This window comes from Dendrobates tinctorius, unplaced genomic scaffold (assembly GCF_039654945.1).
Source record: "Dendrobates tinctorius isolate UK_male_01 unplaced genomic scaffold, ASM3965494v1 ptg000200l, whole genome shotgun sequence".
In the NCBI taxonomy this organism is placed as follows: Eukaryota; Metazoa; Chordata; class Amphibia; order Anura; family Dendrobatidae; genus Dendrobates; species Dendrobates tinctorius.
The window spans coordinates 689,794-978,151 of NW_027361867.1; the positions used below are offsets into that span (position 1 = coordinate 689,794).

General features: G+C 46.5%; 3 protein-coding genes and 3 pseudogenes across 3 annotated transcripts; 4 read left to right on the top strand and 2 right to left on the bottom strand.

Annotated features, from left to right (window-relative positions):
* The first annotated feature begins 19,735 nt into the window (after positions 1–19,735).
* LOC141056841 (uncharacterized) lies at positions 19,736–130,316 on the top strand. Its single transcript, XM_073553310.1, has 11 exons — positions 19,736–19,880; positions 20,010–20,189; positions 20,273–20,396; positions 20,480–20,577; positions 115,154–115,303; positions 115,433–115,612; positions 115,695–115,818; positions 115,902–115,999; positions 116,192–116,288; positions 124,597–124,599; positions 128,912–130,316. Exons 1-11 carry the CDS (start codon positions 19,803–19,805, stop codon positions 130,174–130,176), a joined length of 2,397 nt encoding a protein of 798 aa, XP_073409411.1. The 5' UTR covers positions 19,736–19,802; the 3' UTR covers positions 130,177–130,316.
* LOC141056838 (uncharacterized) lies at positions 83,299–95,648 on the bottom strand (annotated as a pseudogene).
* On the top strand, positions 130,305–131,361 carry LOC141056848 (uncharacterized; annotated as a pseudogene).
* A 365-nt stretch (positions 131,362–131,726) lies between these two features.
* Positions 131,727–150,532, top strand: LOC141056806 (uncharacterized; annotated as a pseudogene).
* A 43,290-nt stretch (positions 150,533–193,822) lies between these two features.
* LOC141056845 (uncharacterized) lies at positions 193,823–196,616 on the top strand. Its single transcript, XM_073553313.1, has one exon. It carries the CDS (start codon positions 193,915–193,917, stop codon positions 194,677–194,679), a length of 765 nt encoding a protein of 254 aa, XP_073409414.1. The 5' UTR covers positions 193,823–193,914; the 3' UTR covers positions 194,680–196,616.
* A 28,254-nt stretch (positions 196,617–224,870) lies between these two features.
* LOC141056807 (uncharacterized) lies at positions 224,871–237,202 on the bottom strand. The gene is made up of 6 exons (XM_073553289.1): positions 237,104–237,202; positions 236,425–236,604; positions 236,218–236,341; positions 236,037–236,134; positions 235,748–235,838; positions 224,871–227,517 (listed from the first exon to the last, which is right to left on the bottom strand). The coding sequence occupies exons 1-6, from the start codon at positions 237,200–237,202 to the stop codon at positions 226,238–226,240; spliced, it is 1,872 nt and encodes a 623-aa protein (XP_073409390.1). The 3' UTR covers positions 224,871–226,237.
* Positions 237,203–288,358: the final 51,156 nt, after the last annotated feature.

Here is a 288,358-nt window from a genome sequence, read left to right on the forward strand (position 1 = left end):
CGGGGGGGCGTGGTCGCGGCCCCGCCTGCTGTGCCCGCGTCACCCGGGGGGGCGTTGCCTCGCAAGGGGTCACTGCTCTGCCCGGGGTGGCTGTGGCCGGTGGGGGGGCGTGGCCTCGGCAGGCCCGCTGCCTCCTGTCCCGCTTACCCCCTCAAGCAGCATGGTGCCCCCAAAAGTCGGTAGGGAGTTGTCGGGGTCCCCAGCCCGCTTACCTCTATCTGGTGGTGCGGGGGCTCTGGCACTCCCTGGGAAGCCAGCGGGGGCGAACAGCAGAGGGCAGGGTGCGGTGGCAGTGGCCGCCACTGCCCTCAGTGCAAAGACACCGCAAAAAGGAAAAAAAATAGAGCCAGAGAACCCAGGAGCTGCTGCTACTCCCAGGCTTGGGCAGGGCGTACTGAGTGCGCTCTGCTCAGAGGTATTTAAAGGGGCAGCAGCACTCCTGGACAAGAGGTGGAGCAGTGCCAGCAGCTCCAAGGAGCAGAGCACTGGCCAGTCAGGGCCCCCAGCAGGAAGGCAGGGGTATTGCAACACCAAGTCTGCTAATGTAAATACTGGTTTATCTGCTAATGTAAATATTGGTTTATCTGGAAGTGAGAGTGGGAGTGAGATAGAAGACATTTTTGAGGAGCTGTTTGAGGATATAAATTGAGATGTGAGCGATATGGATGAGGGAGTGAGTGCGAGTGTGAATGTGGCAGTAAATGCTGGAGTGAGTGCCGGAGAGAGTGGAAATAATAAAAGAGTGAATGGGAGAGTGAATGAGGGTGCGAGCACGAGTGGTGGTGGTGGAGGGAGGGAGGGCTGACCCATCTGCCCCCCCCAGCCGCGAGGCCCCAACGTAATTATGCGGGGGCCGCAGCTGGGGGTCGGGGTGGTTCCGGGGGGGACTCCTCGCCTCCGGGCTCCAGGGACTGCGGTTTGCACCGCCGTTTCCTGGAGGCCCTCCAAAGGGGAGAAAGATCGATCATGGTAGAGTGGAGGACAGTGGACTTTTCTTTCTGGATAGAGACATGGCCTAGCAGCCTTCCAAAATCAAAGGGAGGGACTGTTTGGTCTCTCCCCACAGCCGGGCAGGGGCCGCCAAGAAGGAATGTGGTCCGTCTTAGGTGGGGGGGGCAATGATGCTGTCCACCCAGGAGCAAGGTGGTGGAGCTCCTCCTAAAGATGGGCTTTGGGGCTAATGACATCTTCCCCCTAATACATCCTTCGGCGTCCCGCTTCTTCGACGTCAGCTTCGTGCGGCCAGAGGGGCTTGAGCTCTTCTGGTCCAATTACGAGCTGGTGCGAGAAGAGCCCTGGATGGCGAGGCTTCGTCGTACAGGCGGTGTCTCGCCAAAATGCCATCAAACGAGTGACCGTAATCACATGTAACGAGTCACTCGCAGGCGTGGACATTATGACGTGGCTTTCCCGTTATGGGGAAGTCACCGAGGTCCCAAAAAAGAACAGGGATGAATTCGGTATGGTCGGGGGGCTGGACCTTCATCGTAAAGTTGAAGGTTTCCGGCGGCACGGTCACCCACATCCCTTCCTCGGCGTTCCTGGGAAGGGACAGGATCCTGGTCTTCTACCAGGGGCAGCCGAGGGTCTGCCACAAGTGCGGCGACCCCACCCACTTCAGCGCCAACTGCAAAGTGCAGAAGTGCGCGTTGTGTGGTGGGGTAGGTCACCTTGCCGCCTTGTGCAAGGACATTCGCTGCCACCTGTGTGGTGACCTAGGTCACCCGCTCAGCCGCTGCCCTCGCTCTTTCTCCAATGCCGCTACAGGCCCGGTGGGGGGAGACCGTGAGGGGGCAACCCCTGGTGGCGCTTCTACTGTGGCAGGTGGCAACGGAAGGGGAAGGGCTGAGGGGTCGGTGAGGAAGGGCAACGCTGCTAGGGGCCCCGCGTATCAGCAGAGGCAGGTAAGACGCCATGATGGTAAGGGGCGGGTGGAGCCTCGGGCAACCGGGGTGATGCCCGCCCCCCCCTCTAGGCCAGCGACTAAAGCCTCTGAGGCCCTGGGGGAGAAAGCGGTGAGTGAAGGAGATCAGGAGTTTGGAGAGGGAGGACAAAGCGGCTGACTCAGACAATTCCTCACAATATGAAAGTGTTGATGAGGAGGTCAAAGAGCAGCCTACAACATCAGGTGGCAAAAACAAGCGTGCCAACCGTAAATCGAGGGGGAAGAAGGCTGGCAAGTCTTCAAGGTCTCCCCCGCCCCCGACCGTGAGGGTACATACGGATGGGCCCGCTGACCCCCCTCTGATCAAACTCACCAACCGGTTCAGCGCCCTCGGAGACTCAGATAATGAGCCGCAAGACGAGGGTGCTGGGCCGGGGGCAGCATCGGAGGGTCCTTCAGGGGAGGGCGGAGTCCATCCCTCTGGGGGCGCTGTTCCTCTCGAGGGGGGGGACAGACCTGGAGCCCGGAGGCGAGGACGCTGGGGGGGAGGGATGGATACTTCCTCATCCCTCAAAAGGAAGGTGTCTGAGGACTCCTCCCCAGGTAATGACAGCAGCGGGGTGGGAAAGAAATTGGCCATCGAACTTGAACGTCGCCAGCATTAAGTCAGATGCGGCTCGATTCACGGCCTTCGATTTTTTTCTCCCGAATTGAGGCAGAAATTTTATTTTTGCAAGAGACCAGACTAACGGACATGGGGGCCATACATAAAGCACGGAGGGAGTGGAGGTGCGGGCCCTCATACTGGTCTCTTGCGGCAGAGCCGTATAGCGGGGTGGCGGTCCTTTTTAAGGCCGCTGATGTGGAATGCCGACGGGTTATTGAGTTGGAAATGGGGAGGTGCCTGATCCTAGATGTCTTCATGAGGGGACAAGAGCTTCAGCTCATTAATATCTATGGTCCACAATCCAGGTGGGACCGAAAATGTCTCTTCCTGAGGATCAAGCCCTTTCTTTTTACTAGCCGACAGGTGGTCTTCGGTGGGGACTTCAACACCATTACGAGGTCCCGAGACCGGGGGGTCCCGGAGATCGCCTGGCTTATGATAGCGTCGCGCTCAATAGCATAGCTAGTGATGCTCGCCTGGTGGATGTCCACATCCGGCACACCCCAGGCCACGGGGGTTTCACCTTTCATAGGGGTAGTTGTAGGTCTAGGATAGATAGGTTTTTTTTGAAGGAGGACGCCATCTTTTCCGCTGTGTCCGCCGTTGAGGTGGAGTTCTCCGACCACTGTTTAATTTTCTTTTCTCTGAATGTTGCAAGGACTTCCCGGATGGGAAGAGGGCTGTGGAAGCTCAATTCGTCCCTACTGGAAGAAGCGGAGGTGAGACAATCTTTTGAGGATTTTCTTCAGAGCCAGGTACCGCTGTTGGATCTCTGTAGTAGTAAGTCAGAGTGGTGGGAGATCTTCAAAAAGCGGGCGGCGGGTTCTTCCGTCAGCTCTCAAATCTCAGAAGTCTGAACAGACATCGTCTGTACCGGGCTCTGGGGAGGAAACTCGAGCAGCTCGTCTCGACTGGAGGTGACCGCAAGGAAATCACCAGAGTGAAATCTTTACTCAAGAGGTGCCAGTATGATAGGCACAAATCTTTGGTTTTTGAGAGGGACTTCGGGAAGTACTGCTCGCCCGACCCTTACAGAAACTGTAAGATGTCAGTGAATTGTAAGATGGTGACAGGACTGATCGACAGTACGGGGTCCCTGAAGAGATCCAAATCAGGGATCCTGGAGGTGGTCAGGTCCTTCTACTCGCACCTCTTGGAAAAGAAGGATCTGGATCGGGATGGGATGTCGGCTTTCCTGGCTGAAGCCATCCCTGAGCCAGGGGATGATCCCTCTCTTGGTGTTTTGGCAGAAGAAATCAGGGAAGAGGAAGTGAGACTGGCCATTGATGGGCTCCGGCCCAAGAAATCGACAGGTCCGGATGGCTTAACATCTGAGTTTTACAAGACCTTTAGGGACTCCTTGGTCCCCCTCTTGACAGGGGTGTTTAATGAGTGTCTTTCCTCGGGCACTCTTCCTAGTTCAATGAGGAGGTCAGCCCTGATTATTCTGTCAAAGGGTAAGGATCCGTCCCGTATCGAGAATTGGCGTCCCATAGCGCTTCTTGATACGGACCAGAAGGTTCTGGCCAAGGTGCTGTTTAATCGGCTGGTGAAATTTGCACCTCGACTCCTTTCGGGGGCCCAACACTGCTCTGTTCCAGGCCACAGCACTTTTAGTGCTGTGCTCGGTGTCCGAGAGGCAGTGGAGCAGGGTAGGGCAGGTCACTGGAAGGGGTACTTGCTGTCATTAGACCAAGCGAAAGCCTTTGACCGGGTCAACCATGAGTACCTCTGGTCTGTCCTTTTGAGGTACGGTCTGCCTGGGAGGTTTGTCAAATGGTTAGAGATCTTGTACCAAGGGGCTGAGACTTTTCCACTGGTGAACGGTTGGTCGGGTTGCCCTTTTGAGGTGGGTTCGGGGGTCCATCAGGGCTGTCCTCTGAGCCCACTTTTATACGTGTTTGCGATCGATCCCTTCCTGAGGAGGGTAGATCGTGGACCGTTGGCGGGAGTCGGGATGGACCAGGCGGGCTCTGGGTCCTCTCTGAGGGTGGTGGCATATGCTGATGATGTCTTTGTATCCTCGAGAGGGGAGGCGGATTGGGTCATGTACGCTACTCGGAGGCATCCGGGTCCATGATCAACCGGGATAAGTGTGAAGGTCTCTGGCTGGGAGGGGGAGATCCTAGTTTTGATCTCCCGGACACCCTTCCAGGGCCCCAGGCCACCGCCAATATTCTAGGCATCGAATTTGGCCCCGGGGACTACCCCCAGCAAAATTGGGAGGGCAGACTTAAGATCGCCGCCCAAAAGGTGGACCAGTGGAAGGGTTGGTCTTTGACCCTGAGGGGTTGCCCTGGCAAAAGGCTTTCTGCTTCCTTTGTTAATTTACCTGGGCAGCGTGTGTATCTTGCCAGAACCTCTCTGGACATGGGTCTGCAACCTGTTCTTCCAGTTGTTATGGGGGAATAGGCTCAACCTAATCAAGAGAGAGGTCACATACCGCATGAGGAGACTAGGTGGGTTGGGTATGGTCAACCCAGTAGTGTTCTTAGTGAACACCTTTCTTAAGGCCAACATTTCCAACCTCTGGCTAGAGAGGGCTCCTCCGTGGGTAGTCTCCTGCAGGGGTTGGCTTTGGCCTTTCTTCCAGGAATGGGAGACAGGTGGGCGAGTGAAGGACCTCTGCATGCCTCATGGGCATCTCCTGGCTTATGCTACCCCGGTTCTGAAGTTGATCCGCTGGTGGAGTCTGGGAATGTGGGAAATCAGGACCATGTTGAGGCAATGCCTTGACAGAAGGGTTCTGTTGACCCATTTCCAGAATCCCCTGACCCTTAAGGATTGCCCAGGCCGAGATCTGGAGGTGGGGCTCAGGCTTTTAAATTCTAAACGGATCCCCTTGAACTTTTGGGACTTGGCCTGGTGCTGCTTCCACAGGAGGCTGTATGTAAAGGAGAACTTGAAGTACAGGAGCTCTGATGATCGGGGCTGTCCCCGTGAAGAGTGTGGCGACGTGCTGGAAAGCATGGAGCACTTCCTGCTTCATTGTCCCTTTAATACAGAGGTTTACAACAGGGTGGGTGCTTCCATACGTTGGCCACGGCTGATGTCCCTCTCCTACGCCGAGTGGGCCTATGGAGCATTCGGATCCCTGGGTGGCCGAGACCGGGGCACTTTATTCCTAGTCAGTGTAGTGGTTAGGTTCTACACTTGGAATGCACGGTGTCTAGTGTCGACGCGGCGTAAATTCCTCCCAAGGGACGAGGTGGTTAGTAACATCTTGGGTGACCTGGTGAGGGTACGTTCTTTGGAGTTCGAAAGGTTGGGTGTGAGGAAGGCCTCTTGGCTTTGGAGGGGCCTTTCCTTTTGAAAAACACTCTAGGGAGAGCCAGACCTGTGTGAATGTAGTAGGGACAGCATAAGGTCACTGGGTGTTGAGGGACAGAAGTAGGGGCAGATAGGGACAGGGAGGGACAGGCACTGAGGGACAGATAGTTAGTTATAATAAGTTAGGTAGAATAGGGACAGGTAGGGACAGTTTCTTTTTAGGGATAGAAGTAGGGACAGTCTTAGTTCTTGAGGGACAGGATGATTGTGTTAGTTATTGATGGAGCCTCTAGAACTCCTTTTCCTGGTGGTGGGCTGGTGCATGCCACCTTAGCTTTTTGTTTTAAAAACAGGAAATATAATGGATATTGGGCTTACAGGTGCCAAACTTGGGCCTTGGGTATGCAAAAGCTGTGTTTAGTTTGTATATTAATACGTAAGTAGATGGAATTGTATGGAGAGTTTTGGGTAAAAATGTCTTTTGGTTGTGCATTGGTATAATGGAAAAAAAAAAAACCACACTTTTTTTTAGTTAGTGTGTGTGGATTGGGTGTAGTCAGGTTGGGAGGGGGGTGCATGGGGGGTGGTGGATGGATGACCGGATGCCAAGAGGAACAAAGGAGCAGGGCAGGAGAAGTAGACTCTATGGACCCTGGAAATAAAAAAATAGTGTTCGTTTAGGAATAAAAAGGCCATAAACTTTCGTGGACCTGATTTTGCAGTGAGAAGACTACAAACTTGTAAGACCTGAGGTGCAAGGTAGTGGAAAAAAGGCTACGAACTTGTTGCCATGTGTGGGAGTGGAAAAAAAAAACAAAAAAATCTTTGCTGTGTAATGGGAGTTGGGGTTTGTTGTCCAAAATGGCGGAGTTCTTTTTTTTTTTCAAGGCAGAGGGCCAGGAAAGGGTTATTTTTTTGGGTTTTGTAAATAGTAAAATAGGTATGAATGAAGTAAACGCGGTGAGAGTTATTTATGTTTCTTTGTTTTTTCTTTTAGTAGATTCCTGCTGGGGGTACCTTAGGCTGCAAAAGCCTAGTGGAGGGCAAGGAAAGGATCTGGACTTTCAGTTGATAGCGCATGTTTGCACATTTTTATGTCTGTCTATGTGGGTTTTTCTTCAGTTTATGTATTGTGTTTTGTTTCTGAATGTATTTTTGATAATTTTATAATAAAAAGAGTAATAGGAGTATAATACACTGGAGTGGAGGCCGCAGATTATAGCACCCAGCGTGCTGGAGTCAGGAGACGCCGGATATTACAGCCAGGAGTAGAGTTGAGCGAAACGGATCGAAAAATTTCAAAAGTCACCGACTTTTGGCAAAGTCGGGTTTCATGAAACGAAACCCGACCCTAGGATGAGGTCGGCCACGAGGTCGGCGACTTACGCGCCAAAGTCGCGTTTCAAAAGTTTGTTTTGTGCTCTTTTTCAGCCAATCAGGATCCACGGACACTGTGGGCAACGTGATGACATAGGCACGGGTCACCACCATCTTTCAGAAGGGCATGCAAGTGATTGGCTTGCTTTGGTGGGCGTCACAGGGGGTATAAAAGGGCATGCACGCCGACCGCCATCTTACTTCTGCCGATCTTAGCATAGGGAGAGGTTGCTGCTGCTGATTCTGTAGGGAGAGCGTTAGGCAGGGAAGAAGAAAAAAAAACTGCTTCTGCTGCTAGCGATTTTGCCTGTACAACACACCAGTCACTGTGTGTGCAGTGCAAGGGGAGGCTATATTTTGGTGGATCAGCGGTGTTGGTTGTTAGGCTGCCTTCTAAGGCTTCCTGACGGCTGCATTGCTGTTTACCCACTGCTCTGCAAACTGCTTTTTTAAAAGCAATCCCAATTTTTTTTTTGTCCTGCTGAGGTACTGAGCGTGCATTTTTTCACACCATACAGCGGTGCACACTCCTCACACAGTACCGTGTAACGGCTGTTATCACAGCCACAGTGAAGCTATCTGTGTGTCACTCTGTAAGAATGTCGAGGACATGTTCCGTTCTTACAGACCTGCACCTTCTAGTTTTGTCTAGCTTTCAAACAGTTAAATATATTTGCTGTTTGATCACATTCAAAACTATAGAGAGACAGCGTGTGTCAGTCCGTATACTTAAAAAACACGGAGCTTGACAATTTTACGTACACCGGACAGCCGTGTACGTGTACGCTCCTCTCAGTACTGTGTAACGGCTGTTATCACGGCCACAGTGAAGCTATCTGTGTGTCACTCTGGAAGGATAAGTGGAGGACTTGTTCCGTTCTTACAGACCTACACTCTAGGGAGATTCCTATTCTGCCCAATTCTATATACACCTTGTAGTTTGTGATACACTAGCCAATTTCTGCCTGTGACATAGCGCTGTGATATTCAGTGGGCCTCACACAATCCAAAAGTGTCCAGTGTCCACTAGTGTGTGCAGAAATTCAAAATCTCCCTTATCCTGTAGTCACTTTTTTCACACCTGTGCCATCGAGCCTGTGACATAGCGCTCTGATATTCAGTGGGCCTCACACAATCCATAAGTGTCCAGTGTCCACAAGTGTGTGCAGAAATTCAAAATCTCCCTTATCCTGTAGTCACTTTTTTCACACCTGTGCCATCGAGCCTGTGACATAGCGCTCTGATATTCAGTGGGCCTCACACAATCCATAAGTGTCCAGTGTCCACAAGTGTGTGCAGAAATTCAAAATCTCCCTTATCCTGTAGTCACTTTTTTCACACCTGTGCCATCGAGCCTGTGACATAGCGCTCTGATATTCAGTGGGCCTCACACAATCCATAAGTGTCCAGTGTCCACAAGTGTGTGCAGAAATTCAAAATCTCCCTTATCCTGTAGTCACTTTTTTCACACCTGTGCCATCGAGCCTGTGACATAGCGCTCTGATATTCAGTGGGCCTCACACAATCCATAAGTGTCCAGTGTCCACAAGTGTGTGCAGAAATTCAAAATCTCCCCTGTCCTATAGACACCTTGTACCTTGTTTTACATTACTATATAGTTTGTTGGATTTTGTCTACATTTCTACCAAAAATGAGGAAGGCTGGTGGAAGAGGCCGTGGAATTGGGCGGGGGTTGGCAGCTGGTAATGATGGTGTTGGTGGTGAATCTGATGGTAGTGGCAAAAGCAAAATAGGACCGAATGCAGGAGGTGTTGAGCCTGCGTCATCGTATGGCTCCACAAGGCCTCGAAGGCTTACTTTTCTAGGAGTTGTCAAACCGCTTTTAAAGCCAGAGCTGCAGGAAAAAGTTTTGGCTTACATTGCTGACTCAGCCTCCAGCTCTATCGCCTCCTCTTCTGAAGTTGTAAAAAATAAAAGCACTGAGTCGTCATTGGAGGCTCATGTTCATGAACCACACCTTTCCTTGTGTCCTTCACCCCAACCAAGATTGAAGGATGACGCAGGCCATACTACTGATTACTCCATGGAGCTGTTTTCACATACCATGCCTGGATTATCAAGTGAAATGGTGAATTACCCAGGCCAAGATGAATCTGACATGGAGTGCACTGATGCACAGCCACTGATAGATGATTCTGCTGGTACATTCACTGAGAGCACTACATTGTCCTCGCAGTGTACAGAGCCAGATTCTGACCCTGATGAGACTCAGGTGCCCCTTCCCGCACACTATACCACCATACACGGTGACACAGAGGAAGGTGCACATCACATTGAAGAGGAGGTGATGGATGACCCAGTTGTTGACCCAGATTGGCATCCATTGGGGGAAGAGGGTGCTGCTTCCAATAGCTCAGATGAGGAGCATCCACAGCAGACATCGACATCGCAACAGCTGTTATATGGCAGGCACGGAGCACTCCAAAGACAGGTTCCAAAAATCAAAAGAGTTGCTGGACAGCTTGTCCAGAGGGTCAAAATATCACAGCGTGCTAGGCTGCAAAATGTCTGCCAAAGTAGGAAGAGTGCAGTGTGGCACTTTTTTGAACAAAATCCTCATGATCAGGCCAAGGTTATCTGTAAGAAGTGCGCAAAGACCTTTAGCCGAGGGAAAAATCTGAAAAATTTGAATACCAGTTGCATGCTTAGACATTTAACAACCATGCACTTGCAAGCGTGGACACAACACCTAACCTCAAGTACCACATGTGCAACTGATCACAAAGAAGGTAGTCAGCAATGCTACATTGTTTCCCCCACTGTAAGCCCACCGGTTAGCATAGCAGCAAATGTTGAGGTGTCGTTGCAAGGCCACAGCAGTCAGGGAATCCCACTGTTATATCAACGAAATACTGAATCTAGGCCATCAGAAAGAACACCAACTCCATCACCATCATCAACCCTCTCTCAGTCCGCCCTGTCCACTGCTACTTCCACCATATGCAGCTCTCAAGTCCAACTCACCCTCCCAGACACTATGAGTAGGTCAAGAAAGTACTCAGTCTCTCATCCGCGTACACTGGGTTTGAACGCCCACATTGCCAAACTAATCTCGTATGAGATGATGCCCTATCGGTTGGTGGAAAGCGCAGCTTTCTGCGAACTCATGGCCTATGCAGTAACACGCTATGACCTACCCAGTCGCCACTTCTCTCGCAAAGCCATCCCAGCCCTCCACCATCATGTGAAAGACCGCATTGTCCATGCACTCAAGCAGTCAGTGAGTGGAAAGGTGCACCTCACAACTGATGCATGGTCCAGTCGGCATGGCCAGGGCCGTTACGTGTCCATCACTGCGCACTGGGTTAATGTGGTGGATGCAGGGTCCACAGGGGACAGCGGTGGTGGGACAGTACTGCCTAGCCCACGGTATAGGAAACAGTTGGCTGTAGGCGTTCGACCCTCCTCCTCCTCCTCCTCCTCCAGAAGCGAAAGCGCGTCCACAGAGCGCAGTCGTACGAGCACTCCATCTGCAGCTGCCACTGTTGCACACGAGGTGTCCCCCTATCGAGCAGCTAGTGGAAAGTGTCAGCAGGCTGTGTTGCAGATGATGTGTTTGGGCGACAGACACACCGCCGAGGTGCTGGCCGAGTACTTGAAGCGACAAACTGAGTCATGGCTGGGCAGTGTACATCTTGAGGCAGGCAAGGTAGTTAGTGATAACGGCCGTAATTTTGTGGCAGCCATAGCCCTTTCAAAACTCAGCCACATACCTTGCTTGGCTCACACCTTGAACCTGGTGGTGCAGTGCTTCCTCAATAATTATCCGGAGTTAACAGCCCTGCTCCAGAAGGTGCGAAGACTGTGCGCGCACATCCGCCGGTCGCCTGTACACTCCATTCGTATGCAGAAGCTGCAGCGATTGCTCCACCTTCCCAACCACCGCCTCATTATCGACATTGCAACAAGGTGGAACTCCACCCTGCACATGGTTGAGCGGCTGTGCGAGCAGAGGCAGGCCATAATGCATTTGTGGGAGGATACACGGCCAGGCACTTTGAGAGCAGACATGGAGTTGACAGTTGTGCAGTGGTCGAAGCTGAAAGACCTCTGTAAAGTCCTTCAGTGTTTTGAGGAATGCACACGGCTGGTAAGCGCAGACGACGCCATCCTAAGCATGAGCATCCCACTTATGCGTCTGCTCATGCAAACTTTGACGCACCTTAAGGAGCAGGCGTCTGCAGCCAATGTTGATGAGGAGGAAGAGGAGGAGGGAATCCTTGATGACATTCAGCCATTGTCTGCTCAGGGACCTCTCCTGGACGAGGTGGAGGAAGAAGAGGAGGAGGAGGATGATGATGGGGATGATTACTTAGGGGAGGAGGATGCATCTCGTGGGGCAAGTGAAAATGTTGGCGTGGCAAGGTCTGGTACAGGGTTTGTGCGTGACTGGAGGGATGTGGATTTGCCAGAAAGTGCAATCCAACCAGCACTCGCAGTGCATCATTGACACCGGGAACATTGGCCCACATGTCAGATTATGCCTTGCAGATCCTAAAAAGGGACCCCCGCATTGCCAAAATGATGAACGATGACAACTACTGGTTGGCCAGCATCCTGGATCCACGCTATAAAGGCAAATTACAAAACATCATGCCACAGGAGAACCTTGACCTAATATTGGCTAATAAACAAGCAACTCTGGTAAATCGGTTGCTTGAGGCATTCCCAGCACACAGCAGCGGTGATGGTTCTCACACGAGCCGTACGGGCCGGGGGCAGCTTGGCAGAGGTGTTCGTGGTGCACACAGCAGAAGTGGCGTTGGAGACAGGGGTTTCATGACAATGTTGTGGACTGATTTTTCAAGTACCGCTCACACAACTGGTAATACAGCATCGATGGAAAGTGACAGGAGACAGCAGTTGTCAACTATGGTTACAAACTACTTTTCCTCCCATATCGATGTTCTCCCACACAGGTCATTCCCCTTTGACTACTGGGCCGCTAAACTGGACACCTGGCCTGAATTGGCACAATATGCCTTACAGGAGCTCGCTTGCCCAGCTGCAAGTGTGCTATCGGAAAGAGTCTTCAGTGCAGCTGGATCAATCCTGACAGAAAAAAGGACCCGTCTGTCAACCCAAAATGTGGATGATCTAACCTTCATTAAAATGAACCATGCATGGGTTTCCAAGGATTTTGTCCCACCTTCCCCTGATGACACATAGGGTGACAGAAAAACGGCTTGCTTTGGTCCACCTCTTCCTGGGACTTGACCTATTTCGCCTTTTGCATCAGCTGAATGTCCAACATCAACATATGCCACTTTATAAAACTCCCTAAATGTGCTGCCTCCCCCCCCCCCATGGCCGGGGTCACCACCTTGCGCACGCAAAACCGAAGCCGCGGAGACACCATCACGTGTTTCTCAACGCAAGCAATGACCAGCCAGGTCTTTGCCCGGGAAGGAACAACCACGGGAAGGGCAGTCTCCAATGAAGGAAACCACCTATGCCAAAACATGGTATCCATCCACATACAGCTGTTTCAGGGTATTGCCCCTCATCAGTGTGGAGTAGGAAACTGGCTGGTAGGAGCAATGCCTAGTAAAAAGACTATGAAGAGGAGGATGAATGAACTCATGGAGATCAACATCCGACACTGCAGAGACACCATCACGTGTTTCTCAACGCAGTGATTCTAGAGCACTACCCCCATCCCTTATGGGAAATATGTAGAACATGCAAAACAGAAGCCACAGAGACACCATCACGTGTTTCTCAACGCAAGCAATGACCAGCCAGGTCTTTGCCCGGGAAGGAACAACCACGGGAAGGGCAGTCTCCAATGAAGGAAACCACCTATGCCAAAACATGGTATCCATCCACATACAGCTGTTTCAGGGTATTGCCCCTCATCAGTGTGGAGTAGGAAACTGGCTGGTAGGAGCAATGCCTAGTAAAAAGACTATGAAGAGGAGGATGAATGAACTCATGGAGATGAACATCCGACACTGCAGAGACACCATCACGTGTTTCTCAACGCAGTGATTCTAGAGCACTGCCCCCATCCCTTATGGGAAATATGTAGAACATGCAAAACAGAAGCCGCGGAGACACCATCACGTGTTTCTCAACGCAAGCAATGACCAGCCAGGTCTTTGCCCGGGAAGGAACAACCACGGGAAGGGCAGTCTCCAATGAAGGAAACCACCTATGCCAAAACATGGTATCCATCCACATACAGCTGTTTCGGGGTATTGCACCTCATCAGTGTGGAGGAGGAAACTGACTGGTAGGAGCAATGCCTAGTAAAAAGACTATGAAGAGGAGGATGAATGAACTCATGGAGATCAACATCCGACACTGCAGAGACACCATCACGTGTTTCTCAACGCATTGATTCTAGAGCACTGCCCCCATCCCTTATGGGAAATATGTAGAACATGCAAAACAGAAGCCACGGAGACACCATCACGTGTTTCTCAACGCAAGCAATGACCAGCCAGGTCTTTACCCGGGAAGGTTCAACCACGGGAAGGGCAGTCTCCAATGAAGGAAACCACCTATGCCAAAACATGGTATCCATCCACATACAGCTGTTTCGGGGTATTGCCCCTCATCAGTGTGGAGTAGGAAACTAGCTGGTAGGAGCAATGCCTAGTAAAAAGACTATGAAGAGGAGGATGAATGAACTCATGGAGATCAACATCCGACACTGCAGAGACACCATCACGTGTTTCTCAACATATTTCCCATAAGGGATGGGGGCAGTGCTCTAGAATCACTGCGTTGAGAAACACGTGATGGTGTCTCTGCAGTGTCGGATGTTGATCTCCATGAGTTCATTCATCCTCCTCTTCATAGTCTTTTTACTAGGCATTGCTCCTACCAGCCAGTTTCCTACTCCACACTGATGAGGGGCAATACCCCGAAACAGCTGTATGTGGATGGATACCATGTTTTGGCATAGGTGGTTTCCTTCATTGGAGACTGCCCTTCCCGTGGTTGTTCCTTCCCGGACAAAGACCTGGCTGGTCATTGCTTGCGTTGAGAAACACGTGATGGTGTCTCCGCGGCTTCTGTTTTGCATGTTCTACATATTTCCCATAAGGGATGGGGGCAGTGCTCTAGAATCACTGCGTTGAGAAACACGTGATGGTGTCTCTGCAGTGTCGGATGTTGATCTCCATGAGTTCATTCATCCTCCTCCTCTTCATAGTCTTTTTACTAGGCATTGCTCCTACCAGCCAGTTTCCTACTCCACACTGATGAGGGGCAATACCCCGAAACAGCTGTATGTGGATGGATACCATGTTTTGGCATAGGTGGTTTCCTTCATTGGAGACTGCCTTTCCCGTGGTTGTTCCTTCCCGGGCAAAGACCTGGCTGGTCATTGCTTGCGTTGAGAAACACGTGATGGTGTCTCCGCGGCTTCTGTTTTGCATGTTCTACATATTTCCCATAAGGGATGGGGGCAGTGCTCTAGAATCACTGCGTTGAGAAACACGTGATGGTGTCTCTGCAGTGTCGGATGTTGATCTCCATGAGTTCATTCATCCTGCTCTTCACCACCTAGCGCACGACACCGTGCGAGTGCCGTTGCCCTGGACAGGTGGGTAGGCCGACTCTTGGGCGCGGGCACTGGTACAGGGTCCCTCTTAGTGCAATCAAGTGTCTCTGACGGTGGTGGTGCACACCCGCCGTCAGACACACCGCCGTACTATGAGGGGCCCAGTGCCAGTACCGACTCCCACGAGTGGGCCCCCCTTGCTTGGGCAGGGCCCCAGCATTTGCAATCTTTACCTCTCCCTGCTCCTCCGCTGTGTAGTCTGGGCCGTCAAATCCATACTGTGCCTGACACCGTCTGAGCCTGCCTCCTGATGTATAGACATATATTTTGAATGTGTACGCTATCCATACATGTTATCCGGGGATACGGTACCCTTTCTCACCTTTGTGCAATCACGTGCAAGCCATACTGGGCCTAACACCGTCTGAGCCTGCCTCCTGATGTATAGACATATATTTTGAATGTGTACGCTATCCATACATGTTATCCGGGGATACGGTACCCTTTCTCACCTTTGTGCAATCACGTGCAAGCCATACTGGGCCTAACACCATCTGAGCCTGCCTCCTGATGTATAGACATATATTTTGAATGTATACGCTATCCATACATGTTATCCGGGGATACGGTACCCTTTCTCACCTTTGTGCAATCACGTGTAATCCATACTGGGCGTGAGAACGGCTGGCGAGCTGTTAAGCAAGCTACAGCATCTGTGGTTTGCACACGTAAGTTTTTCATTTTTTCAGGAATGATGGTTAGGCCTAATTCCGGAACTGCGGTTGACCTGCACTTACTGGGAAATCATCGTTCGTGGGTAATAATTGTAATCAGTGATCCCCATCACTAACGTTGTTCAGCGGGTTATCTGCACCTGTAAGCGACAAACGCTGGCCTTTTCAGTGTAGCGCACATGCAGCCACGGACATGTAAGGGCATGACACACCAGTTATTGGCCAATCTCATGTGCCAGAGCCTCACGTGTCCCTCTAGTAAGCCGGACTCGGACCGCGGGGCATGACGGAGTCTCGTTCGTTAACGGAATTAAGCTTGCAATGTGTGCATCTGTTCTGTAGCTGGCATGGTTGAGGTTTCCCAGGTGGAGTCGAATTTAACCGTAGGCTCCACTCCTGGTGGTGCCCTTCTGGACATTCCTTTAAGGTTCAGCTTTGCAACCATACTGCCCACGTAAAACAAACACTTTGCCTTCATGAACGCTGTTTGGAGGGTCATGACTCGTGGGAATAACGCCGCCCAATCAGTTAACCTGCTAGAGAGATCCTTCGTTGCTCCCAAGCATGACATCACACTCCCTAGGAGGAAGGTAATGCCACTGTGGCGACCGTACTCCTGGGGGCGACACAAGTGCACTGATGCCCAGCCACTGCTCGATGAATCTGCTGGTACATTGACCCAGACCACTACATTCCCCTCGCACGCTATACGGCCTGAATCTGACCCTGATGAAACTCAGGTTACCCTTCCCATATACAGTTCCATCTTACACGGTGACAAAGAGGAAGCTGCAGATGAAAGTGCAGGTTCGGCCCACCCGCCATCAGACACACCACCGTACTATCAGGGGCCCTGTGCCAGTGCCGTCGCCAACAAGTGGGCCCCCCCTGCTTGCTCAGGATCACAGCACTTGCAAGGTTGAAATACTGTGCAGTGAGATGGAAGATGGGGACGACGAGGAGTACAGGGATTCCCTAGCGAGGAGACTTATTTGATTGTTTTCAATCTTGGGACAGCAATTTTTGGGGAGCACTATACTCTGGAGAATGATAGATGGGGCCCACCATACACTGGAACATTCCCAAGGTGGACATCAGACACTGGAGCAGCATTTACAGGGCCCATTATACACTAGAGCATTAGAAATGGGGCCCATTATGTTTGGAGCATTATTTGGGCCCATAAGACAGTGGAGCTTCATCCATGGGGACCAACATATACTGTAGCATTATGTGGAGCTCATCATATACTGTTTCAAACATTATATGGGACCAATGATTCTGTATGGAGAAATAGATGGGCCTCGTCATGAGATGTAAAAAGTGAAGTATTTTTCATTGTACTATACCGCTATTTCTCTGCCGTATCGGAGCATGATGAGTTGTGGTATCTGTTAAAGGGGCGCTCTTTCGCCCAGGGCACATGAAAACCTGGAGCCAGCCCTACCCCCCCACAACTTTAGCCAAATAACCCCCATTTTTCAGTGCGTAACTTGTATTATGAAGTTAATTAAGGTTGACAAGCTTAAGTAAGAAGAATTGATGCTTTTGGCATTCAAATGGGCACTGTAGGTGTGTTTCCTGTCCTCCTCTCACTGCCGACTTTTATTCCCCATTGACTTACATTGGGTTTCGTGTTTCGGGACGACCCCGACTTTTCCCTATAATCGGACGATCTTGTTCGACCCGACTTTTGGAAAAGTCGGGTTTCACGAAACGAAACGCGACCCTAAAAAAACAAAAGTCGCTCAACTCTAGTGTATACAGTGTACACAGAGGGGTCTTCGACTGAACCTGCGGGTATACGGGTGTATAGAGCTTACACAGGAGTCTGTGACCGAAGCTGGAGGTATACGGGTGTATACAGTGTACACAGGGGTCTGCAACTGAAGCTGGGGAATACAGATGTATATAGAGTACACACAGGGGTCTGCTCCGTACACCTCGTACACACGCAGCTCTGCTCCGTACACCTCGTACACACACGGCTCTGTTCCGTACACCTCGCACACACTGCTCCGCTCCGTACACCTCGTACACACACGGCTCCGCTCCGTACACCTCGTACACACACGGCTACGCTCCGTACACCTCGTACACACACGGCTCCGCTCCGTACACCTCGTACACACACCACGGCTCTGCTCCGTACACCTCGTACACACGCAGCTCCGCTCCGTACACCTCATACACACGCGGCTCCGCTCCGTACACCTCGTACACACGCAGCTCTGCTCCGTACACCTCGTACACACACGGCTCTGTTCCGTACACCTCGCACACACTGCTCCGCTCCGTACACCTCGTACACACACGGCTCCGCTCCGTACACCTCGTACACACACGGCTCCGCTCCGTACACCTCGTACACACACGGCTCCGCTCTGTAAACCTCGTACACACACGGCTCCTCTCAGTACACCTCGTACACACATGGCTCCTCTCCGTACACCTCGTACACACACGGCTCCGCTCCGTACACCTCGTACACACACGGCTCCGTTCCGTACACCTCGTACACACACGGCTCTCCTCCGTACACCTCATACACGGCTCCGCTCCGTACACCTCGTACACACGCGGCTCCTCTCCGTACACCTCGTACACACACGGCTCCGCTCCGTACACCTCGTACACGTACGGCTCCGCTCCATACACCTCATACACACACGGCTCCGCTCCGTACACCTCGTACACACACGGCTCCGCTCCGTACACCTCGTACACACAGGGCTCCGCTCCGTACACCTCATAAACACACGGCTCCGCTCCGTACACCTCGTACACACACGGCTCCGCTCCGTACACCTCATACACACACGGCTCCGCTCTGTAAATCTCGTACACACACGGCTCCGCTCCGTACACCTCGTACACACGCGACTCCGCTCTGTAAACCTCGTACACACGCGGCTCCGCTCTGTAAACCTCGTACACACGCGGATGCGCTCCGTGCTCCGTACACCTCGTACACACACGGCTCCGCTCCGTACACCTCGTACACGTACGGCTCCGCTCCATACACCTCATACACACAGGCCTCCGCTCCGTACACCTCGTACACACACGGCTCCGCTCCGTATACCTCGTACACACACGGCTCCGCTCCGTACACCTCGTACACACACGGCTCCGCTCCGTACACCTTGTACACACACGGCTCTGCTCCGTACACCTCGTACACACGGCTCCCCTCCGTACACCTCGTACACACACGGCTCCACTCCGTACACCTCGTACACACACGGCTCCGCTCCGTACACCTCGTACATACACGGCTCTGCTACATCCACCCTGTAAACCCCTCCTGACCCCCACATAATCTTTCCCTCATCCAGCACCATGACAACCAGCACAGCAGAGTCCTGCACACACTGAGGCCCCTGATCATGTGACCCCTGACTCCTCCCCTCCTGTGACCTCATCACAGGTCCTGTGCGCACAGAGCAGCTGTAGAAATCTCCGGCCTCGGGGGTCTCACCAGACTTCGCTCTTTTCTTGCAGGGGCCGCAGTGGATTTCATCCTGGATCCATAGAGCTGAATAGAGGAGCGATGTTCCTTCACTCTGATGGGAATTGATGGTGACGTTTGTCCAACGTCCACGTTACCGAGTAAATCCCCCCAGGACTGCAGCCGGTAAAGACCCCGATATCCACAGGTGTCCCCTCTAATTGGGGGAAAGGGATAGAAAAGCCTCTTATCCCGAGGGGAAACCCTGTACATGGAGACATCGGCCTCAGATCTCTCCTGTCCTGTTCTTCCAGAAAAGCCTCAAACTTCTGTGTGTGACTCAGAGCTGAGATCTAACGTGAGAGAAGATTCCAGTGCGGGGAAGACGGGAAACCTTCATATAGACGGCCGGTGGGGATGGAGGCAGTGACTGACTCTGGCCACATCTGTCTCTAGAGCCGCAGTAGAAGATGAAGATGTCGTCCTCATCATGAAGGAGTTATTTCTCATGTCGCGTGTAATGAATATCTCCTGCAGTATTGCTAATGCCTATTCCAGTGTCGGTAATGAGATGAGAATTAGCGTTATGGAAGATGAGTCTATGAGGAACGTGTTCAGCTGCCGACTCCGAGGAGTAAACTGCTTGTTGTCTGTGGCCTAAATATATAGGTTTTATTAGTAGATGTCAGGGAAGAAAACTAAACCCTGTAAGATAATAAATCTCCTCATATGTTTCCCTTATTATCTCCAGTAATTGTATTATTACACCGGATTCTTATGATGTTACATCGGATCATCTTCTTCTCATTCAGGTCTCTACAATATCGGATCCTCTCAGTGAAGATCTTCTACAGAAGAGAATTTTCCTGATTTACCCATCAAGGATGGATATGGACAGAGACAAGATGGCGGAGAGGATATTACACCTCACCCTAGAGATCCTCTTCCGTCTCACTGGAGAGGTGAGAGATTCTGATGACATCACATTACATCATTCTTATCTATGGGAATAACAGATGGACAGAACTGGAGAGGTGAGGACTCTGGAAATGTCTGTAGTGAGATTTATTAATGTGTCTCTCCATAACCAGGATTACACAGTGGTGAAGAAGACCTCTAGTGATCGCTGTCAGGACCCTGTGTCTGAGGGTTGGGGAAGACCCCTGAGCCCAATCACGGGGCCTCCACCTCACCCCCTGATCCATGAGGACATCAATGACCAGAAGATCCTAGAACTCACCTACAAGATGATTGAGCTGCTGGCTGGAGAGGTGACACTGCTGGGAATGCTGGGACATTATACAGTAACACTATGAAGGGATCGGGGGGATGACGGTATCATTGTATGTGTCAGGTTCCTATAAGGTGTCAGGATGTCGCTGTCTATTTCTCCATGGAGGAGTGGGAGTATTTAGAAGGACACAGAGATCTGTACAAGGACGTCATAATGGAGGTTCCCCAGCCCCTCACATCACCAGGTAATAGACAAGACTAAATGCACACGGCCTATAATTATCTGTATGTAGAGAATGAATTCAGTCCCTGTATGTGTTTCCTCCAGATCTATCCAGTAAGAGGACAACACCAGAGAGATGTCCCCGTCCTCTTCTTCCACAGGACTGTAACCAAGAAGATCCCAGTGCTCCTCAGGATCATCAGGTAGATGGAGAGAAGGTGTCAGGAGATCTCCCCTATGATGTGTAGACGGCTGTGAAGGTCTTGTGCTCAGTCTTGTTTTATCCACCAGTATTATATGTTTTATACTTGTGTAATGAGAACAGTGGAGATGACAGGATTAGAGCTGATCATAGATGGGACTTCTCCATCTGTCGGTGACTTTTACAATATTTGTTTCAGGGTGAAGATCTGACCCATATTAATACTACAGAGACATATGTGAGAGATGATGAGTGGTGTAAAGAGGAGATTCCCACATATGACTACCCAGGTGAGTAGTAACCACTGAATGCAGAGAAGTCACAGATTCCTCTCAGTCACCGGCTGTGGCTGCTTTATCGGTGGTGTAGTCCGGCCGTATTATTTTTATTTATTGTTATAGCGCCATTTATTCCATGGCGCTTTACATGTAAGGAGGGGTATACATAAAAACAAGTACAATAATGTTAAACAATACAAGTCACGACTGGTCCAGGAGGAGAGAGGACCCTGCCCGCGAGGGCTCACAGTCTACAACGGGATGGGTGATAATACAGTAGGCGAGGGTAGAGCTGGTCATGCAGCGGTTTGGTCGATCAGTGGTTACTGCAAATTATAGGCTTGTCGGAAGAGGTGGGTCTCCAGGCTCTTTTTGAAGGTTTCGATGGTAGGTGAGAGTCTGATATGTTGTGGTAGAGAGTTCCAGAGTAGGGGTGATGCGCGAGAGAAATCTTGTATGCGATTGTGGGAAGAGGAGATAAGAGGGGAGTAGAGAACGAGATCTTGTGAGGATCAGAGGTTGCGTGCAGGAAAGTACCGGGAGACGAGGTCACAGATGTATGGAGGAGACAGGTTGTGGATGGCTTTGTATGTCATGGTTAGGGTTTTGTACTGGAGTCTCTGGGCAATGGGGAGCCAGTGAAGGGATTGACAGAGGGGAGAAGCTGGGGAATAGCGGGGGGACAGGTGGATTAGTCGGGCAGCAGAGTTTAGAATAGATTGGAGGGGTGCGAGAGTGTTCGAGGGGAGGCCACAGAGCATGAGGTTGCAGTAGTCAAGGCGAGAGATTATGAGGGCATGGACTAGAGGTTTTGCAGATTTTTGGTTGAGGAATGAACGGATTCGTGAAATATTTTTGAGTTGAAGTCGGCAGGAAGTGGAAAGGGCTTGGATATGTGGTTTGAAGGAGAGATCAACGTCAAGGATTACCCCGAGGCAAGGCAGCGAGCTTGTGGGACTGGGGAGAGTGGGCAGCCATTTACTGTAATGGATAGGTTCGTTGGGGGGGTCACGTGAGATGGGGGAAAGATGATGAATTCTGTTTTGTCCATGTTAAGTTTCAGAAATCTAGCAGAGAAGAAGGATGAAATAGTGGACAGACATTGTGGGATTCTGGTTAGTAGGGAGGTGATGTCTGGTCCAGAGATGTAGATCTGTGTGTCATCAGCATAGAGATGATACTGAAAGCCATGAGATTCTATGAGCTGTCCCAGGCCAAAGGTGTAAATGGCGAAGAGCAGGGGTCTTAGGACTGAACCTTGTGGGACTCCGACAGATAGGGGGCGAGGTGAGGAGGTGGTGTGTGAGTGGGAGACGCTGAATGTGCAGTCTGTTAGGTATGATGAGATCCAGGATAGGGCCAAGTCTGTGATGCCAAGGGATGAGAGGGTCTGTAATAGTAGGGAATGGTCCACTGTGTCAAAGGCAGCCGACAGGTCCAGGAGGAGGAGGACAGAGTAGTGTCGCTTGCTCTTGGCGGCAGTATTACCATGATCACCATTTTGCCTCTAGACCACAACATTCTCCTCCACCCAAAACTGTTCTAATGACTTTGGGCATTGAAAGCCCTTTTCTATAGAACTTACAGCCAATTACATTGTGTTTGATCCTAAGGAATTCAGATTAAAGCACAATCTCTCCTGAAATGGGGAGCAATATTATTTTCTCTAATCTTCTGCTCAGGATCCATAGTAGCTCCAATGGTCCACCATAAATGAATGCAACTCTGGTTTACTGTTTAATCTGTATTTGTAGCTTTCAGTTAATGAGATTCTCGTGCTCTGGGGCGGGGATGTGGGCGGGGCTTTATGTGGTGCTCTGATTACATATTCATCTGTATTGGCTTATGACAGGTCGCTGACCCCTCACTGACCTGCCCCCATTATTACATAATACATATAATAGCATTGATATTATTGGTGATAATGCCTATAGTATTGTGGCTATTGTGAGGCTTAGAAAAAAATTACATCCAGCACAATGTCACCGGTGATGGCGGCGCCTGCACAGCAGCATCTATATCAACTATATCAAATTTTTTTTGTTAGGAAGTTATAAGGGATAAAAGTTAAACAGCGATTTCTCATTTTTACAACAAAATTTACAAAATCATTTTTTTAGAGACCACCTCACATTTGAAGTGAGTTTGGGGGTCAGTATGACAGAAAATACACAAACGTGACACCATTGTAAAAACTGCACCCCTCAAAGTGCTCAACCACATTCAAGAAGGTTATTAACCCTTCAGGTGCTTCACAGGAATGAATGGAATGTGGAAGGAAAAAATAAACATTTACTTTTCAAATAACAAAAATTTTCCTTTACACCTAATTTTTTTTTACTTTCGCCAGGGTAACAGGAGAAAATGGACTATACATTTTGTTTTGCAATTTCTCCTGAGCGTGCCGATACCCCATATGTGGGGGAAATCTACTGTTTGGGCGCACGGCAGGGCTCAGAAGTGAAGGCACGCCATTTGACTTTTTGAATGTAAAATATGCTGGAATAATTAGCAGTTGCCATGTCGCGTTTCGAGAGCCCCTGATGTGCCTAAACAGTGGAAACCCCCAACAAGGGACCCCATTTTGAAAACTATACCCCCCAAGGAAATGTGTGGTGGGCACTTTGAACCCCCAAGTGCTTCGTAGAAGTTAATTACCTAGAGCAATGAAAATAAAAAAATCATATTTTTTCAACAAAAAATGATCTTTTCGCCCTCCATTTTTTTTCAAAGGGTAACAGGAGAAATTGGACCCCAACGTTGTAGTGCAATTTGTCGTGAGTGTGCTGACACCGCATTTGTGGGGGTAAACCACTGTTTGGGGGCATAGCAGAGCTCCAAAGGGAAGGAGCGCCGTATTGGAGAGCAGATTTTGCTGGAATTGTTTGTGGGTGACATGTCACATTGTCAGAGCCCCTGAGGTGCCAGAACAGCATAAGCCCCCAAAAGTGACTGCATTTTACCAAATACTTCCCTGAATGAATTCTTCTAGTGGTGCAGTGAGCATACTGACACCACAGCTGTTCCATAGAAAATTATACCATTGGGCAGTGAAGAAAAAATAATTACATTTTTACCACTAAAATGTTGTTTTAACCCCATTTCCAAAATGGGGTCACTTCAGGGGGGATTCTGCTGTTATGACACTTTGGAGAGCCGCTAAGTGCCAGAACAAGAGAATCCCCCCTGAAGTGACCCCATTTTGGAAATGACACCCCTCAGGGAATTCATCTATGGATATAGTGACCATTTTCACTACATGGATGATTTCCAGAAACTCGTAGTAGAAATTTCAGAGCAAAAATTGCAAAAATGTCATTGTAGTGCCCAATATATTGTGCCCAGCTTGTGTCTCTGGAGACCTCCCCCACCTACCCCCGGAAATTAAGTCAGCTCTACTCAAATGTGTCTGTCACTAAATAAACCAAATGCTTGAATGTCAAAACAGTTCAAAAACGTGGTTCTGTGTGGAAGATTGTAAAGCCGTCATGGAGGCATAAGGCTGGCAGTGATGGGCATTGTGGGTAATAATAGCGGGGATCATGCCTCATTCCTCTCTAGGAACATACACGACATCTTCTCTGGGGGTTCTTTCTTGTTTCAGTTACTGGGATGAGTGCAATAAAATGTCGCTCAGTGAGTCTTCTGACATCTTCAGATTCTAAAGGATTGGCGGGGACAAAATTATCAAAAACAAGATTTTCAGTGACCTTTTCCTGATACTCAAGGAAAGTATCTGCATTTCCGGCTTTTTTGTATAACACAAAAGAATTATATGTGGCCACCTGAAACAAATACATGACTAACTTTTTATACCAGATATATGATTTTATTGATACCTGGTATGGCTGTAGAACCTGATCTGCAAGGTCCACACCCCATATATTTGTTGTAGTCAATGACAGACACAGGTTTTGGAGTAGTGGATCCCTGTTGGTCTGCAGTGGCCCTTGTGGCATCTGTGGATCGAGCTCAGGATAAAAATATCTTTTTTATCCTTATACTTAAGAACAAGCAGCTCTCCATTGTGTAAAGACCCTGACTGCCCCTTTCAGAACTTTTTGCTGACCAATGATTGTGGAAACCCCTGACGGTTTTTGTGAATGGTCCCACAAGCCCCTATGTTATGTTCAACCAGACTTTTAAATAAAGGTATGCTGGTGTAGTAGTTGGCAACATACAGATTTTAGCCTTATTGTAAAAATGGAGTTATCAGCTCCCAAATGATTTTTCCAGATGTCCCCAGATAAGTAGGGCGTCCTGGTGGGTTTAGTTGTCTACCTTTCCCCTCATAAATGTGAAAAGCTGATGTGTATCCGGTTGAACTCTCGCACATTTTATAGAGCTTTATTCCGAACCTTGCCCTCTTAGAAGGAATAAATGGCTTGAGGTGCAGTCTTCCTTTGAATTTTACAAGGGACTCATCAATGGAAAAGTTTTCTGTTGGGGTGTAAAGCTTTAAGAACTTTTCTGTCAAGTCTTCGATGATGGGTCTGATTTTGAATAGTCTGTCATGTTCTGGGGCATTTCTGGGCAGGCATTGACTATTGTCGTTAAAATGCCAAAATCTCATGAGCATTTCATAATGGGTCCTAGGAAGAACGCAGAAAACATACGGGTGGCTTGAACAGGGCGGTTGGACCAATGGCACCGAATGCTCGTTTCTTTATCAAGCCCCATAGCGAATGTAAGTCCTGAAAATGTTTTCATTTCTAGGACATTAGTTGGTTCCATAAATGTGACCTAGCATAATAGGATTGTGGATCCTGGCTGATGAATTGGGATGCATATAAAATTGTTTTAGGACAATATGCTCTAGCAAGCAATCGGTAAGAAACAAATTAAAAAAATTAATTGGTCCAAAGTTTTCCACCTCCACGTTTATACCAGGAATGGCATTACAATGAGGGATGAATGGAGTAGCCGAATCCGAAGCCTCCCATCTGGGAAATGCTACATCAAGAGGCAAAGCCCCTTGGACATTGGTGTGCGCCAATTCACGAGCACTAGGGACAGCGCTGGTACTGGGCATTGTTCCCTGAGTTGGAGACATTTCTCCAGAAGCGCTATTTGTCCTTCTTGTTGTACTGGTCCTTGTGTGTGAGGATGGACCAGAATCACTGCTCATTTCTGAGCTATCACTGTCGCTGCTACTAAAGCCCTCGAAATCCACATCACCATCTGACACTGCACTTTCTTCACTGTCAGAACATAAAAGTGCATAAGCCTCCTCTGCACTATAATACTGACGAGCCATTTCATTCATTTTTATTTTTTATCCGGAAATAGAAAACTCTGACATGACCAAATTATTGGGGAGACAATTGCTAAAAGTCTAATTCTTTAGCCTAACCCTAACTTTAGCCTAACAGTAATCTCAACTTTAGCCTAACAGTAACCGTAACTTTAGCCCCAACACTAACCCTATCTATAGCACTAACCCTAACCTGCCTTATCTGTTTTTTTACTTTATAGCACAATCGCTGACTGACACAGCTGTTGCCAGCAGCACTTGTAACACTGTTTCTTCTCTAATCTCTCACTGACAGGAGATCTGAGGAAAAACAGTGTTTTTATGAGGCAGATCACCCGGGAAAGTTCGCTGCTACAAAAACTCTCCTAGTGATTTGTCCCATTGGCTGGTGTGACACTGACGTCATCAGGACCTCGATGAGGACGGGGTTCACAGGAAGCATTGTGCTCCAGAATCCCCTCGTTACAAGGTACATAGGTGCCCCGATGAGCACAAAACTGCCAACCATAGACAATTTTAGTTTTTTAACCCCTTCACTACCAAGGGTGGTTTGCACGTTAACTCCCGGGCCAATGTTTACAATTCTGACCACTGTCCCTTTATGAGGTAATAACTCTGAAACGCTTCCATGGATCCCGTTGATTCTGACATTGTTTTCTCATGACATATTGTACTTCATGTTAGTGGTAAAATTTCATTCAAATAACTTGCGTTTATTTGTGAAAAAAACGGAAATTTGGCGAAAATTTTTAAAATTTTGCAATATTCCAAATTTGAATTTTTATGCCCTTAAATCACAGAGTTACGGCACACAAAAAACTAAAAAACTTGATAAGTAACATTTCCCACATGTTTACTTTACATCAGCACAATTTTGGAACCAAAATTTTTTTTGTTAGGAAGTTATAACGGTTAAAAATTGACCAGCGATCTCTCATTTTTGCAACACCATTTTATTTTTACAGACCACATCACATTTGAAGTCACTTTGCGGGGTCTATATATAGAAAATACCCAAAAGTGACACCATTCTAAAAACTGCACCCCTTAAGGTGCTCAAAACCACATACAAGAAGTTTATTAACCCTTTAGGTGCGTCACAGGAATTTTTTGAATATTTAAAAAAAATTAACATTTAACTTTTTCACAAAAAAAATAATTCAGGTTCAATTTTTTTTATTTTACCAAGGGTAACAGGAGAAATTGGACTGCAAAAGTTATTGTGCAATTTGTCTTGAGTACGCTGATACCCGATATGTGGGGGGGAATCACTGTTTCGGCACATGAAAGAGCTCAGAAGGGAAGGAGCGCCGTTTGACTTTTTCAATGCAAAAGTGGCTGGAATTCAGATCGGACGCCATGTCGCGTTTGGAGAGCCTCTGATGTGCCTAAACAGTGGAATCCCCCCACAAGTGACCCCATTTTGGAAACTAGACCCCCCATGGAACTTATCTAGATGTGTGGTGAGCACTTTGAACCCCCAAGTGCTTCACAGAAGTTTATAACGCCCAGGCGTGAAAATAAAAAAATCATTTTTTTCCACAAAAATTATATTTTTGCCCCCAATTTTTTATTTTCCTAAGGGTAACAGGAGAAATTGGACCCCAAAAATTGTTTTGCAATTTGTCCTGAGTAGGCTGATACCCTACATGTGGGGGTAAAACAGTGTTTGGGCACATGGCAGAGTTTGGAAGGAGCACCATTTGACTTTTTCAGTGCAGAACTGGCCGGAATTGAGATCAGACGCCATGTTGCGTTTGGAGAGCCCCTGATGTGCCCAAACAGTGGAAACCCCTAATTCTAACTCCAACCCTAACCCCAACATACCCCTAACTCTAATCTGAGCCCTAACCCTAGCCCTAACCCTAATGGGAAAATGGAAATAAATACGTTTTTTTATTTTATTGTTTTTCCCTAACTAAGGGGGTGATAACGGGGGGTTTGATTTACTATTTATGGCGGTTTTTATGTTTGGCGGCTGTCGCACGCTAAAGATGCTTTTTATTGTAAAAATAGTTTTTGCATCACCACATATTGAGAGCTCTAATTTTTCCGTATTTTGACCCACCGCTTCATGTGAGGTCTTATTTTTTGCGGGACGAGTTGACGTTTTTATTGATGCAATTTTCGGGCACGTGACATTTTTTGATCGCTTTTTATTTTGTTTTTTGGGATGCAGAATTTACAAAAACCAGCGTTTCATGAATTTCTTTTGGGTGGTGCGTTTACGCCGTTCCGGGTGCGGTAAAATTTATAAGGCTGTTTTATTCTTCGGGTCAGTACGGTTACAGCGATACCTCATTTAGGTCTTTTATTACGTTTTGGCGCTGTTATGCAATGAAAACAATTTTATATAAAAAATAATTATTTTTGCGTCACTTTATTCTGCGAGCTATAACTTTTTTTTATTTTTTCGCTGATGATGCTGAGTGGCAGCTCGTTTTTTTTGGGACAAGATGACGTTTTCAGCGGTACCATGGATATTTATATGCGTCTTTTTGATCGCGCGTTATTACACTTTTTGTTCGGCGGTATGATAATAAATCTTTATTTTTTGCTTCGTTTTTTATTTTTTAAGGGGTTCGCTTAAGGGGTTAAGTATTGGGACAGTTTTATAAGGCGGGTCGTTATGGACGCGGCGATACCAAATATGTGTACTTATATTGTTTTGTTTCTTTTTATTTCCAAAAAATGAATTTATTGGGGAATATTTTTTTTTTTTTTAATTTATTTAGCGATTTTTTTAAAATTATTTTTACACTTTTTTTTTTACTTTATTACAATGTCCTAGGGGGGACATAACTGTCCTGTGACAGATCGCTGATCTGTCACATCACAGATCACTGTGACAGATCAGCGATCTGTCACAGGCAGTGCAGAAGGCTTCTGAGGATGCCAGCTTCCTGCAGGCCCCCGGAGGTCCCCGCCGCCATCTTGGATCCGGGTACCTGCAGGAAAGGAGCCCCCGCAGCAGCGCTGCACATTGCGCTGCCGTGGGGGGCTCAGGGAAGCACGGAGGGCGCCCCCTCCCTGCCGATGCTTCTCTTTAACCCCCGGTACACCGCGATCGTGTTTGATTGCGGTGTGCAAGGGGTTAACGTGTCGGGGGCGGTCCATGACCGCCCCTGACACATTGTGCCGGGTGTCAGCTGTGATAATCAGCGGACACCCGGCCGTGATCAGCGGTGCTCACCACGTGGGCACCGCTGATCGCTGTGACGTAATATTCCATCCATGGAAATTAGGTCCAGGGTCACATGGACGGAATATTACGTCCATTGTAGGTAAAGGGTTAAAAATTCTGAGGAAGCATGGTTGAAAAGCAATGTCAGACTTTCATTTGTTCTTTTTCATAGATTTTTGATTTATTTCTACTTTTGTCAGATTCAAGTTATTTCTGTGACCATTGTGGGTTTTTCTGTCATTAAACGAGGGGTACCAACAATTTTGACCACATGTCTAGGAGGAGTGAATATTTTGACTCCACAGCCACTTTCCGGAAATTAACACCCAGTGGATGTTGGAGAGTGAAAATTACACATTTGCCATTTTATTACCCAGCACATAGTGCCCAGATTGTGCTCCAGGAGACACCGCAAATTAAGTGGATTCTTCACACTATAATATTGCTAAATACAGGGATCCTAAATGTTGTTTGCGCACACTGCAAGACTCCGAAGTGAGAGCGGATGTTGCTGGATTGGTTTATAGAAACCTTGTCGATTTTCAGCAGCCTTTGAGCCACTAATAGTGTGGGAACCTCTGTTTTTCCATTGACAGATGATGGACCTGAATGGGGACTTGTTTTTTGTGAGATGAGAATTGGTATTATTTTCGCTTACATAACATTGATTGGTTTCATTTTATTCGATATTTGGGACGCAGAATGAACAAACAGTTGAACACCACACACTACTGGCTCATCCAACAAGGTTTTCTATTAGACTGTGAACATTCATTGTCTTGGTAAATAAAGTTTTTTTTTTACACAGCTTGCCATTTTTATGGACGGTTTAAGTAGAAATGTTCAAAAATATAAAACTCAAGGATGTTTTATTAGAAAATAATATTTTTTTTATCTTAGCAGATGACTGTCCCAGGAGATCAGAGGGACAGCTGACATCTTCAATTTTTAAATCAGATGATCTTGAGATCCTACAAGATACAACTGAAGTGAATTCCATTACTCCAGATATATCATCATCCATTCACAGCAAAGATCTGTCATCTGATCCTATGAAACAGGTCCCATCTTCTGATTCATTACTGACTACTAAGGGAAATCAAAGTCACAAAAGAGGCATTAAAAAACAAACTGCTCCTAAAGTAAAGAAGTCATTCTCATGCTCAGAATGTGAGAAATGTTTTACATGGAAATCACATTTTGTTAGACACCAAAGAAGTCACACAGGGGAGAAGCCTTTTTCCTGTTCAGAATGTGGGAAATGTTTTAACCTTAAAGGACATCTTGTTATACACCAAATAACTCATGCAGGAGAGAAGCTTTTTTCATGTTCAGAATGTGGGAAATGTTTTGACCATAAAAAGGCTCTTGATAACCACCAGAGAAGTCACACAGGAGAGAAGCGTTTTTCCTGTTCAGAATGTGGGAAGTGTTTTAACCAGAAATGGTATCTTGATGAACACCAAAGAACTCACACAGGAGTGAAGCCTTTTTCATGTTCAGAATGTGGGAAATGTTTTAGCCATAAATGGCATCTTGTTAGCCACCAAAGAACTCACACTGGAGAGAAGCCTTTTTCATGTTCAGAATGTGGGAAATTTTTTGCACGTAAATCATATTTTGTGAACCATCTGAGAACTCACACAGGGGAGATGCCTTTTTCATGTTCAGAATGTGGGAAATGTTTTAACCATAAATGGTATCTTGATGAACACCAAAGAACTCACACAGGGGAGAAGCCTTTTTTATGTCCGGAATGTGGGAAATGTTTTAACCATAAAGGGAATCTTCAACAACACCAAAGAACCCACACAGGGGAGAAGCCTTTTTTATGTTCAGAATGTGGGAAATGTTTTAACCAGAAATCGTATTTGGCTAATCACCAAAGAACTCACACAGTGGAGAAGCCTTTTTCATGTGCAGAATGTGGGAAATGTTTTAACCGGAAATCATATTTGGTTAATCACCAGAGAACTCACACAGGGGAGAAGCCTTTTTCATGTTCAGAATGTGGGAAATGTTTTAATCAGAAATCAGATTTGGGTAAGCATCAGAGAACCCACATAGGGAAAATCCTTTTTCCTGTGTAGAATGTGGGAAATGTTTTATAGATAAATCAACCCTGACTAAACATGAGAAAATTCACACAGGGGAGAAGCCTTTTTCATGTTTAGAATGTGGGAAATGTTTTAACCATAAAGGTAATCTTGATAAACACCATAGAACTCACACAGGGGAGAAGACTTTTTCCTGTTCAGAATGTGGGAAATGTTTTAACCAGAAAGTGCTTCTTGTTAGACACCAGAGCAGTCACACAGAGGATAAGCCTTTTTCATCTTCTTAATGTATGAAATATTTTATTTGGAAATCAACTGTTAATAAACATCAGAGACGTCAAATAGGGGAGAAGCCTTTTTTATGTTCATAATGTTGGAATAATTTTAACCAAAATTGAATATTCTTAAATGGGTTGTTTCTTGTCATTCCTCATGTTTGCTGACAAAAGGATAAAACTAAATTTTATTAATTCCAAATGTAGAACTATACCCATAATTCACCCCCTGAAGGTTAGTCAGTAGGTGACTAATAGAAAAATTATGTACCCCACAGTTCAGTATATAGGGTGAGGTGACGTATACACACTCACTCTCCAAGCCTCTCATTTCTACGGGTTTCATCGTCCTCACCAAAGGCGTCATCAGGTGATTATTTAATATTGTCCTGTTACGTGTTACAGAACCACTTAGCACCCAGAATATGTTGTGCAGTTATATGTATGGATAGTAGGTTCTATGTGAGATGCATGTCCCTAATGCATCAGCATTCCCCTTTTGTCCACCCTCCCCCCACCTTTGTAATTTCCACAGTAAACATCGGCAGGCTCCGGCCACCTGCGGCTTTTGTAATGCATGTCTGGCCTGCCGCTTTTCTATTGGCCTGTCCTCTGTATCTGTGTGATATATTCTGTGTCCTCTGAGTAAAGTGTTGTCAGACTGGAAATACATGGAGAAGCAGTGATCTTTTATACGCGCCCATGTAACCCAGGGATTCCAGCCAGCGTCATTCATTCAGACTCCAGCCAACGCAGAGCGGACCTCCGAAAACACGGGGTGGTACTGAAAGAGGTACCCCAGCTTGGTAGACCCCGTTACACTGGTGGCAGCGGTGGGATTTGATACCCCTTCTACAGGAGGAAAGGAATGAATGGAAAATAACTACCAGAAATTAAAGAGGACTACATTAAAAGATCTGGTGGAAGCCCGAGGGTTGATCGCCAGCAACAAAACAAAAGCGGATTTGATAGCAGCCATCATGGAACACGACAGTGCAGCACCCCCCAATGTGAACGTGGAGGAGACCGAATTCCAGAGGGAGGTAAAGAACAGACTGGCGTTCTATGGCCCGAACCCTGCAGTAGAGATCATACGAGAGGTGATGGCTGATGTGCGTACTGATCTGAAGGAAAAGATGGCCGAGCGGACCAGGATAGAGCTAGCCAAGATGGAGATGGCAGAGCGGACCAAAGTGGAGCTGGCCAAGATGGAGATGGCAGAGCGGAGAGGAGAGCCAGCGAGCAGGGGGAGCTCTGGCCTTCGACCAGGTACCTTCAACAGTAAGCCACAAAAAGATCCAGTATAATGCCTTCCGACAGTTGAGGGAGGCAGAGGAAGACATTGATGGCTTTCTGCAGGACTTTGAGCGGCAGTGGGCCTTCATCAAGTGAAGCCGGAGGAACGGGTTCAGATTCTGGCCAGCAAGCTGACAGGCCGGGCAGCGGACGCTTATCGCACGGTACCTGATGAGGACTGTATGGACTATGAGCGGATCAAAGAAGTGATCTTGGCCCGGTATGCGCTGACACGAGAGGCCTATCGCCAAAAGTTCCACGGACTTATAAAACGCGTAACCAATACCCACGCTGAATGGGCCGGTAAATTACAGCGGTCACTGCTACAGTGGGTACAAGGGAGCCAAGCAACCACTAAGGAGGACGTCCTCCAGCTCTTCTTGTTAGAACGATTCTTTAATGGACTAACCCCCGAGACACAGGAATGGCTTCGGGACAGGCGGTCAACGACTCATGAGGAAGCCGCTCGTCTGGCCAATGAACATCATGATGCCAGGAGGCCGCAGTTCTCCAGATCAAAGGTGGTCACTAGGGGCCCGCCCATGGACCTGGAGGGCCCCAAACCACCGAAGATTGTAGGGGGACCAGCTAGAAACCCGGCCTACCACAGTCCTCCTGGGGCGCGATGCCACACCTGCCGTCAGCTGGGCCACCTGCAAAGACAATGCCCCAACCGGATTCCGGAGCAACTTTGACCCTTGTGAAGCCTCATCTCGTCCGGGACCAAGAGAAGACGGACCGGACAGTGGCAGTCCATGTAGCAGGGGGAGCTATACATCGACTACCCACTGTCAGGATTCACCTGAACTGGGGAGTCGGGGATGGCCTTGTTGAGGTCGGCTTGATGGAGGATTTCCCTGCAGACGTCTTGCTGGGAAATGACTTGGGGCCCATGTTGTCTGCATTCTCGGTGGCCCCTCTGGCTGAGACCTATCCTGTGACCACCCGGAGACAAGCTCGAGCTGCGGAGGAGGAATCACACTCAGAGGAGGCCCAGGTAAGACATCCCAGCCCTGCACGTATTCCCATAGCCAGACACATTTCTTGGGCCACCCAGATGAATTTAAGAGGGAGTTACTTGAGGATCCTTCATTAGAGGGATATTGTGGGAAGGCACAGGAGGGGAGAGGGGTACTGGAAGGGGAACAGTTTGTATGGAAGCAGGGACTCCTTTACCGGATCACAGAGCAGCACCACGCAGGGACGAGCCCCACTATAAAACAACAGCTGGTAGTTCCCAAGAAGTATAGGCAGGAGCTACTGCGAATCTCTCATGATATACCCTTGGCCGGGCACTTCGGCGTCAGTCGCACCAGGCATTGACACAAAACTTCTTTTGGCCGGGGGTAACCTATGATGTTCGTCAGTACTGCCAGACCTGTGACAGTTGCCAGCGCATTGGCAAGAGGGAGGATCGATGCAAGGCCAAATTACGCCCCCTCCCCATTGTGGAACCATTTAGCCGAGTAGCAGTCGATCTGATAGGGCCGTTAGCCAAACCCAGTCCGTCCGGGAAAAATTATATATTGACCAAGGTAGATTATGCCACACGGTATCCAGAGGCGGTTGCGTTACCTAACATACTGGCAGAGACGGTGGCGGCCGCCCTGCTCCAGGTTTTCTCACGGGTTGGATTTCCCCGGGAGATTATCTCGGACCAGGGTACCCAGTTTACAGCAGAGGTGACCAACCAACTGTGGAAGCTGTGCGGCGTAAAGTCCATTAGAAGCGCCCTGTACCACCTGCAAACCAATGGGTTGTGTGAACGCTTTAACGGGACATTAAAACAGGTCATTGGGGATTTTACCAGGACCTACAGGGACTGGAAGAAATTCTTGCCACACCTCCTGTTTGCCTATCGGGAGGTGCCCCAAGAATCCACGGGGTTCTCCCCGTTCGAGCTGGTATACGGGAGACGGGTAAGGGGACCCCTAGACTTAGTGCTGGAACACTGGGAAGGGGAGGGCCTCACAGAAGGGGTACCTATTGTACCCTATGTACTGGAATTCCAGGACTGCCTACAGGAGCTGACTCAGGCTGTACGTGAGAACATGCAGGCGACCCAGCGGCGCCAGCGCATATGGTACGATCGGAGGGCCAGAGAGCGTACTTTGGAAATAGGACAGAAGGTCCTGTTGTTAGAGCCCACTAAGCAGAATAAGTTTCAAGCTGCATGGCAGGGGCCCTACCAGGTAGTGGGGAAAATAGCCGACACAACCTATAATGTCGCAGATTGTGACGACCCCAGGGTTATCCGCATGTTCCACGTGAATATGCTGAAGCCCTACTGGGAGCGCCCTGAAGAGGTAGTGGCCATCTGTGCACCTGAAGCAGAGGATTTAGCCGGACTTCCCTTGCCGGATGTCTTAGGGGAAAGGACTCAGTCTAAAACATGGGACCAGGTACACTTGGGTGAAGACCTAGGCCCCCGGGAGAGACAGCAGGCGGAGGCGTTGTTGAGGCTGCGACAGAGGATGTTTTCAGAGAGACCGGGGTACACTCATCTGGCACAACACAAGGTTGAGACCCAGGATCAGACCCCCCTGCGACAAAACCCCTTCTGCGTCCCTGAGTCTGTACGAGAGGGGATGCAACAAGAGATACAAGAGATGTTGCGTTTAGGCCAGAACAGCAGGCCTGCTTAATAACGCCAGGCGTAGCCTATGGCTTAAAAGCTGGAGAGGTGACTCCCTATCCAAGGCAAAGCTTTGTGCCATACCTTGTGAGGGTGAGTTCTTGTTTGGGAAAACTTTAGATGAAATCCTTACCAAGGCAAAGGAAAGGAAAAAAGGATTCCCTAACCCCTCTCTCCCGTTTTATAGGAGGGCGTTTAGGAGACGACCATTTGGCAGAGGAAGACCAGCGGAAAATCAAAATCGCTGGGCCACAAAGGAGGAAAAGGGCAAAGGTGCCATGTTTAGAGGATCCTCCTTCCGCAGAGACAAAAACTAAGGAGCCAATTCCTCCAGTAGGGGGAAGATTAACATTTTTTTCTGCAAGAATGGGAGAAAATCACGGCCAGCCCCTGGGTTCTGGGCATTATTAGGGAGGGGTTAAAAATAGAGTTCCACCACATACCCCATAGCTCAGTTATCATAACATTTCTCAGCTCGCCAATCCAACAGCGGGCCCTAGAGACTGAGATTCTGAGTCTCCTGAATAAAAAAGTATTGATCCATGTGCCTGAGGGACAGGAAGGAAGGGGGTTTTACTCCCCTCTCTTTTTCGTACCTAAGCCAGATGGCTCATTCAGGACTATAATCAACCTGAAAAAACTAAACTCATATATAATAAATCATAAATTTAAAATGTAATCCATCAGATCTACGATTAAGCTCCTCTTCCCCAATTGTATGATGGCAGGCTTGGATCTGAAAGATGCTTATTATCATCTCTCAATCCATTGCAGATTTCAGAAATACCTCAGAGTGGCGGTCTCCCTCGATGGCACCATACAGCATCTCCAGTTTACAGCCATGCCATTCGGCCTTTCCATCGCACCACAAGTTTTCACAAAGGTGATGCTGGAAGTGATGGCCTTCTTACGCCAGAAGGACACTATGATAATACCCTATCTGGATGACTTTTTAATAATAGGAAACTCAACTCAACAATGTAATGGACGAGTTGCTGACGCAATCTTATCTCTGCAGGCTCTAGGTTGGATAATAAATTTCAAAAAGTCCAGAATCGAGCCACAATCTGTTCAGTCCTTCCTGGGTCTTCAGCTAGACTCCATAAAACAAAAATGCCTATTGCCACAGGTAACAATTGAGACAATTAAAAGTAAGGTCAAGTTAGCAATAGACAGGCCGTATATATCTTTAAGAGATGCAATGTCTCTCCTGGGGTCCCTCACTTCCTGCATCCCGGCAGTTCAGTGGGCCCAGTTCCACACGAGGGAACTACAACATCAAATTCTCGTAGAGGGAAGCCATGACCGAGGGAATTTGACAAACAAAATTACTTTATCCCAAACGGTCCTAATCTCCCTTACATGGTGGCTAGAGGAAGATAATCTATCGGGAGGCGTACCATGGGTGATAACACCTTCCCGTATAATTACTACCGACGCCAGCCCCACAGGATGGGGAGCCCATATGGGAGACAACTTCGGCCAAGGCTTGTGGGATATAAGTGAGCATCAGGATTCCTCAAACTTGAAAGAGCTAAAGGCGGATAGTCATGCATTATATTATTTCTTTCCGCGGTTACAAGGGGAAAACGTGAGGATCCTGTCAGACAACACTACGGTGGTCGCATATCTGAACAGACAGGGCGGGACTCGATCAGTCGCCTTAATGTCTTCCGCAAGAAAGATCTTGTCCTTAGCCGAAAAACATTTTTTGTCTCTCTCAGCCCTCCATATAAGGGGAAGAGACAATTTGGAAGCAGATTATCTCAGTCGCCATACACTATGGCAAGGAGAGTGGTGCCTGAACCAGCAGATATTCTCACGCATCGTGTCACTATGGGGTCTTCCCCAAATAGATCTCTTCGCCACCAGGGTAAACAGGCAGGTGCGAAGGTTCGCCTCTTTAAACGTGGTAGACAATCCGGAAATTCTGGATGCCCTTCAAGCCCCATGGCAGTTCAAACTGGCATATGCATTTCCCCCAATCATACTGCTACCACAGGTGATCAGGAAGATCAGGGCAGAGAAAGCGCAAATAATTTTAATAGCGCCATTCTGGCCCAGGAGGCCATGGTTTTCATGCCTGCAGGCAATGTCAGTGACAGACCCTTGGGTGCTTCCTTCAACCCCGAAGCACCTCTCGCAGGGGCCATTCTTCCATCCTCAAGTGGACAATCTCCACTTGACGGCCTGGAATTTGAAAGGGAAATGTTGAGAGCAAGGGGATTCTCGGAAGGATTAGTCAATACTCTTCTGCAGAGTCGAAAATTGGCTACGACAAAAATTTACACCAGGGTATGGAGGAAATTCCTAGAGTTTCACACAGCCCCCGATTCTAGAGAAATTCCGATAACACCAATCCTAGAATTTCTACAGAAAGGGAAAGATTTAGGACTATCGGTTAACACACTAAAGGTCCACGTGTCGGCTCTAGGGGCCCTCTATAGTTATAACTTGGCAGGCAATGGATAGCCAGATTCATCTCGGCCTGTGAGCGAAGCGAACCAGTGCACATACCCAGAGTTCCTCCTTGGGACTTGAATCTTGTACTGGAGGCCCTAACACGTCCTCCTTTTGAACCATTAGATTCAATATCCCTTAAACACCTAGCTCTCAAAACAGTACTACTAGTTGCACTATCCTCAGCCAGAAGAGTTAGCGACATACAAGCACTTTCAATAGAACCTCCTTTTCTGTTGACATTCCAGGATCAGCTAATATTAAAACCGGACCCCTCATACTTACCAAAAGTAGCAGGGAAGTTTCATAGGTCACAAGAGATCCATCTCCCTTCATTTTTTAGTAACCCTTCTACTCCAGAGGAAGAAAAGTTCCATACACTAGACTTTAGAAGAACAGTATTACAATACATTGAGAGGTCTAGCAGCTGGAGGAAGAGTAGGGCTCTATTTATTTCCTTCCAGGGCCAAAAGAAGGGATATGAGGTCACAAGGGGTACCTTGTCTCAGTGGATCAGAGACGCGATCAGTCTGGCATACTCTGAGAGCAATAAAGAACCTCCGGAGGGTATCAGAGGGCATTCCGCCAGAGCTATGGCTTCCTCTTGGGCAGAAAGGGGAGATGTCCCAATCGAGTCTATATGTAAGGCTGCTACTTGGTCTACACCCTCTACCTTTTATAACCACTATAGGCTTGATTTATCATGCTCATCTGACCTAGCCTTTGGTAGAGCGGTCCTCGGCACGGTGGTCCCTCCCAGGTCAAGGTCTCTGAAAGTCTCTCCGGTGGGTGCTGTCGTGGCGAAGGGTAAAAAGCCGGATTACTTACCGGTAATGCTCTTTTAATGAGTCCACGACAGCACCCGTTCACTAACCCTCTCTAGAAATTAACATAATGTATATACACCTTCTTACTTGTAAAAATAGAATGATCATATGGAATAATATAATGGCCTAATAATTGGCGGTCCTCCGGGTACTCTGAAATCCAACTGAGGAGGAGAGGCGGACCGCCCTCTTTTATCTCTGTAGGTTTCCTTTTCCTATGGGCGGATCCCTCTCTCCGGTGGGTGCTGTCGTGGATTCATTAAAAGAGCATTACCGGTAAGTATTCCGGCTTATCCCCACTTTTCAATTTGTGTTAAAACTACCGTAGTTTTAGGACTATAAGACGCTTGAGGAAAATGGGGGGGTGCGTCTTATAGTCTGGATGTACCGGCTCTGGATGTGGTGGGAAGTTGGGGGAACGGCAGATGGTCACAGGAGGCTGGAGCCGGTGGCTGCGGCTAACTCGTGTTCCGCTGCTAAAGAGAAATGAATATTCACTGCATTCCACGCCCATGGGCTTGGAGGACAATGAATATTCATTTCTCTTTAATAATAGTGTCTTGATCTGATTACCCCCCCAAACCCAGTCCTGGTATGCATGGCCCCATCCTTATAATTGGCCCACACCCCCATCCCCATCCTGGTATGCATGGCTGTTGTGAACACTTGTGACCTGGCTTCTGAGTTTGGGCTCCCTCTGGTGATTGCTGCAGGTAATGGAGCTGGTCGGGTTGACAAAAGTCAATCACCTGAAAATGATGATTGGAGGTCAGGTGTTACAGACTGGGAAGATTTAAGTGAGCAACCTTCCCTCAATTGTTGCTGGTGATTTGGTTTCTTCCTGTGCACTTGGAAGTCTGACTGCCCCCTGCTTGGTCCTGCATCGTTCAGATAAGTCATTTGTTTGCTGCAATCTTTTTGCATTTGATCCAGTTTTTGCCTTTCTCTGATTTCTGCTTTGCAGGTGTTAGTTCAGCCTTGTTCCCTGCGGGGACCTGTGCTGGACCCTGTTGTGAACTCATTTTCTGGTCTACCAGTTGTGAGTTCTCCTTCCGGGCTCCCTCTGGTGGTAACAGGAGGTAGTGAGGTTGATTTAATTAGTAGAGATCTGCTACCTCATGATGAGGATAACGATTGGATCTCTGGAATCTCAGACTGGATTTAAGACAGCCGACGCCCTATTCTGGTGCTGGTGATTCCTTCTGGCTTTTCAGGTCTTGGTTTTCAGCTCTGTTCCAGTCATCTCAAGCTAAGTGTTTCTGTTAATGTTCACAATTGATTTTGTTTGTGTATTCAGTTTTTTGTGTGGTCAGCCAGCCCCGGCTGGGGCTGTGCTGAATTTCCACTCTTGTTTATCTGTATTTGCCAATTTGCTTTTTGTCCCTTATTAGATTGTCCTCTTTTTTGCTCTGTCTCATAATATTTCAGAGTGCTGATATAGTGGGAGAAGTCTAGTGACTTCAGGGTTAATTTTGTTATCAGAAGTGTTGGACATTATTTTGTAGGGTTTTTGGGCAGATTGCAGACAGTGTCTTTCCTTTCCTGTCCTTTCTAGTTAGTTTGGGCCCCATCGTTTGCTCAGCCTATTTTCCTGCCTGTGTTTGTGTTTTCATCTTGCTTCACCGTCAATACATGTGTGGGGGCTGTCTATTCCTTTGCGGTCTGCTCTGGAGCAGTTAGTTTTCCCCTTTTCTTGCTTTAGGCTTATTTAGTCCTCCAGCTGTGACGAGGCGTCTAGATTCATCGTAGTAACACTCCACGGCTGCTGCTAGTTGTGTGGTTTTCTGTGACTTAGCTTTTTTAGTTTTCCTCCTCGGTGACCCATTCATAACAGGATCTTATTCCATATGCCACAGCTCATATCAGTGTGTTCAGTATTGCTAATCCCCTGCTATGTCAGTATCTTTTGTTTTGCTTCCAGTTCACACCAGAATTCTGATCTAGTGGGGGACAAGTCGTGTGAACTCAGTATTTTTGCATATCATACGTGTTGGATTTTTCTTAGGGTTTTTGCGTGATTGCAGACAGTATCTTTCCTGTCCTGTTCTATCTAGACAGTTTGGGCGCCATCATTTGCTTACTCTATTTTCTACCTGTGTTTTGTGCCTCATCTTGTCTCATCGGCAATATATGTTCAGGGGCTATCTATTCCTTTGGGGTTCTACTCCGGGGCAGTTTAGCTTTCCCCTTTCTTGCTTTAGGCTTAGTTAATTCTTTGGCTGTGCCGAGGCATCTAGGGCATCGTAGGTACGTCCCACGGCTAATTCTAGTTGTGTTGTCAGTTTAGGGGTCTGCAATCTGCTTAGTTACCAACCTTTCTGGTTATCTGGTTGCCTAGCCTATTCCCCAGCTATCCTGCTCGGTTACCTAATCATAACACATGGCCCCATCAGAAAACATTAAAAATGCAAACCATTACACTTACCTACCCCGCGCTTCCTCACAGCGTCCTGCTTCGGTGCTAGCAACTGCTATATGCTTGTAAGCAGCACTTGGCAGGGACGTCATGCGCTGCTCACAAGCAGAGCACAGATGCCAGGACTGTGCACGCAAAGGGCAGTGAGTATTCATTGCTCTTCAGTAGCGCGCAGTGTCAGCAACTAGCTTCCTGCTGCTACTGGTGGTCACATGTGCCGCTACTTAAGAGAAATGAATATTCATGAATACGCACTGTTCCCAGCGCTGCTTACAAGCATAAAGCAGTTGCTGGCACCGGAGCAAGAGGCTGCAAGTGAGCACCGGGTAGGTAAGTGTAATGGTTTGTTTTTTTAATGTTTTCTGATAGGACCATGCATACCAGGATAGGAATGGGGATGGGGGCCACTTATAAGTATGGGACCCTGCATACCAGGACAAGATGGGGCTGTAGGTTACCAGCAGGTGCATTGGATGCAGTGACGAGCAGGGGGCAGAGCAAGTGTTAACGGGTGTCTTTTTATAACCAGAGAAAAAGATAACAAGGCTTTCTCCACGCAGGGAGTTAATATATACAAGATGCAAAGAAGTATTGCACGGACAAATATGTGGAAGTTCAGTATTATGCAGTGACAGCTTGACTTCACCTGTCAACAATGGTAACAACGAAAAAAGAATTGCTAACGACGGGAGAGGAAAAAACGGTAGGGTTCAACTTATCAGACTGTCGTCCGAAGGGAGGTGGTTGAAAGATTCCACGATGGCGCCGCAGATGGCGCGTCACGTTGAGGAAGCGGTCCTGGATGAACCGGAGGCACTCTCTCTTAGCGGTGAAGAAGAGTCTGGGACCTTTTGGTGGGCTGCTGTATGTCCAGGTACCGGTGGCTGTTGTTTCGGCGGATGAGGCGGAGGGTTCTGGTATCAAGGCTGCAGCCGCGGATGTAAAGTCAAAGTCTCCGACGGGAGCCATGAACTCTACACTGTCTGCTGTCAAGCGTTGCACAGTACGGTCACCGCTTCCTGCCTGCGGTCACGTAGGGTCGGCATCCGGCAGCGGTAAGCGGTCACTGGTGCTGTTGCTGGATGTTGGGGGGTGCACACTCAAGCGCAATCTGTCGTCAGTAGTGTTACCCGCTGGGAGGGAGCAAACTTTCCTCTACTGCACCTCCTGTCTTCCCGCCAGAAACCCCAGGTTCCGGCGCACCCCCCCTTTTTATATCAGACCCGCCCTTTGCAGCAAAGGTCACAGGTCTGTCCCGGTCAGGTTCTCTGTCCCCCTGCCACACTAGTGGCAGTCCCAATGGTTACGGCCCACAGACTCTGTTGCCTTTATTGTTCTGGTCCTTCCTCCTCCAGAGCCATGCATACCAGGATAAGGATGGGGCCATGCATACCAGGATAGGGCTGATGGGACCATGCATACCAGGACAAGATAGGGGACCCTGCATACCAGGATAGGGATGGGACCATGTATACTAGGACAAGATGGGGCCCTGCATACCAGGATAGAGATGGGACCATGTATACTAGGACGAGATGGGGGCCCTGCATACCAGGATGAGATGGGGGCCCTGCATACCAGGATGAGATGGGGCCCTGCATAGCAGGATAGGGATGATGGGGCCATGCATACCAGGATAGAGATGAGGTGGCGTGCATACTAGGATTAGATGGGGGGCCCTGCATACCAGGATGGGGATGGGACCATGCATACCAGGATAGGGATGAGGGATACATGCATACCAAGATGGGGATGGGGCCAATCATACCAGGATAGGGATGATGGATCCATGCATACCAGGGTAGGGATGAGGGGGCCATGTGTATCAGAATGGGGAGGAGGGGACCATATATACCAGGATAGGGAATATTAAGTAAAGAATTGACCACATTTTTTGCTTCAATTTGTTTTTCCTAATTTTCTCCTCTAAAACCTAGGTGCAAAAAATACGGTAAGTGTGAATTTTCTGTACAATAACAGAGTTTCCCTTTTGCCTGAAATTTCAAGTTGTATTAAAACAACTAACTTCAAGGAGGATTGTGATAGTCTCCAGGACAAACATTCCACCTGTGCCATGATAGATCTCTAAGCTGTGCGTGGCTGATGGCTGTAATATACAGTTATTCACGCCTGCAGGAGATGTGTTGGCTCCAGCCCTGGTTTCATAGATTTACTAAACGTCATGAATTCCATTATGTTTTCCATCCTAAGGCCTCTTTCACACATCAGGTTTTCGCCGTCAGGCGCGATCCGGCACTTTTGACGAAAACCGGATCCGGCGAAATGCAATGCCGGATCCGGTTTCCCCCCCATTGACTTGCATTTGCGCCGGATCGCGCCGGATGGCCATGCGTTTCATCCGGTTTTCGCCGGATCCGGCAATGTGTCGCAATCCGGCGTCTGGAAAAAACGGCTACTGTAACGTTTTTTGTCTCCGGCGAAAAAGCCGGACACGCCAGATCCGGTGTGTCCGGCTTTTTCACACAATGAAAGCCTATGAGCGCCGGAATGCGCCGGATCCGGATTTTTGGGTCTGAGCATGCTCAGTAGCTCTGCCCACAAGACACATATATAAAAGCATGACAGTGGGACCCTCAGCCACACCCAACATGCCACCCAAGACAGCAACCAGGCGCAGGAGAAGGCAGGAGACCACTGCAGCACCATCAGCACCACCACCACCCCAAATGGAGCAGCATGCTGAACAACGAGAGGGGAGTCCAGCAGCAGATGAGAGAAGGTAATTATCAAATCCCCCATTCCTCAAAACTAGGGCCATGGAATATCAAGATATTCATTGGCCCTTTGTTTCTCTTTATTCAACAGCCGCCCAAGAGATGCAGCAGCAGTAGTGGCAGCACTGGCAGCAGCAACAGCACCACCCACAGCCATGGAGTCTGGCCAGCAAGAGGACAGCACATCATCTTCTGGGAGCCCTCCCTCGCATCGTCAGCGTTTGACTGTAAGTTTTTATTTCCAAAATCCATCATCTCTGTAATATATGTCTATTCATTGGCTTTTATTTCAAAACAGGAATCACAAGCTGAAGAGGAGCTCTCAGAAGAAGAAGGAAGGGGTGGACAGACACCTGGAGTGGGCTCACAATTGGTAAGTTTTTTGCATCAAACGCAGAAACACAACATCACACTACACACAACACATAGAAAACAATGTTCTACAGACCACACACAGCAAACAAATGCCTACATCCAAACACATACATTTTTTTCTTTTCTTCTCTAGTCTTCCCAATCTGGTGCTCGGGCAAGAGGTCCTCGCAGTGCCTCCCAGGGTCGTCGGCGACAGCAACGCGGCGGTCACCAGCGTGTAAGCATAATATTTAAGTGAAATTTTGGTACACTTTTTATTTCATGTCTTAAGTGTGGTGACTAATTTTGCTATTTTTCTCTTTTACTTTAACAGCCTTCACAGCGTGCTCCCAACTCAGACGGTGAGGATGGAGGAATAGATGTGGACCACCTCATCAATCTCGTCAGAGAAAGGGAGCCGCTATGGAATATGGCTGACCGCCGCCATGCTGACCTGATCGTTACCCGACGACTCTGGGAGGAAATCTGTTCGCTCCTTGTGGCCCACTGGGAGGACCTCGATGCTCGGGCCCAGATTAAAGAGCGTAAGTATATACAGTACCGGTTACTTGATGTAAACCAGTGTTTCCCGAACTCCAGTCCTCGTGGTCCCCACGGATCATGTGTTCAGGATTTCTATTTACTATGGAAATCCTGAAAACATGACCCCTGGGGACCATGAGGACTGGAGTTTGGGAAACACTGATGTTGTATACTAACCACTTTGTCCTTTCTCGTTTCAGGGGACAGAATTGTGAAGCGGTGGCGGTCTGTGAGGGATCGTTTCAAGAAGGAGTTCAATAAAGAGATGCAGGCCCCGAGTGGATCTGGAGGACGCAGGAGCAAGTACAAGTACGCACGAGCCCTGTCGTTCCTCCGGGATACAATTGTCACCAGAAGGTAAATATTACACACCACATGTGAAAAAAAAATGTTTAGATGTAACAATTTTTTTTCAGCCAGGGCCATGCCATGTCACTATTTTAATTGTTTTTTTTTCTCTTTATTCCACAGCACGGTGAGCAGCACTCGGGAGCCTGCACAATTGGACCCTTCTGAGGCGATCCCTGAGGAGACCGGCACCGAGGGACATTTCGACCGCCCCGGTACATCTGCACCTTCCCAGCCTTCCCACACATTCGGCCCATCTGTCCCATCCACCAGCACAGGAGCATCGTGGCCGCCTACATTACATGAAGCTGCTGGTGAGGAGATCGCTTTCCCTTTACCCCACCGTTCTGCCCTTGCCACCTCTAGTACACCTGCGGGTACTGGGCGGCAGCGGCAGAGGGGTCAGGAAAAGACTTATGCGCCAGAGTTCTTGCATCTGAATGCATCTTTCCAGAACTGTCTAAAAGTCTTGTCAGAGCAAATCTCCGCAGGCTTTCAGCAGATCAACTCCAGCATTCTGGAGGTGAAGACACTTCTGCAAACCATGCATTCAGAAGCAAGATCTTCGCCAAAACCACACCTTTTTCAGGTCTGTTGTGGAGCGCATGGCAACGCTCTCTCCTACCCAGCAGATGCATGTAATGCATTCATGCCACGGTGCTCTCCAGCACGTTACCTCCCAACCTCCTCCTCCCACCCCAGTAGTTCCTCCACCTGCACCCCCTCCAGCCACTTTCCATCCTCCCCCTCCTATTACATACCAGCCACCTCCCCAGTACCAGCAACCTCCCCAGTACCAGACATCTCCCCACTTCCAGCAACCTGCCCCGTACCAAACTCCTTCCCCGTACCAAACTCCTTCCCCGTACCAAACTCCTTCCCCGTACCAAACTCCTTCCCCGTACCAAACTCCTTCCCCATACAACTTTCCATCAACATCATCTGCTCCTACTGTCCCTGCCCAACCCTCCACTCCACCGCCCACCACCTCTTCTGCCTCCCACATGTCCACCCATTCTGTAGCTTTTTCCACACCTTCACCTCTAACTGTTCCTTCCCCACCACGATCCCAGTCCTCTCTCCACACTCCCAGTGTCGAAGTGTCCCGCAGCCCCTCCAGCAGTATTTCCACCCCACACTACACAGATTTATGATGTGTTTTTTAATAAAAATGCCCATTGGGTTTAAAACCTTTATTAAAAAAGTTTTTTGCACTTTAAAAACATTTTACAAAAAAAAAAATATTTTAAATAAAAAAAGTTAAATTATCGTTTCACAATGGTTGTCTGTCATTTCTTTCTGCGGCGAAATATGTTTAAAAAAAAGGTTAAATACAGGGTATTTCAAAGGTAAAAAGGTATTAAAAACCAGGTACAGTATATAACTGTGGGTAAATTATAGCTTTTTGCCACAGTTGTGTTCCTGGTTGTGTTTGAAGCAAAGTATTTCACCTAAAAAGTTGTGTTTATTGTTGGTGATTTCCTAACAATGTACACAACTTTTGTTAAAAGGTGAAATACTTTGCATAAAACACAATTAGGTACACACCTGTGGCCTAAAGCTAAAAATAGTAAGACCATGACAAGATAGCCAACTTTGGTTGGCAAAGGTATATACTGTTGGTACAGAAGGTATACAAGTTTGGTTAAGGACACAAATCTTTCACACTCTGTCATCCTGCCAGTGTACTCTGCCTTGAGGTGACAAAGTATAGTGCAAAATTGTCCCTCATTACTGAAACCGTCACAGAACTTCTAGTGGTAATGTCATGGTAATCTTGCAAGGTGGTTTCTTCAGAGGTGTCCTCAATGGAAATGGGTTCCTTGCAGCTAACAAAATTGTGGAGTACCACGCAAGCTTTGATCACCTCGTCCACAGTTTCTGTCTTGAGGTTGATCGCAGTCAATAGGACCCGCCATTTGGCTGTCAGAATACCAAAGGTACATTCAACCATTCTTCTTGCTCTTGTGAGGCGGTAATTAAAAATGCGTTTTGTTCTTGACAATCCTCTGCTACCGTACGGTTTCAAAAGGTGTTCTGACAGCTGGAAGGCTTCATCCCCTACACAGACAAATGGCATAGGTGGACCAGATGTTTGCGGCAGCGGTCTAGGGGGTGGGAACTGGAAGGTGTTTCCATACAGTTTACGCCCCATGGCAGAAAGTTTGAAAACTTGAGAGTCATTGGAGCGGCCATAGGCCCCAATATCAACAGCAATAAATTTGTATTCCGCGTCAGCGATGGCCATGAGGACAATGGAAAAATATTTCTTGTAATTGAAATATTCCGATCCCGATCCGGCTGGCTTTACAATGCGGATATGTTTCCCGTCCACAGCGCCCAAGCAGTTCGGAAACTGACATATCTGTTGAAACTTTTCTGAAATTTCAATCCACCTCTCTGTTGTGGGCTCTAGTAAAAACTCTTCAGCTAAGGAGTCCCACAGTGCACGGCATGTGTACTTCACTATTCTAGATATGGTGGAAATCCCGAGTCTGTACTGGAAATGCAGTGACGAAAGGGATTCTCCAGTTGCAAGAAATCTGTGGGGAATTAAAAAACAATCAATTAGTTTTAAATCACAGCATTACATACCAAAACTCAGCTATAACACTTGGAGATACAAACTACCACCAACAAGATTGCAGTGAAAGTGTGCTCTGATGCGAGCATATCCAATAAATGTGGCTTACCTTACAGTCACCATCAGACGCTCTGCGGGTGAAACAGAGAAGCGGCAATAGGTGTCTGCTTTTCTTATGAGGTGTGCAATGCGCTCCACCAAGTAATCAAAATTCTCCATTTTCATCCGAACATATCCAAAAAATTTATCTGGGTTTCGTCTAAGGTCCATGCAGAGTGTAGAATAGACCCCACGCGTCATTCTCTTGGCTGTGATGGGGTGGATCCACAAACGTCGTCTACGATGCCTGATGCGCTGCTGTCTCGCTCTCTCCTTCTCCAGAACAATCACCCTCAAACGATTCGCCTCCGCTGTAAAATCCGCCAAATTCTTCAAAATATTTCCAATCACAACATCCATCTTCGCCAGTAACTTGCTCTTCTCTCCAACCTGCACTTTCTCCTCTACAACCTGTCAAAGAAGGGCTGTAGGAACACGCTATATATAGTTTTCCAGTAGCCAATCCCGTTCGGAAGGCCACAAGGGTCAATTTTAAAAACCGGATCCGGCGTAATCCGTCGAAAAACGGAACAAAAACCGGATTAACCGGATGAGACGGATCCGGTTTTGTCTGTCAAGAACAAGACGGATCCGGCAGAAAAACGGATCCGTCACATCCGGTTTTACGAAATATTTGCAGGATCCGGCGCTCCGGCACGACGCCGGATCGCGCCTGACGCCGAAAACCTGATGTGTGAAAGTAGCCTTAATCTGTTGGCCCTCACTGAAACCTGGATTCAGGATTCTGACACTGTCTCTCCTGCTGCCATTTCCTATGGTGGCTTACAATTCTCTCATTCCCCGAGACCCACAAACAGACCTGGTGGTGGAGTCGGCATACTCCTGTCACCACAATGCACTTTCCAGGTCATCCCCCAGTTCTATCACTCTCATTCCCTTATTTTGAAGTCCACAACATCAAGCTCTTTCGTCCCCTCTCCCTCAGAGTAGCGGTCATATACCAGCCCCCAGGCTCAACCACCCACTTCCTTAACCACTTTTCAGCCTGGCTGCCACACTTCATGTCCTCAGAACTTCCAACCCTTATCCTGGGAGACTTCAACATCCCCATTAACAGCACTACTTCCACATCTGCATCCCAGCTTCTATCACTAACCACCTCTTTAGGCCTCTCGCAGCTTTAGACCTCTGAGACACACAAGGACAGTAACACACTTGATCTGGTCTTTGTCCGGCTCTGTTCAATCTCCCACCTAAATAACTCACCGCTTCCACTCTGACCACAACATTCTCTCCTTCACACTCACAAATCCTCACACACCCCAGCTCACTCCTACCTACCACACATTCAGAAATCTACAAGCCATTAACCCTCAGACACTTTCAGACTCCCTACACTCATCACTGTCCCCAATCTCCTTTTTCCTGTCCTGATCTGGCTGTTCATCACTACAACGACACTCTTAGAAGCACCCTTGACCAAGCAGCTCCCCTCACCCTGAGAACCTCCAAGCACAGAGTAAAACAGCCCTGGCTCACATCGCAAACTCTACTTCTCCAGCGATGCTCTAGGAGTGCTGGACGCCTATGGAGAAAAACCCGCACACTAGAAGACTTCATCCACTTTGAATTTATGTTAAGAACCTATAACGCTGCCCTTCACCTCGCCAAACAGATCTACTTCACCACCCTGATCTCCTCACTAGCCAACAACCCCAAGAAACTTTTTGACACTTCTCACTCCCTCCTCGGGCCAAAAGCACAAGCCCCTATCACTGACATTTGTGCTGATGACCTGGCCTCCCACTTTACAGAAAAAATAGATATTATCCATCAGGAAATCTGCTCCCAACCACCAAGTGCTGTGACTCCCATCCCTTCCTGCATCTCCCCTGGCTCACTTTCCACATTCGATCCTATCACAGAAGTCTCCAGACTCCTCTCTTCTTCTCCCAACTACATGCACTACCGACCCCATTCCCTCACATCTCCTCCAGTCTCTCCAGTTGTCACAACTCACCTAACTACAATCTTTAATTAGTGTTGAGCTTTCCGATACCGCAAGTATCGGGTATCGGCCGATATTTGCTGTATCGGAATTCCGATACTGACTTCCGATACTTTTTTCATATCGGATACCGGAATCGGAAGTTCCCATAATGCTATCAGCCTGCTCGCTTTGATTCAGCCAATGGGAATCCTCAGAAGTGTGGGCACATCCTGTTAGGCATGAAGGCATGTTAACTATTGGCATGGCTGTGATTGGCTGCTGAAATGATGTCATGATGCACTATAAAAGCCACTGCCGCCGCCATTTCTGGTCACTCTGCTGTGAATTCAGTTAGGGACAGGCTGCTGTTGAAGACTGTGAGGGACAGTTAGAAATAGCTATTCTCAAAACAATATTGTGCTTTACCCAGGCTACATAAACCACCACTGTAGCTTGCTTTTCCCTAGCAGCAGTGTTCACAGCTGTCTGCAAGGGCTGTGTGAGTGCAGCTCACGCTGTGGAGTGGGTCCTGCAGCCACGTCTGGTTGTAGGCTGCCCAGCGTGCCTCACTGCTGCCTCATACATATTTTTCTTTTTGAGCTGCTTATTTTAAAAAAATTCTATCTAGTGTGCTTCCATCCGTATCCATATACGTTGGTTGCAAACACTAGTAGTAGACAGCGGAGCCTTTCTGCAGCCTGTCAGTGCTAGTGCCCACTTAGCTGCACTGCTCACGGCTGTCTGAGAGGTCTCTGACTGTGTGTGAGTGCAGCTCACGCTGAGTAGTGTGTCCTGCAGCTACGTCTGGTTGTAGGCCGCTCAGCGTGTCACTGCCTCACACATTTTTCTTTTATTGCAGCTCATTTTTTCTCCTATTAGTGTGCATCCATCCGTATCCATATACGGTGGTTGCAAACACTCTAGGAGTACACAGCGGAGCCTTTCTGCAGCCTGTCAGTGCTAGTGCCCACTTAGCTGCACTGTTCACAGCTGTCTGAGAGGTCTCTGACTGTGTGTGAGTGCAGCTCATGCTGAGTAGTGTGTCCTGCAGCTACGTCTGGTTGTAGGCTGCTCTGCGTGCGTCACTGCCTCACACATATATTTCTTTAATTGCAGCTCATTTTTTCTTCTCCTATTAGTGTGCATCCATCCATATCCATCTACATTGGTTGGTTGCAAACACTATATAGGAGTAGATAGAGGAGCCTTTTTTCTGGCTTGTGCCCTTCAGCTGCAGCCAGATTAGTATTACCCAATTTTTTTGGAGCCTCATCTTTTGCATTGTAGGTTACCTGCCTGCATTGTAATAGCTCCAGAAAGTTGGTGATACTCTGACTTTCAAATCTTTGGTCACATCCTTTTAGTTTTTTTTCCCCCCAAAAAAACAACAAAGTTCACCAAACACTACATTTGAAACTTGTGTAGGCCACATTAGCTCCCATTAAAGTGTAGTCGACACACACACTTCATAAAATTAGTGTTTCTTATACCTGTAACCAGCTGTTCAGGAATAAGCACACTAAGGCCCCCCTTTGTACTTTTCTGCCTATCTTTCTCAGTCTAGCAAGATGAAGAAGGCAGGGAGTAAGGCACGTGGCCGTGGGCGTGGAGTTTCAGCAGGGAGAGGACGTGGGGATTCTGCAGGGAGAGGACGTGGGGATTCTATGCCTGCTGTTGGCACCAGTGAGTCAGCATCCCCCAGTTTTAGCAGGCAACAGTCCTTTATGTGCAGCTTTGTAGGACCTCACCGTACCCCACTGCTGCGGGAGGAACAAATTGAAGCCGTTGTCGGATGGATGGCAGCTAACGCATCGACTTCAATTACTTCCACATCCTCTCAGGGCCAGAGCACCGAAGAGCAACCATCTGTCTCTTCACCACCTGCCAAAGTGCCCAGGCAGTCAGAGACCCATGGACAGGAGCCATCACAGTCTCTACTTCTGTTCTCGGAATTTGTTGGTTTGGAAAGAGGGGGCCAGCCAAGCAGCATTCCAGAATGTGAAGAAGAGGGAGTATGCAGTGATGCGCAACTTCTTTGTCCCTCTGAATCTGAAGAGGCGGGTGGGCGAGTGCCTATGGTCAGCACACCTCAGTACGCATCAGATGATGACGAGACTCAGTTACCACTTTCTGGTGCGTACGGTGCTGGCGAGACAACCCAGGAGAAGCAGGTGTTTGAAGAGGGGAGTGTAGATGATGAGGTCCTTGACCCATCATGGCGTGAGGAACAGGAAGGTGGTGGGAGCAGCTCTGAAGAAAAGATTCCCCGAACGGCCAAAACCGGAGGGAGAGGGAGGGGGCAGACTTGGGTGCCTGTAGCCTCCACTTCGGCACCCGTTAGGAGCATTCCACTTTCAAAAGGCAAAAAGGGCGCTCCCAAGACTTGCAGTGCGTGGTCCTTTTTAGACACAGTTGCAGATGACATTTGCTTTGTCAAATGCAAGCTGTGTCATCAGAGAGTCAAAAGAGGGAAAAATGTCAGCAACCTCAATACCACTAATGTGTGGAAACATGTGTGGACCAAGCAGGAGCTGGAGTTACACAGACACACTGAAGACGTAGGCCAACGTACAGCACCACCTACCACCTCTTCAGCTCGTGTTGGGGCCTCTTCCTCCAGCTCACACACAGCTGGTTCGGCTTCCTCACAGGATCGCCAAGGTAGAACCTCTGGCACTGTTGTCTGGAGACCCTGTGATATTCCACCCACAGCACCACGTTCCCAGTCATCCTCACACTCCCAGGCCACTCGGCAGCCATCGGGAGCACAGGCATGGGAGAAAAGGCGGCCATACTCGGCAAACCATCCCCGAGCACAGACTCTGAATGCTGGCATTGCCAAACTACTGGCCCTTGAAATGCTGTCATTCAGGCTGGTGGAGACTGACACCTTCCGGGACTTCATGGCATTGGCAATCCCACAATACACTGTGCCCAGCCGCTTTTATTTCAGCAGGCAAGCCGTCCCTGCCCTTCAGAAACATGTGGAGGCAAACATAAAACATGCGCTACTAAACGCCATCAGTAGCAAGGTCCACCTGACCACCGATGCGTGGACCAGTAACCATGGACAGGGACGATACCTTTCCCTCACTGTCCATTGGGTCAATGTTGTGGAGCCGGGTACAGATCTGGAGAGTGGCGCTCTACGTGTTCTGCCAACTCCACGGATTGCAGGAATCCAGTCTGTACACATTGACTCCTCGTCCTACTCCAGTTCCTCTGAAACAGCACAGAAGGAGCCTGTTATGACCGATATGAGCACAGCCGTGGCCAAACGTCAACAGGCCGTACTGAAATTAATTTCATTGGGGAATCGAAGCCACACAGCGCAGGAGCTCTGGAATGCCATCAAGCAGGAGAGCGACGGGTGGTTTCTGCCAGCGAATCTCCAGCCGGGCTTCGTAGTGTATGACAATGGCTGAAATCTGTTGGCAGCTCTTGGCCTTGGCAACCTCACTCACATCCCATGTCTGGCACATGTGTTCAACTTGGTCATGCAGAGCTTTCTGAGGGACTATCCAGATCGTGATGCACTGCTGCACAAGGTCCGCATAGAGTGCGCTCACTTGCGGCGTTCCAGCACGGCAAGATCGCGCCTTGCTGCTCTGCAGCGCCGATTACGCCTTCCGGAACATCGCACCATATGTGACCTACCCACCAAGTAGAATTCAACGTTACATATGTTGGAGCGGTTGTGTGAGCAGCAGGCAGCAGTCATGGAGTACCAGCTGCATCAGGCGCAAACAGGTCGCAATGTGCGCCGGTCACACTTCAGCACCACTGAGTGGGCCTCTATGAAGGACATCTGCCTCGTTTTGCGTGCCTTCGATGATTCCATGCGGATGGCGAGTGCAGATGTAGCACTAGTCAGCATGACTGTCCCCCTTATCTGCATGCTTCAAAAAACACAGCAAGCACTAAGGGATGAGGTTTTGGAAGAGGTGGAGGATGAGTCCCAAATGCCATCTGCTTCTGGACAGTCTGCGCTACGTGCTTCCTCACAAAGGCCTAGGCAGGGGACACTTTGTGAGGAGGATGAGGAGTCGATGGAGGAGGAAGACATCTCTCCACAGGAGGGAGGTACACAAAGCTCTAGTCAGTATGTAAAGTACAGCGAGGGTGGGGTGATGCAGAGCAGGCAGAGATCACGCCTCAAGCATGGGACAGCGGTTCTTTGGCAGTTGGGAGTCTGCAGCACATGGTTGACTTCATGCTGCAGTGCCTGAGAAACGACCGCCGCATCGCCCACATTCTCTACACGGCTGATTATTGGGTGTACACCCTCCTAGATCCTCACTACCGGGACAACTTGCAAACCCTCATACCAACGTTGAACCGGGAGCGTAAACTGCGGGAGTACCAAGACACACTGGTGCAGTCCATCATGTTTTCCATTCCACCACAGCAGTGGTGCTAGTGCTTTACAAAGCACCTCTGTGCGTCGACCCAGTGGAGGAAACTCGGCACAAAGAGGGAGCAGAGGCAGCGCCTCAGCACAAGGCAAGACCACTATGGCCCAAATGTGGCAAAGTTTTGTGTGTCCGCCACAATTGTCTACACCATCACTGACGGCTCCAGTCAGCAGGAGGCAACGTTTCCGTCAGATGGTGACAGACTACATGTCTTGCCCTGTGAGTGTACTCCCAGATGGCTCTTCCCCCTTCAAGTTTTGGGTCTCTAAGCTGGATACATGGCCAGAGCTTAGCCAGAATACATTGGAGGTGCTGGCTTGCCCTGTTGCCAGTGTATTATCGGAACGCGTCTTTAGTGCCACAGGTGGTGTACTAACAGACCGTCGCACGCAACTTTCTTCCGATAACGTCGACCGGCTTACTTTTCTGAAAATGAACAAGGACTGGATCTCCCCAGAATTTGCCAGTCCTCTTCCAGGCTAAATAATTGGTTGGCAACTGTATCCAGGTCTCCTGTTGTGTTCATGTTTCTACCACCTGAACTATAATCCCTGGGCTTCAACACAGCCAGTTGTTGCTCAGATGTGTCGTCTGCACAGAGAAAAACACTAGCTCCTGTGTTAGTGGGGTTCAGTAACGCCAGCTGCTCCCCTGCTGTGTGGACGGCAAAGTCTCCTGCTCCATTCAAACTACTACTGATTTTTAACCCTGCTGCACTTACGCCTCTGGCTCCACTGTCTCTAGTATTTCCCCTGGCCTCCAACCCCACCAGTGACAGCTCTTAAGTGGCATCTGCATAATCCACACTTGTTCCAGTGTTACTTGGCCTCAGTCAAGTCAGTTGATCCCCTGATGTGTGTCCGGCAAGGTCTCCTGCTCTGTCCACATTCCCATTACTAGTAGTGTGAATGAGGACAGAGCAGGAGACCTTGCCGGACACACATCAGGGGATCAACTGACGGGACTGAGCCCAAGTAACACAGGAACAAGTGTGGATTGTGCTGACGCCACTTCAGAGCTGTCACTGGCGGGGTTGGAGGCCAGGGGAAATACTAGAGACAGTGGAGCCGGAGGCCATAGTGGAGCACGGTTACAATCAGTTGTAGTCTACTACCTCTATAAAACGTGCTGCAAGTTGGCCTCAGCCAGCTCCATGCCTCATCCTGGGCTCCAACAACGTCAGTTGGTGTTCAGAAGTGCCGTCTTCACAGAGAAAAACACACTAGCTCCTGTGTTAGTGGGGTTCAGTAATGCCAGCTGTTCCCCTGCTGTGTAGACGGCAAAGTCTCCTGCTGCCTCCACATGCCAACACCATCAGGCCTCAGCCAGCTCCATGCCTCATCCTGGGCTCCAACAACGTCAATTGGTGTTCAGAAGTGCCGTCTTCACAGAGAAAAACACACTAGCTCCTGTGTTAGTGGGGTTCAGTAATGCCAGCTGTTCCCCTGCTGTGTAGACGGCAAAGTCTCCTGCTGTCTCCACATGCCAACACCATCAGGCCTCAGCCTGCTCCAGGCCTCATCCTGGGCTCCAACAACGTCAGTTGGTGTTCAGAAGTGCCGTCTTCACAGAGAAAAACACACTGGCTCCTGTGTTAGTGGGGTTCAGTAATGCCAGCTGTTCCCCTGATGTGTAGACGGCAAAGTCTCCTGCTGCCTCCACATGCCAAAAAACAGCAGGCCTCAGCCTGCTCCATGCCTCATCCTGGGCTCCAACAACACCAGTTGGTGTTCAGAAGTGCCGTCTTCACAGAGAAAAACACACTAGCTCCTGTGTTAGTGGGGTTCAGTAATGCCAGCTGTTCCCCTGCTGTGTAGACGGCAAAGTCTCCTGCTGCCTCCATATGCCAAAAAACAGCAGGTCTCAGCCAGCTCCATGCCTCATCCTGGGCTCCAACAACGTCAGTTGGTGTTCAGAAGTGTCGTCTTCACAGAGAAAAACACACTAGCTCCTGTGTTAGTGGGGTTCAGTAATGCCAGCTGTTCCCCTGCTGTGTAGACGGCAAAGTCTCCTGCTGCCTCCACATGCCAACACCATCAGGCCTCAGCCAGCTCCATGCCTCATCCTGGGCTCCAACAACGTCAATTGGTGTTCAGAAGTGCCGTCTTCACAGAGAAAAACACACTGGCTCCTGTGTTAGTGGGGTTCAGTAATGCCAGCTGTTCCCCTGCTGTGTAGACGGCAAAGTCTCCTGCTGTCTCCACATGCCAACACCATCAGGCCTCAGCCTGCTCCATGCCTCATCCTGGGCTCCAACAACGCCAGTCGGTGTTCAGAAGTGCCGTCTTCACAGAGGAAAACACACTAGCTCCTGTGTTAGTGGGGTTCAGTAACGTCAGCTGTTTCCCTGCTGTGTGGACGGCAATGTCTCCTGCTGCCTCCACATTCAAAATACAGCAGGCCTCAGCCTGCTCCATGCCTCATCCTGGGCTCCAACGCCAGTTGGTGTTCAGAAGTGCCGTCTTCACAGAGAAAAACACACTAGCTCCTGTGTTAGTGGGGTTCAGTAATGCCAGCTGGTCCCCTGCTGTGTAGACGGCAAAGTCTCCTGCTGCCTCCACTTGCCAAAAAACAGCAGGCCTCAGCCTGCTCCATGCCTCATCCTGGGCTCCAACAACGCCAGTTGGTGTTCAGAAGTGCCGTCTTCACAGACAAAAACACACTAGCTCTTGTGTTAGTGGGGTTCAGTAATGCCAGCTGGTCCCCTGCTGTGTAGACGGCAAAGTCTCCTGCTGCCTCCATATGCCAACACCATCAGTCCTCAGCCTGCTCCATGCCTCATCCTGGGCTCCAACAACGCCAGTTGGTGTTCAGAAGTGCCGTCTTCACAGAGAAAAACACACTAGCTCCTGTGTTAGTGGGGTTCAGTAATGCCAGCTGTTCCCCTGCTTTGTAGACGGCAAAGTCCCCTGCTGCCTCCACATGCAAACTACTACAGATTTGTAACTTTGGTCCACTTAGGCCTCTGGCTCCACTGTCTCTAGTATTTCCCGTGGCCAACAACCCCGCCAGTTACAGCTGTGAAGTGGCGTCTGCACAATCCACACTTGTTCCTGAGTTACTGTGGCTCAGTCCCGTCAGTTGATCCCCTGATGTGTGTCCAGCAAGGTCTGTTGCTCTGTCCACATTCACATTACTAGTAGTGTGAATGAGGACTGAGCAGGAGAGCTTGCCAGACACACATCAGGGGATCAACAGACGGGACTGAGCCACAGTTACACAGGAACAAGTGTGGATTGTGCAGATGCCACTTCACAGCTGTAACTGGCGGGGTTGTTGGCCTGGGGAAATACTAGAGACAGTGGAGCCGGAGGCCATAGTGGAGCACGGCGACAATCAGTAGTAGTCTACAACCTCTATAAAACCAGCTGCAAGTTGTCCTCCGCCTGCTGCATGCTTCATCCTGGGCTACAACACAGCCAGTTGTAGCCTGGAAGTGCCGTCTGCACACATAGAAACACTTTCTCCTGTGTTAGTGGGGTTCAGTAACTCCAGCTGTTCCCCTGCTGTGTAGACGTCAATGTCTCCTGCTCCATACACATGCCAACACCATCAGGCCTCAGCCTGCTCCATGCCTCATCCTGGGCTCCAACAACGCCAGTTGGTGTTCAGAAGTGCCGTCTCCGCAGAGAAAAACACTCTAGCTCCAGTGTCAGTGGGGTTCAGTAATGCCTGCTGTTCCCCTGCTGTGTAGACGGCAATGTCTCCTGCTCCATACACATGCCAACACCATCATGCCTCAGCCTGCTCCATGCCTCATCCTGGGCTCCAACAACGCCAGTTGGTGTTCAGAAGTGCGGTCTCCGCAGAGAAAAACACTCTAGCTCCAGTGTCAGTGGGGTTCAGTAATGCCTGCTGTTCCCCTGCTGTGTAGACGGCAAAGTCTCCTGCTGCCTCCACATGCCAACACCATCAGGCCTCAGCCTGCTCCATGCCTCATCCCGGGCTCCAACAACGCCAGTTGGTGTTCAGAAGTGCCGTCTCCGCAGAGAAAAACACACTAGCTCCTGTGTTAGTGGGGTTCAGTGACGTCAGCTGTTCCCCTGCTATTTGGACGGCAAAGTCTCCTGCTGCCTCCACATGCAAACTACTACAGATTTGTAACTTTGGTCAACTTAGGCCTCTGGCTCCACTGTCTCTAGTATTTCCCCTGGCCAACAACCACGCCAGTTACAGCTGTGAAGTGGCGTCTGCACAATCCACACTTGTTCCTGAGTTACTGTGGCTCAGTCCCGTCAGTTGATCCCCTGAAGTGTGTCCGGCAAGGTCTCCTGCTCTGTCCACATTCACATTACTAGTAGTGTGAATGAGGACTGAGCAGGAGAGCTTGCCAGACACACATCAGGGGATCAACAGACGGAACTGAGCCACAGTTACACAGGAACAAGTGTGGATTGTGCAGACGCCACTTCACAGCTGTAACTGGCGGGGTTGTTGGCTTGGGGAAATACTAGAGACAGTGGAGCCGGAGGCCATAGTGGAGCACGGCGACAAACAGTAGTAGTCTACAACCCCTCTCCCCTCCTGTGCTTTCCCACAATATCCCTCCAATGAAGGATCCTCAAGTAACTCCCTCTTAAATTCATCTAGGGTGGCCCAAGATATGTGACTGGCTATGGGAATACGTGTAGGACTGGGATGTCTTACCTGGGCCTCCTCTGAGTGTGATTCCGCCTCCGCAGCTCGAGCTTGTCTTGGGTGGTAACAGGATATGTCTCAGCCAGAGGGGCAACCAAGAATGCAGACAACATGGGCCCCAAGTCATTTCCCAGCAAGACGTCTGCAGGCAAATCCTCCATCAAGCCGATCTCAACAAAGCCATCCCCGACTCCCCAGTTCAGGTGAATCCTGGCAGTGGGCAGTTGATGTATAGCTCCCCCTGCTACACGGACTGCCACTGTCCGGTCCGTCTTCCTTTGGTCCCGGACGAGATGAGGCTTCACAAGGGTCAAAGTTGCCCCGGAATCTCTTAGTCCCTGCATACGTTGCCCGGGCTGCCTGCACGGGGTCTACTTCATGCAGCACTTCCTCCATCTCTTCCACCCCTTGGTTAGTTGTAGCCCCCAATGACGGGTCAGCTTCGCCTTGGTAGCAGTGTACAGCAGCCCGGCTGAAGGTAGCTGTTCCCGCCTTTGGCCACTGGGTATGCTGAGTCCGGTTGGGACATTGTCTTTGCAGGTGCCCCAGCTGACGGCAGGTGTGGCATCGCTCTCCAGGGGGACTGTGGTAGGCCGGGTTTCTAGCTGGTCCCCCTACAATCTTCAGTGGTTTGGGGCCCTCCAGGTCCATGGGCGGGACCCTAGTAACCATCATTGATCCGGACAACTGAGGCCTCCTGGCATCATGATGTTCATCGGCCAGACGAGTGGCTTCCTCAAGAGTAGTGTTGAGCGATACCACCCGATACTGAAAAATATCGTATCGGAATGGATCGGCCGATCTAAAAAAAGTATCGGGTATCGCCGATTCCGATCCCGGAAGTCCCATTCAAGTCAATGGAACAGAAATATCGGAATTAAAAAAAACCCTTTCTTTCCCTGTCGGTTAATTCTACATGAAGAAAAACAACTAATAATAATGTAGAATGTATTATGGGAGGAGTAGGAGACATTAAAGCCATAGAGGTTTAGCCCAATCAAATGGAATAACAGGAATTTTTTTTTTTTTTTAAAGACGTTCGTAGTTACAAAGATATTGACTATGTTAAAGTCTTTAATTTTTTGTCAGATATGTAGGTTTCACTACTTCCATGCTCTTCACCTTCTTTTTTACTTCTCCCACACTTTCTCCTTCATCATCTTCAGCAGCAACAGTATCTTCTTCTTTTATTCTTCTACATATTCTACTTCTTCATCTTCTTCCTATTCTTCTTCATCATATTCTTATTTGTGTCAGCCATTCCTGTAGTTGTTATCTATAAAAGTTTGAAGATTACACCTTTCGTTCAGCCTGTCACAAAAGATTTACAACAGGATTTGTCCGCATTCAGTTTGGCCTGCAGCAGCAGGCCTTTTCCATGGGCACCACGAGGAGGAACGGACTCACCCCCATACACTGCTTAGTCTTCTTCTGCTTATAAATTTGATAATCTCATTTGCTCAGATTTTTAGTCTTATGCTTAATGTTCTTCTGCTTTTGGTTTTCATGCTTCTTGGTCTTCTGTCTCTTGTTGTTCTGCATCTTGGTGGTTGTCTTCCTGTTCTTTGTCCTCTTGGTCATCTTCTTCAGGGTCATCTTTTAGGTATTCTTCTGTGTGGTCTTCAGGGTCGTCGTCTTCAGGGTCATTGTCACGGAGATCCAGAGTGAGAATCAAAAACCATTTCCACAAGCTTGAACTTTGAAAAGTAGCAGAAGTTACAAGAAGGCTGAGGAACTGGCGAGAACCAGCTGATGGTACTGGAACCCGGAGTGGCAGCAGAATGAACAAGAGCCAATGGCACAACCGTGGACCAGCTGACGGTGCTGGAACACGGTTACTAAGCAGGAGGTACCTGTGCTCCAAAGCACTACCAAGGACCAGCAGACGGTGGAACTCGGATACCGACAAGGAGGCACCTAGGCCAAAGGCACTGCCGAGAACCAGCTGACGGTGCAGGAACCCGGATGGGTAGCAGAAGCTGCAAGAGCAAATGAAATTAGCGAGGACCAGCTGACGGTGCTGGAACCCGGAGGGGCAGCAGAAGGAACAAGAGCCAATGGGACAACCATAGAACAGCTGACGGTGCTGGAACACGGTTACTAAGCAGGAGGTACCTGTGCTCCAAAGCACTACCAAGGACCAGCAGACATTGGTGGAACTCGGATATCGACAAGGAGGCACCTAGGCCAAAGGCTCTGCCGGGAACCAGCTGACGTTGCTGGAACCCGAATGGATAGCAGAAGGTACCCATGATTAACAAAGTGTCGCGTCCGCGAGCAGGCCGCAGTTACCGAAACCCACAGTCCTACAGGGGGTGCTTTTCCTATTGGCACTATGGAACCAGCCTTTGTTACCAGAACCCGTAGTCCACATACTAAGCACTGAAACTGCAGGCACCATAGACTTGGTTAACTCGACCGCAACACGGCAGGACAACGTATCCGTGGCAAAGTGACGTTGACACTACCCGGAAACAGCAGGCGTGCTGTAACCAGGCTGGGCAGGAGGGAGTACCCGTGCCAAAGACACTGCCGAGAACCAGCTGACGGTGCTGGAACCCAGAGGGGAAGCAGAATGAACAAGAGCCAATGGCACAACCGTGGACCAGCTGACGGTGCTGGAACACGGTTACTAAGCAGGAGGTACCTGTGCTCCAAAGCACTACCAAGGACCAGCAGACGTTGGTGGAACTCGGATACCGACAAGGAGGCACCTAGGCCAAAGGCTCTGCCGGGAACCAGCTGACGTTGCTGGAACCCCGATGGGTAGCAGAAGGTACCCATGATTAACAAAGTGTCGCGTCCGCGAGCAGGCCGCAGTTACCGAAACCCACAGTCCTACAGGTTGTGCTTTTCCTATTGGCACTATGGAACCAGCCTTTGTTACCAGAACCCGCAGTCCACATACTAAGCACTGAAACTGCAGGCACCATAGACTCGGCTAACCCGACCGCAACACGACAGGACAACGTATCCGTGGCAAAGTGACGTTGACACTACCCGGAAACAGCAGGCGTGCTGTAACCAGGCTGGGCAGGAGGGAGTACCCGTGCCAAAGACACTGCCGAGAACCAGCTGACGGTGATGGAACCCAGAGGGGCAGCAGAATGAACAAGAGCCAATGGCACAACCGTGGACCAGCTGACGGTGCTGGGACACGGTTACTAAGCAGGAGGTACCTGTGCTCCAAAGCACTACCAAGGACCAGCAGACGTTGCTTGAACTAGGATACCGACAAGGAGGCACCTCAGCCAAAGGCACTGCCGAGAACCAGCTGATGGTGCTGGAACCCGGATGGGTAGCAGAAGCTACAATACTCAATGGAACTACCGAGAACCAGCTGACGGTGCTGGAACCCAGAGTGGCAGCAGAAGGAACAAGAGCCAATGGTACAACCGTGGACCAGCTGACGGTGCTGGAACATGGTTACTAAGCAGGAGGTACCTGTGCTATAAAGCACTACCAAGGACCAGCAGACGTTGCTTGAACTCGGATACCGACAAGGAGGCACCTCAGCCAAAGGCACTGCCGAGAACCAGCTGACGGTGCTGGAACCCGGATGGGTAGCAGAAGGTACCCATGAAAAACAGAGTTGCAAGGCCGCGAGCCGGCCGCAGTTACCGAAACCCACAGTCCTACAGGGGGTGTTTGTCCTATTGGCACTATGGAACCAGCCTTTTTTACCAGAACCCGCAGCCCACATAGGAAGCACTGAAACTGCAGGCACCATAGACTCGGCTAACCCGACCACAACACGACAGGACAACGTATCAGTGGCAAAGTGACGTTGACACTACCCGGAAACAGCAGGCGTGCTGTAACCAGGCCGGGCAGGAGGGAGTACGCGTGCCAAAGACACTGCCGAGAACCAGCTGATGGTGCTGGAACCCGGAGGGGCAGCAAAAGGAACAAGAGCCAATGGCACAACCGTGGACCAGCTGATGGTGCTGGAACACGGTTTCTAAGCAGGAGTTACCAAGGACCAGCAGACGTTGCTGGAACTCGGATACCAAGAAGGAGGCATCTAGGCCAAAGGCTCTGCCGAGAAACAGCTGACGGTGCAGGAACCCAGCTGGGCAGGAGGGAGTACCCGTGGCAAACACACTTCTGAGCAGCAACATGCGATGTTGAAGCCCAGGGGTCAATCATGCAGCAGGCTGAGGCCAACTTGGAGCGAGTTTTATATTGGTTGTACACAACTACTGATTGTAACCGTGCTCCACTTTGGCCTCTGGCTCTACTGTCTCTAGTATTTCCCCTGGCCTCCAACCACGCCAGTTGCTGCTCTGCAGTGTTGTCTGCACAATCCACACTTGTTCCTGAGTTACTGGGGCTCAGTCACGTCAGTTGATCCCCTGATGTGTGTCCGGCAAGGTGTCCTGCTCTGTCCACATTCCCACAACTATTAATGGGAATGGGGACAGAGCAGAAGACATTGCCGAACACACACCTGGGAATCAACTAACGTGACAGAGCCCCAGTAACTCAGGAATAAGTGTGGATTGTGCAGACAACACTGCAGAGCAGAAACTGGCGGGGTTGGAGGCCAGGGGAAATACTAGAGACAGTACAGCCAGAGGCCTAAGTGGACCACGGTTAAAAGTCAGTAGTAGTGTGATGTTGGAGGCAGCAGTAGACTTTGCCATCCGCACAGCAGGGGAACAGCTGGCATTACTGAACCCCACTAACACAGGAGCTAGTGTGTGTTTCTCTGTGAAGACGGCACTTCTGAACACCAACTGGCGTTGTTGGAGCCCAGGATGAGGCATGGAGCAGGCTGAGGCCTGATAGGGTTGGGATGTGGAGGCATCAGGAGACTTTGCCATCTACACAGCAGGGGAACAGCTGGCATTACTGAACCCCACTAACACAGGAGCTAGTGTGTGTTTCTCTGTGAAGACGGCACTTCTGAACACCAACTGGCGTTGTTGGAGCCCAGGATGAGGCATGGAGCAGGCTGAGGCCTGATAGGGTTGGCATGTGGAGGCAGCAGGAGACTTTGCCATCTACACAGCAGGGGAACAGCTGGCATTACTGAACCCCACAGACACAGTAGCGAGTGTGTTTATTTCGGTGAAGACGGCACTTCTGAACACCAACTGGCGTTGTTGGAGCCCAGGATGAGGCATGGAGTTGGCTGAGGCCAACTTGCAGCACGTTTTATAGAGGTTGTAGACTACTACTGATTGTAACCGTGCTTCACTTAGGCCTCTGGCTCCACTGTCTCTAGTATTTCCCCTGGTCTCCAACCCCGCCAGTGACAGCTCTGAAGTGGCATCAGCACAATCCACACTTGTTCCTGTATTACTTGGCCTCAATCCCGTCAGTTGATCCCCTGATGTGTGTCCGGCAAGGTCTCCTGCTCTGTCCTCATACACACTACTAGTAATGGAAATGTGGACAGAGCAGGAGACCTTGACGGACACACATCAGGGGATCAACTGACGTGACTGAGGCTAAGTAACACAGGAACAAGTGTGGATTGTGCAGACGCCACTTCAGAGCTGTCACTGGCGGGGTTGGAGGCCAGGGGAAATACTAGAGACAGTGGAGCCAGAGGCCTAAGTGGAGCAGGGTTAAAAATCAGTAGTAGTTTGAATGTGGATGGAGCAGGAGACTTTGCCGTCCACACAGCAAGGGAGCAGCTGGCATTACTGAACCCCACTAACACAGGAGCAAGTGTTTCAATCTGTGCGGACGGCACTTCCAGGCTACAACTGGCTGTGTTGTAGCCCAGGATCAATGCTCCGAGCAGGCTGAGGCCTACTTGGAGCGAGGAGAAAAAGCGTTGTAGTGTGAGTTTGGAGGCAGCAGGAGACTTTGCTATCCACACAGCAGGGAAACAGCTGGTGTTACTGAACCCCACTAACACAGGAGCGAGTGTTTAAATCTGTGCGGACGGCACTTCCAGGCTACAACAGGCTGTGTTGTAGCCCGGGATGAAGCATGCAGCAGGCGGAGGACAACTTGCAGCTGGTTTTATAGAGGTTGTAGACTACTACTGATTGTCACCGTGCTCCACTATGGCCTCCGGCTCCACTGTCTCTAGTATTTCCCCTGGCCAACAACCCCGCCAGTTACAGCTCTGAAGTGGCGTCTGCACAATCCACACTTGTTCCTGTGTAACTGTGGCTCAGTCCCGTCTGTTGATCCCCTGATGTGTGTTTGGCAAGCTCTCCTGCTCAGCCCTCATTCACACTACTAGTAATGTGAATGTGGACAGAGCAGGAGACCTTGCCGGACACACATCAGGGGATCAACTGAAGGGACTGAGCCACAGTAACTCAGGAACAAGTGTGGATTGTGCAGACGCCACTTCAGAGCTGTAACTGGCGGGGTTGTTGGCCAGGGGAAATACTAGAGACAGTGGAGCCAGAGGCCGAAGTTGAGCACAGTTAAAAATCTGTAGTAGTTTGCATGTGGATGGAGCAGGAGACATTGCTGTCTAAACAGCAGGGGAACAGCTGGCATTACTGAACCCCACTAACACAGGAGCTAGTGTGTGTTTCTATGCAAAGACGGCACTTGTGAACACCAACTGGCGTTGTTGGAGCCCAGGATGAGGCATGGAGCAGGCTGAGGCCTGATGGTGTTGGCATGTGGAGGCAGCAGGAAACTTTGCCGTCTACACAGCAGGGGAACAGCTGGCATTACTGAACCCCACAGACACCGTAACGAGTGTGGTTTTCTCTGTGAAGATGGCACTTCTGAACACCAACTGGCGTTGTTGGAGCCCAGGATGAGGCATGGAGCAGGCTGAGGCATGATGGTGTTGGCATGTGGAGGCAGTAGGAGACTTTGCCATCTACACAGCAGGGGAACAGCTGGCAATACTGAACCTCACTAACACAGGAGCTAGTGTGTGGTTCTCTGTGAAGACGGCACTTCTGAACACCAACTGACGTTGTTGGAGCCCAGGACGAGGCATGGAGCAGGCTGAGGCCAACTTGCAGCACGTTTTATAGAGGTAGTAGACTACTACTGATTGTAACCGTGCTCCACTATGGCCTCCGGCTTTACTGTCTCTAGTATTTCCCCTGGCCTCCAACCCCGCCAGTGACAGCTCTGAAGTGGCGTCAGCACAATCCACACTTGTTCCTGTGTTACTTGGCCTCAGTCCCGTCAGTTGATCCCCTGATGTGTGTCCGGCAAGGTCTCCGGCTCTGTCCTCATTCACACTACTAGTAATGGGAATGTGGACAGAGCAGGAGAACTTGCCGGACACACATCAGGGGATCAACTGACGTGACTGAGGCCAAGTAACACTGGAACAAGTGTGGATTATGCAGACGCCACTTAAGAGCTGTCACTGGTGGGGTTGGAGGCCAGGGGAAATACTAGAGACAGTGGAGCCAGAGGCGTAAGTGGAGCAGGGTTAAAAATCAGTAGTAGTTTGAATGTGGATGGAGCAGGAGACTTTGCCGTCCACACAGCAGGGAAGCAGCTGGCGTTACTGAACCCCATTAACACAGGAGCTAGTGTTTTTCTCTGTGCAGACGACACATCTGAGCGACAACTGGCTGTGTTGAAGCCCAGGGATTATAGTTCAGGTGGTAGAAACATGAACACAACAGGAAACCTGGATACAGTTGCCAACCAATTATTTAGTCGGGAAGAGGACTGGCAAATTCTGGGGACATCCAGGCCTTGTTCATTTTCAGAAAAGTAAGCCGGTCGACGTTATCGGAAGAAAGTCGCGTGCGACGGTCTGTTAGTACACCACCTGCGGCACTAAAGACGCGTTCCGATAATACACTGGCAGCAGGGCAAGCCAGCACCTCCAATGCATACTGGCTAAGCTCTGGCCATGTATCCAGCTTAGAGACCCAAAACTTGAAGGGGTTAGAGCCATCTGGGAGTACACTCACAGGGCAAGACATGTAGTCTGTCACCATCTGACGGAAACATTGCCTCCTGCTGACTGGAGCCGTCAGTGATGGTGTAGACAATTGTGGCGGACACACAAAACTTTGCCACATTTGGGCCATAGTGGCCTTGCCTTGTGCTGAGGCGCTGCCTCTGCTCCCTCTTTGTGCCGAGTTTCCTCCACTGGCTCAACGCACAGAGGTGCTTTGTAAAGCACTAGCACCACTGCTGTCGGGTGGAATGGAAAACATGATGGACTGCACCAGTGTGTCTTGGTACTCCCGCAGTTTACGCTCCCGGTTCAACGTTGGTATGAGGGTTTGCAAGTTGTCCCGGTAGCGAGGATCTAGGAGGGTGTACACCCAATAATCAGCCGTGTAGAGAATGTGGGCGATGCGGCGGTCGTTTCTCAGGCACTGCAGCATGAAGTCAACCATGTGCTGCAGACTCCCAGCTGCCAAAGAACCGCTGTCCCCTGCTTGAGGCGTGATCTCTGCCTGCTCTGCATCACCCCACCCTCGCTGTACATACTGACTAGAGCTTTGTGTACCTCCCTCCTTTGGAGAGATGTCTTCCTCCTCCATCGACTCCTCCTCATCCTCCACACAAAGTGTCCCCTGCCTAGGCCTTTGTGAGGAAGTACGTAGCGCAGACTGTCCAGAAGCAGATGGCATTTGGGACTCCTCATCCTCCACCTCTTCCAAGACCTCATCCCTTAGTGCTTGCAGTGTTTTTTGAAGCAGGCAGATAAAGGGGACAGTCATGCTGACTAGTGCATCATCTGCACTCGCCATCCGCGTGGAATCATCGAAGGAACGCAAAACGAGGCAAATGTCCTTCATAGAGGCCCACTCAGTGGTGCTGAAGTGTGATCGGCGCACATTGCGACTTGTTTGCGCCTGATGCAGCTGGTACTCCATGACTACTGCCTGCTGCTCACACAACCGCTCCAACATACAGTATGTAACGTTGAATTCCACCTGGTGGGTAGGTCACATATGATGCGATGTTCCGGAAGGCATAATCGGCGCTGCAGAGCAGCAAGGCGCGATCTTGCCGTGCTGGAACGACGCAAGTGAGAGCACTCTATGCGGAGCTTGTGCAGCAGTGCATCAAGATCCGGATAGGCCCTCAGAAAGCTCTGCACGACCAAGTTGAGCACATGTGCCAGACATGGGATGTGAGTGAGGTTGCCTAGGCCAAGAGCTGCCACCAGATTTCGGCCATTGTCACACACTACCAAGCCTGGCTGGAGATTCGCTGGCACAAACCACACGTCGCTCTCCTGCTTGATGGCACTCCAGAGCTCCTGCGTTGTGTGGCTTCGATTCCCTAAAGAAATTAATTTCAGTATGGCCTGTTGACGTTTGGCCACGGTTGTGCTCATATCGGTCGTAACAGGCTCCTGCTGTGCTGTTTCAGAGGAACTTGAGTAGGAGGAGGAGTCAATATGTACAGACTGGATTCCTGCAATCCGTGGAGTTGGCAGAACACGTAGAGCGCCACTCTCCAGATCTGTACCCGGCTCCACAACATTGACCCAATGGGCAGTGAGGGAAAGGTATCGTCCCTGTCCATGGTTACTGGTCCACGCATCAGTGGTCAGGTGGACCTTGCTACTGATGGCGTTTAGTAGCGCATGTTTTATGCTTGCCTCCACATGTTTCTGCAGGGCAGGGATGGCTCGCCTGCTGAAATAAAAGCAGCTGGGCACGGTGTATTGTGGGACTGCCAATGCCATGAAGTCCCGGAAGGTGTCAGTCTCCACCAGCCTGAATGACAGCATTTCAAGGGCCAGTAGTTTGGCAATGCCAGCATTCAGAGTCTGTGCTCGGGGATGGTTTGCCGAGTATGGCTGCCTTTTCTCCCATGCCTGTGCTACCGATGGCTGCCGAGTGGCCTGGGAGTGTGAGGATGACTTGGAACGTGGTGCTGTGGGTGGAATGTCACAGGGTCTCCGGACAACAGTGCCAGAGGTTCTACCTTGGCGATCCTGTGAGGAAGCCGAACCAGCTGTCTGTGAGCTGGAGGAAGAGGCCCCAACACGAGCTGAAGAGGTGGTAGGTGGTGCTGCACGTTGGCCTACGTCTTCAGTGTGTCTGTGTGACCACCTTGTGCTTGGTCCGCACATGTTTCCACATATTAGTGGTATTGAGGTTGCTGACATTTTTCCCTCTTTTGACTCTCTGATGACACAGCTTGCATTTGACAAAGCAAATGTCATCTGCAACTTTGTCAAAAAAGGACCACCCACTGCAAGTCTTGGGAGCACCCGTTTTGCCTTTTGAAAGTGGAATGCTCCTAACGGGTGCCGAAGTGGAGGCTACAGGCAACCAAGTCCGCCCCCTCCCTCTCCCTCTGGTTTGGCCGTTCGGGGAATCTCTTCCTCAGAACTGCTCCCACCACTTTCCTGTTCCTCACGCCATGATGGGTCAAGGACCTTATCATCTACACTCCCCTCTTCAAACACCTGCTTCTCCTGGGTTGTCTCGCCAGCACCGTACGCACCAGAAAGTGGTAACTGAGTCTCGTCATCATCTGATGCGTACTGAGGTGTGCTGACCATAGGCACTGGCCCACCCGCCTCTTCAGATTCAGAGGGACAAAGAAGTTACGCATCACTGCATACTCCCTCTTCTTCACATTCTGGAATGCTGCTTGGCTGGCCCCCTCTTTCCAAACCAACAGATTCCGAGAACAGAAGTAGAGACTGTGATGGCTCCGGTCCAGGGCTCTCTGACTGCCTGGGCACTTTGGCAGGTGGTGAAGAGACAGATGGTTGCTCTTCGGTGCTCTGGCCCTGAGAGGATGTGGAAGTAATTGAAGTTGATGCGTTAGCTGCCATTCATCCGACAACGGCTTCAATTTGTTCCTGCCGCAGCAGTGGGGTACGGTGAGGTCATACAAAGCTGCGCATAAAGGACTGTTGCCTGCTAAAACTGGGGGATGCTGACTCACTGGTGCCAATATCAAGCACAGAATCCCCACGTCCTCTCCCTGCAGAATCCCCACGTCCTCTCCCTGCAGAATCCCCACACCCACGGCCACGTGCCTTACTCCCTGCCTTCTTCATCTTGCTAGACTGAGAAAGATAGGCAGAAAAGTACAAAGGGGGGCCTTAGTGTGCTTATTCCTGAACAGCTGGTTACAGGTAAAAGAAACACTAATTTTATGAAGTGTGTGTGTCGACTACACTTTAATGGGAGCTAATGTGGCCTACACAACTTTCAAATGTAGTGTTTGGTGAACTTTGTTGTTTTTTTGGGGGGAAAAAACTAAAAGGATGTGACCAAAGATTTGAAAGTCAGAGTATCACCAACTTTCTGGAGCTATTACAATGCAGGCAGGTAACATACAATGCAAAAGATGAGGCTCCAAAAAAATTGGGTAATACTAATCAGGCTGCAGCTGAAGGGCACAAGCCAGAAAAAAGGCTCCTCTATCTACTCCTATATAGTGTTTGCAACCAACCAATGTAGATGGATATGGATGGATGCACACTAATAGGAGAATAAAAAATGAGCTGCAATTAAAGAAATATATGTGTGAGGCAGTGACGCACGCTGAGCAGCCTACAACCAGACGTAGCTGCAGGACACACTACTCAGCGTGAGCTGCACTCACACACAGTCAGAGACCTCTCAGACAGCCGTGAACAGTGCAGCTAAGTGGGCACTAGCACTGACAGGCTGCAGAAAGGCTCCGCTGTGTACTCCTAGAGTGTTTGCAACCACCGTATATGGATACGGATGGATGCACACTAATAGGAGAAAAAATGAGCTGCAATAAAAGAAAAATGTGTGAGGCAGTGATGCACGCTAAGCGCCCTACAACCAGACCTAGCTGCAGGACACACTACTCAGCGTGAGCTGCACTCACACACAGTCAGAGACCTCTCAGACAGCCGTGAACAGTGCAGCTAAGTGGGCACTAGCATTGAAAGGCTGCAGAAAGGCTCCGCCCTCTACTACTAGTGTTTGCAACCAACGTACATGGATACGGATGGAAGCACACTAGAAAGAATTTTTTAAAAATTAGCGGCTCAAAAAGAAAAATATGTATGAGGCAGCAGTGACGCACGCTGGGCGTCCTACAACCAGACGTGGCTGAAGGACCCACTCCACAGCGTGAGCTGCACTCACACAGCCCTTGCAGACAGCTGTGAACAATGCTGCTAGGGAAAAGAAAGCTACAGTGGTGGTTTATGTAGCCTGGGTAAAGCACAATATTGTTTTGAGAATCGCTAATTCTAACTGTCCCTCACAGTCTCCAACAGCAGCCTGTCCCTAACTGAATTCACAGCAGAGTGACCAGAAATGGCGGCAGCAGTGGCTTTTATAGTGCATCATGACATCATTTCAGCAGCCAATCACAGCCATGCCAATAGTTAACATGCCTACATGCCTAACAGGATGTGCCCACACTTCTGAGGATTCCCATTGGCTGAATCAAAGCGAGCAGGCTGATAGCATTATGGGAACTTCCGATTCCGGTATCTGATATGAAAAAAGTATCGGAAGTCAGTATCGGAATTCCGATACAGCTAATATCGGCCGATACCTGATACTTGCGCTATCGGAAAGCTCAACACTACTCAAGAGTCGTTGGCCGCCTGTCCCGAAGCCATTCCTGTGTCTCGGGGGTTAGTCCATTATAGAATCATTCTAACAAGAAGAACTGGAGGACATCCTCCTTAGTGGTTGCTTGGCTCCCTTGTACCCACTGTAGCAGTGACCGCCGTAATTTACAGGCCCATTCAGCGTGGGTATCGGTTACGCGTTTTATGAGTCCGTGGAACTTTTGGCGGTAGGCCTCTGGTGTCAGCGCATACCGGGCCAAGATCACTTCTTTGATCCACTCATAGTCCATACAGTCCTCATCAGGTACCGTGCGATAGGCGTCTACTGCCCGGCCTGTCAGCTTGCTGGCCAGAATTTGAACCCGTTCCTCCAACTTTACTTGATGAAGGGCACACTGCCGCTCAAAGTCCTGCAGAAAGCCATCAATGTCTTCCTTTGCCTCCCCCAACTGTCGGAAGGCATTATACTGGATCTTTTTGTGGCTTACTGTTGAAGGTACCTGGTCGAAGGCCAGAGCTCCCCCTGCTCGCTGACTCTCCTCTCTCCGCTCTGCTATCTCCATCTTGGCAAGATCCACTTTGGTCCACTCTGCCATCTCCATCTTGGCTAGCTCTATCCTTGTCCGCTCGGCCATCTTTTCCTTCAGATCTGTACGCACATCAGCCATCACCTCTCGCATGATCTCTACTGCAGGGTTTGGGCCATAGAACGCCAGTCTGTTCTTTACTTCCCTCTGGAATTCAGTCTCCTCCACGTTCACATTGGGGGGCGCTGCACTGTCGTGCTCCATGATGGCTGCTATCAAATCCGATTTTGTTTTGTTGCTGGCGATCAACCCTCGGGCTTCCACCAGATCTTTTAATGTAGTCCTCTTTAACTTCTGGTAGTTGTTTTCCATTCATTCCTTTCCTCCTGTAGAAGGGGTATCATATCCCACTGGCTGCCACCAGTGTAACGGGGTCTTCTAATCTCGGGTACCTCTTTCAGTACCACCCCGTGTTTCCGTGAGGTCCACTCTGCTTTGGCTGGAGTCTGAATGAAGGACGCTGGCTGGAATTCCTTGGTTACATGGGAGCATATAAAAGATCAATGCTTCTCCACGTATTTCCAGTCTGACAACACTTTACTCACAGGACACAGAATATATCACACAGATACAGAGGACAGGCCAATAGAAAAGCGGCAGGCCAGACATACATTACAATAGCCGCAGGTGGCCGGAGCCTGCCAATATTTACTGTGGGAATTACAAAGGTGGGGGGGCGGACAAAAGGAGAATATCATGTCCCCTCTGCCCAGGGTGCAGCCTGTGGGCTGATGCATTAGGGACATGCATCTCCCATGGAACCTATTATACATACATATAACTGCACAACATATTCTGGGTGCTGAGTGGTTCCGTAACACGTAACAAAGCGGTTACATGATCCTAGACCAATTTGGACTCCGATCATTGTTAATGCTCAAGGCTGCAAGCAACAGCCTGAGCATCTGTACAGTGCAGACACAGCGCTGTAGTCTTCTTCTGAAGCATCGTCCGGTAACACTGGTGCACTCATTAGAAGAACCCATAATGTTTTTACAGCAGTAATTAAGGGTTTAATGATCCTGAATTACAGAACGTCTGGTTGTAGTACATTTCTGCTGATTGCCCCTAAAACAGCTTACCATCTGTAGACAGACACATCCCTTGGTCCCTGGGTGGGCTAATCTAATGTATTCTGCTCTGCATTCTGGGAGAGATTATGTCACGGGATAAAGACTAAACTAGGACATATATAAAACTTACCAGAAGGAGCTCGGTATTGACACAAGACAAGCAGATCTGCGCTAAGGAGAGGAGAGTATATATAAGATATGCACATGATACAATGACGTCCTTACAAAGTGACTTACAAGAGGGAATTTATCATGAGATAAACTTTCCTCAGTCCCGCATGCTCAATGCCTCGGGGTGATCCTTGACTCTGCCCCCTCTTTCAAGCCACATATCCAAGCCCTTGCCTCCTCCTGCTGACACAAACTCAAAAATATTTCCCGGATCCGTACATTCCTTGACTACGAAGCCACAAAAGCACTTGTGCTCGCCCTTATTATCTCCCACCTCGACTACTGCAACCTCCTACTCTCTGGCCTCCCCTCTAGCACTCTCGCACCACTCTAATCCATCCTACACTCTGCTGCCCGACTAATCCACCTATCTTTCTGTTATCCCTTAGCCTCTTCTCTATGCCAAGCCCTTCATTGGCTTCCTATCTTCCAGAGGCTCCAGTTCAAAACCCTATGACATACAAAGCCATCCACAACCTGTCTCCTCCATACATATGTGAAATGGTCTCACGGTACTTACCTACACGCAACCTTCGATCCTCTCAAGATCTCCTTCTCTACTCCCCTCTTATCTCTTCTACACACAACCACATACAAGACTTCTCCCATGCTTCTAGCATACTCTGGAACTCTCTACCTCAACACATCAGACTTTCCCCTACCACGGAAACCTTCAAAAAGAACCTGAAGACCCACCTCTTCAGACAAGCCTACAACCTGCGGTGATCCTCAGTCTAGTGAACCGCCACACGACCAGCTCTACCCTCTCCTATTGTACCCTCACCCATCTCCTGTAGACGGAGAGCCCTCGCCGGCAGGGTCCTCTCTCCTTCTGTACTTGTGTGCACCTTGTTTTGCTCATGTTTATTGTACTTGTCTATATTTGCCCCTCTCACATCTAAAGTGCCATGGAATAAATGGCGCTATAAAATGTATAATAATAATAATATTAATGAGATGAATTGAAGCTTGATGTCAGTTTTTTTCAGGCTGCATTATTGTACTTTGCACCAAATTTTCAGTGCTGCACGAAACGGTACAAACTTGGTGATTTTTTTTTTTATGCGCGAAAACTGAAACAAAAGCCTCAATAAATTTCCAATGTTTCCTGTAAATTCTAGCTACGTGTAGCTATAAAACTGCTCTTCAATGTGAACCTGCATTGGAGTTCAGGTTTAGGGCTGTGTTATCATTACGTTTGATGTATACGCATTGGTATACTTTCTTTTAACCTGTACAGAAAAGCAATGGAGACGCATAACACCTAGACTTTTATTTTTCCCCAATAGAAGTCTAGTATGCTGTAAAGTTTCTATTGGTCGAGAATGGTCATTTCTACCTTTACTACTTCTAACAACTGGATGATCTACTAGAGACAATGCAGAAGATCCACCTGACCTCGCAGCAAACTACAGTCCATCTATAAACAGTCTTTAGCTTCACATTTTCCACAGGATTGGTCATTGTGATTGGTGGGAGTCAGACAGATTGGATCCCCATAGATCCAGAGAACAGGACGATGAAACAGTTGTGGCCTCCATCACTCAATTCTTTGCCTAGATGGCTGTCACATGCGTACAGCTCTACTTGATTCTCTCTAGCAATCCTATAGACAATACAAGAAGCGGCGGAACGCATGTGCCGCCACCGCTCCATTCTGATGGCTCATTGCAGAGCCCTGCTTTCAGTAGTTGGACCCCCACCGATCACAAAGTTATCTAATTCATGGACAAAAGTGTCTAAATGATAGCAGTATACCACCCGCTTCAAGCTAACAGCGGCAAACCATGCAGCCATGATGGGAGCCGTGAGTGTGGGGGGGTGGTGTCAAGCAACATTGCCCTCCCTGTGCTGGTGGCTAAATTTCACCAGTATCTGCATCCGAGGCCAATACAGTGGAATTCAATGGTAGAACTGTATTCAGTCTGTAGATCTGAGTGTCAGCCAGAAGGCACAATGAGGAGACTAGATCACCCCTGCACAGACGGGTGAAGGGCACTGGAGGAATTGGGCTGGGTGAGAACAATTTTTAAACAATTTTGTCAGTGAATTCTTTTGGAATGGAGCCAGCATGCTGAGTAGGAGCAATCATACTGTGTGTGCTGTGGAGGGAATTGTGGGGGTCACCATACTGTGTACATAGTTATGGGGACATCATGCTGTGTGTGGGGGCCTCAATTTTGTGTGAGGGGACTGTGTGGGTAATCAAACTGTGTAGGGAACTGTGGGGGAAATCATACTTATATTGGAGGCAGCTGGGACCATCATACGGTGTGAGACTTTGGGGGCCATCACATTGTGTATGGGGTACTGTGGGGGCCATCATACTGTTTTGTGGGGCTGTGGAGGCATCATACTGTGTGGGGAGATGTAGAGAATTCTTACGGTGTAGGGGCCTCATAATGTATGTGGGGGAAGACTGTTGGCATCATACGGTGTTGGGGAGCCGTGGTTAAATATTTTGCTGGGGCACTGTGGGAACAACATACTGCGTTGGAGGGGGCTGTTGCAGTATCATAATGAATGGGGTGCGCAATGGTCACATCATACTATGTTAGTGGTTGTGGGGGCATGATACTATGCTGTATACATGATTGCAGCATCATACTGCGCTAATGGTTCTGGGGGCATCATAATATGGTGTGGACACGGTTGCTGCATCATACTGTGTTTGTGGTTGTGTGGTCATGATACTATGTTGTGGACACGGTTGCTGCATCATACTGCGCTAATGGTTGTGGGGGCATGATACTATGTTGTGGGCATGGTTGCAGCATCATACTGCATTAGTGGTTGTGGGGGCATGATACTATGTTGTGGACACGGTTGCAGCATCATACTGCATTAGAGGTTGTGGGGGCATGATACTATGTTGTGGACACGGTTGCTGCATCATACTGTGTTAGTGGTTGTGGGGGCATGATACTATGTTGTGGACATTGTTGCTGCATCATACTGCGCTAATGGTTGTGGGGGTATGATACTATATTGTGGACATTGTTGCTGCATCATACTGTGTTAGTGGGGGCATGATACTATGTTGTGGACACGGTTGCTGCATCATACTGCATTAGTAGTTGTGGGGGCATGATACTATGTTGTGGACACGGTTGCTACATCATAATGCGCTAATGGTTCTGGGGCATCATAATATGGTGTGGACACGGTTGCTGCATCATACTGCGCTAATGGTTGTGGAGGCATGATACTATGTTGTGGACATTGTTGCAGCATCATACTGCGCTAGTGGTTGTGGGGATATGATACTATGTTGTGGACATTGTTGCTGCATCATACTGTGTTAGTGGGGGCATGATACTATGTTGTGGACACGGTTGCACCATCATACTGCATTAGTAGTTGTGGGGGCATGATACTATGTTGTGGACACGGTTGCTGCATCATACTGCATTAGTGGTTGTGGGGGCATGATACTATGGTGTGGACACGGTTGCTGCATCATACCACGTTAGGGACACTGTAGAGTCATCCTACTGTGCACGTGTTGAGTATTGTATGGGCACATTGTGTGAGGAGTATATGCCAGCTCCCCCCTGTATATGCCACGCACAGCCTCCATATGCCAGATCACCCCTGTATATGCCATGCACAAACTCCATATGCCAGCTCACCCCTGTATATGCCATGCACAAACTCCATATGCCAGCTCACCCCTGTATATGCCATGCATAAACTCCATAAGCCAACTCCCCCCTGTATATGCCACACACAACCACCATATCCCAGCTCCCCCCTGTATATGCCACGCACAACCACCATATCCCAGCTCCCCCCTGTATATGCCATGCACAACCTCCATATGCCAGCTCACCCCTGCATATGCCACGCACAAACTCCATATGCCAGCTCACCCCTGTATATGCCACGCACAAACTCCATATGCCAGCTCACCCCTGTATATGCCACACACAACCTCCATATTCCAGCTCCCCCTGTATATGCCACGCAAAACCTCCATATGCCAGCTCCCCCTGTATATGCCCTGCACAACCTCCATATGCCAGCTCACCCCTGTATATGCCACACACAACCTCCATATGCTGGCTCACCACTGTATATGCCACACACAACCTCCATATGCCAGCTCACCCCTGTATATGCCACAGACAACCTCCATATGCCAGCTCACACTGTATATGCCATGCACAACCTCCATATGCCAGCTCACCCCTGTATATGCCACGCACAACCTCCATATGCCAGCTCCCCCTGTATATGCCATGCACAACCTCCATATGCCAGCTCCCCCTGTATATGCCACACACAACCTCCATATGCCAGCTCACACCTGTATATGCCACGCACAACCTCCATATGCCACCTCACCCCTGTATGTCATGCACAACCTCCATATGCTACTTCCCCCCTGACATATACCATCAACCACCTCTCATATTTTTGCCTCTGTACAAAAAGCAGTTTTCCTGGCCCTTCACCTCTTCATCCCTGATAGTTACCAATGGATGATGTCACCACCCCACTCCTGTCGCTGCTGCAGCACACCTGGTATACAGCAGGTCATCTTGTCTCCAGCAGCTCGTCGGGTCTACAGCAGGCAGCAGGTCGTCGGGTCTACAGCAGGCAGCAGGTCGTCGGGTCTACAGCAGGCAGCAGCTTGTCGGGTCTACAGCAGGCAGCAGGTCGTCGGGTCTACAGCAGGCAGCAGCTTGTCGAGTCTACAGCAGGCAGCAGCTTGTAGGGTCTACAGCAGGCAGCAGGTCGTCGGGTCTACAGCGGTCAGCAGGTCGTCGGGTCTACAGCGGTCAGCAGCTCGTCGGGTCTACAGCAGGCAGCAGCTCGTCGGGTCTACAGCAGGCAGCAGCTCGTCGGGTCTACAGCAGGCAGCAGCTCGTCGGGTCTACAGCAGGCAGCAGCTCGTCGGGTCTACAGCAGGCAGCAGTTTGTCGGGTCTACAGCAGGCAGCAGCTCGTCGGGTCTACAGCAGGCAGCAGCTCGTCAGCATTCCAGGAGCTCGTCCGGTATCCTTTCCTGATCTCCTGCAGCTCTTACGGTAAGTGCAACGTGACCATCCAAGACCTATTATGCTGGCAGTGAACAGTACAGCATCCGGCATAATAGGGCTTGTGATAGAGTGTAAATGGAGCTCAGGGGATAGCGCTGGTCTCTAATAAAATGGCATCTGGCCACAACTACAGCTGTGAATTGAGCAGCCCACAGAGGCGTACCCAGTTCACAGCTGATGCGGCTGCAATGTTAGAGATAGGGTCAGCATCCGATCGCTGTCTCCTATGCCCAGGGACTGCCGTATTTGAGGATGGAAAGTGTCGTTCAGCAGCCATTACAGACCTGCAAGGTAAAATGGCAGCGCCCAGTGGCTGCACTAAAACAGTAAAAAAACATAAACATAACAGAGTCAAGCTTAGATGAAAACATCTTTTTAGATAATTTTCATTTTTACAATAAATTATCAAAAATCACGGCACCTTCCCTTTCATTTCATTTCCACCTCGATAGTGACGCTCTCTTAGGATACAATTTACTCTATGATGGCACTTTTGCACATAGCCACTAGATGGCGCTACATTTGACATTTGCCTGAATTTTTATATCTACACATGATTTACACAAATTATATTTTGTTGTCTTAACTCTATACTATTTAACATTATAAGCTGTGTATTTCTGTAATTATTTGTATGTATACATGATTGATTACTTCTGTCTCTGTAAAAATAACCCTCTTTAACCCCTTTCTGACATCAGGTGTAAATGTATGCCGATGTCAGACTCCCTCCCTTTGATGTGCCGCCAGTGCTGAGCCCACATCTTTTCTGGCACATGCCAGCAAGCGTGCCGAAATCCCGCCCTTCAGTGACCCCATCACATGATTGTGGATCACTGATGGGTTAGCATGACAACTAGAGGTCTCCAGCAGAAGTCTATTTCTATGAGCGCTGCCTGCTAGCCGAAAATGCATGGACCAGGGATCGTCCGGCCAAACTCCCGCTCTCCTTTTAACATGGGCAAAATGCTACTCAGGCAACACAGGGTGAGGGTAACACAGTGTGGGTAATGCTTTACTGAGCCACAAAACAGGCAGATAACACATAGAACAGTCCCAGCACAGTACCCAAGATGGGGCACATTACAGAGTCTCACCCTTCCACTGACCCGCCGGGATAATAGCAGCTGTGACTTCAGATCTTCCAGGGTCACTACCGCACCTATGGCATGCACATAGAGGAGGTAATGATAAGCGTAAGAAGACGACAGTCCATGCAAGACCAGTTGATCTCAGGATCACAACCTGGCTTCTCCAAACGTATCTATGGTTTAGCAATGGTCAATGGAGCAGATCTGTATTCTTCCAGCCGAGGCTGAAAACCCCTAGGTTGTTTCCTGTAGAATCATAGATCTGTGTCCCTCGTAATGGTGCCATGATCTAAAAAGGCTGCTGTCCTGTCTCTGGTCCTTTTGAGATGTATGGATGTCTTGGCAGAATCTCTCTGGCTGTCTCTCTCTCTGTCTCTTTATACAGAGGCCTGTAACCTATTTTTAGACTTAACAAGTGTCCCTCATTCAGTATTTACATAAAGGGTAAGAATGGAAATGAGATTATTATAGCATTACTTAGTTTTTCCCTCTCTGCTTTAGAAGTCATCAAACTGGCTCCATAACACAATGCATAATTAGCATATCAGCAAACATCACTAGTGATCAAGGATAAGCGCACAATAAAGTCAATATTACCGGCTTACACAAACAAAAGTCTGTTTTCTTGACCAACCAGAAATCAACACTTAAATTTAAAGCCAACATACAGATAACTTTCTATTGTTCTTCGTTTGCTAAAAATAGTCGTCTGGTTAATTAAGATACAATGCTGTATGTCTTCACAATCCCAAAAGTAAAAAATGTTTTTAAAAATAATAAAAAAATATAAAAGTTCAAATTACCCCCCTTTCGCCCCACTCAAAATAAAACAATTAAAAAAAACATGCACATATTTGGTATCACCGCGTTCAGAATTTCTTGATCTATCAATATAAAAAAAAATTAACCTGATTGCTAAACGGCGTAATGAGAAAAAAAAGTCAAAACGCCACAAAGAGGTATTCTTGGTCTTTCTGCAGTTGCATTGCCGGTGGAGTTAAAACGACCTGAAAACGCCTGGTGGTGTGAGTACGAGTTATACAATTATCTAAGAAGCTGATAGTTAGAACCCTTGGGATTCACAGCCAGCAGGAAGAGTCAGAATACTGCCGCTGATTGGGTGCCGGGCTCGTGTGATGTAACAACCTCACATAAGCCCCGGGACAGTGAGTCTCGACATCACTGAAGTGGAGTATGAGTGGTTTTATTTTAATGAGGCCAAACATGAGGACTGAGCTCACTGAGAAAAAAAGATATATATACCGTATTTTTGGGACTATAGGATGCACCTAGGTTTTAGAGGAGGAAATTAGGAAAACAATTGAAGCAAAAAATGTAGTAAATTCTGTACTTAATATCCCGTACCCTGGCATGCATGGCCCCCTCATCCCTACCCTGGCATGCATGGCCCCCTCATCCCTACCCTGGTATGCATTGCCCCCTCATCCCTACCCTGGCATGCATGGCCCTCTCATCCCTATCCTGGCTGGAATTATCACCCTCATCCTATACTAGTATGCATCGCCCCATCCCTATCCTGGTATACAGGGCCCTCATCTCGTCCTGGTACGCAGGGCCCCCATCCCTATTCTGGTATGATTGGCACCCATCTCGGTTCTGGCATGCATGGCCTAATCCTTATAATTGGCCACCACCCCCATCCTGGTATGCATGGCCCCATCAGAAAACATAAAAAAAAAAAAAAAAAAAAAAATTACACTTACCTATCCTGTGCTCCCTCACAGTGTCTGCTCCGGTGCCAGCAACTGCTTTATGCTTGTAAGCAGCACATGGCAGGGACGTTATGCGTTGCTCACAAGCAGAGCACAGCTGCCGGAGTACTCACCGGGACTGTTCATTGCAGAGAGCAGTAAGTATTCATTGCTCTACAGTAGCGCGCAGTGTCAGCCACTGGCACGCCAGTGGAGTATGTGTGTTTTATTTTAATGAGGCCAAACATGAGGAATGAGCTGAGAAAAAAAAATATATATACTGTATTTTTTGGACTATAGGATGCACCTAGGTTTTAGAGGAGGAAATTAGGTAAAAATTGTAGCAAATTCTTTACTTAATATCCCCTATCATGGTATATACGGTCCCCTCTTCCCTACCCTGGTATACATGCCCCCCCCATCCCTATCCTGGTATGCATGGATCCCTCATCCCTATCCTGGCATGCATGGATCCCTCATCCCTACCCTGGTATACATGCCCCCCCTCATCCCTATCCTGGCATGCATGGATCCCTCATCCCTATCCTGGCATGCATGGCCCCTTCATCCCTACCCTGGTATGCATGGATCCCTCATCCCTATCCTGGCATGCATGCCCCCTCATCACTATCCTGGTATGCATGGATCCCTCATCCCTACCCTGGCATGCATGGATCTCTCATCCCTACCCTGGCATGCATGCCCCCCCTCATCCCTATCCTGGCATGCATGGATCCCTCATCCCTATCCTGGCATGGATCCCTCATCCCTATCCTGGCATGCATGGCCCCTTCATCCCTACCCTGGTATGCATGGATCCCTCATCCCTATCCTGGCATGCATGCCCCTTCATCACTATCCTGGTATGCATGGATCCCTCATCCCTACCCTGGCATGCATGGATCTCTCATCCCTACCGTGGTATGCATGGCCCCCTCATCCCTACCCTGGTATGCATGGCTCCTCATTCCTATCCTGGCAGTAATTATCGCCTTCATCCCTATACTATTATGCATGGCCCCATCCCTATCCTGATATGCAGGGCCCCATTGCGGTCCTGGTATGCAGGGCCCAATACTTATAATTGGCCACCACCCCCATCCTTGTATGCATGGCCCCATCAGAAGACATTTAAAAAAACCATTACACTTACCTATCCTTGCGCTCCCTCACAGCGTCTGCTCCAATGCCAGCAACTGCTTTATGCTTGTAAGCAGCACATGGCAGGGACGTCATGTGTTGTTCTCAAGCAGAGCGCAGCTGCCGGAGTACTCACCAGGACTGTGCACACAGAGAGCAGTAAGTATTCATTGCTCTTCAGTAGCGCGCAGTGTCAGCCACCGGCTTCCTGCTGGCATGAATATTCACTGGATTCATTCATTCATCAGGAGACTATTTAATATTGACCTATATTCACGCGGGACTAGACGAAGAAAACCCTAAAATCATGTATCATGTTATCCGAAACAGTCAGAAAACTAGCCCCATATTGGGCGACCTCAGACTATATACTGTGTAAGTTTATAAGCCACTCCAGTGTCAGGAATAGATAGTATGTGATAATCCCGTATATACCACTCAGGGAACACTTACCTTTCAGAGATAATTTCCATATTCATACTAAATAATGGCACAGATCTCCCAGACATTATGACTGCACATATCCCTAGTCTTTATAACGATATTGCACTCATTCCCTGACAGACCGCAGCATGGCCATTAGTTAGAAGCTGCTAATGATCTTTGGAGCAGGTAAGTTTTCCTGAGTGGTACATATTGGGCCGTCTGAAGACTGAGTTTAGTCTAGGACAATTTGTCTGCACTACTAATTATCAGCAGTTACATTACCAAACTAGGGCAGTCCCTATAGGAGAAAAACACAAGAATTATACTGTATTGTCACATACTATCTATTCCTGACACTGGAGTGGCTTATAAACTTACACAGTATATAGTTTCAGGGTTTTTTTGTCTAGTCTCGCTTGAATATAGTTCAATATTAAAGAGTCTCCTGATGAGTCGCCTTTGGTGAGGACGATGAAACCCTCAGAGATGAGAGGCTTGGAGAGTGAGTGTGTATACGTCACCTCACCCTATACACTGAACTGTGGGGTACATATTTTTTCTCTTAGTCACCTACTGAATAACTTTCAGGGGGTGAATTATGGGTGTAGTTTTACATTTGGAATTAATAAAGTTTAGTTTTATCCTTTTGTCAGCAAACATGAGGAATGACAAGAAACAACCCATTTAAGAAGATTCAGTTTTGGTTAAAACTATTCCAACATTATGAATATAAAAAGGCTTCTCCCCTATGTGACGTCTCTGATGTTTATTAACAATTGATTTCCAAGTAAAATATTTCCCACATTAAGAAAATGAAAAAGGCTTCTCCTCTATGTGACTGCTCTGATGTCTAACAAGAAGCACTTTCCGGTTAAAATATTTCCCACATTCTGAACATGAAAAAGGCTTCTCCCCTGTGTGAGTTCTTTGGTGCTTAACCAAATGTGATTTCTGGTTAAAACATTTCCCACATTCTGAACATGAAAAAGGCTTCTCCCCTGTGTGAGTTCTCTGGTGTGTAACAAGAAGCACTTTCCGGATAAAACATTTCCCACATACTGAACACAAAAAGGGCTTCTCCCCTGTGTGAATTCTTTGGTGTTGCTCAAGATTCCCTTTATAGTTAAAACATTTCCCACATTCTGAACATGAAAAAGGCTTCTCCCCTGTGTGAGTTCTCTGGTGCTTAACCAAATGTGATTTCTGGTTAAAACATTTCCCACATTCTGAACATAAAAAAGGCTTCTCCTCTGTGTGATTTCTTTGGTGTTGCTCAAGATTCCCTTTATGGTTAAAACATTTCTCACAGTCTGAACATAAAAAAGGATTCTCCCCTGTGCGAGTTCTATGATGGTTCACAAAATATGATTTATGTGCAAAACGTTTCCCACATTCTGAACAAGAAAAAAGCTTGTTTCCTGTGTGAGTTCTTTGGTGTATAACAAGATGCCCTTTATGGTTAAAACATTTCCCACATTCTGAACATGAAAAAGGCTTCTCCCCTGTGTGAGTTCTTTGGTGCCTAACAAAATGTGATTTCCATGTAAAACATTTCCCACATTCTGAACATGAAAATGACTTCTTTGCTTTAGGAGCAGTTTGTTTTTTAATGCCTGTTTTGTGACTTTGATTTTCCTTAGTAGTCAGTAATGAATCAGAAGATGGGACGTGTTTCATAGGATCAGATAAGAGATCTTTCCTGTGAATGGATGATGATATATCTGGAGTAACAGCAATCACTTCAGTTGTATCTTGTAGGATCTCAAGATCATCAGATTTGAAAATTGAAGATGTCAGCTGTCCCTCTGATCTCCTGGGACAGTCATCTGCTAAGATAAAAAACAATTATTATTTTCTAATAAAATATCCTTGAGTTTTATATTTTTGAACATTTCTACTTAGCTTGCCATTTTTACAGACAGTTTATGTAAAAAACTTTAATTATTTGCCAAGACAATGACAGTTCACAGTGTAATAGAAAACCTTGTTGGATGAGCCAGTAGTGTGTGGTGTTCAACTGTTTGTTCATTCTGCCTCCCAAATATCGAATAAAAAGAAACCAATCAATGTTATGTAGGTGAAAATAATACCAATTCTCATCTCACAAAAAACAAGTCCCCACTCAGGTCCATCATTTGTCAATGGTAAAACAGAGGTTCCCACACTATTAGTGGCTCAAAGGCTGCTGAAAAGCAACAAGGTTTCTATAAACCAATCCAGCAAAATCCGCTCTCACTTCGGAGTCTTGCAGTGTGCGCAAACAACATTTAGGATCCCTGTATTTAGCAATATTATAGTGAGAAGAACCCACTTAATTTGCGGTGTGTGTCTCCTGGAGCCCAATCTGGGCACTATGTGCTGGGTAATAAAATGGCAAATGTGTAATTTTCACTCTCCAACATCCGCTAAGTGTTCATTTCCGTAAAGTAGCTGTGGAGTCAAAATATTCCTCCTACACACGTGGTCAAAATTGTTGGTACCCCTCATTTAATTACAGAAAAACCCACAATGGTCACAGAAATAACTTGAATCTTACAAAAGTAATAATAAATCAAAAATCTATGAAAATGAACAAATGAAAGTCAGACATTGCTTTTCAGCCATGCTTCCACAGAATGAAAAAAATTAAACTCATGAAATAGGCCTGGACAGAAATGATGGTATCCTTAACTTAACCGCTTCATGACTGCCAACAGTAGAAAAACGTCAGCACTAGCAGGGCTTTGTGCAGAGCCGACATTTGTCTATGGTCGGCGGTTTCATAGAATCATAGAATGGTAGAGTTTGGAAGGGACCTCCTGGGCCATCTAGTTCAACCCCCTGCTCAAAGCAGGATTCGCTAAATCATCCCAGTCAGATGTCTGTCCAGCCTCTGTTTGAAGACTTCTATTGAAGGAGAACTCACCACCTCTCGTGGCAGCCTGTTCCACTCATTGATCACTCTAACCGTCTAATTAAAAAATACCAAAAATAATGTCACCCACAAGTGAATGTAAAAAAAGATGCAAGATAAATGGGTGATCCTCAGAGGATATTTGCAAGCACCCAAACGCATCACAAAAGGGATATAGAATGTAACTGATAAAACAGACAACAACCTATATAATGGATACAGCATGAATGAAAAGGTAGCACAATGCTATAGCCAATTGCACATGTATACACATGTATATTTTTTAAAGGCCAGACCACAGGTTCATAGCCTTTCATAAACGATACTTCAAAAAAGTAACGAGATTTCAAAAAAGGAACAATCTCACCGGTTTATGCAGACGGTCAGGAGTCACCAGGGATACTCTGTATACCAACAGGAAGGTAGCGATGGGAAGACAATACCCTGTCAATTCCCTTACATGCTAACCATTAACTGATCCCCAGGCTCCTGCCCTTACAAGGGCAGTCCACAGCTAGCCCTATATTGCACATGCCCTGCACTTTCCCTATAAGGAGCGTCCCAACGCGTTTCATCCAAGTAACTCTTCAGGGGACTAACTTGTTTAAAGTGCCATAGTGCTATAGCTAAGAGAAATACATCCTCCCGCTCTCTATGCTATCTGCTGTCTGAAGAGAGTGGAAGGAAGAGGGCATATATATATATATATATATATATACAGTATATCTCATTGTGTTAATGCACACATATTGCCACAATTAGATAATTAACACATATATGTTTGATCATACCTCGCATACCAGTCATCCCCCATTGCAAGATTTAAAACTCCCAGGGCGCGCGCCATAACCAGCGCTAAAGACGCCCCACAATGACATCACTGGAAAGGAAAAACCCATGTCCAATGGGCGGATGAAGCCCCATTTCCGGTGCAATCGCAAAATGGTGGATGCCCCACTTCCGGTAACAAACCACATACACAAATGGCGTATTTCAAATTATCCATACACACTCATGTTTTGCGTGTCAGACATACCACATAAGACGACACAGATAAGGAGCGCGCGTCATAATTCGCGCTAGACACCGCCTCAGTAGATTTCCCAGAACCGATGCCGCCCCACTTCCGGTGAGAGCAAGATGGTGGCCTGCACACAGAGAGGAGGTAACAATAAGTGTAGGAACATGACAGTCCATTGAGTCCATACAAGGTACAAGGCCAGTTGATCCAAAGATCACAATCTGGCTTCTGCAAATGTATCCATGGTTCAGTGATGGTCAATGGAGCAGAACTGTATTCTTCCAACCAAGGCTGAAAACCCCTAGGTTGTTTTCTATAGAATGATAGATCCGTGTCCCTCGTGATGATGTTGTGGCTGCAGCCCTGTCTCTTGTCCTTTGGATCTATAGATGTCTTGGCAGAATCTCTCTGACTGTTTCTCTCAGTCTCTTTATACAGAGGCATGTAACCTATTTTTAGACTTAACAAGTGTCCCTCATTCAGTATTTACATAAAGGGTAAGAATGGAGAGGAGATTATTATAGCATTACTTGATTATTTAAATTATTTGCATAGTTTTTCCCTCTCTGCTTTAGAAGTCAACAAACTGGCGCCATAACACAATGTATAATTAGCATATCAGCAATCATCACTAGTGATCAAGGATAAGCGCACAATAAAAGTCAATATTACCGGCTTACACAAGCAAAAGTGTTTTCTTGACCAACTAGAAATCAACACTTAAATTTGAAAGCCAACATACAGATAACATTCTATTATTCTTCGTTGCTAAAAAATAGTCGTCTGGTTAATTAAGATACAATGCTGTATGTCTTCACAATGCCAAAAGTAAAAAAAGAAATGTTTTTAAAAATATAAAAAAAAATAAAAGTTCAAATCACCCGCCTTTCGCCCCTTTCAAAATAAAACAATAAAAAATCAAACATACACATATTTGTTACAGCGGCGTTCAGAATTGCCCAATCTATCAATATAAAAAAAATTAACCCGATCGCTAAATGGCGTAACGAGAAAAAAGGTCAAAACGCCAGAATTACTTTTTTTTGGTCGCCACAACATTGCATTGAAATGCAATAAAGGATGACCAAAAGATTGTATCTGCACCAAATCCTAATGAGTCATCTTTGGTGAGGACGATGAAACCCGTAGAAATGAGAGGCTTGGAGAGTGAATGTGTATACGTCACCTCACCCTATATACTGAGATGTGGGGTACATGTTTTTTCTATTAGTGACTTTCCAACTAACCTTCAGGGGGTGAATTATGGGTATAGTTTAACATTTGCAATTAATAAGGTTTAGCTTTTTCCTTTCATCAGCAAACATGAGGAATAACAAGAGACAACCCATTTAAGAAGGTGCAATTTTGGTTAAAATTATTCCAACATTATGAACATATAAAAGTATACTCCGCTATGTGACATCTCTGATGTTTATTAACAGTTGATTTCCAAGTAAAATATTTCCCACATTAAGAAAATGAAAATGGCTTCTCCTCTGTGTGACTGCTCTGATGGCGATCAAGAAGCGCTTTCTGGTTAAAATATTTCCCACATTCTGAACTGGAAGAAGGCTTCTCCCCTGTATGAGTTCTCTGGTGCTTAACACAATCTGATTTAGTGTTAAAACATTTCCCACATTCTGAACAAGAAAAGGGTTTCTCTCCTGTGTGCATTCTCTGGTGCATAACACAATCTGATTTATTCCTAAAACATTTCCCACATTCTGAACATGAGAAAGGCTTCTCCCCTGTGTGAGTCCTCTTGTGGGAAAGAAAATGTGATTTCCGTCCAAAACATTTCCCACACTCTAAACATGAAAAAGGCTTCTCTCCTGTGTGGATTCTCCGGTGCTTAACACAATCTGATTTAGTGTTAAAACGTTTCCCACATTCTGAACAGGAAAATGGCTTCTCCCCTGTGTGGATTCTCTGGTGATTAACACAATCGGATTTATTGTTAAAACATTTCCCACATTCTGAACAAGTAAAAGGCTTCTCCCCTGTGTGAGCTCTCTGGTGTCTAACAAAATGTGATTTATGTTCAAAACATTTCCCACATTCTGAACAGGAAAAGGAAAAGGGCTTCTCCCCTGTGTGAGTTCTCTGGTGTCTATCAAGAACCGATTTCTGATTAAAACATTTCCCACATTCTGAACAGGAAAAAGGCTTCTCCCCTGTGTGATTTCTCTGGTGGATAACAAACTTTGATTTTTGTGCAAAATATTTCCCACATTCTGAACAGTAAAAAGGCTTCTCCCCTGTGTGAATTCTCTGGTGGGTAACAAAACTTGATTTATGTGCAAAATATTTCCCACATTCTGAACAGGAAAAAGGCTTCTCCCCTGTGTGAATTCTCTGGTGGGTAACAAAACTTGATTTATGTGCAAAATTTTTCCCACATTCTGAACAGTAAAAAGGTTTTGCTCCTGTGTGAATTCTCTGGTGAGTAATAAAATGTGATTTCCATGTAAAACATTTCCCACATTCTGAACATGAAAATGACTTCTTTGCTTTAGGAGCAGTTTGTTTTTTATTGCCTCTTTTGCGACTTTGATTTTCCTTAGTAGTCAGTAATAAATCAGAAGATGGGACCTGTTTCATAGGATCAGATGACAGATCTTTGCTGTGAATGGATGATGATATATCTGGAGTAATGGCATTCACTTCAGTTGTATCTTGTAGGATCTCAAAATCATCAGATTTAAAAATTGAAGATGTCAGCTGTCCCTCTGATCTCCTGGGACAGTCATCTGCTAAGATAAAAAAAAAAAAAAAATTTAATAAAATATTGAGTTTTATATTTTTCAACATTTCTACTTAAACTGTCCATAAAAATGGCAAGCTATGTAAAAGCTTTAAATATTTACCAAGACAATGACAGTTCACAGTCTAATAGAAAACCTTGTTGGATGAACCAGTAGTGTGCGGTGTTCAATTGTTTGTTCATTCTGCCTCCCAAATATCGAATAAAAAGAAACCAATCAATGTTATGTAGGCGAAAATAATACCAATTCTCATCTCACAAAAACAAGTCCCCACTCAGGTCCATCATCTGTCAATGGAAAAACAGAGGTTCCCACACTATTAGTGGCTCAAAGGCTGTTGAAAAGCAGCAGAGTTTCTATAAACTAATCCAGCAAAATCCGCTCTCACTTCGGAGTCTTGCAGTGTGCGCAAACAACATTTAGGATCCCTGTATTTAGCAATACTATAGTGAGAAGAACCCACTTAATTTGTGGTGTGTGTCTTGCTGGGTAATAAAATGGCAAATGTGTAATTTTCACTCTCCAACATCCGCTAAGTGTTAATTTCCGGAAAGTGGCGGTGGAGTCAAAATATTCACTCCTCCTACACACGTGGTCAAAATTGCTGGTACCCCTCATTTAATTACAGAAAAACCCACAATGGTCACAGAAATAACTTGAATCTTACAAAAGTAATAAGAAATTAAAAATCTATGAAAATCATAGAATCATAGAATCTTAGAGTTGGAAGGGACCTCCTGGGCCATCTGGTCCAACCCCCTGCTCAAAGCAGGATTCGCTAAATCATCCCAGTCAGATGTCTGTCCAGCCTCTGTTTGAAGACTTCCATTGAAGGAGAACTCACCACTTCTCGTGGCAGCCTGTTCCACTCATTGATCACTCTAACTGTCAAAAAGTTTTTTCTAATATCTAATCTTTGTCTCCTCCCATTCAGTTTCATCCCATTGCTTCTAGTCTTTCCTTGTGCAAATGAGAATAAAGTTGATCCTTCTACAATGTGACAGCCCTTGAGATATTTGTAGACAGCTATTAAGTCTCCTCTCAGTCTTCTCTTTTGCAAACTAAACATTCCCAAATCCTGCAACCTTTCCTCATAAGACAGGGTTTGCAGACCGGTCACCATTTTGGTCGCTCTTTTCTGAACTTGCTCCAGTTTGTTGATGTCTTTTTTAAAATGTGGTGCCCAAAACTGGACATAATATTCCAGATGAGGTCTGACCAAAGAGGAGTAGAGGGAAATAATGACTTCACGTGATCTAGACTGTATGCTTCTGTTAATACATCCTAGAATTGCATTTGCCTTTTTTGCTGCTGCATCACACTGTTGACTCATATTCAGTCTGTGATCTATTAGTATACCCAAGTCTTTTTCACATGTGCTGTCACTTAGCCCTATTCCTCCTATTCTATATATGCTTTTTTCATTTTTATTGCCCAGATGTAGTACTTTGCATTTCTCCCTGTTAAAAACCATTCTGTTAGTTGCTGCCCACTTCTCCAGTTTATTTAAATCTTTTTGAATCCTCTCTCTCTCTTCTCTAGTATTAGCTATCCCTCCTAGCTTTGTGTCATCAGCAAATTTAATCAGTTTACCCTCAATTCCTTCATCTAAATCGTTGATAAAGATATTGAACAATACAGGGCCCAGGACAGAGCCCTGTGGTACCCCACTTGAGACATTCTTCCAACTGGATGTGCAGCCATTTACGACCACTCTTTGGGTCCGATCACTAAGCCAGTTATGAATCCACCTAACAGTTGCCTTGTCCATTCCATACTTAGTCATTTTTTCAATAAGGATTGTATGAGAGACTTTGTCCAATGCTTTGCTGAAGTCTAGATATACTATATCTACAGCATTTCCTTGATCCACCCAATCAGTGATACCATCATAGAAGGAAATTAAGTTAGTCTGACATGACTTATTAGTTACAAACCCATGCTGACTCTGTTTAATCATTTCATTCTTATCCAGGTACTGACATACATGTTGTTTAATAATTTGTTCAAAGATCTTTCCTGGTATAGAAGTCAGACTCACCGGCCTATAGTTGCCTGGGTCCACCTTCTTCCCCTTTTTGAAGATAGAAACAACATTTGCTCTTCTCCAGTCTTCTGGCACTTCTCCTGTTCTCCAAGAATTTTCAAAGATTATGGAGAGGGGTTCAAAAATTTCTTCTGCTATCTCCTTCAGTACTCTGGGGTGTAATTCATCTGGACCTGGAGATTTGAATTCATTTAGGTTAGCTAAGTGTTTCCTCACTATCTTTCAGTTTATAGATATCCTGGATTCTTCTATTCCCTTAATAGGACAGTGAATAACAGTTGATGTTACATTTCCTTTCTGAGAGAAAACAGATGCAAAATAGGAATTTAAAAGATCAGCCTTCTCAACATCCTGTCTTACCATTTCATAATTTTCATCCTGTAAAAATCCTATAGCATCTTTGACTTTTCTTTTACTTTTGACATATCCCCAAAATCCTTTATTATTGCTTTTGACATCTCTTGCAAGCCTCAATTCATTTTCAGCTTTAGCTAATCTGATTTGTGCCCTGCAGGTTCTGCAGACAGCATTATATTCTTCTTTAGATATGCCTCCCTCTTTCCATTTTATAAACATTTTTTTCTTCCTTTTTAGCATGTGCTTAAGTTCTGTGTTCATCCATCCTGGTTTCCTTAAATGCTTCCTATTCTTCCCTCTTATCGGAATTGTTAACAACCGTGCTTTGAGAATTTCATTTTTCAAGATTTCCCATCCTTCCTGGACATTTTTGTCTTTAAGGATATCCAGCCATTGGATCCCTCCAATTCTCTTTCTGAATCCCTTAAAATCTGCCTTTCTGAAATCTAACCTTGACGTCTGAGTCTTCACAGGTCTTCCGCCTCTAGTTATCCAAAATTCTAAAATAGCATGGTCGCTACCTCCTAGGGTCCCAGCCACTTTTACCTCCTCAACCATTTCCTCCCTGTTTATAAGGATTAGATCCAAGGTAGCAGTTCCCCTTGTTTTCTCCCCTACCTTTTGGAAGATAAAGTTGTCAGCAAGAGAGGATAAGAATTTCCTTGACCTGTTAGTTTTGCCTGAGAGAGATTCCCAACAAATGTCTGGATAGTTGAAATCTCCCATGACAACTATGTCATATTTTTTGGAGAACTTGGCCATTTGATGCATGAAGAGTTCATCCATATCTTCAGCTTGCACAGGCGGCCTGTAGTAAATGCCTACAATGGTGTCCTTTCCATTGTTCTGTCCATGTATTCTTACCCAAACAGTTTCCACAGAACTCCCAGTCTCTGAAGCTTCAATCTCTGTGCAGATATACGCGTTTCTAACATACAATGCGACACCCCCTCCTCGTTTATCAAGTCTGTTTCTTGCAAATAAGTTGTATCCTTCTAGTCTTGTATTCCAATCATGTGCATTGTCCCACCAAGTTTCAGTGATTCCAATGACATCATATTTCTTTTCCTGTGTTAGTAGTTCCAATTCTCCTTGTTTGTTGCCCATGCTTTGTGCATTAGTATAGAAACATTTTAGTTTGTGATTGGTTTCTCTTTCTCCAATATTTTTATTAATTAGATTCTTTCGTCTTTGTTCTTCCTTTCCACTTCTAATAGCAGAGTTCTCAATAGCATTTGTCAGGTGTATGGCTTTTTCTGGTCTTTTGCTTCCCTTCCCATGTTGTTCTAGTTTAAAGCTCTCCTTACAAGTGTAGCAAGGCGACTTCCAAATACCTGCTTTCCAGTCTTCGTAAGGTGCACCCCATCTCTAGCAAGTAGTCCATCGTATAAGTAGTTCACTCCGTGATCCAGAAATCCAAATTGTTGCTGACGGCACCATCGACGTAGCCAGTTGTTCACCTGCAGAATCTTATTCCACCTCCTTGTTCCATGGCCATCCACTGGGAGGATGGAAGAGAAGACCACCTGCGCTCCCAGTTCTTTCACTTTCTTGCCTAAGTCTTCAAAGTCTCTGCAGATGGTTTCCAGGTCGTTTCTTGCGGTGTCATTTGTCCCCACATGTAGTAGCAGGAATGGGTAGTCATCTGTAGGTCTGAAGAGTCCGGATATCCTGTCAGACACATCTTTAATTTTTGCACCTGGAAGACAGCACATTTCTCTTGAAGTTATATCCGGTCTGCAGATAGCGGCCTCTGTTCCTCTCAACAGGGAATCCCCCATGACCACCACTCTCCGTTTCTTCTTCACAACATTTTTCTTTCTCCATCCAGGAGGACTCTGAAGGCGTACAAGGTTGCTGTTTGTTGGCAGAGTCTTATCCTGATGTATTTCTTCATCGTTTTCCTGCGTGAGAGCCTGGTACTGGTTCCTGAGCAGTATGGGTGCTGACTGCCTCCCGATCCTCCTGCTTCTCCGGGTCACATGTCTCCATTCCTCTGTTTATTCAGGTGCACTTCGAATTTCTTCTCTTTCTGTAACATGAAGAGATAATTCTGCTCTGTCTAAGAACTCTTCGCCTTCCTTAATGATCTTCAACGTAGCTAACCTCTCTTCGAGATTTTGCAACTTTTCCTCCAACAGGGACACAAGCTTGCAATTGTGGCATGTGAAGTTTGGCTTTTCCACTGGTAAATCTGTGAACATGTAGCAAGAAATGCAGCTCACCAAATGGCTCCTGGCCTCTTCCATATTGAGATTTCTTAAAAACGATGAAAGATGAGCCAAAATTCGGCGCGCGGTTTTTCCGATTTCCTCTTTTCAGCTGCAACGGCCAAAACCCAGTGATCGTTGAGTTTGCGGAGACTCTTCACTTATCCCAGAAGGCACTGGGAATATGCAAATGATCTCCTCAAGACTCTTCCCCTGGTTTTCCGATTTCCTCTTTTCAGCTGCAACGGCCAAAACCCAGTGATCGTTGAGCTCGCGGAGACTCTTCACTTATCCCAGAAGGCACTGGGAATATGCAAATGGTCTCCTCAAGACTCTTCCCCTGGTTTTCCGATTTCCTTTTTTCAGCTGCAACGGCCAAAACCCAGTGATCGTTGAGTTTGCGGAGACTCTTCACTTATCCCAGAAGGCACTGGGAATATGCAAATGGTCTCCTCAAGACTCTTCCCCTGGTTTTCCGATTTCCTCTTTTCAGCTGCAACGGCCAAAACCCAGTGATCGTTGAGTTTGCGGAGACTCTTCACTTATCCCAGAAGGCACTGGGAATATGCAAATGGTCTCCTCAAGACTCTTCCCCTGGTTTCAATGAACAAATGAAAGTCAGACATTGCTTTTCAGCCATGCTGCCACAGAATGAAAAAAATTAAACTCATGAAATAGGCCTGGACAGAAATGATGGTACCCTTAACTTAACCGCTTCATGACTGCCAACGGTAGAAAAACGTCAGCACTAGCAGGGCTTTGTGCAGAGCCGACATTTGTTTATGGTCGGCGGTTTCATAGAATCATAGAATCGTAGAGTTGGAAGGGACCTCCTGGGCCATCTAGTTCAACCCCCTGCTCAAAGCAGGATTCGCTAAATCATCCCAGTCAGATGTCTGTCCAGCCTCTGTTTGAAGACTTCTATTGAAGGAGAACTCACCACCTCTCATGGCAGCCTGTTCCACTCATTGATCACTCTAACCGTCTAATTAAAAAATACCAAAAATAATGTCACCCACAAGTGAATGTAAAAAAAGATGCAAGATAAATGGGTGATCCTCAGAGGATATTTGCAAGCACCCAAACGCATCACAAAAGGGATATAGAATGTAACTGATAAAACAGACAACAACCTATATAATGGATACAGCATGAATGAAAAGGTAGCACAATGCTATAGCCAATTGCACATGTATACACATGTATATTTTTTAAAGGCCAGACCACAGGTTCATAGCCTTTCATAAACGAGATTTCAAAAAAGGAACGAGATTTCAAAAAAGGAACAATCTCACCGGTTTATGCAGACGGTCAGGAGTCACCAGGGGTACTCTGTATACCAACAGGAAGGTAGCGATGGGAAGACAATACCCTGTCAATTCCCTTACATGCTAACCATTAACTGATCCCCAGGCTCCTGCCCTTACAAGGGCAGTCCACAGCTAGCCCTATATTGCACATGCCCTGCACTTTCCCTATAAGGAGCGTCCCAACGCGTTTCATCCAAGTAACTCTTCAGGGGACTAACTTGTTTAAAGTGCCATAGTGCTATAGCTAAGAGAAATACATCCTCCCGCTCTCTATGCTATCTGCTGTCTGAAGAGAGTGGAAGGAAGAGGGCATATATATATATATATATATATATATATATACAGTATATCTCATTGTGTTAATGCACACATATTGCCACAATTAGATAATTAACACATATATGTTTGATCATACCTCGCATACCAGTCATCCCCCATTGCAAGATTTAAAACTCCCAGGGCGCGCGCCATAACCAGCGCTAAAGACGCCCCACAATGACATCACTGGAAAGGAAAAACCCATGTCCAATGGGCAGATGAAGCCCCATTTCCGGTGCAATCGCAAAATGGTGGATGCCCCACTTCCGGTAACAAACCACATACACAAATGGCGTATTTCAAATTATCCATACACACTCATGTTTTGCGTGTCAGACATACCACATAAGACGACTCAGATAAGGAGCGCGCGTCATAATTCGCGCTAGACACCGCCTCAGTAGATTTCCCAGAACCGATGCCGCCCCACTTCCGGTGAGAGGAAGATGGTGGATGCCCCACTTCCGGTGGTGTCCATCAAACAAACAGCGCCACACTTCCGGTTAGCAGGGAAACTATCCTGCCACACTTCCGGTGTCATCCATCAAAACAAACGGCGCCACACTTCCGGTTAGCAGGGAACATATCCTGCCACACTCCTAAGAGTGCGGCGCCGCCCCCAGCGTCGCCAATACAGAAAAAGCCAATCATATATGAGAGCACCGGAGAGGCACAATAATTCAAACCATATATTCATATAAGCACGCAATATTATAGCATATCCAAATATCAAAAAAAGGAGCAAATGGCGCCCAATTAAGTGCCAGTATAAGATAATGCGCAAAACAACAAAATAAGCGGCAACATGAAATGCATATATAGGCATATAATATAAATGTATACACATATGCCAATCCCCAATAATGGGTGACAGAAAAGTGATTCAGGCTTAAAGAAAAATCCAAACTATAGATCAAAAAAATTGGAAAAAAGGCAAAAGAAGGGATTCAAATAAAACAATTAAAATTGATCTGTTCATTGAGGCCTTTAGGTGTTACAGTATCCAAGTAGAATATCCACTTAGCCTCACGCTGCAACAGCAATTGATCCCAATTGCCGCCTCTTTGTGGTTTAGAGACCCTATCAATGGCAGTAAAAGAAAGGTATGAAATCTGCCCCTCATGCATACCATGAATATGCCTTGAGATTGGAGTGTCCCTCTTATGTGTTATGTCTCCCACATGTTCGCCAATTCCCCTCTTAAATTCTCGAATCGTTTTTCCCACGTACTCCAATCCGCGCTTACAAGTGACTTTATAAATAACACCTTTAGTACTGCAATTCATGAAATGTCTAATAACATAATTTTTCCCGGTCACATTGCTTACAAAAGTCTTACTCACACCAATATGCGAACATGCTATAATAATAAATAATAATCTTTATTTTTATATAGCGCTAACATATTCCGCAGCGCTTTACATTTTGCACACATTATCATCACTGTCCCTGATGAGGCTCACAATCTAAATTCCCTATCAGTATGTCTTTGGAGTGTGGGAGGAAACCGGAGTGCCCGGAGGAAACCCACGCAAACACGGGGAGAACATACAAACTCCTTGCAGATGTTGTCCTTGGTGGGATTCGAACCCAGGACTCCAGCGCTGCAAGGCTGCAGCGCTAACCACTGAGCCACCGTGCCGCCCACAATGCTACACAATGGCCGCATTTAAAACTTCCACTATGTGTTTCTGGAAATCCTCCATGTAGTGAAAATGGTCACTATAATAATAATCTTTATTTTTTATGTAGCGCTAACATATTCCACAGCCCTTTACAGATTGCACACATTATCATCACTGTCCCCGATGGGGCTCACAATCTAAATTCCCTATCAGTATGTCTTTAGAATGTGGGAGGAAACCGGAGTACCCGGAGTAAACCCACCCAAACACGGGGAGAACACACAAACTCCTTACAGATGTTGTCATTGGTGAGCCACCGTGCCGCCCCCTTGTCCATAGATGAATTCCCAGAGGGGTGTCATTTCCAAAATGGGGTCACTTCAGGGGGGATTCTGTTGTTCTGGCACTTAGCGGCTCTCCAAAGTGCCATAACAGCAGAATCCCCCCTGAAGTGACCCCATTTTGGAAATGACACCCCTCTGGGAATAGGAAATGACCCCCCTCTGTGAATTCATCTATGGGTGTAGCGACCATTTACCTATCTACCTATTTTCCAATGTAAAATCTGGGGTAAAACAACATTTTAGTGGTAAAAATCTCATTATTTTGTCTTCACTGCCCAATGGTATAATTTTCTATGGAACAGCTGTGGTGTCAGTATGCTCACTGCACCACTAGAAGAATTCATTCAGGGAAGTATTTGGTAAAATGCAGTCACTTTTGGGGCTTATGCTGTTCTGGCACCTCAGGGGCTCAGACAATGTGACATGTCACCCACAAACAATTCCAGCAAAATCTGCTCTCCAATATGGCGCTCCTTCCCTTCCGAGCTCTGCCATGCGCCCAAACAGTGGTTTACCCCCATATATGGGGTGTCAGAATACTCAGGCCGAATTTCACAACAACTTTTGGGGTCCAATTTCTCCTGCTACACTTTGAAAAAAAAATGGAGGGCAAAAAGATCATTTTTTGTGGAAAAAATATGATTTTTTATTTTCTCGGCTCTACGTAATTAACTTCTGTGAAGCACTTGGTTGTTCAAAGTGCCCACCACACATTTCCTTGGGGGGGGTTTAGTTTTCAAAATGGGGTCACTTGTTGGGGGGGTTTCCACTGTTTAGACTCGTGGCTATTTTGATATTTAGAAAAAAATGAAATCCAGCAAAATGTCACCGGTGATGGCGGCACCTGCACAGTAGTATCTATAAGTAAGAGATAGAGGCTACTGCACAGGGGCCGCTGGTGTCATTTTGCTGGATGTGATTTTTTTTCTAAGCCTCACAATAGCCACAATATTATAGGCATTATCACCAATAATATCAATGCTATTATATGCATTATGTAATAATGGGGGCAGGTCAGTGAGGGGTCAGCGACCTGTCATAAGCCAATACAGATGAATATGTAATCAGAGCACCACATAAAGCCCCGCCCACAGCCCCACCCACAGTCCCGCCCCAGAGCACGAGAATCTCATTAACTGAAAACTACAAATACAGATTACACAACAGTAAACCAGAGTTACCCTCATTTATGGTGGACCATTGGAGCTACTATGGATCCTGAGCAGAAGATTAGAGAAAATAATATTGCTCCCCATTTCAGGAGAGATTGTGCAGTAATCTGAATTCCTTAGGATCAAAAACAATGTAATTTATGACGTGGAGTGACTCCATTACACCAGGGCTGGAGCCAACACATCTCCTGCAGGCGGGAATAAATGTATATTACAGCCCTCAGCCACGCACAGCTTAGAGATCTATCAGGGCACAGGTGGAATGTTTGTCCTGGAGATTATCACAATCCTCCTGAAGTTAGTTGGTTTTAATACAAATTGAAAAGTCAGGATAAAGGGAAACTCTGCTGTTATTGGACAGAAATTGTGTCTTTCCCTCATCCTTCAAACATGCCTCAATCACACTCATCCTCAAAAAGCCCCCCCTTGACCCATCCTCTGTGTCAAACTATCGCCCAATATCTCTCCTCCCTTACACCTCAAAACTACTGGAACAGCATGTATATCTTGAACTGTCCTCCCACCTCTCCTTCTGTTCCCTCTTTGACCGGTTACATTCTGGCTTCCGACCGCATCACTCAACTGAAACTGCCCTAACTAAAGTCACTAATGACTTACTAACCGCCAAGAGCAAGCGACACTACTCTGTCCTCCTTCTCCTGGACCTGTCTTCAGCCTTCAACACCGTGGACCATTCCCTCCTGCTACAGATTCTCTCATTTCTTGGCATCACAGACTTGGCCCTATCCTGGATCGTGTTGTATTTTGGTGTGCTCGGCGCACCCTCAAAAGGACGCATGCGCCAGCAAACGCATACCTGCGCATGGCCTGCGTACCCAATGCTAAAGATAGGGTACGCAGGTCACATGCAGCGTCTTGCGCCCATAGGCGGAGCATCCGGGAGGAGGCGCGGCCTGGGTTGGAGCTTAGCGGCGGCCGTGCGCAGACCGACGCAGGTCAGTGAAACGCTAGTGTGAAACTAGCCTAAGTCAGTTTTATACCAAAATGGCGTCTGTGTCTTCAGACAACAATCTGGAAGGAATCCTTGCAATGCAGAAGCTGAGATACTGGATACCATATATGGAAGTGAAGGTGAAATGGACCTATCATAGACTGACACTGGCTACTCAGAAGATTGTGTGACACCCATTTCCTGTCTCTTTGTCTTGAGAATAAACTTCAGTTGTGTGCAAGCCTTTACTGAGAAAGGAGTAGACATCTAACTCTGTGTTCTGTGTGACTCTTTAAGCACGCACTCGGCCTATATTGGGTCAGGTACAGGCAATCATATAGATCTTGCTTTAAGGGATCACCCTCACACTAATACCAGGGGGTAGGTGAATCCTCCAGGAGGTAAGTTCTATAGAAAAGGGCTTTCACTGCCCAAAGTCATTTGAACAGTTTTGGGTGGAGGAGAATGTTGTGGTCTAGAGGCAAAATGGTGATCATGGTAATACGGCCGGACTACACCACCGATAAAGCAGCCACAGCCGGTGACTGAGAGGAATCTGTGACTTCTCTGCATTCAGTGGTTACTACTCACCTGGGTAGTCATATGTGGGAATCTCCTCTTTACACCACTCATCACCCCTCACATATGTCTCTGTAGGATTAATATCGGTCAGAGCTTCACCCTGAAACAAATATTGTAAAAGTCACCGACAGATGGAGAAGTCCCATCTATGATCAGCTCTAATCCTGCCATCTCCACCGTTCTCATTACACAAGTATAAAACATATAATACTGGGGGATAAAACAAGACTGAGCACAAGACCTTCACAGCCGTCTACACATCACAGGGGAGATCTCCTGACACCTTCTCTCCATCTACCTGATGATCCTGAGGAGCACTGGGATCTTCTTGGTTACAGTCCTGTGGAAGAAGAGGACGGGGACATCTCTCTGGTGTTGTCCTCTTACTGGATAGATCTGGAGGAAACACATACAGGGACTGAATTCATTCTCTACATACAGATAGTTATAGGCCGTGTGTATTTAGTCCTGTCTATTACCTGGTGATGTGAGGGGCTGGGGAACCTCCATTATGACGTTCTTGTACAGATCTCTGTGTCCTTCTAAATACTCCCACTCCTCCATGGAGAAATAGACAGCGACATCCTGACACCTAATAGGAACCTGACACACACAATGACACCGTCATCCCCCCGATCCCTTCATAGTGTTACTGTATAATGTCCCAGCATTCCCAGCAGTGTCACCTCTCCAGTCAGCAGCTTAATCATCTTGTAGATGAGTTCTAGGATCTTCTGGTCATTGATGTCCTCATGGATCAGGGGGTGAGGTGGAGGCCCCGTGATTGGGCTCAGGGGTCTTCCCCATCCCTCAGACACAGGGTCCTGACAGCGATCACTAGAGGTCTTCTTCACCACTGTGTAATCCTGGTAATGGAGAGACACATTAATAAACCTCACTACAGACATTTCCAGAGTCCTCACCTCTCCAGTTCTGTCCATCTGTTATTCCCATAGATAAGAATGATGTAATGTGACGTCATCAGAATCTCTCACCTCTCCAGTGAGACGGAAGAGGATCTCTAGGGTGAGGTGTAACATCCTCTCCGCCATCTTGTCTCTGTCCATATCCATCCTTGATGGGTAAATCAGGAAAATTCTCTTCTGTAGAAGATCTTCACTGAGAGGATCCGATATTGTAGAGACCTGAATGAGAAGAAGATGATCTGATGTAACATCATAAGAATCCTGTGTAATAATACAATTACTGGAGATAATAAGGGAAACATATGAGGAGATTTATTATCTTACAGGGTTTAGTTTTCTTCCCCGACATCTACTAATAAAACCTATATATTTAGGCCACAGACAACAAGCAGTTTCCTCCTCGGAGTCGGCAGCTGAACACGTTCCTCATAGACTCATCTTCCATAACGCTAATTCTCGTCTCATTACCGACACTGGAATCGGCATTAGTAATACTGCAGGAGATATTCATTACACGCGACAGGAGAAATAACTCCTTCATGATGAGGACGACATCTTCATCTTCTACTGCGGCTCTAGAGACAGATGTGGCCAGAGTCGGTCACTGCCTCCATCCCCACCGGCCGTCTATATGAAGGTTTCCCGTCTTCCCCGCACTGGAATCTTCTATCTATATGTAATATATGGGTACAACCCCAAGAACACAGTGGGGGAAACATCATACTTTGGGGGTGCTTTTCTGTAAAGGGGACAGGACAACTGCAACGTATTGAAGGAAGGATGGATGGGGTCATGTATCGGGAGATTTTGGCCAACAACCTCCTTCTCTCAGTAACAGCATTGAAGATGGGTGGAGGCTGGGTCTTAGAACAGAACAACGACCCAAAACACAGAGACAGGGAAACTAAGGAAAGAATAACACAGGGGGCGAAAGGGTTAATAGGACTCACAGGAGGAACCATCCCAGAAAGCAGAAGGTCCAGGAGTGTCTGCCACATATATGACTGCTCTGTGCGCACAGGACCTGTGATGAGGTCACAGGAGGGGAGGAGTCAGGGGTCACATGATCAGGGGCCTCAGTGTGTGCAGGACTCTGCTGTTCTGGTTGTCATGGTGCTGGATGAGGGGAAGTTTATGTGGGGTCAGGAGGGGTTTACAGGGTGGATGTAGCAGAGCCGCGTGTGTACGAGGTGTACGGAGCGGAGCCGCGTGTGTACGAGGTGTACGGAGCAGAGCCGTGTGTGTACGAGGTGTACGGAGCGGAGCCGCGTGTGTACGAGGTGTACGGAGCGGAGCCGTGTGTGTACGAGGTGTACGGAGCGGAGCCGTGTGTGTACGAGGTGTACGGAGCGGAGCCGTGTGTGTACGAGGTGTACGGAGCGGAGCCGTGTGTGTACGAGGTGTACGGAGCGGAGCCGTGTATGAGGTGTACGGAGGAGAGCCGTGTGTGTACGAGGTGTACGGAGCGGAGCCGTGTGTGTACGAGGTGTACGGAGCGGAGCCGTGTGTGTACGAGGTGTACGGAGCGGAGTCGTATGTGTACGAGGTGTACGGAGCGGAGCCGTGTGTGTACGAGGTGTACGGAGCGGAGCCGTGTGTGTACGAGGTGTAAGGAGCGGAGCCGCGTGTGTACAAGGTGTACGGAGCGGAGCCGCGTGTGTACGAGGTGTACGGAGCAGAGCCGTGTGTGTACGAGTTGTACAGAGCGGAGCCGTGTGTGTACGAGGTGTACGGAGCGGAGCCGCGTGTGTACGAGGTGTACGGAGCGGAGCCGTGTGTGTACGAGGTGTACGGAGCGGAGCCGTGTGTGTACGAGGTGTACGGAGCGGAGCCGTGTGTGTACGAGGTGTACGGAGCGGAGCCGTGTGTGTACGAGGTGTACGGAGCGGAGCCGTGTGTGTACGAGGTGTACGGAGAGGAGCCGCATGTGTACGAGGAGTACGGAGCGGAGCAGTGTGTGTACGAGGTGTACGGAGCGGAGCCGCGTGTGTACGAGGTGTAAGGAGCGGAGCCGTGTGTGTACGAGGTGTACGGAGCGGAGCCGTGTGTGTACGAGGTGGACGGAGCGGAGCCGCGTGTGTACGAGGTGTATGGAGCGGAGCCGTGTGTGTACGAGTTGTACGGAGCGGAGCCGAGTGTGTACGAGGTGTACGGAGCGGAGCCGTGTGTGTACGAGATGTACGGAGCGGAGTCGTATGTGTACGAGGTGTATGGAGCGGAGCCGTGTGTGTACGAGGTGTACAAAGTGGAGCCGTGTGTGTACGAGGTGTACGGAGCGGAGCCGTGTGTGTACGAGGTGTACGGAGCGGAGCCGTGTGTGTACGAGGTGTACGGAGCGGAGCCGTGTGTGTACGAGGTGTACGGAGCGGAGCCGTATGTGTACGAGGTGTACGGAGCGGAGTCGTGTGTGTACGAGGTGTACGGAGCGGAGTCGTGTGTGTACGAGGTGTACGGAGCGGAGCCGTATGTGTACGAGGTGTACGGAGCGGAGCCGTATGTGTACGAGGTGTACGGAGCGGAGTCGTGTGTGTACGAGGTGTACGGAGTGGAGCCGCGTTTGTGTGGACCCCTCTGTGTACTCCCAGCTTCGGTCGCAGACGCCTCTGTGTATGCTGTATAAACCCATATACCCCCAGCTCCAGTCGCAGACCCCGCATCTCACACTGTATACACCTGTATACCCCCAGCTTCAGTCTCAGACCTCTCAGTGTATGCTGTATACACCTGTATTCCCCCAGCTTCGATTGCAGACCCCTCAGTGTGCTCTTTATACACCCGTATACCCCCAGCTTCGGTCACAGACCCCGCGTCTCTCACACTGTATACACCCGTATACCCCCAGCTTCGGTCACAGACCCCACTGTGTATGCTGTATACACCTGTATACCCACAGCTTCGGTCCCAGACCCCTCTGTGTACTCTGTATACACCCGTATGCCACCAACTTCAGTCACAGACCACTCTGTGTACACTGTATACACCCGTATACCCCCAGCTTCGGTCACAGACCCCTGTGTACACTGTATACACCCGTATACCCCCAGGTTCGGTCGCAGACCCCTGTGTATGCTGTATACACCTGTATACCCCCAGCTTTAGTCACAGACCCCCCTGTGTGCGCTGTATACACCCGTATACCCCCAACTTCAGTCGCAGACCCCTCTGTGTATGCTGTATGCACCCGTATACCCCCAGCTTCGGTCTTAGACCCCTCCGTGTATGCTGTATACACCCGTATATCCCCAGCTTCGGTCGCAGACACCTCTGTGTACGCTGTATGTACCTGTATACCCCTAGCTTCAGTTGCAGACTCGGTTGCATACCCCTGTGTGCGCTGTATACACCTGTATACCCCCAGCTTTGGTCACAGACCCCTCTGTGTACGCTGTATAGACTTGTATACCCCCAGCTTCGGGCATAGACCCCTCCGTGTATGCTGTATACACCCGTATACCCCCAGCTTCGGTCGCAGACCCCTGTGTACTTTGTATACACCCGTATACCCCCAGCTTCAGTCGCAAACCCCTGTGTATGCTGTATACACCCGTATAACCCCAGCTTCGGTCACAGACCCCGCACATCTCACACTGTAGAACTGACGCCGGACACACACGGTAAAACTGCGGTCGTCGGTCTCTCATCTCTCACACTTATACTGATAACATAAGATGGAGTCAGACGAACCCTCCTACAAAACGTGAGAACAAAGTCATTACTACAGGACTGTGTGAGAAAGGGATTTATTCTACAAGAAACGCTGGGGCCACAAATGAGAATAACATAATGTCGTTCATCTTCTCTTTCACCATAGATATTGGCAGTGAGGGCGACTTTCACTTTACCGCAATGTGGATTTTAGTGGCCATACATAAGTAGTTTACTAGCTTCTGAAAGCTTTCTGGAAGCCGGGAAGGCCTGGTTCCCAGTAAAAGGGTAGAAGGTTCCAGAACAACCGGTCCACCATACATCTGTGCTATCAGACACTTCACCTTCTCCCAAAGCTCAGAAACCACCGTACAAGACCACCAAATATGTCTCATGTCACCAGATATTCCACAGCCCCTAAAGCAGTCTCCTGAGATATTGGGGAAAATGCTGTGAATTTTTTCCGGTACATAATAGACTCTGTGCAATAGTTTTAAGGAGGTCTCCACAAGGGAAGTCTGGTGACTACCTTCTGATAGGGTGTCACAGCTACGATACCATTCATCAATTGACTGTTCAAACCTCAGATCCTCCTCCCACTGGAACATATACTTCAATTTTTTATCATTTTGTGGAGAATTTATAGCATAGTAGATCAATGAGATCGTTCCCCTGCCCAAAGGGTCATTTAGACATTTTTTTTCAAAACTGGTTGCCCTGAGAGTAGTACCGCTCGGGAGGATCTGCTTTGCAAAGTGGAAGATCTGGTTCAGTCGCATTACCTCCCTAACTGGAGGTTCAAATGTTTGAACAAATTCCTGTCTGTCAAGTAAGATATTAAATGGGGAACACAAATGTTTAAGTACATGAATACCTTTCAGCTTCCACCAAGAAAAAAATTGTGGCTCAAGGCCTGGCGGGAACATGGGGTTTTGTAATATAGCTGTCAGGGGAGAAGGGCTTGATTGTAAGTTATATTTAAACCGGACTTTCCTCCAAAGAAGCAACGAGTGGACTGTAAAAGGAGCCACATTCATTAACCCCCGTGGAAGTCGGTCTGTGGTCCACATTAGGCCTGATAAAGAGAATGGTTTGGAGAGAAATGATTCCAGAATAACCCATCTCGGACTATTGGGATATGAACACGCACTTATTAATGGAGCAATCTGTGCCGACTTGTAATAAAGTGTAAAATTAGGGAGGGATAAACCCCCTTCTTTTCTGTGACGGAACATAAGTTTTTGCGCAATTCTGGGTTGTTTTCCGAGCCAAAGAAACTTAGACATCATAGAGTGTAAATGAGTGAACATTCTGGCTGGTACCATAATTGGGAGGGACCTAAATAGATGTAAGAAGCGAGGCAGTGACACCATTTTTAATGCATGTATTCTGCCGAGCCAGGATAACTTTGAGGAAGCCCATCTATCCAGGTCCCTCTGGAAGTTTTGGATCAGTGGAGTGTAATTCCACCTAAACAGAGGTGACCTGTTGGCTGTTAAGTTGATACCCAGATATGTGAGATAATGTTCTTTGTGTATAAACCCAAAATGGGAGGCTATATTAGTTTGCTCTGTCTTAGGAAAATTTACAAATAATGCTTCGGATTTATCAATGTTAATCTTTAACCCTGAGATCTTCTCAAATTTATGAAGGAGGGAAATCAAGTGAGGGAGTGTAGTGTGGGGACTTATTAATGTTAGCAGGAGATCATCCGCAGAGAGGCTGACTTTATATTGGTCTCCCATATTCTCAGGGCCCAGGATATTCTGATCTCTCCTTATTGCTTCCACAATGGGTTCCATTGCAAGTGCAAAAAGATCCGGAGATAGAGGACAGCCCTGCCTGGTACCCTCTGAATATTAATTGGAGGGGGATGTGGTGACGGGAGTTTTACATAAGCGATAGGGCTATCATATAACAATTGGAGGCACTTTATAAGTTTAGGGGAGAATCCGACTTCCGATAGAACCGTAAAGAGATATGTCCAGGACGCCAAATCGAAAGCCCTCTCAGTATCTAATGCAAGCAGGAGAAGTCGCTTTCACTGTAGGTTAGTTATATGAATAATATTTAACCCTCTCCTAATATTATCTGGGGCCTGTCGCGCTGGTATAAAACCAACCTGATCCCGATGGATGAGGTGAGGGAGGATTTTATTGATCCTGTTAGTCACAATGGATGTAAAGATTTTGAAGTCAATGTATAAGAGGGATATAGGTCTATAATTTGTGGTGAGATGATCTTTCTTAGGATTAGGGATTACGGTTACATGCGCCACGTAGAGCTCAGGGGGCAGCTGTGAGCCATTTAGTAGTGAATTACAGAGGTTTTTATATGTGGTGTCAGCACATCGCTGCATTTTTTATAATATATTGCTGTAAGACCATCCGGCCCCGGGGCCTTTCCTCTTTTTAGTTTTTTGAGTGTTGAAACTATTTCCTCCTCAGAGATGTGTAAATGGAGTTGTTGTGCCGCGGACTCAGTCAGGTTAGGTAGATGTAGTGTGTGAAGGAATGACTCCAGTAGTGAGGGGGGTGATTGTGGGGGCGAATACAAACTCTGGGAGTATTCATTATAAGTGCTATACATGACATCGGGGTGGGCTGAGATCTGACCCTTAGGGTCTTTTATAGAGGAGATTATATGCAGTGACTCTCTCATTCTGAGCTTACGAGCGGCATCTTATTAGGCTTATTGGCATGGTGATAAAACGCGGCTTTACTCCAAGTTAGCGCCTCTCCGTTCTGGTGGTGAGAATGGCGTCTAATTGTCATTTCATATCTTGTATTTGTGTAGATAAGTATAGGGGTGAAGAGCGCTGATTGGCCAATTCTCACTACTGCAGTTTCTCCTCCAGTCTGGGCTGTAATTCAGACCTTTCTTCTTCCTGTTCGCCGATAACTTATCACAGAACCGGGAATAGATTTTCTGTGCGCGAGTCACATTGCTCCAAGTGAGGCCTCCTCCGCTGTGTGAGTTTAGGGGAAATTTGTTATATCTTCTCTTATAGCGGTTACATTAGAGATTTGGGCATTTTAGCTCCTGGTGTGGAGTCGATAGCACAATCATATGCCGCCATATAGTAGACGGCCGGTAACCGGTGAGAATTCCCTCATGTGTGGGGTCTATTTCCCTCCAGAGAAATCACACGTTACATTCCACACATAACACTGTGTAGAGAAGGCGGCGCGGGGTAATTGTGCCAGTAGTGAGGGGCGAATAATGGCGGGAATGTCACTGACTGAGGAGAAGGCTCCATGGAGGTCTGCACTCCGGAGATCATGTGACCCCTGACTCCTCCCCTCCTGTGACCTCATTACAGGTCCTGTGCACAGAGCAGCCATATATGTGGAGTGCGGCTCTGCAGGTTAGTGATGGGCAGTCCGGCTCTTCTGGCTCCTTTCCCCACTTTTCTCCCTCCTGTCCCTTCACTATAAAGCCTGGGACTCATTATACAGCTGTACAGGGGTCTAGTGAAGGCTTTTTAACCCTTTCCTCAGACTGTAGCTCCTGGGAACAGGCCCTCACTCCTGTCCCTTCACTATAACGCCTGGGCCTCATTATACAGCTGTACAGGGGTCTAGTGAAGGCTTTTTAACCCTTTCCTCAGACTGTAGCTCCTGGGAACAGGCCCTCACTCCTGTCCCTTTACTATAAAGCCTGGGCCTCATTATACAGCTGTACAGGGGTCTAGTGAAGGCTTTTTAGCCCTTTCCTCAGACTGTAGCTCCTGGGAACAGGCCCTCACTCCTGTCCCTTCACTATAAAGCCTGGGCCTCATTATACAGCTGTACAGGGGTCTAGTGAAGGCTTTTTAACCCTTTCCTCAGACTGTAGCTCCTGGGAACAGGCCCTCGCTCCTGTCCCTTCACTATAAAGCCTGGGCCTCATTATACAGCTGTACAGGGGTCTAGTGAAGGCTTTTTAGCCCTTTGCTCAGACAGTAGCTCCTGGGAACAGGCCCTTAAGGGGGTTTTACACTAAGCGATATCGCTAGCAATATCGCTAAAACGTCACCGGTTTTGTGACGTTATAGCGATATTGCTAGCGATATCGCTATGTGTGATACTTACCAACGACCGGCTCCCCCGCTGTCAATCGCTGATCGCGCGAGAATGTCCGGCTCCATTTCTCGTCGTCTGCTTCCTGCTGGGGCTTCCTGCTGTGTGAGACGAGCGATGCTGGACGCGGGCGGGAGGACGTCAGGATCGCTGTGTGTGAAAGGTAAGTATCGTGCGCTGCGTCGCTGCTGCATCGCTGTGAGATCTTTCTGTGTGAAAGCTCACTAGCGATCATTTAGCGATGCACCAGCGATCCTGACCGGGTCGGATCACTCGTCGGATCGCTGGTGCATCGCTAAATGTAAAAGGGCCTTTACTCCTGTCCCTTCACTTTAAAGCCCGGGCCTCATTATACAGCTGTACAGGGGTCTAGTGAAGGCTTTTTAGCCCTTTCCTCAGACTGCAGCTCCTGGGAACAGGCCCTCACTCCTGTCCCTTCACTATAAAGCCTGGGCCTCATTATACAGCTGTACAGGGGTCTAGTGAAGGCTTTTTAGCCCTTTCCTCAGACTGTAGCTCCTGGGAGCAGGCCCTCACTTCTGTCCCTTCACTATAAAGCCCAGGCCTCATTATACAGCTGTACAGGGGTCTAGTGATGGCTTTTTAGCCCTTTCCTCAGACTGTAGCTCCTGGGAACAGGCCCTCCTGTCCCTTCACTATAAAGCCTGGGCCTCATTATACAGCTGTACAGGGGTCTAGTGAAGGCTTTTTAGCCCTTTCCTCAGACTGCAGCTCCTGGGATCAGGCCCTCACTCCTGTCCCTTCACTATAAAGTCTGGGCCTCGTTATACAGCTGTACAAGGGACTAGTGAAGGCTTTTTAGCCCTTTCCTCAGACTGCTGCTCCTGGGAGCAGGCCCTCACTCCAGTCCCTTCACTATAAAGCCTGGGCCTCATTATACAGCTGTACAGGGATCTAGTGAAGGCTTTTTAGCCCTTTCCTCAGACTGTAGCTCCTGGGAGCAGGCCCTCACTCCTGTCCCTTCACTATAAAGCCCAGGCCTCATTATACAGCTGTACAGGGGTCTAGTGAAGGCTTTTTAGCCCTTTCCTCAGACTGTAGCTCCTGGGAACAGGCCCTCCTGTCCCTTCACTATAAAGCCTGGGCCTCATTATACAGCTGTACAGGGGTCTAGTGAAGGCTTTTTAGCCCTTTCCTCAGACTGCAGCTCCTGGGATCAGGCCCTCACTCCTGTCCCTTCACTATAAAGTCTGGGCCTCGTTATACAGCTGTACAGGGGACTAGTGAAGGCTTTTTAGCCCTTTCCTCAGACTGCTGCTCCTGGGAGCAGGCCCTCACTCCAGTCCCTTCACTATAAAGCCTGGGCCTCATTATACAGCTGTACAGGGATCTAGTGAAGGCTTTTTAGCCCTTTCCTCAGACTGTAGCTCCTGGGAGCAGGCCCTCACTCCTGTCCCTTCACTATAAAGCCCAGGCCTCATTATACAGCTGTACAGGGGTCTAGTGAAGGCTTTTTAGCCCTTTCCTCAGACTGTAGCTCCTGGGAACAGGCCCTCCTGTCCCTTCACTATAAAGCCTGGGCCTCATTATACAGCTGTACAGGGGTCTAGTGAAGGCTTTTTAGCCCTTTCCTCAGACTGCAGCTCCTGGGATCAGGCCCTCACTCCTGTCCCTTCACTATAAAGTCTGGGCCTCGTTATACAGCTGTACAGGGGACTAGTGAAGGCTTTTTAGCCCTTTCCTCAGTCTGTAGCTCCTGGGAACAGGCCTTCACTCCTGTCCCTTCACTATAAAGTCTGGGCCTCGTTAAACAGCTGTACAGGGGACTAGTGAAGGCTTTTTAGCCCTTTCCTCAGTCTGTAGCTCCTGGGAACAGGCCTTCACTCCTGTCCCTTCACTATAAAGTCTGGGCCTCGTTAAACAGCTGTACAGGGGACTAGTGAAGGCTTTTTAGCCCTTTCCTCAGTCTGTAGCTCCTGGGCACAGGTCCTCACTCCTGTCCCTTCACTATAAAGCCTGGGTCCTCATTATACAGCTGTACAGGGGTCTAGTGAAGGCTTTTTAGCCCTTTCCTCAGAGTGTAGCTCCTGGGATCAGGCCCTCACTCCTGTCCCTTCACTATAAAGCCTGGGCCTCATTATACAGCTGTACAGGGGTCTAGTGAAGGCTTTTTAGCCCTTTCCTCAGACTGTAGCTCCTGGTCACCATGTGATCTCACCATAACCCTAACAAGCTAATTAAGGTGTGAAATCTTGGTCAAAATGATCTCAGTACACAAATCTCCAAGGGTGCCCAAAGTTTTGCATCGCCCCTTTTTCCTTTTTGTAATTATGAAATTGTAAAAAAGTCTATATATATATATTTTTTTTTTATTATTATTTTTGCCTAAAATACAAAGGCCATGTGTCATCTTAGAGGTTCGGCCTTTTAGAGATCATTTCATCTTCATCTTACTACTGCTCACAATAACAGTCATTTTGACCCGGGGCGCCCACACTTTTACATGCCACTGTCAATGCTTCATTCCGCTGGTGCTCAATATTTAATAGGGTCTCGCTATTAAACTTAATGAAAAGTTCGGTAAATTTCTTTGAGCTGTTATTACTAGAGATGAGCGAATATCGTCGGAGAAGTTGTTATTGGCTAATATCACTTAGGCCTGTTTCACACATCCGTTTGTGTCCATCAGTCAAAATCCGCCGTTTTGCAAAAAAAAAAACGGATCCGCCATTTTTCTTGGCGGATCCGTTTTTCTTCTCATTGAGTTGCATTACCGGCGGATCTTGACGGATGGCCATCCGTTGGATCCGTTTTTTTGCGGATCCTCCAAAATTTTGACGTCCGCCGACATGGCCGTACGGACCATGCAACGTTTTTTCGGGCGGCAGGATCTGCACTTCTCATTGCGCATGCCCGAAAGACTTCACTCAGCCGGAAATTTAACCCTAAACTCTGTTCTGGCGGCTGAAAAATTTCTCTCACTCTCTCTCTTGCTCTTGCTCTCTCCTTCCCTGGGCAGCGGTTCCTTTAAAATTCTTCCTTTGATGGATCCGTTAAAATAATGGTCCGGTGACAAACGTTGTGGTCAGTACAGGAACGGATCCGCTAGCCGCAATTTTAGCGGATTTTGACTGAACAAAAAAACTGATGTGTCAAACATGCCTTACCAAATAGCTGCATCGGGACCCCGGATCCCTGGAGCGCTCCCGATAATCAGCTGCATGTGTCGCCCTCCATGCAGGTGCTGTGACTATCACACAGCGCGACACACGCAGCTGATTATCGGGAGCGCTCCAGCACACTGAGTCCTGCACACACTGAGGCCCCTGATCATGTGACCCCTGACTCCTCCCCTCCTGTGACCTCATCACAGGTCCTGTGCACAGAGCAGTCATATATGTGGCGGACACTCCTGGATCTTCTGCTTTCTGGGCTGGTTCCTCCTGTGAGTCCTATTAACCCTTTTGCTCCCTGTATTCTCCTTTCTGACAGGACAATATCTGAATTCGGACAGTGTGACAGGAATTTAAGCAATGTGGAAGGAAAAAATGACAATTGTACTTTTTTCCTCACAAAAATGTGACTATAGGCCCAAAATTGGCAGCGCAACAAATCCTTATTTTCCCCACTGTAGTTTGTAGACTCCATATACAGATCCCTTAAGTGCGAAAAGAGCTGAATTCCCCACTTAAGTTATTGCATTTTGGAAATTGCCCCCACTGGGAATTTATCTCCAGGTAAAGGCACAATTGTGTCTCCATGGGGGTTGTGCTCACAGCCCAACATCGTGTGGCCTCCAAAGAAATGCCACCCTGCACCATTACTGACCACTGCCAAACCGGTCATGCTGAAGGATGTTGCAGGCAGCAGATCGCTCTCCACGGCGTCTCCAGACTCTGTCACGGCTGTCACATGTGCTCAGTGTGAACCTGCTTTCATCTGTGAAGAGCACAGGGTGCCAGTGGCGAATTTGCCAATCCTGGTGTTCTGTGGCAAATGCCAAGCGTCCTGTACGGTGTTGGGCTGTGAGCACAACCCCCATCTGTTGACGTCGGGCCCTCAAACCATCCTAATGGAGTCAGTTTCTAACCATTTGTGCAGACACATGAACATTTGTGGCCTGCTGAAGATCATTTTGCAGGTCTCTGGCAGTGCTCCTCCTGTTCCTTCTTGCATAAAGGCGGAGGTAGCGATCCTGCTGCTGGGTTGTTGCCCTCATATACCCCCTCCACATCGCCTGTCTCCTGGTAGCGCCTCCAGCCTCTGGACACTATACTGACAGACACAGCAAACCTTCTTGCCACAACTCGCATTGATGTGCCATCCTGGATGAGCTGCACTACCTGAGCCACTTGTGTGTGTTGTAGAGTCCGTCTCATGTTACCACGAGTGTGAAAGCACAACCAACATTCAAGTGACCAAAACATCAGCCAGAAAGCATTGGTACTGAGATGTGGTCTGTGGTCCCCACCTGCAGAACCACTCCTTTATTGAGGGTGTCTTGATAATTGCCAATAATTTCCATCTGTTGTCTATTCCATTTGCACAACAGCATGTGAAATTGATTGTCAGTCAGTGTTGCTTCCTAAGTGGACAGTTTGATTTCACAGAAGTTTGATTTACTTGGAGTTATATTCTGTTGTTTAAGTGTTCCCGTTATTTTTTGAACAGTGTATATAGATATAGATAGATTTTTTTTTCTTTACGTTGGAGGGTCCAATTCCAGCTATTGCTGTGTGATCTGTGATTTCTATCTACTCCACTGTGTACAGGATAATAGAGTATAATAAAGTAGTTATGGACGTGACGTAACTAACATTGTGCAGTGACTCTGCTTTCCATATAGTGATGGATGTTTCTTGTTGCTGAAACTGAGATATTTTTTCCACTTTAAACCTTTTTTAAACCCCTCTGATCAGTGCGATCATACAACATACAAGCCTCTGATGGCTCCGGTGATGCCCTGTACTCCTGTAGTGCCGTGTATCATCACTGCCTGTCAGTGTAATACTAACGGCCCCATACACATGAGATCAGAGTTGGCTGAACGGTCATTTGGCAGACGGCGATCTCTCCCGACTCCCCCATACATACAAATATTCCAGCTTTCCTGTGGACTGTATGAGAGAGTCGCCTCCAGACTCCTCTAGAGGAGGATTATCTACAGGAAGAACAGATGGATTATCCTCTGAAATTCAGGATGCCGGATCCTTCTCTGCCCTGACATCATCTGTCGGGAGGCCCCCAAATACATTATATGGTCGGCCAAACCCCCCCGAAATCAGAGCTTTCATAGAACTTTACTCTAATGTGTATGGGGGCGTTATAAGGTAACTTATTGGACGCTGCCTCTGGCCCGGCCTAATAGACCTTCATACTTTGCAGCCCAGACCCCATTATTAGGCATGTAAGTATCGGAGTAACTAGGCCGCCCCATACTATCGAGTACTTGGGGGCGGAGGGGCATTCAGCCAAACTCTGTCACACCTTCTTAGATGTCATGTTTGCTTTTCACAGCAGCAAGTGGTTTTGTTGAAGCCTCATCTGTGCCGTCCCTGCGGTGAACATCTATGTTCTGGGGCCCAAAAAGATTCATTTCTTTTTAATAAAAGTTTAACATGTTAAAAATTATAAAATGTGTCTTCTGCTTTTTGCATAATTTTTTCTTCTTACAAGAATTGTTGGAGCCAATTTTTCTTTAGAAACATTTTAATATCGGCTTTTTCTGGAGTTTTTCTTGTAATATAGGAAAGCCTAAGGCCAGAAATAAACCCCATAAATCACTGTACATGGAGACTTTGGGATCAGATCATTTCTGTCCGTTGTGATTGTGGAAGCTAAAAATCTTTTCTAAAAGCCTCAAACTTCTGTGTGTGACTCAGAGCTGAGATCTAACGTGATAGAAGATTCCAGTGCGGGGAAGACGGGAAACCTTCATATAGACGGCCGGTGGGGATGGAGGCAGTGACCGACTCTGGCCACATCTGTCTCTAGAGCCGCAGTAGAAGATGAAGATGTCGTCCTCATCATGAAGGAGTTATTTCTCATGTCGCGTGTAATGAATATCTCCTGCAGTATTGCTAATGCCGATTCCAGTGTCAGTAATGAGACGAGAATTAGCGTTATGGAGGATGAGTCTATGAGGAACGTGTTCAGCTGCCGACTCCGAGGAGGAAACTGCTTGTTGTCTGTGGCCTAAATATATAGGTTTTATTAGTAGATGTCAGGGAAGAAAACTAAACCCTGTAAGATAATAAATCTCCTCATATGTTTCCCTTATTATCTCCAGTAATTGTATTATTACACAGGATTCTTATGATGTTACATCGGATCATCTTCTTCTCATTCAGGTCTCTACAATATTGGATCCTCTCAGTGAAGATCTTCTACAGAAGAGAATTTTCCTGATTTACCCATCAAGGATGGATATGGACAGAGACAAGATGGCGGAGAGGATGTTACACCTCACCCTAGAGATCCTCTTCCGTCTCACTGGAGAGGTGAGAGATTCTGATGACGTCACATTACATCATTCTTATCTATGGGAATAACAGATGGACAGAACTGGAGAGGTGAGGACTCTGGAAATGTCTGGAGTGAGATTTATTAATGTGTCTCTCCATAACCAGGATTACACAGTGGTGAAGAAAACCTCTAGTGATCGCTGTCAGGACCCTATGTCTGAGGGATGGAGAAGACCCCTGAGCCCAATCACGTGGCCTCCACCTCACCCCCTGATCCATGAGGACATCAATGACCAGAAGATCCTAGAACTCACCTACAAGATGATTGAGCTGCAGACTGGAGAGGTGACACTGCTGGGAATGCTGGGACATTATACAGTAACACTATGAAGGGATCGGGGGATGACGGTATCATTGTATGTGTCAGGTTCCTATAAGGTGTCAGGATGTCGCTGTCTATTTCTCCATGGAGGAGTGGGAGTATTTAGAAGGACACAGAGATCTGTACAAGGACGTCATAATGGAGGTTCCCCAGCCCCTCACATCACCAGGTAATAGACAGGACTAAATACACACGGCCTATAATTATCTGTATGTAGAGAATGAATTCAGTCCCTGTATGTGTTTCCTCCAGATCTATCCAGTAAGAGGACAACACCAGAGAGATGTCCCCGTCCGCTTCTTCCACAGGACTGTAACCAAGAAGATCCGAGTGCTCCTCAGGATCATCAGGTAGATGGAGAGAAGGTGTCAGGAGATCTCCCCTATGATGTGTAGACGGCTGTGAAGGTCTTGTGCTCAGTCTTGTTTTATCCACCAGTATTATATGTGTTATACTTGTGTCATGAGAACGGTGGAGATGGCAGGATTAGAGCTGATCATAGATGGGACTTCTCCATCTGTCGGTGACTTTTACAATATCTTTTTCAGGGTGAAGATCTGACCCATATTAATACTACAGAGACATATGTGAGAGATGATGAGCGGTGTAAAGAGGAGATTCCCACATATGACTACCCAGGTGAGTAGTAACCACTGAATGCAGAGAAGTCACAGATTCCTCTCAGTCACCGGCTGTGGCTGCTTTATCGGTGGTGTAGTCCGGCCGTATTACCATGATCACCATTTTGCCTCTAGATCACAACTTTCTCCTCCACCAAAACTGTGCAAGTGACTTTGGGCATTGAAAGCCCTTTTCTATAGACCTTACAACCTGGAGGATCCTCCTACCCCCTGGGATTAGTGTGAGGGTGATACCTTAAAGAGAGAGCTATATGGTTGCTTGTACCTGACCCAATATAGGCAGTGTGCTCTTAAAGAGTCACACTGAACACAGAGTTAGATGTCTACTCCTTTCTCAGCAAAGGCTTGCACACAACTGAAGTTTATTCTCAAGACAAAGAGACAGGAAATGGGTGTCGCACAATCTTCTGAGGAGCCAGTGTCAGTCTATGATAGGTCCATTTCAGCTTCACTTCCATATATGGTATCCAGTATCTCAGCTTCTGCATTCCAAGGATTCCTTCCAAGGTGTCTGAAGACACAGACGCCATCTTGGTACACCATATCTGAACTGACTTATATAAGGTTTAATAATTGATTTCATTAGCCATTCTCTCCTTCACATTAGAAGATGCTGACCGTTACCTGCCCAGATCTGTAACTATAAAGCCAAATGACAGCGTACGTAGAATGTGCTGACAAGTTACAAAATCAATTGAAGAAAGGTATTATGCTGGGCCTGTAAGAGAAAGCGGAGGGTAATGATGCTGTTGGCTTCCTAGATCCCTGAGATCTTATCGGATGAATCTTCTCTCCCTTCTGTGCTGCTGAATGTCTCATGGTCCCTACAAGACCAGGTCCAGTGTTTCTGGCCAAACTTCCCTTTTATGATCAACAACAGTAAATGTGCAGTGAGGCCAAGTGTGAATTTCTGTCCAATAACAGCAGAGTTTCCCTTTATCCTGACTTTTCAATTTGTATTAAAACCAACTAACTTCAAGGAGGATTGTGATAATCTACAGGACAAACATTCCACCTCTGCCATGATAGATCTCTAAGCTGTGCGTGGCTGATGGCTGTAATATACATTGATTCATTGTATACAAAAACACATGGAGTAAAGACATCCACCAAGGAAAATAATAAAAAATAGTTTTATTCTGAAAAGTTAATAATATAGACAATGAAGTACATAAAGACGGGTCACATAATAAAAGAGCTCCATATGATAAGGAATTCAGGTACAGAAAAAACACACATGTAGCAATACTAACAGCAATGGAATGTGTATAATGGATATGCAGAGATAAGTAAAGTGCCAGTGCTTAAAGTCTTTCTTTCAGATATCCAGAGAATCCCACAAAGTGACCCCTTTGTGAATATCCATATTGAATCAGGAGCCCCATATAATGCTCCATACAGTTCATGATGTCCCCATAAGATGCTCCATACAAAATGCACCCCATATAATGCTGCACAGAGGTTAATAATGGCCCCATAAGATGCTCCATGGAATAATATGCCCCATATGCTGCTCCATAGAGGTTATGGCCCCATAAGACATTCCATAGTTTATGCCCTATAAAATGCTCCATAGAATAGGCCCCATAAGATGCTCCATTGAATATACCCCCATATGCTGCTCCCATAAGATGCTCCATTGAATATGCTTCCATATGCTCCCCCATAAGATGCTCCACTGAATATGCCCCCATATGCTGCCCTCATAAGATGCTCCACTGAATATGCCCCCATATGCTGCCCCTCATAAGATGCTCCACTGAATATGCCCCCATATGCTGCCCCTCATAAGATGCTCCACTGAATATGCCCCCATATGCTGCCCCCATAAGATGCTCCACTGAATATGCCCCAATATGATGCTCCACTGAATATGCCCATATGCTGCCCCATATGATGCTCCACTGAATATGCCCCCATATGCTGCCCCCATAAGATGCTCCACTGAATATGCCCCCATATGCTGCCCCCAAAAGATGTTCCAATGAATATGCCCCCGTATGCTGCCCCCCATAAGATACTCCTCTGAATATGCCCCCATATGCTGCCCCTCATAAGATGCTCCACTGAATATGCCCCCATATGCTGCCCCCATAAGATGCTCCACTGAATATGCCCCAATATGATGCTCCACTGAATATGCCCATATGCTGCCCCATATGATGCTCCACTGAATATGCCCCAATATGATGCTCCACTGAATATGCCCATATGCTGCCCCATATGATGCTCCACTGAATATGCCCCCATATGCTGCCCCCATAAGATGCTCCACTGAATATGCCCCCATATGCTGCCCCCAAAAGATGTTCCAATGAATATGCCCCCGTATGCTGCCCCCCATAAGATACTCCTCTGAATATGCCCCCATATGCTGCCCCCATAAGATGCTCCACTGAATATGCCCCCATATGATGCTCCACTGAATATGCCCCATATGCTGCCCCATAAGATGCTCCACTGAATATGGCCCCATATGCTGCCTCCATAAGATGCTCCACTGAATATGCCCACATATGATGCTCCACTGAATAAGCCCCGTAAGGTGCTCCACTGAATATGCCCCCATATGCTGCCCCCATAAGATGCTCCATTGAATATGCCCCCATATGCTGCCCCCCTTAAGATGCTCCATTGAATATGCCCCATATGCTGCCCCCATAAGATGCTCCACTGAATATGCCCCCATAAGATGCTTCATTGAATATGCTCCCATATGCTGCCCCCATAAGATGCTCCATAGATTATGCCCCCATATGCTGCCCACAGAAGATGCCCCACAGTTTATGCCCCCATATATTGCTGCTGCCGCTACTGCAGGTATTAAAAAAAATCTGCTCAGTCTCCCCCCGGCCCCCATTCTCCCCCTGGCACTCATTAAACCCCCCCCGCTCATTCCCCCGCTCATTCCTCCCCGCTGCTCAGTCTCGCCAGACCCCCATTCTCCCCCCTGGATCATTTATTGCCCCCCCTGGCGCTCATCCCCCCCTCCCCCGCTGCTCAGTTTTTTCCCTGGCCGCCATTCTCCCCCCGGATCATTTATTGCCCCCCCACCCCGCTGCTCAGTCTTCCCCCTGGCCCCCATTCTCCCCCTGGACCGCATGCTGAGACAGGAAGAAGACAGACATCCTGGCAGCCGTGCAGGACCATCGGAACAGCTTGAAACAGACACCACTGGAGCCTGGAGGAGGTGAGTATGATGGCAGGGGATGGCGCAGGGGGGGGAGTAAACGAGGATAAGGGCCGACACCGGACCAAATTTAAACCAAAAAAAAAAAAAAACACTCGCTCAGGTGCTGCCACACCGCTAAGCCCCGTCCTAGGCACGGGTCCTCCAGTGCCTAATGGCAAATACGGCCCTGCCTGCAGGAGATGTGTTGGCTCGAGCCCTGGTTTCATGGATTCACTCCACGTCATACATTACATTGTTTCTGATCCTAAGGAATTCAGATTACTGCACAATCTCTCCTGAAATGGGGAGCAATAGTATTTCTCTAATCTTTCCTCAGGATCCATAGTAGCTCCAATGGTCCACCATAAATGAGGGCAACTCTGGTTTACTGTTGTGTAATCTGTATTTGTAGTTTTCAGGTAATGAGATTCTCGTGCTCTGGGGCGGGGCTGTGGGTGGGGCTGTGGGTGGGGCTTTATGTGGTGCTCTGATTACATACTCATCTGTATTGGCTTATGACAGGTCGCTGACCCCTCACTGACCTGCCCCCATTATTACATAATGCATATAATAGCATTGATATTATTGGTGATAATGCCTATAATATTGTGGCTATTGTGAGGTTTAGAAAAAAATTACATCCATTAAAATGTCACCAGCGGCGCCTGTCCAGTAACCTCTATGTCTTACTTATAGATGCTACTGTGCAGGCGCCGTCATCGCCGGTGTCATTTTGCTGGATGTAATTTTTTTTCTAAGCCTCACAATAGTCACAATATTATAGACATTGTCAGGAAAAGGGGTTGTATGACATTTGGCCAGTACACAGCAATCACATGGGCCGGGGGCTTATCTTAGTTATCCCACCACTGCCAACAATGAGTGACAAACAGTTACCAAGGTAACAGAATCGCCTCTTGTTTTTTCTTCTTCCTTGTGCTTTAGCTTACAGCGTTCATTTACCAATACAATACATTCTACGTATGCTCCATAATTCGTGTTGCTGTATTTATTTCCATATTTACAAATTCTGGATTTCTATCACTAAAAATCCTTGTTTAAACCGTGGTTTCCCTTCATCTTGTATTAGCAGTCTCCCCCTTTTGTACATAACCATTTTGTATATATGGTTTTTATGTATTAGTCATAAGTATATATTGTCATATATGTTTTCTTATATTGTCCTCTCTCTGTTTTTGTAGTACCCCATAACTAAGATCCGGGAGGATAGAAACGTTGGGTATGGGAATCTAGGCTGTATATACTAATTTTTCTGTCCTGGCACTTTTTTTCTGTGGACTGTATGTTTTTGAATAAAATTCACTAATTTTGCATAATATCCAAGAAACGTGTGCGGTGAATTATATTTCTTGTGCACATTTTGGAAATGACACCCCTCTGGGAATTCATCTAGGGATATAGTGACCATTTTCACTACAAGGATAATTTCCAGAAACTCGTAGTGGAAGGTTTAGAAAAAATTGCAGAAATGTCATTGTAGTGCCCAATATATTGTGCCCAGCTTGTGTCTCTGGAGACCTCCCCCCACCTACCCCCGGAAATTGTTACGTCAGCTCTACTCAAATGTGTCTGTCACTAAATAATCCAAATGCTTGAATGTCAAAACATTTCAAAAACGTGGTTCTGTGTGGAAGATTGTAAAGCCGTCATGGAGGCATAAGGCTGGCAGTGATGGGCATTGTGGGTAATAATAGCGGGGATCATGCCTCATTCCTCTCTAGGAACATACACGACATCTTCTCTGGGGGTTCTTTCTTGTTTCAGCTACTGGGATGAGTGCAATAAAATGTCGCTCAGTGAGTCTTCTAACATCTTCACATTCTAAAGGATTGGCGGGGACAAAATTGTCAGAAACAAGATTTTCAGTGACCTTTTCCTGATAATCAAGGAAAGTATCTGCATTTCCGGCTTTTTTGTATAACACAAAAGAATTATATGTGGCCACCTGAAGCAAATACATGACTAACTTTTTATACCAGATACTGTATATACTCGTGTATAAGCCGAGATTTTTGGGCTGAAAGTCCCCCTCTCGGCTTATACGCAAATCATATACCGGGGGAGTGGGCGGGGAGGGGGAGCTGGGGTGTCAGAGACCATACTTACCTCTCCTGGCACTTCTCTGCAGCCCCTGCGTCTCCCTCTGCCATCTGCTTCCTGCATTCAGCGGACACGTGGTACCGCTCATTAAATTCATGAATATGCGCATATTTAATGAGCGGTACCATGTGACCATCTGAATGCAGGAAGCAGATGGCAGAGCGAGACGCAGGGGCTGCCGCTGTAGAAAAGACCTTGCCCTAGGAGGGGTGAGTATGATGGGGGCAGAGTGATATTCACCTGTCCCCATTCCAAGCCGTGCACCACTGTGTCTCCGGGTCCTCCTGCTGTGACGGCAGAAGGCGCGATGACATAGTCAGTGCGCTCCCTCTGCTGTCAACGCAGAGATCCAGGGGACACAGCGGGGCACGGCTTGGAAAGGGGACAGGCTAATATCGCCACTGCCAGGGGCTCAGGACACCGGCACCTGGCCCTCAGCGACGGAGAGGTGAGTATGTTTTTTTTTTTTTATTGCAGTTGCAGCAACAAATAAGGGCGATTTATGGAGTATCTTATGGGGCAGCATTAGCCCTTGTGGAGCAGCATATGGGGGGTATTTATGGGGCAGCATTAACCCTTGTGGAGCAGCATATGCGGGGTATTTATGGGGCAGCATTAATCCTTGTGGAGCAGCATATGGGGAGTATTTATGGGGCAGCATTAACCCTTGTGGAGCAGCATATGGGGGTATTTATGGGGCAGCATTAACCCTTGTGGAGCAGCATATGGGGGTATTTATGGGGCAGCATTAACCCTTGTGGTGCAGCATATGGGGGGCATTTATGGGGCAGCATTAACCCTTGTGCAGCAGCATATTATGGGGGTATGTATGGAGCATCTTATAGGGCAGCATTAACCCTTGTGCAGCAGCATATGGGGGGGTTTATCTATGGAGTTTCTTCTTGGACCACCATTATCACTCGGCCTTTATATAAGAGTCAATACGTTTTCCCAGTTTTTTGTGGCAAAATTAAGGGGGTCGGCTTATACAAAGGTCGGTTTGTACACAAGTATATACAGGTATATGATTTTCTTGATACCTAGTATGGTTGTAGAACCTGATCTGCAAGGTCCACACCCCCATATATTTGTTGTAGTCAATGACAGACACAGGTTTTGGAGTAGTGGATCCCTGTTGGTCTGCAGGGGCCCTTGTGGCATCTGTGTGGATCGAGCTCAGGATAAAAATATCTTTTTTATCCTTATACTTAATGGCAAGCAGCTCTCCATTGTGTAAAGCCCCTGACTGCCCCTTTCGGAACTTTTTGCTGACCAATGATTGTGGAAACCCCTGACGGTTTTTGTGAATGATCCCACAAGCCCCTATGTTATTTCCAACCAGACTTTTAAATAGGGGTATGCTGGTGTAGTAGTTGTCAACATTCAGATTGTAGCCTTTTTGTAAAAATGGAGTTATCAGCTCCCAAACCATTTTTCCCCGATGTCCCCAGATAAGTAGGGCATCCTGGTGGGTTTAGTTGGCTTTCTTTCCCCTCATAAATGTGTAAAGCTGATGTGTATCCGGTTGAACTCTCGCACATTTTATAGAACTTTATTCTGAACCTTGCCCTCTTAGAAGGAATAAATTGCTTGAGGTGCAGTCTTCCTCTGAATTTTACAAGGGACTCATCAATGGAAATGTTTTCTGTTGGGGTGTAAAGCTTTAAGAACTTTTCTGTCAAGTCTTCGATGATGGGTCTGATTTTGAATAGTCTGTCATGTTCTGGGGCATTTCTGGGCAGGCATTGACTAGTGTCGTTAAAATGCCAAAATCTGAAACTGTGGAAAAAAATAAAGCTATGGAGGGGTATAGGGGAATACCCGAGATACAAAGCCATTTGGTTTGACCCCCGGCTGACTGAACTGCTAAGTCTACGGAATTTTGGACAGTGGAGAAGAATAGGTATATGGTATGTGTTGCTGTTGCTAGATCAGGGGTGGGGAACCTCAGGCCCCAGGGCCATTTACGGCCCTCGATGACCTTTTATCAGGCCCCCCGAGCAGATTCTCAGGGACTGCATTCTTGGGCAGGGAGCTGTATTTTGATTGCCACAAGCTCATTAATTTTTCTTGCTCTGTGAGCACATACATGCAGTGTTCACTACTGAACATTGAAGGGCATGCAATGAAAGATTAAGCCAGTACCACAGTCAGGATGTACTTTGTGGGCAGAGTTTGTACGGCCCCCGAAGGATGGTATAATTATCCAAATGGCCCTTGGCAGAAAAAAGATTCCCCACCGCTGTGCTAGATGGTGAGACATTTAAAACATTTGAAACACTTAGGGAAGAGTTCCCTTTGGAGCATACTATGTTTTACCAGTATCTGCAGCTGCGACACGCATTCTCTAGACAGTGGAGAAAGTCACCGATAGTGATACAGAATGACAGTATGTTGGATACGCTTGGCCCCCAGAGGGGCACTAGGGGTCTTATATCGATAATTCACAGGGGATTGCTGGATATGTTTTTGGATAGACACCCATTGATGGCTAGATCCAAATGGACAAGGGATTTGGGAGACATATCGGATGAGCAGTGGGAGTCGGTTTTACAATATGTCCCTAGAATATCTATGAGTGGATCTGGGAGGGGGTCGCAGTTATACACTATACATGGGGTACACAGGACACCTGTGTGGATGAAAAAGGCTGGACTAAGGGCAGACTCTGGATGTCCGAGATGTACGATGGATGAAGCTGATATCCTTCATATGCTATGGTCTTGTCCATGATTACAGGCATTTTGGTTTCGGGTCCTAAATTTAGTGGAAAGAGTGTCGGAAGCAAATATTACTCGAGATCCATTGACGTGTATTTTAGGACATGTAGAGGAGGTGGCGTTGGATGAATGGGGTAGGCTAGTTATAGCCAGACTGCTTTATGTTGCAAAGAAGACTATCACATTGCACTGGTTAGATCAGTGTTTCTCAACTCCAGTCCTCAAGACCCTCCAACAGGTCATGTTTTCAGGATTTCCTTAGTATTGCACAGGTGATGCTATTAATGCTTGAGCAGGTGAGCAGGTGATGAAATTATCACCTGTGCAATACTAAGGAAATCCTGAAAACATGAACTGTTGGTGGGTCTTGAGGACTGGAGTTGAGAAACACTGTGTTAGATGAAAATCCTCCTACTAGGAAGGAATTTGTAAAAAAGAGTTAATTTTGTAATCCTTATGGAGCGAAGCGTCTACTTGAAAAGATGAACCACTACGAGAATATCTGGGGGGGCTGGTTGGACTTTCCCGGATTGGCTTCCGCAGAACTCATCAAAAATAGGATATTAGGGTTATAAAAAAGTGTACAACATTGTAATGCATGGCTAAGGATTGTAGATGCGTGACGGGGGGGTTCTTGTTATGGGAAGGGGGAGGGATGTGTTTGGTGTATTTGCATTTATTAAAAAATGGGGAAAGTATTATAATTTGTACTCTAATGTATACTTATGTATGTAATACTATCCTGTATGCTTTCTTCAATACTTTCTTCGCTGTCAGAACATAAAAGTGCATAAGCCTCCTCCACTATAAAACTGAAGGGCCATTTTATAAGTTTTCATTTTTTTTTCAAAAATACAAAACTGCGACATGACTGACGTGACCAAATTATTGGGCAGACAATTGAGTAAAACCTAATTCTTTACCCTACCCCTAACTTTAGAAGAAACCCTAACCCTAAGTTTAGCCTAACAGTTACCCTAACTTTAGCCCCAACACTAACCCTAACTATAGCATTAACTGTAACCTGCCTTATCTGTTTTTTTATTTGATATTTGGGAGGCAGAATGAACAAACAGTTGAACACCGCACACTACTGGCTCATCCAACAAGGTTTTCTATTAGACTGTGAACTGTCATTGTCTTGGTAAATAATTAAAGTTTTTTGCATAGCTTGCCATTTTTATGGACAGTTTACTTTTTAGTAACCCCCCATTGTATCCCCCGGGGCTCCTAATGATTTTTGTAATTACCTTGCGTTGCCAATTCTGCCTGTGAGCGGCGTTATGCAGGTAGCTGATTCCGGGTCACATGACCCCCAGACTGCAGCCGCCGCTAACATCCGCTGATGTCATGTCAATTTCCTGACTCTGGAAATTGATGTGACATCATCAGCAGGCGTGACCCAGCGTCAACACACTGCTGTCACTCATCAAGAGTCACAGCAGTGTGTGGGCGGTGCTGCACCACACGTCACAGCCCCGTCACTCTGCAGCATCTGTCTTCTCACCCATCAAGAGTGACGGGACTGTGCAGGGGGTGGACAGGGCTGTGTAGGGGGTGGACAGGCTGTCTGTCGGCTATGCAGTGGGTGGACAGGCTGCACGGGGCTCTGCGGGCTGCTGTGCGGGGGAGTGGGTGAGCCGTGTCAGGGTCTGCAGGCTGTCTGCTGGCTATGTGGGGGGTGGACGGGCCGTGTTTGGGTCTGCGGGCTGTCTGCCAGCTGTGCGGGGGGTGGGCAGGCCGTGCGGGGTCTACGGGCTGTGTGCCAGCTGTGCGGGGGGTGGACGGGCCATGTGGGGGTCTACGGGCTGTCTGCCAGCTGTGCGGGGGGTGGACGGGCCATGTGGGGGTCTGTGGGCTGTCTGCTGGCTGTGCAGGGGGTGGACCGGCCTTGTGAGGGTCTGCGGGCTTTATGCCGGCTGTGCGGGTGGGTGGGCAGGCTGTGCGGTTTTGCCAGGGCTGTGCGGGGGGGTCTGCGTGCTGTGCGGGTGGTGCCGGGGCTGTGCGGGTGTGTGTGAGTGTGTGTGCATGTGTGTTTATGCAGGCAGGCATTGTCCGATGGGACTACAAGTCCCATCGAGTTATGCCTGCTACACTGTCAGTGAGTGACACATTAGCCAATGATGAGACAGTAGTAGTCCCATCTTCCGGCTAATGTGTTGAATGTAAAAAAAAACACATACAGAACATACAACATATAGAACATACATATAACATTTAACACATAACAGAGTACAATCACCTAATTACATGAAGCCATCGATCTCCTGTAATAAAAATAAAATAATAAAGCAACCTATACTCACCTTTCCGCTGTAGTCCAGGTAATAACGAGGGTCCAAAGACTATCTCCCATATAGAGCAGTCGCATCAGCTGATACGACCGCTCTCCAGGGGCCCCAGCAATGAAATGACAGGCAGAGGTAATCCTCCGCTGTGTATCCCTCCGCCGCCGGGAAAGAGGTCCCGTAACCCTAACCATAATCCTAATTCTCATGCAGCATTGCTGTAAAGTGAGAGCCTGAACTCATGTAACCTCAGTGATGCACTGCAGGAGCCATTGCCTCCTGTCAGTTCATCACTGGGAGGCCCACTCACCTGATGTCACTGTTCTGTAGGGGAGATCGTCGTGGGACACTTGTTATTAATTGGACTGTGTCGGACAGGGAGTATACGGTTTGCTTGTTTATTTCATTACTTTTTATTACAGGAGACCAAGGGCATCGCTTGGATCTGGGCGTGCAAAAAAAATATGAATTCCATGTTGTGTTTTATTTCATTAAAATACTTTATTCTTATGTGTGTGTGTTTTTTTAACCCTTTATTACTATAAGGTTAATAATGGATAGGTGTCTTATTGACGCCTCTCCATTATTAACCGGGCCATTTTCCAATAGCAAGCTGACATTAACCCCTTATTACCCCATATCCCACCGTTACATGGGAGTGGGAAGAGAGGGGCTAAGTGCCAGAATTGGCGCATCTTATAGATGCGCCATTTCTGGGGCGACTGCGGGCTGGTATTTGTAGCCAGGGGGGTCCAATATCTATGGCCCTTTCCTATGCTATGAATATCAGCCCGCAGCTGTCTGCGTAGCCTTTCTGGCTATAAAATTGTGTGGGACCCCATGTCATTTTTTGGGGGGTCTCCTATTTTAATAGCCAGTAAAGGCTATGAAGACAGCTGCCGGCTGATATTCATAGCCTGGGAAAAGGCCATGGGTATTATCCCCTTCCCAGACTACAAATATTGTCCCCTGGCCGTCGGCTTTCACCCTCTGGCACAGAAAATTGCGTGGTAGCCCACGCCATTTTCTTTTATTTTTTAAAATGAAACATTGTTCATTAATAAACATGGATATGGAAATATCTATAGAAATATCTGGAAATATCTATGGATATATCTATAGATAGTATAGATAGATATATGGATAGATAGATATATGGATCTATCTATCCCATATCTATCTATCCCATATCTGTATCTATTTATTTATCTATCTATCCCATATCTCTCTATCTGTGTGTGTAATGGAGTGTGGGTTGGACAAATGTAAAAGAGGAGGTCGGACAGAAATGACATCACAAATCATTTTTTGTTAAATAACATACCTTTATTTGGCTTACAAAAACTCATAGCAATCTGTATGTGAAAAACATGAAAAAACACATGAAAAGCGCATCAATAACGCACCTGCATTATCTGCCAAGAGCTGCGGATTCTGTGTGGAATAATCCGCCCTGGAATCCGCCCGGTGTGCACACAGCCTTATAGCTCTCAGCACTATAACGGTGTGTACATGGGGACTTATTATTAAGAACGTCTGTGTCTGTGCGCGCTCCTGTGTGTGTGCGCTCATGATGCTTGCAATGTGTTTTATGTGAACACGTGGCGGATTGTGCTGTGGATTTTTCTGTGTGGATTTTGTTATATCCGCAGGTAAAATGACCGGCGTTTCACCTGCGGATTTATAGTGGATTTTGTGCGGCTTTCACCTGCGGATTCTTATAATGGAGCAGGTGTAAAACGCTGCGGAATCCGCACAAAGAATTGACATGCTGCAGAAATGAACCCTCAGCGTTTATGCTGCGGATTTTCTGCACCATGTGCACAGCGGTTTTTGTTTTACATTGACTATAATGGTACTGTACAATGCAGGAGAATCTGCTGCGGATCCGCAGGGCCAAATCCACTGCGGATCTACAGTAGAATCCACAACGTGTGCACAGACCCTTACAATAAGATGCTTCAGATTGAAGATAGAGGAGGGAGGGGTTTGGGTGTGTTTTGGAGTGGGTGTGCTAGGTGCTGGCTTACAGGCCAGTGCAATGCATCATGGAACTTGTAGTATTAGAGCACAGTAAGTTGGGAGAAAGGAAGTTGTCGATTAAGCCCATGAGACCTGGAGCCAGCACTGAAATTGTGCTGCTAGAGCATCATAAAAGGTAATATTGCTAAAATAAACACAGTGGATGTTTTTAGTGGCACATAATAACAAGATTTATGAAAAAAAATTACAGTAGTGGGCAACTTCTTTAAGTAGAAATGTTCAAAAATATAAAACTCAATGATATTTCATGAAAGAAAATTGTTCTTTGTCTTGGCAGATGACTGTAACAGGAGTTCAAAAGAACAGCTGACATCTTTAATTTTTAAATCTGATGATCTTGAGATCCTACAAGATACAACTGAAGTGATTGCTATTACTCCAGATATACCATCATCCATTCACAGCAAAGATCTGTCATCTGATCCTATGAAACAGGTCCCATCTTCTGATTCATTACTGACTACTAAGGAAACTCAAAGTCACAAAAGAGGCATTAAAAAACAAACTGCTCCTAAAGCAAAAAATTCATTTTCTTGTTCAGATTGCGGGAAATCTTTTAGCAACAAATCTCATTTTGTTACACACCAGAGAATGCACACAGGGGAGAAGCCTTTTTCCTGTTCAGAATGTGGGAGATGTTTTGCAGATAAATTACATTTTGCCACTCACCATAGAACTCACACAGGGGAGAAGCCTTTTTCCTGTTCAGAATGTGGGAAATGTTTTAACCAGAAATCAGATTTGGTTAATCATCATAGAACTCACACAGGGGAGAAGCCTTTTTCCTGTTCAGAATGTGGGAAATGTTTTAACCAGAAATCAAATTTGGTTAAACACCAGAGAACTCACACAGGGGAGAAGCCTTTTTCCTGTTCAGATTGTGGGAAATGTTTTAAGCAGAAATCATATTTTGTTAAACACCAGAGAACTCACACAGGGGAGAAGCCTTTTTCCTGTTCAGAATGTGGGAAATGTTTTAACCAGAAATCAAGTTTGGTTAGACACCAGAGAACTCACACAGGGGAGAAGCCTTTTTCCTGTTCATATTGTGGGAAATGTTTTAACCAGAAATCACATTTTGTTAAACACCAGAGAACTCACACAGGGGAGAAGCCTTTTTCCTGTTCAGAATGTGGGAAATGTTTTAACCAGAAATCAGATTTGGTTGATCACCATAGAATTCACACTGGGGAGAAGCCTTTTTCCTGTTCAGATTGTGGGAAATGTTTTAAGCAGAAATCATATTTTGTTAAACACCAGAGAACTCACACAGGGGAGAAGCCTTTTTCCTGTTCAGATTGTGGGAAATGTTTTAACCGGAAATCAAATTTAGTTAAACACCAGAGAATTCACACAGGGGAGAAGCCTTTTTCCTGTTCAGAATGTGGGAAATGTTTTGCAGATAAATCACATTTTGTTACTCACCATAGAACTCACACAGGGGAGAAGCCTTTTTCCTGTTCAGAATGTGGGAAATGTTTTAACCAGAAAGGGGTTCTTGCTAAGCACCAAAGAACTCACACAGGAGAAAAACCTTTTTGATGTTCAGAATGTGGGAAATGTTTTACTCAGATTTCAAGTCTTGTTACACATAAGAGAATTCACACAGCAGAGAAGCCATATTCATGTTCAGAATGTGGGAAATGTTTTAAATGGAAAATAGATCTTGATCGCCATCAAAGATCGCACACAGGAGAGAAGCCTTTTTTCCTGTTCAGAATGTGGGAAATGTTTTAACCGGAAAGCGATTCTTGTTAGACATCAGAGACATCACACAGACGAGAAGCCATTTTCATTTTCTTAATGTGGGAAATATTTTACTTGGAAATCAACTGTTAATAAACATCATAGATTGTGGGAAATTTTTTAACAAGAAATCTTATTTTGTTACCAGAGAATGCACACAGGGGAGAAGCCTTTTTCCTATTCAGACTGTGGGAAATGTTTTGCAGATAAATCACATTTTGTTACTTACCATACAACTCACACAGGGGAGAAGCCTTTTTCCTCTTCAGAATGTGGGAAATGTTTTAACCAGAAATCAGATTTGGTTAATCACCATAGAACTCACACAGGGGAGAAGCCTTTTTCCTCTTCAGAATGTGGGAAATGTGTTAACCAGAAAGGGGATCTTGTTAAGCACCAAAGAACTCACAGGAGAGAAGCCTTTTTCATGTTTAGAATGTGGGAAATGTTTTGCAGATAAATCACATTTTGTTACTCAGCATAGAACTCACACGGGGGAGAAGCCTTTTTCCTGTTCAGATTGTGGGAAATGTTTTAACCAGAAGTCAAATTTGGTTGATCACCAGAGAACTCACATAGGAGAGAAGCTTTTTTCATGTTCAGAATGTGGGAAATGTTTTACTCAGAATTCAAGTCTTGATACACATGAGAGAATTCACACAGCAGAGAAGCCATATCCATGTTCAGAATGTAGGAAATGTTTTAAATGGAAAATAGATCTTGATTGCCATCAAAGAACGCACACAGGGGAGAAGCCTTTTTACCTGTTCAGAATGTGGGAAATGTTTTAACCGGAAAGCAATTCTCGTTAGACATCAGAGCAGTCACACAGAGGAGAAGCCATTTTCATTTTCTTAATGTGGGAAATATTTTACTTGGAAATCAACTGTTAATAAACATCAGAGATGTCACATAGGGGAGAAGTCTTTTATGTTCATAATGTTGGAATAGTTTTAACCAAAATAGAATCTTCTTAAATGGGTTGTCTCTTGTCATTCCTCATGTTTGCTGCTAAAAGGATAAAACTAAACTTTATTAGTTCCAAATATAAAACTATACCCATAATTCACCCCCTTAAGGTTAATCAATAGGTGACTAATAGAAAAAACATGTACCCCAAAGTTCAATGTATAGAGTGAGGTGATGTACAGTACAGACCAAGTTTGGACACACCTCATTCAAAGAGTTTTCTTTATTTTCATGACTATGAAAATTGTGGATTCACTCTGAAGGCATCGAAACTTTGAATTAACACATGTGGAATTATATAATTAACAAAAAAGTGTGAAACAACTGAAAATATGTCTTATATTCTAGGTTCTTCAAAGTAGTCATCTTTTGCTTCGATGACTGCTTTGCACAATCTTGGCGAGCTTCAAGAGTTAGTCACCGGAAATGATCATTCCCATGGACAGAATAGTACATCATACGCGATCAGCCACGTTCACAGAGAAAATGCGGTTGATCGCAGCCGAGTGTCAACTGATTATCACAACTGGCACTATGTGCCAGGAGCAGTCATGGACTGCTCCTGTCATATTAACCCCTGGCACACTGCGATCAAACATGATCGCAGTGTTCCTGTGACATAGGGAAGCATCGCGCAGGGAAGGGGTTCCTTGCGTGCTTCCATGAGACCCTCAGACCAATGCAATGTGATCACATTGTTCCTTGGGCCTCCTCCCTACAGGTCCCTGGGTCCAAGATGGCCGCGGGGTCCTGCAGGGAGGTGGCTTGTCAGAAGCCTCGTACACTCTGACACTATATAGTAATGTTATACCCTGGGAAAAAGTGAAAAAGTAAAAAAAAAAATTAACATGTGTAAAAATAATTTTTTAAAAATTCCTAAATAAAGAAAAAAATATTCCTCAATAAATTCATTTCTTTATGTAAATAAAAAAAGTACACATATTTAGTATCGCCACGTCCGTAACGACCCGCTCTATAAAACTCCCACTAATTAACCCCTTTATTGAACCCATTAAAAAAACAAGGCTAAGAATGCTTTATCATCATACCGCCAAGCAAAAAGTGGAATAACATGCGATCAAAAAGATGGATATAAATAAACGCTGAAAACGTCATCTTGTCCTGCAAAAAATGAGCTGCCATACAGTGTCATTAGCAAAAAAATAAAAGTTATAGCTAGAACATCCCTAGACCGCCTCTTTTATGATGTCACAAATTCAAAGCTATAAGGTATTCCCTCCCAAAAATCAGGCATTCGAACTGCAGAGCCCGTGCTGAAAGGACCCCAGATGCAGGGAGATTTGTGGCTATGCCTCTCCCCACATGGTTAGCCTAAAGACCATTAAGCAACTGTAAGTGTTGATCCCAATGTTAATCCCATTTATATTTGTATTATACATACCTAATGTCTCAAATTTATAACTTTTTTTATCTGTGTAATCACTGCCCCCTTTTGGGGAATAAATGATAACTTTATTAGTCTGTCTTCATGCTCTAAAAACGAACACGTGCCTTTAAGATAATTGCTACTGAATTGGGTTGGCTTCAAACCCCTCTATTAAGTTTATAACTTAATCAGAGAAGCTTTGGAGCTGGTGGCAGCAAGGTGTGATCTGGGCCCTGGGTACAGCTGAGAGTGACGGAAGGGGTTTTATAAGCTATTGGGTGACTGCGGCCAGAGCATTTTATAATTCCCTCACTGCAGCATGCTGGGTGGCCAGACCTCATTGAAGCAGCCGGCCAGTGACAAATTATCCCAGGTGTAGTTCCCTTGCTGACCTGAGGGTAAGGGGCGCCAGAGAGCTGCGAGTTCCAAAGTGGAACTGAAAAGTTTTGTGAAGTATTGTGGGCAGTGTTGGGACAACCAAAATAACCCCCATGTGATAAATTGTTAGGGCAAGCCTAGCTTGCTGTTTTTTTATCACATGGTGACAGCGGTGGGATAACTAAGATAAGCCCCACTGTGCCTGTGATCGTGTGTTGGCAGTGCATCGCATCCCTCTGTCCGTGACTTAATGGTGTCAGCGGCGGGATCGTGACATCAGCGTACTCAGGACAATAGCACAATAAATTTTGGGGTCTTGTTACCCTTGGGAAAATAAAAATTGGGGGTGAAAAGATCATTTTATCCTAAGTCATATTACAAGACTCGTTTTGATTGTGACTTGCAGGATTGCTACTACCAACAGGTGGCGCTATAGAGTTCAAGTCCTCTTTTTCTCTGAAGAGGCAATTTGCACATTTTTGTTGAAAAATATGATTTTTTAATTTTACGGCTGTACGTTATAAACTTCTGTGAAGCTTTTGGGGGTTCAAAGTACTCACCACACATCTAGATAAGTTCCATGGGGGGTCTAGTTTTCAAAATGGTTTTATTTGTGGGGGTTCACTGTTCAGGCACATCAGGGGCTCTCCAAGTGCGACATGGCGTCCAGCCAATTCTGTGTTGAAAAAGTCAAACGGCACTCCTTACCTTCCGAGCTCTGCCATGCGCCCCAAACAGTGGTTTGCCCCCACATATGGGGTATCAGCGTACTCAGGACAAACTGCACAATAACTTTTGGGGTCCTGTTAATATAAAAATTGGGGGGTGAAAAGATCATTTTTGTGGAAAAAATATGATTTTTTAATTTTACGGCTGTAAACTTCTGAAGCACTTGGAAATTCAAAGTTCTCTCCACACATCTAGATAAGTTCCTTGGGGGTCTAGTTTCCAAAATTGGGTCACTTGTGGGGGGTTTCCACTGTTTAGGTACATCAGGGGCTCTCCAAATGCAACATGGCGTCCGATCTCAATTTCAGCCTATTTTGCGTTGAAACAGTCAAATTGCGCTCCTTCCCTTCTGTGCTCTGCCATGCACCGAAATAGTGGCTCCCCCCACATATGGGGTATCAGCGTACTCAGGACAAATTGTACAATAACTTTTGGGGTCTAATTTCTCCTGTTACCCTTGGTAAAATAAAAAAATTGGACCTGAATTAATTTTTTTGTAAAAAAAAGTTAAATGTTCATTTTTCAAAAAACATTCAAAAAATTCCTGTGAAGCACCTGAAGGGTTAATAAACTTCTTGAATGTGGTTTTGAACACCTTGAGGGGTGCAGTTTTTTAGAATGGTGTCACTTTTGGGTATTTTCTATCATATAGACCCCTCAAAGTGACTTCAAATGTGATGTTGTCCCTAAAAAAAAATAGTGTTGTAAAAATGAGAAATCACTGGTCAACTTTTAACCCTTATAACTTCCTAAAAAAATTTTGGTTCCAAAATTGTGCTGATGTAAAGTAAACATATGGGAAATTTTACTTATTAAGTATTTTGTGTGCCGTATCGCTGTGGTTTAAGGGCATGAAAATTCAAAGTTGGAAAATTGCGAAATTTTCAAAATTTTGGCCAAATTTCCGTTTTTTTCACAAATAAACGCAAGTTATATTAAATAAATTTTACCACTAACATGAAGTACAATATGTCACGAGAAAACAATGTCAGAATCACGGGGATCCATGGAAGCGTTCCAGAGTTATTACCTCATAAATGGACAGTGGTCAGAATTGTATAAAATTGGCCCGGTCATGAACGTGCAAAACACCCTTGGAGGTTAAGGGGCTAATAAATTTGCAAAAATTTCTACATTTCTGTTTTTTTCAATCAAGATGGGGTGCAGCGTGAACATTAATGAGAAAAAATGCACTTTTTTGAATTTACCAAATAGCTGCAATGAAAGAAAGAGTGAAAAATTTAAAGGGGTCTGAATACTTTCTGTACCCACTGCATAAATAGAGGAAAGTCTCCACAGGTTAATAGAATCCACCGTATATATATGTACATCAAACACATGAGATCACTTATACACAGACACACTGTTCACTATAATTATATACAATATACTGTATATATTATAATTATAGTGAACAGTGTGTCTGTGTATAAGTGATCTCATGTGTTTGATGTACATATATACCATAGATTCTATTAACCTGTGGAGACTTCCCTCTATTTATGCAGTGGGTACAGAAAGTATTCAGACCCCCTTATTTTTGGTGGTTCTTACTTCCTCAGAAAAAAGCAAAGTCCACAACGCTATTAGTGGTATACTGAGGCATCTGAATATCTCACCAGATATTGTATTGCTTCAAGAAACCCATCTAAGGCTAGTTTCACACTAGCGTTTACATGATGCAGCGCTCGGCGCCGCTAAGCCCCGCACCCTGCCGGCTCCCTGTCCGCCCCATCCGGTATCGCCACCTACTATCGCACATGCACGCATGCGATCGGCGTACCCTATCTTTAGCATAGGGTGTGCAGATCGTGCGCTGACCGTGCGCTAGTAGGATTTTAGCGTGCGCTGCGCACTTTTGAAGGTGCGCCGGTGTGCGCCGAACGCACCATGTTGCATTTTGGCGTGCTCGGCACACTTTCAAGAGTGCGCAGCGCATGCTGAAATCCTACTAGCGCACGGCCAGCACACGATCTGCGCACCCTATGCTAAAGATAGGGTGCGCCGATCGCATGCGTGCATGTGCGATAGTAGGCGGCGATACCAGAAGGGGCGGGGCTTAGTGGCGCCAAGCGCTGCATCGTATAAACGCTAGTGGGGATTTTTTTAGGCTCAGCAAGTTGTGGGTGGGGAAAGTAGTGGGCTCGGCAGCTCAAGGTAGACACGCAGGGGAAGTGATACTATTCCATCGTAATTTTGCATTTAATCTGCTGTCCCAGGAGTGTGATGATCAGGGGAGATGGGTTTGGGTCCAACCCCCTGCTTTGAGCAGGGGGTTGGACCATATGGCCCAGGAGGTCCCTTCCAACTCTATGATTCTATGACCATAGAGCATGGAGGAGAAATCTATTCAATCTACAATGTATATGGTCCTAATGGTTCAAAGTCTTCTTTAATTACCTGGAGAGGAAAATTGTCTTGGACAACTCCCCTTTGATAATTCCTGGGGAAGACATGAATACTGTTCACAATGAGGAGGAGGACAGAAAAAGCCAGAGTCTGATCCCTCCAAATAGAGAGACTGTTCTCCCCTCCTTCCTTGAACAAACTGGATTGAGAGATGTTTGGTGTTGGTAACATCCAGAGGATAGAGAGTTTACCTACTTCTCTCAAGCCCACCAATCCTGGTCAAGGATAGACTATCTGTTGATCTCGGAGAGACTATTAAAGAGAATGAAGTCAATGGAGATCCATGACCTGGTCATATCTGACCATGCTCCGGAGGATATGGAATTGGTGGATAACCAGATAAAAGGAACACATTACATATTTAAATTTCCAGCTTAACTTACAAAAGATGATTGATTTAATGACAAATTAATTACGGGGCTGGAGGGAAGAATTTCAGTGGGATAACAAGGATCAAATATGGCAAAAAGGGTGCTAAGAGGCAAAATTATGATGTTTGTGGCCTCACTAAAGAAAAAGAATAGCGGAAAAATACTCAGATTTTAGTGTAAAGCTTAGAAATCTGTATACAGAGTTCTTGCAGAGCCCTACAACTCAAAACTGGGGACAATGGAAGCTGGCCAAACAAGAGTTTGAAGCGTGTATTGATAGTAGGGAGCATCTGTTCCACTCTAGGCAGGAGGTTGAATTGCTGAGATATGGGAACTGAGGAAATATGATCTATTTTTTCTTTATTGTGCTAGCCACGCACACATAGCTCTGCTACATCTTCTTGGTTTTGTAAATGACATCCCAGCTCAGCACACAGACGCTTCCCTGCCCCCATTAGGTTTGCATAGAGGACACACACAAAGCCCTGCAGGCACATGTCTGCAAGCCCCTCTTTCTCCCTGCTAGAATTCCTCCTCCCTCACTCTCCCCTGTATACAGCTGTAACGCGAGACCCTAGTGTGTGCCAGCCACACAAAGAATAGCTCTATGACCAGCTAAATCCGGTTTACCCGGAAGCACTTGTTTCTTTGTCTCTGGACAGTGTCATTCAACTTAAAATATAATGGCACCGATTAAGTGATATAGTGGTGAAAGTTACATTTTTGGAATGTGCATCAGTAGAACTACACACCAGTGAGTTTTCTATGCCCCGGGATCAGCAGAATCCAAGAAATGGATTTCTCCTGATCCGGGTCATACAACTACTTCATGTTTGGGCTCAAATTAACGCCAATCTCATACTCGGAAAACTGATAGTCTTGCTGTCATCCTACGAGCCTAGCAGCCCAAGTTATGACGGTTATGAGATTTTAGTAAGTTCTTAGTAACTTTGGAAAAGGGGAGTACATTCCATAGCTCCGCTACCTCAGAGATGTCATGGACAGAGGGCATAAATATATTGAAGCTCACTTAGGACAGGGTCTTTGCCTGGGAAGTCAGCTGCCAGAGGCTGTGCAACCTGACCTGATGCATTGGGACGTCTCCCCTCCCGCACTCCACATGGCTTGCCAGTAACTGAAATATGTAAGTTTTCACTTTAATCCCTTTTGTTTTATAATTGTCTGTATATATTGTAATTGTCTCATTTGTAATATCTTTATTCTTTTGTAAACACTGCCTATTTCTTTTTGGAGTAAAAGCTATAATATTTACTAGCTTTGTTTTCCTTTATCTAATAAATTATTGCCACTACCTCCGACTAAGTCAGTGCTACTGATTGGGTTGGCTCCTGACCCATTATTAACCATAAAATCAGGAGCTGGTGGCAGCAAAGTGTTCTGGGCTTTGGGGAGACTCTGGCAGTGATGGACGGAGATTCATAAGTGGATTTCCTGCCTGAGACTGGGAATAGTTATAGCACCCTCACTGCAGGGTACCCAATAGCCAGTGCACAGCAAGGCGGCCCTTCTGGCAACTACTTATCCTAGGTGTAGTTCTCTGACTGAACTGAGGTTAAGGGGGGTGCCAGAGAGCTGCAAGTTCCAAACCGGAACTAGAAAGTGGGATCTAATAAATCTCATGATGAACTAGAGGCAACCAAACACCCCCAGTTCATGAAAGGAAAAAAGCGTGAAAATTGCTGGCAAAAGGGCGTCTGCAGGTGAATCCAATTGATAGATTAAGAGATGGCCAGGGAACTGTAACCTCCGACCCCAGAAAAATCAATGAAACACTACAAAACTTTTACAAAGAATTATATAAACCCTCCCATACTAATTTACCAAAAGAATTCCTCCAACAAGTCACTCTTTCAGAGCTAACACAAGAACAAGATGTAATTAATGCAGAAAAACAAGAGAGGTGAAACAAACCATAAGTCATCTTCAAAATGGGAAAGCACCAGGTCCAGACGGATTTAGTGGGGAGTTTTATAGGGCCCTCAGGGAGCATATCTCCCCTCTGCTAACAAATTATTACAACACCATTCACTTAACGAGGGTCATACCAGAAAGATCTAAAGAAACAAATTAAAGTCATACCCAAACTAGGCAAGGATCCCCTTGAGGCCTGCTCTTATACCATACCTCCCAACTTTTGAAGACGGGAAAGAGGGACAAAGGCTTGCAGCAAATTTTAGGCCACGCCCCAACCACACCCATTTCACAACTAGCCACACCCATGTCCATGCCCAAAACACACCCATTTGGCACTGCTGATCACACAGACTGGTACTGAGGGCACAGTAGCTGGTACTGAGGACAAGAAAGACCAGAGAGAGAGAAAAGAAAATGGAGAGAGAGGAAAGAAATAAAGAACAGAGAAAGAAAGAGGGGAAAGAAAGAAAGAACAGAGAGAGATGGGAAAGAAAGAAAGATGGTACAGAAAGAACAGAGAGAAAGAAAAAGAAAGAGAACAGAGAGAGAAAGAACAGAGAGAAAGAAAGAACAGAAAGAGAAAGATAGGAAAGAACAGAGAGAGAGAAAGGAAGAACAGAGAGTGAAAGAAAGATTAGAGAGAGAGAAAGAGGGGAAAGAAAGAACAGAGAGAGAAAGAACATAGCAAAAGAAAGAACAGAGAGAGAGAAAGGAAGAGGGGAAAGAAAGAACAGAGAGAAAGAAAGAAAGAAAGAAAGAAAAGAAAGAAAGAACAGAGAGAAAGATTAGAGAGAAAAAAAAAGGGGAAAGAAAGAACAGAGAGAGAGAAAGGAAGAGGGGAAAGAAAGAACAGAGAAAGAAAGAAAGATTAAAGAGAAAGAAAGAAACAGAGAAAGAAAGATTCTATAAAGATACTATAGCAGCCTGGCTCCCATTGTAATGCCCACCTGAGCCTCCCGGTGCAGGACATATCATGATCCACTCACATGGCCGGTTTCCCTGAGTCCAAGGTGATCCCGCTGTCCATGCTATCGGAGGGGGACATGGTGGTGGATCTGAAGCATTCCCTGAAGTGCCTCCATGGTTCCGTCACAGTCTCCTCCCGAAATTACCTCATTTCCAGTCAGCTTCTAGCACATCGCTTCCGGTGGAATGTCACGTGTGAATTTTAAAGTTCTCTTTGGGGCTCCGCCGTGTACTCCTGTGTCCACGGGGAAAAGTAAGCTCCCGGCCGGGGCCGACTATCAAAATCGCGACTGTCCCACTGGATCCGGGACACCTCATACACACAGTTCTGCTTTGTATACCTCGTACACACACGGTTCCGCTGCATACACCTTGCACACACGGCTCCACTCGGTAAACCTCGTACACATGCAGCTCTGCTCCGTACACCTTGTACACACGCGGCCACGCTCTGTAAACCTTCTACTCATATGGCTTCACGCCGTAAACCTTGTACACATGCGTCTTTGCTCCATATACTTCGTACACACGCGGTTCTGCTCCATACACCTCGTACACACGCGGCTCTGCTCCATAAACACACAGCTCAGCTCTGTACACTTTGTACACACAGGGCTCCATTCCGTACACCTCGTACAAACACGGCTCCACTCCATACACCTCCTACACATGCGGCTCCCCTCCGTACACCCTGAATTCACGCGGCTCCGCTCCATGCACATATGGCTCCACTCCGCACACCTCATGTGCGGCTCTGCTCAGTACACCTCGTACACGTGCGGCTCTGCTCCATACACCTCGTACACACATGGCTCCGCGCCGTACACCTCGTACATATGCGACTCTGCTCCGTACACTTTATGTGGTGGTAAATTATTCACAAAGGATAATAGAAAACAAATGGATCTTACAAATTATTTTCCAGCTTCACACTATACCCTATATACGGTTGTACACTACTGTCTGGGCACATGGCAGTGTTCAGAAGGGAAGGAGCGCCATTTAACTATTGGAATGCAGATCTAGCTGGAATAATTCGCAGAGACAATTATTAATGAGCGAGTATACTCGTTGCTTGGGTTTTCCTGAGCATGCTCGGGTGTCCTCCGAGTATTTTGGCATGCTCGGAGATTTTCGTTAGTTTAGAATTCCCACATGTATTCAGCCTGTCTATAAGTCACAAATCATGCAGCTGAGATGACAAAAAATAAATCTCCGAGCACGCCAAAATACTCGGAGGACTGTTGTGAGTTCATTTTCCCCTTCACTACTGAGGCCCGAGGAACTCCCTCTTCTGGTAAAGAAAGGTAGTGAGCCTGATTATCAAACACCTGAGTCTGATGATGATGACTGGCTGAGTGGAATTACTGACTGGATATAAGGCTGCTGACACCCTTCTGCCCTGCGGGTGATTTCTCTGTGGGATCCTTGGAGACCAGTCTGAATTCCTGCTCTTCTAAAGCTAAGTTTTCTGCTCGGCTTTTTGCATTTGTGCTTTGACTTTGTTTTGCTTTGTTTTTCTGGATTTCTGCCATTCCCTGCTGGGGTGTGCTGAATTCCTTTAGCTCTGTCTTCTGAAAATACCTGAGTGCTGATTTAGTTTTTGAAGCCTAGCTGCTTCAGGGTCTTTTTCCATATCAGCTTGTTGGCTTATGTCTTTGATAGGGTTTTGGCAGATTGCAGACAGCAACCTTCCTTTCCTGTTCTGTTTAGTTAGCTTGGGCCCCATCGTTTGCTCAGCCTATCATTCTATCTGTGTGAGTGTTTTTTCATCTTGCTTCACCGTCATTATATGTTGGGGGCTGCCTTTTACTTTGGGGTCTGCTCTGGGGCAGTTTAGATTTCCTTTTCTGTCTTTAGGCTATTTATCTCTCCGGCTGTGATTGAGGGGTCTAGGGCATCGTAGGAACCCCCCATGGCTACTGCTAGTTGTGTTGATAGGTTCAGGGGTCTGCAATCTGATAGTTGCCAACTTCTCTGGTTTTCTGGACGTAGCTTCTATTTTTGTGTCTGCCTCCTACGGTGACTCAATCATAGCAGAATCACCCGCCATACCGCAGATCCTAGAGTACTCAATAGCAGGAAAGAATTGTTAAAAAAAAAAAAAAGGGTGTATATTTTTTCCTCTATATCTCTGAGGCCGTAGGGGGAATTTTTTTTTCTCTCAATGGAGATAAAGCAATTGTCTGATCGTGTGGAGCAGTTCGCTGCGGAAGTGCGGGGAATTTCCGCCTACCTTGCTCACTCACATGCTGCTGAACCAAAGATTCCTACACCTGATGTATTTTTTGGGGATCGGTCTAAATTTTTGAATTTCAGAAATAATTGTAAATTATTTTTTGCCTTGAAGCCTAACTCGTCAGGGAGCTCCGCGCAGCAGGTTAAAATTGTCATCTCTTTGCTGCGTGGCGATCCCCAGGATTGGGCGTTTTCTTTGAAACCAGATGATCCTATTCTGACTAATGTGAACGCATTTTTTCAGGCCTTGGGGTTGTTGTATGATGAACCTAATGCCATTGATCAGGCTGAAAAGACCCTGCTGGCATTGAACCAGGGACGTGATTCTGCAGAATTGTACTGTCAAAAATTCTGAAAGTGGGCAGTACTTACTACCTGGAATGATAATGCCTTGGCTGCTCTCTTTCGGAAGGGGTTGTCAGAAGCCGTAAAAGATACTATGGTGGGATTTCCTGTTCCCTCTGGTCTTGACGATTCTATGTCATTAGCCATTCAGGTTGATTGGTGTTTGCGCGAACGCAAAGCTGCACGAGAGGTGTTGCCACCTGTTGAACAAATGTCTGAACCTATGCAATGTGATAGAGTTTTTTCCAGAGAGCAGCGTCAGGAGTTCAGAAGGCGTAATAAGTTGTGTTTTTTCTGTGGAGATGCCTCGCATATTATTTCTGTCTGTCCTAAACGAGAGAAACGCTTTGGACACACGTTTTCTGTTGGTGGTGTTCAACCTAAGTTTCTTCTGGCTATTACTCTGATCTGCTCCCTGTCCACATTTTCCGCCAAGACTTTTGTGGATTCGGGAGCAGCCCTAAACCTAATGGACTTGGATTTTGCTAAACGTTGTGGATTTCCGATGACACCTCTGCAGACGCCTATCCCTTTGAGGGGGATTGATGCTACTCCTTTGGCTAAAAATAAACCTCAGTTTTGGACCCAGGTGGTAATGCGGGTCACCCCAGACCATCAAGAAAATTGCAGATTTTTGGTGTTGCATAATCTGCATGATACTATTGTTCTGGGGTTTCCCTGGTTACAAATTCATAATCCAGTCTTGGATTGGAAATCTGTGTCTGTGGTGAGTTGGGGTTGTCGGTGTGCCTTTAGTGAGGCTCCGGTGTTTTCCACCTCTCCTCAGTCGCATGATGTTCCTGATTATTTGGCAGACTTTTATGATGTATTTAGTGAGAATGAGTCTGCGTCTCTGCCTCCTCATAGGAGTTATGACTGTGCAATTGAACTGAGCCCGGGGTGTAAATTTCCCAAGGGTCGGCTCTTCAATTTATCTGTACCCGAGCACGAGGCTATGCGATCCTATATTAAGGAGGCGTTGGAGAAGGGTCATATTAGACCATCCTCATCACCCTTAGGTGCCGGGTTTTTTTTTGTAGCCAAAAAGGATGGATCATTAAGACCTTTTATTGATTATCGTGCCCTCAACAAAATTACTGTTAAATATTAGTATCCGTTACCCCTGATTTCTGATCTATTCTCCAGAGTTAAAGGTGCTTGCTGGTTTACCAAGCTTGACCTCAGGGGGGCATATAATCTTATTCGCATTAAGCATGGGGCTGAATGGAAGACGGCGTTTAATACTCCGGAGGGACATTTTGAGTACCTGGTGATGCCTTTTGGGCTCACTAATGCCCCTTCTGTCTTCCAGTGCTTCATGAACGATATTTTCCGAGATTTTGTCGATAAATTTTTGATTATCTATCTGGATGATATTTTGATCTTCTCCAAGGATTGGGATTCTCATGTGGAACATATTCGGACTGTGTTCCGGATCTTGAGGGAGAATTCCCTGTATGTCAAAGGATCTAAATGCCTTTTTGGAGTACAGAGGATTTCTTTTTTGGGATTTATTTTGTTCCCGTCAACTATTGAAATGGACCCGTCCAAGGTACAGGCCATTTACGATTGGGTTCAGCCCACTTCTTTGAAGGCCCTCCAGAAGTTTTTGGGTTTTGCTAATTTTTATCGGAAATTTATAGCAAAATTTTCTAGTATTGCCAAGCCATTGACTGATTTGACTAAGAAGGGTGCTGATGTGTTAAATTGGTCTCAGGAGGCTGTTTCTTCCTTTCAGGAGCTGAAGCGAAGATTCATCTCCGCCCCGATTTTGCGGCAACCTGATTTCTCACTTCCGTTCCAGGTAGAGGTGGATGCTTCTGAGATATGTGCAGGAGCTGTTTTGTCCCAAAAGGATCCTGTAACATCTAAAATGATTCCCTGTGCTTTCTTTTCCCGAAAGTTCTCTCCATCTGAACGTAACTATGATGTGGGGAATCGGGAACTGTTGGCCATGAAATGGGCATTTGAGGAGTGGAGACATTGGTTGGAGGGAGCTAAGCATCAAGTCGTGGTCCTCACTGACCACAAGAATTTGATTTACCTAGAGTCGGCTAAGCGCTTGAACCCTAGACAGGCTAGGTGGGCCTTGTTTTTTACACGTTTTGATTTTGTGGTTTCTTTTCTTCCTGGAACTAAGAATGTCAAGGCAGACGCCCTCTCTAGGAGCTTCTTTGCTGATTCTCCTGTGGTGACCAAGCCTGCTACCATCTTAGGCGAAGGGGTAGTTCTTTCTGCCATCTCGCCCGATTTGAGACGTGCTCTGGAAGAGTTCCAGGAGGACAAACCTGAGCGTTGTCCCAGTGGAAAGTTGTGTGTTCCTGACCAGTGGAAGAAGAGAGTGATGTCTGAAGTTCATTGCTCTGCTTTGGCTGGTCATCCAGGTATTTTTGGTACTAGAGATCCGGTGAGTCGGTCTTTTTGGTGGCCCTCCTTGTCTCGTGATGTCAGGAATTTTGTGCAGTCCTGTGGGACGTGCTCCCGGTCTAAATCGTGTTCTCGCTCTAGTGGGTTGTTGATGCCTTTGCCTGTCCCCAAGAGGCCATGGACCCATATTTCAATGGATTTAATCTCTGATATGTCTCTCAAAGGATGACTGTTATTTGGGTGATTTGTGATAGGTTCTTTAAGATGGTTCATCTTGTACCACTCCCTAAGTTGCCGTCTTCCTCTGAGTTGGTGCCCCTGTTTTTACAACAGGTGGTTCGCTTGCACGGGATTCCTGAGAACATTGTATCTGACAGAGGAGTCCAGTTTGTGTCTAGATTTTGGAGAACTTTCTGTTCCAAGATGGGAATTCAGTTGTCCTTCTCCTCTGCTTTTCACCCTCAGACCAATGGGCAGACAGAGAGAACAAACCAGACCTTGGAGTCATATTTGAGATGTTTTATTTCTGCTGATCAGGATGATTGGGTTTCATTTTTGCCCTTGGCCGAATTTGCTTTAAATAATAGAGCTAGTTCTGCCACTTTGATGTCACCTTATTTTTGTAACTTTGGGTTTCATCCTCGATTTTCTTCAGGGCAGGTGGAGCCCTCTGCCTGCCCAGGTGTTGACACTGTGGTGGAGAGAATGCACCAGATCTGGGACCAAGTGGTGGATAAGTTATCTCTCTCCCAGGAAAAGGCCCAGTGGTTTTCCAACCGACATAGGACCATTGGTCCCCAGTTTAAGTTTGGTGATATGGTGTGGTTATCATCAAAAAATATTGCTATGAAGGTGGCTTCTCCTAAGTTTAAACCTAGATTTATTGGACCTTACAAGATTTTGGAGATTATTAATCCGGTCTCTTTTCGTTTGGCTCTTCCTGTCACATTTAAAATCCATAATGTGTTCCATAAATCTTTGTTGAAGAGGTTTGTTGAACCTGTTGTTCTGGGGGTGGCACCTCCAGACCCTGTATTGGTTGAAGGTAACATGGAATATGAGGTAGAGAAAGTACTGGATTCCCGTCTGGCTAGACAGAGACTCCAGTATTTGGTTAAGTGGAAGGGTTATGGTCAGGAGGATAATTCCTGGGTCTCTGCCTCTGATATTCATGCCAAAAGATTGGTGCGTGCCTTTCATCGGGCTCACCCTGATCGCCCTGGTGGCGTGGTTGAGGGTTCGGTGACCCCTCCTCAAGGGGGAGGTACTGTTGTGAGTTCATTTTCCCCTTCACTACTGAGGCCCGAGGAACTCTTCTGGTAAAGAAAGGTAGTGAGCCTGATTATCAAACACCTGAGTCTGATGATGATGACTGGCTGAGTGGAGTTACTGACTGGATATAAGGCTGCTGACGCCCTTCTGCCCTGCGGGTGATTTCTCTGTGGGATCTTTGGAGACCAGTCTGAATTCCTGCTCTTCTAAAGCTAAGTTTTCTGCTCGGCTTTTTGCATTTGTGCTTTGACTTTGTTTTGCTTTGTTTTTCTGGATTTCTGCCATTCCCTGCTGGGGTGTGCTGAATTCCTTTAGCTCTGTCTTCTGAAAATACCTGAGTGCTGATTTAGTTTTTGAAGCCTAGCTGCTTCAGGGTCTTTTTCCATATCAGCTTGTTGGCTTATGTCTTTGATAGGGTTTTGGCAGATTGCAGACAGCAACCTTCCTTTCCTGTTCTGTTTAGTTAGCTTGGGCCCCATCGTTTGCTCAGCCTATCTTTCTATCTGTGTGAGTGTTTTTTCATCTTGCTTCACCGTCATTATATGTTGGGGGCTGCCTTTTACTTTGGGGTCTGCTCTGGGGCAGTTTAGATTTCCTTTTCTGTCTTTAGGCTATTTATCTCTCCGGCTGTGATCGAGTGGTCTAGGACATCGTAGGAACCCCCCACGGCTACTGCTAGTTGTGTTGATAGGTTCAGGGGTCTGCAATCTGATAGTTGCCAACTTCTCTGGTTTTCTGGACGTAGCTTCTATTTTTGTGTCTGCCTCCTACGGTGACTCAATCATAACAGAGGACACCCAAGCAACGAGTATACTCGCTCATCGCTAGACACAATGTATTGCGTCACCTGGCAGCTCAAAATATGTCCACCTTGAACATGCTTGGCTCTATCTTATCTGCTTTCCTTATCCCAAGGATTGCCTTGTTCATCACCCTTTAACACTGTTACATGGATCTGGACTTACACAGGGACCCCTAGGCTTGGACCATGGTGTTACCTGCAATTCTGTGGTGTTAGATGCAAGAAGAATAGTCAGGTAGCTGGGTCAGAACCAGAAGGACAGAATACAGAATCAGAAGACACAAGAGTAGTCAGTAAACGGGCCACGGTCACAGCAGGAAACAAATACACAAGCCGCAAGCTGAGCACAGAGGACTGAACCAGAGGAGAACAGCGCTGTATCTGGCAGATTCCGGCCATGTGCTTTGCGCTTTAGTAGGGTGTGGTACTTTCCAATTGGCTGAAGTAGGGAGCAGATTACTCCAGCTGGACAGCAGGAACAGATCCCAGATGAGATTGGACACACCATATGCAGAAGCCCTAATATAACTAAATGACAGGAAACCAGAATAGTCGAAATCCCCATAAAGTGATTCCATTTTATAAATTAATTCACTGAAGGTTATAATCTATACACATGGTTAAAATTGTTGGTACCCCTCGTTTAATGACAGAAAAACCCACTATGGTCACAGAAATGACTTTAATCTGACAAAAGTAATAATAAATAAAAAATCTATTAAAATGAACAAATGGAAGTCAGACATTGCTTTTCAGCCATGCTTCCATGCTGCTTTGGGCACAGGGTGTCTAGAATCTGTGCAGGGTACAATGAAATCTCAAAACTATCAAGGGACTCTAGAGAGAAATGTGCTGCCCAATGTCAGAAAGCATGGTCTCAGTCGCAGGACATGGGTCTTGCAAAAGGATAATGACACAATACACAGCTAAAAACACGCAAGAATGGTTAAGAGGAAAATATTGGACTATTCTGAAGTGGCCTCTATGAGCCCTGACCTAAATCCTAATGACCACTTTGGAAAGAGCTGAAACATGTCATCTGGAAAAGGCAACCTTCAAACACGAGACAACTGGAGCAGTTGCTCTTGAGGAGTGGGCCAAAATACCTGTCGAGAGGTGCAGAAGTCTCATAGACAGTTACAGAAATCATTTGATTGCAGAAATTGCCTCAAAAGGTTGTGCAACAAAATATTTTAGTTAAGGAACCATCATTTCTGTCCAGGCCTATTTCATGAGTTTTACTTTTTTAAATTCTGTAGAATCATGGTTGAAAAGCAATGTCTGACTTTCATTTGTTAATTTTCATAGATTTTTTTGATTTATTATTACTTTTGTCAGATTCAAGTTATTTCTGTGACCATTGTGGGCTTTCCTGTCATTAAACGAGGGGTACCAACAACTTTAACCATGTGTGTAGGAGGAGTGAATAATTTGACTCCTCAGAGTCTCTTTCCAGAAATTAACACGCAGTGGATGTTGGAAAGTGAAAATTACACATTTGCCATTTTATTACCCAGCACATAGTGCCCAGATTGTGCTCCAGGAGACACACACCGCAAATTAAGTGGATTCTTCTCACTGTAATATTACTAAATACAGGGATCCTAAATGTTGTTTGCGCACACTGCAAGACTCCGAAGTGAGAGCGGATTTTGCTGGATTGGGTTATAAAAACTCTGTTGCTTTTCAGCAGCCTTTGAGCCACTAATAGTGTGGGAACCTCTGTTTTTCCATTGACAGATGATGGACCTGAGTGGGGACTTGTTTTTTGTGAGATGAGAATTGGTATTATTTTCGCCTACATAACATTGATTGGTTTCTTTATATTTGATATTTGGGAGGCAGAATGAACAAACAGTTGAACACCACACACTACTGGTTCATCCAACAAGGTTTTCTATTAGACTATGAACTGGCATTGTCTTGGTAAATAATTAAAGTTTTTTTACATAGCTTGCCATTTTTATGGACAGTTTAAAGAGAAATGTTCAAAATTATAAAATTCAAGGATATTTTATTAAAAAATATTTGTTTTTCTTTATCTTAGCAGATGACTGTACCAGGAGATCAGAGGGACAGCTGACATCTTCAATTTTGAAATCTGATGATCTTGAGATCCTACAAGATACAACTGAAGTGAATGCCATTACTCCAGATATATCATCATCCATTCACAGCAAAGATCTGTCATCTGATCCTATGAAAACAAACTGCTCCTAAGGCAAAGAAGTCATTTTCATGTTCAGTATGTGAAAAATATTTTATGTGGAAATCACGTTTTCTTGCACACCAAAGAACTCACACAGGGGAGAAACTTTTTTCCTGTTCAGAATGTGGGAAATGTTTTAACGAGAAATCAGATTTGGTTAATCACCATAGAACTCACAAAGGGGAGAAGCCTTTTTCCTGTTCAGAATGTGGAAATGTTTTAACGAGAACTCAGATTTGGTTAATCACCATAGAACTCACAAAGGGGAGGAGAAGCCTTTTTCCTGTTCAGAATGTGGGAAATGTTTTACACTGAAATCATATTTGGTTAAGCACCATGGAACTCACACTGGGGAGAAGCCTTATTCATGTTCAGAATGTGGGAAATGTTTTAACGAGAAATCAGATTTGGTTAATCACCATAGAACTCACAAAGGGGAGAAGCCTTTTTCCTGTTCAGAATGTGGAAATGTTTTAACGAGAACTCAGATTTGGTTAATCACCATAGAACTCACAAAGGGGAGGAGAAGCCTTTTTCCTGTTCAGAATGTGGGAAATGTTTTACACTGAAATCATATTTGGTTAAGCACCATGGAACTCACACTGGGGAGAAGCCTTATTCATGTTCAGAATGTGGGAAATGTTTTAACTGGAAATCACAATCAGTTACTCACCTTAGAACTCACACATGGGAGAAGCCTTTTTCCTGTTCAGAATGTGGGAAATGTTTTACACTGAAATCAGATTTGGTTAATCACCATAGAACTCAGAAAGGGGAGGAGAAGCCTTTTTCCTGTTCAGAATGTGGGAAATGTTTTAACCAGAAATCAGATTTGGTTAATCACCATAGAAGTCACACAGGGGAGAAGCCTTTTTCCTGTTCAGAACGTGGGAAATGTTTTACACTGAAATTATATTTGGTTAATCACCATAGAACTCACACAGGGGAGAAGCCTTATCCATGTTCAGAATGTGGGAAATGTTTTAACTGGAAATCACAATCAGTTACTCACCTTAGAACTCACACAGGGGAGAAGGCTTTTTCCTGTTCAGAATGTGGGAAATGTTTTGCACATAAATCATATTTTGCTAGACACCAGAGAATTCACACAGGAGAGAAGCCTATTTCATGTTCTGAATGTGGGAAATGTTTTTGCACTAAATCAGATTGTGTTAGGCACCAGAGAACTCACACAGGGGAGAAACTTTTTTCATGTTAAATGGAAAATAAATATTGATCACATGAGAGAAGCCATTTTTCCTGTTCATAATGTGGGAAATGTTTTAACCAGAAATGGAATCTTACTAATAATAATCTTTCTTTTTTGTATAGCGCTGACATATTCCGCAGCCCTTTACAGTTTGCACACATGGGGTTCACAATGTAAATTCCCTATCAGTATGTCTTTGGAATGTGGGAGGAAACCCACGCAAACACGGGGAGAACATTCAAACTCCTTACAGATGTTGTCCTTGGTGGGAGTTGAACCCAGGACTACAGCACTGCAAGGCTGCAGTGCCAACCACTGAGCCACCTCACCAGAGAACTTACACAGGGGAGAAACCTTTCTCCTGTTCAGAATGTGGGAAATATTTTAACCGGAAAGCTCTTCTTCTTAGACATCAGAGCAGTCACACAGACAAGAAGCCTTTTTCATTTTCTTAATGTGGGAAATATTTTACTTTGAAATCAACTGTTAATAAACATCAGAGACGTCACATAGGGGAGAAGCCTTTTTTATGTTCATAATGTTGGAATAGTTTTAACCACAATTGAATCTTAAATGGGTTGTCTCTTGTCATTCCTCATGTTTGCTGACAAAATGATAAAACTAAACTTTATTAATTCCAAATGTAAAACTATTCCCATAATTCACCCCCTGAAGGTTAGTCAGAAGGTGGCTAATAGAAAAAAAAACATATACCCCACATCTCAGTATATAGGGAGAGGTGACATTTACACACTCACTCTCCAAGCCTCTCATTTCTATGGGCTTCATCGTCCTCACCAAAGGCGACTCATCAGGAGACTTTAATGTTGACCTATATTCAAGCGAGACTAAACGAAAAAAAAAAACTAAAATCATGTATCATGTTATCCGAAACAGTCAGAAAACTAGCCACATATAGGCAGATCCCAGACTTCAAACTATATACTTCGTATGCTTTTTACATCACGAGGGATGCAGATCTATCATTCTATAAGAAACAACCTAGGGGTTTTCAGCATCGGTTGGAAGAATACAGATCTGCTCCATTGACCATCGCTGAACCATGGATACGTTTGGAGAAGCCAGGTTGTGATCCTCGCATCAACTGGCTTTTTACCTTGTATGGACTGAATGGATTGTCATCTTCCTACGCTTGTCATTACCTCCTCTCTGTGCATGCCACAGGTGGGGTAGCGACCCTGGGAGCAAATCAGCTGAAGGCTGAGACTCTGTAATGTGCACTCTGTTGGGTATTTTGCTGGGACAACATGTTCTATGTGTTATCTGCCTGTTTTGTGGTTCAATAAAGCATCGCCACACTGTTTTACCCTCTGTCACGTCGCCATCAGACTTGAGGCCTGCTGTTCCGGTCACGGCCACTAGGAGGCGCTGGACTGCCACTTTGCCGTCAGACTCAGGAACGGCTGTTCCTGCCTCGGCCACTGGGAGGCGCCGTGGTTCTGTCACGTCGCCGTCAGACTTATGGCGTACTGTCCCGGCTTTAGCCTCTAGGAGGCGCCTGTCTGTCACATCACCGTTAGATTCTGGGTCTGCTGTTCCGGTCGCGGTCACTAGGAGGCACCATGGTTCACCCGTGAGTTATGGTGGTGACAGAGAAGGGGCTCCTGCGCAGGCATCTGGTGGGCGCAGGCTTCGCCCCTCTGTCAGTCGTCAGGGGGTTGCTGCATCACCATCTGAATAAAAAACGAATTGGAACTGAAAAAAGTAAGTTAATGTGTATGTACAATGTAAGTGCATATTAACACATGAACATTAACCAGAGAAAACAGAAAGCAAAAAACACAAATATCCTGAACTAAAAAGTACTAAAAGACTCTGCTTCTGCCTAACGATTCTATACCTCTGCCGCCCTCCTGGTTTATGACTCTGACCTTGGCTTGGATTTCTGACTCTGCTTCTGCCTAATGATTCTGTACCTCTGCCGCCCTCCTGGTTTATGACTCTGACCTTGGCTTGGATTTCTGACTCTGCTTCTGCCTAATGATTCTGTACCTCTGCCGCCCTCCTGGTTTATGACTCTGACCTTGGCTTGGATTTCTGACTCTGCTTCTGCCTAATGATTCTGTACCTCTGCCGCCCTCCTGGTTTATGACTCTGACCTTGGCTTGGATTTCTGACTCTGCTTCTGCCTAATGATTCTGTACCTCTGCCGCCCTCCTGGTTTATGACTCTGACCTTGGCTTGGATTTCTGACTCTGCTTCTGCCTAATGATTCTGTACCTCTGCCGCCCTCCTGGTAAATGACTCTGACCTTGGCCTGAATCTGACTCTGCTACTGTCTGCCGTTTTTGTACCATTGCTGCCCGCCTGGTTTAGACTCAGATCTCACTACGTTTTTGGTTCTGTATTGGAACACCTCTCTGGCGACCGTCCTGCTCTGGTCCACTGCTCTTATTCAGACGGCGACCTCCTGGGCTCTGCTATAAATCCAGATCCCTGTATAGGGGTAAAGGGTATCAGGGTTACTCGGGGTGTTGTCTTACTGCAGCCCAGAACCGCAGACGGCCGTCACATTATATCCGGCCTCAAAATAGGCTGCTTTTGTGTGTATGTTTATCATATATAAAAGCAGTCTCCTGATTTTTTTTTTCTTTTTTCTTCTCCTGCCTGAGCTAATCTCCTGCCCTAACACCTGCTTCTGTGCACAACCTGAAGGAACACTCCCATCTTCCTATACCAGCATGCTGCAGCCTGGAGACTTCAAGGAAAATGCTGGGCGTCGGAAATCAACATTCCTGGGATGTCGACCCCTGGTCAGCCCTGGTCAAACCTGCCCGGGGACTCAGGTATTGCCCTCAAATGCGGCTAAACTTTTGTTACCCATCTCTCTCTTGTTTGCTAAGAAACTTCTGTGTGTAAAGGCCTATGTGGATTGTGGCTCTGCAGGCAACCTTATGGATTTTTTGCTTGCAAGGAGTCTTGGTGTACCTCTGCTAAGGCTTAAGGCCCCTATTCACACCACTGCGATTAATGGTACTTCTATTATCCAGGGCGGGGTGGAATTTGTCACTACAGAAATTGCTGTCAGTGGGGACATTACACACGGAACAGATGTCATTTTTTGTTATTCACAATTTATCACATGCGGTTGTTTTAGGTATGCCATGGTTGCACCATCATAATCCTGTTATCGACTGGCACATAGGTGATATCGTGCGCTGGAGTCCACAGTGTCAGAATCACTGTATGTCGCTGACAGCGAACCAAATTAAAATTAAAACACCCTTTATACCATATGCATTCAGGGACTATGAAGATGTCTTTTCCATAGTGAAGTCTGAGAAATTACCTCCTCATAGAGAGTATGACAGTCCTATAGATTTGGTCCCAGGTTCCTGTCTCCCTAAGGGGAGAATATTTAACCTCTCTGGTCCAGAGCGCGTAGCCATGAATGACTACATAGCAGACAGCCTACAAAAAGGCTTTATTAGACCCTCCACCTCACCTGTAGGGGCTGGGTTTTTCTTTGTAGAAAAAAAAGATGGTGGACTCAGACCATGCATTTATTATCGTGAGCTGAACGCTATTACTGTAAAGAATCAGTATCCGCTTCCACTCATCCCTGATCTTTTTAACCAGCTACTGGGAGCCCGTTGGTTTACTAAGCTTGACCTCCGGGGAGCTTACAATCTTGTCCGCATAAGAAAAGGAGATGAGTGGAAAACCGCGTTTAACACGCCCCTTGGTCATTTTGAGTACCTTGTTATGCCATTCGTTCTAAGTAACGCACCTGCAGTGTTCCAAAACTTTGTGAATGATATCTTCAGGGATATCTGTGGGGTATATGTAGTGGTTTATTTAGATGACATCCTGATCTACTCCGCTGATGCTCTTACACACGTGCAACATGTTCATACGGTGCTCCAGAGACTTCGAGAACATTCTCTATTTGCCAAGCTGGAAAAGTGTGTTTTTATGGCTGAGGAGGTACAATTTTTGGAGTACATGGTTTCTGCTAAGGTGTTCTGCATGGATCCTGCCAAGATCTGACCCATTAGTGAATGGGCGCAACCCAAAACTCTAAAAGTGCTGCAGCGATTTTTGGGGTTTATGAATTGCTACCGAAAATTTATCAAAGGCTTCTTGGAGATCGCCAAACCGCTCACGGACCTGACCCGGAAGGGGGCAGACGTGGTTAATTGGAAGCCTGAAACACTCCAGGCATTTTCTGTTTTAATGGATTGTTTTTATGCCAACCCGATATTAATCCAGCCTGATCTAGACGTCTCTTTGTGGTAGAGGTCGATGCCTCTGAGGTTGGAGTAGGAGCAGTACTTTCCCAAGGCACTGACTCCCTCACTCAACTCCGTCCATGCGCCTTTTTTTTCCAAAAATTCTCTTCTACTGAGAAAAATTATGATATAGGGAATCGGGAATTATTGGCCATAAAATGGGCCTTCGAGGAATGGCGCCACTTCCTCGAAGGCGCTAAACACAAGATTACAGTAATCACAGATCACAAGAACCTGACCTACTTGGAGTCAGCTAATCAACTGAATCCTAGGCAGGCTAGGTGGGCTTTTTTCTTCTCTAGGTTTGACTTTGTAATCACGTTTCATCCAGGGACTAAAAATGTAAGGGCTGATGCTCTCTCTCGAAGTTTCTGCCCCTCACAGGCTGGGGACTCGGAACCAGTTCCAATACTGGCCAATGGGATCGTTGTGTCGCCCGTGTCTCTGGACCTTCTGGAGGAGATCCGTAGGTTCCCAGAACCAGGCCCTGACTCGACGCCCCCCCAGAAATTGTTCATTCCAGAGCCGTTTCATCTACAAGTTCTGAAGGAGTCGCATGACTCTGCCCTGGCAGGCCATCCTGGTGTCAATAATACCACCAGACTAGTGACTAGGAATTTTTGGTGGCCGACGGTAGTTAAGGACTGTAAGGATTACATACTAGCTTGCGAAATCTGTGCTTGCGCCATGTCCCCCCACAATCGGCCTGCCGGCAGGCTCCAGTCCTTGCCCTCCCCAGGGAGTCCATGGACCCACATCTCCATGGACTTCATTACTGACCTGCCGCCCTCAGAAGGGAAGACATGTATCTGGGTGGTGGTGGACAGGTTCAGTAAGCAATGTCATTTCGTTCCCCTGTCTGGATTACCTAAATCAAAAACCTTGAGTAAGTTGTTTATTGTTCATGTAATACAACTGCATGGCGCTCCGATGAATATCATGTCCGACCGAGGTACCCAGTTCGTTTCTAAATTCTGGAGGGCATTCTGCAAACGCATTGGCGTCGAATTATTCTTCTCCTCCGCTTACCACCCTGAGACCAATGGTCAAACGGAGCGTACCAACCAGGCTCTAGAGCAATATCTCCGCTGCTATATCTCAGAACATCAGTCCGATTGGGTGGAACATCTCCCGTTAGCTGAATTCGCCCTAAACAACTAATACCAGGAATCTATCAAAACCACCCCGTTCTTCTGCAATCATGGTTTGCACCCATGTTTTGGTTCATTTTCGGCCAAGATGTCGGAGCTTCCGGGTGTCAGAGACACCGCACTGAACTTGCTCACTGAGCCAGTGCGCGTGTCCTGAGTAAAGCGAACAGTGCTCCAAGCTACCTGTGGAGCGGGCAGCAACCGAATAGATGTGTACTTCAGAGCCGCAGGACCTGAAGCACGTGACTGCTAGAGGCGTGGCTTAAACTCCACAGAGCTAGGAGCTGCAAGACAATTCCTAGCAGAGTAACTGCGAGACAAAGTTACCAAGGGGCATAGACAGTGAGAATAGTCAGGACATAGCCAATGAGTCACACACAGAGATAGCTGCAAGGTACCAGAGGGGCGAGCAGAGAGTAGTCAGGTCACAGGCAATGAGTCATACACAGATAGTAACGCAGTACAAAATCAACAGGCAAACTCACAACGGGAAACAGAATCGGGTCAGAACCATATAAACAAGCTATAGCAACAAACAGGCACACGGGGGTCAGCACACTAGGCCAAAGGCGAAAGTATAACTGGCAGGGATTAAAGCTACCCAGGGGTTTATGTAGCTCTCCCAGAACCAGAAAGAGGCCACAATCATTAACCCCAAGTGTGCAGGTCAAAACCTGCACAGAGCTCCAGACATTAACCCCCGGTGTGCAGCTCAAAAACCTGCACTGGGATCATGACAGTACCCCCCTCTCAACGGGGGGCCTCTGGACCCCCAGGCTTCCCCGGGTACTTGGCACGGAACGCCTGAACCAGGCGATCTGCATGTACTGAGCGAGCAGGGACCCATGAGCGCTCTTCTGGTCCATATCCCTTCCAGTGGACCAGGTACTGCAAAGAGTGGCGCACCCGCCGAGAGTCCACAATATGTCCGACCTCATACTCCAATTGACCCTCCACCAGCACTGGAGGAACAACAGTCTCAGAGTTCTCTTTCACAGATCCTGCTGGTTTCAACAGAGACTTATGGAACACATTAGATATTTTTAAGGAGGCGGGGAGACGCAACCTATATGCCACAGGGTTGACTATCCCCATAATCTCGTACGGACCAATGAACTTTTGTCCCAACTTAACTGATGGTACCTTTAAGTTGATGTTACGCGTGGAGAGCCAAACCTTCTCTCCCACCTGAAACATGTCTCCCAAGGCTCTCTTTTTGTCCGCAAAATATTTGTATCTCCCCTGGGATCGAGAGATATTACGCCGGACTTCAGCCCAGAGGTTTTTTAACCATTGAACGGACCCCTCTGCTCCTGGACAACCGGAATCCACCCGAGAAAACTCCCCAAAATGCGGATTAAAGCCATAGTTAATCAGGAATGGGGACATGTTGGTGGACTGACTCACCCGGTTGTTAAAAGCGAATTCAGCCAACGGTAACGCATCACACCAATCCTCCTGTCTGGCGGAGGTCAGACACCTGAGAATTTGTTCCAGGGATTGATTGGTGCGTTCTGTCTGACCATTACTCTCCGGGTGATATGCCGAAGAGAAGGAGAGTGAGATGCCCAATTTCATACAGAACGCCCTCCAAAATTTGGCCACAAACTGCACACCTCTGTCAGACACAACATTCAGGGGTACCCCATGCAATCGGACCACATGCTGCACAAACAATCTTGACAACGTTTCTGCTGAAGGTAATGCTGCCAAGGGAATGAAATGGGCCTGTTTGGAAAACCTATACACCACCACCCAGATCACGGTATTGCCCCTGGAAGGTGGAAGGCCGGTAATAAAATCCATGGAAAGATGAGTCCATGGCCTATCAGGAACCGGTAAAGGTATGAGTTCCCCAGCCGGTCGGTTATGCGAGCTTTTGGAACGGGCACATATGTCACAAGCAGAAACAAATTCCTTGACATCAGACCTTAATGAAGGCCACCAAAAACCCCTGGCTACTGCCTCTCTAGTGGCCGTGATACCTGGATGAGCACTCAGCCTAGAATCATGAAACTCCTGCAGAAGTCTAGGCCGCAATGAATCTGGAACAAACAGTTTATCGCTTGGCCTGGTTGCCGGAGCTAGGGCCTGAGCCCTTAGGATTTCTTGTTCCAACTCAGTTGAGACCCCCGCCACTACCACCCCTGGGGGAAGAATGGAGGACGGCGGCTCAGGGGGAGACACTGGATCAAAACTTCTGGACAGGGCATCTGCTTTAACATTTTTGGACCCCGGTCGAAAAGTAATTGAGAACTGAAATCGTGAAAAAAAGTGACCAACGGGCCTGTCTAGGAGTAAGCCTCTTAGCAGATTCAAGGTATGCCAAATTTTTGTGATCCGTGACAACCGTGATAGGGTGAGCCGCCCCTTCCAAAAAGTGCCTCCATTCCTCAAACGCCAGCTTGACCGCAAGAAGTTCTCTATTGCCTACATCATAGTTTTTCTCAGCTGAAGAGAACTTCTTGGAGAAGAAGGCACAGGGTTTGAGATTGGTAAGGGTGGCCGGACCCTGGGACAGCACAGCCCCCACCCCCACTTCAGAAGCATCCACCTCCACAATGAATGGTTTGGACGGGTCAGGTTGCACCAACACCGGGGCAGACATAAAACATTTCTTAATCGCTGAGAAGGATTCCTTAGCGAGTACAGACCAATTTTTTACATCAGCTCCCTTCTGGGTAAGATCCGTGAGTGGTTTCACCACTTGTGAGAAACCTTTAATGAATCTCCGGTAATAGTTCGCAAATCCTAAGAAGCGCTGGAGCCCCTTGAGATCTCGAGGCTGAACCCAGTCAGTGATCGTCAGCACCTTCTTAGGATCCATACGAAACCCCTCACAGGACACAATCAACCCCAAAAAAGACAGCTCCTGTACAAAAAATGAACATTTTTCCAATTTGGCGAACAATTGGTTCTCCCTGAGTCTCTGGAGAACTGTCTTTAGATGTTGCAAGTGAGATTGACTGTCCAGGGAATACACCAAAATATCATCCAAATAAATAATAACAAAATGGCCTATCAGATCAGAAAACACAACATTGATGAAATTTTGGAAAATAGCGGGTGCATTAGTTAACCCAAATGGCATTACCAGGTTCTCAAAGAGTCCTTCTGATGTAAGGAATACCGTTTTCCACTTGTCCCCTTCCCGAACCCTTATCAGATTGTAGGCCCCCCGCAGATCTAACTTGGAGAACCATTGGGCCCCAGCTAACTGGTTGCATAAGTCTGGGATGAGGGGAAGCGGGTAAGAGTTCCTAACCGTTATCTTGCTCAGTTCCCGAAAGTCGAGGCACGGCCGCAAACCACCATCTTTTTTGTTCACAAAGAAGAACCCTGCTGCCACAGGTGACACAGAAGGCCTGATATGCCCTTTGCGGAGACTCTCAGCTATGTACTACTTCATGGCTTGGCGCTCAGGCCCAGACAAATTGAACAATCGAGCCTTAGGTAACTTGGCTCCGGGTGCTAAATCAATGGCACAATCATAGGGTCTATGTGGTGGCAGCGCCTCAGCCTCAATTTCGGAAAAAACGTCTTCGAAATCTTTCAGGTATTCCGGAATACCTTCCAGATCGACAGACGACACAGACACGGATTTAACAGCGTTAACAAGATGTCCCCGGTTACCACATTTATTATTGCATCCCCATTGAGTGATTTCCCCTGTAACCCAATCAATGGTAGGATTATGGCGTTGAAGCCAAGGCATCCCCAGTACCAGTCCTGCAGGCAAGTTATCTAGCACCAGACAACTTAGTTTCTCCACATGAGTGGAACCCACTTTTAGAGAAAAAAGTTCAGACCTGCAACAGATACCATCTTGGGTAAGAGGAGATGAGTCAATTGCCACAAGTTTAACAGGATCATGAAGCCTGACTGTCCCTATCTTATTAAGAGTCATAACCTTGGTATCAATCAGGTTCACAGCCGAACCACAGTCAATAAAAGCAGTAGTCTGAACAGGACCATAACCAAGTTCCAGTTCCACCTGCAGCACCATTTTTGGACATGAGGAAATTTGTACCTGAAGGTCTGGGTAGCCTCCTCGATTACTACCCAGACCTAGTCGTTTACCGCCATCTTGGAGGATGACGGACAGGAGGGGCAGTCCTTCTTCCAATGTCCAGATTTCCCACAATAGAAGCACAACTGCTTTTCCCGGCGGCATCTTCTTTCCTTTCCCTCACAGGTGACAGCGCTCACCTCCATAGCCATAGGAAGAGTCTGGGTCTCATCTCCACTGAAGAATAAGGGCGTTTCCCGTTGCATAATGCCTCTAGCCCGCAGCCTGCGATCCATGCGAACTGCTTGGACCATGGCATCCTCCAGGGAGTCAGGCGGAGGATGGAGTGCCAAAGCATCCTTCAGGCGTTCACACAGGCCTCTGTGGAAAAGCCCCCGAAGGGAGGCATCACTCCAGGAAACCTCCGCTGCCCAACGTCTGAATTCAGTACAGAACCATTCGGCCGAGTGCTCCCCCTGACAGACACTCATTACTTTGTCCTCAGCCAACCGCACTCTATCAGGCTCATCATAAATAAGCCCTAAGGCTTCAAAAAATGCATCCACAGACATTCTATCAGGGGCAGAAGAGGAAAGCGAGAATGCCCAGGCTTGTGGGGACCCCCTAAGCAGGGACATCACCACCCCCACCCTCTGTTTCTCATCCCCAGAGGAGCGGGGTCTCAAAGAAAAAAAAAGCTTACTGCCCTCCTTAAATGCCCTGAACTCATCCTTGTTACCAGAAAATATATCTGGCAATTTAACCGGGGATTCAGGTGGGACTAAAATAACATCTCTATTCCCCACCTGCTGGAAGCCAGTGGAAAGTACCCCCTGAACTGAGTCCTCAACCCGCCGTTGGGACTGGGCCAGAGCTTGGTGTTCTAAACTAAGCTTCTGCAGTGACTGAGTCAAGCTTTTCACCTGCTCAGATAAAGCACACATTGGGTCCATGCTGCAGAAGTGAGGAGAGAAAAAAAAAAATGGTAGGCCAGTTATAATGTCAGAGACACCGCACTGAACTTGCTCACTGAGCCAGTGCGCGTGTCCTGAGTAAAGTGAACAGTGCTCAAAGCTACCTGTGGAGCGGGCAGCAACCGAATAGATGTGTACTTCAGAGCCGCAGGACCTGAAGCACGTGACTGCTAGAGGCATGGCCTAAACTCCACAGAGCTAGCAGCTGCAAGACAATTCCTAGCAGAGTAACTGCAAGACAAAGTTACCCATGAGGCATAGACAGTGAGAATAGTCAGGACATAGCCAATGAGTCACACACAGAGATAGCTGCAAGGTACCAGAGGGGCGAGCAGAGAGTAGTCAGATCACAGGCAATGAGTCATACACAGATAATAACGCAGTACAAAATCAACAGGCAAACTCACAACGGGAAACAGAATCGGGTCAGAACCATATAACAAGCTATAGCAACAAACAGGCACACGGGGGTCAGTACACTAGGCCAAAGGCAAAAGTATAACTGGCAGGGATTGAAGCTACCCAGGGGTTTATGAAGCTCTCCCAGAACCAGAAAGAGGCCACAATCATTAACCCCAAGTGTGCAGGTCAAAACCTGCACAGAGCTCCAGACATTAACCCCCGGTGTGCAGCTCAAAAACCTGCACTGGGATCATGACACCGGGAGTAGAGAATTCCATACATCACTTAAGGACAATCTGGTCGGAGGTGAACACAAACTTGAAAGGCTCCCAGGTCAAACAGACTTCGGCCGCAAATAAACGGCGGTCCACGGGGCCGCACCTAGGAGTTGGGGACAAAGTTTGGCTGTCTACCAAGAACATTAAGCTTAAGGTTCCATCTGCCAAACTGGGTCCCAGGTTTATTGGTCCCTATGAGATATTAGAGGTAATTAACCAGGTAGCATTTCGTTTAAAGCTCCCTCAGTCTTTTAAAATGCCTAACGTTTTCCACAAATCCCTCCTCAAGATGTACCGCTCCCCAATTCATCTCGTCCAGTCCCCTCCGCCTCCAGTTTTGGTCAAGGGTGCCTTGGAGTACGAAGTCCAGGGTATCCTTGATTCCCGTTTGGTGAGAAAGTCCGTGCAATATTTGGTGCATTGGAAGGGCTACGGTCCAGAGGAAAGGTCCTGGGTCCCCGATAGTGACATCCATGCCAAGGGGTTGATTAGAAGGTTTCACCTCCTTCACCCTGACAAACCGGGTTTTGAGGGTCCGGAGGCCCCTCTTGGAGGGGGAGTACTGTCACGTCGCCATCAGACTTGGGGCCTGCTGTTCCGGTCGCGGCCACTAGGAGGCGCCGGACCGCCACTTTGCTGTCAGACTCAGGGATGGCTGTTCCTGCCTCGGCCACTGGGAGGCGCCGTGGTTCTATCACGTCACCGTCAGACTCAGAAAATGTGAAAAATGAAGATGAATGAACTCATGGAGATCAACATCCAACACTGCGGAGACACCATCACATGTTTCTCAACGCAGTGATTCTAGAGCAATGCCCCCATCCCTTAAGGGAAATATGCAAAAACATGCAAAACCCAAGCCGCGGAGACACTATCACGTGTTTGTCAACGCAAGCAATAACTAGCCAGGTCTTTCCCCGGGAAGGAGCAACCACGGGAAGGGCAGTCTCCAATGAAGGAAAACACCTATGCCAAAACATGGTATCCATCCACAGACAGCTATTTCGGGGTATTGCCCCTCATCAGTGTGGAGTAGGAAACTGGCTAGTAGGAGCAATGCCTAGTAAAAGACTGTGAAAAATGAGGATGAGTGACCTCATGGAGATCAACATCCAACACTGTGGAGACACCATCACATGTTTCTCAACGCAGTGCTATGTATCCCGCAATCGCGGTGTATGCACTCTGCGCCGCACATCACGTTCCACCGGAAGTGACGTGCTGTAAGCTGACCGCCAGAAATGACTGCTGACCTCATTTCCGGCGGTCAGCTTATAGCATGTCTCCTCACTGCCCAGGTGCCGGGAGGGGAGAGGAGATCACCCGGTGTCCGTGTCTTCCCGTGTTCTGCTCCGTGTCCCCAGGGGCCGCTGCAATGTCAGTGCGCAGCTCCTCCACTGCCAGGCTGCAGCGCCATGCTGGAATGCGGGGAGTGCGCAGGCGCAGAGGGGGCCGGGCACAGGCAGCCCAGATGGGAGCAGCCCACTCACTGGCAGAGAGACGTTACACTCCAGCCCCCTCCTCTGTGCACTACGAGGAGAAGCCGAACAACCCCCGTCCTCCTCCTCCTCTGTGCAAATAGTTTCACTGCATGGGAAACCCACACACAGCCCCTCTTTGTGCACTGTTCTGAGCTACACACAGGCTACCCCGTTAGGCTAGGCTTTTTTTGGTGGATCAGCTCCAAATTCCTCCTCAAAAACCGCTTGGAAAACTCTTCCTATTCATCTTTATGGGAGCTTCAATATGGGGTGTGTTCACACTGAGGTTTTTGGAGCAGAACTGAGAGGCAAACGTCCAAAATCCACCTCATAAATGTGGAGTTGGCGCGATAAATCTCTGTGGAGAACACACCAGCATAGGTCCCAACCCTCCCGATCCCCGCGGGACAGTCCCGATTTCGGGTCCATATCCCGCCGTACCGGCTGGGAAGCTTTCTATCCCGCGATCGCTGTGTATGCCCGCAAAATACAGCACTCTGAGCCGCACATCACGTTCCACTGGAAGTGACGTGCTGACCTCATTTCTGGTGGTCAGCTTATAGCATGTCACCTCAGGAGGAGGTAATCGTTCGGGACTCCGCAGGAGGACAGAGAAGCGGCAGCGGGGCATCAGTGCTCCATACAGCGCTCCATTTTTTTTCTGTTTATAATTATTGTTTATGAAACAGTGTGATCAGCAGTGCTAAATGGGTGCGGTGCCCATGTTAAAGGGAGAGCCGGCGTTCGGTGGTGCGATCCCTGATCCATGTGGTTTCAGCCCGCTGACAACCCCATGTGTCCACAGGCATGCTTCAATAGTCTCAATGGGAGGCTAGAAGCTGCTATAACCTGATCGGCTCTGCTACATACAGGCAATGATCAGATCACCTGCATGTAGCAGAGATGCTCACTTGCTATGAGCGCCGACCACTGGGCAGCGCTCATAGGATCCGGCAGTGACAACCATAGAGGTCTGCTGGAGACCTCTGGTTGTCATGCCAACCCATCAGTGACCCGCAATCACACGACAGGGTCACCGATGTGCGGGATTTCTGTCCCATCATGTGCGAGAAAAGATGTGGGCTCAGCTCTGGAGCCCACATCAAAAGAACGGAGTCCGACATCCGCATACATTTACACCTGATATCAGAAAGGGGTTAAAGGGGATTGTTTTTACAGAGACAGAAGTGGTAATCAATCATGTATACATACAAATAATTACAAAAATACAAAGCTTAGTATTATTTATATAGCACCATTGGTTCCATGGTGCTGTACATGAGAAAAGGTTACATACAGATTACAGATATCACTTACAGTAATCAAACTAACAATCACAGACTGATACAGAGGGGAGAGAGGACCCTGCCCTTTCGGGCTTATATGCTACAGGATGGTGGGGAAGGAGACAGTAGGTTGGGGGGTTGCAGCAGCTCCAGTGATGGTGAGGCGGTAGCTCCAGTAGTGGTGGGGAGGTAGTGGGGTCATTGCAGGCTGTAGGCTTTCCTGAAGAGATGGGTTTTCAGGTTCCGTCTGAAGGATCTGAGTGTGGTTGGTAGTAAGACGTATTGGGGCAAAGAATTCCAGAGGATGGGGGATATTCGGGAGAAGTCTTGGAGGCGGTTGGGTGAGGAGCGAATAGTATAGAGTTAAGACAAGAAAATATAATTTTGTAAATCGTGTAGATATAAAAATTCAGGCAAATGTCAAATGTTCAAAAACACAGCAAAAAGGTAGAGATGCTTACCTGCCCAGACCTCCAAACAAATGCACTGTCAGGGTGAGTGGGCCCATATAGTTAAGATGGGGGCAACACAGGTGCAAGAATACAGATGAAACAACCGCTCACAACCTACCAATGTATGGAGGGGCAGTTTGCTTGGTATATTAATGCACAATGAAGACTTGTATGCGGCGCTGATCACAAAACAGTAATGCACAGCATCCAGGTTAGCAGCCTATTAGTTACACCCATACTATTAGATCAGGCGGGCTGCCTAGCGCCATCCAAATGCATCCAATGTGAATAGACACCACAGTTTACAAGACCGAATGGGCCCAACTGCACCCTGAAAAATAAAGTGCAAAAAACACATATAAAAATATGAGAGGTATTAGTTAATATTTTGGCCAAAATATGTAAGCAAGTAACCCACGTCATGCGTTGGCCTAAAAAAGTGTCACAGGACTCACAGAAATTGCTTCTTCTACTTCCACCACTGCTGCTGCTGCTGTTTTGTCATTGAGGAATTGACGGTCCGGAGGTTGGAAGTCTACAGCTGCGATGCAAACTGTGCACTTCACTGCTGTATTGGGGAAAAGCTCTCTTAGGGTTGTGTAAAAGCGTGTTTCGATACTCCAGCATTTGCTGTTCCCTTTCTAAGGTGGGAATCATCTGGCAAAATTTAGTTTTATAACATGGATCTAATAAAGTGGCAACCCAGTAGTCAGCAATATTCCTAATCATAACTATATGGGGATCTTGTTGCAGATAGTGCAGAAAGAAGGCACTCATATGTAGGGCTCTACCATGAGGTCCAATCCCATGCTGTTTTGGTGGCTGAGTAACAATGAGGCTCGTTTCCTCCATCCCATCCCGCCAACCACGAACAACAGAGAGGGAAGTATTATCCTCTTCATCTGACAGTTGCTCGCCCATCACCTCTTCCTCCTCCATTTCTTCCTCGGATCTTGCACCTTCGATAACAGCTTGTCTGTTATCACCAGCCCTCCTTGATCACAGTTATCCACCCTCCCCTGGCACCCAACTGTGTGGCGACAGTCTTGAACTTAGAGACAGTATCCCTTCTGCATCCTCCTGTGCTTCCTCCTCTTCTTCTGGGACCACCATCTCTTCCCGCAGGCTATTCAAAGTCTGCTCCAGCATATAGATGATCGGAATAGTGATGCTGATGATGGTGGCATCAGTGCTAACTATCTCAGTATCTGTGACGTATACTGACGACGGGTAGGTTACGTCCAATAGTGGACTCTCTGCATCGCGACACTGGAGCTCCCAGGGGCGAGCGTGCCAGGTGGTGCCGACACCTATACAGGTGCCGTTAGGGGCAGGCCTTCGGAAGACAGATGCCGCGACTGCTAGACCCAAAAGGGGCGGCTCAAAAGACTGAGTGAGGGGTGCAGGACTGAGCACGGAATGCAGAAGGTAGTAGGAAGTACAGAGTGGGGGCAGGACGGAAACACGGAGTATAGGACCAGGCACCGAGAGGGGAATACGGGACGGAGACACGGAGTACAGGACTGGGCACTGGGGTGCAGGACGGAGACACGGAGTACAGGACAGGGCACTGGAGTACAGGACGGAGATATGGAGTACAGGACTGGGCACTGGAGTACAGGACGGAGACACGGAGTACAGGACTGGGCACTGGAGTACAGGACGGAGACAGAGAGTGAGAAGGGGAAAACCCCTAAACACTTGGCCAGGATACCGTAGGAAAGGCACATGATAATCAGGCGTCTCCACCATGTTACGTCTCCCTCTCCCGAGGTTAGACAAAAATCTCCTTAATAGAAGAGGAGCATTAACATTCTCCTTGGGTTCCCAGGACCTCTCTTCGGGACCAAAACCCTTCCAATCAATGAGGTAGATGGTACGCCCCCGAACTTTTTTCACGGCAAGAATTTCTTTCACCTCAAAGACGTCATCGGCCCCTACTGGCTGAGGAGAAGGAGGTGGGACTGAGTGATACCGATTCAGAACAACAGACTTAAGGAGCGAGACATGGAAGGCGTTAGGGACCCGAAGCAAAGCTGGCAACTTCAATTTATAAGCCACGTTGTTAATTCGTCCCAAAAACTCGAACGGACCGGTGTACCGAGGACCCAGTTTGTAAGAAGGTATCTTCAAACGGATATGCTTAGTTGACAGCCAAACTTTGTCGCCAGGTTGGTATGGTGGAAGATCCCTGCGCCTCTTGTCTGCATGTCTCTTAATCCAGATACTGGATCTTTCAAGTACCTCTCTGGTCTCCTTCCAGACTTGAGAAAATTCGGTAGCGAGGGCATCTGCTGCGGGAACACCAGAGGACGTAGAGAGAGGTAGTGGAACACCAGGGTTCTGGTCGGAAACCACAAAGAATGGCATTTTAGTGGTGGACTCATTGGGATGATTATTGTGGGCGAACTCTGCCCACGGCAGAAGAGACACCCAGTTGTCTTGATGGGCGTTAGAGAAGTGACGCAGGTAGGCTATTAATACCTGATTGATCCGTTCCACTTGCCCATTGGACTGAGGGTGATAAGCGGAGGAGAAGTCCAGAGATATACCCATGAGCTTGCTGAGTGCTCTCCAGAAACGGGAGGTAAATTGGACCCCTCGATCGGAGACAATTCATTGAGGAAGCCCCTGAAGCCTAAAGATCTGGTGTATGAAGACCTTGGCTAGCTCAGAGGCCATAGGCAACCTGGGCAGCGGGATGAAATGGGCCATTTTGGAGAAGCGATCGACCACTACTAAGATGGTAGTGCACCCGGAAGAGCATGGTAGATCGGTGATGAAATCCATACCAATCTGTCGCCAAGGGGCTTCAGGAGGAGGCAGAGGGTGGAGCAGACCGGACAGCAGACTTCTTGGTACCTTGTTCAGAGCACAAGTCGTGCAGGAGGCTATAAAATCGGTCACATCTTGGCGAAGGGATGGCCACCAGTAGTAGCGCGAATGGAGGCTGAGGGTTTTCTTGACCCCAACGTGACCCGCAACCTTGGAGGAATGCCCCCAATACAGGACCTCCGACCTCTTATTCTGCGGGACGAAGGTTTTGCCTGGCGGAATGGGAGAGAGCGTCACGGGCGCCACGGTGATAACTTTGGCAGGCTCAATGATGTGAAACGAACCCTCCTCAACCTCAGGTGACTGTAGGGACCTGGATAGAGCGTCTGCCTTGATGTTTCTGTCCCCAGGCCGAAAATGAAGTTTGAAGTCAAACCGGGAGAAATATAGCGACCACCTGGCTTGCCTGGAGTTGAGCCTTTGCGCAGACTGAAGATACGCCAAATTCTTGTGGTCCGTGAAGATTATGAAGGGATGAACTGCCCCTTCTAAAAGATACCGCCACTCCTCCAGAGCCATCTTAATGGCCAGTAATTCCCGGTCTCAATTGCATAATTGCATTCTGCGGGAGAGAATGATTTAGAGAAGTACCCACAAGGCACCACTTGACCCGAAGTTGTCCGCTGAGAAAGGACCGCTCCCGCACCAGTGGAAGAGGCATCCACCTCTAGGATGAAGGGCCTATTGACTAACGGCCGAGCGGTAGCAAAGGACTGTTTCAAGGCGAGAAAGGCCTCTTCAGCCTCTGGAGTCCAAGCATTTGGTTTGGTCCCTTTCCGGGTCAACGCAGAGATGGGCTTAGTCACCGAAGAGAAGAAGGGAACGAACTGTCGGTAGTAATTCGCAAAACCCAGGAACCGTTGGATGGATTTTACTCCAACTGGACGTGGCCATTTGAGCACAGCAGACAACTTTTCGGGATCCATCTTTACTCCGGAGTCCGTGATGATATACCCTAGGAAGGGCAGTGAGGTTTGCTCGAACAGACATTTTTCTAGTTTTGCGCAGAGTCTGTTCTCTCGTAGACATTGCAGAACCAGCCGAACACTCCTTCTGTGAGTGGATAAGTCAGGGGAAAAGATGAGAATGTCATCTAGGTATACGACGACACATGAGTAGAGTAGGTCTCGAAAGATCTCGTTAACGAACTCCTGAAAAACCGCCGGAGCATTACAGAGACCAAAAGGCATAACCAAACACTTGTAATGGCTGTCCCGAGTATTGAAGGCCGTCTTCCATTCATCCCCGGCGCGGATCCGGATCAAGTTATAGGCTCCCCGCAGATCCAATTTGGTAAAGATCCAGGCCCCTCTCAAGCGGTCAAAGAGTTCTGGGATCAGCAGAAGGGGATACCTATTTTTGACCGTGATACTGTTCAGGCCTCGGTAGTCAATACATGGCCGAAGGGACCCGTCTTTTTTCCGGACAAAAAAGAATCCTGCCCCAGCAGGAGAAGATGACTTCCGAATAACACCCCGAGCCAAGTTTTCCTGGACATATTCGGACATGGCCGCGGTTTCTGCCGGAGACAAAGGCTAAATTCTTCCCCTGGGAGGAGTCGCTCCTGGCAAAAGCTCAATTGGGCAGTCGTAGGCACGATGCGGCGGTAGAGATTCAGCCTCCTTCTTACTGAAGACGTCGGCATACAAGTGGTAAGCGATAGGAAGCCCAGGAAGATCGATAGGAGCTTGCTGCGGACTTGGGCGAGATACAGGCAACAGGCAGCGTTCATGGCAAAAGTGTCCCCAGAGGAGGATCTCCCCGGAACGGCAGTCTAGAACAGCTCATGTAGACGAAGCCAGGGTAAGCCGAGGAGCATGGCGTGGGACAAACTGGGCAAAACATAAAAGGCGATTTATTTTTTTTTCTCGGTGAAGAGCTCCAACTTGTATCTCCACCTCGACAGTGACCATGGTGATGGGTTCAGGTAGTGGTTTGCCATCCACGGAGGCGGTAGAGCGTGGATGGCACGCTCCAGTCAAAAAACTGGAGCAAGTTCAGAAAAGAGCGACCAGAATGGTGACAGGTCTGCAAACCCTGTCTTATGAGGAAAGGTTGCAGGATTTGGGAATGTTTAGTTTGCAAAAGAGAAAACTGAGAGGAGACTTAATAGCTGTCTACAAATATCTAAAGGGCTGTCACATTGTAGAAGGATCATCTTTATTCTCATTTGCAAAAGGAAAGACTAGAAGCAATGGGATGAAACTGAATGGGAGGAGACACAGATTAGTTATTAGAAAAAAATTTTTGACAGTTAGAGTGATCAATGAGTGGAACAAGCTGCCACGAGAAGTGGTGAGTTCTCCTTCACTGGAAGTCTTCAAACAGAGGCTGGACAGACATCTGACTGGGATGATTTAGCGAATCCTGCTTTGAGCAGGGGGTTGGACCAGATGGCCCAGGAGGTCCCTTACAACTCTACGATTCTATGATTCTATGATTCTATGATTCTCTAACGTAATAACCGGAATTCGGAGCTGGTCCACTTCTTTGAGCCGGATGAAGTTACCAGCCGAACCCGAGTCCACATATGCCTCCACAGAACTGCGCTCCTGACCTAAAACAATTAGAGCCAAAATAGTAAGGGGCAGAGAGGAATCGGTGTCACCTAGGAAGGCCTGTCTTACCTGGCCTAGGCGGAGGCGTTTCCCGGCCGCACTGGGCAAGTACGCACAAAATGATTAGCCCCACCACAATAAAGGCATAGGCCCTGCGTCATTCTCTCCCTGCTTTCTTGCTCGGACAACCTTTCTCGGTCTACTTGCATGGGCTCAGAGGTGGAATTACTAGAAGACGCCGGAGAGCGGGGGATGGGCGCTTGGTATAGCCTAAAAGATCTCTTCTCCCTAACTGACTCCCGGGTGCGTTCCTGAAACCATAAATCTATACGGGTAGCTAGAGATATGAGATCTTCCAGAATGGTAGGAGTGTCTCGACCGGCAAGCTTGTCCTTTATTTTACCGGAGAGGCCCCTCCAAAACGCCCCAACCAAAGCCTCATTATTCCACCCCAGTTCAGAGGACAGTGTCCGGAAGCAGATAGCATACTGTCCCACGGTGAGGGAGCCCTGGCGAAGGTTGAAAAGAGCCTCAGTGGTAGAGGCCACACGGCCAGGCTCATCAAATACCCTGCGGAAAGTATCCAAGAAGTTATGGATACTTGATACCACCGGGTCATCTCTTTCCCACAGGGGATTCACCCACGCTAAGGTCTCCTCCTCAAGATGGGACGCAATGAAAGCTACTTTGGCCCGATCAGAGGGGTATTGCTGAGGCAGGAGCTCAAAGTGCAAGCGACACTGGTTTAAAAACCCCTGACACAACTTGGGGTCGCCACTAAACCTGGGAGGTTTCCCTAGGCGTGGTGGCGGATGGGATTGGGGGTCCCGAGGTAGGGCTGAGGCGGCCGCAGAGGACTGTAGGGATTGGAGTCGGTCGTCCAAGGACGCCATGTAGCTCAGAATATGTGACTGGGCGTTCCGCTGCTGCGCGAGCTCCTGCCGGAGTCCCGCTAGTAACGGGGTGTTCCCCGGATCGGTAGTTTGCAAGGCGGAAAAGGCATGTGTCCATGGATTTCATAAAGGACATTATCCTAGTTTGATTTTCACTCAAAAAGAGAAATTCTTTCTGGGTGGCCGCCGAGGTGCTAGCAGGGTCCATGGCCTGATTATACTGTGATGTATACTGACGACGGGTAGGTTATGTCTGAGAGTGGACCCTCTGGATCGCGGCACTGGAGCTCGGCATCTCAGTCAGCGTGACTGGAGTGGGTAAAGAACACAAGGTTTTGCAGTTAAAGACCTGCGTCTCAATATTTGGCACGGTAACAGAGGTAGGAGGAAGCAGCAGATGCGATTGATGGGGCGGCTGATGGTTGTTGATGTACGCTGGTCCGCATTTTTTGCACAGTGGAGTTCCCACAGTAAAGCATGTTAACATAGTTAAAAAAAAGATATTTGCATTTCAAGGTCCTGGAGTGGCCTAGCCAGTCTCCAGATCTCAACCCTATAGAAAACCTTTGGAGGGAGTTGAAAGTCCGTGTTGCCAAGCGAAAAGCCAAAAACATCACTGCTCTAGAGGAGATCTGCATGGAGGAATGGGCCAACATACCAACAACAGTGTGTGGCAACCTTGTGAAGACTTACAGAAAACGTTTGACCTCTGTCATTGCCAACAAAGGATATATCACAAAGTATTGAGATTAAATTTTGTTTCTGACCAAATACTTATTTTCCACCATAATATGCAAATAAAATGAAAAAAAAACAGACAATGTGATTTTCTGGATTTTTTTTTCTCAGTTTGTCTCCCATAGTTGAGGTCTACCTATGATGTAAATTACAGACGCCTCTCATCTTTTTAAGTGGTGGAACTTGCACTATTGCTGACTGACTAAATACTTTTTTGCCCCACTGTACGTCCTTCTAAAGAACCTAATAACTGTAAGATACAATACTGTTGAGCTCCAGGAAGACATACAGGCAGACATCCAGGAAGACATCTTGAACCCCTCGACTGAGTTCGCCATCACCACTTCCTCATGCAAGGAATTCCAGATTCTCCCTGCCCTAACAGTAAAGAATCAATATACCTAATTTGGACGTGTCTATGTGTCTGTGCACAATGAGTCATCCACAGCTCAACCGTGTGTCTGTGCACAATGAGTCATCCACAGCTGAACAGTAACTTAGGTATCCATAGTTACTACCACTAGCAGCTAACTGTGGGCATAACCATGGATACCTAAGTACTGTAAGGCCCTGTATATGAGTTAAGTGACATATCTAATAAGGAGAGGAGCTCTCCCTTGTGGCGAGTTAAGGCATAAGCCTTTTTTGAACGTTAGCCTGTGAGGCAGCACTGTGAGGCAACATTGTGAGGCAACACTCAGGCAACACTGAGGCAACAGTGTGAGGCAACATTGCAAAGATGGATCAAATTGAGCACACTGTTGCACGTAGAGAAGCGAATCACATACGGATGCGTAACCTGCATCTTAATGAAACAGAAGTAGAAAGAAATTGTTGGAGAACTGCTGATGCAGCCCGACAGAGGGCGGCCAGAGCAAGAGAAACGAATGAAGTAACTGAATCATGTAGAGCACCTAATGCTGCACGACAATGAGCTACACGCAATGCACAAAGTGATAAACAAATTTCACAAATTCGAGAACAAGATAGAAGACGTGTCCAAAATGCAAAAGCCACTCGACGACAGCAAGTTACATTTGCCGCTAGTGAACTTTTCAATCAAATTGATGAGACAGGTACTGAAGAGCACCATGCTGGCATACTGACATTTCGATGTTAGTTCTGCCAATCTAAAAATTTCAAAGATGAAATGGCGTAGGACAAAACATTTCCTTCCTGCTGCAAGAGAGGGTGCATCCAATAAAGTCCCATTTATATAGATGACCAATTAGTCAAGTTGATGAAAGGAGAGCATCAGCACTCCAAGAACTTTATGGCTAATATAAGGCAGTACAATAGCTCGCTTGCTTTGGCATCAATGGGAGCACAAGTAGCGCCACCTCCTGGGCATGGTCCATACTGTTTTCGAATTCATGGACAAATTTACCACAGAACTGCCCTATGGCATCCCGCTGTGGGTAATACTCCCAAGTTTGCCCAGATTTACATCTTGGACAGTGAAGAAGCATTAAGTACAAGAAGTCAAGCAAATAAAAAGTGCCTCCCAGCACTGCTGTCATCTCTTGGAGAGAAAATGAAAGCAATTAACCCACTCACAAGAGCCTTCACAATGATGAGGGAATTTGAAATAGAGGAAGAGAGGGTTGCTGAATTAGAAAATCGCAATCCACTCGAAATAACAATGTCAATTATAAATGACTACAATGATGACCAGAGGCGCTACAATGCACCAAGGTGTAATGAAGTAGCTATAATTTATCAAAATGCAATGGGTGAACCCCCATTTAATAGGAATATCAGAGTTCACCTGAAAAGTGAAAACCAAACAGTTCAAATCAGCTTTCTTCACAGAAAGTGTGATGCAATGACACATCCACTTCTATTCCCATATGGGGACAGTGGATGGACACGGATCACATCCATAATATTGCGTTACACCAAGGGCTAAAAGCTGGGACACCAGTAATTTTACCGTCCAGTTTCTTTGGAAGCCCAAGAGCTATGCAGCAAAATTACCAAGACACCATGACAATTGTCTGAAAATTCGGAAAGCCAGATCTTTGTGTTATGATGACCTGTAACCCAAAGTTGAAAGAAATTACTGAAAACTTAGAACCATGGAAGAGGCCGGAGTTCAGACCAGATTTGGTTAAACGAGTATTTAAAATCAAACTCCAAGCCGTGCTTAATGAGATATTGAAAAAGCACATTTTTGGGCGTGTAGTTGACTATGTGCATGTAATAGAATTTCAAAAGCGTGGACTACAACATGCTCACATGCTCTTAATCCTCGGAGAGGAGACAAGAGGGACAAAGAAAGAATTGATGAATTGGTCTCTGCTGAAATCCCAAATGAGACAGCAAATCCAAAACTACATGAGGCAGTGATGAAGCACATGATTCATGGCCCATGTGGTAAGGATCAACCTGGTGCTATATGCATGACAGATGGTCAATGCGCAAAAAAATTCCCAAAGGATTTTAATACAGAGTCAAGCCCCAATGTTGATGGTTACCCAGATTACCATTGATGCAATACTGGGAAAACCAGACGAGGAAAGCGAGAAATCGACAATAGATGGGTAGTTCCATACAACCCTTATTTATTACTCAAGTACAATTGCCATATCAATGTTGAGATATGTGCTTCAATAAAAAGTGTTAAATATCTTTTCAAATATGTATACAAAGGGCATGACTGTGCCAATATCAAGTTTGATACATTAAACTGGAAAGAACCAGCCATGTACCTAGATTCTCGGTATATAAGCTCCCCTGAGGGTATGTGGAGAATCAGAAAAAATGCATGATGCTTCACATACCATTAAAAGGCTGGCTGTGCACCTTGAACACATGCAGCAAGTGTTTTCTGAAGATGGTAAGGAGGATATGGCTATTTCAGAATCAAAAGCCTCTACACTGCAGGCTTATTTTGAGCTAAGCAGAATTGACGCTTCCGCCCGTCAGTATTTGTACAGTGACATCCCTGAACACTATAAAGCAACAAATATGAACCTAGCACTCAACTTAAAGGTATTTGTAAGGCGGTTTATTGCAGTACACGAAAAAAGACATTTCGGTCAATGTGACCTTCTTCAGTTACATGTGGTATATAGATTGTGTAGAGCTTATAGGCATCTATCAGAAAGGACGATGGTGGACACCGCATCTGGAGGCACGTTTGCCCCTCTCCTATATACTGACAAGATAAATACTTAGTGCTGATATGTACCTATTAACAGGGGAGGTGATACTATTTATGCACACATTGCAGTAATGCTCCCCCTTGCTATATCCTCCACAGCTCATTACCTTAGAGAGATCATTCTCCTCAATGCCTAAAGCACCATCGTCCTTTCTGATAGATGCCTATAAGCTCTACACAATCTATATACCACACGTTACTGAAGAAGGTCACATTGACCAAAACGTCTTTTTTCGTGTACTACAATAAACCGCCTTACAAATACCTTTAAGTTGAGTGCTAGGTTCATATTTGTTGCTTTAACGGTTTGGGAACCTAACCTTAGCACCATCTTGAGTTGTGCTCACGGTGTTCTTTCTATCCCTGAACACTATGTCTGGGATAGAAAAGCTGTACCAGAAGGATGGAAAAAACAACTGGCTCAATTTGGGAAAACAATTGCCTGAATGTAGACAGTCTCTTTAACAGATGATGAGCTGTGTTACCTAAGACTCCTTTTACTTCATGTAAGAGAAGCAAAGTCTTATGCTGACTTAAGGACTGTCAATGAAGTCGTACATGACATGTATAAAAATGCATCTTTTGGAAGACGATTCCCAATGGGAAGAAGGTATAACGGATGCAATCGATTCCAAAATGCCCTACCAACTTCGCAAATTATTTGCTATAATTTGTGTATGTGGGAAACCAGCTAAACCATTGGCATTATGGCAAAAATATAAAACCGAATTTATGGAGGATTACACCAGGTGATGTACTCCAGAAATTGCTGAGCAACTGCTCTTCATGATATTGATGAAGTGCTCTTAAGCAATAAAAAGTCTTGTGCTGACTTTGGATTGCTGCAGTAAATGTTCCAGATGAAATACTGGACCAACCAACTGAATTCTGCTGTAATAAAGCAGGAGGCTGAGCAATTGAAAGCTATGCTTAATGAAGCTCAGCAATCAGCTTTCGATGCAGTCAATGCTGTACCACAGCCAGACAACACTAGCTCACACTGTTTTTTTTCTGGACGGCCCAGGAGGCAGTGGGAAGACATTTTTGTACAACTGCTTGCACAAGACACTACAAGCAGAAAAGAAGTCTATTTGATCTGTAACCTCCACTGGTTTGGCGGCTACATTACTACAAAATGGTAGCTCCTACCATTCCTAGTTTGGCCTTGGAATTACAACAAATAAGACAACATGTGTCAAAAATTAAGCCAGCCTCACTTCAAGAAAAGGAGCTTAGGGAGTCATCTGTCGTTATTTGGGATGAAGTAACAATGACTCCCTGTTTTAATATGGACGCTGTGGATAATTTGTTCCATGACATACAGTGGGGAAAAAAAGTATTTAGTCAGTCAGCAATAGTGCAAGTTCCACCACTTAAAAAGATGAGAGTCGTCTGTAATTTACATCATAGGTAGACCTCAACTATGGGAGACAAACTGAGAAAAAAAAATCCAGAAAATCACATTGTCTGTTTTTTTTTTCATTTTATTTGCATATTATGGTGGAAAATAAGTATTTGGTCAGAAACAAGCAATCAAGATTTCTGGCTCTCACAGACCTGTAACTTCTTCTTTAAGAGTCTCCTCTTTCCTCCACTCATTACCTGTAGTAATGGCACCTGTTTAAACTTGTTATCAGTATAAAAAGACACCTGTGCACACCCTCAAACAGTCTGACTCCAAACTCCACTATGGTGAAGACCAAAGAGCTGTCAAAGGACACCAGAAACAAAATTGTAGCCCTGCACCAGGCTGGGGAGACTGAATCTGCAATAGCCAACCAGCTTGGAGTGAAGAAATCAACTGTGGGAGCAATAATTAGAAAATGGAAGACATACAAGACCACTGATAATCTCCCTCGATCTGGTGCTCCACGCAAAATCCCACCCCGTGGGGTCAGAATGATCACAAGAACGGTGAGCAAAAATCCCAGAACCACACGGGGGGACCTAGTGAATGAACTGCAGAGAGCTGGGACCAATGTAACAAGGCCTACCATAAGTAACACACTACGCCACCATGGACTCAGATCCTGCAGTGCCAGACGTGTCCCACTGCTTAAGCCTGTACATGTCCGGGCCCGTCTGAAGTTTGCTAGAGAGCATTTGGATGATCCAGAGGAGTTTTGGGAGAATGTCCTATGGTCTGATGAAACCAAACTGGAACTGTTTGGTAGAAACACAACTTGTCGTGTTTGGAGGAAAAAGAATACTGAGTTGCATCCATCAAACACCATACCTACTGTAAAGCATGGTGGTGGAAACATCATGCTTTGGGGCTGTTTCTCTGCAAAGGGGCCAGGACGACTGATCCGGGTACATGAAAGAATGAATGGGGCCATGTATCGTGAGATTTTGAGTGCAAACCTCCTTCCATCAGCAAGGGCATTTAAGATGAAACGTGGCTGGGTCTTTCAACATGACAATGATCCAAAGCACACCGCCAGGGCAATGAAGGAGTGGCTTCGTAAGAAGCAGTTCAAGGTCCTGGAGTGGCCTAGCCAGTCTCCAGATCTCAACCCTATAGAAAACCTTTGGAGGGAGTTGAAAGTCCGTGTTGCCAAGCGAAAAGCCAAAAACATAACTGCTCTAGAGGAGATCTGCATGGAGGAATGGGCCAACATACCAACAACAGTGTGTGGCAACCTTGTGAAGACTTACAGAAAACGTTTGACCTCTGTCATTGCCAACAAAGGATATATCACAAAGTATTGAGATGAAATTTTGTTTCTGACCAAATACTTATTTTCCACCATAATATGCAAATAAAATGAAAAAAAACAGACAATGTGATTTTCTGGATTTTTTTTTCTCAGTTTGTCTCCCATAGTTGAGGTCTACCTATGATGTAAATTACAGACGCCTCTCATCTTTTTAAGTGGTGGAACTTGCACTATTGCTGACTGACTAAATACTTTTTTTCCCCACTGTATGTGGAAAAAAAAGACCATTTGGTGGAAAAGTTTTCATAAACGGTGGTGACTTTCGTCAAACCCTACCAATAATGGAAGGTGGAAAAAGAGGCCAAATTGTACAGTCCACCATTAAATATTCAAAATCCTGGAATCAGTTTTCACGGTTCCAGTTACTTCAGAATATGAGAACGTCTCAGGACGAAGTTGAGTACAATTCATGATGCCCCCTCATGAACTAAAGCTGAAACCAGGAGCTGTAATTATGCTCCTGCGTAATCTTAACAGAAAGCGTAACCTTTGAAATGGCACAAGGCTTTATGTGAAAAGCTTAAAAGCAAACGTTATTTGTGCCGTTGCTTTAGATGGAAAAACAGTTCTTATTCCAAGAATTGACCTGATTTCCAAAGAAAAACACTTGCCAGTCCAAATGCCATGGCGTCAGTTTCCTGTCATGTTGGCTTTTGCAATGACCATCAATAAATCTCAGGGACAGTTCTTGGATATTGTAGGAATTTATTTGCCTCTCCCAGTGTTTTCACACGGGCAGTTATATGTGGCTTTCTCCAGAGGAAAGAAAAGCCAACAAGTAAGGGTCAAAATATTTGAGACCCAGAAGCAAGGTAAACTTATTCCTAACATTGCCAAATGGTTTACTGTCAACTGTGTGTACAATGAAGTCTTTTATTAAGAATTTTAACAACTGTAAAAGCCAAAAAATTTTGTACACAAAAGCGGGACTAACTCCTAGCCGTGGCTGGGCTGTATACACCATGTGGGGCTGGGCTGTATACACCATGTGGGCTGGGCTGTATATACCATGTGTGGCTGGGCTGTATATACCATGTGTGGCTGGGCTGTATATACCATGTGTGGCTGGGCTGTATATACCATGTGTGGCTGGGCTGTATACACCATGTGGGGCTGGGCTATATATACCATGTGGGGCTGGGCTATATATATCATGTGGTGCTGGACTATATATACCATGTGGGGCTGGGCTGTATATACCATGTGTGGCTGGGCTGTATATACCATGTGTGGCTGGGCTGTATATACCGTGTGGTGCTGGGCTGTATACACCATGTGGTGCTGGGCTATATATACCATGTGGGGCTGGGCTGTATATACCATGTGTGGCTGGGCTGTATATAACATGTGTGGCTGGGCTATATATATCATGTGTGGCTGGGCTATATATATCATGTGGTGCTGGGCTATATATACCATGTGGGGCTGGGCTGTATATACCATGTGTGGCTGGGCTGTATATACCATGTGGGGCTGGGCTGTATACACCATGTGGGGCTGGGCTGTATATACCATGTGTGGCTGGGCTGTATATACCATGTGTGGCTGGGCTATATATATCATGTGGTGCTGGGCTATATATACCATGTGTGGCTGGGCTGTATATACCATGTGTGGCTGGGCTATATAATACCATGTGGGGCTGGGCTGTATATACCATGTGTGGCTGGGCTATATAATACCATGTTGGGCTGGGCTGTATATACCTTGTGGGGCTGGGCTGTATATACCATGTGGGGCTGGGCTATATACTATGCGGCTGTGTTATATACCATGCGGGGTACATTTTACATTATATTCTATGGGGGAGGCTGTGTTGTATAATATGGGGGGGGCTGCATTATTTTCTATGGGGAGGTGGGCTGTATTATATTCTATGGGGGGCTGTATTATATTTATTATATTCTATGGGGGTGATTGCATCATACTCTGAGGGGGCTACATTATACTATATGAGGAGGCTACATTGTATTCTATGGGGGGCTGCATTATATTCTGTGGGGGGCTAGATTATATTGTATGGAGGCTTCATTATACTTTATGAGGGGACTACATTGTATTCTATGGGGGCTGCATTATACTATATGAGTAGGGCTACATTGTATTCTATGGAAGGGCTACATTAACTATATAAGGTGCTGCATTATATTCTATGGGGGGCTGCAATATTCTCTATGAGGGGGCTGGTATATATTCTATGGAGGGGCTGCATTATACGATATGAGGAGGGGCTGCATTATATTCTATGGGGGGGTTACATTATATTCTGTGGAGTGGCTGCATTATACTCTCTGGGGTAGCTGCATTATGCTCTAAGGGGTGGCTGCATTATACTATAAGAGGGGGCTGCATTATATTCTGTGGGGGTTATATTATATTGTATGGCGAGGCTGCATTAAACTCTGTGGGGTGGCTGCATTATGCTCTATGGGGTAGCTGCATTATACTATATGTGGGCTGCATTATACTGTATCAAGGACTGTGGGGAATACATTATATGAAGAACTATGGGGTGCATTATACTATGGGAAGTGAGTTGTACTACATGGATGACTATGGCAGTGTATTATACTATGAGGAGTGTATTATACTATATGGAGGACTAGGCAGTGTATTTTAGTATATGGAGGGCTCTGAGGAGTGTATTATACTATATGGAGGACTATGGGGCACATTATATTATATGGAGGACTATGTGGTGCAAACTGTAGATGTGCTGCTGATAACATGATACTGTATGGTGATCTGTTAGTGATCCATTAATGATTGTTCTGTCCCCATCATTCTTTCTCAGATGGTGGAAAGAAGCCGGGAAACAAGTGTTGAATGACTTCAATATTGTTGATCACACTCATTTAGCGGCCTGAACTCAGCGCATGTAACTACAACCAAAATGCCTCTGTGTGATGTGCAATATGTTAGCATGCATTTGGGGCCCATTTTAAACTTTGCCTAGGGCCCCACTTTGCCTAAAACTGGCCCTGCATGTGATTCATACCTCACCTAGAGGTGATGTTGCAGCCTACATAATGAAGGTGTGTTTAGCACATGATAGAGTGCTTGGGAGTCTGGATTGTGCACAGACTTCCATGTGTCCAAGTGGAAACCTACAGAGTTGTCTGTGACCTGGAAGGTAGAAGGCCCCCTGTGTGTGTGGCCCCAGGCCAACCCTGCTTGCTGGATGTTGCACAGCCTAGGGAAGCAGTGCTGGCTTTCCTGAACCAGAGGAATGAGGCCTGTGAGATACCTCCAGAGTGGACGGTCGAACAACCATGAGTGGCACTGACCTCGGTCAGTAAAAGACTGTACTGTCCTATGGAACTGAGTGTTTAACGGACATTGCCCTGGCCTGTGTGTGAACAGAGAAAGAGCAAAGCCCTGTTTATGGACATTATTATTTTATGTTGCCGGACCTAAAGGCTGACTACTCTGTGTTTGTGCTGCTGGGGATATGGAGCAATAAACCCAGGAGAACTTTTAAGGAAATTGAGTCTTCCTGTATGTTATAGCGCTGTCAAGCCGGCGTTCCCCAATGCACTCAGTGAGCGCTGCCTTACTATATATATATATATATATATATATATACTGCTCAAAAAATTAAAGGGAACACTTAAACAGCAAAATGTAACTTCAAGTCAGCCACACTTCTGTGAGATCGACACTGATTGTATTTCAATTTCTCCTGCTGTTGTGTCAATGGAATAAACAACAGTTAGAAATGATAGGAAAGTCACTGACATCCATGTGTCTGCTCAGAAAGAGTGTCCAGGGTTCCCTTGATTTTTTTTTGAGCAGTATATATATATAATATATATATCATTGACACATATATATATATACATATATTTATATTTCATAGAGATATAGATAGCAGAATAGGTGAAAAATCAATTATCGGCATCCGTAAAAATATTACAGAAACCGACAGGACATGAGACATGGTTTACATACAGTAAATCATTGCAGAAGAATTAGATTTATATATATCCCTCACTAATAATGTTAGTAGTGTGTGTGTAAAATTTTGGAGCTGTAGGTGTTAAATTAGAGGATTAATTCATGGAAAAAACTGGCGTGGGCTCCTGCACAATTTTCTTTGCCAGAGAGGGCAAGCCAGCGACTGAGGGCAGAAATAAATAGCCTAGAGAGGGACCATTGTTATTGGGCCCCCTTGGCGTAAAAAAATCTGCCCCCAGCCACCCCAGAAAAGGCGCATCTGTAAGATGCGCCAATTCCGGCACTTACCCTCTCCCTTCCCATTGCCCTGTAGCGGGTGGCATATGGGGTAATAAGAGATTAATGTCACCTTGCTATTGTAAGGGGACATTAAGCCTGGTTAATAATGGAGAGATGTCAATAAGACATGTATCCATTATTAATCCACTAGTCTAGTTTTACATTGTGGGTCTGGAGGAGAGAGAGAGATTTTTTGTGCGTGCAAGAAAGAAAAATGCTACTTTTAGCTAAAAAATTATCCTTGGATCATGCTCAGTTAAAAACAACGGAATCCAGGGACGGATTCGCTGTCCGACTTTTCGACTGACACAAAAAACTTTCCTATGTCTGTTTTCTCCGACCGATGGACAAAGAATTTCTGACTGATCCGTCGAACGACGAATGAAACGGACAGCCATCCGTCGCTAATACAAGTCTATGAGAAAAAACTGGATCCAGTGGCATCAATTGCTGGATCCGTTTTTTTTAAAAAACGATGGATTGTGACTGATGGCAAAAAAACTGATGTGTGAAAGAGGCCTTATTAACCATTGGGTTACGTATTTGTCTTCTAGCTCAATGGTTTCTTTTCCAATAATCCTATGTTTTCAGTCCGATGCTGATCCATCAAGCTCACTAGTGGTGCACAGCTTTACACCACTATACCTGTGACTTCAGAAACTTACAGAACACCAGCTCACATCTCATATAGGAAACTACTGACACAACTAAATAACACCATTTATAAATGATTTATTTACTGGCAAGAACTTTCTCATTCATTTCACATTCATGTTTATTCATTCTTTTAGGTGACCTCACTTAATTCATAAGTACTTTTTAATATAATTAATGTGTGTAAATTTTTTTTTGTTTTTTCATGAACCATAATTTATCTTTGTTTGACGGACTTTCTCATGAACTTTGACATATTTTGCTTTGTTTGGCTTTTTTTTCCAAAAGACTGCATATAAAACGTTCCAGGCTTGACATGTTTATCCGCTCTCAGGTTTCGTCCTGAGGAAGACGTCCTGCGTGACTGTGAAACGCGTTGACTTTGAAAACCTATTTGAATAAACGTTTTTAAGGAAAATCTCCATATCCGATCATCTCCATCAGCAGCGCAGGTACAGACACATTATACCCGGATCAGCTCTTCTGCTCGGTCTTTGGCCCCGGGTCCTGCAGCAGCTGATTTATGCATTGAGCGTGGTGTAAAGGTGCCACTCCATCAGGTGAGAGTAATACTCCCCTACTCTCATTACATATGGTTATCAGGTAAGACCCTATTTTCCGCTTGTTTGTCCTCAGTATCTCGACTACAAGAAACCTTTGTAACACTTTCCTTTCAGGTTACTTGGTTAAAACCAATGAAGGGACTGCTGGGACCGCAACGGGGTCCATCTGAGACCCTAATGCAGAAGCCAAATGTCCTGAGATCTGGACCTGCTGGACCACAAATTGTCATTTCTCCAGGTTACCAAATAAATAGTTGTCACGTAGAACCTGGAGAACCTGTCTGACATGCTCAGCATGCTCCTCCAGAGGACGGGAGTAACTCACTATATCATCCAGGAAAATTACCACAAATCTACCAATCAGTGAGAAAAAATATAATTACTGACATTGTCACAGACTGCCGGAGCATTGGTTACCCCGAATGGCGGCATCAGATTTTATATCTGCCCCTCAGGTGTATTGAATGCAGCCTTCCATTCATCACCCTGATGTACACTTATAAGGTTATATTCCCCTCTCACGGTAAGTTTGTAAAACCATTTAGCTCCAGATAATTGGATAAATAGGTCAGGTATAAGGGGTAAAGGATAGGGAAGGTGACCTGTGACTCACAGGCACAACCCTCCATCCTTCTACCAAACCCCCCACGGTGACTGAAGAGGAACATGGCCATATATGAGCCTCAGCCGGACTCTGGAAAGGAGGAAATAAATGAGATTTGGGCATTTTAGCTCCTGGTGTGGAGTCGACAGCACAATCATATGCTGCCATATAGTAGACGGCCGGTAACTGGTGATAATTCCCTCATGTGTGGGGTCTATTTGTCTCCAGAGAAATCACACGTTACATTCCACACATAACACTGTGTAGAAAAGGTGGCGCGGGGTAATTGTGCCAGTAGTGAGGGGCAAATAATGGCGGGAATGTCACTGACTGAGGAGAAGGCTCCATGGAGCGTCTTCACTCCGGATATCATGTGACCCCTGACTCCTCCCCTCCTGTGACCTCATCACAGGTCCTGTGCACAGAGCAGCCATATATGTGGAGTGCGGCTCTGCAGGTGGAGGGATGTGGAGATTCCCCATTACTGAGCACATTAATACTAGAAATATATTGCACAGGGGATATCACAGCCAATTCCCACAAGAAGAATCCTGGAAACATCGGCTCATCTTCTTCTCATTCAGGTCTCTACAAAATCGGATCCTCTCAGTGAAGATCTTCTATAGAAGAGAATTTTCCTGATTTACCCATCAAGGATGGATATGGACAGAGACAAGATGGTGGAGAGGATGTTACACCTCACCCTAGAGATCCTCTTCCGTCTCACTGGAGAGGTGAGAGATTCTGATGACGTCACATTACATCATTCTTATCTATGGGAATAACAGATGGACAGAACTGGAGAGGTGAGGACTCTGGAAATGTCTGTAGTGAGATTTATTAATGTGTCTCTCCATAACCAGGATTACACAGTGGTGAAGAAGACCTCTAGTGATCGCTGTAAGGACCCTGTGTCTGAGGGATGGGGAAGACCCCTGAGCCCAATCACGGGGCCTCCACCTCACCCCCTGTTCCATGAGGACATCAATGACCAGAAGATCCTAGAAGTCACCTACAAGATGATTGAGCTGCTGACTGGAGAGGTGACACTGCTGGGAATGCTGGGACATTATACAGTAACGCTATGAAGGGATCTGGGGATGACGGTATCATTGTATGTGTCAGGTTCCTATAAGGTGTCAAGATGTTGCTGTCTATTTCTCCATGGAGGAGTGGGAGTATTTAGAAGGGCACAGAGATCTGTACAAGGACGTCATAATGGAGGTTCCCCAGCCCCTCACATCTCCAGGTAATAGACAGGACTAAATACACACGGCCTATAATTATCTGTATGTAGAGAATGAATTCAGTCCCTGTATGTGTTTCCTCCAGATCTATCCAGTAAGAGGACAACACCAGAGAGATGTCCCCATCCTCTTCTTCCACAGGACTGTAACCAAGAAGATCCCAGTGCTCCTCAGGATCATCAGGTAGATGGAGAGAAGGTGTCAGGAGATCTCCCCTATGATGTGTAGACGGCTGTGAAGGTCTTGTGCTCAGTCTTGTTTTATCCACCAGTATTATATGTTTTATACTTGTGTGATGAGAGCGGTGGAGATGGCAGGATTAGAGCTGATCATAGATGGGACTTCTCCATCTGTCTGTGACTTTTACAATATTTGTTTCAGGGTGAAGATCTGACCCATATTAATACTACAGAGACATATGTGAGGGGTGATGAGTCGTGTAAAGAGGAGATTCCCATGTATGACTACCCAGGTGAGTAGTAACTACTGAATACAGAGAAGTCACAGATTCGTCTCAGTCACCGGCTGTGGCTGCTTTATCGGTGGTGTAGTCCGACCGTATTACCATGATCACCATTTTGCCTCTAGACCACAACATTCTCCACCCAAAACTGTTCAAATGACTTTGGGCATTGAAAGCCCTTTTCTATAGAACTTACGACCTGGAGGATCCACCTACCCCCTGGGATTAATAACAAGAATCCCATGTAAAATGCTAAAATGCCTATGGATGATACCAAAACAATTTGTTCACCCTAGGCACAAGCCACATCAGCTCCTATAAACATGGAAATACCGGAGAAAAAAGGGAGCAAAACGACGACTGAAAAAATATTAATAATTTTTATTAAATATCGTACAAAGAAGTGCACAAAATCATGATGAGGTGCCAATATAAAGCAGATGAACACATACCCGACCATCCCCTCGTCCATCCAAGATGGAAATAATGTCCTCATATATGTATTTTAGACATCATGCCTATAAATAATACCGCCCTACAAAAATCAATGGCCATATGGCCCAGATTACTCCAAGTAAATCCCCTGAGCAAAGCTCAAAAAGTAAGGAGGAGAGACATATAATGTCCTTAGTGTGCAATGAATCTGGACATAAACAAGGGCGACCACCAATGAAAGACAGAAATAAATGTCAGTTCAAAATATTACCAGAGGATGCAGGAGGAAGAGGGGAATCATCTGGCAGTGACCCCCAACGCGCGTTTCGCGGCACAGAAAGGCCGCTTTATCAAGGAGATAGTAACCATATCTCCACAGGACCTTCATATACCCTGTGACTGCGGTCACGTGACTGGGATCAACCAATCAGCGCGGCCTCATCGGCGCATGCGCTCTGAGGTCGGCAAGCACCGCTGCACAGAACAGGCGTCATGCTGAACACAGGACACCGGTCAAAAGACCAAGGCACCCGTGTACAACATAAAGACGCCCATCTGTCAGCAGCACAATTACCACCGCAGAGAGATGCGCACAGCCGCCCATAATTGTATCCCATATATAGGGTAAATGGAAATCCCAAAAATCCATACCGTTAGATGAATGATTTTTAAAGGGGTCATGGCCATACAAAAGAATCATCACATACATACATGGATATGCATCACATATAGCCCAGGCGATAAAGAGTCTCATATATTAAATACATCAAATGCATAAAACGAATATATGGTCATGACACATACAACTATAAAGGCCACTAGATCCGATTCACATGTTTGATATAATATGCTCATAATTATATCCCATACATGGGAAGAACCCTAAGGTCCATGCAGACAATAATCCTAAGCGGGTCATGACCGTAAAAAAAGTCATCACATATATATAAATGTACATCGTATATGACATAAACAGTGAAAAAATCTCACATACTAAGTACATAAAATACATAGAATACAATATATGGTCATGATTCCCACAACTGTAGAGACTGCTGGATGCGGTTCACATAGATATGGTACAGGGTGAGGGTCCAAGGAGACATATGGTGTCCTCAAGGTCACTAAATATAAATTATTGACATACAAGAAAAGATTAGTGAAAATAAAGAGTAAAAATTAAAAATAATATAAAAACAACACACTGCCGGAAAAAAGGAGGGAGTGTGATATAGACCTGTGGAGGAAAAAGGACAGGAGGAATTCTCATTACCTATTGTGAGAATCATGTGGGAATAGTGGATGAGGGCAGGTATATCTCGCCCAGATTCCTTTCCTATGTGGCCTAGTCTGGTCAGTATCGCACCTGCTTGCTAATGAATAATGGGAGGTGGATATAAAAGGATGCCAGGTGGTTGTGTGAGTGTCTCAGCCTGGGAACACAGAGAGTCTGTCTGTGTGAGACACACACGTGAGTGAAAGCAGTGCCCACTGCAACTGTGGTTTGGCTGGACGGGAGAAGCCCGCCAGTTGGTAGTTAGGTTGTCCATTGTTTAGTTAGTGCCGGACAGGCAAGGATTTGTTTTATGTTTTATTTCCTTTTGCATTGCTTTCACCGTTAATAAACCTGACCCAGGGTCAGTTACACCCGAATCCCAGCTCTGCGCCTGAGTTTCATGCTGAATGCACGTGACCTTTGACCCCAGCAAAGGCGATCACGGAGTGTTTTATTACATTGTGGTGGAGAACGCGGGCATCACGTTGCAAGCATGAGCATGGAGGACGTGGTGAAAACGCTGGTACAGTCCACCGCCGTCCAGCAAGAAGCTAATCGGGTGATAATGGCCCAGCTGAAGGAGTTGGTGGACATGACAGTTTCCGATCGTTTGCTTCTCCAGCAGGTGGCGCAGCGCTTGGCAAGCTTACCTGAGCTTAACCCGGAAGCCGAGTCGAGAGTGATTCACGTGAGTCGGTATAGGCAGAAGATGACGACCGAAGATGACGTCGAGCCATACCTGACCACGTTTGAACGGACAGCGGTGCGAGAAAAATGGCCGAAGGCACGATGGGCCGGCCTGATTGCCCCGTTTCTTTCCGGTGAGGCCCAAAAGGCGTATTATGACTTGGAACCTGAAGCTGCGCAGGACTTTGACAAATTGAAAGCCGAGATCTTGGCCCGGCTGGGAGTGACAACCGCTGTCCGTGCACAGAGAGTGCATCAATGGACTTATCAGCCGGATAAACCACCGCGGTCACAGATGTTCGACCTGATCCACGTGACGAAGAAGTGGCTACAACCCGAGGTGTTGACAGCGCCAGAGATAATCCAGAGAGTCGTCATGGACAAGTACTTGAGAGCTCTACCGCCAGCCCTGAGGAAGTGGGTAAGCCATGGAAATCCTACGACGGCAGATCAACTGGTGGATCTGGTTGAACGTTACTCCGTGGCGGAAGGACTCCGAGACGACGCTACCCCACCTTGTTCTTCATCATCTCCACGTGGAACCGGTAAGACTGTTCCAGGGAGTAGGGGAGATGGAAAAATCCCTAAGACAGTGGGGGAGGAAAACGGGACTGCCCGCACTGCGAGGCCGAGAGTAACGAACTATGGTCTAAGCAAGGGGCCCGTTAGGTGTTTCCGCTGCCAAGAGATGGGACATATTGCTGCGAACTGTCCGGTCACTACTGAACCCATGCAGTGCGACGTCACAGACTCTAAAAACCGCATGTCTATGGTTGCACGGGTAGTGAGTGTGAATGCCGGTCAAAAGGATGTGGAAAAACACTTGTGTGATTTAACTGTTGATGGCAAAAATGTGGTGGCATTGTTAGACTCGGGAAGTGTGGTGACTCTGGTGAAGGCCAGTCTGGTGTCAGACCCGACTGGACCATCAGACAAATTTTCTGTAACGTGTGTGCATGGAGACACCTGTTCGTACCTCACCGCGGTCATATGCATTACTACTTCCTATGGGTCTGTGCAACATAAAGTGGGACTCGTCCCTGCGTTATTGCATGATGTTATCCTGGGCCGGGATTTTCCCCACTTCTGGCAATTGTGGGAGAATCAGTTGATGCCCTCGGGTAATAGTGTACATGATTCTTCTCCGAGGGCTCGTGTGGGTCCCGAACCCCTGGAAGAGGTCTCCCCGGAAGACTCGGGGGAAGAGTCTGCTGGAAATGACCTACAGTTCCCGTTTTCAGTCATGACGGGTGATACGGAGGAGACCGGGGAAGAGGAGGAGGCCGACAGCCGTCCACCTCCCCATTTGCCAGATTTAGAAGTTCAGAAAGATGACTTCCAAAGCGAGCAAATAAAGGATCCTTACCCTTTCTCAGGCTAGGACAAATGTAAAAGTGATAAATGGGGTACCCGTAGAACCTGGCTCTAGGCTGGCATATCCTTACATGGTTCTGGAGAATGATTTACTCTATCAGATAGAGAAAAAGGGGGAAGACACGGTGCGACTATTAGTCGTGCCAAAACCCTACCGGCGGCAGGTGCTAGACCTGGCCCACGGACATGTGATGGGAGGTCACCTGGGTGTCCAGAAAACCACCGAAAGGATATTACACTGTTTTGTTTGGCCCGGCATGCATCACGATGTTCGTGTATATTGTGAGTCTTGTCCTGACTGCCAAGCCTCTGCACCTAAGCCCCGGTTCTGTAGCCCTTTGGTACCCCTACCTATTATTGAAGTCCCGTTTGAGAGGATTGGGATGGATTTAGTTGGGCCCCTTCCACGGTCTGCACGTGGACACCAACATATCCTGGTCATCTTGGATTATGCCACTCGTTACCCGGAGGCCATACCTTTGCGTAACACGGCCACCAAGACGATTGCCAAGGAACTGGTGCATGTGTTTAGTCGGGTCGGTATACCAAAACAGATACTAACCGACCAGGGGACCCCCTTTATGTCCAGGGTAATGAAGGAGCTCTGCCGATTGTTACAAATCGAACCATTACGCACATCCGTGTATCACCCTCAAACAGACGGGTTGGTCGAACGGTTTAATAAAACTCTGAAGCAGATGCTGAGAAAGGCGATAGACAAGGATGGGAAGAACTGGGACTATTTACTTCCGTATTTGCTTTTTGCCATCAGGGAAGTGCCCCAGTCTTCCACGGGGTTCTCGCCTTTCGAGTTATTGTACGCCCGACGTCCTCACGGACTGTTAGACGATGCAAAAGAAACCTGGGAGGGTCAGGTCACTCCGTTTAAAACGGTGATAGATCACATCACACAAATGCAGAACCGTATTGCGGCTGTTATGCCTATCGTCAAAGAACACATGATGCAGGCTCAAGGAGCCCAAAAAAGAATCTATGATAGGGGCGCCAAGATCCGTACGTTTGCACCCAGAGATAGGGTGTTGATCCTGGTCCCCATGGTGGACAGTAAGTTCCTGGCAAAGTGGCAGGGCCCCTTTGAGATCAAGGAAAGAGTTGGTGAAGTAAACTACAAAGTATACCAGGCAGGTAAACGGAAACCTGAACAGATTTATCATGTAAATCTGATAAAGCCCTGGAAGGATCGGTCTGCCTTGTCAGCGGAGCTGGCCCGTCCTGTCTGCTCGCATACCATACCGGAGGTACGGGTTGCAGAGACTCTCTCGGAGCGGCAAAAGACTGAGGTCAGGCAGTTTCTACTTCACAACCAAAAGTTTTTCTCAGAAAAACCCGGGCAGACTACGCTAATAAAACATGACATCTTAACGGAACCTGGTGTCACAGTTCACGTAAAGCCCTACCGAATCCCGGAAGTGCGCCGTGAAGCCGTTTCCCGAGAAGTGAAGGCAATGTTAGAGTTAGGTGTCATTGAGGAATCGCACAGTGCTTGGTCCAGCCCAATTGTGCTAATTCCTAAACCGGACGGCACCATCCGATTCTGCAATGACTTCAGGAAACTGAATGCGGTCTCAAAATTTGATGCCTACCCTATGCCCCGGGTCGACGAGTTAATAGATCGGTTAGGAAAAGCCCGGTATATTACGACTCTAGACCTAACAAAGGGGTATTGGCAGATCCCTCTGGTGGAGGCTGCCAGAGAAAAGACAGCATTTGCTACCCCAGAAGGTCTATTTCAGTATGTGTATATGCCGTTTGGACTGCACGGAGCACCGGCGACCTTCCAGAGACTGATGGATCGAGTCCTGAGGCCACATAGGCAGTACGCTTTGGCCTATTTGGACGACATTGTCATTTACAGCTTGGACTGGGAGACTCATCTCCAGAAAGTACAAGCTGTGATTGACGACCTGTGGGAGGCAGGTCTAACCGCGAACCCCAAGAAATGTCACATTGGGCTAGAAGAAGCCCGGTATTTGGGGTATGTAATTGGGAGGGGTGTTGTTAAACCCCAGGTTGATAAGATTCAGGCGGTTCAGGACTGGCCGCAACCTGTCAACAAGAAGCAGGTGCAGGCCTTCCTGGGGATCGCCGGTTATTATCGCCGGTTCATACCCAATTTTGCAGCCATCGCTACCCCCCTGACGGATCTTACAAAAGGGAAAGACTCCGTCATGATTAAATGGAGTTTAGCGGCTGAAGAAGCCTTCCATAGCCTAAAACGGGCACTTTGCTCTCAGCCCGTACTGGTGACTCCGGACTTCCGCAGCGAGTTTGTGGTACAAACAGATGCCTCTGATACCGGTATCGGGGCCGTACTCTCACAAGTGAGGGACGGATTGGAACACCCAGTCCTCTATCTCAGCAGGAAGCTGAATAAACACGAGCAAAGGTATGCAGTTGTAGAAAAAGAGTGCCTCGCCATTAAGTGGGCTCTAGAGGCCCTCAAATATTACCTGGTGGGCCGAAAGTTCAGGCTGATCACTGACCATGCCCCTCTCAAGTGGATGCACTTGAACAAGGAACGGAATAGCCGGGTGACCCGGTGGTTCCTTGCCCTGCAGGCCTACACTTTTACGGTGGAGCACCGCCCAGGGGTACAGATGGGAAATGCAGATGCCCTGTCCCGAGTGCACTGTTTGGCGGGTGTCATTGCTCGACCGGAGTGGTCTGAGCAGAAGGGGGGGATATGTGAGAATCATGTGGGAATAGTGGATGAGGGCAGGTATATCTCGCCCAGATTCCTTTCCTATGTGGCCTAGTCTGGTCAGTATCGCACCTGCTTACTAATGGATAATGGGAGGTGGATATAAAAGGATGCCAGGTGGTTGTGTGAGTGTCTCAGCCTGGGAACACAGAGAGTCTGTCTGTGTGAGACACACACGTGAGTGAAAGCAGTGCCCACTGCAACTGTGGTTTGGCTGGACGGGAGAAGCCCGCCAGTTGGTAGTTAGGTTGTCCATTGTTTAGTTAGTGCCGGACAGGCAAGGATTTGTTTTATGTTTTATTTCCTTTTGCATTGCTTTCACCGTTAATAAACCTGACCCAGGGTCAGTTACACCCGAATCCCAGCTCTGCGCCTGAGTTTCATGCTGAACGCACGTGACCTTTGACCCCAGCAAAGGCGATCCCGGAGTGTTTTATTACACTATATATTATATGCCTATAAACATACCCATATATCCATATGGAATATACTATAAAGAGAATAATGCAAATCATCCCATTGGGAATCCATTAACAAAAAAGAAAATAATATCCGGGACCAATTAATGCATAATTGTTAAATCCCCAAAGACTATAGGAATGGGGCGAAGCTCAAAACTTCATTGAGTCCATTAGGGGTCATGGTGTCCAGTTGAATGAACCACCTGAGTTCCATCTGTGATAAAAAAATGTTTGTTGTGACCCCCCCTAATCCCCATATGAAGCGCATCAATCCCTCTAGTTCTCTTCTCATCAGATGGGACAAGGGAATTCCAGATTAGACAGAGAATTTCCTGTGGAACTTCAAACGTGATTTACTATGCCACGTGCCCTTGTCCCAAAATATATGTGGGTCTGACAACAAGAGAACTCAGGATTCGAGTGCGCGAGCATGTGCGGGACATTGGCGCGGCCAAGACAGTGTCGATATTGGGGATCTGGAAACCATTCCCCAACATTTTAGATCATGTCATAATAGCGATGCGACCTTATTGAAGATTAGAGGGATTGATGCGCTTCATATGGTTTATATGGCTTCATACTCTAATTACACCAGAGAGGTTTCACCACTAGTTACTCATTTATTACTGATGGAGACTGTGGAGTTTGATCATTTCAGTAGTTCCTAATCAGGCCCCATTATTAATATCTGACGTGTGTCACTTTATGTGGTGGTAAGTTTGGAATTCTTCACAAAGGATAATAGAAAACAAATGGATCTTAGAAATTATTTTCCAGCTTCGCACTATACCCTACATACGGTTGTACACTACTGTCTGGGCACACGGCAGTGTTCAGAAGGGAAGGAGCGCCATTTAGCTATATGAATGCAGATCTAGCTGGAATAGTTTGCAGACACAATGTATTGGGAGCACTGTTCATGGTCACATGGCAGCTCAAAAGATGTCCACCATGAACATGCTTGGCTCTATCTTCTCTGCTTTCCATATCACAAGGATTGCCTTGCTCATCGCCCTTTAACACAATTACATGGATCTGGACTTACACTGGGACCCCTAGGCTTGGACCATGGTGTTACCTGCTATTCTGTGGTGTTAGATGGCGAGAAGAATAGTCAGGTAGCTGGGTCAGAACCAGAAGGACAGAATCAGAAGACACAAGAGTAGTCAGTAAACGGGCCACGGTCACAGCAGGAAACAAATACACAAGCCGCAAGCTGAGCACAGAGGACTGAACCAGAGGAGAACAGCGCTGTATCTGGCAGATTCCGGCCATGTGCTTTGCGCTTTAGTAGGGTGTGCTACTTTCCAATTGGCTGAAGTAGGGAGCAGATTACTCCAGCTGGACAGCAGGAACAGATCCCAGATGAGATTGGACACACCATATGCAGAAGCCCTAATATAACTAAATGACAGAAAACCAGAATAGTCGAAATCCCCATAAAGTGATTCCATTTTATAAATTAATTCACTGCGGGTTATAAACCTTAGGAGGAGTGAATATTTTGACTCCACAGCCACTTTCTGGGAATTAACACGCAGTGGATGTTGGAGAGTGAAAATTACACATTTGCCATTTTATTACCCAGCACATAGTGCCCAGATTGTGCTCCAGGAGACACCGCAAATTAAGTGGATTCTTCTCACTATAATATTGCTAAATACAGGGATCCTAAATGTTGTTTGCGCACACTGCAAGACTCCGAAGTGAGAGCGGATTTTGCTGGATTGGTTTATAGAAACCTTGTTGCTTTTCAACAGCCTTTGAGCCACTAATAGTGCGGGAACCTCTGTTTTTCAATTGACAGATGATGGACCTGAGTGGGGACTTGTTTTTGTGAGATGAGAATTGGTATTATTTTCGCCTACATAACATTGATTGGTTTCTTTATATTTGATATTTGGGAGGCAGAATGAACAAACAGTTGAACACCGCACACTACTGGTTCATCCAACAAGATTTTCTATTAGACTGTGAACTGTCATTGTCTTGGTAAATAATTAAACTTTTTACATAGCTTGCCATTTTTATGGACAGTATAAGTAGTAACGTTCAAAAATATAAAAAACTCAAGGATATTTTATTTAAAAAAAGTTTTTTTATCTTAGCAGATGACTGTACCAGGAGATCAGAGCAACGGATGACATCTTCAATTTTTAAATCTGATGATCTTGAGATCCTACAAGATATAACTGAAATGATTACTGTTACTCCAGATATATCATCTATTCACAGCAAAGATCTGTCCTCTGATCCTATGAAACAGGTCCCATCTTCTGATTCATTACTGACTACTAAGGAAAATCAAAGTCACAAAAGAGGCATTAAAAAACAAACTGCTCCTAAAGCAAAGAAGTCATTTTCATGTTCAGAATGTGGGAAATATTTTGTATGGAAATCGCATTTTGTTACTCACCAGAGAACTCACACAGGGGAGAAGCCTTTTTCATGTTCAGAATGTGGGAAATATTTTGTACAGAAATCACATTTTGTTATCCACCAAAGAACTCACACAGGAGAGAAGCCTTTTTCCTGTTCTGAATGTGGGAAATGTTTTAATAATAAATCTTATTGTGTTAAGCACCAGAGAACTCACACAGGGGAGAAGCCTTTTTCATGTTCAGAATGTGGGAAATGTTTTATGAATAAATCAGATTGTGTTAGGCACCAGAGAACTCACACAGGGGAGAAGCTTTTTTCCTGTTCAGAATGTGGGAAATGTTTTAACACTAAATCAGAATGTCTTAAGCACCAGAGAATCCACACAGGAGAGAAGCCTTTTTTATGTTCATAATGTTATAATGTTAGAATAGTTTTAACAAAAATTGAATCTTCATGGGTTGTCTCTTGTCATTCCTCATGTTTGCTGATGAAAGGATAAAACTAAACCTTATTGCAAATGTAAAACTATACCCATAATTCACCCCCTGAAGGTTAGTCGGAAAGTGACTAATAGAAAAAACATCTACCCCACATCTCAGTATATAGGGTGAGGTGACATATACACACTCACTCTCATTTCTACGGGTTTCATCATCCTCACCAAAGGCGACTCATTAAGAGACTATTTAATATTGACCTATAGTCAAGAGAGACTAAATGAGAAAAAAAAACCTAAAATCATATATCATGTTATCCGAAACAGAAAACTAGCCACATATTGGCAGATCCCAAACACAAAACTATATACTTCGGAAGTTTATAAGCCCCTCCAGTGTCAGGAATAGATAGTATGAATTTGAATTTACCAAACGGTTGCAATGAAATAAAGAGTGAAAAATGTAAAGGGGTCTGAATACTTTCCATACCCGCTGTATCAGTAAAAATAACTCCTCTTTATTAGGTAAAGTGTAAAAGAATTGTACCATTTTCCGATACCCGTCGCGTCTCCATTTTTCATGATCTCGGGTTGGGTGAAGGCTTATTTTTTGTGTGCCGAGCTGACGATTTTAATGGATACTATTTTGGTGCAGATACGATCTTTTGGTCATCCTTTATTGCATTTTAATGCAATGATGCAGCGACCAAAAAAAGTGATTCTGGTGTTTTGACTTTTTTCTCGTTATGCCATTTAGCGATCGGGTTAATTCTTTATTATAGTGATAGATCGGGCGATTCTGAACGCGGCTATAACAAATATGTGTATGTTTGATTTTTTTATTGTTTTATTTTGAAAAGGGGGGTGATTTGAACTTTTATATTGTTTTTTATATTTTTTAAAAATTTTATTTTTACTTTTGGTATTGTGAAGACATACAGCATTGTATCTTAATTAACCAGATGACTATTTTTTAGCAAATGAAGAATAATAGAATGTTATCTGTATGTTGGCTTTAAATGTATGTGTTGATTTCTGGTTGGTCAAGAAAACAGACTTTTGTGTGTGTAAGCCGGTAATATTGACTTTTAATGTGCGCTTATCCTTGATCACTAGTGATGTTTGCTGATATGCTAATTATACATTGTGTTATGGAGCCAATTTGGTGACATCTAAAGCAGAGAGGGAAAAACTATGCAAATAGTTTAAATAATCAAGTAATGCTATAATAATCTCACCTCCATTCTTACCCTTTATGTAAATACTGAATGAGGGACACTTGTTAAGTGTAAAAATAGGTTACATGCCTCTGTATAAAGAGACTGAGAGAGAAACAGCCAGAGAGATTCTGCCAAGACATCTTTACATCCAAAGGACAAGAGACAGGACAGCAGCCACATCATCACAAGGGACACGGATCTATCATTCTATAGGAAACAACCTAGGGGTTTTCAGCCTCGGTTGGAAGAATACAGATCTGCTCCACTGACCATCACTGAACCATGGATACATTTGGAGAAGCCAGGTTGTGATCTTTGGATCAACTGGCCTTGTACCTTGTATGGACTCAATGGACTGTCTTCTTCCTACACTTTTTGTTACCTCCTCTCTGTGTGTGTGCCACAGGTGGAGTAACAGACCCTGGAAGATGAAGCCAGGTTGTGATCCTCAGATCAACTGGCCTTGTATGGACTGTCATCTTCCTACACTTGTCATTACCTCCTCTCTGTGTGTGTGACACAGCTGGGGTAGCGACCCTGGAAGATCTGAAGTCACAGAAGCTATTTTCCTGGCGGGTCAGTGGAAGGGTGAGACTGTAATGTGGCCCATCTTGAATATTTTGCTGGGACTGTTCTATGTGTTCTCTGCCTGTTTTGTGGTACAATAAAGCATTGCCCATACTTTTACCCTCACCCTGTGTTGTCTGAGTAGCGTTTTGAACATGTTAAAAGGAGATCAGGAGTTCGGCGGGACGATCCCTGGTCCATGCGGTTTTGGCTAGCTGGTGGCGCTCATAGCATTCCGGCAGTGAGAAGCATAGAGGTCTACTGGATACCTCTGGTTGTCATGCCAACCCATCGGTGACCTATGATCATGTGACGGGGTCACCGATGGGCGGATTTCCGATGTGCTTGCTGGAAGTGCGCATTAAATGCCGCTGTCAGAGGCTGTTAGGGGCAAATGGCAGATGTTCAATACAGCTGACATGTGACGGAAAAGATGTCGGCTCACTGCCAGAGCCCGCATCAAAGGGAGGAAGTACATTTACACCCGATGTTAGAAAGGGGTTAAAGGGGATTGTTTTTACAGAGCCAGAAGTGGTAATCAATCATGTATACATACAGATAATTACAGAAATACACAGCTTCTAATGGTAAATAGTATAGAGTTACCACAAGAAAATATAATTTGTGTAAATCATGTGTAGATATAAAAATTCAGGGAAATGTCAAATGTAGCGCCATCTAGTGGCCATGTGCAAAAGTGCCATCATAGAGTAACATGTATCCTAAGAGAGCGTCACTATCAAGGTGGACATGAGATAAGTGCACCGTATTTACTGAGTGTAAGATAAATCCATACATAGATATATGGAACCGGATTGTAGATCTATCACTGGATATCAGTGTATAAGGGGAATAGATCCTGTGCACTTATAGATGAATAGCTTATATAATGAGAGGACACAGAGCAAAGGGTATAAATAGTGAGAGAATAAAGAGCTGACAGCGCATTACATCCCTGGAGTACAGAGAGGAGATATAAAGTGCAGCCAGTGCTATATGGGATATCCCGGGAATACAGCACAGCCCATATAGTGTAAAGGAGGAACCATCCTAACAAGAGATTACAGATCCTACAGACGACATGCCGGGAGTGTACAGAGAAAGATGGCAGATTCACCACTATTCCCTCTTACGGGCGTTTCACCCCGTCAGCTTCCTCAGAGGGTACAGATAAGTGTTTCCAACACGCCAAGGTCCTGCACTAATCCAGGCAAGGGGAGTAACTCTGGGGTAAAGTGGGGGTGTTCCTAAAGGAATTGGGGCTGATCCCCGGTCACATCTTCCCCAGTGAAGCAGGAGGATCAGGATAAAAACCTGTTGGTAAGACCAAGATGGATAATGCTGCATAGAGCCATCTGGTAGCGATCAGTCAGGTAAAGTGATAGTGAGGGGGATCCGGAAACAAAACAATGCAGGTGAAAAGGGCCAAATGTGACCCCACCAAGTGACCAGTGAGAGTGCAACTGTGCAACGGGTAAGAAAAGAGAATAAACAGTGATATGGTAAAGATATAAAGAGAAAAGCAGCTTCATAACAGTGATGATAATAAAATCTATGGGAAGTGTTTGTGGTGAAGTGTATACACTCCTAGAAATGTTTCCTCTACAATATAGAGATATAAATGATCAGTATTAGGACGTGTAACAAAGAGGAATCTGTTATTATATAGAGAGAATGTAATGTGCAATAAATGACGGGAATAATCCGGAATGAAATTGTTATTAATAATATAATGAGATCCCAGCACCTGACACTTCCCGGGATATATGGGCTTATATTAGAATCCCAATTACCAACTGGAAAGATAAAACAAAGGGAAAAGGGCGGAACAAAAAACAAGCCCCAAACACCTCATAACCCACAATGTAAGGGCAGAAAAATACCGGAAAATATAAGTTTCTATTCACACTGCAATATTAGTCACCTGTGATCTGTGTCTCTCCCAGAAGAGAAGTCATCACAGCGTCATTCCCCGTAATAACCGTATAGAGGAGGAAATGATCGCGGAGAGAGCGTCCATTGTTAGAATAGTGGGGAGACACAGATGGGGTCCAATGCTCCTGACTGTCCGGATGTCTAGAGGATCGTCACCATCGGAGAGTAAAGTGCAGATCGGCGATCTTGTGACCGTTGTATTATGGGGAAATAAGAAACAAATAAGACACATTGAGATCAGAGAAAACTGTTCTATGTAATAAAGAGTGTAGAGAACGAATTCCACCAAACCCCCTATAGGAAAGGGGAGAAGCTGAGAACTTCATCTACACCATTGGGATGTCAGGGGTTTAATTGCCGGATCCATTTAGTCTCTAATTGTGACCAGATCTTTTCCCAGTCGCCCCCTATTGGTAACCAGGACCCTATCGGTGCCAGAGACACGGAGTAAGCTGGAATCACAGTTATGTTTTTTTATAGTTAACTCCTCTAAATCAGAAGCCATGAACATAACGCTGACCTGACACAACTAATTTCTATCTTTCCCTTTAAGTGGCAGAAAGACGCAATTAACCCCTTCATGCTGCGGCCCATTTTCGTTTTTTTGTTTCCATTTTTCCTTCCCTTCTTCCCAGAGCCATAACTCTTTATCTCTCTGGCCACATAGACATATGAGGGCTTGATGTTTGCGGGGCGAGTTGTACTTTTCAATGACTCCCTTAATTTTACCACATATTGTACTCAAAAATGAGGAAAAAATTCCAAGTGAGGTGAAATTGTGAAAAAAACAATTCTGACATTGTTTTTTGTGAATTGTTTTTGTCCATTTTGTGGTAAAATTGACCATGTAATATGATTCTCCTCATCACTATGATTACGGCAACACCAAACATGTCCAGTTTTTATTATTCTTTTAGTGGAGAAAAAAAAATCTGAGGTTTGCAAAGAAAGATTTTCTGAGTAGTTTCTCCATTTTCCGAGACCCGTAACATTGTTATTTTCCTCCGGTGGAGCTGTATGATGGATTATTTTTTGCAGGACGAGATAACGTTTTTATTAGTACAATTGTGATCGCTCATTACAGCATTTTTTGTGGAATTGTGCCAACCATAAAAACGTGATTTTGTCATTCTCACATTTTTTCTATTTCCGGTGTTTACTGATCGGTGTTATGAATGAGTCACCGGAGGAGGAAAAAAACAAAAATACAAGCTAAGTCTAGAAAACCGGAGAGGTTGGTAGCTATCGGATTGAAGACCCCTGCTCCTATCCACAACAACTAAAAGTAGCCGTGGGGGGTTCCTACGATGCCCTAGACCCCTCGATCACAGCCGGAGAACTAAATAGGCCTAAAGAAAGAAAGGGGAAAACTAAACTGCCCCAGAGCAGACCCCAAAGCAATAGGCAGCCCCCAACATACACTCACTGGCCACTTTATTAGGTACACCTGTTCAACTGTGTGTTAAGACTTAATTTCTAATCAGCCAATCACATGGCGGCAACTCAGTGCATTTAGGCATGTAGACATGGTCAAGACAATCTCCTGCAGTTCAAACCGAGCATCAGTATGGGGAAGAAAGGTGATTTGAGTGCCTTTGAACGTGGCATGATTGTTGGTGCCAGAAGGGCTGGTCTGAGTATTTCAGAAACTGCTGATCTACTGGGATTTTCACGCACAACCATCTCTAGGGTTTACAGAGAATGGTCCGAAAAAGAAAAAAAATCCAGTGAGCGGCAGTTCTGTGGCCGGAAATGCCTTGTTGATGCCAGAGGTCAGAGGAGAATGGGCATACTGGTTCGAGCTGATAGAAAGGCAACAGTGACTCAAATTGCCACCCGTTACAACCAAGGTAGGCAGAAGAGCATCTCTGAACGCACAGTGCGTCGAACTTTGAGGCAGATGGGCTACAGCAGCAGAAGACCACACTGGGTACCACTCCTCTCAGCTAAGAACAGGCATCTGATGGCTACTTTCAGCAGGATAATGCGCCATGTCATAAAGCTCGAATCATCTCAGATTGGTTTCTTGAACATGACAATGAGTTCACTGTACTCAAATGGCCTCCTCAGTCACCAGATCTCAATCCAATAGAGCATCTTTGGGATGTGGTGGAATGGGAGATTCGCATCAGGGATGTGCAGCCGACAAATCTGCGCCAACTGTGTGATGCCATCATGTCAATATGGTCCAAAATCTCTGAGGAATGCTTCCAGCACCTTGTTGAATCTCTGCCACGAAGAATTGAGGCAGTTCTGAAGGCAAAAGGGGGTCCAACCCGTTACTAGCATGGTGTACCTAATAAAGTGGCCAGTGAGTGTATAATGACGGAGAAGCAAGATGAAAACACTAACACAGATAGAAAGATAGGTTGAGCAAACGAGGGGGCCCAAGCTAACTAAAAAAGGACAGGATAGAAAAGCTGCTGTCTGCAATCCATAAAAAACCCTACCAAAAAATGTCCCAACCGTCTGATAGGAAAAACAGGCCCTGAAGTCGCTAGGACTTCAAAATGACTATATCAGCACTCAGGTAAATTCTGAAGACAGAGCAAAAAGACAAACTGATCAGAGAAAAAAATGGAACTCAGCACACCCCCGACTGGGGATGGCTGAACTCCAAAAAACAAGGTAAACAAAACAAAACTAATAAGTTCAATAGCAGAGAAAAAACTTATCTTTGGGACTCAGACTGGTCTCCAAGAATCCAGCAGAGAAATCACCAGCGGCTCAGAAGGGCGTCGACTGCCTTATATCCAGTCAGAAGTTCTTGTTACCCAGTCATCATCTACCAGATCAGGTGTTTGGTAATCAGCCTCACTACCTTCCTTCACCAGAAGAGGGAGTTCATCAGACATCGACGGTGAAGGGGAAAATCAACTCACAACAGATCGGGTTAATTGTTTTTATGTTTTTTTACAGAGTGGTAAAAGACACAGGTAGTGCTGTACAAAAACAACAGATAATGTAACAAAAAAGAACAGCGAGCACTGAAGGAGATAAAAACTGCCAAGATCCTGTTATTAGAGAAGCCGATAAAGGCAATAATGTAGTGTTAATAGCAATGGACAATATAGTAAGGAGCAGAAAGACAGCGATCAGATAGCAGCACAGAGAAAAACAAGCGCTGATCCCACAAATAACGAGAAGGAACAACTAAGATCTTCTCTGAGATTTCACATAGAGAAGGGACGATTGTCTAAGAAATATCAGAGAAACTCTTCCCTGAATTTCCACATAAGCCGCATTGGTATTATATTCCTAAAGTCCACAAAGACGCAGCGCCCCCACCAGGCCGCCCGATAGTGTGCGGGGTCGGATCAGTACCAGAATCTTTATCTACATTTATAGACCGGTGTCTGAGACCATTACTGAGAATAGCACCTGCTCACATCAAGGACACCGGAGATTTATAGAGAATTGTGCCCGATATAGATTGGCAGGAGGGTTATAAATTGGCTTTGATCGACGTCGGGAGCTTGTACGCACGAATTCCACAAATCACAGGACTGGAAGCAATAAAAAATCTATGGAAAAAACTGCTGAAACAGATGACTATATTGGATTCATCCTGGAAAGCCTGAATGTTATATTGTCCCATAAGGCCTTCTCTTTTGGGGGCAGCTGGTCCACCCAGATGACGGGGACAGCGATGGGGCACCAGATGCTGCAGTTTCACTAATTTGTTCTTGTCAGACTGAAAATAAATATATTTATAGTGTAAACCCCCACCTGACACCTCCGTGTGCACCACCGGTACGTGGATGATGTGTTTCTGGTGTGGGCTGGGACAGAAAGGGGTTAATGATTTCATGAAATATTTGAACGAGGAGAATAAGGTTAATATGAGATTTATTCACAATTTGCACAGAATAACTTAGATTTCTTAGGTGTGAATATTATCTGCCATGGTCTCTATGAATTCACCCTTATTTCTACTGGTGAAAATTTTCCCGATCAAAACTCCCATGTCATGTTCCACCAGTTATGTTACATACGTGATTATATGCTCATACCAGAAATTATATGTGGGAAGGACGACCCAACCCCTCCACAAAAGGCTGAACTCACACCGTCCCAATACTCCATAGGGTTTTCTCCAACATGGGCTTTCACGTCACTGCACCATCAAACACAAGAAAGATTCCACACAACTGAGAATATTCCCCACAGAGGAGATTCCCCCACAGGATCAGAATCGCATTGGACAACTACATCGGGAAGAAATCTTCTGGATTTATAAACTAAACCCCCTTACTCCAAATGGGCTCAGTGAGATTACAGATGTTACAGAGGCTCCTGCTGCACCAGCCTGGGATAAGTCAGATCATCGCCGGATCCCCGAACACCTCCTGTGACCCGGCTCCACCAGCGCTGCCGATCCCCCCCCTGGGTTTACTGAATTCAGACTGTGGGACAGACCCCCATTTGACGCATTAACTTTTGCCCTATTATCCTTCTGAAAATTTGGGGTGCGTCTTATGGTCCAGTGCGGCTTATAGTCCAAACCAATGAAGGGACTGCTGGGACCGTAATGGGGTCCATCTGAGACCCCAATGCAGAAGCCAAATGTCCTGAGAGCTGGACCTGCTGTACCACAAATTGACATTTCTCCAGGTTACCAAATAAATAGTTGTCACGTAGAACCTGGAGAACCTGTCTGACATGCTCAGCATGCTCCTCCAGAGGACGGGAGTAACTCAATATATCATCCAGGAAAATTACCACAAATCTACCGATCAGTGAGAAAAATATAATTACTGACATTGTCACAGACTGCCGGAGCATTGGTTACCCCGAATGGCGGCATCAGGTTGGGTTTTCTTACAGCGAATATCCGATTTATGTTGGGGCCCCCTGTCCCTGACAGCCGGTGTCGTTTCCCCTACAGAGGCTAATCCACAAGGGCCCTGAGGTGCGAGACTCGGGCGAGTTTCTCCCAAGTGTGACCCCGGCCTCAGCCGACTCTGGAAGGGAGGAAATAACCGAGATTTGGACATTTTAGCTCCTGGTGTGGAGTCGATAGCACAATCATATGCCGCCATATAGTAGACGGCCAGTAACTGGTGATAATTCCCTCATGTGTGGGGTCTATTTCCCTCCAGAGAAATCACACGTTACATTCCACACATAACACTGTGTAGAAAAGGCGGCGCGGGGTAATTGTGCCAGTAGTGAGGGGCGAATAATGGCGGCAATGTCACTGACTGAGGAGAAGTCTCCATGGAGCCTCTTCACTCCGGAGATCATGTGACCCCTGACTCCTCCCCTCCTATGACCTCATCACAGGTCCTGTGCACAGAGCAGTCATATATGTGGAGTGCGGCTCTGCAGGTTAGTGATGGGCAGTCCGGCTCTTCTGGCTCCTTTCCCCACTTTTCTCCCTATTGTCCCTTCACTATAAAGCCTGGGCCTCATTATAAAGCTGTACAGGGGTCTAGTGAAGGCTTTTTTGCCCTTTCCTCAGACTGTAGCTCGTGGGAACAGGCCCTCACTCCTGTCCCTTCACTATAAAGCCTGGGCCTCATTATATAGCTGTACAGGGGTCTAGTGAAGGCTTTTTAGCCCTTTCCTCAGACTGTAGCTCCTGGGAACAGGCCCTCACTCCTGTCCCTTCACTATAAAGCCTGGGCCTCATTATACAGCTGTACAGGGGTCTAGTGAAGGCTTTTTAGCCCTTTCCTCAGACTGTAGCTCCTGGGAACAGGCCCTCACTCCTGTCCCTTCACTCTAAAGCCTGGGCCTCATTATACAGCTGTACAGGGGTCTAGTGAAGGCTTTTTAGCCCTTTCCTCAGACTGTAGCTGCTGGGCACAGGCCCTCACTCCTGTCCCTTCACTATAAAGCCTGGGCCTCATTATACAGCTGTACAGGGTCTAGTGAAGGCTTTTTAGCCCTTTCCTCAGACTGTAGCTCCTGGGAACAGGCCCTCACTCCTGTCCCTTCACTATAAAGCCTGGGCCCCATTATACAGCTGTACAGGGGTCTAGTGAAGGCTTTTTAGCCCTTTCCTCAGACTGTAGCTCCTGGGAACAGGCCCTCACTCCTGTCCCTTCACTATAAAGCCTGGGCCTCATTATACAGCTGTACAGGGGTCTAGTGAAGGCTTTTTAGCCCTTTCCTCAGACTGTAGCTCCTGGGAACAGGCCCTCACTCCTGTCCCTTCACTATAAAGCCTGGGCCTCATTATACAGCTGTACAGGGGTCTAGTGAAGGCTTTTTAGCCCTTTCCTCAGACTGTAGCTCCTGGGCACAGGCCCTCACTCCTGTCCCTTCACTATAAAGCCTGGGCCTCATTATACAGCTGTACAGGGTCTAGTGAAGGCTTTTTAGCCCTTTCCTCAGACTGTAGCTCCTGGGAACAAGCCCTCACTCCTGTCCCTTCACTATAAAGCCTGGGCCCCATTATACAGCTGTACAGGGGTCTAGTGAAGGCTTTTTAGCCCTTTCCTCAGACTGTAGCTCCTGGGAACAGGCCCTCACTCCTGTCCCTTCACTATAAAGCCTGGGCCCCATTATACAGCTGTACAGGGGTCTAGTGAAGGCTTTTTAGCCCTTTCCTCAGACTGTAGCTCCTGGGAACAGGCCCTCACTCCTGTCCCATCACTATAAAGCCTGGGTCTCATTATACAGCTGTACAGGGGTCTAGTGAAGGCTTTTTAGCCCTTTCCTCAGACTGTAGCTCCTGGGAATAGGCCCTCACTCCTGTCCCTTCTCTGTAAAGCCTGGGCTTCATTATACAGCTGTACAGGGGTCTAGTGAAGGCTTTTTAGCCCTTTCCTCAGACTATAGCTCCTGGGCACAGACCCTCACTCCTGTCCCTTCACTATAAAGCCTGGGCCTCATTATACAGCTGTACAGGGGTCTAGTGAAGGCTTTTTAGCTCTTTCCTCAGACTGTAGCTCCTGGGCACAGACCCTCACTCCGGTCCCTTCACTATAAAGCCTGGGGCTCATTATACAGCTGTACAGGGGTCTAGTGAAGGCTTTTTAGCCCTTTCTCCAGACTGTAGCTCCTGGGCACAGACCCTCACTCCTATCCCTTCACTATAAAGCCTGGGCCTCATTATACAGCTGTACAGGGGTCTAATGAAGGCTTTTTAGCCCTTTCCTCAGACTGTAGCTCCTGGGAACAGGCCCTCACTCCTGTCCCTTCACTATAAAGCCTGGGCCTCATTATACAGCTGTACAGGGGTCTAGTGAAGGCTTTTAAGCCCTTTCCTCAGACTGTAGCTCCTTGGCACTGGCCCTCACTCCTGTCCCTTCTCTGTAAAGCCTGGGCCTCATTATACAGCTGTACAGGGGTCTAGTGAAGGCTTTTTAGCCCTTTCCTCAGACTGTAGCTCCTGGGAACAGGCCCTCACTCCTGTCCCTTCACTCTAAAGCCTGGGCCTCATTATACAGCTGTACAGGGGTCTAGTGAAGGCTTTTTAGCCCTTTCCTCAGACTGTAGCTGCTGGGCACAGGCCCTCACTCCTGTCCCTTCACTATAAAGCCTGGGCCTCATTATACAGCTGTACAGGGGTCTAGTAAAGGCTTTTAAGCCCTTTCCTCAGACTGTAGCTCCTTGGCACTGGCCCTCACTCCTGTCCCTTCACTATAAAGCCTGGGCCCCATTATACAGCTGTACAGGGGTCTAGTGAAGGCTTTTAAGCCCTTTCCTCAGACTGTAGCTCCTGGGAACAGGCCCTCACTCCTGTCCCTTCACTATAAAGCCTGGGCCTCATTATACAGCTGTACAGGTGTCTAGTGAAGGCTTTTTAGCCCTTTCCTCAGTCTGTAGCTCCTGGCAACAGGCCCTCGCTCCTGTCCCTTCACTGTAAAGCCTGGACCTCATTATACAGCTGTACAGAGGTCTATTGAAGGCTTTTAAGCCCTTTCCTCAGACTGTAGCTCCTGGGAACAGGCCCTCACTCCTGTCCCTTCACTATAAAGCCTGGGCCTCATTATACAGCTGTACAGGGTCTAGTGAAGGCTTTTTAGCCCTTTCCTCAGACTGTAGCTCCTGGGCACAGACCCTCACTCCGGTCCCTTCACTATAAAGCCTGGGGCTCATTATACAGCTGTACAGGGGTCTAGTGAAGGCTTTTTAGCCCTTTCTCCAGACTGTAGCTCCTGGGCACAGACCCTCACTCCTATCCCTTCACTATAAAGCCTGGGCCTCATTATACAGCTGTACAGGGGTCTAATGAAGGCTTTTTAGCCCTTTCCTCAGACTGTAGCTCCTGGGAACAGGCCCTCACTCCTGTCCCTTCACTATAAAGCCTGGGCCTCATTATGCAGCTGTACAGGGGTCTAGTGAAGGCTTTTTAGTCCTTTCCTCAGACTGTAGCTCCAGGGCACAGGCCCTCACTCCTGTCCCTTCACTATAAAGCCTGGGCCTCATTATACAGCTGTACAGGGGTCTAGTGAAGGCTTTTTAGCCCTTTCCTCAGACTGTAGCTCCTGGGCACAGGCTCTCACTCCTGTCCCTTCACTATAAAGCCTGGACCTCATTATACAGCTGTCAGGGGTCTAGTGAAGGCTTTTTAGTCCTTTCCTCAGACTGTAGCTCCTTGGCACTGGCCCTCACTCCTGTCCCTTCTCTGTAAAGCCTGGGCCTCATTATACAGCTGTAAAGTGGTCTAGTGAAGGCTTTTTAGCCCTTTCCTCAGACTGTAGCTCCTTGGCACTGGCCCTCACTCCTGTCCCTTCACTATAAACCCTGGGCCTCATTATACAGCTGTACAGGGGTCTAGTAAAGGCTTTTAAGCCCTTTCCTCAGACTGTAGCTCCTTGGCACTGGCCCTCACTCCTGTCCCTTCACTATAAAGCCTGGGCCTCATTATACAGCTGTACAGGTGTCTAGTGAAGGCTTTTTAGCCCTTTCCTCAGTCTGTAGCTCCTGGCAACAGGCCCTCGCTCCTGTCCCTTCACTGTAAAGCCTGGACCTCATTATACAGCTGTACAGAGGTCTATTGAAGGCTTTTAAGCCCTTTCCTCAGACTGTAGCTCCTGGGCACAGGCCCTCACTCCTGTCCCTTCACTATAAAGCCTGGGCCTCATCATACAGCTGTACAGGGGTCTAGTGAAGGCCTTTTAGCCCTTTCCTCAGACTGTAGCTCCTGGGAACAGGCCCTCACTCCTGTCCCTTCACTTTAAAGTCTGGGCCTCATCATACAGCTGTACAGGGGTCTAGTGAAGGCTTTTTAGCCCTTTCTCCAGACTGTAGCTCCTGGGCACAGACTCTCACTCCTGTCCCTTCACTATAAAGCCTGGACCTCATTATACAGCTGTACAGGGGTCTAGTGAAGGCTATTTAGCCCTTTCCTCAGACTGTAGCTCCTGGGAACAGACCCTCACTCCTGTCCCTTCACTATAAAGCCTGGGCCTCATTATTCTGCTGTACAGGGATCTACTGAAGGCTTTTTAACCCTTTCCTCAGACTCTAGCTCCTGGAAACAGGCCCTCACTCCTGTCCCTTCACTATAAAGCCTGGGCCTCATCATACAGCTGTACAGGTGTCTTGTGAAGGCTTTTTAGCCCTTTCTTCAGACTGTAGCTCCTGGGCACAGACCCTCACTCCTGTCCCTTCACTATAAAGCCTGGGCTTCATTATACAGCTGTACAGGGTCTAGTTAAGGCTTTTTAGCCCTTTCCTCAGACTGTAGCTCCTGGGAACAGACCCTCAGTCCTGTCCCTTCACTATAAAGCCTGGACCTCTTTATACAGCTGTACAGAGGTCTATTGAAGGCTTTTTAGCCCTTTCCTCAGACTGTAGCTCCTGGACACAGGCCCTCACTCCTGTCCCTTCACTATAAAGCCTGGGCCTCATTATACAGCTGTACAGGGGTCTAGTGAAGGCTTTTTAGCCCTTTCCTCAGACTGTAGCTTCTGGGCACAGGCCCTCACTCCTGTCCCTTCACTATAAAGCCTCGGCCTCATTATACAGCTGTACAGGGGTCTAGTGAAGGCTTTTTAGCCCTTTCCTCAGACTGTAGCTCCTGGGAACAGGCCCTCACTCCTGTCCCTTCACTATAAAGCCTGGGCCTCATTATGCAGCTGTACAGGGGTCTAGTGAAGGCTTTTTAGTCCTTTCCTCAGACTGTAGCTCCAGGGCACAGGCCCTCACTCCTGTCCCTTCACTATAAAGCCTGGGCCTCATTATACAGCTGTACAGGGGTCTAGTGAAGGCTTTTTAGTCCTTTCCTCAGACTGTAGCTCCTGGGAACAGGCCCTCACTCCTGTCCCTTCACTATAAAGCCTCGGCCTCATTATACAGCTGTACAGGGGTCTAGTGAAGGCTTTTTAGCCCTTTCCTCAGTCTGTAGCTCCTGGGCACAGGCTCTCACTCCTGTCCCTTCACTATAAAGCCTGGACCTCATTATACAGCTGTCAGGGGTCTAGTGAAGGCTTTTTAGTCCTTTCCTCAGACTGTAGCTCCTGGGATCAGGCTCTCACTCCTGTCCCTTCACTATAAAGCCTGGGCCTCATTATACAGCTGTACAGGGGTCTAGTGAAGGCTTTTTAGCCCTTTCCTCAGACTGTAGCTCCTGGGAACAGGCCCTCACTCCTGTCCCTTCACTATAAAGCCCGGGCCTCATTATACAGCTGTACAGGGGTCTAGTGAAGGCTTTTTAGCCCTTTCCTCAGACTGTAGCTCCTGTTCACCATGTGATCTCACCATAACCCTAACAAGCTACCGTATATACTTGAGTATAAGCCGAGATTTTCAGCCCAACTTTTTGGGCTGAAAGTGCCCCTCTCGGCTTATACTCGAGTCACCACCACTGGTCTGTCTCCCCTGGTATACATCTCTTCTCTCGGGTGTTTCTTACCCCCTTCCTTCACAGCAGCAGCTACGCACACTTCACTTCCGGTCCCGCTCATTATAGCTTATAAATATTCATGACGTCACTGGAAGTGAAGCGTGCGACTGCAGCACTGAAAACACAGGTCGCCTCCTCCACCTGCCTTATAGAAAGCCGACTCCCCGGCGTGTCAGGGACTTATCTTAACTATTAGCTACTGCACACTGTCCTCACCCTCCCTGCTAGCTCTCTGCTTGAGACGCTAGGTCAGAGCAACAGGGATCACGTGAGTACTTTCATTGTAGCATGGTCTCTGTAATGTGAGACCTGTAAGGAGCAGACCTCAGTGTGGAATGCCAGCACACCATGCTTCTAATTAAACATACTAATACTGAGAGCTGATCCTCTTCACTGTGTGTTAGCACTAGAGTTGAGCGAAATGAGTCGAAAAAATTCAAAAGTCGCCGACTTTTGGCAAAGTCGGGTTTCATGAAACGAAACACGACCCTAGGATGAGGTCGGCCATGAGGTCGGCGACTTACGTGCCAAAGACGCGTTTCAAAAGTTTGTTTTGCGCTCTTTTTCAGCCAATCAGGATCCACGCACACTGTGGGCAACGTGATGACATAGGCATGGGTCACCACCATCTTTCAGAAGGGCATGCAAGTGATTGGCTTGCTTTGGTGGGCATCACAGGGGGTATAAAAGGGCGTGCACGCCGACCGCCATCTTACTTCTGCCTATCTTAGTATAGGGAGAGGTTGCTGCTGATTCTGTAGGGAGAGCGTTAGGCAGGGAAGAAGACAAAATAACTGCTTCTGCTGCTAGCGATTTGGTCTGCACAACGCACCAGTCACTGTGTGTGCAGTGCAAGGGGAGGCTATATAGTGGTGTATCAGTGGTGTTGGTTGTTGGGCTGCCTTCTAAGGCTTCCTGACATTCCTGCATTGCTGTTTACCCACTGCTCCGCAAACTGCTTTTTTAAAAGCAATCCCAATTTTTTTTTTTGTCCTGCTGAGAAGACAAAAAAACTGCTTCTGCTGCTAGCAATTTGGCCTGCACAACACACCAGTCACTTTGTGTGCAGTGCAAGGGGAGGCTATATAGTGGTGTATCAGTGGTGTTGGTTGTTGGGCTGCCTTCTAAGGCTTCCTGACATTCCTGTATTGCTGTTGACCCACTGCTCCGCAAACTGCTTTATTAAAAGCAATCCAATCTCCCTTATCCTCTAGTCACTTTTGTCACAGCTGTGCCATCGAGCCTGTCACATAGCGCTCAGATATTCATTGGGCCTCACACAATCCAAAAGTGTCCAGTGTCCAAAAGTGTGTGCAGAGATTCAAAATCTCCCTTATCCTCTAGTCACTTTGGTCACAGCTGTGCCATCGAGCCTGTCACATAGCGCTCAGATATCAGTGGGCCTCACACAATCCAAAAGTGTCCATCCAGTGTCCAAAAGTGTGTGCAGAGATTCAAAATCTCCCTTATCCTCTAGTCACTTTGGTCACAGCTGTGCCATCGAGCCTGTCACATAGCGCTCAGATATCAGTGGGCCTCACACAATCCAAAAGTGTCCATCCAGTGTCCAAAAGTGTGTGCAGAGATTCAAAATCTCCCTTATCCTCTAGTCACTTTGGTCACAGCTGTGCCATCGAGCCTGTAACATAGCGCTCAGATATCAGTGGGCCTCACACAATCCAAAAGTGTCCATCCAGTGTCCAAAAGTGTGTGCAGAGATTCAAAATCTCCCTTATCCTCTAGTCACTTTTGTCACAGCTGTGCCATCGAGCCTGTCACATAGCGCTCAGATATTCATTGGGCCTCACACAATCCAAAAGTGTCCAGTGTCCAAAAGTGTGTGCAGAGATTCAAAATCTCCCTTATCCTCTAGTCACTTTGGTCACAGCTGTGCCATCGAGCCTGTCACATAGCGCTCAGATATCAGTGGGCCTCACACAATCCAAAAGTGTCCATCCAGTGTCCAAAAGTGTGTGCAGAGATTCAAAATCTCCCTTATCCTCTAGTCACTTTGGTCACAGCTGTGCCATCGAGCCTGTCACATAGCGCTCAGATATCAGTGGGCCTCACACAATCCAAAAGTGTCCATCCAGTGTCCAAAAGTGTGTGCAGAGATTCAAAATCTCCCTTATCCTCTAGTCACTTTGGTCACAGCTGTGCCATCGAGCCTGTCACATAGCGCTCAGATGTTCATTGGGCCTCACACAATCCAAAAGTGTCCAGTGTCCAAAAGTGTGTGCAGAGATTCAAAATCTCCCTTATCCTCTAGTCACTTTGGTCACAGCTGTGCCATCGAGCCTGTCACATAGCGCTCAGATATCAGTGGGCCTCACACAATCCAAAAGTGTCCATCCAGTGTCCAAAAGTGTGTGCAGAGATTCAAAATCTCCCTTATCCTCTAGTCACTTTGGTCACAGCTGTGCCATCGAGCCTGTCACATAGCGCTCAGATATCAGTGGGCCTCACACAATCCAAAAGTGTCCATCCAGTGTCCAAACGTGTGTGCAGAGATTCAAAATCTCCCTTATCCTCTAGTCACTTTGGTCACAGCTGTGCCATCGAGCCTGTCACATAGCGCTCAGATATTCATTGGGCCTCACACAATCCAAAAGTGTCCAGTGTCCAAAAGTGTGTGCAGAGATTCAAAATCTCCCTTATCCTCTAGTCACTTTGGTCACAGCTGTGCCATCGAGCCTGTCACATAGCGCTCAGATATCAGTGGGCCTCACACAATCCAAAAGTGTCCAGTGTCCAAAAGTGTGTGCAGAGATTCAAAATCTCCCTTATCCTCTAGTCACTTTGGTCACAGCTGTGCCATCGAGCCTGTCACATAGCGCTCAGATATCAGTGGGCCTCACACAATCCAAAAGTGTCCAGTGTCCACAAGTGTCTGCAGAAATTCAAAATCTCCCCTGTCCTATAGACACCTTGTACCTTGTTTTACATTACTATATAGTTTGTTGGATTTTGTCTACATTTCTACCAAAAATGAGGAAGGCTGGTGGAAGAGGCCGTGGAATTGGGCGGGGGTTGGCAGCTGGTAATGATGGTGTTGGTGGTGGATCTGATAGTAGTGGCAAGAGCAAAATAGGACCGAATGCAGGAGGTGCTGACCCTGCGTCATCGTCTGGCTACATAAGGCCTCGAACGCTTAGTTTTCTAGGAGTTGGCAAACCGCTTTTAAAGCCAGAGCATCAGGAAAAAGTTTTGTCTTACATTGCTGACTCAGCCTCCAGCTCTATCGCCTCCTCTTCTTCAGTTGTAAAAAGTAAAAGCACTGAGTCGTCATTGGAGGCTCATGTTCATGAACCACACCTTTCCTTGTGTCCTTCACCCCAACCAAGATTGAAGGATGACGCAGGCCATACTACTGATTACTCCATGGAGCTGTTTTCACATACCATGCCTGGATTATCAAGTGAAATGGTGAATTACCCAGGCCAAGATGAATCTGACATGGAGTGCACTGATGCACAGCCGCTGATGGATGATTCTGCTGGTACATTCACTCAGAGCACTACATTGTCCTCGCAGTGTACAGAGCCAGATTCTGACCCTGATGAGACTCAGGTGCCCCTTCCCGCACACTATACCACCATACACGGTGACACAGAGGAAGGTGCACATGACATAGAAGAGGAGGTGATGGATGACCCAGTTGTTGACCCAGATTGGCATCCATTGGGGGAAGAGGGTGCTGCTTCCAATAGCTCAGATGAGGAGCATCCACAGCAGACATCAACATCGCAACAGCTGTTATCTGGCAGGCCCGGAGCACTCCAAAGACAGGTTCCAAACATCAAAAGAGTTGCTGGACAGCTTGTCCAGAGGGCCAAAAGATCACAGCGTGCTAGGCCGCAAAATGTCTGCCAAAGTAGGAAGAGTGCAGTGTGGCACTTTTTTGAACAAAATCCTCATGATCAGGCCAAGGTTATCTGTAAGAAGTGCGCAAAGACCTTTAGCCGAGGGAAAAATCTGAAAAATTTGAATACCAGTTGCATGCTTAGACATTTAACCAGCATGCACTTGCAAGCGTGGACACAACACCAAACCTCAAGTGCCACATGTGCAACTGATCACAACGAAGGTAGTCAGCAACGCTGCATTGTTTCCCCCACTGTAAGCCCACCGGTTAGCACAGCAGAAAATGTTGAGGTGTCGTTGCAAGACCACAGCAGTCAGGGAATCCCACTGTTATATCAACGAAAGACTGATTCTAGGCCATCAGAAAGAACACCAACTCCATCACCATCATCAACCCTCTCTCAGTCCGCCCTGTCCACCGCTACTTCCACCATATGCAGCTCTCAAGTCCAGCTCACCCTCCCAGACACTATGAGTAGGTCAAGAAAGTACTCAGTCTCTCATCCGCGTACACTGGGTTTGAACGCCCACATTGCCAAACTAATCTCGTTTGAGATGATGCCCTTTCGGTTGGTGGAAAGCACAGCTTTCCGCGAACTCATGGCCTATGCAGTACCACGCTATGACCTACCCAGTCGCCACTTCTTCTCTCGCAAAGCCATCCCAGCCCTCCACCATCATGTGAAAGACCGCATTGTCCATGCACTCAAGCAGTCAGTGAGCGGAAAGGTGCACCTCACAACTGATGCATGGTCCAGTCGGCATGGCCAGGGCCGTTACGTGTCCATCACTGCGCACTGGGTTAATGTGGTGGATGCAGGGTCCACAGGGGACAGCGGTGGTGGGACAGTGCTGCCTAGCCCATGGTATAGGAAACAGTTGGCTGTAGGCGTTCGACCCTCCTCCTCCTCCTCCTCCTCCTCCAGAAGCGAAAGCTCGTCCACAGAGGGCAGTCGTACGAGCACTCCATCTGCAGCTGCCACTGTTGCACACGATGTGTCCCCCTATCGAGTAGCTAGTGGAAAGCGTCAGCAGGCTGTGTTGCAGATGATGTGTTTGGGCGACAGACACACCGCCGAGGTGCTGGCCGAGTACTTGAAGCGACAAACTGAGTCATGGCTGGGCAGTGTACATCTTGAGGCAGGCAAGGTAGTTAGTGATAACGGCCGTAATTTTGTGGCAGCCATAGCCCTTTCAAAACTCAGCCACATACCTTGCTTGGCTCACACCTTGAACCTGGTGGTGCAGTGCTTCTTCAAAAATTATCCGGAGTTAACAGCCCTGCTCCAGAAGGTGCGAAGACTGTGCGCGCACATCCGCCGGTCGCCTGTACACTGCGTTCGTATGCAGAAGCTGCAGCGATTGCTCCACCTTCCCAACCACCGCCTCATTATCGACATTGCAACAAGGTGGAACTCCACCCTGCACATGGTGGAGCGGCTGTGCGAGCAGAGGCAGGCCATAATGCATTTGTTGGAGGATACACGGCCAGGCACTTTGAGAGCAGACATGGAGTTGACAGGTGTGCAGTGGTCGAAGCTGAAAGACCTTTGTAAAGTCCTTCAGTGTTTTGAGGAATGCACACGGCTGGTAAGCGCAGACGACGCCATCCTAAGCATGAGCATCCCACTTATGCGTCTGCTCATGCAAACTTTGACGCACCTTAAGGAGCAGGCGTCTGCAGCCAATGTTGATGAGGAGGAAGAGGAGGAGGGAATCCTTGATGACATTCAGCCATTGTCTGCTCAGGGACCTCTCCTGGACGAGGTGGAGGAAGAAGAGGAGGAGGAGGATGATGATGGGGATGATTACTTAGGGGAGGAGGATGCATCTCGTGGGGCAAGTGAAAATGTTGGCGTGGCAAGGTCTGGTACAGGGTTTGTGCGTGACTGGAGGGATGTGGATTTGCCAGAAAGTGCTCCTCCACCCAGCACTCGCAGTGCATCATTGACACCGGGAACATTGGCCCACATGTCAGATTATGCCTTGCGGATCCTAAAAAGGGACCCCCGCATTGCCAAAATGATGAACGATGACGACTACTGGTTGGCCAGCATCCAGGATCCACGCTATAAAGGCAAATTACAAAACATCATGCCACAGGAGAACCTTGACCTAATATTGGCTAATAAACAAGCAACTCTGGTAAATCGGTTGCTTGAGGCATTCCCAGCACACAGCAGCGGTGATGGTTCTCACACGAGCCGTACGGGCCGGGGGCAGCTTGGCAGAGGTGTTCGTGGTGCACACAGCAGAAGTGGCGTTGGAGACAGGGGTTTCATGACAATGTTGTGGACTGATTTTTCAAATACCGCTCACACAACTGGTAATACTGCATCGATGGAAAGTGACAGGAGACAGCAGTTGTCAACTATGGTTACAAACTACTTTTCCTCCCATATCGATGTTCTCCCACACAGGTCATTCCCCTTTGACTATTGGGCCGCTAAACTGGACACCTGGCCTGAATTGGCCCAATATGCCTTACAGGAGCTCGCTTGCCCAGCTGCAAGTGTGCTATCGGAAAGAGTCTTCAGTGCAGCTGGATCAATCCTGACAGAAAAAAGGACCCGTCTGTCAACCCAAAATGTGGATGATCTAACCTTCATTAAAATGAACCACGCATGGGTTTCCAAGGATTTTGTCCCACCTTCCCCTGATGACACATAGGGTGACAGAAAAATGGCTTGCTTTGGTCCACCTCTTCCTGGTACTTCACCTATTTCGCCTTTTGCATCAGCTGAATGTCCAACATCAACATATGCCACTTTCTAAAACTCCCTAATTGTGCTGCCTCCCCCCCCATGGCCGGGGTCACCACCTAGCGCACGACACCGTGCGAGTGCCGTTGCCCTGGACAGGTGGGTAGGCCGACTCTTGGGCGCGGGCACTGGCACAGGGTCCCTCATAGTGCAATCAAGTGTCTCTGACGGTGGTGGTGCACACCCGCCGTCAGACACACTGCTGTACTATGAGGGGCCCAGTGCCAGTACCGACGCCCACGAGTGGGCCCCCCTTGCTTGGGCAGGGCCCCAGCATTTGCAATCTTTACCTCTCCCTGCTCCTCCGCTGTGTAATCTGGGCCGTCAAATCCATACTGTGCCTGACACCGTCTGAGCCTGCCTCCTGATGTATAGACATATATTTTGAATGTGTACGCTATCCATACATGTTATTCGGGGATATGGTACCCTTTCTAACCTTTGTGCAATCACGTGCAATCCATACTGGGCCTAACACCGTCTGAGCCTGCCTCCTGAGACATATATTTTGAATGTGTACGCTATCCATACATGTTATCCGGGGATACGGTACCCTTTCTAACCTTTGTGCAATCACGTGCAATCCATACTGGGCCTAACACCGTCTGAGCCTGCCTCCTGAGACATATATTTTGAATGTGTACGCTATCCATACATGTTATCTGGGGATATGGTACCCTTTCTAACCTTTGTGCAATCACGTGCAATCCATACTGGGCCTAACACCGTCTGAGCCTGCGTCCTGAGACATATATTTTGAATGTGTACGCTATCCATACATGTTGTCTGGGGATACGGTACCCTTTCTAACCTTTGTGCAATCACGTGCAATCCATACTGGGCCTAACACCGTCTGAGCCTGCCTCCTGAGACATATATTTTGAATGTGTACGCTATCCATACATGTTATCTGGGGATACGGTACCCTTTCTAACCTTTGTGCAATCACGTGCAATCCATACTGGGCTTAACACCGTCTGAGCCTGCCTCCTGAGACATATATTTTGAATGTGTACGCTATCCATACATGTTATCTGGGGATACGGTACCCTTTCTAACCTTTGTGCAATCACGTGCAATCCATACTGGGCCTAACACCGTCTGAGCCTGCCTCCTGAGACATATATTTTGAATGTGTACGCTATCCATACATGTTATCTGGGGATACGGTACCCTTTCTAACCTTTGTGCAATCACGTGCAATCCATACTGGGCCTAACACCGTCTGAGCCTGCCTCCTGAGACATATATTTTGAATGTGTACGCTATCCATACATGTTATCTGGGGATACGGTACCCTTTCTAACCTTTGTGCAATCACGTGCAATCCATACTGGGCCTAACACCGTCTGAGAATAATAGATGGGGCCCACCATACACTGGAACATTCCAAAGGTGGACATCAGACACTGGAGCAGCATTTACAGGGCCCATTATACACTAGAGCATTAGAAATGGGGCCCATTATGTTTGTAGCATTATTTGGGCCCATAAGACAGTAGAGCTTCATCCATGGGGACCAACATATACTGTAGCATTATGTGGAGCTCATCATATACTGTTTCAAACATTATATGGGACCAATGATTCTGTATGGAGACATAGATGGGCCTCGTCATGAGATGTAAAAAGTGAGGTATTTTTCATTGTACTATACCGCTATTTCTCTGCCGTATCAGAGCATGATGAGTTGTGGTATGTGTTAAAGGGGCGCTCTTTCGCCCAGGGCACATGAAAACCTGGAGCCAGCCCTACCCCCCACAACTTTAGCCAAATAACCCCCATTTTTCAGTGCGTAACTTGTATTATGAAGTTAATTAAGGTTGACAAGCTTAAGTAAGAAGAATTGATGCTTTTGGCATTCAAATGGGCACTGTTGGTGTGTTTCCTGTCCTCCTCTCACTGCCGACTTTTATTCCCCATTGACTTACATTGGGTTTCGTGTTTCGGGACGACCCCGACTTTTCCCTATAATCGGACGATCTTGCTCGACCCGACTTTTGGAAAAGTCGGGTTTCACGAAACGAAACGCGACCCTAAAAAACCAAAAGTCGCTCAACTCTAATCTCTTCATGTTACAGAAAGAGAAGAAATTCGAAGTGCACCTAAAGAAACAGAGGAATGGAAACATGTGACCCAGAGAAGCAGGAGGATCAGGAGGCAGTCAGCACCCATACTGCTCAGGAACCAGTACCAGGCTCTTACGCAGGAGAATGATGAAGAAATACATCAGGATAAGACTCTGCCCACAAACAGCAACCTTGTACACCTTCTGAATCCTCCTGGATGGAGAAAGAAAAATGTTGTGAAGAAGAAACGGAGAGTGGCGGTCATGGGGGATTCCCTGTTGAGAGTAAGAATACAAGGACAGAACAATGGAAAGGACACCATTGTAGGCATTTACTACAGGCCGCCTGTGCAAGCTGAAGATATGGATGAACTCTTTATGCATCAAATGGCCAAGTTCTCCAAAAATATGACATAGTTTTCATGGGAGATTTCAACTATCCTGACATTTGTTGGGAATCAGACAAAACTAGCAGGTCAAGGAAATTCTTATCCTCTCTTGCTAACAACTTTATCTTTCAAAAGGTAGGGGAGAAAACAAGGGGAACTGCTACCTTGGATCTAATCCTTCTAAACAGGGAGGAAATGGTTGAGGAGGTAAAAGTGGCTGGGACCCTAGGAGGTAGCGACCGTGCTATTTTAGAATTTTGGATAACTAGAGGAGGAAGACCTGTGAAGACTCAGATGTCAAGGTTAGATTTCAGAAAGGCAGATTTTAAGGGATTCAGAAAGAGAATTGGAGGGATCCATTGGCTGGATATCCTTAAGGACAAAAATGTCCAGGAAGGATGGGAAATCTTGAAAAATGAAATTCTCAAAGCACAATTGTTAACAATTCCAAAAAGAGGGAAGAACAGGAAGCATTTCAGGAAACCAGGATGGATGAACACAGAACTTAAGCACATGCTATAAAGGAAGAATGAAATGTTTATAAAATGGAAAGAGGGAGGCATATCTAAAGAAGAATATAATGCTGTCTGCAGACCTTGCAGGGCACAAATCAGATTTTCTTAAGCTGAAAATGAATTGAGGCTTGCAAGAGTTGTCAAAAGCAATAATAAAGGATTTTGGGGATATCTCAAAAGTAAAAGAAAAGTCAAAGATGCTATAGGATTTTACCGGATGAAAATGATGAAATGGTAAGACAGGATGTTGAAAAGGCCGAACTTTTAAATTCCTATTTTGCATCTGTTTTCTCTCAGAAAGGAAATGTAACATCAACTGTTTTTCACTGTCCTATTAAGGGAGTAGAAGAATCCAGGATATCTATAAACAGAAAGATAGTGAGGAAACAGCTAACCTAAATGAATTCAAGTCTCCAGGTCCAGATGAACTACACCTCAGAGTACTGAAGGAGATAGCAGAAGACATTTTTGAACCCCTCTCCATAATATTTGAAAATTCTTGGAGTACAGGAGAAGTCCCAGAAGACTGGAGAAGAGCAAATGTTCCTATCTTCAAAAAGGGAAGAAAGTGGACCCAGGCAACTATAGGCCGGTGAGTCTGACTTCTATACCAGGAAAGATCTTTGAACAAATTATTAAACAACATGTATGTAAGTACCTGGATAAGAATGAAATGATTAAACAGAGTCAGCATGGGTTTGTAGCTAATAAGTCATGTCAGACTAACTTAATTTCCTTCTATGACAGAATCACTGATTGGGTGGATCAGGGAAATGCTGTAGATATAGTATATCTTGACTTCAGCAAAGCATTTGACAAAGTATCTCACACAATCCTTCTTGAAAAAAATGACTAAGTATGGAATGGACAAGGCAACTGTTAGGTGGATTTATAACTGGCTTAGTGATTGGACCCAAAGAGTGGTCGTAAATGGCTGCACATCCAGTTGGAAGAATGTCTCAAGTGGGGTACCACAGGGCTCTGTCCTGGGCCCTGTATTGTTCAACATCTTTATCAACGATTTAGATGAAGGAATTGAGGGTAAACTGATTAAATTTGCTGATGACACAAAGCTAGGAGGGATAGCTAATACTAGAGAAGAGAGAGAGAGGATTCAAAAAGATATAAATAAACTGGAGCAGTGGGCAGCAACTAACAGAATGGTTTTTATCAGGGAAAAATGCAAAGTACTACATCTGGGCAATAAAAATGAAAAAAGCATATACAGAATGGGAGGAATAGGGCTAAGCAACAGCACATGTGAAAAAGACTTGGGTATACTAATAGATCACAGACTGAATATGAGTCAACAGTGTGATGCAGCAGCAAAAAAGGCAAATGCAATTCTAGGATGTATTAACAGAAGCATACAGTCTAGATCACGTGAAGTCATTATTTCCCTCTACTCCTCTTTGGTCAGACCTCATCTGGAATATTGTGTCCAGTTTGGGGCACCACATTTTAAAAAAGACATCAACTGGAGCAAGTTCAGAAAATAGCGACCAGAATGGTGACCGGTCTGCAAACCCTGTCTTATGAGGAAAGGTTGCAGGATTTGGGAATGTTTAGTTTGCAAAAGAGAAGTCTGAGAGGAGACTTAATAGCTGTCAACAAATATCTAAAGGGCTGTCACATTGTAGAAAGATCATCTTTATTCTCAATTGTACAAGGAAAGACTAGAAGCAATGGGATGAAACTGAATGGGAGGAGGAGAGAGACACAGATTAGATATTAGAAAAAACTTTTTGACAGTTAGAGTGATCAATGAGTGGAACAGGCTGCCATGAGAAGTGGTGAGTTCTCCTTCAATGGAAGTCTTCAAACAGAGGCTGGACAGACATCTGACTGGGATGATTTAGCGAATCCTGCTTTGAGCAGGGGGTTGGACCAGATGGCCCAGGAGGTCCCTTCCAACTCTACGATTCTATGATTCTATGATTCATATAGCATGGTCAGTTTTACCATAAAATGTACACCGTAAAAACAATTCACAAAAAACAATGTCAGAATTGCTTTTTTCACAATTTCACTGCACTTGGAATTTTTTCCTTGTTTTTGAGTACACTATGTGGTAAAATTAAGGGAGTCATTGAAAAGTACAACTCGCCCCACAAACATCAAGCCCTCATATGTCTATGTGGACAGAGAGATAAAGAGTTATGGCTCTGGGAAGAAGGGAAGGAAAAAATAGAAACAAAAAATGAAAATGGGCCGCAGCATGAAGGGGTTAATTGCGTCTTTCTGCCACTTACAGGGAAAGTTAGAAATTAGTTGTGTCAGGTCAGCGTTATGTTCATGGCTTCTGATTTAGAGGAGTTGACTATAAAGAAACATACCTGTGATTCCAGCTTACTCCGTGTCTCTGCCATCAATAGGGTCCTGGTTACCAATAGGGGGCGACTGGAAAAAATTCTGGTCACTAGGGATGGGCGAACCCAAACTGTAAAGTTCCGACCCTGTACCAAACATATACTGCTCGGTCATAAGGTCCTGAACATGGTTTTCCATGGGAAACCCGTGTTACAGTTGGGTCCAGGGCCTGTAATAGCATAAAATTAATAATAAATATTATACTTACCTGTCCAGCGACGTGTCCTCCCATCCCGCTGACTCCCGGCCACATCTGCTTCCGGGGCCGCGCATTATCTTCCGGCGGTATCCACGGCACTCGGCAGTCTTTGGCTTTTTCCTGCAGTGTTCGTGTGGTGATGTCAGGGTTCATCCCAGTTCATGGGTCGGGCCATGAACTGGGGTGAACCCTGATGTAACCGCATGAACACCGCCAACGCCGGCTGAAAATTGCAGAGCAGTGGAGTGAATAACCCGGAAGTTAATGAGCGGCCCCGGAAGTAGATGTGGCCGGGAGACAGCGGGACGGGAGGACGCGTCACTGGACCAGTAACTATAATTATAATGTTTATTATTAATTTTATGCTTTGTTTTACAGCCCCCCCGCCCCATTCCATATCTGTAAAGTCCAAGCTCGGGGTTCGGATGCAAGTTCGCGTCATCTCTGGCCCCAAGCTCAAAGTTTACAAAAAAACTCGGGTGAACCCACCGATCCCGATCATCGGGGGATTCGCCCATCACTACTGGTCACAATTAGAGACTAAATGGATCCGGCGATTAAATCCCTGACATCCCAATGGTGTAGATGAAGTTCTCAGCTTCTCCCCTTTCCTATAGGGGGTTTGGTGGAATTCGTTCTCTACACTCTTTATTACATAGAACAGTTTTCTCTGATCTCAATGTGTCTTATTTGTTTCTTATTTCCCCATAATACACCGGTCACAAGATCGCCGATCTGCACTTTACTCTCCGATGGTGACGATCCTCTAGACATCCGGACAGTCAGGAGCATTGGACCCCATCTGTGTCTCCCCACTATTCTAACAATGGACGCTCTCTCCGCCATCATTTCCTCCTCTATACGGTTATTACGGGGAATGACGCTGTGATGACTTCTCTTCTGGGAGAGACACAGATCACAGGTGACTAATATTGCAGTGTGAAGAGAAACTTATATTTCCGGTATTTTTCTGCCCTTACATTGTGGGTTATGAGGTGTTTGGGGCTTGTTTTTTGTTCCGCCCTTTTCCCTTTGTTTTTATCTTTCCAGTTGGTAATTGGGATTCTAATATAAGCCCATATATCCCGGGAAGTGTCAGGTGCTGGGATCTCATTATATTATTAATAACAATTTCATTCCCGATTATTCCCGTCATTTATTGCACATTACATTCTCTCTATATAATAACAGATTCCTCTTTGTTACACGTCCTAATACTGATCATTTATATCTCTATATTGTAGAGGAAACATTTCTAGGAGTGTATACACTTCACCACAAACACTTCCCATAGATTTTATTACCATCACTGTTATTAAGCTGCTTTTCTCTTTATATCTTTACCATATCACTGTTTATTCTCTTTTCTTACCCGTTGCACAGTTGCACTCTCACTGGTCACTTGGTGGGGTCACATTTGGCTCTTTTCACCTGCATTGTTTTGTTTCCGGACCCCCCTCACTATCACTTTACCTGACTGATCGCTACCAGGTGGCTCTATGCAGCATTATCCATCTTGGTCTTACCAACAGGTTTTCATCCTGAACCTCCTGCTTCACTGGGGAAGATGTGACTGGGGAACAGCCCCAATTCCTTTAGGAACACCCCCACTTTACCCCAGAGTTACTCCCCTTGCCTGGATTAGTGCAGGACCTTGGTGTGTTGGAAACACTTATCTGTACCCTCTGAGGAAGCTAACGTGGCGAAACGCCGGTAAGAGGGAATAGTGGTGACTCTGCCATCTTTCTCTGTACACTCCCGGCATGTCGTCTGTAGGATCTGTAATCGCCATCTCTTGTTAGGATGGTTCCTCCTTTACACTATATGGGCTGTGCTGTATTCCTGGGATATCCCATATAGCACTGGCTGCACTTTATATCTCCTATCTGTACTCCAGGGATGTAATGCGCTGTCAGCTCTTTATTCTCTCACTATTTATACCCTTTGCTCTGTGTCCTCTCATTATATAAGCTATTCATCTATAAGTGCACAGGATCTATTCCCCTTATACACTGATATCCAGTGATAGATCTACAATCCGGTTACAGATATCTATGTATGGATTTATCTTACACTCAATAAATATGGTGCACTTATCTGATCCCCACCTTGATAGTGACGCTCTCTTAGGATACATGTTACTCTATGATGGCACTTTTGCACATGGCCACTAGATGGAGCTACATTTGACATTTGCCTGAATTTTTATATCTACACATGGTTTACACAAATTATATTTTCTTGTGGTAACTCTATACTATTTACCATTAGAAGCTGTGTATTTCTGTAATTATTTGTATGTATACATGATTGATTACCACTTCTGGCTCTGTAAAAACAATCCCCTTTAACCCCTTTCTGACATCGGGTGTAAATGTACTTCCTCCCTTTGATCTGGGCTCCGGTGGTGAGATCACATCTTTTCCGGCACATGTCAGCTGTTTTGAACAGCTGCCATTTTCCCCTAACAGCCTCTGACAGCGGCATTTAATGTGCACTTCCAGCAAGCACCGGAAATCCTGCCCATCGGTGACCCCATCACATGATCATAGGTCACCTATGGGTTGGCATGATAACCAGTGATCTCCAGCAGACCTCTATGCTTCTCACTGTCGGATTGCTATGAGCGCCGCCCACTAGCCAAAACCACAAACCAAGGATCATCCTGCCGAACTCCACCTCTCCTTTTAACATGGGCAAAACGCTACTCAGACAACACAGGGTGACGGTAACACAGTGTGGGCAATGCTTTATTGTACTACAGAACAGGCAAATAACACATAGAACAGTCCCAGCACAGTACACAAGATGGCACACATTACAGAGTCTCAGCCTTCCGCTGACCTGCTGGGATAATAGCTTCTGTGACTTCAGATCTTCCAGGGTCGCTACCCCAGCTGTGGCCCACACACAGAGAGGAGGTAACGACAAGTGTAGGAAGATGACAGTCCATACAAGACCAGTTGATCCGAGGATCACAACCTGGCTTCATCTTCCAGGGTCGAATACTCCACCGCACACATAGAGGAGGTATGACAAGCATAGGAAGATGACAGTCCATTGAGTCCATACAAGGTACAAGGCCAGTTGATCCAAAGATCACAATTTGGCTTCTGCAAACGTATCCATGGTTCAGTGATGGTCAATGGAGCAGATCTGTATTCTTCCAACCGCTGCTGAAAACCCCTAGGTTGTTTCCTATAGAATGATCGATCCGTGTCCCTTGTGATGATGTTGTGGCTGCTGTCCTGTCTCTTGTCCTTTGGATGTATGGATGTCTTGGCAGAATCTCTCTGGCTGTTTCTCTCTCAGTCTCTTTATACAGAGGCATGTAACCCATTTTTAGACTTAACAAGTGTCCCTCATTCAGTATTTACACAAAGGGTAAGAATGGAGATGAGATTATTATAGCATTACTTGATTAAATTATTTAAACTATTTGCATAGCTTTTCCCACTCTGTTTTAGAAGTCAACAAACTGGCACCATAACACAATGTATAATTAGCATATCAGCAAACATCACTAGTGATAAAGGATAAGCGCACAATAAAAGTCAATATTACCGGCTTACACAAACAAAAGTCTGTTTTCTTGACCAACTAGAAATCAAAACATAAATTTAAAGCCACAATACAAGTAACATTCTATTATTCTTCATTTGCTAAAAAATAGTTGTCTGGTTATTTAAGATACAATGCTGTATGTCTTCATAATGCCAAAAGTAAAAATAAAATGTTTAAAAAATATAAAAAACAATATAAAAGTTCAAATCACCCCCTTTTCAAAATAAAACAATAAAAAAATCACACATACACATATTTGTTATAGCCGCGTTCAGAATCGCCTGATCTATCAGTATAAAAAAGAATTAACCCGATCGCCAAATGGCGTAACGAGAAAAAAGGTCAAAACACCAGAATCACTTTTCTTGGTCGCCGCAACATTGCATTAAAATGCAATAAAGGATGACCCAAAGATCGTATCTGCACCAAAATGGTCTCCATTAAAATCGTCAGCTCGGCACACAAAAAATAGACTTTCACCCAACCCGAGATCATGAAAAATGGAGACGCGACGGGTATCGGAAAATGGTGCAATTCTTTTATACTTAACCTAATAAAGAGGAGTTATTTTTACTGATACAGCGGGTATGGAAAGTATTCACACCCCTTTAAATTTTTCACTCTTTGTTTCATTGCAGCCATTTGGTAAATTCAAATTCATACTATCTATTCCTGACACTGGAGTGGCTTATAAACTTCCGAAGTATATAGTTTGAAGTTTGGAATCTGCCAATATGTGGCTAGTTTTCTGTTTCGGATAACATGATACATGATTTTAGTTTTTTTTTTTTGTTTAGTCACGTTTGAATATAGGTCAATATTAAATAGTCTCTTGATGAGTCGTCTTTGGTGAGGACGATGAAACCTGTAGAAATGAGAGGCTTGGAGAGTGAGTGTGTAAATGTCACCTCACCCTATATACTGAGATGTGGGGTACATGTTTTTTCTATTAGTCACTTTTCAACTAACCTTCAGGGGGTGAATTATGGGTATAGTTTTACATTTGGAATTAATAAAGTTTACTTTTTATTATTTTGTAAGCAAACATGAGGAATGACAAGAGACAACCCATTTGAGGAGGTGCAATTTTGGTTAAAACTATTCCAACATTATGAACATAAAAAAGGCTTCTCCCCTATGTGACATCTCTGATGTTTATTAACAGTTGATTTCCAGGTAAAATATTTCCCACATTAAGAAAATGAAACTGGCTTCTCCTCTGTGTGACTGCTCTGATGTCTAACAAGAAGCGCTTTCTGGTTAAAACATTTCCCACATTAACAGGAAAAAGGCTTCTCTCCTGTGTGGGTTCTTTGATGGCTATCAAGACTTATTTTCCATTTAAAACATTTCCCACATTCTGAACATGAATATGGCTTTTCTGCTGTGTGGATTCTCTGGTGCCTAACACAACTTGATTTATTGTTAAAACATTTCCCACATTCTGAACAGGAAAAAGGCTTCTCCCCTGTGTGGATTCTCTGGTGCTTAACACAATCTGATTTACTGTTAAAACATTTCCCACATTCTGGACAGGAAAAAGGCTTGTCTCCTGTGTGAATTCTCTGGTGGGCAAAAAAATGTGCTTTCTGTGCAAAATATTTCCCACATTCTGAACAAGAAAAGGGTTTCTCCCCTGTGTGAATTCTTTGATGGGTAACAAAATGTGATTTATGTGCAAAACATTTCCCACATTCTGAACATGAAAAAGGCTTCTCCCCTGTGTGAGTTCTCTGGTGCATAGCACAATCTGATTTATTCCTAAAACATTTCCCACATTCTGAACATGAAAAAGGCTTCTCCCCTGTGTGAGTTCTCTGGTGTGTAACAAATTGTGATTTACGTGCAAAACATTTCCCACATTCTAAACATGAAAAAGGCTTCTCCCCTGTGTGAGTTCTCTGGTGTGTAACAAATTGTGATTTACGTGCAAAACATTTCCCACATTCTGAACATGAAAAAGGCTTCTCCCCTGTGTGGATTCTCTGGTGATTAACACAATCGGATTTATTGTTAAAACATTTCCCACATTCTGAACAGGAAAAAGGCTTCTCCCCTGTGTGAGTTCTCTGGTGGATAACAAAATTTGATTTGTGTTCAAAACATTTCCCACATTCTGAACAGGAAAAGGAAAAGGGCATCTCCCCTGTGTGAGTTCTCTGGTGTCTATCAAGAACCGATTTCTGATTAAAACATTTCCCACATTCTGAACAGGAAAAAGGCTTCTCCCCTGTGTGAGTTCTCTGGTGAGTAATAAAATGTGATTTCCATGTAAAACATTTCCCACATTCTGAACATGAAAATGACTTCTTTGCTTTAGGAGCAGTTTGTTTTTTAATGCCTCTTTTGTGACTTTGATTTTCCTTAGTAATCGGTAATGAATCAGAAGATGGGACGTGTTTCATAGGATCAGATGACAGATCTTTGCTTTGAATGGATGATGGTATATCTGGAGTAATAGCATTCACTTTAGTTGTATCATGTAGGATCTCAAGATCATCAGATTTAAAAATTGAAGATGTCAGCTGTCCCTCTGATCTCCTGGTACAGTCATCTGCTAAGATAAAACAATTATTTTTTAATAAAATATCCTTGAGTTTTATATTTTTGAACACTTCTACTTAAACTGTCCATAAAAACGGCAAGCTATGTAAAGGCTTTAATTATTTACCAAGTCAATGACAGTTCACAGTCTAATAGAAAACCTTGTTGGATGAACCAGTAGTGTGCGGTGTTCAACTGTTGGTTCATTCTGCCTCCCAAATATCAAATAAAAAGAAACCAATCAATGTTATGTAGGCGAAAATAATACCAATTCTCATCTCACAAAAACAAGTCCCCACTCAGGGCCATCATCTGTCAATGGAAGAACAGAGGTTCCCACACTATTAGTGGCTCAAAGGCTGCTGAAAAGCAACAAGGTTTCCATAAACCAATAAAGCAAAATCCGCTCTCACTTCGGAGTCTTGCAGTGTGCGCAAACAACATTTAGGATCCCTGTATTTAGCAATATTATAGTGAGAAGAACCCACTTAATTTTTGGTGTGTGTCTCCTGGAGCACAATCTGGGCACTATGTGCTGGGTAATAAAATGGCAAATGTGTAATTTTCACTCTCCAACATCCACTGCGTGTTAATTTCCAGAAAGTGGCTGTGGAGTCAAAATATTCACTCCTCCTAAGGATTATAACCCTCAGTGAATTAATTTATAAAATGGAATCACTTTATGGGGATTTCTACTATTCTGGTTTTCTGGCATTTAGTTATATTTGGGCTTCTGCATATGGTGTGTCCAATCTCATCTGGGATCTGTTCCTGCTGTCCAGCTGGAGTAATCTGCTCCCTACTTCAGCCAATTGGAAAGTAGCACACCCTACTAAATCGCAAAGCACATGGCCGGAATCTGCCAGATACAGCGCTGTTCTCCTCTGGTTCAGTCCTCTGTGCTCAGCTTGTGGCTTGTGTATTTGTTTCCTGCTGTGACCGTGGCCCCTTTACTGACTACTCTTGTGTCTTCTGATTCTGTATTGTGTCCTTCTGGTTCTGACCCAGCTACCTGACTATGCTTCTCGCCATCTAACACCACAGAATAGCAGGTAACACCATGGGCCAAGCCTAGGGGTCCCTGTGTAAGTCCAGATTCCATGTGAGGTTGTTAAAGGGCGATGAGCAAGGCAATCCTTGGGATATGGAGAGCAGAGAAGATAGAGCCAAGCATGCTCTCGGTGGACATCTTTTGAGCTGCCAGTTGACCACGAACAGTGCTCCCAATACATTGTGTCTGCAAACTATTCCAGCAAGATCTGCATTCAAATAGCTAAATGGCGCTCCTTCCCTTCTGAACACTGCCATGTGCCCAGACAGTAGTGTACAACCGTATGTAGGGTATAGTGCGAAGCTGGAAAATAATTTGTAAGATCCATTTGTTTCCTATTATTCTTTGTGAAGAATTCCAAACTTACCACCACATAAAGTGACACACGTCAGATATTAATAATGGGGCCTGATTAGGAACTACTGAAATGATCAAACTCCACAGTCTCCATCAGTAATAAATGAGCAGCTAGTGGTGAAACCTCTCTGGGGTAATTAGAGTATGGGTCTCGGAGACTTCACAATCTATACTATCGTAAGCTCCAATATTTTCTGTCAGATGAGTTTCAAAAAGAAATATTGGTCATTAAAAGAGAACTGTGTATAAGGCTGGTTTCACACGTCCTGATATTTCCGGTACCGGAGATGTCCATGTGTGTAATACTCGTGGCACACGCGTGACAACTATGTCAGCATCATTCTCCCCTGCTCTGCCGGCAGAGAGAATGATGAGAGTTATATTAACGTGAGAATGATGATAGTAGGTGCGGGCGTTTGGGACTATTACTCCCATCAGCCTACACCTGCTGCTGCCAAGAACAGTGACAGCAGGAGCGGATGATTGGAGTATTCCTCACCCACTGCCTGCGTTATAACTAAAAAAATGAATGAAAAAAACGGTGTGGGTTCCCCTGTATTTTCTATAACCAGTCTGGCAAAACTCACAAGTGAGGGCTGCAACCCTCATCTGTCAGCTTCAGCAAGGCTGGTTATCAAGAATAGAGGGGTCCTTACACTGTTTTTTTAATTATATAAAGAAATAATTTAAAAACATGGCATGGAGTCCCCCCCCATTTCTGACAACCAGCCTTGCTAAAGCTGACAGTTGGGGGCTGGTATTCTCAGGCTTGTAAAGGGCCATGGATATTGACCCCCCAGCCTAAAAATAGCAGCCCACAGCTGCCTAGAAAAGGCACATCTATTAGATGCGCCAATTCTGGTGCTTTGCCCGGCTCTTCCCACTTGCCCTGTGTTTTGTTTTATTTCTAATAATAGACTTTATTCTGGCTGCATCTTTATTTATCATATAACTATAGGATTAGTTATGGATAGGTGTCTTACTTTGATACCTGGTGATGAAATCTTTATTTGTAGCTTTCCGTTAATGAGATTCTCGTGCTCTGGGGTGGGGCTGTGGGTGGGGCTGTGGGCGGGGCTTTATGAGGTGTGCTGATTACATATTCATCTGTATTGGCTTATGACAGGTCGCTGATCCCTCACTGACCTGCCCCCCATTATTACATAATACATTTAATAGTGTGGATATTATTGGTGATACTGCCTATAATATTGTGGCTGTTGTGAGGCTCAGAAAAAAAATTACATCCAGTAAAATGTCACCAGTGGCCCCTGTCCAGTAGCCTGTATCTCTTACTTATAGATGCTACTGTGCAGGCGCCGCCATCGCCGGTGACATTTTGCTGGATGTAATTTTTTTTCTAAGCCTCACAACAGCCACAATATTATAGGCATTATCACCAATAATATCAATGCTATTATATGCATTATGTAATAATGGGGGCAGGTCAGTGAGGGATCAGCGACCTGTCATAAGCCAATACAGATGAATATGTAATCAGACCACATAAAGCCCCGCCCACAGCCCCGCCCCAGAGCACGAGAATCTCATTAACTGAAAACTACAAATAAAGATTAAACAACAACCACAAGACGGATTTCATCACCAGGTATCAATGTAATCAGTATAACGGCGCTGACCTGTGTCTTTAGGTTACTGAGCACAATCCTGCTGACAGGGGCACTTTAAATTTAGATCTTATGCATTTGGAAGAGGCAATGGAGAGATTTTTTGAAGACTATCAGGGAGTTACAGACTCACATTAGGCAGGAAGGCCGATCCCACCACAATCAAACTATCATACAGAATGAACAGGTTAAAAAAAAAAGACAGAATAAAAAAATATGTTACATCCCCAACAACAACGTATGTACGAGGGGAGAACACTAAACTGGAGCTGCCCTCATTTATAAAAAAAGAAAAGAAGCCAGCGCTGCTTAAGGTTAGAACGCATAACATAAAGTGCATATGCACATAATATCTAACTGTATTCAAAATGAGATATTTGAATACAGAAATGCTCAGGTACGGATTGCACTTAAAGTGGTCTTGCTTTTAATGTATCTAGGAGGCCGTAATGGCACAGTGTTTATTAAAAATGTAGAGTAGGACCCCCCACATGAGATTGCCTTGGCGTGGCGGGGTGGCTCAATTGAATTGATCAATTTTTTTGCCAAATATCTCATTTTGAATACAGTTAGATATTATGTGCATATGCACTTTATGTTATGCGTTCTAACCTTAAGCAGCGCTGGCTTCTTTTCTTTTTTTATATGTTGGTATATGGCTGACCACCACTTTTGCCGTGCGCGCTGGGTTATGTTCGCCATTTTTTCTGTGTTCACTGTGATGGATCTAGGCTGCTGTGCACACACACAGCAGCCCCGCCCTGCCCCAAGCTTTATTTAATTGTGCACCTGTGTCTGAACCTGCATTTCCCTTCATCTATGTTTGCTGGTCGGGCAATGTGTGGAGGGTAAACCTGATATGTCTGCATTCAGACCTGGTTGGCCTTCATCTGCACTTGCTTTTTCTGGCTTCATGGGAGCGATCCAGAAATGCTCAGGTACGGATTGCACTTAAAGTGGTCTTGCTTTTAATGTATCTAGGAGGCCGTAATGGCACAGTGTTTATTAAAAATGTAGAGTAGGACCCCCCACATGAGATTGCCTTGGCGTGGCGGGGTGGCTCAATTGAATTGATCAATTTTTTTGCCAAATATCTCATTTTGAATACAGTTAGATATTATGTGCATATGCACTTTATGTTATGCGTTCTAACCTTAAGCAGCGCTGGCTTCTTTTCTTTTTTTATATGTTGGTATGTGGCTGACCACCACTTTTGCCGTGCGCGCTGGGTTATGTTCGCCATTTTTTCTGTGTTCACTGTGATGGATCTAGGCTGCTGTGCACACACACAGCAGCCCCGCCCTGCCCCAAGCTTTATTTAATTGTGCACCTGTGTCTGAACCTGCATTGCCCTTCATCTATGTTTGCTGGTCGGGCAATGTGTGGAGGCTAAACCTGATATGTCTGCATTCAGACCTGGTTGGCCTTCATCTGCACTTGCTTTTTCTGGCTTCATGGGAGCGATCCAGAAATGCTCAGGTACGGATTGCACTTAAAGTGGTCTTGCTTTTAATGTATCTAGGAGGCCGTAATGGCACAGTGTTTATTAAAAACGTAGAGTAGGACCCCCCACATGAGATTGCCTTGGCGTGGCGGGGTGGCTCAATTGAATTGATCAATTTTTTTGCCAAATATCTCATTTTGAATACAGTTAGATATTATGTGCATATGCACTTTATGTTATGCGTTCTAACCTTAAGCAGCGCTGGCTTCTTTTCTTTTTTTATATGTTGGTATGTGGCTGACCACCACTTTTGCCGTGCGCGCTGGGGTATGTTCGCCATTTTTTCTGTGTTCACTGTCATGGATCTAGGCTGCTGTGCACACACACAGCAGCCCCGCCCTGCCCCAAGCTTTATTTAATTGTGCACCTGTGTCTGAACCTGCATTGCCCTTCATCTATGTTTGCTGGTCGGGCAATGTATGGAGGGTAAACCTGATATGTCTGCATTCAGACCTGGTTGGCCTTCATCTGCACTTGCTTTTTCTGGCTTCATGGGAGCGATCCAGAAATGCTCAGGTACGGATTGCACTTAAAGTGGTCTTGCTTTTAATGTATCTAGGAGGCCGTAATGGCACAGTGTTTATTAAAAACGTAGAGTAGGACCCCCCACATGAGATTGCCTTGGCGTGGCGGGGTGGCTCAATTGAATTGATCAATTTTTTTGCCAAATATCTCATTTTGAATACAGTTAGATATTATGTGCATATGCACTTTATGTTATGCGTTCTAACCTTAAGCAGCGCTGGCTTCTTTTCTTTTTTTATATGTTGGTATGTGGCTGACCACCACTTTTGCCGTGCGCGCTGGGTTATGTTCGCCATTTTTTCTGTGTTCACTGTGATGGATCTAGGCTGCTGTGCACACACACAGCAGCCCCGCCCTGCCCCAAGCTTTATTTAATTGTGCACCTGTGTCTGAACCTGCATTGCCCTTCATCTATGTTTGCTGGTCGGGCAATGTGTGGAGGCTAAACCTGATATGTCTGCATTCAGACCTGATTGGCCTTCATCTGCACTTGCTTTTTCTGGCTTCATGGGAGCGATCCAGAAATGCTCAGGTACGGATTGCACTTAAAGTGGTCTTGCTTTTAATGTATCTAGGAGGCTGTAATGGCACAGTGTTTATTAAAAACGTAGAGTAGGACCCCCCACATGAGATTGCCTTGGCGGGGCGGAGTGGCTCAATTGAATTGATCAATTTTTTTTTGCCAAACATCTCATTTTGAATACAGTTAGATATTATGTGCATATGCACTTTATGTTATGCGTTCCAACCTTAAGCAGTGCTGGCTTCTTTTCTTTTTTTATATGTTGGTATGTGGCTGCACTCATTTATGGTGGACCATTGGAGCCACTATGAGTCCTGACCGGAAAAGTAGAGAAAGTATTAGCGCCCCCATTTCAGGAGAGATTGTGCAGTAATCTGAAATCCTTAGGCTGGAAAAGATAATGGAATTCATGACGTTTAGTAAATCTATGAAACCAGGGCTGGAGCCAACACATCTCCTACAGGTGTGGATAAATGTATATTACAGCCATCAGTCACGCACAGCTTAGAAATATATCATGGCACAGGTGTAATGTTTGTCCTGTAGTTTATCACAATCCTCCTTGAAATTACTGTATTTTTTGGACCATAAGACGCACCTAGGTTTTAGAGGAAATTAGGCAAAAAAAATTGAACCAAAAAATGTGGTCAATTCTGTACTTATTATCCCCTATCCTGGTTTACATGGCCCCCTCATCCCCATTCTGATACACATGGCCCCCTCATCCCTATCCTAGTATGCATGGCCCCCTCATCCCTACCCTGGTATCCATGACCTCATCCCCATCCTGGTATGCATGGCCCCCTCATCCCTACCCTGGTATGCATGGCCCCCTCCTCCCCATTCTGATACACATGGTCTCCTCATCCCTATCCTGGTATGCATGGCCACCTCATCCTTAAACTGGTATGCATGGCCACCTCATCCTGGTATGCATGGTCCCCTCATCCCTATCTTGGTATGCATGGCCACATCATCCTTATCCTGGTATGCATGGCCCCATCCATACCCTTGTATGCAGGGTCCCCATCTCATCCTAGTATGGATGGTCCCATCCCTATCCTGGTATGCATGGTCCCATCCCTATCCTGGTATTCAGGGACCCCATCTCGTCCTGGTATTCAGGGCCCCCATCTCGTCCTGGTATGCAGGGCCCCATCTCGTCCTGGTATGCAGGGCCCCATCTCGTCCTGGTATGCAGGGCCCCATCTCGTCCTGGTATGCAGGGCCCCATTTCATCCTGGTATGCAGGGGCCCATCCTTATAAGTGGCCCCCACCCACATTCCTATCCTGGTATGCATAGCCCCAACAGAAAACAGAAAAAAAACCAAACCATTACACTTACCTACCCGGCGCTCCCTTGCAGCGTCCTGCTCCGGTGCCAGCAACTGCTTTATGCTTGTAAGCAGCGCTGAGAACAGTGAGTATTCACAAATATTCATTTCTCTTAAGTAGCGGCACACGTGACCGCCGGTAGCAGCAGGAAGCCGGTGGCTGACACTGCGCGCTACTGAAGAGCAATGAATACTCAATGCCCTTTGCGTACATAGTCCTGGCAGCTGTGCTCTGCTTGTGAGCAGCACATGACGTCCCTGCCATGCGCTGCTTACAAGCATATAGCAGTTGCTGGCACTGGAGCAGGACACTGCAAGGGAGCGCGGGGTAGGTAAGTTCAATGGTTTGTTTTTTAATGTTTTCTGAAGGGGCCATGCATACCAGGATAGGAATGGGGATGGGAGTGTGGGCCAATTATAAGGATGGGGCCATGCATACCAGGACCGGGGTTGGAGGCTAATCATATCAAGATACTATTATTAAAGAGAAATGAATATTCATTGCCCTCCAAGCCCATGGGAGTGGAATGCAGTGAATATTCATTTCTCTTTAGCAGCAAGAACAGGAGTTAGCCGCAGCCATCGGCTCCAGCCTCGTGTGACCCGCTGCTCCGCCGATGCCATTCCCCCACCTCCCCACCACAGCCAGAGCCGGTACATCCGGACTATAAGACGCACCCCCCATTTTCCTCCATATTTTGGAAGGAAAAAAGTGTGTCTTATAGTCCGAAAAATATGGTAGTTTTAACACAAATTGAAAAGTCAGGATAAAGGGAAACTCTGCTGTTATTGGACAGAAATTCACACTTGGCCTCACTGCACATTTACTGCTGTCGATCATAAAAGGGAAGTTTAGCCAGAAAGACTGGACCTGGTCTTGTAGGGACCATGAGACATTCAGCAGCACAGAAGGGAGAGAAGATTCATCCGATAAGATTTCAGGGATCTAGGAAGCCAACATCATCATTACCCTCCGCTTTCTTACAGGCTCAGCATAATATTTTTCTTCAAGTGAGTTTCTAACCTGTCAGCACATTCTACGTACGCTGTCATTTGACTGTAGTTTACAGAACTGGGCAGGTAAAGGTCAGTGTCTCCTAATCCCAGGGGGTAGGTGGATCCTCCAAGTCGTATGGTCTATAGAAAAGGGCTTTCAATGCCCAAAGTCATTTGAACAGTTTTGGGTGGAGGAGAATGTTGTGGTCTAGAGGCAAAATGGTGATCATGGTAATACGGCCGGACTACACCACCGATAAAGCAGCCACAGCCGGTGACTGAGAGGAATCTGTGACTTCTCTGCATTCAGTGGTTACTACTCACCTGGGTAGTCATAAGTGGGAATCTCCTCTTTACACCACTCATCACCCCTCACATATGTCTCTGTAGTATTAATATGGGTCAGATCTTCACCCTGAAACAAATATTGTAAAAGTCACCGACAGATGGAGAAGTCCCATCTATGATCAGCTCTAATCCTGCCATCTCCACCGCTCTCATTACACAAGTATAAAACATATAATACTGGTGGATAAAACAAGACTGAGCACAAGACCTTCACAGCCGTCTACACATCATAGGGGAGATCTCCTGACACCTTCTCTCCATCTACCTGATGATCCTGAGGAGCACTGGGATCTTCTTGTTTACAGTCCTGTGGAAGAAGAGGACGGGGACATCTCTCTGGTGTTGTCCTCTTACTGGATAGATCTGGAGGAAACACACACAGGGACTGAATTCATTCTCTACATACAGATAATTACAGGCCGTGTGTATTTAGTCCTGTCTATTACCTGGTGATGTGAGGGGCTGGGGAACCTCCATTATGACGTTCTTGTACTCATCTCTGTGTCCTTCTAAATACTCCCACTCCTCCATGGAGAAATAGACAGCGACATCCTGACACCTTATAGGAACCTGACACATACAATGATACCGTCATCCCCCCAATCCCTTCATAATGTTACTGTATAATGTCCCAGCATTCCCAGCAGTGTCACCTCTCCAGTCAGCAGCTCCATCATCTTGTAGATGAGTTCTAGGATCTTCTGGTCATTGATGTCCTCATGGATCAGGGGGTGAGGTGGAGGCCCCGTGATTGGGCTCAGGGGTCTTCCCCATCCCTCAGACACAGGGTCCTGACAGCGATCACTAGAGGTCTTCTTCACCACTGTGTAATCCTGGTTATGGAGAGACACATTAATAAATCTCACTCCAGACATTTCCAGAGTCCTCACCTCTCCAGTTCTGTCCATCTGTTATTCCCATAGATAAGAATGATGTAATGTGACGTCATCAGAGTCTCTCACCTCTCCAGTGAGACGGAAGAGGATCTCTAGGGTGAGGTGTAATATCCTCTCCGCCATCTTGTGTCTGTCAATATCCATCCCTGATGGGTAAATGAGGAAAATTCTCTTTTGTAGAAGATCTTCACTGAGAGGATCCGATATTGTAGAGACCTGAATGAGAAGAAGATGATCCGATGTAACATCATAAGAATCCTGTGTAATAATACAATTACTGGAGATAATAAGCGAAACATAGGAGGAGATTTATTATTCTACAGGGTTTAGTTTTCTTTACTGATATCTACTAATAAAACCTATTGTAACAACTCCTGGAGTGGACTCTCTGGGCCGTGATATCAACCCACCCTGGGTGAGATGACCTAGTGAGTACCACCCCGTATACAGGGAGCGTCAGGGGTAGACCCAGGGGGATGAAGTACCACGACTGCTGGTACCAGGTGGCCAGCTCAAAGAAGGCACGAGAGACCATGTCTAGCAGGGTGAATACAGGGGCACGCTGGGTACAGGAGGGTGCAGAGCGCATACTCGGAAGCATGCAGGGTATAAGAGAGTGCAGAGCGCATACTCGGAAGCAAGCCGGGTACACGCAGGGACCTGAGTACAAAGGGCGACCATGTAGGAACCCAGCTGGCCTAGCAGGGAAGCAAAGTGATAATCAGGCGCCTCCCCTAGCAGGAAGCAGCCTGATATACTAGTGGCTACTGCAGGTCAGGAAAGACTTCCGGGTCAAGAGATTCATTTAGAATAAGAGGCCAGAGACATGCGCAGCCACGGCCTAAGCAGAGGACGGAGCGTACATGAGTCACCGGATCCAGAGAGCGACCGTGAAACCAGAAGCGAGGACACCCAGTGGCACGCCCCTCGTCCAGAGACCTGCCAGGATGCCGAAGTAAGGTAAGTCGAGGCGGCGCAGCCCGGGTTGTAAGACCTATATATTTAGGCCACAGACAACAAGCAGTTTCTTCCTCGGAGTCGGCAGCTGAACATGTTTCTCAGACTCATCTTCCATAATGCTAATTCTCGTCTCATTTACCGACACTGGAATCGGCATTAGCAATACTGCAGGAGATATTCATTACACGCGACATGTGAAATAACTACTTCATGATGAGGACGACATCTTCATCTTCTACTACGGCTCTAGAGACAGATTTGGCCAGAGTCGGTCACTGCCTCCATCCCACCGGCCGTCTATATGAAGGTTTCCCGTCTTCCCCGCACTGGAATCTTCTCTCACGTTAGATCTCAGCTCTGAGTCACACACAGAAGTTTGAGGCTTTTAGAAAAGATTTTTTGTTTCCACAATCAACACAGACAGAAATTATCTGATCCCAAAGTCTCCATGTACAATGATTTATGGGGTTTATTTCTGGTCTTAGGCTTTCCTAATTAGCAAACGATATAATTCCTTATGATAACATATTATATAGACACAGAGGATGTCCCCAGAAGTTCCATAGGATTTGGGAAAGGTAGTGTAACTCACCCTTGTCACACATGGCTCTTAATGCCATGGTCTCCTTCATCTCGCGATACAATCACTGATGTATATCCCTTCCAGAGTATGAAAGTGGTGATATGTGTGGACTTGAGAATATGTGTTAATTATAACCTGACCTGGTACGAGCTCAAAATTGATCTTTTTTGTCCTCTCTCTGTACATGAAGCCAGGATGGAGACACATGGGGGGCAGGATGGCTACACATGGAGGGGCCAGGATGGATATACATGGGGGGCCAGGATGGATACACATGGGGGGCCAGGATGGATACACATGGGGGGCCAGGATGGATACACATGGGGGGCCAGGATGGATACACATGGGGGCCAGGATGGATATACATGGAGGGGCCAGGATGGATACACATGGGGGGGCCAGGATGGATACACATGGGGGGCCAGGATGGATACACATGGGGGGCCAGGATGGATACACTTGGTGGGGTCAGGATGGATACACATGGGGGGGCCAGGATGGATACACATGGGGGGGCCAGGATGGATACACATGGGGGGCCAGGATGGATACACATGGGGGGGCCAGGATGAATACACATGGGGGGGCCAGGATGGATACACATGGGGGGGCCAGGATGGATACACATGGGGGGCCAGGATGAATACATATGGAGGGGCCAGGATGGAGACACATGGGGGGCCAGGATGAATACATATGGAGGGGCCAGGATGGATACACATGGGGGTCATGCTGGATACATATGGGGGCCAGGATGGAGACACATGGGGGGTCAGGATGTTTAATCATGGGGGCCAAGATGGATACACATGGGGGGCCAGGATGGATACACATGGGGGGCCAGGATGGATACACATGGGGGGCCAGGATGGCCACACATGGGGGGCAGGATGGATATACATGAGGGCCAGGATGGATACATGTGGCGCCCCTGAGGGTTCAGTCGCCACAGAGGTACTGCACCTCCTCCTGAGGTGTGGTACCCCACTATCCAGTTAAGGTGGAGACACCTGACCACACTCCAACACCTGCACCCCACACCGCAAAGTAGTGTAGCAAAGCACCTTCGGCGGCTCCCTGCTTGGAGTGTAGCATAGCACCCCTTGGTGGCTCCCTGCTTGGAACACGAAACGTGCTGGGAGATGGGTGGAGTTTAGTTCACATAAAAGAGCGGGAAGAGTTGAGTCAGTCGTTCAGTCTTTCATTCAGTCAGTGAGTGAGGATGTAGTAGGACAAAGTGTGAGACAGAGAAGATCCCCAGGAGAGGGATGGAAGAAGGAAGTGCTGCAGCAGGCCACAGTGCTCTGGGTCTGCTGGCACAGGAAAGAGACAGAGAAAGGAAGCTTGATTCTCCATTGGGAAGAAGGATTAGCATGGAACATGAGGAGAATAAGAGAACAAGGACCAGGGTTAGAGGATAACCCTTTTCAAGTTCTAAGCGCAAGGCCGGGGTCCGGTCCCCGAGGTTGTACGGATACTAATGGTCCTGCAGCAGACACCGGAGGAATAGAAATAGTGACCACTTTATTCCCACTCAAGACTTGGGGGCACAACAGCAACATATTAGTGAGCCGGGACTCAGTAGCAAGGAGTCACCGAAGCAGGCTACAGTTGTCTGCCGTACAAGTAGAGTTCATAGGAACATCTGACAGGAGGAACTTCAGTGTAACTCAGTACTAGGAGTACTTCACTCAAAGGCGCTATAAGAGGAGACGTTCAGAAAAGGCACATATGTTGGCGGAGTGTTGGAAAGGAGTACTTCATCTTGCCTGGAAGTTGGTTGAGCTCCTGACCTGGAGGACACGGTACGGATGCGGGCACCTGTACCACAACAGACTATGAGTAAACCTTTGGAACTACATGCCCTGGTGTCCTCCACTTATTCCTGCACCAACCCACTCCGCACTGCTACATCCCCTGCGCCCGACACTACACCATCTAAGTGTCACTTCACCTACACTGCCCTGGGACTACAGCCCTGCCTGTGGAGGGCTATATCATCACTGTTGCACCACACCATCTGTCCCAGAGGATCTGTCTGCAGCATCGGCTTACATCTCTATTGCCAAACACCACAGGTGGCGTCATGAATCACTCATCATAAGCACACTGAACATTCCCCTTTTACAATGGACGCCCAGGGCCACGGGCCGGGTCCCAGCTGCCGTGACATCTCCCATTGAAGCTCATCGGACCCGGTACCGAGTACCCCACAGCCCTGGGTGTGAGGGCGTCCCATTTTTGGTGTCACGAACAGGATGACGAAGCCCGGTGCCACCGGGTTCTGTGTGCCTACAATTTATTGGACTTAAAAAGTTTTGTGGAAATGTGCAGAAGACCCAATTTGATAGACTGTAAAATGAATGCTAAAAATGGCCGCCGGCGTGGAGAAGAAGGACGTGACAACATGGGTGGTCTTAAGAAAAGACCACGAACTGTCCTGGGCCTCCCCTGTCTGAACTTCTATGCGACAGCAACATGGCCCACCCCCCGAGGGGTTTGTATACTGGCCTGGTATGGAGGAGTAGGAAGGAGACGCTGCCCCCAGAAGGAGGAGCGGGGGCCGGTGGCGGGAAAAGAGGCGAGACAGGAAGAAGAAGAAGAAGGAAAGAACGCCATGATGGAATGAGCGCGGAGGCCAGAAGAAAATGGCGGGGAGAAGCCATCCTCCCCCAAGCAACACCCGCGGAGCATACGGCCGCTGCGACACACCCTTTACAGCGGCCGCCACCACCTTCAGGCTGGTGCTGTCACTGGCCTGCCAGAGGAAGGTACATGAGGGTTCTGGAGGCTGTGGGACAGGAGCTGAGTCCCAGCCCGGCTCTAGTGCAGCCGCACAGGCTTTTACCGGCATGCCCCCGTCCTGTGCCAACACGGATGCAACTACCGGTCGTTCATTAGTCCACTCCCGGGGTTGCGGCTGCCATCATTCGTCCCTCAGTACCTAAGCAGGAGTCAGCACATCACAGGGAAGCACCGGGTATGGTCGCCGCCCCTGCCATGATCCTGGTACTAGGAGCCGTGCCTGTGGACAGAAATGGCCCGGTGATTACTCAAACCATGAGTGGTGGCATTCCAATTGCATCCAGCCCGCAACAAGCGGCCTTAGCACCAACTGTGGTACCACTTGGGATCCCAGAGCAGCATCTATCGGTACCGGCTACAGCCCTTGCTGACTTGTTGGCAGCAGAAGCACCACCTGCAGTAGCTGATGTGCACCCAGTACCGGTAGCAATGACCATCGCTGCCATTCCACCGGAGCCCGTGGCAACCCATCCCTCACCAGGAGAAAAGGAGTACCTGCAATTTGTAGACTGCCAGCAACAGGATGAAGACACCCAGATCATCTCCCCTGGAAGCAGCCCAAGTCAACAGCTTCCAGAACCCCAGGAGGGGATTACTAGCCATAATAAGTAACTTTGTTACCTAGGAGGGTATTTGCACCTTTGTGCCTTTTTCTATTTTGTTTAGTTTGTTCATCATGCTTTTGTTTTTCCAGTTGTTGCCCAGTTTTATTGGCAGCGTTTTTCATGCTTGAACTGTGGAGATCATGGACGCTGAATGATCCAGAACTGTATTGTAAATAGTTGCACCTCCTTTGGTGCCCTTTCTTGGTTTTACCTAGGTCTTTTATAAATAAGGCCTACCTCATCGTGGAGCATGGCTCCATTCCAAGGACACTGCAAGAGATCCTGGCTGGGAGCGGTGTCCAGCACGTACAAGAATTATTGAAGTTTTTTGATGTGAAGTATTTGATAATGTGCTTTATGAAAGTATTAATAGATAGAAAACAGCTTTTAATGAAGAGATGAGAAATTTGAATAAAGATAACTTCTAATAATAAGTAGAAAGTGTGAAAGGAAAGATGATGAAGAAATGTGTTGATGCAGAATACTTGAAGTGGTAGTAAGGTATTGCCAAAAGCACGTTTGAATTAGGTACTGTATTGAAACATAGATAGTTAGTTAAAAATTGTTTGCAACGTTCAAGAAACAGTGCCTCTCATATTGAGAAGATTAGATAAGAACTGTTTATTAGCATTACAAAAATTTTGTCCTTTGTTTGTCAACTTTTGTTTTCTTGCAGCCCGCGGACATGCTGTGTTTAACGGGGGGGTATGTGGCGCCCCTGAGTTCAGTCGCCACAGAGGTACTGCACCTCCTCCTGAGGTGTGGTACCCCACTATCCAGGTAAGGTGGAGACACCTGACCACACTCCAAGACCTGCACCCCACACCACAAAGTAGTGTAGCAAAGCACCTTCGGCGGCTCCCTGCTTGGAGTGTAGCATAGCACCCCTTGGTGGCTCCCTGCTTGGAACACGAAATGTGCTGGGAGGTGGGTGGAGTTTAGTTCACGTGAAAAAGCGGGAAGAGTTGAGTCAGTCGTTCAGTCTTTCATTCAGTCAGTGAGTTAGGATGTAGAAGGACAGAGTGTGAGACAGAGAAGATCCCCGGGAGAGGGATGAAAGAAGGAAGTGCTGCAGCAGGCCACAGTGATCTGGGTCTGCTGGCACAGGAAAGAGACAGAGAAAGGAAGCTTGATTCTCCATTGGGAAGAAGGATTAGCACGGAACATGAGGAGAATAAGAGAACAAGGACCAGGGTTAGAGGAGAACCCTTTTCAAGTTCTAAGCGCAAGGCCGGGGTCCGGTCCCTGTGGTTGTACGGATACTAATGGTCCTGCAGCAGACACCGGAGGAATAGAAGTAGTGACCACTCTATTCCCACTCAAGACTTGGGGGCACAACAGCAACATATTAGTGAGCCGGGACTTGGTAGCAAGGAGTCCCCGAAGCAGGCTACAGCTGTCTGTCGGACAAGTAGGGTTCATAGGAACATCTGACAGGAGGAACTCCAGTGTAACTCAGTACTAGGAGTACTTCACTCAAAGGCACTATAAGAGGAGATGTTCAGAAAAGGTACATATGTTGGTGGAGTGTTGGAAAGGAGTACTTCATCTTGCCTGGAAGTTGGCTGAGCTCCTGACCTGGAGGACACGGTACGGATGCGGGCACCTGTACCACAACAGACTGTGAGTAAAGCTTTGGAACTACATGCCCTGGTGTCCTCCACTTATTCCTGCCCCAACCCGCTCCGCACTGCTACATCCCCTGCGCACGACACTACACCATCTAAGTGTCACTTCACCTACACTGCTCTGGGACTACAGCTCTGCCTGTGGAGGGCTATAACATCACTACTGCACCACACCATCTGTCCCAGAGGATCTGTCTGCAGCATCGGCTTACATCTCTATTGCCGAACACCACAGGTGGTGTCACGAATCACTCATCATAAGCACACTGAACATTCCCCTTTTACAATGGACGCCCAGGGCCACGGGCCGGGTCCCAGCTGCTGTGACATCTCCCATTGAAGCTCATCGGGCCCGGTACCGAGTACCCCACAGCCCAGGGTGTGAGGGCGTCCCATACATATGGGGGCCAGGATGGAGACACATTGGAGGCCAGGATGGCTACACATGGGGGGGTCAGGATGGATACACATGGGGTCCAGGATGGATATATGGGGAAGGGCCAGGATGGACATATATGGGAGCAGGTTGCATATATGGGGGGCAGGACAAAAGACCAGGAAGCATATATATGGGGGTCCAGGATGCACAAATATGGGGGACCAGGATGGATATATGGGGGAGCAAGAAAAGGGACCAGGAAGGATATATGGTGGTCCAGGAAAGATATATGGGGGCAGTATAAGACATATGGCCAGTATGTATAGCTGGGGGTGTAGGATGGATATCTGGGAGCCAGGCTGGAAAAGGGACATAGGGGACCAGGCTGGAGCATATTATAAAATAAAGGGGGCAAGGCTGAGGGACTAAATTACTGTTTGAGGGCCAGAATGAGGAACACGCTATATTAATTTATCGTGACAAGTGGGAAACATAATTTCTTTAGGGTCCAATTAGGGACACTATTACTACTGTAATATAATTTACTTTTTAGGAAACATATTGGGGATCCGCACGACGGAGGCAAGCGCAAAGCAACAGGATTAACCACCTCTAAAATTTCGTAAGGACCAATAAACTTGGGACCCAACTTAGCAGAAGGAACCTTCAACCTTATATTCTTGGTGGATAACCATACCTTATCCCCCACTTGGAACGCCGGTCCCACCAATCGTCGTTTATCCGCAAAAAATTTATACTTGCCCTGAGACTCTCCAATGTTCCTCTGGACCTCCCTACAGACCTCAACCTACTGCAGAATGGCCGAATCAGCCCCAGGACACCCCAAATCCAGCCAGGAAAATTCACCAAAATGAGAGTGAAAACCATAATTACAGAAGAACAGGGAAGTACCAGTGGACTGATTGACATGATTATTAAATGCAAATTCTGCCATAGGTAATGAAGAGCACCAATCATCCTGTCGAGATGTGTAAGACACCATAAAATATACTTCAAAGACTGATTGGTCTTTTCAGTCTGACCCTTGGTCTCGGGATGATAGGCTGATGAAAAGGTCAAACGGATACCCAGCCTTTTACAAAAAGCCCTCCAGAACTTAGACACAAACTGCACCCCTCTATCAAACACCACTCTCATAGGCACACCATGTAATCGCACAACATGCTCAATGAATAGTTTCGATAAAGTCTCAGCATTAGGCAGTTCCGCCAACGGTACAAAATGCGCCTGTTTTCTGAACCTAACCATTACTACCCAGACCACAGGTTTGCCATTGGAAGGAGGGAGATCAGTGACAAAATTCATGGACAGATGAGTCCAAGGTCTATCTGGAATTGGAAATGGCACTAATTCCCTGGCCAGCCAGTTATGGGAGGTTTTAGCACTGTCACATGTTTCACAGGAGGACACAAATACAGTGACATCAGAAGCCAATGAGGACCACCAAACAGCCTAGCAATGGCTTTACACGTGGCCGAGATTCCAGGATGCCCACTAAGAGCTGAGTCATGGAACTCCCAGAGCACCCTTAACTGATATTGGACCGGCACAAAGAACTTATCAGGCACAGACGGAGGAGCAAGAGACTGGGCCTCCCGAATCTCCTGCTCCAATGCCGAGAAAACCCCAGCCACAACTACTCCGCGCTGTAGAATGGAGGAAGGAGGTTCAGGAGGTGACATTGGATCCAAGCTGCGAGATAAAGCATCAGCCTTCACATTCTGGACCCAGGCCTAAAAGTGATAGAAAACTGAACATTGAGAAAAAAAAAAGTGACCACCTTGCCTGACTCGGAGTTAAACGTTTGGCGGACTCAATGTACGACAGGTTCTTGTGGCCCGTAATGACTGTGATTCGATGGACAGCCCCTCCAAAAAGTGCATTAATTCTTCAAAAGCCAGTTTAATAGCTAATAACTCCCAGTTAACCACATCATAATTCCTTTCAGCAGAGAAAATTTTTTTTTCAAAAAGAAGGCACATGGTCTTAAACTGGTTAACGTGGTGGGCCTCAGGGACAACACTGACCCCACTCCCATCTCCGAGGCGTCCACTCCCACAATAAATGGTTCAGATAGATCACGTTGAATTAGTACAGGGGCAGACAAAAAAATTATTTTTTAGAAGAAAACGCCGCTAAAGCTGGAGCTGACCAGTTTTTGAGATCAGCCCCCTGCAAGTTAAATGCGTGAGGGGTTTAACCATCTGAGAAAACCACTTGATGAATTTTCTATAATTTCTATAATAATTGGCAAAACCCAGAAAACGCTGAAGACCTTTGAGATCTCGGGGTTTCACCCAATCCACAATAGCCTGTACCTTTCTAGGGTCCATGCGAAACCCCTCAGCAGACAAAATGAACCCCAGAAAGGACAATTCTTAAAAAAAAAATGAAGCCCTCCAGTTTAGTAAAGAGGGAGTTCTCCCTAAGCCTATGGAGGACTGCACGAAGGTAACCCATGTGCTTCTGTTTATCAGCAGAATTTATAAGGTTATCATCCAGATAAACTACCATGAAGCACTCAATAAAATCAGAAAAACAATTGATAATATTTTTAAACACTGCTGGAGCGTTAGTCAGGCCAAAAGGCATAACCAAAATCTCAAACAATCCCTTGGAGGTGAGAAATGCCGTTTTCCACTCATCCCCCTCCCGCACACGGATGAGATTATATGCTCCCCTGAGGTCCAACTTACAGAACCACCTGGCACCAGACAATTGATTGTACAAATCAGGAATAAGAGGGAGGGGTAAGTATTCCTTATGGTGATTTTATTTAATTCTCGAAAATCAAGGCATGGGCATAAACGACCATCTTTTTTTTTTAACAAAAAAAGAACCCCGCCGCCACAGGAGAAACAGAAGGACAAATTTGTCCTTTATGAAGGCTCTTGGAGATATACTCCTTCATAGCAGCCTGCTCAGGGCCAGAGAGACTGTACAAACGGGCCTCGGGCAATTTGGCACCAGGAACGAGATTAACAGCACAATCAAATGGGCGGTGTGGTCATAAGACCTCAGCCTCCTTTTCGGAGAACACATCCTCAAAATCCTTTAGGTACTCTGGAATACCTTCCAGACTGACAGATGACACAGGTACATTTACAATGCACGCCATCAAACAATTAGGACCCCAATTAACAATGTCCCAGGATTCCCAGTTAATAATCGGGTTATGTACTCGTAACCAGGTAAATCCATGCACCAATCCCACAGGAAGATTGTCCAGAACAAAACATGTAATACGTTCTTGATGACAGTACCCCACCTTGAGGATAAACTCCTCGACGACAAACTTAATAACATTATTAGGAAGAGGTGTTTTATCAATGGCCACGATATTAATTGGAGTTCCCAACTTGACTGTCCCTAACTTACATTTGGCCACCAATTCAGAGTCAATCAAGCTCAAGATGACCTGAAGTCCACAAAAGCTGAAGTGGGAATAGAACAGCTCTGGACATAAAGTTCCTCTTCCAGCAGTAACTTAACCAATGAGGAAAAAGGTACCTGAGAGTCTGGGCAACCTCCTCGATAGTTAGTCAGACTTAGGTGTTTCCTGGCACATTGGGAATTGGAGGACAGGAGGGACAGTTCTTTTTCTAGTGTCTCGAACTACCACAGTAGAAGCAGAGTCTCCCTTTCCATCATTGTTTCCTCTCCTTTTCCTTGACGGCAGTGGCCCCCACCTCCATGGGCTCAGAATGTGGTGTAACGTCAAGATTACTCGGAAGAAATGGAACTTCCTGCTACATAACACCCCTCTTCTGTAGTCTTTGATCCATCCGGATGGCGTGAGTCATAGCCTCCTCCAAGGAACTACGTGGTGGATGGAGAGCCAGAGCGTCCTTCAGATGATCAGAGAGTCCCCTCCGGAACTGACACCAAAGAGCAGAGTCATTCCAGGACACCTCGGGGTACTATCGTCTCAACTCGGAACAATACCACTCGGCTGAGCGGTTTCCCTGAACAAGATCCATGATAGTGTCGTCTGCCAATCTGACACAGTTCGGTTCGTCATAGATAAGTCCTGAGGTCTCAAAAAACCTATCCACCGACATCCGTTCAGGGGCAGTAGGGAGCAGCGAGAAAGACCAGTATGGAGAATCCTCCCTGAACAAGGATATAATAATCCCCACCCGCTGACTCTCATCCCCAGAGGATCGAGATCTAAGCGAAAATAATAATTTGCAACTCTCAGTGAACGTACAAAACTTATCCTTCTCACCAGAGAAGATGCCAGGTAGCTTGACCGAGGGTTCGGGAGAGTACAAGGTGACATCTACAAAATCACCAGTCCTACCAACAACATGAAGGAGGGGCACCCTGCACAGTCTTAACAGTCTCCGTCATCTCTTTCTGCAAATGAGTATGGGACGTGGCAAGGGCCCGGTGTTCCACCGACAATCCCTGCATCATTTGCATCAAACTGGACACCTGATCCACCAAGTTACGAAGCAGATTCATAACCAGGGAAAAAAATGATAAACCCCTTTAAATATAATGTCAGTTATAATGTAATGCTGCTGCAGCACAGTAGCATGCAACCTCCACCAGGGGGTGCTGATGAGGGAAGAAAGGTTGCACGCACAGCGTACCACCACAGTGCAGCAGCGCAGGTGCCACTAGGTGGCAAGAGAGTGGTAGATGAGCCGGGTCAGTAACGGACAGGGAATGCAGTACCAGAGGAAACAGCAATACACGTGGTTAGCTACAAGCCAGAAAAGTCAGAGCCAGTTGGGAGCAGAGATGCCAGAGACGTAAGCCAGTAAAACAGGTCAGAGAACAAGCCGGGTCAAATACCAAGAGGCCACAGCACGGGGAGCAAACACGAAGATGAGCAGGGTAGCAGGAGTGGGGAAGGCACGGGAACTCAGGCAACGGGCAGAGGACAAATCAGGGTGTAACGGGGTTGGCCGGTCAAGCCAGGGGAACTATAACTGATGCTGCCTGCAGGCAGCAGTGGAATGAAATAGTCTAACAGATCCCAAAACAAGGTAGAGAAGGTTAACACCCGCACGACCAGGCCGGGGAGAGAATAGCAAGAAACAAACCCTGAACTGGATCATGACATCAGACCTCCCACCTGCCACTCCATTTTAAAATGGGGATAAGTGTCCTAGCAACAACAAAAGTTCCTCATTCTTCTGAACGGTGCAGTTTCTATTGGTCGGACCTAAATGATCACCTATCCTGTGGAGCCCAAGGATCAGTGAAAACTTGTTTTAATCAAAGAACCCCATTAATGTAAACTACCGCAATTCTACATCCCAGTTATGGGGGTGCACAGTAGATGTGCAGGAGCCGCCTGTGTTTTACAGTCGATGGTCCACTATAATCAGGACAACGAATGACAGATATTTGCATATAGCTGTAGGGTGGGCCCCTAGGGTCCATTCCCACTGTGGACCACAGACACCCCAGTCCGACCCGGTATATACATATATATATTTCGAGGAGTCATATCTCCCGACTCTGCAGACCGCATGCTGGTGTTGTACTTGGTAAGCCCGGACCAGAGGTTATGGAGATGAATGAGGGAGACCAAAAGTTCAAAAATAAACTTTCCTTTACATAGCAAGAACTTGATGAGAAGCATATACATCACATTGCAGTTGTCACACTTTATGAATGCTTCTTCTGCATTATGCAGAGTCAGGAACTTTCCGGCTTCATGTGGCGGTACATAATTTTTGTTATAAGTCACAATAGTGCAGCAAACCTGAGCTAATGACCTCACCCTACTCTGTGTCTCCGCTATGTTCCCTGCCTGGAATCCAGATTCCCACTGACATTATATCTTTGCTTTACATCAGAACGTACTATCTGATGTCTCCCTCCTGACACACAACACCATATCAATTCAAGTCTGCAATCAGATAGACCAAAGGTCACTAATGACAAGGAATTAGCTCTCCTGTGTGCCCATGTAGCACAGTATGAGGGCTCCCACACAGTATGGTGGCCTCCACAAACCCCACACAGTATCACGGCCCCCACAGCACCTCACACAGTATTATGGCCCCCACACCCTGCTACAGAAAATAAGGACCCCCAGTCAGTATGGAGGAATTTACAGTCCACCACAACCCCTTACTCAGTATAATGTCGCGTACCAGCCACACATCCAGTATGAGAGTCCCAACAGCTCTTCTCTTAATATTAAGCCTCCACAATTCCCGATTAAAAACACACACACTATTCACCCAACCCCATTCCCGAGGTGACCTGCTCCAGTCTGTGCGATGTGAGTACTGAGGCTCCATACTACAGGTGTGATGTAGTGACTAGAGTTGAGCGACTTTTGTTTTTTTAGGGTCGAGTTTCGTTTCGTGAAACCCGACTTTTCCAAAAGTCGGGTCGAGCAAGATCGTCCGATTATAGGGAAAAGTCGGGGTCGTCCCGAAACACGAAACCCAATGTAAGTCAATGGGGAATAAAAGTCGGCAGTGAGAGGAGGACAGGAAACACACCTACAGTGCCCATTTGAATGCCAAAAGCATCAATTCTTCTTACTTAAGCTTGTCAACCTTAGGCTAGTTTCACATTAGCGTTTTTTTGCGCAGCGCATCGGGCGCATAAAAAACGCAAAGAAAAACGCAAAACAAACGCGCGTTTTTTTAACGTCATGCGCACGCTGATGTGTAAAAAAAACGCAGCGTTGTTTGCGTTTTACATGCGTTTTTTGCATGCGTTGGCGTTTTTTATGCGCATGCGTTTTTAAGTGTGACGTTTTTTCCATTGTCTAGAGAACATTCTAGACTTGTTTAACTCAAAAACGCATGCGCAAAAAAACGCAAGCGTGCGCAAGACCATGCGCACTCATGCGTTCCCATAGGCTCCAATGTGGTGTTTTTGCGCATTCCGTGCGCAAGCGTGCGCATGCGTTTTTTTGACGAGACAGGGCGGAACCAAAAATGCAACATGTTGCGTCTGGCGCGCCTGGCGCAAAAGACAAAAAAACGCATGCGCACGAAAACGCAAGTATGCGCAAGACCATGCGCACGTCATGTTAAGTATAGGTGCGCAGTGCGCATGCGCACGGGTGCGCACGATGCGCTGCGCACAAAAGCGCTAATGTGAAACCAGCCTTAATTAACTTCATAATACAAGTAAGGCTGGTTTCACATTAGCGCTTTTGTGCGCAGCGCATCGTGCGCACCCGTGCGCATGCGCACTGCGCACCTATACTTAACATGACGTGCGCATGGTCTTGCGCATACTTGCGTTTTCGTGCGCATGCGTTTTTTTGTCTTTTGCGCCAGGCGCGCCAGACGCAACATGTTGCATTTTTGGTTCCGCCCTGTCTCGTCAAAAAAACGCATGCGCACGCTTGCGCACGGAATGCGCAAAAACACCACATTGGAGCCTATGGGAACGCATGCGTGCGCATGGTCTTGCGCACGCTTGCGTTTTTTTGCGCATGCGTTTTTGAGTTAAACAAGTCTAGAATGTTCTCTAGACAATGGAAAAAACGTCACACTTAAAAACGCATGCGCATAAAAAACGCCAACGCATGCAAAAAACGCATGTAAAACGCAAACAACGCTGCGTTTTTTTTACACATCAGCGTGCGCATGACGTTAAAAAAACGCGCGTTTGTTTTGCGTTTTTCTTTGCGTTTTTTATGCGCCCGATGCGCTGCGCAAAAAAACGCTAATGTGAAACTAGCCTTACGCACTGAAAAATGGGGGTTATTTGGCTAAAGTTGTGGGGGGGAGGGCTGGCTCCAGGTTTTCATGTGCCCTGGGCGAAAGAGCGCCCCTTTAACACATACCACAACTCATCATGCTCCGATACGGCAGAGAAATAGTGGTATAGTACAATGAAAAATACTTCACTTTTTACATCTCATGACGAGGCCCATCTATTTCTCCATACAGAATCATTGGTCCCATATAATGTTTGAAACAGTATATGATGAGCTCCACATAATGCTACAGTATATGTTGGTCCCCATGGATGAACCTCCACTGTCTTATGGGCCCAAATAATGCTCCAAACATAATGGGCCCCATTTCTAATGCTCTAGTGTATAATGGGCCCTGTAAATGCTGCTCCAGTGTCTGATGTCCACCTTTGGAATGTTCCAGTGTATGGTGGGCCCCATCTATCATTCTCCAGAGTATAGTGCTCCCCAAAAATTGCTGTCCCAACATTGAAAACAATCAAATAAGTCTCCTCGCTAGGGATTCCCTGTACTAGTCTGGACTCCTCGTCGTCCCCATCTTCCATCTCACTGCACAGTATTTCAACCTTGCAAGTGCTGTGATCCTGAGCAAGCAGGGGGGGCCCACTCGTTGGCGACGGCACTGGCACAGGGCCCCTGATAGTACGGTGGTGTGTCTGATGGCGGGTGGGCCGAACCTGCACTTTCATCTGCAGCTTCCTCTTTGTCACCGTGTAAGATGGAACTGTATATGGGAAGGGTAACCTGAGTTTCATCAGGGTCAGATTCAGGCCGTGTAGCGTGCGAGGGGAATGTAGTGGTCTGGGTCAATGTACCAGCAGATTCATCGAGCAGTGGCTGGGCATCAGTGCACTTGTGTCGCCCCCAGGAGTACGGTCGCCACAGTGGCATTACCTTCCTCCTAGGGAGTGTGATGTCATGCTTGGGAGCAACGAAGGATCTCTCTAGCAGGTTAACTGATTGGGCGGCGTTATTCCCACGAGTCATGACCCTCCAAACAGCGTTCATGAAGGCAAAGTGTTTGTTTTACGTGGGCAGTATGGTTGCAAAGCTGAACCTTAAAGGAATGTCCAGAAGGGCACCACCAGGAGTGGAGCCTACGGTTAAATTCGACTCCACCTGGGAAACCTCAACCATGCCAGCTACAGAACAGATGCAAGCTTAATTCCGTTAACGAACGAGACTCCGTCATGCCCCGCGGTCCGAGTCCGGCTTACTAGAGGGACACGTGAGGCTCTGGCACATGAGATTGGCCAATAACTGGTGTGTCATGCCCTTACATGTCCGTGGCTGCATGTGCGCTACACTGAAAAGGCCAGCGTTTGTCGCTTACAGGTGCAGATAACCCGCTGAACAACGTTAGTGATGGGGATCACTGATTACAATTATTACTATTATTACTATTATTACTACTAATTATTACTACTTATTATTACTTATTACTATTACTAATTATTACTACTAATTATTACTATTAATTAATTTATGTTAAGGACATATAACTCTGCCCTTCACCTCGCCAAACAGACCTACTTCACCACCCTGATCTCCTCACTATCTAACAACCCCAAGAAACTTTTTGACACCTTTCACTCCCTCCTCAGGCCAAAAGCACAAGCCCCTATCACAGACATTTGCGCTGATGACCTGGCCTCCCACTTTATAGAGAAAATAGACAATATCCGTCAGGAAATCCGCTCCCAATCACCAACTTCAGTGACTCCCATCCCTCCCTGCATTTCCCCTGGCTCACTCTCCACATTTGCTCCCATCACAGAAGAAGAAGTCTCCAGGCTCCTCTCCTCTTCTCGTCCAACTACATGCACAACCGACCCCATTCCCTCACATCTCCTCCAGTCTCTCTCCCCAGTCGTCACAACTCACCTAACTACAATCTTTAATCTCTCCCTCTCCTCTGGCATTTTCCCCTCCTCCTTCAAACACTCTATCATTACTCCATTACTAAAGAAACCCACCCTTGACCCATCCTGCACAAACAACTACAGACCAGTCTCCAATCTCCCCTTCATCTCTAAACTCTTGGAGCGCCTGATATACTCACGCCTTACCCGTTACCTCTCCACTCACTCCCTCCTAGACCCTCCACAGTCCGGTTTCCGCCCCCTACATTCGACAGAAACTGCACTCATCAAAGTGACCAATGACCTTCTGACAGCAAAACGTAATGGTGACCATTCTCTGCTCATTCTTCTCGACCTTTCTGCAGCTTTCGACACTGTTGACCACACTCTCCTACTCTCTAGGCTCCAGTCACTAGGCATTAAGGACACTGCTCTTTCCTGGTTCTCCTCCTATCTTTCCGACCGCTCCTTCAGTGTTCTGTTTTCTGGCTCCACTTCATCTCCTCTTCCTCTCACTGTTGGGGTACCTCAGGGCTCAGTCCTTGGCCCCCTTCTCTTCTCTCTCTATACAGCCCCAATTGGACAGACCATCAGCAGATTTGGCTTTCAGTACCATCTTTATGCTGATGACACACAACTGTACACATCATCCCCTGACCTTACCTCCGCTGTACTACAGAACGCCACTGACTGTCTGTCTGCAGTCTCCAACATCATGTCTGCTCTCTATCTGAAACTCAACCTCTCCAAAACTGAACTTCTTCTGCTCCCACCATCTACTAACCTCCCTAAATCTGACATTTCCCTCTCTGTGGGTGGCACCATAATAACACCCCGACAGCAGGTGCGCTGTCTGGGTGTTATGTTCGACTCCGATCTCTCCTTCACCTCCCATATACAATCTCTTGCCCGCTCATGCCGCTTACACCTAAAGAACATCTCTAGAATCCGCCCTTTTCTCACCATGGAAACAACAAAAACTCTCACTGTCGCCCTGATCCACTCCCGCCTAGACTACTGTAATGCTCTATTAATTGGCCTCCCTCTCACTCGACTCTCCCCTCTCCAGTCTATCCTTAATGCAGCAGCCAGGGTTGTCCATCTGGCTAATCGTTTCTCAGACGCGTCCGCTCTTCGCCAGTCATTACACGGGCTGCCAATTCATTACAGGGTACAATTCAAAGTACTTGTTCTCACCCACAAAGCTCTCCACAGTGCGGCACCCCTTTACATCTCCTCCCTCATTTCTGTCTATCGGCCTAACCGACCGCTGCGCTCTGCAAATGACTTTCGACTAACCTCTGCCCTAATCCGTACCTCCCACTCCCGTCTCCAAGACTTCTCCCGTGCTGCGCCAATCCTCTGGAATGCTCTACCCCAAAATATTAGGACCATCCACAATTTGCATAGTTTTAGGCGCTCGCTCAAAACACATTTGTTCAGAGCGGCCTATCACATTCAGTAATCAAAGTCATGTTTGTGTGTGTGTAGCCCATTCACTATCTCCATCTAACCCCCACCCCCTGAAGATGGCTGGACCGTCATTGTAAATACATCATTGTAAATACAAACCTGTGCTTTGTATCCCCCCCACCTCATTGTAGATTGTAAGCTCCACGAGCAGGGTCGTCTTATTTCGCTTTAATTATTGTATTGTTAACGTTGTTACTTATGACTGTTGTGTTTGAAACTGTTCAACTGTAAAGCGCTGCGGAATATGTTGGCGCTATATAAATAAAGATTATTATTATTATTATTATTATTATTATTACCCGCGAACGATGATTTCCCAGTAAGTGCAGGTCAACCACAGTTCCGGAATTAGGCCTAACCGTCATTCCTGAAAAAATTAAAAACTTACGTGTGCAAACCACAGGTGCTGTAGCTTGCTTAACAGCTCGCCAGCCGTTCTCACGCCCAGTATGGATTACACGTGATTGCACAAAGGTGAGAAAGGGTACCGTATCCCCAGATAACATGTATGGATAGCGTACACATTCAAAATATATGTCTATACATCAGGAGGCAGGCTCAGACGGTGTTAGGCCCAGTATGGATTGCACGTGATTGCACAAAGGTTAGAAAGGGTACCGTATCCCCAGATAACATGTATGGATAGCGTACACATTCAAAAGATATGTCTATACATCAGGAGGCAGGCTCAGACGGTGTTAGGCCCAGTATGGATTGCACGTGATTGCACAAAGGTTAGAAAGGGTACCGTATCCCCGGATAACATGTATGGATAGCATAGTGTACACATTCAAAATATATGTCTATACATCAGGAGGCAGGCTCAGACGGTGTTAGGCCCAGTATGGATTGCACGTGATTGCACAAAGGCTAGAAAGGGTACCGTATCCCCAGATAACATGTATGGATAGCGTACACATTCAAAATATATGTCTATACATCAGGAGGCAGGCTCAGACGGTGTCAGGCACAGTATGGATTGCACGTGATTGCACAAAGGTTAGAAAGGGTACCGTATCCCCGGATAACATGTATGGATAGCATAGTGTACACATTCAAAATATATGTCTACACATCAGGAGGCAGGCTCAGACGGTGTTAGGCCCAGTATGGATTGCACGTGATTGCACAAAGGTTAGAAAGGGTACCGTATCCCCGGATAACATGTATGGATAGCATAGTGTACACATTCAAAATATATGCCTATACATCTGGAGGCAGGCTCAGATGGTGTTAGGCCCAGTATGGATTGCACGTGATTGCACAAAGGTTAGAAAGGGTACCGTATCCCCAGATAACATGTATGGATAGCGTACACATTCAAAATATATGTCTATACATCAGGAGGCAGGCTCAGACGGTGTCAGGCACAGTATGGATTTGACGGCCCAGATTACACAGCGGAGGAGCAGGGAGAGGTAAAGATTGCAAATGCTGGGGCCCTGCCAAAGCAAGGGGGGCCCACTCGTGGGCGTCGGTACTGGCAATGGGCCCCTCATAGTACAGCGGTGTGTCTGACGGCGGGTGTGCACCACCATCGTCAGAGACACTTGATTGCACTATGAGGGACCCTGTGCCAGTGCCCGCGCCCAAGAGTCGGCCTACCCACCTGTCCAGGGCAACGGCACTCGCACGGTGTCGTGCGCTAGGTGGTGACCCCAGCCATGGGGGGGAGGCAGCACAGTTAGGAAGTTTTAGAAAGTGGCATATGTTGATGTTGGACTTTCAGCTGATGCAAAAGGCGAAATAGGTGAAGTCCCAGGAAGAGGTGGACCAAAGCAAGCCATTTTTCTGTCACCCTATGTGTCATCAGGGGAAGGTGGGACAAAATCCTTGGAAACCCATGCATGGTTCATTTTAATGAAGGTTAGATCATCCACATTTTGGGTTGACAGACGGGTCCTTTTTTCTGTCAGGATTGATCCAGCTGCACTGAAGACTCTTTCCGATAGCACACTTGCAGCTGGGCAAGCGAGCTCCTGTAAGGCATATTGGGCCAATTCAGGCCAGGTGTCCAGTTTAGCGGCCCAATAGTCAAAGGGGAATGACCTGTGTGGGAGAACATCGATATGGGAGGAAAAGTAGTTTGTAACCATAGTTGACAACTGCTTTCTCCTGTCACTTTCCATCGATGCAGTATTACCAGTTGTGTGAGCGGTATTTGAAAAATCAGTCCACAACATTGTCATGAAACCCCTGTCTCCAACGCCACTTCTGCTGTGTGCACCACGAACACCTCTGCCAAGCTGCCCCCGGCCCGTACGGCTCGTGTGAGAACCATCACCGCTGCTGTGTGCTGGGAATGCCTCAAGCAACCGATTTACCAGAGTTGCTGGTTTATTAGCCAATATTAGGTCAAGGTTCTCCTGTGACATGATGTTTTGTAATTTGCCTTTATAGCGTGGATCCAGGATGCTGGCCAACCAGTAGTCGTCATCGTTCATCATTTTGGCAATGCGGGGGTCCCTTTTTAGGATCTGCAAGGCATAATCTGACATGTGGGCCAATGTTCCCGGTGTCAATGATGCACTGCGAGTGCTGGTTGGAGGAGCACTTTCTGGCAAATCCACATCCCTCCAGTCACGCACAAACCCTGTACCAGACCTTGCCACGCCAACATTTTCACTTGCCCCACGCATCCTCCTCCCCTAAGTAATCATCCCCATCATCATCCTCCTCCTCCTCTTCTTCCTCCACCTCGTCCAGGAGAGGTCCCTGAGCAGACAATGGCTGAATGTCATCAAGGATTCCCTCCTCCTCTTCCTCCTCATCAACATTGGCTGCAGACGCCTGCTCCTTAAGGTGCGTCAAAGTTTGCATGAGCAGACGCATAAGTGGGATGCTCATGCTTAGGATGGCGTCGTCTGCGCTTACCAGCCGTGTGCATTCCTCAAAACACTGAAGGACTTTACAGAGGTCTTTCAGCTTCGACCACTGCACACCTGTCAACTCCATGTCTGCTCTCAAAGTGCCTGGCCGTGTATCCTCCCACAAATGCATTATGGCCTGCCTCTGCTCGCACAGCCGCTCCACCATGTGCAGGGTGGAGTTCCACCTTGTTGCATTGTCGATAATGAGGCGGTGGTTGGGAAGGTGGAGCAATCGCTGCAGCTTCTGCATACGAACGGAGTGTACAGGCGACCGGCGGATGTGCGCGCACAGTCTTCGCACCTTCTGGAGCAGGGCTGTTAACTCCGGATAATTTTTGAGGAAGCACTGCACCACCAGGTTCAAGGTGTGAGCCAAGCAAGGTATGTGGCTGAGTTTTGAAAGGGCTGTGGCTGCCACAAAATTACGGCCGTTATCACTAACTACCTTGCCTGCCTCAAGATGTACACTGCCCAGCCATGACTCAGTTTGTCGCTTCAAGTACTCGGCCAGTACCTCGGCGGTGTGTCTGTTGCCCAAACACATCATCTGCAACACAGCCTGCTGACGCTTTCCACTAGCTGCTCGATAGGGGGACACATCGTGTGCAACAGTGGCAGCTGCAGATGGAGTGCTCGTACGACTGCGCTCTGTGGACGAGCTTTCGCTTCTGGAGGAGGAGGAGGAGGGTCGAACGCCTACAGCCAACTGTTTCCTATACTGTGGGCTAGGCAGCACTGTCCCACCACCGCTGTCCCCTGTGGACCCTGCATCCACCACATTAACCCAGTGCGCAGTGATGGACACGTAACGGCCCTGGCCATGCCGACTGGACCATGCATCAGTTGTGAGGTGCACCTTTCCGCTCACTGACTGCTTGAGTGCATGGACAATGCGGTCTTTCACATGATGGTGGAGGGCTGGGATGGCTTTGCGAGAGAAGAAGTGGCGACTGGGTAGGTCATAGCGTGGTACTGCATAGGCCATGAGTTCGCGGAAAGCTGCGCTTTCCACCAACCGAAAGGGCATCATCTCAAACGAGATTAGTTTGGCAATGTGGGCGTTCAAACCCAGTGTACGCGGATGAGAGACTGAGTACTTTCTTGACCTACTCATAGTGTCTGGGAGGGTGAGCTGGACTTGAGAGCTGCATATGGTGGAAGTAGCGGTGGACAGGGCGGACTGAGAGAGGGTTGATGATGGTGATGGAGTTGTTGTTCTTTCTGATGGCCTAGAATCAGTCTTTCGTTGATATAACAGTGGGATTCCCTGACTGCTGTGGCATTGCAACGACACCTCAACATTTGCTGCTGTGCTAACCGGTGGGCTTACAGTGGGGGAAACAATGTAGCGTTGCTGACTACCTTCGTTGTGATCAGTTGCACATGTGGCACTTGAGGTTTGGTGTTGTGTCCACGCTTGCAAGTGCATGGTGTTTAAATGTCTAAGCATGCAACTGGCATTCAAATTTTTCAGATTTTTCCCTCGGCTAAAGGTCTTTGCGCACTTCTTACAGATAACCTTGGCCTGATCATGAGGATTTTGTTCAAAAAAGTGCCACACTGCACTCTTCCTACTTTGGCAGACATTTTGCGGCCTAGCACGCTGTGATCTTTTGGCCCTCTGGACAAGCTGTCCAGCAACTCTTTTGATGTTTGGAACCTGTATTTGGAGTGCTCCGGGCCTGCCAGATAACAGCTGTTGCGATGTCGATATCTGCTGTGGATGCTCCTCATCTGAGCTATTGGAAGCAGCACCCTCTTCCCCCAATGGATGCCAATCTGGGTCAACAACTGGGTCATCCATCACCTCCTCTTCTATGTCATGTGCACCTTCCTCTGTGTCACCGTGTATGGTGGTATAGTGTGCGGGAAGGGGCACCTGAGTCTCATCAGGGTCAGAATCTGGCTCTGTACGCTGCGAGGACAATGTAGTGCTCTGAGTGAATGTACCAGCAGAATCATCCATCAGCGGCTGTGCATCAGTGCACTCCATGTCAGATTCATCTTGGCCTGGGTAATTCACCATTTCACTTGATAATCCAGGCATGGTATGTGAAAACAGCTCCATGGAGTAATCAGTAGTATGGCCTGCGTCATCCTTCAATCTTGGTTGGGGTGAAGGACACAAGGAAAGGTGTGGTTCATGAACATGAGCCTCCAATGACGACTCAGTGCTTTTACTTTTTACAACTGAAGAAGAGGAGGCGATAGAGCTGGAGGCTGAGTCAGCAATGTAAGACAAAACTTTTTCCTGATGCTCTGGCTTTAAAAGCGGTTTGCCAACTCCTAGAAAACTAAGCGTTCGAGGCCTTATGTAGCCAGACGATGATGCAGGCTCAACACCTCCTGCATTCGGTCCTATTTTGCTCTTGCCACTACCATCAGATCCACCACCAACACCATCATTACCAGCTGCCAACCCCCGCCCAATTCCACGGCCTCTTCCACCAGCCTTCCTCATTTTTGGTAGAAATGTAGACAAAATCCAACAAACTATATAGTAATGTAAAACAAGGTACAAGGTGTCTATAGGACAGGGGAGATTTTGAATTTCTGCAGACACTTGTGGACACTGGACACTTATGGATTGTGTGAGGCCCACTGAGTATCTGAGCGCTCTGTCACAGGCTCGATGGCAGAGCTGTGACCAAAGTGACTAGAGGATAAGGGAGATTTTGAATTTCTGCACACACTTGTGGACACTGGACACTTATGGATTGTGTGAGGCCCACTGAGTATCTGAGCGCTCTGTCACAGGCTCGATGGCAGAGCTGTGACCAAAGTGACTAGAGGATAAGGGAGATTTTGAATTTCTGCACACACTTGTGGACACTGGACACTTATGGATTGTGTGAGGCCCACTGAGTATCTGAGCGCTCTGTCACAGGCTCGATGGCAGAGCTGTGACCAAAGTGACTAGAGGATAAGGGAGATTTTGAATTTCTGCAGACACTTGTGGACACTGGACACTTATGGATTGTGTGAGGCCCACTGAGTATCTGAGCGCTCTGTCACAGGCTCGATGGCAGAGCTGTGACCAAAGTGACTAGAGGATAAGGGAGATTTTGAATTTCTGCAAACACTTGTGGACACTGGACACTTATGGATTGTGTGAGGCCCACTGAGTATCTGAGCGCTCTGTCACAGGCTCGATGGCAGAGCTGTGACCAAAGTGACTAGAGGATAAGGGAGCTTTTGAATTTCTGCACACACTTGTGGACACTGGACACTTATGGATTGTGTGAGGCCCACTGATTATCTGAGCGCTCTGTCACAGGCTCGATGGCAGAGCTGTGACCAAAGTGACTAGAGGATAAGGGAGATTTTGAATTTCTGCACACACTTGTGGACACTGGACACTTATGGATTGTGTGAGGCCCACTGAGTATCTGAGCGCTCTGTCACAGGCTCGATGGCAGAGCTGTGACCAAAGTGACTAGAGGATAAGGGAGATTTTGAATTTCTGCACACACTTGTGGACACTGGACACTTATGGATTGTGTGAGGCCCACTGAGTATCTGAGCGCTCTGTCACAGGCAGAAATTGGCTAGTGTATCACAAACTACAAGGTGTATGTAGAATTGGGCAGAATTGGAATCTCCCTAGAGTGCAGGTCTGTAAGAACGGAACATGTCCTCGACTTATTCTCACAGAGTGACTCACTGATAGCTTCACTGTGGCTGTGATAACAGCCGTTACACGGTACTGTGTGAGGAGCGTACACCGCTGTATGGTGTGAAAAAATGCACGCTCAGTACCTCAGCAGGACAAAAAAAAAAATTGTGATTGCTTTTAAAAAAGCAGTTTGCGGAGCAGTGGGTAAACAGCAATGCAGGAATGTCAGGAAGCCTTAGAAGGCAGCCCAACAACCAACACCACTGATACACCACTATATAGCCTCCCCTTGCACTGCACAGTGACTGGTGTGTTGTACAGGCAAAATCGCTAGCAGCAGAAGCAGTTTTTTTTTCTTCTTCTCAGCAGGACAAAAAAAAAAATTGGGATTGCTTTTAAAAAAGCAGTTTGCGGAGCAGTGGGTAAACAGCAATGCAGGAATGTCAGGAAGCCTTAGAAGGCAGCCCAACAACCAACACCACTGATACACCACTATATAGCCTCCCCTTGCACTGCACAGTGACTGGTGTGTTGTACAGGCAAAATCGTTAGCAGCAGAAGCAGTTTTTGGTGTCTTCTTCCCTGCCTAACGCTCTCCCTACAAAATCAGCAGCAGCAGCAGCTCTCCCTATTCTGAGATCAGCATGAGTAACATGGCGGTCGGCGTGCATGCCCTTTTATACCCCCTGTGACGCCCCCCAAAGCAAGCCAATCACTTGCATGCCCTTCTGAAAGATGGTGGTGACCTGTGCCTATGTCATCACGTTGCCCACAGTGTCCGTGGATCCTGATTGGCTGAAAAAGAGCGCAAAACAAACTTTTGAAACGCGACTTTGGCGCGTAAGTCGCCGACCTCGTGGCCGACCTCATCCTAGGGTCGGGTTTCGTTTCATGAAACCCGACTTTGCCAAAAGTCGGCGACTTTTGAATTTTTTCGACCCGTTTCGCTCAACTCTAGTAGTGACGCCATTATGCCTGCAGTGCACGGAGTCTCAGACTCACAGGTGAAGGCTGAATGGTGGATCAGGAGCTTTGGACTCCCTGACTCACTATTCTATTCAATGGTATCACCGTCATGGGAGTGTGGATATTGCTGAAATTGTGACTATGGGAAAGAGAGGGTGACCAATACCACACCCCACGAGCCATCTCAATGTATGGGCATCATAGCAACCAAGTGGGATACCTTTATGGATTATACACTTCTGCCTATCCAACTATTGTATGGTAAATATCTCATAGATCCTGGGTTCATTAGTATCTGCACCAAGAATGAGGCGAAGTGAGTATTTGTTGATTAGCTGTGAGGTTGTCGGTGGGGTGGATGGAATCTTCTTGTGCATGTAGGGGGCAGTACTGTGGGAACATTAGAAAGTAGGGGAAAGGCAGTACTGTGGGATCAATATACTGTGTGTGAGGGGGATGACAGCCCTGTGGAAACATTATCCTGTGTGTATGGCAAGCTGCTATTGTGGGAACATTTTAATTTTACTATGTAGGGGGATGGTGATACTGTGAGAAGATTATACTGTGTGTGGTGGGATGGTGGTACTGTGAGAAGATTATACTGTGTGTGGTGAGATGGTGGTACTGTGAGAAGATTATACTGTGTGTGGTGGGATGGTGATACTGTGAGAAGATTATACTGTGTGTGGTGGGACGGTGGTACTGTGAGGAGATTATACAGTGTGTGGTGGGATGGTAGTACTGTGAGAAGATTATACTGTGTGTGGAGGGATGGTGATACTGTGAGAAGATTATACTGTGTGTGGTGGGATGGTGATACTGTGAGAAGATTATACTGTGTGTGGGGGATGGTGATACTGTAAGAAGATTATACTGTGTCTGGTGGGATGGTGGTACTGTGAGAAGATTATACTGTGTGTGGTGGGATGGTGGTACTGTGAGAAGATTATACTGTGTGTGGTGGGATGGTGGTACTGTGAGAAGATTATACTGTGTGTGGTGGGATGGTGGTACTGTGAGAAGATTATACAGTGTGTGGTGGGATGGCAGTACTGTGAGAAGATTATACTGTGTGTGGAGGGATGGTGGTACTGTGAGAAGATTATACTGTGTGTGGTGGATGGTGATACTGTGAGAAGATTATACTGTGTGTGGTGGGATGGTGATACTGTGAGAAGATTATACTGTGTGTGGTGGGATGGTGATACTGTTAGAAGATTATACTGTGTGTGGTGGGATGATGATACTGTGAGAAGATTATACTGTGTGTGGTGGGATGGTGATACTGTTAGAAGATTATACTGTGTGTGGTGGGATGATGATACTGTGAGAAGATTATACTGTGTGTGGTGGGATGGTGATACTGTGAGAAGATTATACTGTGTGTGGTGGGATGGTGATACTGTGAGAAGATTATACTGTGTGTGGGGGGATGGTGGTACTGTGAGAAGATTATACTGTGTGTGGTGGGATCGTGGTACTGTGAGAAGATTATACAGTGTGTGGTGGGATGGTGGTACTGTAAGAAGATTATACTGTGTGTGGAGGGATGGTGGTACTGTGAGAAGATTATACTGTGTGTGGAGGGATGGTGATACTGTGAGAAGATTATACTGTGTGTGGTGGGATGGTGATACTGTGAGAAGATTATACTGTGTGTGGTGGGATGGTGATACTGTGAGATTATACTGTGTGTGGGGGGATGGTGGTACTGTGAGAAGATTATACTGTGTGTGGTGGGATCGTGGTACTGTGAGAAGATTATACTGTGTGTGGTGGGATGGTGATACTGTGAGATTATACTGTGTGTGGTGGGATGGTGATACTGTGAGAAGATTATACTGTGTGTGGTGGGATGGTGATACTGTGAGAAGATTATACTGTGTGTGGTGGGATGGTGGTACTGTGAGAAGATTATACTGTGTGTGGTGGGATGGTGATACTGTGAGAAGATTATACTGTGTGTGGTGGGATGGTGATACTGTGAGAAGATTATACTGTGTGTGGTGGGATGGTGATACTGTGAGATTATACTGTGTGTGGGGGGATGGTGGTACTGTGAGAAGATTATACTGTGTGTGGTGGGATCGTGGTACTGTGAGAAGATTATACTGTGTGTGGTGGGATGGTGATACTGTGAGATTATACTGTGTGTGGTGGGATGGTGATACTGTGAGAAGATTATACTGTGTGTGGTGGGATCGTGGTACTGTGAGAAGATTATACTGTGTGTGGTGGGATGGTGGTACTGTGAGAAAATTATACTGTGTGTGGGGGGATGGTGATACTGTGAGAAGATTATACTGTGTGTGGGGGGATGGTGATACTGTGAGAAGATTATACTGTGTGGGGGGGGATGGTGATACTGTGAGAAGATTATACTGTGTGTGGTGGGATGGTGATACTGTGAGAAGATTATACTGTGTGTGGGGGGATGGTGATATTGTGAGAAGATTATACTGTGCGTGGTGGGATGGTGATACTGTGAGAAGATTATACTGTGTGTGGTGGGATGGTGATACTGTGAGATTATACTGTGTGTGGGTGGATGGTGATACTGTGAGAAGATTATACTGTGTGTGGGGAGATGGTGATACTGTGAGAAGATTATACTGTGTGTGGTGGGATGGTGATACTGTGAGAAGATTATACTGTGTGTGGTGGGATCGTGGTACTGTGAGAAGATTATACTGTGTGTGGGGGGATGGTGATACTGTGAGATTATACTGTGTGTTGAGGGATGGTGGTACTGTGAGAAGATTATACTGTGTGGGGGGAGGTGATACTGTGAGATTATACTGTGTGTGGTGAGATGGTGGTACTGAGAAGATTATACTGTGTGTGGTGGGATGGTGATACTGTGAGAAGATTATACTGTGTGTGGGGGATGGTGATACTGTGAGAAGATTATACTGTGTGTGGTGGGATGGTGATACTGTGAGAAGATTATACTGTGTGTGGAGGGATGGTGGTACTGTGAGAAGATTATACTGTGTGGTGGGATGGTGATACTGTGAGAAGATTATACTGTGTGTGGTGGGATGGTGGTACTGAGAAGATTATACTGTGTGTGGTGGGATGGTGATACTGTGAGAAGATTATACTGTGTGTGGTGGGATGGTGATACTGTGAGAAGATTATACTGTGTGTGGTGGGATGGTGGTACTATCAGAACATTATACTGTGTGAGCGGTATCATATATACGACATAAGGGGTGTAAAAAGGAGCGTCATAAGAACAAATCCTCAGGGCTGTGCGGCATTTGTACATAGACTGCCATCTGCCATTCAGACAGGACTATGTGGAATCAAAGGGAAGAGGGAGAGCTTCAGGAAGGAAGAGTCTAGATGGAACGCCAGGTCAGGTGACCTTGATGACGCAGTTTCCTGTTATTATAAAGGCCATAGCCCCAAAGTAAAGGGGTGCGGGGAGGAATGTGAGGTATCGGCCATGGTAAAGTGCCCGAGGCAGCTGGGTGTGGGGCAGAACCCTGCTTACAGGGGCATAATGGGGGCATTACACTCTGTGGGGCCAAGAAAGGTGCCTTGTACTATGGGAACACTCTGTCTCCTCACTGCCTGTGCTCCATAGTGGGGTCGTATGTATCTATTACAGGAAACTGTCAGGATCCTGACAGCGCCGGCATGCAGCCTCCGCTGGGCAGGGACTCACCAGTGCTGTAGGTGTCCCGGGGACAGTAACAGCTGGAAAGTACAGACGCACAGGATCTGCAGGCTGAAGTATTAGCAAGCAGGCACGGGACCTACGGTCATGTGACCACAAGGGGGCGGGGCTTAGCGTTCTGCTTGCTAAGATGGAAGAACACTCAGAGTCGGGCAAACCAGAGATCATACACAATACTGGCGAACGAGGTACAGGAGGGACAAGCAGATGGGAGGTCAAACGAAGCCAAAGGTCATACACAAGAAGGCGGTGCGGTACCAAAGGGGAGGTGCAGTCGAGTCACAAGCAGAGGGTCATACACGAGAGGTAGCGCAGTACAAGAGGGTCAGACAGAACTCGTAACAGGGACAGAATCGGATCACAACCAAGCAAGCAAGCAAGTTATCAGGCACAAGGCACACGTATACAAGAGGTCACTTAACTCAGCCGAGGGCAGGAGTATAACTGACACCGGACCCAGGTCCAGTGAGCATTAAATAGCCGCCCTTTACCAGAGAGAGGTGGAACAATTAACCCCGTCTGGCCAGGACGGGCCAAAGCGAAACCCCGTCCTGGATCATGACAAAACAGAACAGAAACGTGATGATTCTTATAAAGAGTCTCAGTGCAGAAGGGGTTAATGTCCCCTGCGCTCAGTAATGGGGGGAATCTCCACATACCTCCACCTGCAGAGCCGCACTCCACATATATGGCTGCTCTGTGCACAGGACCTGTGATGAGGTCACAGGAGGGGAGGAGTCAGGGGTCACATGATCTCCGGAGTGCAGACCTCCATGGAGCCTTCTCCTCAGTCAGTGACATTCCCGCCATTATTCGCCCCTCACTACTGGCACAATTACCCCGCGCCGCCTTCTCTACACAGTGTTATGTGTGGAATGTAACGTGTGATTTCTCTGGAGGGAAATAGACCCCACACAGGAGGGAATTCTCACCAGTTACCGGCCGTCTACTATATGGCGGCATATGATTGTGCTATCGACTCCACACCAGGAGCTAAAATGCCCAAATCTCTAATGTAACCGCTATAAGAGAAGATATAACAAATTTCCCCTAAACTCTCACAGCGGAGGAGGCCTCACTTGGAGCAATGTGACTCGCGCACAGAAAATCTATTCCCGGTTCTGTGATAAGTTATCGGCCAACAGGAAGAAGAAAGGTCTGAATTACAGCCCAGACTGGAGGAGAAACTGCAGAAGTGAGAATTGGCCAATCAGCGCTCTTCACCCCTATACTTATCTACACAAATACAAGATATGAAATGACAATTAGACGCCATTCTCACCACCAGAACGGAGAGGCGCTAACTTGGAGTAAAGCCGCGTTTTATCACCATGCCAATAAGCCTAATAAGATGCCGCTCGTAAGCTCAGAATGAGAGAGTCACTGCATATAATCTCCTCTATAAAAGACCCTAAGGGTCAGATCTCAGCCCACCCTGATGTCATGTATAGCACTTATAATGAATACCCCCAGAGTTTGTATTCGCCCCACAATCACCCCCCTCACTACTGGAGTCATTCCTTCACACACTACATCTACCTAACCTGACTGAGTCCGCGGCACAACAACTCCATTTACACATCTCTGAGGAGGAAATAGTTTCACCAACCAAAAAACTAAAAAGAGGAAAGGCCCCGGGGCCGGATGGTCTTACAGCAATATATTATAAAAAATGCAGCGATGTGCTGACACCACATATAAAAACCTCTGTAATTCACTACTAAATGGCTCACAGCTGCCCCCTGAGCTCTACGTGGCGCATGTAACCGTAATCCCTAATCCTAAGAAAGATCATCTCACAACAAATTATAGACCTATATCCCTCTTATACATTGACTTCAAAATCTTTACATCCATTGTGACTAACAGGATCAATAAAATCCTCCCTCACCTCATCCATCGGGATCAGGTTGGTTTTATACCAGCGCGACAGGCCCCAGATAATATTAGGAGAGCGTTAAATATTATTCATACAACTAACCTACAGCGAAAGCGACTTCTCCTGCTTGCATTAGATATTGAGAGGGCTTTCGATTCGGCGTCCTGGACGTATCTTTTTACGGTTCTATCGGAAGTCGGATTCTCCCCTAAACTCATAAAGTGCCTCCAATTGTTATATGATAGCCCTATCGCTTATGTAAAACTCCCGTCAACACATTCCACTCCAATTAATATTCAGAGGGTACCAGGCAGGGCTGTCCTCTATCTCCGGCTCTTTTTGCACTTGCAATGGAACCCATTGCGGAAGCAATAAGGAGAGATCAGAATATCCTGGGCCCTGAGAATATGGGAGACCAATATAAAGTCAGCCTCTTTGCAGATGATCTCCTGCTAACATTAATAAGTCCCCACACTACACTCCCTCACTTGTTTTCCCTCCTTCACAAATTTGAGAAGATCTCAGGGTTAAAGATTAACATTGATAAACCCGAAGCATTATTTGTAAATTTTCCTAAGAGCAAACTAATATAGCCTCCCATTTTGGGTTTATAGACAAAGAACATTATCTAACACATCTGGGTATCAACTTAACAGCCAACAGGTCAACTCTGTTTAGGTGGAATTACACTCCACTGATCCGAAACTTCCAGAGGGACCTGGATAGATGGGCTCCCTCAAAGTTATTCTGGTTCGGCAGAACACATGTGGGATGCCCTCCCAGGGCTGTGGGGTACTCAGTACCGGGCCGGTGTCAGGGGGATGTGTCACAGCAGCGTTGACCCAGTCCGTGGCCCTGGGCGCCCAAGTAATGGGGAATGTAGTTAATGCAATAGTTCATGATGCCACCTGTGGTGTTCGGCAAGTGAGATGTTAGGCCGACGCTGCATACAGATCCACTGGGACTGATGGTATGGCGCAGCAAAGATGTAGAAGTTCCCACAGGTGAAGTTGTAGTCCCAGGGCAGTGTAGATGTGGTTGGCATGGGGATGTAGCAGTGCCAACAGGGTAGGAAGCAAACAAGACACAGCGGGGTGCAATTTCTGTACCTTTACTTGATAACTACATCGAAGGGTCCTGATTACAGATGGTAACGGAGCAGGCTAGCCTGGAAGCAATTCAGGGATTCTCTCTCAGCAGACAGGCTGTGCAGTCTCCTTCCTAGCGCCTTTAGTGTGAAGATCTCTTAGTACTGAGTTACACTGAAGTTCCTCCTGTCAGATGTTCTCAAGAACCTTACTTGCACGGCAGACAGCTGTAGCCTATCTCGGGGACTCCCTTCTCCTGAGTTCCGGCTCTCTATCCAAGCTGCTGTTGTGCCCTCAAGTCTTAGATGGTAGTAGGGCATTTACAGCCTCCTACTCCTCTGGTATCTGTTGCAGGACCGTTAGTATCCGTACAACCGTGGTGACCAGCCTCCAGTTCATGCACTCTCACGCTGAGGGAGCTCGCCTTCCGCAGCTCAACCTCCAGCTCCTCTCTACATGTCTGCACACTTCACCCTCCGCAGACCAACTGACCACTCCTTCCTCTTGGCCCTCAGGGAGTACTCCTCCCCTTAATCCTGGTTCAGAGTTCCCCCTGCTGGCCTGGAGTGGAACTGTGTTGCATGTATGGATTGACTGCGAGAGAGACCCATCATTGCCTCCAAGCCTGGCATTACCTTCCCCTGGAGGAAGGCAAAGACAGTGTGGCGACCATAACCCTGGGGGCGCCACATTTGCATTAAAAATGGTGTCACTGCCTCACTTCTTATATCTATTTAGGTCCCTCCCAATTATGGTACCAGCCAGAACATTCACTCAGTTACACTCTATGATGTCTAAGTTTCTTTGGCTAGGAAAACAACCCAGAATTTATGTTCCGTCATAGAAAAGAAGGGGGTTTATCCCTTCGTAATTTTACACTTTGTTACAAGTCGGCACAGATTGCTCAATTAATAAGTATGTGCTCTTATCCCAATAGTCTGAGATGGGTTATTCTGGAATCATTTCTCTCCAAACCATTCTCTTTATCAGGCCTAATGTGGACCACAGACCGACTTCCACTGGGGTTAATGAATGTGGCTCATGTTACAGTCCACTTGTTGCTTCTTTGGAGGAAAGTCCGGTTTAAATATTACTTACAATCAAGTCCTTCTCCCCTGACAGCTATATTACAAAACCCCATGTTCCCACCAAGCCTTGAGCCACAATTTTTTTCTTGGTGTAAGCTGAAAGGTATTCATGTACTTAAACATTTGTGTTCCCCATTTAATATCTTACTTGACAGACAGGAATTTGTTCAAAAATTTGACCCTCCAGTTAGGGAGGTAATGCGCTTGAACCAGATCTCCCACTTTGCAAAGCAAATCCTCCCGAGCAGTACTACTCTCAGGGCAACGAGTTTTGAAAATAAATGTCTAAATGACCCTTTGGGCAGGGGAACGATCTCATTGATCTACTATGCTATAAACTCCCCACAAGATAATAAAAAATTGAAGTACAGTGGGGCAAAAAAGTATTTAGTCAGTCAGCAATAGTGCAAGTTCCACCACTTAAAAAGATGAGAGGCGTCTGTAATTTACATCATAGGTAGACCTCAACTATGGGAGACAAACTGAGAAAAAAAAATCCAGAAAATCACATTGTCTGTTTTTTTTTTCATTTTATTTGCATATTATGGTGGAAAATAAGTATTTGGTCAGAAACAAGCAATCAAGATTTCTGGCTCTCACAGACCTGTAACTTCTTCTTTAAGAGTCTCCTCTTTCCTCCACTCATTACCTGTAGTAATGGCACCTGTTTAAACTTGTTATCAGTATAAAAAGACACCTGTGCACACCCTCAAACAGTCTGACTCCAAACTCCACTATGGTGAAGACCAAAGAGCTGTCAAAGGACACCAGAAACAAAATTGTAGCCCTGCACCAGGCTGGGAAGACTGAATCTGCAATAGCCAACCAGCTTGGAGTGAAGAAATCAACTGTGGGAGCAATAATTAGAAAATGGAAGACATACAAGACCACTGATAATCTCCCTCGATCTGGTGCTCCACGCAAAATCCCACCCCGTGGGGTCAGAATGATCACAAGAACGGTGAGCAAAAATCCCAGAACCACGCGGGGGGACCTAGTGAATGAACTGCAGAGAGCTGGGACCAATGTAACAAGGCCTACCATAAGTAACACACTACGCCACCATGGACTCAGATCCTGCAGTGCCAGACGTGTCCCACTGCTTAAGCCTGTACATGTCCGGGCCCATCTGAAGTTTGCTAGAGAGCATTTGGATGATCCAGAGGAGTTTTGGGAGAATGTCCTATGGTCTGATGAAACCAAACTGGAACTGTTTGGTAGAAACACAACTTGTCGTGTTTGGAGGAAAAAGAATACTGAGTTGCATCCATCAAACACCATACCTACTGTAAAGCATGGTGGTGGAAACATCATGCTTTGGGGCTGTTTCTCTGCAAAGGGGCCAGGACGACTGATCCGGGTACATGAAAGAATGAATGGGGCCATGTATCGTGAGATTTTGAGTGCAAACCTCCTTCCATCAGCAAGGGCATTGAATATGAAACGTGGCTGGGTCTTTCAACATGACAATGATCCAAAGCACACCACCAGGGCAACGAAGGAGTGGCTTCGTAAGAAGCATTTCAAGGTCCTGGAGTGGCCTAGCCAGTCTCCAGATCTCAACCCTATAGAAAACCTTTGGAGGGAGTTGAAAGTCCGTGTTGCCAAGCGAAAAGCCAAAAACATAACTGCTCTAGAGGAGATCTGCATGGAGGAATGGGCCAACATACCAACAACAGTGTGTGGCAACCTTGTGAAGACTTACAGAAAACGTTTGACCTCTGTCATTGCCAACAAAGGATATATCACAAAGTATTGAGATGAAATTTTGTTTCTGACCAAATACTTCTTTTCCACCATAATATGCAAATAAAATGAAAAAAAAACAGACATTGTGATTTTCTGGATTTTTTTTTCTCAGTTTGTCTCCCATAGTTGAGGTCTACCTATAATGTAAATTACAGACGCCTCTCATCTTTTTAAGTGGTGGAACTTGCACTATTGCTGACTGACTAAATACTTTTTTGCCCCACTGTATATGTTGCAGTGGGAGGAGGATCTGGGGTTTGAACAGTCAATTGATGAATGGTATCGTAGCTGTGACACCCTATCAGAAGGTAGTCATCAGACTTCTCTTGTGGAGACCTCCTTAAAACTATTGCACAGAGTCTATTATGTACTGGAAAAAAATCACAGCATTTTTCCTAATGTCTCGGGAGACTGTTTTAGGGGTTGTGGATTTTCTGGTGACATGAAACATATTTGGTGGTCTTGCAAGGTGGTTTCTGGGTTTTGGGAGAAGGTGAAGCGTCTGATAGCACAGATGTATGGTTGACCGGTTGTTCTGGAACCTTCTATCCTTTTACTGGGAACCAGGCCTTCCTGGCTTCCAAAAAGCTTTCAGAAGCTAGTAAACTACTTATGTATGGCCACTAAAATCCACATTGCAGCAAAGTGGAAGTCGCCCTCACTGTCAATATCTATGGTGAAAGAGAAGATGAACGACATTATGCTATATGAAAGAATAGAAGAAACTAGAACCGACACTGTTGTGAACTCATTTTCTGGTTTACCTCTGGCTTCTGGTGAGGGGGATGGAGCTGGCTGTGCTGACAGAGGAGTCGTGAGTTCTCTATCTGGACTCCCTCTGTTGGTGACAAGAGGTAATGAAGCTGATCTAAATGGCAGAGACCTGCCACCTGAGGAGGAGGACTGCGATTGGACATCAGGAGTCTCTGATTGGATTTAAGGCAGCCGACTCCCTATTTTCTTGCTGGTGATTTCTCCTGCCTGGGGCTTCTGGTTTCCAGTTTGGTTCCTGCCTTTTGCTCTGCTATTGTTCATTTGAGTTTCTGTCTGGTTTACTTAGTTTTTTGTGTTCAGCCAGCCCCGGCTGGGGCTGTGCTGAATTCCCATTTTTGTCTCTGATTATTTCAGTTTGTTTTTGTCCCTGATCAGTTGATCTCTTTTGCTCTGTCTTCAGAATATACCTGAGTGCTGATATAGGGAATTGAAGTCTAGCGACTTCAGGGCTTTTTTCTATCAGACGTGTTGGACATCTTTTTGGCAGGGTTTTTGCGTGACTGCAGACAGCAGCTTTCCTTTCCTATCCTTTCTAGTTAGTGTGGGCCCCATCGTTTGCTCAGCCTTTCTATTTGTGTTTGTGTTTTCACCTTGTTTCACTGGCAATATATGTTGGGGGCTGTCTATTGCTTTGGGGTCTGCTCTGGGGCAGTTTAGATTTTCCCTTTTCTTTCTATTATTTAGTTCTCCGGCCATGTCGAGGCGTCTAGGACCATCGTAGGTACGCTCCACGGCTACTGCTAGTTGTGTGGATAGGATCAGGGATCTGCAATCCGCTAGTTACCAACCTCTCTGGTTTTCTGGGCATAGCTTGCTTTTTGTTTTTCCTCCTCTGTGACTCATTCATAACACGACACGTGGGATTCTTTCTTCAGGGTTTGGCATCCCTGGATGGAGCTTCACTCAGATACTCGACTGGATCAGGCACGGAGGCTATCTCTATAGCCAAATGAGAACTGGTCACGGCCTGGGACGGGATTTATATATGTTCCTACAATAGTGGGTTGCATAACCGCTTTAAACGCCCTGGATTGGTTATTGATGATACCATTATAGATTATTGGATATTGTATAATTAAATCCTTTGTGCCTTTCCCTACGCCTGTCTATGTCCTGTCTCCCTTTATATTATTTGAAGTTTATTGAATGTATGGTAAATTGTTAGTTTACGCTCCCTTGCATGAGAGTTCATAACTTGGACTTGGTTTAATAAGTTTCAAAATACAACTTTATTGAAACTAAAATCAGTATCAATGGTACAGTTCCTTTTGATACGGCGAAATTGATTGTTGGGGATATTTTTCAGCCACTTAGGATAGTGCCCACTGCTGAAGTGGATATAGCTATTAAAGTAAACTCTCTTAAAAAAGGTTGTGCTACAGATCTTGTTATTTTCTACGAAAAGAGTGACATCTAAAAAATTAATACTAAAAACATCATAAAAAGCAGTAAAGGAGATACCCCAGTTGTTATTGTTCATTTGTTGGATAAAATCATTTATATTGTTTTCTGTAGTGTGCCAAATAAAAAATGTCATCAATAAATCAATTATAAAATACAATATATTTTTGCCAGGTTTCATTAAAAAACCATGAAAAGATTCACAAGCGTAGGTGCTACTTTCAAGCCCATCGCGGTCCCATTTGTTTGATGGTAAAACTCATTTTCAAAAGTAAAATAATTATCCTTTAATATAAATTCTAGTCCCTTGGCTAAAAAGTTTTTTGTAAAATAGAGAGCCTCTCATCAAATTTAAGAAAGTAATAAAAACACAGTAGTCCCACATCATGTGGCATATTGGAACAAAGTGATGTAACGTCCATGGTTAAAAAAAAATAGCTGGTTTTCCAAGGGATATTTTGTAGTAGCGCCAGTAGATGAGAGGAGTCTCGAAGATGACTCTTAAGGATAAAAACATGTATAAGGCTAGTTTCACACTAGCGTTACAGGGCGCAGCGCACGGCCGCTGCTAAGCCCTGCCCCCGGCCGCGCCCCCACCGGTCAGTTCCTCCTCTGATCACATGACGCTGCATGCGATCAGCGTACACTATATTTAGCGTTGGGTACGCTGGTCTGATTTTGCTGGCGCTGCGCCCTTTTGGCACTGCGCCCAGTGCACAAAAATGCAACAGCGCGTTTTTGGTAATTTTCAGCTCTTTCGTTTTCTCCCTTTTTTTGACTTGTTTTATTTTTATAATCACCTCTATCTCTCCGTAGTTTTTTAGATTTTCTTAAAATTGTTTCATTTTCAAGCTGCATAATAAAAGTGTTTACATTTGAATTAATTTTCTTATGTTCAGGATGTGAAAGGAAAGGTGTTAGATCTTCAGAGAGCTGCCTAATGTTAATAGTGGCAATATCGCACAATTGTGTTCTTTTTTTTATACAGACATTTTAACATGTTACTCATGCAGCTCTCTGGATGCTAGCCGATTCAGAAAGTAATCCATGCTGCTGGAGAAGTTGAAAGTGGAGCGGACCCTCTGCTGCTGATAGATCTCAAAGCCGGGAGGATTTCCAAGGGTCCCGCCAGTGAGCAACTAGTATTGTGAGGAAAGAGGGAGACACAAGCGCAATATAGGGTCTTATTCCACAAATACAGTAAGCGGTTTGACCAAAAACTGCTCCCCTGGTAGTAGGTATTCAAAGCATGTGTAGATAAGGGCTGCCGCAGATCCACAAGTCGGTCACCGACTATATGAAACAGAACTCTGCAAAGGAATACGTGGATTTCATCCGCGCTGCCCAAATGATGAACTTCCAGAAGGGTAATAACGTTTGACAGTGGTTTATTCTACGCGTTTCAAGGTTTTTTGAACCTCTTCTTCAGGAAATACCACATGACGCATACATAGGTGATGCATTAAGTACACACAGATTTCAAAAAAATGAGCTCCAGTCAGATGACAGATGTCAAAGCTCATAGTTAGCAGACAGTATAAATATTCATAGTAAGAGTCAGAAGCTGTTCTTATATTCACATGTCTATTATAATTTCACAGGTTGTTGAACAAAAGGAAAAAAATAAGGAAAATTAAAAAACACATATATACTGAGCAAGAAAAGCAAATCTCGGACACGAACTCCTAGAGATCTGCCTCAGCTTCCTCCAGCTCTGCCGCCCGACAATCAGACCACTCGGCTATACTAACAAGCTCCTGCAAGCGGATCTATGGAAGAGACATAGGATTAAGTAAACCATTAGATAGAAATTAAATTGTAAAGATCTAAATTTTAATCAATTAAAAATAAATGTTTTATTATTAAAAAATAAAAAATTTAGAATAAATATTTTTTAAAATCTTAGGTTCGGCTTATTATTCCTATTTAATGATGAATTAGAATAAAGGGGGAAAAAAGGGAATCACTCATCTGCCAAATTATAAAAAAGCACCCTTAAAGAATATACTTCATCTATAGTGAAATATAATGAATTCATTTTAGAAAATTTTGAGTTGGATATTTTTAATAAAAAAGAAAGGAATTTTTTAAGCATAAAAAACACTAGTGTCCCATTTTTTTTACCATCTCCCAAAAATACATAACATACAAAACCCCCCAGGCAGACCAATTATCGCAGGAATTAACTCATTAACCTCCAATTTGGCACATTACATCGATAGCACCATGCTAATACATGTTTTTAACCTCAAGAGTCATCTTCGAGACTCCTCTCATCTACTGGCGCTCCTACAAAATATCCCTTGGAAAACCAGTTATGTTTTCTTAACCATGGACGTAGCATCACTATATTCTAATATCCCACATGATGTGGGGCTACTGTGTTTTTATTACTTTCTTAAATTTGATGAGAGGCTCTCTATTTTACAAACAAACTTTTTAGCCAAGGGACTAGAATTTATATTAAAGGATAATTATTTTACATTTAAAAATGAGTTTTACCATCAAACGAATGGGACCGCGATGGGCTCGAAAGTAGCACCTATGTTTGTGAATCTTTCTATGGGGGTTTTTGAAGAAATATTTATTTTTAATGAAATTTGGCAAAAATATATTGTATTTTATAAGAGATTTATTGATGACTTATTTTTTATTTGGCACACTACAGAAAACAATATTAATGATTTTATCCAACAAATGAACAACAACTGGGGTATCTCCTTTACTGCTTTTTATGATGTTTTTAGTATTCACTTTTTAGGTGTCACTCTTTTCATAGAAAATAACAAGATCTGTAGTAAAACCTTTTTTAAGAAAGTTGACTCTAATAGCTATATCCACTTCAGCAGTGGGCACTATCCTAAGTGGCTGAAAAATATCCCCAACAATCAGTTTCTCCGTATCAGGAGGAACTGTGCCACTGATACTGATTTTAAACACCAGTCTGCTATTCTCAGAAAAAAAATTTTAACCCAGAAATATCCCTCCCACCTGGTAAAACATGCCTATAAAAATTCTATGTGAATATGGCTTTAAGGTGCAATGATACACTGCGCTGCTGTAGGTATAATTCAAGGAAATTTATTGGTGCCTACGCGTTTCCTGAGCTGTCCCAGCTCACTTCATCAGGGCATGATACAAGCATGCAATGCAGGAGTTTATATACAATCCAAAGTGTAAAAAAAGGGGGCAGGACAAGTAACTGCCACATCAGCAAGGCAATGGTATAAAACACATTAAAATAATTGTATTTAATAGAATATATTAAAACAGCATATAATAAGAATACATACTCAAGAACAATAAAAAAGAAAATGTATATATTTCTTTTGAAATAGACACGGGGGATCACGGGGTCCAATAAAAAAAAGTAGTTAAAACCATCCTCAAGGAGTCTAGAACCCAGTTCCAAAGTTGAGAGTGTATGGTATTTTAATCCACATGACCATGGTGACTAGTGAGAAATGGGGCATGATTTTTCAGATCAATGTTAACATCAACCTATTCACTTCCAGAATAAAGAGTAAATCCAAAGAGATGTACCCTGAACAATGGATTTAAAAAAAAAAAAAAAATATATATATATATATATATATATATATATATATACCATTGCCTTGCTGATGTGGCAGTTACTTGTCCTGCCCTCTTTTTTTTTTTTTAACACTTTGGATTGTATATAAACTCCTGCATTGCATGCTTGTATCATCCCCTGATGAAGTGAGCTGGGACAGCTCAGGAAACGCGTAGGCACCAATAAAGTTCCTTGAATTTTACCTACAGCAGCGCAGTGTATCATTGCACCTTAGAGCCATCTTCACTTACAAGTCCTTGGACCCTGTGCAGACTGCAGCAGCTGTTTCATGCGTTAGTAGGTGGAGTGACCGAAGTTTCACAACCCTATCAGGTGAGTCTCTCCTTGCCTCACCATTACAAATTGTGTTTTAAAGGTTTCACACAGTGGATGCGCCCTGTTTTTTGTTTCTTTTATAAAAATTCTATGAAATTGAAACAGACCGCTGTTAGAGAATAATGTTAAAAATGGTACTGATAATACATTTTGCATGAATTTTATAACTCATTATAGCAACCAACACAAGGAAATCCGCGAGGTTTTACAGAAAAATTGGTACATCCTACTTGATGACCCTGTCCACAGTAAAATCCTCCGAAGAAATCCTGGAATAATGTACCGTAGAGCACCTACTATCAGGAGCATCATAGCACCAACTATCAGGAGCATCATAGCACCCACTATCAGGAGCATCATAGCACCTACTATCAGGAGCATCATAGCACCTACTATCAGGAGCATCATAGCACCTACAATCAGGAGCATCATAGCACCTACTATCCGGAGCATCATAGCACCCACGATCAGGAGCATCATAGCACCAACTATCAAGAGCATCATAGCACCAACTATCAGGAGCATCATAGAACCAACTATCAGGAGCATCATAGCACCCACTATCAGGAGCATCATAGCACCTACTATCAGGAGCATCATAGCACTAACTATCAGGAGCATCATAGCACCAACTATCAGGAGCATCATAGCACGTACTATCAGGAGCATCATAGCACCTACTATCAGGAGCATCATAGCACCAACTATCAGGAGCATCATAGCACCAACTATCAGGAGCATCATAGCACCTACTATCAGGAGCATCATAGCACCAACTATCAGGAGCATCATAGCACCCACTATCAGGAGCATCATAGCACCTACTATCAGGAGCATCATAGCACCTACTATCAGGAGCATCATAGCACCTACAATCAGGAGCATCATAGCACCTACTATCCGGAGCATCATAGCACCCACGATCAGGAGCATCATAGCACCAACTATCAAGAGCATCATAGCACCAACTATCAGGAGCATCATAGAACCAACTATCAGGAGCATCATAGCACCCACTATCAGGAGCATCATAGCACCTACTATCAGGAGCATCATAGCACTAACTATCAGGAGCATCATAGCACCAACTATCAGGAGCATCATAGCACGTACTATCAGGAGCATCATAGCACCTACTATCAGGAGCATCATAGCACCAACTATCAGGAGCATCATAGCACCAACTATCAGGAGCATCATAGCACCTACTATCAGGAGCATCATAGCACCAACTATCAGGAGCATCATAGCACCAACTATCAAGAGCATCATAGCACCAACTATCAGGAGCATCATAGAACCAACTATCAGGAGCATCATAGAACCAACTATCAGGAGCATCATAGCACGTACTATCAGGAGCATCATAGCACTAACTATCAGGAGTATCATAGCACCTACTATCAGGAGCATCATAGCACCAACTATCAGGAGCATCATAGCACCTACTATCAGGAGCATCATAGCACCCACTATCAGGAGCATCATAGCACCAACTATCAGGAGCATCATAGCACCCACTATCAGGAGCATCATTGCACCCACTATCAGGAGCATGATAGAACCAACTATCAGGAGCATCATAGCACCTACTATCAGGAGCATGATAGCACCAACTATCAGGAGCATCATAGCACCAACTATCAAGAGCATCATAGCACCAACTATCAGGAGCATCATAGCACCAACTATCAGGAGCATCATAGCACCAACTATCAGGAGCATCATAGCACCCACTATCAAGAGCATCATAGCACCCACTATCAGGAGCATCATAGCACCAACTATCAGGAGCATCATAGCACCAACTATCAAGAGCATCATAGCACCCACTATCAGGAGCATCATAGCACCAACTATCAGGAGCATCATAGCACCAACTATCAGGAGCATCATAGCACCTACTATCAGGAGCATCATAGCACCTACGATCAGGAGCATCATAGCACCTACTATCAGGAGCATCATAGCACCTACTATCAGGAGCATCATAGCACCAACTATCAGGAGCATCATAGCACCAACTATCAAGAGCATCATAGCACCAACTATCAGGAGCATCATAGAACCAACTATCAGGAGCATCATAGAACCAACTATCAGGAGTATCATAGCACGTACTATCAGGAGCATCATAGCACTAACTATCAGGAGTATCATAGCACCTACTATCAGGAGCATCATAGCACCAACTATCAGGAGCATCATAGCACCTACTATCAGGAGCATCATAGCACCCACTATCAGGAGCATCATAGCACCAACTATCAGGAGCATCATAGCACCCACTATCAGGAGCATCATTGCACCCACTATCAGGAGCATGATAGAACCAACTATCAGGAGCATCATAGCACCTACTATCAGGAGCATGATAGCACCAACTATCAGGAGCATCATAGCACCAACTATCAAGAGCATCATAGCACCAACTATCAGGAGCATCATAGCACCAACTATCAGGAGCATCATAGCACCAACTATCAGGAGCATCATAGCACCCACTATCAAGAGCATCATAGCACCCACTATCAGGAGCATCATAGCACCAACTATCAGGAGCATCATAGCACCAACTATCAAGAGCATCATAGCACCCACTATCAGGAGCATCATAGCACCAACAATCAGGAGCATCATAGCACCAACTATCAAGAGCATCATACCACCTACTATCGGGAGCATCATAGCACCTACTATCAGGAGCATCATAGCACCTACTTTCAGGAGCATCATAGCACCTACTATCAGGAGCATCATAGCACCCACTATCAGGAGCATCATAGTACCAACTATCAAGAGCATCATAGCACCTACTATCAGTAGCATCATAGCACAAACTATCAAGAGCATCATAGCACCTACTATCAGGAGCATCATAGCACCTACTATCAGGAGCATCATAGCACCCACTATCAGGAGCATCATAGCACCTATTATCAGGAGCATCAAAGCACCTACTATCAGGAGCATCATAGCACCCACTATCAGGAGCATCATAGTACCAACTATCAGGAGCATCATAGTACCAACTATCAGGAGCATCATAGCACCAACTATCAGGAGCATCATAGCACCAACTATCAGGAGCATCATAGCACCAACTATCAGGAGCATCATAGCACCTACTATCAGGAGCATCATAGCACCCACTATCAGGAGCATCATAGTACCAACTATCAGGAGCGTCATAGCACCTACTATCAGGAGCATCATAGCACCCACTATCAGGAGCATCATAGCACCAACTATCAGGAGCATCATAGCACCTACTATCAGGAGCATCATAGCACCCACTATCAGGAGCATCATAGCATCTAGTATCAGGAGCATCATAGCACCTACTATCAGGAGCATCATAGCACCTACTATCAGGAGCATCATAGCACCTACTATCAGGAGCATCATAGCACCAACTATCAGGAGCATCATAGTACCAACTATCAGGAGCATCATAGCACCAACTATCAGGAGCATCATAGCACCTACTATCAGGAGCATCATAGCACCTACTATCAGGAGCATCATAGCACCAACTATCAGGAGCATCATAGCACCTACTATCAGGAGCATCATAGCACCCACTATCAGGAGCATCATAGCACCTAGTCGCCTCAAGCCAGTAATCAACAGCCATGAGGGGCATATTTCAAACACTATTAAACGGCCTTTTAAATGTGGAACTAAGAACTGTTTATGATACCATATAAACAGTAAAATGATTAAAATTGATGGTGTCGGCCCTTTAAAGAACAATGAAGGTGAAATCTTAGAGAGCGATGTGGGAAAAGCAAATGTTTTAAATACTTTTTTCTCAACAGTGTTCACACAGGAAAAGGATTTGCCAGGGGAAATGCAGAGTAAACTCCCCATTAAGTATTACCTGCCTAACCCAGGAAGAAGTGCAGGACCGCCTTAGTAAGATTAAAATTGACAAATCACCAGGCCCTGATGGCATTCACCCTCGGGTATTAAGGGAGTTAAGTTAAGTTGATAGACAGGCCTCTATTCCATATATTTAAAGACTCTATAGAAACAGGGTCTGTTCCTTTTGATTGGCGGCAAACAAATGTGGTACCAAGATTCAAAAAGGGGCGTAAAAGGGAACCTGGAAACTATAGGCCGGTTAGCTTAACATTTGTTGTGGGTAAAAGTTTTGAAGGATTTCTAAGGGATACCATTATGGAATATCTCAATGTTAATAAATGTTTAACTCCATATCAACATGGATTTATGAAGGATCGCTCCTGTCAGACTAACCTGATCAGCTTCTATGAGGATGTAAGCTCTCAAATGGACCCAGGAGAATCATTGGATGTCATTTATCTCGACTTCTCTAAAGCATTTGACACTGTCCCACATAAAAGATTGGTAAGTAAGATGAGAAAGCTTGGGCTAGGGGAAAATGTGTGTAGATGGGTAGGGAGCTGGCTTAGTGATAGAAAACAAAGAGTGGTTATTAATGGGGCATCCTCAGATTGGGCCAGGGTTACTAGTGGGGGACCACAGGGTTCTGTATTGGGCCCCCTACTATGTAATATATTTATTAATGATCTAGTGGATGGCTTACACAGTAAAATTTCAGTATTTGCAGATGATACAAAACTATGTAAGGTAGTTAACAAAAAGGAGGACAGTTTGCAACTACAGACAGATCTGAGTAAATTGGAGAATTGGGCTGAAAAATGGCAAATGAGGTTTAACACAGATAAGTGTAAGGTTATGCACATGGGAAGGAGAAATGCTCAGCTACTTACCGGTAGCGGTGTTTTTCAGGAGCCCATGACCCTCCCTAATTGGGTGGTGCAGTGAGATTCCGTGTGCCTCACAATTAGTAGATCGTCTAGATAGGGGATCACAAGAATGTCTTGTTCGTGCAAATGAGCCATAACCTCCGCCATTATCTTTGTGAAGACCCGGGGTGCCACCGCCACCCCGAAGGGAAGTGCCCTGTATTGAAAATGGCCTATAACTCCGCCCACTGAAACAGACACCCTTAGGAATTGCTGATGATCTGCATGTATCGGAACATGATAATAGGCGTCTTTAAGGTCTAAGACTACCATAAAGCACCCACTGAATAGCAATTTAATCGCCGATTTCACAGACTCCATTTTGAAAGAGTGAATTTCAATGAATTTATTGAGGCTTCTGAGAAGGAGCAGTCTGGCTTCTTAACTAGAAAGAGGGGCGAGTGGAACCCCTTACCTCTTTGTAGCTCAGGAACCTTCACCAAGACACCTTTCTTAGGGATCCCCTCTCATGCTCTGTAATCCAACTGAGGTGGGAGAGAGGGCCGCCCTTTTTATGTTTGTAGGTTTCACTAGAAGCCTTCACTAGACCCCTGTACAGCTGTATAATGAGGCCCAGGCTTTATAGTGAAGGGACAGGAGTGAGGGCCTGTTCCCAGGAGCTACAGTCTGAGGAAAGGGCTAAAAGCCTTCACTAGACCCCTGTACAGCTGTATAATGAGGCCCAGGCTTTATAGTGAAGGGACAGGAGTGAGGGCCTGTTCCCAGGAGCTACAGTCTGAGGAAAGGGCTAAAAAGCCTTCACTACACCCCTGTACAGCTGTATAATGAGGCCCAGGCTTTATAGTGAAGGGACAGGAGTGAGGGCCTGTTCCCAGGAGCTACAGTCTGAGGAAAGGGCTAAAAAGTCTTCATTAGACCCCTGTACAGCTGTATAATGAGGCACAGGCTTTATAGTGAAGGGACAGGAGTGAAGGCCTGTTCGCAGGAGCTACAGACTGAGGAAAGGCTAAAAAGCCTACACTAGACCCCTGTACAGCTGTATAATGAGGCCCAGGCTTCATAGTGAAAGGACAGGAGTGAGGGCCTGTTCCCAGGAGCTACAGTCTGAGGAAAGGGCTAAAAAGCCTTCACTAGACCCCTGTACAGCTGTATAATGAGGCACAGGCTTTATAGTGAAGGGACAGGAGTGAAGGCCTTTTCCCAGGAGCTACAGACTGAGGAAAGGCTAAAAAGCCTTCACTAGACCCCTGTATAGCTGTATAATGAGGCCCGGGCTTTATAGTGAAGGGACAGGAGTGAGGGCCTGTTCCCAGGAGCTACAGTCTGAGGAAAGGGCTAAAGAGCCTTCACTAGACCCCTGTACAGCTGTATAATGAGGCCCAGGCTTTATAGTGAAGGGACAGGAGTGAGGCACTAGACTCCTGTACAGCTGTATAATGAGGCCCAGGCTTTATAGTGAAGGGACAGGAGTGAGGGCCTGTGCTCAGGAGCTACAGTCTGAGGAAAGGGCTAAAAAGCCTTCACTAGACCCCTGTACAGCTGTATAATGAGGCCCAGGCTTTATAGTGAAGGGACAGGAGTGAGGGCCTGATCCAAGGAGCTACAGTCTGAGGAAAGGGCTAAAAAGCCTTCACTAGACCCCTGTACAGCTGTATAATGAGGCCCAGGCTTTATAGTGAAGGGACAGGAGTGAGGGCCTGATCCAAGGAGCTACAGTCTGAGGAAAGGGCTAAAAAGCCTTCACTAGACCCCTGTACAGCTGTATAATGAGGCCCAGGCTTTATAGTGAAGGGACAGGAGTGAGGGCCTGATCCAAGGAGCTACAGTCTGAGGAAAGGGCTAAAAAGCCTTCACTAGATCCCTGTACAGCTGTATAATGAGGCCCAGGCTTTATAGTGAAGGGACAGGAGTGAGGGCCTGTTCCCAGGAGCTACAGTCTGAGGAAAGGGCTAAAAAGCCTTCACTAGACCCCTGTACAGCTGTATAATGAAGCCCAGGCTTTACAGTGAAGGGACAGGAGGGAGAAAAGTGGGGAAAGGAGCAAGAAGAGCCGGACTGCCCATCACTAACCTGCATTAGTGATCTGTCGTTCATGAACGATCCAATTCAAAGAGCCGGCTCCCCGCTGGTAACGAAATGAGCTGGCTCTGCACTGTGAACGAGCCGGTTCTTTTTTTTTTTTTTCTGGTGCCAGGCAGTGGCAGTGACTCATCTGGGAGGAGGCGGAGCTGTCAGGAGACAGGGAAATGTGTGCTGGAGTGAGTGGAAATATTTAAAGTGATATACTCCTCCTAGCTTCAGACATGCATGCATGGCATACAGTATATGGCATGTGACTGTAGAGGGGTTAAACTCAAGTGACTCAGCAAATTGGTCTCATGTAGACTCTCACATATACTATAGTATACTATTAGTTAACCCCTTTCTGCCATGTGATGTACTATCCCGTCCATGTGCCCTGGGACTTAATTCCCAGGGACGGAATAGTACGTCTAATGCGATCAGCGGCGGCCACGTGGTGAGCGCCGCTGATCGCGGCCGGGTGTCAGCTGATTATCACAGCTGAGACCTGGCACAATGTGTCAGGGGCGGTCACGGACCGCCCCCGACACTTTAACCCCTTTTACACCGCGATCAAACACGATCGCGGTGTACCGGGGGTTAAAGGGAAGCATCGGCAGGGAGGGGGCTCCCTCCGTGCTTCCCTGAGCCCCCCACAGCAGCGCAATGTGCAGCGCTGCTGCAGGGGGCTCCATCCCTGCAGGTCCCCGAATCCAAGATGGCGACGGGGACCTTCGGGGGCCTGTAGGGAGCTGACTTCCTCACTGTCTGCAAAGCGCAGACATGAGGAAGTCTGCTTCAATGCCTGTGACAGATCGCTGGTCTGTCACAGTGATCTGTGATGTGACAGATCAGCGATCTGTCACATGACAGGTATGTCCCCCCTGGGACAACCTAATAAAGTTTAAAAAAAAGTGTAAAAATAATTTTAAAAAAATCGCTAAATAAACTAGTAAAAAAAAAAAAAAATTCCCCAATAAATTCATTTTTTGAAAATAAAAAAAAAACAATAAAAATACACATATTAGGTATCGCCGCGTCCGTAACGACCCGCCCTATAAAACTGTCCCATTAGTTAACCCCTTTAGTGAACCTCTTAAAAAATAAAAATAAAAAACGAAGCAAAAAATAATGATTTAATATCATACCACCGAACAAAAAGTGCAATAACGCGCGATCAAAAAGACGCATATAAATATCCATGGTACTGCTGAAAACGTCATCTTGTCCCGCAAAAAAAGAGCTGCCACACAGCATCATCAGCGAAAAAATAAAAGTTATAGCTTGCAGAATAAAGCAATGCAAAAATAATTATTTTTTATATAAAATTGTTTTCATTGCAAAAAACCGACAAAACATAAAAAACGACCTAAATGAGGTATCGCTGTAACCGTACTGACCCGAAGAATAAAACCGCCTTATCAATTTTACCGCACGCGGAACGGTGTAAACGCACTCCCCCAAAAGAAATTCATGAAACGCTGGTTTTTGTTCATTCTGCGTCCCAAAAATCGGAATAAAAAGCGATCAAAAAATGTCACGTGCCCGAAAATGGTACCAATAAAAACGTCAACTCGTCCCGCAAAAAATAAGATCTCGCATGACTCGGTGGGTCAAAATACGGAAAAATTATAGCTCTCAATATGTGGTGATGCAAAAACTATTTTTACAATAAAAAGCGTCTTTTAGCGTGCGACAGCTGCCAAAAATAAAAACCGCCATAAATAGTAAATCAAACCACCCGTTATCACCCCCTTAGTTAGGGAAAAATAATAAAATTTAAAAAATGTATTTATTTCCATTTTTCCATTAGGGCTAGGGTTAGGGATAGGGTTAGGGCTAGGGTTAGGGTAAGGGATAGGGTTAGGGCTAGGGTTAGGGCTAGGGTTAGGGCTGAGATTAGGGTTAGGGGTGTGTTGGGGTTCGGGTTGGAGTTAGAATTGGGGGTTTCCACTGTTTGGGCACATCAGGGGCTCTCCAAATGCAACATGGCATCTGATCTCAATTCCAGCCAATTCTGAGTTGAAAAAGTCATATGGTGCTCCTTCCCTCCCAAGCTCTGCCATGCGCCCAAACAGTGTTTGACCCCCACATGTAGGGTATCAGCCTACTCAGGACAAATTGCAAAACAATTTTTGGGGTCCAATTTCTCCTGTTACCCTTAGGAAAATAAAAAATTGGGGGCAAAAATATCATTTTTGTGGAAAAAAATGATTTTTTTTATTTTCACGTCCGAGCGTTATAAACTTCTGTGAAGCACTTGGGGGTTCAAAGTGCTCACCACACATCTAGATAAGTTCCCTTTTGGGGGTCTAGTGTCCAAAATGGGGTCACCTGTTGGGAGTTTCAATAGTTTAGGTACATCAGGGGCTCTCCAAACGCACATGACTCCCGCAGACCATTCCATCAAAGTCTGCATTCCAAAATGGCACTGCTTCCCTTCCGAGCCCCGACGTGTGTCCATACAGTAGTTTTCTCCCACATATGGGGTGTCAGCGTACTCAGGACAAATTGGACAACAACTTTTGCGGTCCAATTTCTACTGTTACCCTTGGGAAAATGAAAAAATTGGGGACTAATTGATCATGTTTGTGGAAAAAATAAGATTTTTTTATTTTCATGCCCGGGCATTATAAACTTCTGTGAAGCCCTTGGGGGTTCAAAGTGCTCTCCACACATCTAGATAAGTTCCTTAGGGGTTCTCGTTTCCAAAATGGGGTCATTTGTGGGTGTTTCCACTGTTTAGGTACATCAGGGGCTCTCCAAAGGCAACATGACACCCGCAGACCATTCCATCAAAGTCTGCATTCCAAAACGTCACTACTTCCCTTCCGAGCCCTGACGTGTGTCCATACAGTAGTTTTCTCCCACATATGGGGTGTCAGCGTACTCAGGACAAATTGGACAACAACTTTTGGGGTTCAATTTCTCCTGTTACCCTTGGGAAAATAAAAAAATTGGGGACTAATTGATCATGTTTGTGGAAAAAATACAATTTTTTTATTTTCATGCCCTGGCATTATAAACTTCTGTGAAGCCCTTGGGGGTTCAAAGTCCTCACCTCACATCTAGATAAGTTCCTTAGGGGGTCTAGTTTTCAAAATGGGGTCATTTGTGGGGGGTTTCCACTGTTTAGGTACATTAGGGGCTCTCCAAAGGCAACATGACACCCGCAGACCATTCCATCAATGTCTGCATTCCAAAACGTCACTACTTCCCTTCAGAGCCCTGACGTGTGTCCATACAGTAGTTTTCTCCCACATATGGGGTGTCAGCTTACTCAGGACAAATTGGACAACAACTTTTGGGGTTCAATTTCTCCTGTTACCCTTGGGAAAATAAAAAAATTGGGGAATAATTGATCATGTTTGTGGAAAAAATACGATTTTTTTATTTTCATGCCCTGGCATTATAAACTTCTGTGAAGCCCTTGGGGGTTCAAAGTGCTCACGACACATCTAGATAAGTTCCTTAGGGGGTCTAGTTTTCAAAATGGGGTCATTTGTGGGGGGTTTCCACTGTTTAGGTACATTAGGGGCTCTCCAAAGGCAACATGACACCTGCAGACCATTCCATCAATGTCTGCATTCCAAAACGTCACTACTTCACTTCCGATCCCCGACGTGTTCCCATACAGCAGTTTTCTCCCACATATGGGGTATCAGCATACTCAGGACAAATTGGACAACAACTTTTGGGGTCCAATTTCTCCTGTTACCCTTGGGAAAATAAAAAATGGTGACTAAAAGATCATGTTTGTGGAAAAAATACGAATTTTTTATTTTCACGCCCGGGCGTTATAAACTTCTGTGAAGCACTGGGGGGTTCAAAGTGCTCACCTCAC

Excerpts from the sequence above, each read along its gene's own strand:
- LOC141056841 (XM_073553310.1), top strand. The coding sequence starts at position 19,803 with ATGGATATGGACAGAGACAAGATGGCGGAGAGGATATTACACCTCACC. Across the intron at positions 115,304-115,432 it reads TCTTCCGTCTCACTGGAGAG|GATTACACAGTGGTGAAGAA; the intron begins GTGAGAGATTCT and ends CTCCATAACCAG. Across the intron at positions 116,000-116,191 it reads GTGCTCCTCAGGATCATCAG|TTTCAGGGTGAAGATCTGAC; the intron begins GTAGATGGAGAG and ends TTACAATATCTT.
- LOC141056845 (XM_073553313.1), top strand. The coding sequence starts at position 193,915 with ATGGACAGTATAAGTAGTAACGTTCAAAAATATAAAAAACTCAAGGAT.
- LOC141056807 (XM_073553289.1), bottom strand. The coding sequence starts at position 237,202 with ATGGTCTCTCGTGCCTTCTTTGAGCTGGCCACCTGGTACCAGCAGTCG. Across the intron at positions 236,135-236,217 it reads CCAGCCCCTCACATCACCAG|ATCTATCCAGTAAGAGGACA; the intron begins GTAATAGACAGG and ends TGTTTCCTCCAG. Across the intron at positions 235,839-236,036 it reads GTGCTCCTCAGGATCATCAG|GGTGAAGATCTGACCCATAT; the intron begins GTAGATGGAGAG and ends TATTTGTTTCAG.